General features: G+C 43.0%; 7 protein-coding genes and 1 long non-coding RNA gene across 13 annotated transcripts; 4 read left to right on the top strand and 4 right to left on the bottom strand.

Annotated features, from left to right (window-relative positions):
• Nucleotides 1-34,756: 34,756 nt before the first annotated feature.
• LOC109866411 (14-3-3 protein zeta-like) lies at nucleotides 34,757-59,517 on the top strand. Its single transcript, XM_020455087.2, has 6 exons — nucleotides 34,757-34,912; nucleotides 35,729-36,204; nucleotides 53,555-53,678; nucleotides 56,018-56,181; nucleotides 56,450-56,545; nucleotides 56,920-59,517. The coding sequence occupies exons 2-6, from the start codon at nucleotides 35,911-35,913 to the stop codon at nucleotides 56,977-56,979; spliced, it is 738 nt and encodes a 245-aa protein (XP_020310676.1). The 5' UTR covers nucleotides 34,757-34,912; nucleotides 35,729-35,910; the 3' UTR covers nucleotides 56,980-59,517.
• An 11,305-nt stretch (nucleotides 59,518-70,822) lies between these two features.
• adam17b (ADAM metallopeptidase domain 17b) lies at nucleotides 70,823-83,449 on the top strand. Its single transcript, XM_020454945.2, has 18 exons — nucleotides 70,823-71,444; nucleotides 71,863-71,995; nucleotides 72,163-72,296; nucleotides 72,579-72,667; nucleotides 72,993-73,170; nucleotides 73,856-73,986; nucleotides 74,316-74,402; nucleotides 74,553-74,663; nucleotides 74,762-74,906; nucleotides 75,155-75,246; nucleotides 75,494-75,646; nucleotides 75,850-76,049; nucleotides 76,376-76,479; nucleotides 76,650-76,784; nucleotides 77,086-77,216; nucleotides 80,131-80,298; nucleotides 80,706-80,762; nucleotides 81,397-83,449. The coding sequence occupies exons 1-18, from the start codon at nucleotides 71,312-71,314 to the stop codon at nucleotides 81,817-81,819; spliced, it is 2,604 nt and encodes an 867-aa protein (XP_020310534.1). The 5' UTR covers nucleotides 70,823-71,311; the 3' UTR covers nucleotides 81,820-83,449.
• A 109-nt stretch (nucleotides 83,450-83,558) lies between these two features.
• Nucleotides 83,559-90,189, bottom strand: cpsf3 (cleavage and polyadenylation specific factor 3). The gene is made up of 18 exons (XM_020454944.2): nucleotides 89,984-90,189; nucleotides 89,603-89,666; nucleotides 89,387-89,484; nucleotides 88,985-89,113; nucleotides 88,484-88,661; nucleotides 87,851-87,940; nucleotides 87,484-87,634; nucleotides 87,094-87,269; nucleotides 86,691-86,849; nucleotides 86,374-86,520; nucleotides 86,035-86,187; nucleotides 85,715-85,823; nucleotides 85,515-85,613; nucleotides 85,081-85,175; nucleotides 84,798-84,885; nucleotides 84,451-84,517; nucleotides 84,212-84,308; nucleotides 83,559-84,123 (listed from the first exon to the last, which is right to left on the bottom strand). The coding sequence occupies exons 1-18, from the start codon at nucleotides 90,052-90,054 to the stop codon at nucleotides 84,022-84,024; spliced, it is 2,073 nt and encodes a 690-aa protein (XP_020310533.1). The 5' UTR covers nucleotides 90,055-90,189; the 3' UTR covers nucleotides 83,559-84,021.
• A 604-nt stretch (nucleotides 90,190-90,793) lies between these two features.
• LOC109866250 (arf-GAP with SH3 domain, ANK repeat and PH domain-containing protein 2-like) lies at nucleotides 90,794-135,652 on the bottom strand. Its single transcript, XM_020454805.2, has 28 exons — nucleotides 135,053-135,652; nucleotides 116,352-116,424; nucleotides 114,937-115,082; nucleotides 112,615-112,689; nucleotides 112,229-112,278; nucleotides 111,241-111,370; nucleotides 110,334-110,419; nucleotides 110,118-110,193; nucleotides 109,542-109,628; nucleotides 108,509-108,609; nucleotides 108,032-108,101; nucleotides 105,656-105,743; nucleotides 105,425-105,473; nucleotides 103,613-103,782; nucleotides 102,822-102,955; nucleotides 102,396-102,490; nucleotides 101,877-102,066; nucleotides 97,642-97,727; nucleotides 97,266-97,381; nucleotides 95,471-95,538; nucleotides 95,087-95,203; nucleotides 94,560-94,836; nucleotides 93,825-93,926; nucleotides 93,366-93,636; nucleotides 93,037-93,098; nucleotides 92,165-92,247; nucleotides 91,884-92,003; nucleotides 90,794-91,734 (listed from the first exon to the last, which is right to left on the bottom strand). Exons 1-28 carry the CDS (start codon nucleotides 135,182-135,184, stop codon nucleotides 91,660-91,662), a joined length of 3,129 nt encoding a protein of 1,042 aa, XP_020310394.1. The 5' UTR covers nucleotides 135,185-135,652; the 3' UTR covers nucleotides 90,794-91,659.
• A 167-nt stretch (nucleotides 135,653-135,819) lies between these two features.
• e2f6 (E2F transcription factor 6) lies at nucleotides 135,820-141,388 on the bottom strand. Its single transcript, XM_020454806.2, has 8 exons — nucleotides 140,889-141,388; nucleotides 140,730-140,791; nucleotides 140,539-140,582; nucleotides 140,070-140,319; nucleotides 139,605-139,757; nucleotides 139,180-139,294; nucleotides 138,238-138,394; nucleotides 135,820-136,426 (listed from the first exon to the last, which is right to left on the bottom strand). Exons 1-8 carry the CDS (start codon nucleotides 141,234-141,236, stop codon nucleotides 136,389-136,391), a joined length of 1,167 nt encoding a protein of 388 aa, XP_020310395.1. The 5' UTR covers nucleotides 141,237-141,388; the 3' UTR covers nucleotides 135,820-136,388.
• Nucleotides 141,389-141,522: 134 nt separating this feature from the next.
• mboat2b (membrane bound O-acyltransferase domain containing 2b) lies at nucleotides 141,523-205,702 on the top strand. The gene is made up of 13 exons (XM_020455088.2): nucleotides 141,523-142,095; nucleotides 178,411-178,556; nucleotides 188,870-188,947; nucleotides 194,017-194,112; nucleotides 194,328-194,383; nucleotides 195,427-195,481; nucleotides 195,886-196,072; nucleotides 196,357-196,549; nucleotides 197,710-197,813; nucleotides 197,937-198,001; nucleotides 199,069-199,201; nucleotides 200,548-200,699; nucleotides 204,041-205,702. Exons 1-13 carry the CDS (start codon nucleotides 142,009-142,011, stop codon nucleotides 204,216-204,218), a joined length of 1,530 nt encoding a protein of 509 aa, XP_020310677.1. The 5' UTR covers nucleotides 141,523-142,008; the 3' UTR covers nucleotides 204,219-205,702.
• A 5,993-nt stretch (nucleotides 205,703-211,695) lies between these two features.
• On the top strand, nucleotides 211,696-254,439 carry kidins220b (kinase D-interacting substrate 220b). Of its 6 annotated transcripts, none has more exons than XM_020455292.2 (31): nucleotides 211,720-211,897; nucleotides 215,789-215,953; nucleotides 216,246-216,344; nucleotides 216,550-216,648; nucleotides 219,257-219,355; nucleotides 220,011-220,112; nucleotides 220,228-220,326; nucleotides 221,045-221,242; nucleotides 221,358-221,456; nucleotides 222,906-223,004; nucleotides 223,109-223,207; nucleotides 223,380-223,557; nucleotides 223,823-223,987; nucleotides 225,916-226,095; nucleotides 226,451-226,616; nucleotides 226,924-227,075; nucleotides 227,424-227,527; nucleotides 227,655-227,840; nucleotides 227,963-228,103; nucleotides 232,869-233,106; nucleotides 233,342-233,430; nucleotides 236,462-236,606; nucleotides 236,852-237,014; nucleotides 239,071-239,249; nucleotides 239,627-239,844; nucleotides 243,479-243,604; nucleotides 244,401-244,433; nucleotides 246,052-246,189; nucleotides 246,267-246,365; nucleotides 249,805-250,035; nucleotides 251,848-254,439. In XM_020455292.2, exons 2-31 carry the CDS (start codon nucleotides 215,822-215,824, stop codon nucleotides 253,039-253,041), a joined length of 5,250 nt encoding a protein of 1,749 aa, XP_020310881.1. In that variant the 5' UTR covers nucleotides 211,720-211,897; nucleotides 215,789-215,821; the 3' UTR covers nucleotides 253,042-254,439. The 6 variants fall into 6 exon arrangements, with proteins under 6 accessions (XP_020310884.1, XP_020310885.1, XP_020310881.1 ...); XM_020455291.2 differs by having other exon boundaries at nucleotides 232,869-233,127; XM_031800072.1 differs by lacking the exon at nucleotides 244,401-244,433.
• Nucleotides 254,440-255,001: 562 nt separating this feature from the next.
• On the bottom strand, nucleotides 255,002-257,157 carry LOC109866567 (uncharacterized). The gene is made up of 3 exons (XR_002251703.2): nucleotides 256,709-257,157; nucleotides 256,164-256,219; nucleotides 255,002-255,465 (listed from the first exon to the last, which is right to left on the bottom strand). It is a non-coding gene; the product is annotated as an uncharacterized LOC109866567 (long non-coding RNA).
• Between the last annotated feature and the right edge of the window lie 8,214 nt (nucleotides 257,158-265,371).

Here is a 265,371-nt window from a genome sequence, read left to right as displayed (position 1 = left end):
TCAGACTCAGGATGATAAAAAAAATACTGTATGTGGTGACTTTACCTAATATAGTATCCATTTTCAATCAAATATGTTACAAGTTAGAATTGTTTATTGTAGCCTATTGCAGGAATTGTATCCAAAACACCAGTGTTTGTAACATGTGTGCGGTAGTGAGAACCACATGAACAAAAAGACCCCGTAGTGTCCATCCATACTGATTACGTATGGTAGATTTTATAGTTATGGAAACCTAGCTGTTATACAGTGGGATTGCAGGATCACTACAATGGTTTCAGGTCATATTTTGAGTGGTAGTTATTTGTGGCACTGTCCTCTACTCTACTGCATAGAAAGCGAATGAGAGTCCACCATATTTAGAAATCAACCATTTCAGACATTTCAGAGGTGTTTCAGAGGTAGCTAGTTAGTAATGCCAGTTACTGTCTGAAGAGGGAGTTGTCTCTCAGGGATACCACCAGTCACACTCACAATCCTTCTGTTCTCTCTCCAACCCCCCCACCTCTCTCTCTCTCTCTCTCTCTCTCTCTCTCAATACCTCTCTTCTCTCTCCAACCCCCCTCCATTTACCCCCTCCACCACTCTCTCTCTCTCTTCCCCTGCCAGACCTGTTCCTTAAAGACAAGACAGGCACATTCCCATCCTGGAGTTCCGGAACAACACAGGAGAAGAAAGTTCCAGAACATTCCTGCTGTCAGGTCTGGACAGGATTCAGCCCCCCTTTAGTGGAAACATTAGCACTGTGCTAGTGTCATTACCAGTAAGTAACACCTCTTCCTGTGACTTCCGATGGCCGACAGTCTTTTTGGTACTTTAACTCAACAAACACAAACACAAACAACAATTCCAAATTGGGTACAAAAAGCGAAGTAGCCATGTTAGGTTGACACCATATCATTCTCCCCCCTAAAGGAATCTCTCTGCCCCCCCCCCTCCATTTTTAGGAAATTGATTGTGTTACGTCATTGTGAATCATACAAAGTGCTGATATTCTCACAGTCTACATTAAATATCAACCGGAGGGATGGGTGGGGGAATTTCCCTGCATGGCTGCACTCAACAGCTCATCCACACATCTGGCCCCTGGGCTAAAGGCTCTCCTCAGCAGGCACAGCTTGTTGGAGTAGACCTGAACCCTTCCCTGAACTCCATGGGGGATCTGGTCAAAAGTAGGCCTGATAGTAGAAAACCCTTCACAGCCTTGTCACCTCGCCCCTTCTTTCATTAACATTTCACCCTACTTGAGAACATTTGGAACATACGAGTGGATGTGTAGTGGCACAGTGCAGTGACCTCATCCCTGTCACTCTGGAACAAATGAACTCACCTCAGAGTGGCCATTAGTCACTATGGCAGCCAGGCTGTTTGCCCAGGCCTCTACGTACAGTATCTATCGCCACCACCATGAGAGACAAACAGATCACAATCTGAAGAGGATCAGACTGACTGCAGGTATTTTCCTCTCTGTCTCTCCATCTCTCTCCCCCGGTCTCTCCCAGGTCTCTCTCTCTCTCTCTCTCTGTCGTGCTCTCTTTCATTTATACATCGGGGAAGACCACAACTATGATCAATATAAGTCATTAATATATTGAGCGAGACATTTTAGGGCTTTTATTGATCAATTGCACAACAATGTCCACAGTCACCACACAGTTGATTGTGTGTTTTATGAAAAACCATATATTATGAAAAGTGCCATACTCAGTCCAAACATCCCCTCAGTCTGCACACTAAAAGCATTCTGCCTAATGCCTCAGCTAATGAAAGGCTGAATCAAGAAGGGACCCAAATCCCCCTCAACAAGCAATATTTTGGAGCGTGTGGCTGCTGAGCGATATGGGGTAATTCAATGGCAACAGGACCAGCCAACACTATTACCATAAATTGTGGTCAGCACAATGGAGTGAATGGGCCTTTCCTTCTCTGTCCCGGTCTGACCTCTGAGGCTCTGCCAGAGGCAGGGTGGTTATTTACAGATGTGGAAAAACCCTATGTACTTACTCTACGCCTTAGAGTTGCACTGTATTCAGCTTCTACTTAGCTCGGCTTTCATTTGAGTGGATGGCTTTTGTGGCATTACATGTCGGTGTTTGGAGAGTGCCTTGTAATGTAATCTCAGCAAAAAAGAAACGTCCTCTTACTGTCAACTGCTTGTATTTTCAGCAACCTTAACATGTGTAAATATTTGTATGAACATAACAACATTCAGCAACGGAGACATAAACTGAACAAGTTCCACAGACATGTGACTAACAGAAATGGAATAATGTGTCCCTGAACAAAGGGGGGGTCAAAATCAAAAGAAACAGTTAGTATCTGGTGTGGCCACCAACTGCAACAAGTACTGCAGTGCATCTCCTCCTCATGGACTGAACCAGATTAGCCAATTATTGCGCTGACATGTTACTCCACTCTTCCACCAAGGCACCTGCAAGTTCCCGGACATTTCTGAGGGGACTGGCCCTAGCCCTCACCCTCTGATCCAACAGGTCCCAGACGTGCTCAATGGGATTGAGATCCAGGCTCTTCGCTGGCCATGGCAGAACACTGACATTCCTGTCTTGCAGGAAATCACTCACAGAATGAGCAGTATGGCTGGTGGCATTGTCATGCTGGAGGGCCATGTCAGGATGAGCCTACAGGAAGGGTACCACATTAGGGAGGAGGATGTCTTCCCTGTAATGCACAGCTTTGAGATTGCCTGCAATGACAACAAGCTCAGTCCAATGATGCTGTGACACACCGCCCCAGACCATGACTGACCCTCCACTTCCATATCGATCCCGCTCCAGAGTACAGGCTTCGGTGTAACGCTCATTCATTCAACGATAATCGCGAATCTGACCATCACCCCTGGTGAGACAAAACCACCAGTCGTCAGTGAAGAGCACTTTTTGACAGTCTTGTCTGGTCCAGCGATGGTGGGTTTGTGCCCATAGGTGACGTTGTTTCCGGTGATGTCTGGTAAGGACCTGCCTTACAACAGACCTACAAGCCCCCAGTCCAGCCTCTCTTGGCCTATTGGGGACAGTCTGTGCACTGATGGAGTGTTGTGCGTTCCTGGTGTAACTCGAGCAGTTGTTGTTGCCATCCTGTACAGGTCCTGCAGGTGTGATGTTCGGATGTGCCGATCCTGTGCAGGTGTTGTTACACATGGTCTTCCACTGCGAGGACGATCAGCTGTCCGTCCTGTCTCCCTGTAGCGCCGTCTTAGGCGTCTCACAGTACGGACATTGCAATGTATTGCCCTGGCCACATCTGCCACCCTCATGCCTCCTTGCAGCATGCCTAAGGCACGTTCACGCAGATGAGCAGCGACCCTGGGCATCTTTCTTTTGATGTTTTTCAGAGTCAGTAGAAAGGCCTCTTTTACTGTCCTAAGTTTTCATAACTGTGACCTTAACTGCCTCCCGTCAGTAAGCTGTTAGTGTCTTAACGACAGTGCATGGGAAACAGTGTTTGGGAAAGCATGGGAAACACTGTTTAAACCCTTTACAATGAAGATCTGTGACGTTATTTATCTATCAAAGACAGTGTCCTTTAAAAGGGATGTTTAGTTGATGTTAAGGGATGTTTAGTTTAGTTGCAAAGCTGTCATCAAGGCAAGGGGTGGCTTCTTTGAAAAATCTAAAACATATTTTGATTTGTGGAACACTTTTTTGGTTACTACATGATTCCCTATGTGTTGTTTCACAGTTTTGACGTCTTCACTATAATTCTACAATGTAGAAAACAGCAGAAATGAAGTAAAACCCTTGAATGAGTAGGTGTGTACAAAATGTTGACTGGTACTGTAAGTGTTAGCGTTGAAATAGATCAACTATAGATAATAATCTTGATAATAATAAAAAAAGAGATATTGTCAGTACTGATGATTGTTGACCCCAAACAGACTCAAGATAGAGCCCCATTGTTCTGAGTGAATCCTTTACTTGCACAGAGGAAGGTAGACTGTTTGATGCAAGAAGTGAATACACTGGACTTGTGGACCATAGTCTCATTTGAAGGGCTTAGCGTTGAGCCGGACTGTGGACATGAAGCTAGGATTAGGGTTATGGGTAGTGTTAGGATTGAGCCGGGGTGTGGACATGAAGCTAGGATTAGGGTTATGGGTAGTGTTAGCGTTGAGCCGGACTGTGGACATGAAGCTAGGATTAGGGTTATGGGTAGTGTTAGGGTTGAGCCGGGGTGTGGACATGAAGCTAGGATTAGGGTTATGGTAGTGTTAGCATTGAGCCGGACTGTGGACATGAAGCTAGCATTAGGGTTATGGGTAGTGTTAGGGTTGAGCCGGGGTGTGGACATGAAGCTAGGATTAGGGTTATGGGTAGTGTTAGCGTTGAGCCGGACTGTGGACATGAAGCTAGGATTAGGGTTATGGGTAGTGTTAGGGTTGAGCCGGGGTGTGGACATGAAGCTAGGATTAGGGTTATGGGTAGTGTTAGCGTTGAGCCGGACTGTGGACATGAAGCTAGGATTAGGGTTATGGGTAGTGTTAGGGTTGAGCCGGGGTGTGGACATGAAGCTAGGATTAGGGTTATGGGTACTGTTAGGGTTGAACCGGGGTATTGACATGAAGCTAGGATTAGGGTTATGGGTAGTGTTAGGGTTGAGCCGGGGTGTGGACATGAAGCTAGGATTAGGGTTATGGGTACTGTTAGGGTTGAACTGGGGTATGGACATAAAGCTAGGATTAGGGTTATGGGTACTGTTAGGGTTGAGCCGGACTGTGGACATGAAGCTAGGGTTAGGGTTATGGGTAGTGTTAGGGTTCTCAGTACAATTTTCTCTAAAACAAAATGAAGTCATTCACTTGAATTGAAAACAAAAGAGGTGTTATAGCATTTAACATGTAGCAACTGCACCCACCCACCCACCCACCCACCTACTATTACCTTCATATCTGATCTACATTCAGCCCTACACCTGACTACGGTGGAGGTCGTGGTGGTGCAACAAAGGGAGGCGTGGGCAATCTGATGGTGATGGGTCTCCATGGTAACCAAACACTACTGCATGCAGCACAGAGGAGTGGAGTGGCCGGCCTGCAAGAGAGAGGGGTTTTGAATGGAAGCAATTCATTCAAAGCAGTTCAACCTAATTCAACTGAGACATGAAACATGAAAGTCTTATTCATTTGACAAATATTTTATTAAAAGGATCTGCTACTTATTAATGCAAAGAATCCATATACCACTTTAGTTTGATTATAACAAAAAAATGTCAAACAGTATTTTTCATTGTCATAAGTTGTTAGATCAGGGATGGGCAACTTCCGTCCTTGGGGGCCTGATTGTTGTCACACTTTTCCCTAGCCCTTTAGCTTTCACACCTGATTAGACTTAATTGCATTCTAAATTGAAGACCAAGGGTATGTGCGAGAGGATCACTTTTGTCAGATGGTCACCAACTTTCGAAATGTGTTTCATTATGGGGATAAAAAATCATGTAATCAAAGGCCGTGACATTTTGACTGCAGTTGCTCTTCACCAACTTCATCCTGCAGCCATTGCCTTCATTGTGGTAGGATGTATTGTCAACCAATCATTAGGGTGGTTTTTGTTTGACCCACGTGAATGTGACCAAAGACATGACTGAAAAAGGAACCAACTTTGCCACAATTCATGTTCTGTATATAGTGTATGTACAAAGGAATGTGATATTTGAGGCTCTCTCTTTCTCACCAATTGATTGTACAATGCACACACATATTTTTAGTTTGTGAGTGTATGATATGGGGGTTGGAGACATTATAAATAACAGCTTTTATAAACAATGGCAACACTGCCATGTTGCACTGAGCCTTGCTGTTGGAAAACCACATCAGTGTCCAGCTTTCAGCTATCGCAGATGCACCTTCCACAATTTCCCTCTAATATCATTGACAGTCAATTTCTTTCGCCTTACCACGCAACCGAGCCCCATGTTTAGTTGATTATTGAAGTCAGGTATGTCGGCTGGGGCAAAAGTGTGTCACCAATCAAGCCACAAAGACTGGAGTTACCCATATATGAGGTCAAAAAATACATTTGTATTGTGATTTCATTTATAGAATAAATAGTCATCTGAATTTCATTTCATTGACTTCCTTCAACTCAAATTCAATTCAATTTCTGCTTCCTGTGAGGTGTGGTCAATTCAGATTAAATTAAAATTATGCTTCTTGTGAGGTGTGGCCAATTCAAATTAACTTCAAATTCAAGAATTTAAATTAAAGAGCAATTTGCAACTAAATTCAGAATTGACACCAACCCTGCTGCAGAGCCAGAATGGCAAGTCTCTCTAAAGATGGGATATAGCAAAAGAGAGAGAATCAACATGTTTGATGTGTTTGACACCATTCCATTTATTCCATTCCAGGCATTGCAATGAGCCCGCCCTCCAATTTAAAGTGACACCAGTCACCACTGTGGCAGATTGTCATCTCTTTAGTACCATTACCACCATCCACAAAGTGAGATCATTGGCTGAAGACCAAACCAAGAGATATGCTGCTGGTCAGATTAAACACTATAACAGAGGGTTTATAATGAATATTCAGAGTAAATATCATTCTTTCCCATTCACCCTGATAAACCACTCACACATATCAAAAATGTGTATAAAATATATATACACTACCGTTCAAAAGTTTGGGGTCACATCCCGGAGTCGCCTCTTCACTGTTGACATTGAGACTGATGTTTTGCGGGTACTATTTAATGAAGCTGCCAGTTGAAGACTTGTAAGGTGTCTGTTTCTCAAACTAGACACACTATGTACTTGTCCTCTTGCTCAGTTGTGCACCGGGGCCTCCCACTCCTCTTTCTATTCTGGTTAGGGCCAGTTTGTTCTGTGACGGGAGTAGTACACAGCGCTGTACAAGATCTTCAGTTTCTTGGCAATTTCTCACATGGAATAGCCTTCATTTCTCAGAACAAGAATAGACTGAGGTGTTTCAGAAGAAAGGTCTTTGTTTCTGACCATTTTGAGCCTGTAATCGAAACCACAAATGCTGATGCTCCAGATACTCATCTAGACTAAAGAAGGACCGTTTTATTGCTTATTTAATCAGCATAACAGTTTTCAGCTGTGCTAACATAATTGCAAAAGGGTTTTTTAATGATCAATTAGCCTTTTAAAATTATAAACTTGGATTAGCTACCACAACGTGCCATTGGAACACAAGAGTGATGGTTGCTGATAATGGGCCTCTGTACGCCTATGTACATATTCAATAAAAAATCGTCAGTTTCCAGCTACAATAGTCATTTACAACATTAACAAAGTCTACACTATATTTCTGATCAATTTGATGTTATTATAATGGACAAAAAAATATATTTTCTTTCAAAAACAAGGACATTTCTAAGTGACCCCAAATGTTTGAACGCTAGTGTATATTCAGTAATGACAGTAATTGCAGGATGACTGCTCTACACAGAATGATAACAATTTTGTGTGGGTGGAATTAACAGCTCTCTGAACCCATTCAAATGCCATAATACTGGCTAGGATCATTTGAACAGAATCCAAATGGAAGAGAAGATCCAAAATGTTTTCCCTGTGGCAATGTGCCTTCAGACATTCATGTAAAAAGCCTGTTCATTCTGAGGGCAGACTGATACTTCTAAGACGCCAGTGATATTTTTGCTCTGTTGGACAGCAGGGATGCATCCCAAATACCACCTTATTCCCTTTATAGAGCACTACTTACAACCAGGGCTCTGGTCAAACGTAGTGCACTATAAAGGGAATAGGGTGCCATTTGGAATACACCCCAGAAGTGAGGTTCCCTAGGTGACTCCTGCAGTGCTTCCTACCCCTGACCATCTGTCTGATCTTACATGTAATCACTGAAGGTTTTGGTAATCTAGCATGACTGATACAAATACTCTGCCCATCACCTTTCTTTATCTCAAAACTGTCAACTTAAAAAAATATATACATAATATATATAAACTCAGCAAAAAAATAAACGTCCCTTTTTCAGGACCCTGTCTTTCAAAGATAATTCATAAAAATCCAAATAACTTCACAGATCTTCATTGTAAAGGGTTTAAACACTGTTTCCCATGCTTGTTCAATGAACCATAAACAATTAATGAACATGCACCTGTGGAACGCTCGTGAAGACACTAACAGCTTACAGACAGTAGGCAATTAAGGACACAGTTATGAAAACTTAGGACACTAAAGAGGCCTTTCTATTGACTCTGAAAAACACAGAAAGAAAGATACCCTGCTCATCTGCGTGAACGTAAGAAGGCTGCAAGAAGGCATGAGGACTGCAGATGTGGCCAGGGCAATACATTGCAATGTCCATACTGTGAGACACCTAAGACAGTGCTACAGGGAGACAGGACGGACAGCTGATCGTCCTCGCTGTGGCAGACCACATGTAACAACACCTGCACAGGATAGGCACATCCGAACATCACAACTGCGGGACAGGTACAGGATGGCAACAACAACTGCCCGAGTTACACAAGGAACGCACAATCCCTCCATCAGTGCTCAGACTATCCGCAATAGGCTGAGAGAGGCTGGACTAAGGGCTTGTAGGCCTGTTGTAAGGCAAGTCCTCACCAGACATCACTGGCAACAACGTCGCCTATGGGCACAAACTCACCGTCGCTGGACCAGGCAGGACTGGCAAGAAGTTCTCTTCACTGATGAGTCACGGTTTTGTCTCACCAGTGGTGATGGTCGGATTCATGTTTATTGTCGAAGGAATGAGCGTTACTCCAAGGCCTGTACTCTGGAGCGGAATCGATTTGGAGGTGGAGGGTCCATCATGGTCTGAGGCGGTGTGTCACAGCATCATCAGACTGTGCCTGTAATGACAACAAGCTATCTCAACGCTGTGTGTTGCAGGGAAGTCATCCTCCTCCCTCATTTTATTTATTTTTTGGTTTGTTTTATTTCACCTTTATTTAACCAGGTAGGCTAGTTGAGGACAAGTTCTCATTTACAACTGTGACCTGGAAAAGATAAAGCAAAGCAGTTCGACACATACAACAACACAGAGGTACACATGGAATAAACAAATATACAGTCAATAATACAGTAGAAAAACAAGTCTATATACATTGTGTGCAAATGAGGTAAGATATGGGAGGTAAGGCAATAAATAGGCCATGGTGGCGAAGTAACTACAATATAGCAATTAAACACTGGAATGGTAGATGTGCAGAAGATTAATGTGCAAGTAGAGATACTGGGGTGCAAAGGAGCAAGATAAATAAATAAATACAGTATGGGGATGAGGTAGTTGGATGGGCTATTTACAGATGTGCTATGTACAGGTGCAGTGATCTGCTCTGACAGCTGGTGCTTAAAGCTAGTGAGGGAGATATGTGTCTCCAGCTTCAGTGATTTTTGCAGTTCGTTCCAGTCATTGGCAGCAGAGAACTGGAAGGAAAGGCAGCCGAAGGAGGAATTGACTTTGGGGGTGACCAGTGAGATATACCTGCTGGAGTGCATGCTACAGGTGGGTGCTGCTATGGTGACCAGTGAGCTGAGATAAGGCGGGGATTTACCTAGCAAAGACTTGTAGATGACCTGGAGCCAGTGGGTTTGGCGACGAGTATGAAGCGAGGGCCAGCCAACGAGAGCGTACAGGTCGTAGGTCGAGAATTGAACCCTGTGGCACCACAAACTTAGGGAGGAGGCTTCTAATGTTAACATGCATGAAACCAAGGCTTTTACGGTTACAGAGGTCAACAAATGAGAGCACCTGGGAAATAGGAGTGGAGCTAGGCACTGCAGGGCCTGGATTAACCTCTACATCGCCAGTGGAACAGAGGAGGAGTAGGATAAGGGTACGGCTAAAGGCTATAAGAACTGGTCGTCTAGAGAGTAAAAGGAGCAGGTTTCTGGGCGTGATAGAATAGATACAAGGCATAATGTACAGACAAAGGTATGGTAGGATGTGGGATACATTGGAGGTAAACCTAGGCATTGAGTGATGATTAGAGAGATATTGTCTATAGAAACAACATTTAAACCAGGTGATGTCATCACATGTGTGGGATGTGGAACTAAAGGGTTGGATACGGTATATTGAGCAGGGCTAGTGGCTCTACAGTGAAATAAGACAATAATCACTAACCAGAACAGCAATGGACAAGGCATATTGACATTAAGGAGAGGCATGCGTAGCCGAGTGATCATAAGGGTCCAGTGAGTAGTGAGGCTGGTTGGAGACACTGCGATTCAGAAAGCTAGGGGCTAGCAAGCTAGCAGAAGGGCCTCAGAGGAACGTCGTGACAGAGGAAGTCTGTTTATAGCCTCCTCTTGCAGCAGAGTCTCCTCGTGCGTTTACGTCGGTAGACGAGTCGTGATGGATTAGTAGGGTTCCGTGTAGTAAAGGGGACCAGTCCAATTGGCAACATTAGGTATAGTGGCCCAAGAAATTGTCCGATGGACCTATTCAGCTAACAGCCGATATGCTCTAGACAGCTAGAGGGCCGCGACTAGCAGGCTAGCAAGATGGGCATTCAGGGGACGTCGCGACGGAGGGGCCAGTTGAATAACCCAGGAAATGTGTTACCCTTCCTGCAGGCTCATTCTGACATGACCCTCCAGCATGACAATGCCACCAGCCATACTGCTCGTTCTGTGCATGATTTCCTGCAAGACAGGAATGTCAGTGTTCTGCCATGGCCAGCGAAGAGCCCGGATCTCAATCCCATTGAGCACGTCTGGGACCTGTTGGATCGGAGGGTGAGGGCTAGGGCTGTTCCCCACAGAAATGTCCGGGAACTTGCAGGTGCCTTGGTGGAAGAGTGGGGTAACATCTCACAGCAATGACTTCTTATGGCTGGGGGCAGTATTTAGTAGCTTGGATGAATAAGGTGCCCAGAGTAAACGGCCTGCTCCTCAGTCCCAGTTGCTAATATATGCATATTATTAGTAGATTTGGATAGAAAACACTCTGAAGTTTCTAAAACTGTTTGAATTATGTCTGTGAGTATAACATAACTCATATTGCAGGCAAAAACCTGAGAAAAAATCCAAACAGGAAGTGGGAAATCTGAGGTTGGTCGATCTTCAACTCAGCCTCTATCGAATACACAGTGGGATATGGGTCAAGTTGCACTTCCTATGGCTTCCACTAGATGTCAACCGTCTTTAGAAACTTGAATGAGGCTTCTACTGTGATGTGGGGCTGAATGAGAGGGGAATGAGTCAGGTGTCTGGCAGAGAGCCACGCGCTGGTCACGCGCATTTCACATGAGAGCGACCTGCATTCCATTGCTTTTCTCCGGTTGGAACGTTATTGAAGATTTATGATAAAAACATCCTAAAGATTGATTCTATACTTAGTTTGAAATGTTTCTATGACCTGTAATATAACTTTTTGAACTTTTCGTCCAACGCTGGACCTGCACACGTGTTTGGATTTCTGTACTAAACGCCCTAACAAAAGTAGCTATTTGGACATAAATTATGGACATTATCGAACAAATCAAACATTTATTGTGGAACTAGGATTCCTGGGTGTGCATTCTGATGAAGATCATCAAAGGTAAGTGAATATTTATAATGTTATTTCTGATTTCTGTTGACTCCAACATGGCGGATAAATGTTTGCTTTTTCTGTAAAGCTTTTTTGAAATCTGACACAGTGGTTGCATTAAGGAGAAGTATAGCTATAATTCCATGTGTAACACTGTATTTTCATCAACATTTATGATGAGTATTTATGTAAATTGATGTGGCTATGCAAAATCACTGGATTTTTTTGGAACTACTGAACGTAATGCGCCAATGTAAACTCAGATTTTTTTATATAAATATGAACTTTATCAAACAAAACATACATGTATTGTGTAATATGAAGTCTTATGAGTGTCATCTGATGATGATCATCAAAGGTTAGTGAATAATTTTAGCTCTATTTGTGCTTTTTGTGACTCCTATCTTTGGAAAAATGGCTGTGTTTTTCTGTGGCTTGGTGGTGACCTAACATAATCGCTTGTGGTGCTTTCGCTGTAAAGCCTTTTTGAAATCAGACACTGATGCTGGATTAACAAGAATCTTTAAAACGGTATAAGATACTTGTATGCTTGAGGAATTTTAATTATGAGATTTTTGTTGTTTTGAATTTGGCGCCCTGCATTTTCATTGGCTGTTGTCATATCGATCCCATTAACGGGATTTCAGCCCTAAGAAGATAACTGGCAAATCTGGTTCAGTCCATGAAGAGGAGATGCACTGCAGTACTTAATGCAGCTGGTGGCCACACCAGATACTGACTGGTACTTTTGATTTTGCCCCCTCCTTTGTTCAGGGACACATTATTCAATTTCTGTTAGTCACATTTCTGTGGAACTTGTTAAGTTTATGTCTCAGTTATTGAATCTTGTTATGTTCATACAAATATTTACACATGTTCAGTTTGCTGAAAATAAACGCAGTTGACAGTGAGAGGACATGTTGCTCAATATCAATCTACCGTTCCATAATATGGTGTGTGTGTGGGTAGCTAGTCACCTAACTGTTGTGTAATGGCAGCTAGCGTTCCCTCCTCCGCACTAGGCCGTAGTGTACTGTGGGCGGACGACTACTTACGGGGGGCTTTATCCTCTCACATTGCTGCTGATGGTCTGTAAGGTAGGGGACTGGTTAACTTGATTAGATCCAGTCCCAGGCTAGCCGCTTCACACTGATATACCTGCATGTTCTGCCTCTGTGGTCTGCAAGACAACTGATTACTGTAGCTTATGACAGTGTGTCACTCCCTCTCTAGCTCTTTGTAGCTCACTGGGAGCGCATTGACCATCAGGCGGAAGAGTTCTACTAGAGCACTCTATCATAAACAGCTCTGGGGTATTTAGAGTGGCAAATAGCATATGCAATGGTGTGGAATAAAGCATGGCAGCTTTATTGTGTGTGTGTGTGTGTGTGTGTGTGTGTGTGTGTGTGTGTGTGTGTGTGTGTGTGTGTGTGTGTGTGTTCATGTCGACAGAATGTGAAAGCAAAGAGAAAAAAATCCATATACACCGCACTATTCATCTTTTTATTCATCCCCCAATTCACATCCACCCTTCCTTTTCACTGGTGACTTTATGAATCAATCACGTAATGCACCCTTGTTGTTGTTGTTGTCTGTCTCCTAGCCTCCACCCATTCATGTCATGCTGCCCGTCCCTCTACCTGCAAGTTGGTTTAATCCACTGCTTGTGCATCTCCATAGCAACATACTGTTGGCAAGCTGTCAGATTTCATGTCAGCTGCATGGTTGCTATGAACACACCTTTGATTGACAGCTATGGGACTTAACCCATGTCAGGATGTGGATGGATGTAGTATACATGCTTGGACACACAGGTCCAGAATCAGGCCAAGAGAAAAGCACAGTTCACTTTACAGCAGGAAGGGGTCCAAGGCAGCTGGTGCCACCTTAATTGGGGAGGACGGTACCATTCCATTTACTCCATTCCATCCTTTGTTATGAGCCGTCCTCCCCACAGCCTCCTATGGAAGGGTTAGGATAGCTGATGAAATGTCAAACCTCATGGTATGAAACATTATTAGACTGTGATTAGATAAGCTGATTTACAGACAGGGTATTACAGTAATGGCAGTTGGCAGGCTGATCAGCATGGGACCTACTATTTTGTGAGAATCTCAAGCTATGGTGAGGCCTGCAGGTTTGTGTCTCATTATCATATATGGCCTACTCTGTGTCATTCTCAAAGAGTGCCGTTGAGCTCTGAGATGGAGAGATAAAAAAAGAGAGATATAGAAGGAGAGACAGAGAGGAGACCATGTTGAAGGTCTCTCTCAGCCTGTCTTTCTCTTTCTCTCTCTCTCTCTCTCTCTCTCTCTCTCTCTCTCTCTCTCTCTCTCTCTCTCTCTCTCTCACACTCTCTCTCTCTCACACTCTCTCTCCCTCTCTCTCTCACACTCTCTCTCTCTTTCTCTCTCTCACACTCTCTCTCTCCCCTCTCTCTCTCTCTCTCTCTCTCTCTCCTCTCTCTTTCGCTCTCTATTTGTGTCACTCTCTCTCCCCCTCTCTTTCTCTCTCTCCCCTCTCTCTTTCTCTTTCCCTCTCCTTCTCTCCCCTTCCCCCCTCTCTCTCTCTTGCTCTCTATTTGAGTCACTCTCTCCCCTCTGTCTCGCTCTCTTTCTCTATCTCTCTCTCTGTCTCTCTCTCAGTAGGGGAGGGAGAGTCCACTCAGCTTAATGGAATAGAGCAGTAAGAGCTACAGAAGACGTGGGAGTCATGCTACTGTATCTGAAATCACAGATATAGTATTACTGCAGTATTACAAACGGTATAATAACTGAAGTTACTGGTATTGTTTTTGCAAGCATTTATGATAGAGCAGGGAATTGAAAAACTATTGTGAAACGTACATTCCATCCCTTTATGTATTGAGAGATTTTAAAAAGCAGAGTGAGGAATTTAACTTTGTGTTTACTCTTGCTGAAAAGTTAATTGGTCAGCTTGTCGGAGCAGAAAATAAACTGGCTACACAGGACGAGAGAGAGCGAGAGAGTGAGTTACTGGGTTATTATGAGGTAATGTGGGTGGAGAGATAAATAGAGATTGTCACAACGTGTGACATTTTGATGGATTTTCCTCTTGCTAAAAGCCACCTCCTTGAAGAAGAAATCTAATGGCTCTTTCTGTAGGAGCCAGTTTCCAGAATCAATGTCTGCGTCCCAATTTACCCCAATTCAACATCACCACCGGCACCTCCACTAGCTAGTAGGCCTCAGACGTAAAAAAACAAACAAAGAGCCTTCAGAAAAGAGGTTTTTGAACATGCCCCAACCAAGGCGCATTTGGTGGCAGCAAACATTGTAGACAAGGCTAGAGAGGACACCCAGGTTATAGTTAACACTCAAAATGAAAAAATAGACACTACAGCTAGAGTCTTCTGAACAGCCTTAGAAGAACGTCACAGCGACAGGCCCGCTCATGGCTTTGAGCAGGAAATTACTGGTATTGGCTCCTTAACAGCTTCTACCCCCAAGCCATAAGACTGCTGAACAATTCATCAAATGTACCCCCCACACATTGACTCGGAGCTGGTACCCCCTGTATATGGCCTCAATATTGTTAATATTTTATTGTGGTACTTTTTCATAATTTTTTACTTTAGTTTATTTGGTAAATATTTCCATAACTCTTCTTGAACTGCACTGTTGGTTAAGGGCTTGCATGTAAGCATTTCACGGTGAGGTCTACACTTGTTGCATTCGGCGCATGTGTCAAAGTTGAATTTGACTGGGAGGTTTTGAAAACTAAGGTAGGAACGTTTTTTTTTCCTTTACAAACTTGTTCTGTACTGTGAAGTTCATTTGAATACGTGCTTCATATTACGACATAGGCAGGAGACCTATATAGTCTCATGTTTGTGTTCCCGCTGTAGCCTACATTGATTCATTTTGATTTCAAGTTGTATTCGGACATTGTGATATTGGTTCTACTGCTACATTGATGTCTTGAAAATGGTGTGAAATGCGGGTCTCGTGAGCCCCACAGCGGAGTATGTGTCCATATGCAAATGGCGGGTGACCTGCCGTGACCTCTAAAAACGTGGCTGTACATTAACGTCTAGAAAATGAGTCTATAAGAAATGTGGACTTGTGTCACACCCGGAGCTGTTCTCAAGTATGTGGGCATACTGCAGTGACGTGGGAAAATGCTTTGAATTAATCAGCACCTCGCGGAGCACTGTGAAGGAAGAAACCACATGGATAAAGTGGATAAGCGAGTTAGGTCCAAAAAAAAACGGATTTTCACAAAGTCAAATAAATGTATCATGTTAGAGGTTTCCTGAGGCTTGTAATCTCAACCAAACTAGAAAATGTTAAGATTGGGTTAACACTTTATTTGGATAGTCCCATCTGTAGACCTAAAGTGTGACCTAAGATTGTTCTATACTATCAGTTGGGGTATCTCTCTATATGCTTCAATATGAGTTATGAGTTCTTAAACCTAATATGAAAGTGCATCCTTGCAGCTGTGTGGGCTAATATAGACCCGTGTGGGGTAATATAGAAATGTGTGCCTTTGGGGTAAGTTGAACCAATGGCCATGGGGTACGTTGAGCCAATGATTGAGCCAGTAGCAAGTTGAGCAAATGTAAGTGTTTTCTTCATGCAAGGTATTATCACTGGGATATGAGGTAACAACAGGGTCTGGCCTACAGTGTAGCAAAAAAGTATTTAGTCAGCCACCAATTGTGCAAGTTCTCCCACTTAAAAAAAGCTGAGAGAGGCTGAGAGAGGCCTGTAATTATGAAAATCCAGAAAATCACATTGTAGGATTTTTAATGAATTTATTTGCAAATTATGGTGTGTCTGTCTGCATGACAGACACAGGTTTGGACAATTTGTGGTTGGACTGCTCAATACTGAAGAAAACTAACCATAACCACTGTATGATGACAAGAATGACAATGACAGAAATATACAGCACACAGTTTGATGGATTCCCTGTCTGTATTATTACACCTTTGTGTTTTCTGTTGTAAACTGTGAATACAGTAGTGAATACAGTTCAGCATTTGAAATAAGAAGAAAGCACTACCTGCTTCCTCAGATCTATCATATACTGTAGATATGCTGGGTTATTTTACAGCTAGGATGGTATTTGGTATTTTATTAGGATCCCCGTTAGCTGTTGCGAAAGCTGCAGCTTCTCTTCCTGGGGTCCACACAACCGCTCAAGGACAGAACTACATACATTTTAAAAAGGCACATGTAGCCTACGTATCAATACATATACACAAACGATCTAGGTCAAATAGGGGAGAGGCGTTGTGCCGTGAGGTGTTGACTTATCTGTTTTTTGAAACCAGGTTTGGTGTTAATTTCAGCAATATGAGATGCAAGGGTGTTCCATGCAATAATGCCTCTATATAATATTGTACACATTTAGGATTTTTTTTCTGGATTTGGGGACTGTGAAAAGACCCCTGGTGGCATGTCTGTTGGGGTAAGTGTGTGTGTCAGAGCTGTGTGTAAGTTGACTATGGCTTTTTGGAGTGTGAACATCACTTTATTACGGACAGACCTCTCCCCATCTTTACAACCATTGAATCTATATGTTTTCATCATCATGACAGTTTATAATATAAGGTAACCCAAAGTAATTTAGTCTCCTCAACTTGTTCAACAGCCACACAATTCATTACCAGATTCACCTGGTGTCTAGAACTTAGGGAATGATTTGCACCAAATGCAATGCTCTTAGTTTTAGAGATGTTCAGGACCAGTTTATTACTGCCCACCCATTCCAAAACAGACTGCAACTCTTTGTTAAGAGTTTCAGTGACTTCATTAGCTGTGGTTGCTCATGCGTATATGGTTGAATCATCAGCATGCATGGACACACATGCTTTGTTTAATGTCAGTGGCAGGTCACTGGTAAAAATAGAAAAGAGTAGAGGGCCTAGATAGCTGCCCTCCAGTACACCACACTTTACATGTTTGACATTAGAGAAGCTTCCATTAAAGAGAACCCTCTGAGTTCTATTAGATATATACAGTAGCTCTGAATCAATGATATGGCAGATGCTGAAAAGCCATAACACAAAAGTTTTCTCAACAACCGGTTATGGTTAATAATGTCAAAGGCTGCACTGAAATCTAACAGTAAATCAAATCAAATGTTATTGGTCACATACACATATTTAGCAGATGTTATTGCGTGTAGCGAAATGCTTGTATTCCTAGCTCCAACAATGCGGTAGTTTCTAACAATTCACAACAATACACACTAATCTAATAGTAAAATAATGGAATTAACCTCTCTAGGCTAGGGGGCGGTATTTTCACGTCCGGATGAAAAACGTGCCCAAAGTAAACTGCCTGTTATTCAGGCCCAGAAGCTAGGATATGCATATTATTAGTAGATTTGGATAAAAAACACTCAGTTTCTAAAACTATTTGAATGATGTCCTGTGAGTATAAAATAACTTATTTGGCAGGTGAAACCCCGTGGACAAACCAACCAGGAATTTTATTTTGAGGTCACTCTCTTTTCAAGGAGTTTTCTATGGGGATCTAGATTTCTAAGGCACTTGCTTGCAGTTCCTATCGCTTCCACTGGATGTCAACAGTCGTTAAAAATTGGTTGATGTTTTTCCTTTGAGAAATAAAGAAGTAGGGCTGTTCAGAACGAGGGTCGAGTGAAGTGTACTGTTGTGGTTGGGGCGCGCAACCTGAAAGCTCGCTCCACTTTGTTTTTATCTGTTATTGAACACAGTTTATTCAAATTTTACCGATTTATTTACGTAAAAAAATACCTAAAGTTGTTTGAAATGTTTGGACAAAGATTACAGGTAACTTATTAGATATTTTGTAGTCATGTTGCGCGAGTTGGAACCGGTGTTTTTCTGGATCAAACGTACTAAATAAATGGACATTTTGGAGATATAACAACGGAATTAATCGAACAAAAGGACCATTTGTGATGTTTATGGGACATATTGGAGTGCCAACAAAAGAAGATCTTCATAGGTAAGGCATGAATTATATCGTTATTTCTGAGTTTTGTGTCGCGCCTGGCGAGATGAAATATGATTGTCTGTGTTTGTTTGATGGTCCGCTATCCTCAGATAATAGCATGGTTTGCTTTCGCCGTAAAGCCTTTTTGAAATCTGACACAGCGGCTGGATTAACAGGAAGTTTATATTTAAGCCTATGTACAGTGGGGCAAAAAAGTATTTAGTCAGCCACCAATTGTGCAAGTTCTCCCACTTAAAAAGATGAGAGGCCTGTAATTTTCATTATAGGTACACTTCAACTATGACAGACAAAATTAGAAAAAAAAATCCAGAAAATCACATTGTAGGATTTTTTATGAATTTATTTGCAAATTATGGTGGAAAATAAGTTATTTGGTCACCTACAAACAAGCACGATTTCTGGCTCTCACAGACCTGTAACTTCTTCTTTAAGAGGCTCCTCTGTCCTCCACTCGTAACCTGTATTAATGGCACCTGTTTGAACTTGTTACCAGTATAAAAGGCACCTGTCCACAACCTCAAACAGTCACACTCCAAACTCCACTATGGCCAAGACCAAAGAGCTGTCAAAGGACACCAGAAACAAAATTGTAGACCAGCACCAAGCTGGGAAGACTGAATCTGCAATAGGTAAGCAGCTTGGTTTGAAGAAATCAACTGTGGGAGCAATTATTAGGAAATGGAAGACATACAAGACCACTGATAATCTCCCTCGATCTGGGGCTCCACGCAAGATCTCACCCCGTGGGGTCAAAATGATCCCAAGAACGGCGAGCAAAAATCCCAGAACCACACGGGGGGACCTAGTGAATGACCTGCAGAGAGCTGGGACCAAAGTAACAAAGCCTACCATCAGTAACACACTACGCCGCCAGGGACTCAAATCCTGCAGTGCCAGACGTGTCCCCCTGCTTAAGCCAGTACATGTCCAGGCCCGTCTGAAGTTTGCTAGAGAGCATGTGATTGGTCCAGAAGAAGATTGGGAGAATGTCATATGGTCAGATGAAACCAAAATATAACTTTTTGGTAAAAACTCAACTCGTCGTGTTTGGAGGACAAAGAATGCTGAGTTGCATCCAAAGAACACCATACCTACTGTGAAGCATGGGGCTGGAAACATCATGCTTTGGGGCTGTTTTTCTGCAAAGGGACCAGGACGACTGATCCGTGTAAAGGAAAGAATGAATGGGGCCATGTATCGTGAGATTTTGAGTGAAAACCTCCTTCCATCAGCAAGGGCATTGAAGATGAAACGTGGCTGGGTCTTTCAGCATGACAATGATCCCAAACACACCACCCGGACAACGAAGGAGTGGCTTCGTAAAAAACATTTCAAGGTCCTGGAGTGGCCTAGCCAGTCTCCAGATCTCAACCCCATAGAAAATCTTTGGAGGGAGTTGAAAGTCCGTGTTGCTCAGCAACAGCCCCAAAACATCATTGCTCTAGAGGAGATCTGCATGGAGGAATGGGCCAAAATACCATCAACAGTGTGTGAAAACCTTGTGAAGACTTACAGAAAACTTTGACCTCTGTCATTGCCAACAAAGGGTATATAACAAAGTATTGAGATAAACTTTTGTTATTGACCAAATACTTATTTTCCACCATAATTTGCAAATACATTCATTAAAAATCCTACAATGTGATTTTCTGGATTTTTTTTCCATTTTGTCTGTCATAGTTGAACTGTATAACACTTGTATCTTTCATCAATGTTCATGATGAGTATTTCTGTAATTTGATTTGGCTCGCTGCAATTTCACCAGATGTTATTTGAGACAATGCATTACTGAACCTAACGTGCCAATTTAAACTGAGGTTTTTGGACATAAAGAGGGACTTTATTGAAAAAAAAACATTTATTGTGTAACATGGAGTCCTAGGAGTGCCACCAGAGGAAGATCATCAAAGGTTAGTGATGAATTTAATCGCTATTTCTGACTTTTGTAAGCCCTCTCCTTGGCTAGAACATGTCTGTATGTTTTTTTGTGGCTAGGCGGTGTCCTAACATAATCGCATGGTGTGCTTTCGCCATAAAGCCTTTTTGAAAGTGGACACTGTGGTTGGATTAACAAAAATGTTATCTTTATAATGGTGTATAATACTTGTGTGTTTGAGGAATTTTAATTATGAGATTTCTGTTGTTTGAATTTGGCGCCCTGCAATTTCACTGGCTGTTGTGTCGAGGTGCTAATCCCAGAGAGGTTTTAAGAAATATATAAATATAAATAATAGAATGAGCAATGCCGGAGTGGCATTGACTAAATACAGTAGAATAGAATTGGAAGAGCTGCTTTCGGAAACTTCCGGATTCCATATGAGGTGAACGTGCCTTAGGTGTCCATCAATTTGAATGGTTAAAACGATAAGGGAGTCGAGGTCCACCGACAGTTCCCGAGCAGCTAGCTCATCCTTTACCTCAGATAATCCATGCAGAAAAGCATCAAAAAGAGACTCCAGATTCCAGGCACTTTTGGCGGCAAATGTGCGAAAGTCCACTGTGTAGTCTGCCACACTACGGGAGTTTTGACGTAAGTCAAGCAGTTTGTTAGCCGCCTTTCTCAAGGGTCAAAACCAGGAGGACTAGAGAAAGGAGAAAAGGCAAAGCAGGAAAATGGGGAAAACGCTGGTAGGCTTAAACCATACACTGGGGAAAACAAGTGACACTTGGAGGGGGTGGAGACAATAACGAGGACAGGTGAAACAGATCAGGGTGTGTGTTACATTATTTTTCAGTCTAGCTGGCTGTATCCTCCTTTCCTGCCTTACCAAGCCTAGATAAGTCAGTAGAGATGCAAAGGACGCTTACGTCGCAAATGGCACCCTATTCCTTATAGTGCACTTCTATCATTAGCACTTCTATCATTGGGCTCTGGTCAAAGGTGCACTATATAGGGAATAGGGGGATAATTGTGACAGAACTGATATAATAATAACACTAACAAACTCTAAACAACCACTTCAGGGGTTAGGCTACTCTTTATGCTCCCCGTTACCCTGAGAGATGGGAAAACATGGGGTAAATAGACACTTGATCATGAGCCATTTTTAGTGCTGCCTCGGAGGTAGGGAGCCGTCCCATCACCTAAAACAAGACACGGTCTGCATCCCAAATGGCACCCTATATATTCCCTATGTAGTTAACTTATTTTGACCAGAGCCCATACCCTGGTTAAAGGTAGCGCATCACATAGGGAATAGGGTGCCATTTGGGACACGACCATACTCAGGGAGGGAGAAGAAGTAGACAGGGCGGAAAGATAATTTGTTGAATTTTTATGACCAGCACTGCACCTGGTTCCAGGTTGGATCCTCTGTTTTATGGGCTTTCAGGAGGTTTCACAACTCAGTCAAAATCCCTGTCATGAGGTTAGTTTGAAATTTTCTGTTAATGGCACAAAAATCATAACACTACTTATACAGGTGTAGTCAAATAGGTTAAATAAAGTTTAAATAATTTTTAAAAAGGTGTAGGATCTTAATTTATCACCCTGTAGTTGTAGGAAATTTCTTGAACAGTAGATAATGCAAACGTGTACTGTCTTCCAGGTTTAAAAAGGTTTCTAAAGATTGTAATTTCCACTTCAACATTTCAGACATTATTTGCCCTAACTAAAAATGTTTATATGTCACAAACTGGCAGCGACTACAGGGCAAAACAGACCCTTAAGGACATGGCAAAAAGCTCAACCAATTAAGGTTTAAGACTTACTGCCACTCCAATCTGTTCCCTATACAGTTTAAATCGATGGGGCAGTATAACCACATGGGAGAAAAATTAGTACAGCATTCTCACTCATGGGTGAAACAAATAGCCTCTTACAAGGCATGCCTCAAAATATGTTAATGATCCTGAAACAACAATACCATTCACCCACTAGTGGTCAACAGGTTTTTGGCGCTCCAAAGACTTGGTACGGTTCTGTATTCTGTGGGGTGGAATTACAGTATCATCCGAAATGCAGCAATTCTTTCCCCGCCCACAACATTGTCAAAAGTTTGGACACACCTACTCCGTCAAGGGTTTTTCTTTATTTTTACTATTTTCTACATTGTAGAATAATAGTGAAGACATCACAACTATGAAATAACTCATATGGAATCAGGTAGTAACAAATAAAAGTGTTAAACAAATCAAAATATATTTGAGATTATTCAGAGTAGCCACCCTTTGCCTTGATGACAGCTTTTCACACTCTTGGCATTCTCTCAACCAGCTTCATGTAGAAAATAGTAACAATAAAGAAAAATCCTTGATGAGTAGGTGTGTCCAAACTTTTGACTGGTAACGTACATTGAATAAACAAATACATCTGCTCATTTACAGATTTCTTCTTGCCTATGTAAAGAGGGTGCTCTACTAGCTGCTCATTGAACATCATTCAGCCCTAGGTCACAATGTGAGAGAGAGTAGGCATGGGGGTTTGACAGTGAATAGCTTGCCACAGCCAACGTATTTGAATAAGTAAATAATCAAAACCACACTTCACCAAGGAAGCAGCCCTGTCCTCATCACATTCTCACGTATTTAACGTTATGCAAACTTATAGTGTATTCAAGGTTTTAAAAGGCTTCTAAAGTTTGAAGTTTCTTCTTAAAAATGTCACACTTTAAAAAAATGTCACAGAATTTTATTGTAATTACAAGGGATTGGTGCTAGCAGGTTGGCTGCTAGGTAGTTTACACAATACAGCATATTAATTACCATATATTGGCGTTTTATATCACTTGCACTTCTAGAGGCCTTAACAAAGGCTTCCAAACTGGCAGCAACTACAGGGCAAAACTTTGAAAACCTTTAAAAACTTTCAAATGTGTTGACTGGTCTGGATTGAGTTGCTTACATTTTTCTTTTTGTTGTCCATCCTCTTTCATGGAATTTCCTCAACATTCTAAAGCTCCCCATTGTGACATCATGACTTCAACATTCACTGTAAACAATGTAACTTTTGACACAAATCAGCTACTTTGAGCACTTTCCCAACAAGTTGGTTTACTTCTCTGCTATTCAAATCATCTGGAACCAGAACAGAAATATGTCGTACAGATTTAACGATAGGGCTGTTTAGAAACCGCATCAACAACTTTTCTAATTCTTCTTAAACTGTCGTTTAGACCACTTTCCCGAACAATTTAGACAAAATATTAGAGTGTATGACATCTTGATCTACTACTATTTTAATCTGGAATCGGAACAGAAATAGCTTGTACAGATCTAACGATATAGCTGTTTTAGTATACGCATAAACAACTTTTCTACTAATTATTTTTAAACTGCCATTTTTTTTAATATATATATATATGTTTTACCCCCTTTTCTCCCCAATTTCGTGGTATCCAATTGTTAGTAGTTGCTATCTTGTCTCATCGCTACAACTCCCGTACGGGCTCGGGAGAGACGAAGGTCGAAAGCCATGCGTCCTCCGAAACACAACCCAACCAAGCCGGACTGCATCTTAACACAGCGCGCATCCAACCCGGAAGCCAGCCGCACCAATGTGTTGGAGGAAACACTGTGCACCTGGTGACCTGGTTAGCGTGCACTGCACCCGGCCCGCCACTGGAGTCGCTAGTGCGCGATGAGACAAGGATACCCCTACCGGCCAAACCCTCCCTAACCCGGACGACGCTAGGCCAATTGTGCGCGGCCGGCTGCGACAGAGCCTGGGCTCGAACCCTGAGTCTCTGGTGGCACAGCTAGCACTGCGATGCAGTGCACTAGACCACTGCGCCACCAGGGAGGCCAAACTGCCGTTTTGACCACTTTCCGAACAAGTTAGTCAAAAAGTTAGAGAGTATGAAATCTTCCTCTCCTTCTCTGCTCGTCAAATCTGGAAATAAGAACAGAAATATCTACTACTAATCAAGAGGTACAACTGTTTTAGTATCTACATCAACTAATTTAGCTAACTTCCTCCTGTTGAATACCATGGAACTTTTCAGAACATTGAAATTATAACAATGGGGGAGCACATTCTAAGCTTGAGATAATGAGTAAACATTGTGACTTTTGACAAAAATCAGCTACCTTGACCACTTTTCCCAACAAAGTGTCAAAGATTTTTTTTAAACGTAAAACTTCTCTGATATTTGAATCTGAAATCAGAACAGCAATAACTGCTACCAATCACTACCCCCCCCCCACCCCACACACACACTCACACACAACACACACAGACACACACCTTCAACCTCCCTTTAACCGTACAGTCATTCCTTTATGACACTAATCAGTCCTAATTTCTTCCCTTTATCCCTCCACCCATTGTCTTCCAGTCCTGTCTCCTTACTTTATTTATCTATCCTATTTATTTATATATCCTATTTATTTATCTATCCAGTCAGAGAGAGAGAGAGAGAGAAACCCTAGACGTATGGGCTAATTGTGTGAAGAGTGTCTCTGTATGGGGCCCTCAGCAGGCCTTCTCTCTGAGAGTTGTTCCGCCAGCATGAGACACAAGCTGTAGTGATGACAATATGAACCCCACAGAGCCATACATTATCACCAGTGAGGAGAGGTGAGGGACTGTTTGAATAGCTGCTCTTGTCACTGCTCAACAGGACCAAGAAAGCTGTGCTTGTGTGCGTGAAAGCTTGGGCTAAAACATCCATTATTCAACCGAAATCGATTATCTGACACAGTGACAACGCTTCAAGATGTTCAACCTCTTATCGATCACCTTAGTCATATGGGCTAACAGTAATGACAAGAGATTGTGAGTGTTGCTCATTGTATATTCAGAGTGTAGAGTGTGAGCTATTCTATTTCACTCTCTTTCTGCATGTACATGCACGCACACACACTTTGGCTGAGAGTTTTTCCCTAGATCTCACAAGATCTCGCAAACTGGAACTCCCAACTTCTAACACGCATGGACCCAGAACCAAATAAACGAAGCTGACCAAATTACGCAAGATTCTAGTTCTGGGTTAACTGAGATTAGATTGCTCTAAGGAGTGACTGCAATCCACACTGGTTTTGCTTATGTTCAATACATCCTCCTGATTGTGTGCTTATTGTTTAACCATTGATATTTTCTAGGGGCCATTTTGAGTTTTTGCTACCATGTGGGTTTTAGCTTGCTTGAGCCTGCTAACTGAGAAGTGTTAATTCACCTGTTTCCATACATGTTTCATAAAAATAAAAATAAATCTTACAAAGGAGTTGTTTAGACTATCATCAGTTTAGACTATCATTTTACAGATGTATGTTGAAAACGTTTTTGGTAGCTGCGATCGATAATTGGGGATCATTCAATATTCCCTATCTTTTGTTGTTCAGTGAAATCATCCCATGTGAACAGTCAACTTATTTAATTATAGTTCAATTTGTAACTAAACAGTATTTAACATTTCTATTGGAAGGATTTAATCATTTACAATTATGTCTACTTATGGTAAAAGGTTTATGTGCCTGTCTCCATATGATATGGTAAATATTGCAAGGACCTGAAGGACATATGACAAACAATCCCAAAGCAGGGAACAGAGCTAGGAAACAGACAGATATAGGGAAGGAAATTACACAAGTAATTGAGTCCACCTGAGTCCGATGAGCGCTGATGCGCGTGACAGGGAAAGGCAGGTGTGCATACTGAAGGTGGCTTGAGTGTGTAATGTTGGGGGTCTGGCGGCCTTGAGCGCCAGAGGGAGGAAGAGCGGGAGCAGGCGTGGCAAGTATATCCAATGCAAAAAACATTTAAATGGTATTAATATTAGTTTGCGTATATTTCCGTTAATTCCCATTAAATCCCGTTAATTCCTCTGAATATTCCCCAAAATGTGCAACCCTACTTGTACATCAAGCTGCCTAACGCGACAGGGATCCTTAGGCTACTTACCACCATCCTGACTAAAGCGCTGTGTGAATCAAAATGTAAGCTCTGAGATCAAGATGGTGGAATGAAACTACCCCACTAGCATTTGAAGAAAATAATGTTAGAAATTCCCTCCCAAATGACCCAGAGTGTTTTCGAGTTCAGTGTATTTCTTCCAGAGGGTTGAATAGATGAATATTTAATCACAGCGAGCACTAAGCACTGTGTTAAGCTTTTAGAGGTGCAGGCTTCCAACAGGGTGCTGTGGGTGATGACAGGGCCATGGCCCCACTCTCTCGGGACTAAAACGGCTGCTAAGCGGATGACACACACACGCACAAACACATCTGCTCATGAACAGCACTGGGAAAGTGTGTGTGTGTGTGTGTGTGTGTGTACAGTGCCTTCAGAAAGTATTCAGACCCCTTGACTTTTTCCCCATTTTGTTCGGTTACAGCCTTATTCTAAAATTGATTAAATAGGTTGTTTTTTTCCCTTCATCAATCTACACACAATACCCCACCATGACAAAGCAAAAACAGGTTTCTAGACATTTTTGGTAATTTATAAAAAATTAAAAGCTGAAAGAATTGCATTTACATAAGTATTCAGACCCTTCCCTCCGTACTTTGTTGATGCACCTTTGGCAGTCACTACATCCTCGAGTCTTTTTGGGTATGAAGCTACAAGCTTGGCACACCTGTATTCACACCTGTATTTGAGGAGTTTCTCCCATTCTTCTCTGCAGATCCTCTCAAGCTCTGTCAGGTTGAATGGGTACCATCACTGCAGCGCTATTTTAAGGTCTATCCAGAGATGTTCGATCGGGTTCAAGTCTGGCCTCTGGCTAGGCCACTCAAGGACATTCAGAGACTTGTCCCCGAAGCCACTCTTGCATTGTCTTGGCTGTGTGCTTAGGGTCATTGTCCTATTGGTAGGTGAACCTTTGCCCCAGTCTGAGGTCCTGAGCGCTCTGGAGCATGTATTCATTAAGGATCTCTCTGTACTTTGTTCCGTTCATATTTGCCTCGATCCAGACTAGTCTCCCAATACCTGCCGCTGAAAAACATCCCCACAGCATGATGCTGCCACCACCATGCTTCACCGTAGGGATGGTGCCAGGCTTCCTCCAGATGTGACGCTTGGAATTCAGGCCGAAGAGTTCAATCTTGGTTTCATCAGACCAGAGAATCTTGTTTCTCATGGTCTGAGAGTCTTTGGGTGCCTTTTGGCAAACTCCAATCGGGCCGATAATAGATAGGTTCTGCTTTCCTTGACTGGGTCCCAAATGTCACCCTGGCCAGAATTTTTTTGGGCCATTTGGGAGGCAGTCCTCCTCTGAGACTGGCAGTGATTTGATTAAACAATCTCAGTATGCATCCAGCCATACATCAACACACACTCGATATCAGCATCCCGTCACACATCTCTCATCTCACTGCAGACCATCCAAGGCAGCCGTACAGAGCAGAGGAGGCTGGTGGGATGATCTGTAGGAGGACAGGGTAATTGTAATGGCTGCAATGGAATAAATGGAACGGTATCAAACATATAGAAACCACATGTTTGACTCTGGTCCATTCATTTCATTCCAGTCATTATAATGATCCCATCCTCCCACCAGCCTCCTCTGGTACAGAGCCACCACTGCAGTTTCAAGATAGTTGAGACAAGATGATAGTCTCTGCTAATGCTCCTGTCAGCCCTTGCCCGCCAAGAAGCAAGCCACCATTATGTACTCCAGGGTTATACAGTTGAGTTGTTCAAACTCTTTCTTCATTCAAGTGCAAACACGAAATCCTCTGATGCATGTGACTATGCTACCAGTCAACCAGGTCATTAGTTGATGCTAAGTTAAAATGACTCTATAGATTTCTGATTTGGGGCAACCCTCTTTGGTGAGCCCCTGAGTTCGCCTCGCAAGCAGCCTTATCTCGCGAGCTTACATGTTCACTACTGTAGTCAGTCTGATAATTACCAGGCTACCCCTGAGCCCCACAGAGACTAATCGAGGGGAAGAGAGCATTTAAGAGGGAGAAAAATACCTGGATGGAATTGGCCCAGGTACAGGCCCTTATCAGGTACTACAACCTGAGAAATTGGCACAGAACCGAACAGGAGCACCATTTTCTAAGTAGCAGTGCTATGGGCTAATCTTTCCCTGCATCTTGACTAGGTTTTGCTTCCCAAAATGGCACTACTTTTGACCAGGGCCCCAAAATAGTGCACTATGAAGGGAATAGGGTGCCTTTTGAGACACAGCCTGAGTTAGTTCTCTTCCCTGAGTCAAGCTCACCATCTTTTATCCATGAAAATTATTTGGTTACTTGGAGGCATTAAGGTGTGGCACTGAGAAATGTCTCAGCATGTCAATTTGCCTATACTCTTCCTTCTGCAGAGGAATATATCTGACTAATATGAATGGGATATCTTGTTCAGGCACATTTAGTCTGTTTCAGACGTGCTTATTTCAGACAGTATAGTCTAGAACAGAATACAAAACGCTTCCTCTAAGATCTATCACCACAACACTCACGACTGCAATTTGTGATCATGGCAACAGGTATTACTATTCATCACACAATGCAAATCTGATCAAAGCTTATATATTCTCCCATTCAAGGGTCTGGGTCCAGCGTCTCCCCCGGCCTGCCATGTCTGTATGTACACAACTCACACGCCTGAATTTCCACCCTGCCATCCTATCTCCCTCTGTCTACATCCCAAATAGCACCCTATTCCCTATATACAGTGGGGCAAAAAAGTATTTAGTCAGCCACCAATTGTGCAAGTTCTCCCACTTAAAAAGATGAGAGAGGCCTGTAATTTTCATCATAGGTACACTTCAACTATGACAGACAAAATGAGAAAAAAAATCCAGAAAATCACATTGTAGGATGAATTCATTTGCAAATTATGGTGGATAATAAGTATTTGGTCACCTACAAACAAGCACGATTTCTGGCTCTCACAGACCTGTAACTTCTTCTTTAAGAGGCTCCTCTGTCCTCCACTCGTTACCTGTGTTAATGGCACCTGTTTGAACTTGTTATCGGTATAAAATACACCTGTCCACAACCTCTGTATATGGAGTTCATATGGAGGACCTACCAACCAGGGTTGAGGTCACTTTGAATTTGAAGTCAGTCAATTCAGGAAGTGACTTGAATTTAAAATCCCAAAATGTAAAAAATTCACATAAATTGCTTATCTTTTTGAGCTTATTGAGAAGGTATTGAAATTAGATGGCCTTTTTTAAATTATTGAATTTAATTTCACTTTAATACCTGAATTGAATGTCTTGAATTTGAATAGACCTCAACTGTGAAAAACCCAGCAGCGTTGCAGTTTGACAAACTCAAACCGTTGCGCCTGGCACCTACTAACATACCCCATTCAAATGCACTTAAATATTTTGTCTTGCCCATTCACCATCTGAATGGTGCCCATTCACCATCTGAATGGTACCCATACACAATCCATGTCTTAATTGTCTCAAGATATAAAAATGATTCTTAAACCTGTCTCCTCTCCTTCATCTGCACCGGGTATGGGCAACTTTGATGGGGGCCACAAAAAAACTCATCATGAGGAGCTGCAGTGTCTTGTGGGTCTGTGTGCCCACATCCATGGGCCTAAAAAAGAGAGGCCATGGGCCCCTGATCTACATTGATTGAAGTGGATTTAACAGGTGACATCAATAAGGGATCATAACTTTCACTTGGATTCACCTGGTCAGTCTGTCATGGAAAGAGCAGGTGTTCATAATCTTTTGTACACTCCGTGAAGATGACATCATGACAGAATCTCTCAATTGGAATTACAGAAGGTCCTATGGACCATAGAGATCCTATTAAATATGCATGTTCTATATGTAATTCTATGCTACTGTATCTGACCAAGGGGAACCTTGTGGAAAAAGTCCCACCGCTCAACTTGACCTGTGCCAATGCTGATGGATAAAGAACCCATCTCGTGGTTTTACATGTCCCTCTGATGTTGCTATGTTTCTTTCAAGCTGGACGTACAGTAGAATTTGCCCCCATCTACAGACCTGACCTAGGGTCAGCTCACCAAACCTCTGTGCAACAAAAACTATTTGAAGGTAAAATCATAGCATTATCTTTGATCAGGGGCCATATGTGTAGCATCAAGTGTCTCAGAGTAGGTGATGATCTTGGATCAGGTCTCCCCTGACCAAATAACTGTATTCATTACAATCTGAAAGGAAAACTGTTGATGAATCCCCACTCCTGTTCTAAGACGCTTGATACATACAGCCCCTGTGCATAAGGGTAGCTCCATCCTACACTCAGCCCCAGCCTGCTTATTGGGAAGGTGGTCTGGGGGGTATGACTAAGTCTGAGCCATGGCTGAGTGACGTCTGCCTACCTGTGGGGACAAGAAGCACCATGTAACGCTAGCTACCCCTGGAGCATCGTGATGACTCAGCATTTCAAGGTTAACTAATCAAAAGTGTGAAATTCACTGAGCTGAAAATGACATTAAAGTCCCCTTAAGCTTTATTAAAACGTTTTCTCTCTCAATTTCACGGTAGGGCAAAAAATGCAAAAAAAATGTATTGGGGAATTAGTTTCAGCACCGCCGAGCAGAGCAATATCACAGAGAGTTCAGGGGACGTTGTGCATGCAAATGGGAGTGATGAAACTGCAATAAAATGATAATGATTTTGGGAAATTTCACGAGCTTGGTGCACGGTTTGACTTTCCTATTCCTATATTTTTTAGAGGCATTGTTGTGGAGGGAAAAGGAGGGAGTACATGGATAAACCTCAGTCTGTGTAATCACCACTCACCACGTTCAATGTACCCTCTAAATAAGGTGCTTTTGAGACAGTCAGTAGCACATAAGGAGGACTGTGTGCTCCAATGCCATACTGACTGCACTATTAGGCATAGCTGTAGCAGAGCGTGTGGGGCTGAGAAGGAAAGCGGGGGGGAGGTGGGTTGATACTTACTGCTCAGGCTGAGTGAGCATGCCTGAGTAAACCCTGTTTCCAGGCAGGTTTCAGGAGACCAGACAACGCCCAGAGGCTTCTCTCTCTCTCTCCTCATTTCTGAAAGAGTGCCTGTTACGTAATGCAGCTCGACATTTAGCTGCAGCCTGTGTGATCTACTTTGCTGGCAGGAAGAGGAGCGAGATGGGTGTGTGTTAGAAGGGGTTACTGGCATCTTGCAGGGGCATAGCCACTCCCTGGCTGCCTCTTCACACACACACACACACACACACACACACACACACACACACACACACACACACACACACACACACACACACACACACACACACACACACACACACACACACACACACAACCCTGACAAAGCAGTGTCGGTGTCCTTGTTCTAGCTGGAATCCAGAGAGTCTTATCTAGCCATTAACTCCACCTCCCCTCCCTATTGCAGAGCCGCCTCTACACATAAGGCTACGGTCAGCTCTCTCTCTTTCTCTCTCTCGCTGTACCTTTGAATCTTTTTATTTTTTTACCCGTCCTTGATCTCTCTCTCTCAACACCCTCAGAGCAGGTGCAGTATATCAAACACCCACTGAGATAAAGCCTGGGCTGTGGTCGTTGAACCCATGAAACCTCTGCGACACATTTACCTGCCACAGAACTGTGCTTGTATAATGGGGAGGGTGAGGCTGCTGACTGAATGACTCATACATAAATATGAGGAGAGGATAGTGACCAATGGACAGCACTGTGCTGTTTTAGATCTCAGTGACTCAAAAAAGCCTTAATGGCACAAAATAAAATGTACATTGGCCTCAGATACAGAGCCCTAGCTTTCTCTGGATGATGTTGATCCCTGAGTGTCAAAGATTCCTCTAGTCTAGAGAGTATGACATTTATGACTTAACAACGGAAGAACATTCCAGTAAATCAGAGGAAAAGAGGTGGCGTGTCTCATCATTCTGACTCTGGCATAATGGATGGGATCACATAAAGGAGAACATTCCAGACCCCCAGAATCGTATCCATATCTCTGCTACAGAGAGAATCGCATTGCCCATTCTTCTACCAGCCATAGAAAATTCTACAGATGAATAAACCCTCAAACCCAGTGTTTTATCAAAGATTTCCTGGTAATGCTTCCTTCTAGTTACACTGACAAACGCAGCTCGATCTATCCTGTCTATTCACTGTGCAGCCATACCTCACCATACATATGCCCAGGCTTGCCTTGCTTAAAGCCTATGTAACACCATAATTGTAGAGCAGAACGAGAGACAAGACACCGCTCTCCTTGCTTAATGTGATTTTGCTATTACACAGAGGAATAATGGGTATCTGGGTCTTTCTTTTTCAAAACAAACCTTTGCCGTTGACTGACTGACTGGATGCATGTCAGGAGTTAGTGAAATTGCCCAGAAATCTCCCGAGGGGACTCAAAATGCCACATTCTGCATGGTTCACACTTAAACTCAATCATCTTGTGGAATGGGGTGACACACCTACAGTGGTTTCATGGCATCAATGTCTTCTGTTATAGATACACACATAAAAGCCTTAGCCTTCTCTCTGAGATGAAAGGTTGTCTGTGTCTTCTGGCTGTGGTCTCCTGAGGGATAGGGAATTCTACCTCCAACCCACTCTATGGGCCCTGGTCAAAAGTAGTGCACTTTGTAGAGAATAGGGCATATCAACCCATTTCTTTTCCTCCTCTCTCACTGTGACACTGTCTCCATGACAAACACTGGGCTCCTTCTCCACAGTCTTCCTGCATGACTGGCTCTAATGACGGGGTAAAGGCGCAGGAGCCTACCACTGGATACAGGCGCTGCCATCCGGAATGATTGCATCCTAGCCACGGGGAAATGCACATTTCATTTGTACTTTATTTAAGCGTACAGTCATCATAATCTATTAAAAGAATCGTACTACAGAATAAAATGAAAACGAGTTGGTTTATTTCACTAATTCATGTCACACACACACACACACACACACACACACGTGGGTGGTGATCTCTTGCCGACAGATTCCACAATAAAGGGCTGGTCCTTGCAGTCCTCCTGGCATTAGAATTTGTGGTGGTTATTCTCAAACTTGATAGGCTAATCTGGACTTTCTGTGGACTGTGGACCAATCGCGTTCACGTTGTCATGCTGAGCCACACGGTTGCTAACGCTAATTGTCACGTAAATCCCTTCTCAGAGTCAGGGTATGATGCTGCTTTCAAAACAACCCGAAACTTGGAAATGTCAGACTTCCGACTTCAGTGTGTTAAAGACAACTGGGAACGATCTCTGACTAGGAAAAATAGTTTTCAACAGTCATCCAACTCTGAATTCCAGTTGGAAACGATTGCACTGACTTTCTGACCTGAAGACGTCACTAACATCATGATTTGACCCAATTTTTTTTGAGTTCCTAGTTGTCTTGAAAGCACTATTAGTTGAGAGACCTGCCTATTTTCCTCAAAAGTACGCAATCTCACGATTCCAAAGGAATATAATATTACAGAGAACAAGTTAATTATCTTACATCTCAGAATTTTTTAAAATGTTGTACTTGTTGTTGATGAAATTCATGTGAATGTCCCAGAATCACCCAGAATGCACTGCGTGGCCCATTGACGATGCATGGGCAACGTACACAATGGCCGTTAATACTATTCCAAAAGAGTTTCCCATCTCCTCAAAAGTATCTCTCGAGGAATGCACTGAGGTATATATAGAGAGAAATTGTAATGGCATGTTTTCGTAGGCACCAACTCCACCAGTTAGTTGGACAAAGCCTATGAGGAAAATGAATGCAGTTTTTGGATAAACTACAAAAATAAACACATGCTTAGGAGATCTTATACTTCTTGTTCTATGAGATAATCATCAGCTAACCTCATTTTTGTTAATTTTGAAGGATTTATATAATCATAAAAAACACATAAATCACATAAAGGCTTCATAATTCATAAAGGTCACGTTAACTGATTATTATCTCATAGAAGAAAACGTATATGATCTCCTAAACCTGTGTTAACCATAGACCTTATTTTCGGCGTTAATTCCAAAACCCTATTCTTTCCCTATAAATGTCCATAGGGATCCATAGGGATGGCTGAATAATAAAAAATAAAAAATAAATAAAAAAGGGATGGCTGAACGAACCAGAGGTAACTTATTTCCGGGTTTTAGGTGTACAAACTGACGATCTCTATTGGTGTGACGGGAGGGCGTTGGATATCCATGGTAATGGTGACGTCTCCTCTTGCTTTAATTGGTTGAGTTCGTTTTGCATGGCCCGGTGCCCCGGTTAAGTAGAGAGTCCACTTAAGATCCAATGGAATGGTAGAAAACACACCAACTCTGCCTACCTGGCGCACCGGGCCATGCAAAACAAATTTCCCATTGGAGGAAACCCCGTTGCCTCAAAAAGCCCTCCTTCTTTCCCCGCGCTATCGTCCTATTAGTTCTTGTTTTGAACCATGACGGGTAATTCCGATTCAAAGACGGGTTCTCATAGGGCTATTGTTTTGTTGGACACGCCCTTTGGCCATGTTTGGTTGAAGGCGTATAGATTTTTTTCGCTTGCCCGAAGCTCATAGTGTATCTACTTGGAGTGGCTGATCGGAACAACCTAGCGAACTAAAGGTTGGGAAATATTCCTTCTTCTTTATATCGTGGGAATTAATGTGTAGTTTGGTTACTATATTTAAGATCAAGTTCGATTGTAAGGAAATGTAAATCTATGGCTAGTTAGCTTACGGTGTGTGGTTGCCACTGCTTCAGAACAAATATTCGGTATCGTGCTATTTACTGCAGCCAGACAGCTAACGTTAGTTTGTTAGGCAATCAAATTTGGATGTTGGGCAAACCACCAAACTTGCTTGTAAACGAGATGGCATAAGTTGTAACAGTATTATACAGTAAGCTCTTGAACAAGTCAAGTGAATTACAACATATCCGTCCAACAATTTTACTAGTACACTATAACTATCTAACGTCATTAGCTAGTTAGAAGAGTAGTTATGTTACTTTAGCCAGCTAACGTTAGTTAGCAGACTACATCTGCCTGGCTAGCCTCCGCTGCAGATGGTTGGCTAACGTTAACTAACACACATTGGCATCATACGTTTTAAAAAGTATTAACGTTACTGTAGTATTGGGGAAGCGGGAAGGTTACACAATATTGTCTGGCTAGTGTCATTTCACCGAACTGGGTCGCTCACGACCATGACTGAGTTGACAGTGGGTTGGCTTGACGCTGAGAGTGAAAGCTGTGTGCAGTAGTCGGAAGTAATTTATGTGTCAAGCTAGGACAGTTTCCCAGCTAGCTATGTTATATTAACAAGTCAAATATTTAATATATTTGTTTTTGTAAAAGGTGAACTAACCAACCAACTTCATCGCTACAAGTTGTGTGCAAGATTTGACCATCTTAAACAATCTTCTAATCTTCCTCCCCAGGTGTCCCTGTCTGGATAACATACCTGTACCTCCATTCACCTGTCCATCGATTATAAATATCAATCGTTCTACACAATCTATCTACACGATCTAGCCCCACATCTTTGTCCCATTCCTTCCGCTCTCTTGGGACTCTATTTTCATCTGCGAGCGACAGTTTGAACATCAAATAACACATAAATATGGATAAAACAGAGCTGATTCAGAAAGCCAAGCTGGCGGAGCAGGCTGAGCGTTACGACGACATGGCTTCGTCCATGAAGGAGGTAACTGAGAAGGGGGCAGAGCTGTCGTGTGAGGAGAGAAATCTTCTATCGGTTGCCTACAAGAACGTTGTCGGGGCCCGGAGGTCCGCATGGCGGGTCATCTCCGCAATCGAGCAGAAGACGGAGGGCAGCGACAAGAAGCTTCAGATGGTGAAGGAGTACCGGAATAAGGTGGAGACCGAGTTGCGAGACATCTGCAACGACGTATTGGTGAGTTAATGTTTTTTCCGCCAGCCAGAATGAGTGGGCATGTATGGCTTTGAGGGAACCAAATTTGATTTACCCAGTCCACTTTCTCTGCTGGAAATTGAGGACAGTCTGTCTGTGACGACCAAAATAAACCATTTGTGGGTGTCAATAAATGGTCAATCGGGGTATAAAAAGCTTCTTGATAGATGGATAGAATCATCAACAAATTCTCACTGTGTCTGTGAGGCCGAGGAGAGAGAAAGAAGCTGTCATCCATTTTTTTTTTCTTTGGAGATGAGATGATTTGGTTGACTGACTGTATCCTCCCTCTTTATGACAATCTATTTACTAGTAGTGCAAAATAGAACAGTCCTATAAATCCCCTGTTTGCTGTAGTGCATTAGTGGAAACCAAGACTGTTCTCTGGCTGGGTCTGCCGGTTTTGACTAGCAGAAGTCAATTATTCTAACCTGCTACGAAAAGTAACGTGGCAGGTTAGGCTAATTAATGTGGCAGGTTAAAATGCAAAAATGGTCTCAGACATGACTCAAACATATACAGTATCTAGCTAAAACCTGAGAACAGTGTTGGTTTCTACTAATGCAATGCTGCCCCTCATTCATGGACTTTAACATTGCAGTGCTTCTATTGGTGTGATGTTTATCTGAAACTATGCAGAGAGGCTGCACCAATTGATTATCTGAGCCACAGTGGTGCAGTGGAATGACCTCCCCTTTCCACTGCTGCTCACAATCAATACAGTGCATTCGGAAAGTATTCAGACCCCTTGACCCTTTCCACATTTTTATTTTACATCCTTATTCTAAAATGGATTCAATTGTATTTTCCCCTCATCAATCTACACACAATACCCCATAATGACGAAGTAAAAACAGTTTTTAGATATTTTTTTAAACAATTATTCAGAACCTTTACTCTGTACTTTGTTGAAGCACCTTTGGCAGCGAATACAGCCTTGAGTCTTCTTGGGTATGACACTACAAGTTTGGCACATCTGTATTTGGGGCGTTTCTCCCATTTTTCTCTGCAGATCCCCTCAAGCTCTGTAAGGTTGGATGTGGAGCGTCACTGCACAGCTATTTTCAGGTCTCTGCAGAGATGTTCGATTGGTTTCATGTTCGGGCTCTCGCTGGGCCACTCTAGGACATTCAGAGACTTGTCCCGAAGCCACTCCTGTGTTGTCTTTGCTGTGCTCTTAGGGTTGTTGTCCTGTTGGGGCGAAGGTTCTACTTCCAGTCTGAGGTCCTGAGCGCTCTGGAGCAGGTTTTCATCAAGGATATCTCTCCATCTTTCCCTCGATCCTGACTAGTCTCCCAGTCCCTGCCGCAGGGGGCTGGTTTCCTACAGACGTGACCATTCTTGGTTTCATCAGATCAGAAAATATTGTTTCTCATGGTCTGAGAGGCCTTTGGGTGCTTTTTTGGCAAACTCCAAGTGGGCTGTCATGTGCCTACTGAGGAGTGGCTTCAGTCTGACCACTCTACCATAAAGGCCTGATTGGTGGAATGCTGCAGAGATAGTTGTCAGTTTGACCGCGTGGTCAGCTCTAGGAAGAGTCTTAGTGGTTCCAAACTTCTTCCATTTAAGAATGTAGGCCACTGTGTTCTTTGGGAGCTTCAATGCTCCAGATTTTTGTGTGTAACTTTCCCCAGATCTGTACCTCGACACAATCCTGTCTTCTAAAACCCTGTTTTCACTTTGTCATTTTCAGGTATTGTGTGTAGATTGAAGTTTCCATTTTAGAATAAGGCTGTAACATAACTAACACAAGGTGGAAAAAGTGAAGGGGTGTCAATACCTTCCGAATGCCCTGTATGGTTTGCAGGCATAGGCCGTAAAGGCAGGCAGGACCTCTTTTCTTCCTCTTTTTACATTTCACTGAATAGTTTTATTAGGGTTGTCAACGGAACAGTCATATGTTCTGAGCCAAAGGGCACGGCAAATGTCCACACAATAATGGGCTCTACTTGGTAGACTGATGTTTAGTTGGATTGGCTGTTTGAGTTTGATATGCCAGATCAAATGAGGCAAAACGGCAGTATGTGAACTGGGCCTCCAGTGGGGATGTTGGAGCATCCAGACATGATAACACGTTAAAATAATACTTAGCAGTTGTGGAACTGATAATATTAGCAAGTGACAGCACTGCCATAATCCTGTCACTATGTTTTAAAAATGTGTGCCCCCCCCCCTGCCGACCTACCCTTTTTTTCCCGATCAAAGTCCCTTTTGTATTTGGGGTTTTGTACAGGAAGGTTTTTACTTGTTCTATACATTTCCTGTTCAACTGAGCTAATTTGAAGCACACACCTAGATCCCCATGTTGTATTGAATGACTCAGTGACACTATTTTGGGGATCAGCTATAGCATGAGCTGTCATGGGCTGGTCATATGCCCCAACCCAATGAGATGATGGTGGATCCTGTGGCCTTTGCTGTCCCTCAGTTCTTTGTTATACAGAAGGGCTGTGGCTGCATCTGAAATGGTACACTATTCACCCCATATAGGGCTTTGGTAAAAAGTAGTCAATAGGGTGCTATTTCAGACAGAATCCTAGTGTCGGCTGGAAGTTGCCTGACCTGTTTGCATTGATGTCTTATCTACTGTCACTATGGGATAGTTTATTCTTACTCCTGCCTGCAGGGTTTAAGTGGGCGTGGCCATGGTGAGATGGTACCTGTAATCTCTCTTAGATTACGTGCCGATGCCACAGCCCCCTAATGTTCATCCACTTTAAAAGACACGGTTTAACACCAAGGTGTGCCGATACTATGGGCTAACTTCTAATTCTGCCTGTTCCTGGAGTGGCCAGTTTATCCACTGGAGCATGATCTACTCTTTATGATTGACTAATGTAATCATAGCCCCCCCCCCCCCCCCCCCTAAAGCGTAAAACAAGACTGAGATTCTCATTAGTAGTGCATGACCTTCCCATTGGCTCACTCTTCAGCTTGTGTGTGTATAGTACTAGAGATGAAACCGTATGAATATTTCATATCACGATTACAGTGACCGAAATTATCACTGTTATCAGTATTATCGCCGTATTGTTAAAATGTGTGGAAATGTTCAAAAAGTACTGATAGACACACTCAAATAATTTCACCAAGTTTTATATTGAAAACCAACAAACAAATAAAATGATCAGCACAATGCACTTTGTGTCCATAAACATTAAAATAATAACATTAAAGATGGCACTATGTGGCCATGAGAGGTAAGTTTCCCTAGTGCAGGTTTAATTGAACACAACCTTAAGTAAGCAAATCCAAATAAAGAAACCAAAAATAAAATGAGTAGCGCTCACTTTGTAGTGAGGCACGGCAACCTTCATCAGCCTCAAAGCCAGGCCTCTCAACGATTTGAAATGGCATCATCTCCTTTGCAATGTAGTATGAAAAGGCTGTAGTGAGGACTTGAGCATTTTTTGATGTGGGTGCATCAGCAGCCTGCCTTTTTTTAAATGCTTGCTCGTGTGTGTCACAACTGTAGATGAGGGACCAGTAGCATCACTGGGTTTGCCTGCTGTACGCCCACTCTGTAAACAAGGGAATGGCAAATGTAGTATTATTATTGGTGTTAGATTATATTTATTATTATATACACACACAGTCTATCTTCTGTGTAGTATTTCAGTATATGCAATGACCCCATGCACAATTTACATAAATACAAATGTGTCTTAAGAAGACAGTGATAGTAATTGCAATTAGCCCAATAATTGATGTAAAAACAAGAGTCTATAGTGTTTCTCCTGTTGAAACACTTTTACAACCGAGTCGACGTCTGCCGGATTTTAAATGAACAAAATATGTTGGTTGGGTGACTAAACTACATAACGTGTTATTCTGTGCAACGTCCGAATAGAGTCTGCAGACACACGACGCATACAGCCGCAGAACAACGCATAGTGTTTTTACAGGCGTAGGTAACACAGAAAGCTTTAGTTTACATTGTTGACAAGCTATTAGCAGACAAACCATGACATTTTCCCCCATTCCGAAGTCCCCACATCATGCATTGAGTTAAAAGTTAACTTACCTTGCATTTGCTATAAAGTAGTTGGTGGTGGTCACGAAGATGACTCAAGAGATTTGAAGTGTTGCCCCCTTTCGCGGCATTTTTTGTTGTTGCGTGTTCTGCAGACAGGGTGACCATCTTCGATTTTAAGTTTCCCTAAGCACTCTTGTAAAACCCAAAATACGACCACACTTCAGTTTTGGTCCTCTTCGAAGGCAGAAACATCTCCCGAGCACTGTCACTGCCTTACGCCATGTTTCACATGAAACAAAACCCACGTTGCGTGCTGCGCCTAAGTCAGACTGTTGCTAACTTTGGTTGATGCTGGACAGTATTTACCGCGAGTTTATCAAACCGCGGTAATCAAACACGGTTTTAATAATAATTGAAAAGGCAATACTAATCGTCAGGAATTTTACTGTGGTTTATCGTGAAACCGGTAACCGTTTCATCCATACATAGTACTACTCTTTATTGTTAACTACTCAATATATGCGTCACCATCATGCTTTAAATAGGGCAGAGATGTTTGTGTGAAGCTTAGCTGTATTTTTCAGTTTATCCCTCAGAACAGTGTGGGCTGCATCCCTAAAAGCACCCTATTCTCTATATAGGGCACTTCTTTTGACCGATTATTGGAGGACCAAAAAAGCTGATGCCGATTAATCGGACGATTTTGTTTTATTTATTTGTAATGATGACAATTTCAACAATACCAAATTAACACTTATTTTAACCTAATATAATACATCAATAACAATCAATTTAGCCTCAAATAAATCATGAAACATGTTCAATTTGTTTTAAATAATGCAAAAACAAATAATGCAAAAACAAAGACACACTAGCCCTGAGCATACAGTACCAGGCAACAGTTTAGACACACCTACTCATTCCAGGGTTTTTTCTTTATTTTGACTATTTTCTACATTTTAGAATAATAGTGAAGACATCAAAACTATGAAATAACACATATGGAATCATGTAGTAACCAAAACAGTGTTAAACAAATCCAAATACAGTGCCTTGCGAAAGTATGCGGCCCCCTTGAACTTTGCGACCTTTTGCCACATTTCAGGCTTCAAACATAAAGAAGAATCAACAACAAGTGGGACACAATCATGAAGTGGAACGACATTTATTGGATATTTCAAACTTTTTTAACAAATCAAAAACTGAAAAATTGGGCGTGCAAAATTATTCAGCCCCTTTACTTTCAGTGCAGCAAACTCTCTCCAGAAGTTCAGTGAGGATCTCTGAATGATCCAATGTTGACCTAAATGACTAATGATGATAAATGCAATCCACCTGTGTGTAATCAAGTCTCCGTATAAATGCACCTGCACTGTGATAATCTCAGAGGTCCGTTAAAAGCGCAGAGAGCATCATGAAGAACAAGGAACACACCAGGCAGGTCCGAGATACTGTTGTGAAGAAGTTTAAAGCCGGATTTGGATACAAAAAGATTTCCCAAGCTTTAAACATCCCAAGGAGCACTGTGCAAGCGATAATATTGAAATGGAAGGAGTATCAGACCACTGCAAATCTACCAAGACCTGGCCGTCCCTCTAAACTTTCAGCTCATACAAGGAGAAGACTGATCAGAGATGCAGCCAAGAGGCCCATGATCACTCTGGATGAACTGCAGAGATCTACAGCTGAGGTGGGAGACTCAGTCGTATATTGCACAAATCTGGCCTTTATGGAAGAGTGGCAAGAAGAAAGCCATTTCTTAAAGATATCCATAAAAAGTGTCGTTTAAAGTTTGCCACAAGCCACCTGGGAGACACACCAAACATGTGGAAGAAGGTGCTCTGGTCAGATGAAACCAAAATTGAACTTTTTGGCAACAATGCAAAACGTTATGTTTGGCGTAAAAGCAACACAGCTCATCATCCTGAACACACCATCCCCACTGTCAAACATGGTGGTGGCAGCATCATAGTTTGGGCCTGCTTTTCTTCAGCAGGGACAGGGAAGACGGTTAAAATTGATGGGAAGATGGATGGAGCCAAATACAGGACCATTCTGGAAGAAAACCTGATGGAGTCTGCAAAAGACCTGAGACTGGGACGGAGATTTGTCTTCCAACAAGACAATGATCCAAAACATAAAGCAAAATCTACAATGGAATGGTTCAAAAATAAACATATCCAGGTGTTAGAATGGCCAAGTCAAAGTCCAGACCTGAATCCAATCGAGAATCTGTGGAAAGAACTGAAAACTGCTGTTCACAAATGCTCTCCATCCAACCTCACTGAGCTCGAGCTGTTTTGCAAGGAGGAATGGGAAAAAATGTCAGTCTCTCGATGTGCAAAACTGATAGAGACATACCCCAAGCGACTTACAGCTGTAATCGCAGCAAAAGGTGGCGCTACAAAGTATTAACTTAAGGGGGCTGAATAATTTTGCACGCCCAATTTTTCAGTTTTTGATTTGTTAAAAAAGTTTGAAATATCCAATAAATGTCGTTCCACTTCATGATTGTATCCCCAAAATACAGTTTTATATCTTTATGTTTGAAGCCTGAAATGTGGCAAAAAGTCGCAAAGTTCAAGGGGGCCGAATACTTTCGCAAGCACTGTATATTTGAGGTTCTTCAAAGTAGCCACCCTTGGCCTTGATGACAGCTTTGCACACTCTTGGCATTCTCTCAACCAGCTTCATGAGGTATTCACCTGGAATGCATTTCAATTAACAGGTGTGCCTTGTTAATTTGTGGAATTGCTTTTCTTTTTAATGCATTTGAGGCAATCCGTTATGTTGTGAGAAGGTAGGGGTGGTATACAGAAGATAGCCCTATTTGGTAAAATACCAAGTCCATATTATGGCAAGAACGGCTCAAATAAGCAAATAGAAACAACAGTCCATCATTACTTTAAGACATGAAGGTCAGTCAGTACAGAACATTTCTAGAACTTTGAAAGTTTCTTCAAGTGCAGTTGCAAAAACCATCAAGCGCTATGAGGAACTGGCTCTCATGAGGACCACCACAGGAAAGGAAGTCCCCAGAGTTACCTCTGCTGCAGAGGATACGTTCATTAGAGTTAACTGCACCTAGATTGCAGACTAAATAAATGCCTCAGAGGTTAAGTCAAAGACACATTTCAACATCAACTGTTCAGAATCAGGCCTTATGAATCAGGCCTTAATGATTGTTTTTGTTCCAACCGCTGTGTCTTTGTGAGACGCAGAGTAGGTGAATGGTTGATCTCCACATGTTTTGTTCCCACCGTGAAGCATGTAGGAGAAGTTGTGATGGTGTGGGGGTGCTTTGCTGGTGACACTGTCTGATTTATTTAGAATTCAAGGCACACTTAATCAGCATGGCTACCACAGCATTCTGCAGTGATACGCCATCCCATCTGGTTTGCGCTTAGTCCCACTATCATTCGTTTTTCAACAGGACAATGACCCATAACACTCCTCCAGGCTGTGTAAGGGCTTTTTGACCAAGAAGGAGAGTGATGGAGTGCTGCATCAGATGACCTGGCCTCCACAATCACCCAACCCAATCTCAACCCAATTGAGATGGTTTGGGATGAGTTGGACCGCAGAGTGCAGGAAAAGCAGCCAACAAGCGCTCAGCATATGTGGGAACTCCTTCAAGACTGTTGAAAAAGCATTTCTCATGAAGCTGGTTGAATGCCAAGAGTGTGCAAAGCTGTCATCAAGCTAAAGGGTGGCTACTTCGAAGAATCTCAAATATAAAATATATTTGGATTCGTTTAAGATATTTTTGGTTACTAAATGAGTCCATATATGTTGTTTCATAGTTTTGAAATAACTACAATTCTACAATGTAGAAAATAGTACAAATAAAGAAACCCTTGACCGAGTAGGTGTGCTTGATTGGTACTGTATGTTGGTCTATACAGTTGTCCTCCATACTCAATTGTGCAGTACACACTTAATTCTAGGTGTTTGGTGATGGAGGAAAAGCTCAGTTGTATAGTATTTCTTGTGGATGAGGTTTAGATCTAGCTCCCTGGTGGATTAAAGCAGATTACCAGTAATCCAGACAGGTCCACCATCTATTCCAGTGTTTCCTAACTCCAGTCTTGCAGTTCCCTCAACAGCACACATACACCCTTTTGATCTGAGCTGTGATGGGGGTGTCAGGCTGTTCATCGAAGCAAGCCAAGCTCTCATCCACACAGGCCCTTAATTTACCCTACATACACTGAGTGTACAAAACATTAGAATACCTGCTCTTTCTATGACTTAGACTGACCAGGTGAATCCTGGAGAACGCTATGATCTCTTATCGATGTCACTTGTTAAATCCACTTCGATCAGTGTAGATGAAGGCAACGAGATGGGTTAAATAAATATTTTTAAGCCTTGAGACAATTGAGACATGGAATGTGTGCCATTCAGAGTGCCTTTTGAATGGGATATGGTAGTAAGTGCCAGGTATACCGTATTGTGTCAAGAACTGCAACGCTGCTGGGCTTTTCACACTCAACAGTTTCCCGTGTATATCAAGAATGGTCCGCCACCCAAAAGACATTCAGCCAACTTGACACAATTATGGGAAGCATTGGAGTCAACATGGGCCAGCATCCCTGTGGAATGCCTGATGAATTGAGGCTGTTCTGATGGTGGGTGCTCTTAATGTTTGGTATACTCTATATGGCATGCAGAGCCATGGGCAAGTGGGCAATATTCTCAGCACAAGCCACATGTACACGCCTCTCCACTGGAGACCAGGGTTCAATCCCAGTCTCCACCCTTCATCCTATGTCACCCTTCTATAGCTATACCTGTCAAATAAAAAACAACAAAATATTCTGTTTAAATAACACATCATCCTGCTGTGTCACTTTCTGTCCTGTGTGTAAAGGAAGCTGTAACCCTGACAGACACGGATGTTCATTGAGGATGCAGCCTAGTGTTTTGGTGTGGCAGGCTCAACGCTGAGCTAGTTCGCACACTGGCTGAGAAGCATCTGTGTGCTCTAAATCTGCATTGGCCATCTGTTAGTGCCCTGCTCTACACAGGGCCCCTCTGGGCTAGTGCCTTCATGCTCCAGCCTCGTATTACATAATAAGTATGCATGTTATTACATATTCTAGGTACTGGGTACACGCAGGGACAGTGATGTTTGTGTCTGGTCAAGTTATCACACATTGGGTACAGTAGGTGATTTGTATTGCCTATCTGTCTGTGCTGTCACGCCAACTCATTGTCATTCCATGTTTGGTAAATATGTCATTGTTTTGGTCAAATTCCATTGACAATGCCACCCATGTGTCCCCCCTGTGGGAGATGGATTGAGAATATCCTCATCGCCGCCCATCAAATTAGCCTACAGTTAGTAATTGTTTGTCTATTTCACACTATGTTGGGGTACAAATCTGAGTATAATGCTTGTGTAGATGTTTATTTTTTATTTAACTTTTTATTTAACTCGGCAAGTCCGTTAAGAACAAATTCTTATTTTACAATGTCAGGCTACCCCGGGCCAAACCCTCCCCTATACCGGACGACGCTGGGCTAATTGTGCGCCACCCTACGAGACTTCAGATCACGGCGGGTTGTGATACCGCTGCGCCACTCAGGAACCCTCAAAATGATGTCAACCCCAATACATGTTCATGTCATCATCACCAATTGACTGCATTCGCCTTCACTTAAAAACTGCTTCAACTACCACCACTGATTTCTATATGCTAGCTTTGCTACCAGCTTATATGAATGGGAGTTAGCATTTAGCAGACTTTTTTACCTTTTTTCTTCTTCTCTAAACCCTAAAAGGACAACTTCTAAGTATTATACAGTGAAAACAGCCAAATATATCCAAATGGGATTTTATTAACCACCTTGTGGGCCTGTTAGATCACAGAAATCATGGCGGATTTGACCAATATCCATTTTGGTAGATTTGTTGAATGGTTGCCAATGACAGCGCCCTTCTATCCCCCACGTTTTGTGTTCCAATGATCTCTTTACCCACATGCATGGAGTTGGCAAAAGCACAAACCGATCTGGGAGCAGGCTGGATTTGTGTAACCTATGGTAAGCTGTTCATGAACCCATACAAACCCATAAGGATACTGACTTGACCAATGTTTATAATGACTGTGTAATATGCTGCTTCTGGTACTGTGTTATGTGCAATGGGTTAAATGGTTTAAGTCAAAATAAAAGGGGACTGGAAGCATTTAGTTTTTGTCTGTGCTAGTGACACTGTTCATTTGCTCTCGTCACCATGAGTAACGGGGATATGCCATCTGCTGTGGTCAGATGACCGTTTAAATGTAGCTAGGCTATGGAAAGAATCCAGCTCAGTGGTCACAGTATGGCACTACAGCGTCAACATTGTCATCCACTTTCACCTTATTTCATGTGCTCCTGCTACTTGGTTGTTCAGGTGCATGGGGAGGTCAGTGACTAACACTTGTGGTATAGGGTGAAAGTCAACGTTGGCTAAGTGTTGACGACATGACCGTGCCCCAGCGCTCTGTTTGAATGGATGTGTCCCAAATGGCACCCTATTCCCTTGATAGTGCATCACCCGTAGGGCACTGGTCAAAAGTCGTGTGCTATATAGAGAATAGGGTGCCATTTGGGACGCATTCTTAATGTCTGAGCACATGTTTGTTGGGAGGCGGTAGGGAGGTGTACAAATTCCTCCCCTCTATCTGTGAAGGTTGCTGGTGACGATAGGAAGAATTCTGTCCTGATTCCCACCCTCCCACCAGGGATAAGATCAAACTGGAAGAAATAGTCTGTCCCAAATGGCCCCCTATTCCCTAAGTTGTGCACTATTTTTGAGTCCTTTGGGCTCTGGTCAAAAGTAGTGCACTATATAGGAAATAAAGTGTCATTTGGGACACTCATAGACAGGATGGCAGCAGAGAAATGAGAGCGAAATTCAATCCAGGCTGTATCATAACCGGCCGTGATTTGGGAGTCCCATAGGGTTTGGCCGGTGTAGGCTGTCATTGTAAATAAGAATTTGTTCTTAACTGACTTGCCCAGTTAAATAAAATTAAAACCCAGCATGTTCACTTGAGGAGTCTAAGTGAGCTCTCCACTATAACTGTCAGGCCCAATTATGAGGTTTTTATTTTGCCTCGTAAAATGTTCAGTTGGAGGTGCTGAATCATGCCATGAGCCTTTGAGAAGGACTTCTGCTTCACTGACCTGCTAACACACGCATACCTGCTGCGTGCGTGTGTGCGCACACACACACACGTTCTGCGCTGTGGCTGCTGAGGATGGAGGAGTGCCTCTCTAAGGATGTTTGTGGTGACGATTTCACTCTGAGGAAATGGCTGCCAGTTCAGCCCATTTCCTGGGTTTGCTGCGTGGCTTAAGTGTGTGCATGTGTGAGCATGTGACTTCTCAGAAAAAGCAGCAGTTAAGCTGTACAATTAAACGGATACTTTGGGATTTTGGAAATGAGGCCCCTCTATCTACTTCCCAGAGTCAGATGAACTCATGAATACCATTTTTAGGTCTCTGTGTGCCGTTTGAAGAAAGTTGCTAGCAATTGCGCTACCGCTAGTTAGCAACTTCCTTCCAACTGCATGCTGACTTCCTTCAAACTGCAAGATATCCACGAGTTCATCTGACTCTAAAGGGCCTCATTCCCAAAATCCCAAAGTGTCCCCCCTCTCTGTGCATCTCTACAGCAGTAGTATGATGTCATGGGACACTCACTGTCAACAGTTGGTTGTATAGGTGTAGTGAGGGTGGGTGGCAGGTAGCCTAGTGGTTAAAGCATTGGGCCAGTAGCTGAAAGGTCGCTGGTTCAAATATCCAAGCTGACAAGGTGAAAAAATCTGTCTGGTGTATGTGACAATAAAACACTTTTACGTGTTTCGTCAGTTGCCTGTACGTCAGTACTGTGGGGCAGGTGGAGTTGCCTGTACGTCAGTACTGTGGGGCAGGTGGAGTTGCCTGTACGTCAGTACTGTGGGGCAGGTGGAGTTGCCTGGACGTCAGTACTGTGGGGCAGGTGGAGTTGCCTGGACGTCAGTACTGTGGGGCAGGTGGAGTTGCCTGGACGTCAGTACTGTGGGGCAGGTGGAGTTGCCTGGACGTCAGTACTGTGGGGCAGGTGGAGTTGCCTGGACGTCAGTACTGTGGGGCAGGTGGAGTTGCCTGGACGTCAGTACTGTGGGGCAGGTGGAGTTGCCTGGACGTCAGTACTGTGGGGCAGGTGGAGTTGCCTGGACGTCAGTACTGTGGGGCAGGTGGAGTTGCCTGGACGTCAGTACTGTGGGGCAGGTGGAGTTGCCTGTACGTGTGGCGATCATTACATTTTGTCAGCCGGTAACTGTCATGCAAATAACTGCCGGTCTCACAGTAATTTAACGTTAATTAACAGAAACGTTTAGCATCTCCTGGCTTCCACGCATAGCTTACGAGCCACTGATGTAGACATCTGGAACATCCACATTTTTTAAAAAGTATTTTACATTTTGTTTTAATATAGCTTATACCATAACAATTAATCCATTATTTATTTTAGGCAGGAAAGAAACATGATATGAAGAAAGTTTTGCCTATTTCCGAAGAACAGAATAGCATATTCTAAGTCCTCCTTATGTTATGCCCTGATCTGGCTATGCCATATGGCTGTGGGTTACACTAGTCCATTTAGCAGACAAGATTTGCCTGTAATTCCAGTGGCATTATTTGATATTAATATAGTTGAAGTCGGAAGTTTACATACACTTAGGTTAGTCATTTAAAACTAATTTTTCAACCACTCCACAAATTTCGAAAACTATAGTTTTGCCAAGTCGGTTAGGACATCTACTTTGTGCATGACGCAAGTAATTTTTTCCAACAATTGTTTACAGACAGATTCTTTCACTTATAATTCACTGTATCACAATTCCAGTGGGTCAGAAGTTTACATACACAAAGTTGACTGTGCCTTGGAAAACAGCTCGGAAAATTCCAGAAAATGAAGTCATGGATTTAGAAGCTTCTGATAGGCTAATTGACATAATTTGAGTCAATTGGAGGTGTGCCTGAGGATGTATTTCAAGGCCTACCTTCAAACTCAGTGCCTATTTTGCTTGACATCATGAGAAAATCAAAAGAAATCAGCCAAGACCTTAGAATTTTTTTTGTTGACTTCCAAAAGTCTGGTTCATCCTTGGGAGCAATTTCCAAATGACTGAAGGTACCACGTTCACCTGTACAAAGAATAGTACACAAGTATAAACACCACGGGACCACGCAGCTGTCATACCGCTCAGGACGGAGACGCGTTCTGTCTCCTGGAGATTAATTTACTTTGGTGCGAAAAGTGCAAATCAATCTCAGAACAACTGCAAAGGACCTTGTGAAGATGCTGGAGGAAACGGGTACAAAGTATCTATATCCACAGTAAAACGAGTCCTATACCGACATAACCTGAAAGGCCGCTCAGCAAGGAAGAAACCACTGCTCCAGAACCGCCATAAAAAAGCAAGACTACGGTTTGCAATTGCACATGGGGACAAAGATGGTACTTTTTGGAGAAATGTCCTCTCGTCTGATGAAACAAAAATATAAATGTTTGGAGGAAAAAGGGGGAGGCTTGCAAGCTGAAGAACACCATCCCAACCGTGAAGTACGGGGGTGGCAGCATCATGTTGTGGGGGTGCTTTGCTGCAGGAGGGACCGGGGCAGCTCTAGCAGGGCAGAAATTTGACAAACTGACTTGTTGGAAAGGTGGCATCCTATGACTGTACCACGTTGAAAGTCAGAGGTCTTCGGTAAGGCCATTCTACTGCCAATGTTCGATAATGGAGATTGCATGGCTGTGTGCTCGATTTTGTTACTTAGTGTGTATGTGTGTGTGTGTGTGTGAGATATATATATATATATATAATATTGCACAACAGCATGTGAAATATATATACTGCTCAAAAAAAGTAAAGGGAACACTTAAACAACACAATGTAACTCCAAGTCAATCACACTTCTGCGAAATCAAACTGTCCACTTAGAAAGCAACACTGATTGACAATAAATTTCACATGCTGTTGTGCAAATGGAATAGACAACAGGTGGAAATTATAGGCAATTAGCAAGACACCCCCAATAAAGGAGTGGTTCTGCAGGTGATAACCACAGACCACTTCTCAGTTCCTATGCTTCCTGGCTGATGTTTTGGTCACTTTTGAATGCTGGCGGTGCTTTCACTCTAGTGGTAGCATGAGACGGAGTCTACAACCCACACAAGTGGCTCAGGTAGTGCAGCTCATCCAGGATGGCACATCAATGCGAGCTGTGGTAAAGAAGGTTTTCTGTGTCTGTCAGCGTAGTGTCCAGAACATGGAGGAGCTACCAGGAGACAGGCCAGTACATCAGGAGACGTGGAGGAGGCCGTAGGAGGGCAACAACCCAGCAGCAGGTCCGCTATCTCCGCCTTTGTGCAAGGAGGAGCACTGCCAGAGACCTTCAAAATGACCTCCAGCAGGCCACAAATGTGCATGTGTCTGCTCAAACGGTCAGAAACAGACTCCATGAGGGTGGTATGAGGGCCCGACATCCACAGGTGGGGGTTGTGCTTACAGCCCAACATCGTGCAGGACGTTTGGCATTTGCCAGAGAACATCAAGATTGGCAAATTCGCCACTGGCGCCCTGTGCTCTTCACAGATGAAAGCAGGTTCACACTGAGCACATGTGACAGACGTGACAGTCTGGAGACGCCGTGGAGAACGTTCTGCTGCCTGCAACATCCTCCAGAATGACTGGTTTGGCGGTGGGTTAGTCATGGTGTGGGGCGGCATTTTTTTGGGGGGGCCGCACAGCCCTCCATGTGCTCGCCAGAGGTAGCCTGACTGCCATTAGGTACTGAGATGAGATCCTCAGACCCCTTGTGAGACCATATGCTGGTGCAGTTGGCCCTGGGTTCCTCCTAATGCAAGACAATGCTAGACCTCATGTGGCTGGAGTGTGTCAGCAGTTCCTGCAAGAGGAAGGCATTGATGCTATGGACTAGCCCGTCCGTTCTCCAGACCTGAATCCAATTGAGCACATCTGAGACATCATGTCTCGCTCCATCCACCAACGCCACGTTGCACCACAGACTGTCCAGGAGTTGGCGAATGCTTTAGTCCAGGTCTGGGAGGAGATCCCTCAGGAGACCATCTGCAACCTCATCAGGAACATGCCCAGGCATTGTAGGGAGGTCATACAGGCACGTGGAGGCCACACACACACCGCTGAGCCTCATTTTCACTTGTTTTAAGGACATTACATCAAAGTTTGATCAGCCTGTAGTGTGGTTTTCCACTTTAATTATGAGTGTGACTCCAAATCCAGACCTCCATGGGTTGATAAATTTGATTTCCATTGATAATTTTTGTGATTTTGTTGTCAGCACATTCAACTATGTAAAGAAAAAAGTATTTAATAAGAATATTTCATTCATTCAGATCTAGGATGTGTTATTTTAGTGTTCCCTTTATTTTTTTGAGCTGTGTGTGTATGTATGTATGTATGTGTGTGTGTATATATATATATATATATATATATATATATATATATATATATATATATATATATATATATATATATATATATATATATATATATATATATTTGGCCACTTCAGTTATTATACAAAACATATAGGCCTATGGGCTAGGCTACGTAATGCATGTGACTATGATTCGAAAAAGTTGTAAAAAAAATGATTGTGCTGTTTCTTGCCTTAGACTGCACACGCTGGGCATCAAGTGATGATATTCTCACCCATCAGACTATTCTCAATATAATCTTGTCTTTACATACACTAAATAATGTGTGAAATTAGTTGTGATTTATCATGCGCCTGTCGGAACAGGGGCAATGGGGGGAAAAAAGACATCTGTGTGCACTTGAATAGCGAATGGAGGACGCTTTCCCCCGGTCCGTTTAATGCCAGCCAAGTAGAGCGCCGTTTTGGAGAAGCCTAGTTACCATGACTCAACAGTCACATGGAATTTGACTGCTGTCATGGCTCGTGACTGCCAGTGTGGTTGTAGTACGGTCATTGTAACAGTCCTGCCTGTGCGTCTGCTGTGCTCTGGCATGTGTAGTTGCCTGTGCGTCAGTGCTGTGCTCTGGCATGTGTAGTTGCCTGTGCGTCAGTGCTGTCACCAAGCGTCTCACCCAGGCTGTCAGATTGTCGTCACACCCATGCCGAGCTGATAATCAGGTATTAGAGAGCCAGCATTAACTGCGGCCTGCAGTTGGTATCACCTTCCCTCAAGCCTTTCACAGAGTTCTCTATGCCTCCGAATCTTTCACTGTGTTTTCTGGGTTCGCCCACTACACAGATGAAACACAAATGATGTCATTGTAATTCCTCCCTGCCTCCCTCCTTGGGGCTGAACATTGGCCTCACCATGCTGTAGTACTGACCTCCGCAGATGCAGGGAGCTGATAACTGCTTACCACACGTGTGGTCTAGAGCCAGTTTGTGCTGTCATGCCAACTACCTGTCACTCACTGCCATGCCAAACACGATTGACTCGACGATAACAATTATGGAGTAGACGAGCACAAAAGTATGTGGGAACTGGCTACCTAACACACGTGGTCTCTAGGTAGGACTCTGTCTACTGCTGTAAGCAGCCCTTATTAAGAGGAAGTGAACGATTGTTCGGTTTACACAGGAAGCTGGTTGTGGAGTGCTCATTCTTTCGTACCAGTGTTATGTGCATGTAAATGCCACCACAACCTGTTTGTGGGAGTAGCACACAATCTGAGGCAACGGATAAGTCAACAAAGTACAGCTACAATAATTGATAGGGGTTTGTCCCAAATTGCACCCTTATATAGTGCGCTAATTTTGACCAATTCTGGGAATCGGGTGCTATTTGGGACTCATTCAATGTTTTATATGTGTGTTTTGGTGTGTTTACGAGAATGTAAGTCCAAAAAATGATGTCCAAGGTTTTATTTAACCCGAGTCATCCTGCACCACTGGAAGGAGTCCATCACATTTAATTTTTTTCCTTTTTGTAAATGATATTTTCCGTTGCTGAAGAAGCACTCCCTCTCTGGATGCCACACTTTCTGTCTCCTCTTCAAAGCAGATCATATTAATGAAAAATATACTATTTTCTAACTTCTAAGCATTTCTTCCAATTATTTTCTCCCTCCAATTTGAATTATTGAACTGTGGCCTGTCATGGAATCCTGCCTGTGTACAAAATGAGCTGGGACGTGTCCCAAATGGCACACTATATAGTGCACACATTTTTACCAGGGCCCCAATGTACTATGTAAGGAATGGGGTGCTATTTAAGACGACTCAGACGTGCGTGTCAAATAGTTCTTCACATTAATATTAACTCTCCTCCTGTCGGTTTTTCTCCCTCAGGGGCTGCTGAGCAAATATTTGATTGAAAATGCTCCCAATGCGGAGAGCAAAGTGTTCTATTTGAAGATGAAGGGAGACTACTACAGATACCTGGCTGAGGTGGCCTCCGGAGATGACAAGAAGGGTAAGTACTGGTCCTCTGGACTGATCAGTCGCCGTCTACATACCAAATGGCACCCTATTCCCCATATAGTGCACTACTTTTGAACACGGACCATGTCTCTATTCTCTAAGGGCCTTGGTCAAAAGTATTGCATTATATAGGGAATAGGCTGTCATTTGGGACTCAGATTCATTCTCTCAGGACGGGGGGGGGGGGGGGGGATTTTGATAGTTACAAGATAGGCAAGCCGGTTAACAACAAATTCTTATTTACAATGACGGCGTACCCCGGCCAAACCCTAACCCAGTCCCTATGGGACTCCCAATCATGGCCAGTTGTGATACAGCCTGGAATCGAACCAGGGTCTGACGCGTCTAGCACTGAGATGCAGTGCCTTAGACCGCTGCGCCACTTGGGAGCCCAACAGCCTATAGCTTGTTCTCCATCTTCTTTTTAAATAGTGAGCAACATGTTTTCAGCACTTATTTCCCTGACTGATCAAAACTAGTTTTCTCCTCTCCCTCTGCAGCAGACATGTAGTGAGCAATGTGTTTGGCACATCAAATCGTAGTATCAATTCGCAATACATCTAGAAAAGTGAGAATCGCAATGCACATCTTATCAACACCTAAGTATCGTGATAATATCGTATCGTGAGGTCCGTGTCAATTCCCAGCCCTAGCTCTCACTGTCCCTCCCTTTAACTGAAGCCAGGAGTTTACAGTGGATAAAAGACTCAAGCATAAACTGCATTGTAGTAGAAAGGATTACAGGGGCTTATGAGGTCTGACCATGAAATGAAATGATGGTTATGTTGTAGAGCAGACAGTCTACCAGGGAGGACAGCAGCTCTGCGTCCCAAATGGAACCCTATTCTCTTTAGTGCACTAATTTTGACCAAAGCCCTGGACCCTGGTCAACCATAGTGTACTAGATGGGAAATGAACCGGGTGCCATTTGGGATGCTCATCGGTTATCTTTTGTTTGTTGATATTGTTTTGTTGTCAGACAGTATGTGTTGATAGGACATCTGTTTTTGTTTTCCTGTTTCCCCTCAAATCATTATAGAGCTTGAAGGTATTTAACAAGCGTTTACTCAAGCATGCATCACCCTCTGGAAAAAAATATATCTAAATACATTCTGTGTGTTTGAGCGCCATCCAGATCTCTAGCTTCAGGGGATTCAAGTTTGTTGATTTATTGCAGGCTGAGTTAGTTTGGGCTCTGAACGTGGAGATGGGTATATGAATGTTCCCTCCCTGGGGGTCTCTTCCCTCCCTCCCTGCCCCAATTGAAGATGGAGGGGGTTGAAACGGGGAAGGGAGGATGTCTGGCACCAGTTACAAATGAACAGTTGAAATGTTGGCCTAGGTCTAATCAGTTAGTAGCATAACGCTTGCTGGCTTATTTTGGCAGCCACTTCAGGCACTCTGCAATTAGGTCCACATGGATCATATCAGGGGATTATTTGGTACTTTTTAATTATTTTTTTTATATATATATTTTTCTATTTTACCCCCTTTTTCTCCCCAATTTTTTTTGCTATCTTGTCTCATCGCTGCAACTCCCCAAAGGGCTCGGGAGAGGCGAAGGTTGAATCATGCGTCCTCCGAAACATGACCTGGTTAACCGCTCTTAACACCCGCCAGCTTAACCCGGAAGCCAGCTGCACCAATGTGTCGGCGGAAACACCTTTCAACTGGTATCTGGGGTCAGCCCGCAGGCACCTGGCCCCCCCAAAAGGAGTCGCTAGAGAGCGATGAGCCAAGTAAAGCCCCACCGGCCAAACCCTCCCCTAACCCGGACGACGCTGGGCCAATTGCGCGCCGTCCTATGGGACTCCCGACCACGGCACAGCTCGGGATATGAACCCGGGACCATAGTAACGCCTCTAGCACTACTGCATGCAATGCAGTGCCTTATAGAGCCCCCGGTACTTTGTTATTCTTAATGCCAGGGCACTATTTGTAGCGTCGGTGCTCAACAAAGGATATTTATAAGCCCATTATCTCATATAGCATAGCTCTCAGAAACACTTTCAGATAGGCTGACAATTGTCAGAACAGTGGCCAGGCCAGAGCAGGGAAAGGAAAGTGACGCCATCTGGAGCAGTGATGGATGCCTAGAGACACATGACTTCCTGACCAAAGTCACATTTTTACAAAGGTTGTGAAATGAAACCGAGACAATTGGTTTGTCCCAAATAGCGCCTTTATCCCTATGAAGTGTACTACTTTTGAGCCTATGGGCCTGAAATGTGGTGCACTATATAAGGAGTTAGGGTGCCGTTTGGGACATAGAGAATGTTTTTAGAGTCGGAGCTCTATCTTAATTATTCCTTCTTACCCCCCTCTCCACAGAGACAATATCCAACTCTCAAGACTCCTACCAGGAGGCGTTTGACATCAGCAAGAAGGAGATGCAGCCCACTCACCCCATCCGCCTGGGCCTGGCCCTCAACTTCTCTGTCTTCTTCTACGAGATCCTCAACTCCCCAGAGAAGGCCTGCTCACTGGCCAAACAGGTTGGGAAAATGACACAACACAGAAGCCCACACTGGCGGCGTCCCACTCTGCACCCTATACCCTATATAGTGCTTTATTTTGACCGGGACCCATATGGTTTGACCGGGACCCATATGGTCAAAAGAAGTGCACTATATAGGGAATAGGGTGCCATTATGTGGTGCGCACTATACAGGGACAGATGTATTATATGCCCTCTCTCTACCTTTCATCTCCTAGTTCATATGCGTATATCAACCATTTTATTATTTGTGTGGGTGCTCGTAGGCCTTTGATGACGCCATCGCTGAGCTCGACACGCTGAGCGAAGACTCGTACAAAGACAGCACCCTCATCATGCAGCTGCTGAGAGACAACCTCACAGTAAGTACCCTCCTGCCTCCCTCCATAGAGCCACGAGATTGGTCACTGCTGCAGCACATCTGCCCACCCTCCACCGAGCGACATGATTGGACACATCCCACCTATATCCATTCACCAACACAGGCACTGACTGCAACCCCCTCTAGTGTATGTGCGTCTTAGTTTAGTGTTTTAATCTCAAGCAGGAGGCGGTGCCATTTGTGAATGATTAGCTATGATATAGGGTTTTGAAATGATTTGACCTAAGTGGAGCACATGTATAATATACAATTTAGCTTCACTTTTATCCAAAGTGACCTAATTTTTAGATGGTGACATCTGAAATACTTATGGTCAGTGCATTGTTAATGTTTTTTTTGTCTTGTGTGTTTCAGCTATGGACGTCTGATAATGCAGCAGATGAGCCAGAGACTGGAGAGGAAGGAGAGAACTGAGATGATCCCTGTCCTTCTTCGCCAAGAAAAAAAAGAGAAAGACCCAAAAAATATTTTACACTTCATTCCTTATTGTTCCACTCGAAATGATTCTAGTAATGAACGCCTGTCGTTACCAAGGAGCTGTCAGTATGTGGGAAATTTAAATAATTTTCGTTTTCACCACGACTCAGCGTTTTGGTATGAATAAAAGCTAAATTAAAGTAAATAATATCGCCATTCCTGAGTTTGTGTTTGTCCCGGCCTTCCTGACGTGCGGTTTCTGCTGTAGAAAAGTATTCGCTTCACTTTAACATCAACATTAACTGTCTGTCCAACATGACAATATAGGATGTATGTGTAGTATGTACACTCCCGTACATATATATTTGGACAGTGATGCTAAAACTTATAATTTTGCTCTGTGCTCTAGCATTTTGGATTTGAGATCAAATGTTTTATGAGACAACAGTACAGTACAGTACCTTTTTTGGCGGGGGGGGGGGGGCAAAATCACTAATAGTGTTCCATTTAGTCAAAAGTTTAGTATTTGGTGTCAGTCCTAGCAGTGTCTCCATTAAGCTTCTGACTTTGCAAATAGTTTTGGTTGTTTCTGATCATTTTATGCCCAATAGAAATGAATGGTAAATAATGTGTTGTCATTTTGTGGTCACTTTTTATTGTAACTAAGAATATGTTTCTGAACACTTCTGCATTAATGTTGATGCTACCATGATTACGAATAATCATGACTGAATTGTTAATAATGATGAAAGTTGGAGGGTGAAAGATCATACCCCCCAAAACATTCTAACCTTTCACCATTACCAATAACAGTGGAGGTTAGGGTTTTCTTTTGGGTATGATATTTATGCATCTAACTTTCCCACTCATCATTAGCCATGATTATCCGTAATCACACATTCTTGTAGACGTGTGCAGACACATTCTAGTCTTACTTCCAATAAAAGTGACTATAAAATTACGCTATACATTATTTACCATTTCTATTGGGCACTACATAATCTGAAACAACCAAAACAAACTGCAATTGCATCTAACCAATTTGTAGTCCCAAGCTTGGTGTTGTCCTTGCGTGCTGGGAATATGGGCCCAAATACTACACTTTTTGACTATGTTTAATACACTAAGTGAATTTGTCTAAATATTTATGATACCTTACAATAGGGGGACTAGATACATAATCTGCTTTCATTTCTAAACCGTGAAAAAAAGCCTCAAATAGACCGCCCGAGTGGTGCAGGGGTCTACGGCACTGCATCTCAGTGCTAGAGGCGTCACTACAGACACGGGTTTGATTCCAGGCTGTATCTCAACCGGTCGATTGGGAGTCCCATAGGGCGGAGCACAATTGGCCCAGCGTCATTAGGGGTAGGCCGTCACTGTAAATAAGAATTTGTCTTAACTGATTTGCCTAGTTAAAGAAATGTTGAATAAAAAAATGCAATAAAAGGTGACATTCTGTAATGTCGCATAGTATGAAACGTTTGATTTCCAATCCAAAATATTTGATTTCAAGTCCACATTGCTGGAGTGAAGAGCCAAATTAAATGTTTTGCTTCACTGTCCAAATAAATATATGTGTGTGTGTCCAGAAAGATCTATTTAGTACATTATGAAAGACCATTTGCAAACCGCGAGCATGGAGCAGCCTGGGCATATGGTGGGGAGGGAAAGAAATGTCAAGCTGACCCAAATTTGACAGCTATTCTGGCGTGCCTCCACGGTTTGGTCTTCCAAAAAAGGTTGCAAGGTAGTTGCATCTGCCAGCACCTGCTGTACCATGTAAGCCAACCTGTCATGTTGGTTTTGTCCCAAATGGCACCATGTTCCCTTTATTATGCACTACTTTCGACCAGAGCCCTCGTCAAAAGTAGTGCACTATGAAGGAAATCGGGTGCTGTTTGGGATGCAGGTTGTATGGTAACTTGAATACTCCTGCCACCTGGTATTGTATGAAGCTGCTGAGGTTGTCCAGCCAGTGGTTGCCTCCCTATTACCTATATTAGTGCACTACTTTTGACATGGCCCCTAGGGCTCTGGACAAATGTATTGCACTATATACGTGTTATTTGGGATGCAGACTGTCAGCAGAGCATGTGCTAAACATGGGCTCTTGTTAGAAGGTCTCTCCCTTTTCAGAGGTCACAACAACTCCTTCCTAGTTATTATATTATTCAACATTGAGGTGACCATGTGTTACTTTTTAGCATGTCTGACAGTAAAAAGGTGGCACTTTATGAAGACAAAACAAGTGAAATGACAAGTAAATGCATGCCCATTTTTCAATGTACACTGGAATGGGAATCAATATTGCATACACAAAGTCCCATTTGTTTTTGCTTAGTACTTTTCATTGCAGGTTTGTGCACATGTTAGAGGGTGTGTGGTTTGTCCAGTGATTGTCTTTAGAGATTCGGACCACTTTTGTGGTTTTTGCTAACCATTGATTGTCGTCCCCAAACTCTTGTGAAAAATATGTAATTGCCTACGGAACATCTATGTAACATTAATAAACATGACATTTTATAAACCATATGTTTTTTGTGAGAATACATTGTTGAATTGATTAAATGTATTTATTAACCTTTAACACCATTGAGACCAGGGTCTCATTTTCAATGGTGCTCTGAGAACAACCGTTCAAGCAATGTAAGGTGGCCGCTTGGTCTAAACCAATTTCCGATAGCATCCCGTAGCAGGAGTGCGTGATCAACTGTATCGAATGCTTTCGACAGATCAAGTGCAGCGCAGTGCTGTTTCCTGTTTAGTGCATTAATAATATAAAAACTAAAATATAAACTCAACATGTAAAGTGTTGAAATAAAAGATCCCTTAAATGTTCCATATGCACAAAAAACTTGTTTCGTGCACAAATTTGTTTACATTAATGTTAGTGAGCATTTCTCCTTCGCCAAGATAACCCATCCACCTGAAAGGTGTGGCATACCAAGAAGCTGATTAAACAGCATTATCATTACACAGGTGCACCTAAAAGGACACTAAAATATGCAGTTTTGTCACACAACACAATGCCAAGGACACGTAGACCTTACAGTGAAATGTTTACTTACAAGCCCTTAACCAACAATGCTTTAGTAAGTTTTAAGGAAGTAAGTACGTTTTGAGGTAGAATTTAATGTTCATTTCTCTTCCATAAGCCGTTTTAGAGAATTTGGCAGTACGTCCAACTGGCCTCACAACTGCAGACCACGTGTAACCACGCCAGGCCAGGACCTCCACATCAGGCTTCTTCACCTGCTGGGGATTGCCTGAGACGGGCCACCGAGGCAGCTGATGAAACAGGAGTATTTCTGTCTGTAAGTCATTTTGTGGGGAAAAGCTCATTCTGATTGGCTGGGCCTAGCTCCCCAGCCAAGGTGGGCCTGGGAGGGCGGACCCTGCACAGTCATGTGAAATTCATAGATTAGGGCCTAATTCATTTATTTCAATTGACTGATTTCCTTATATAAACTGTAACTCAGTAAAATTGTTGCATGTGGCGTATATATTTTTGTTCAGTATATGTCATTTACAACTAGAGAAGCAGCCGAGATGGTGCCGTGTCCTTGATCACATGACCTAGGCATCTCAAACCAATGTTGTATTGTTCACAGGATAGGAACACACATTGCACACCATTTGGTTTCCACATAAAGCAAAGCACTTACACGATTTTATATAAATATTTGAAACTTTAAAATATCAATAGCTCTTCAACCACTGGAAACCGAAACTTCCTTACATCCGCACCAAAACCTGGGAAAAGATCGCATCCGCTCTCCACTGACTCCACTGTTCACCTATAAATCTCTCCATGTCCTGGCTTTCTTACCTCTCTGACATGCTGCACACCTAAATCCCCTGTCACATACTCTTAGAAGAAAAGGTGCTATCTAGAACCAATAATGGTTCTTCGGTTGTCCCTGTAGGATAACCCTTTAAAGAACCTTTTTTGGTTCCAGATAGAACCCTTTTGGTTCCAGGTAGAAGCCTGGAACCCTTTCCACAGAGGGTTCTACATGGAACCCAAAATAGTTATACCTGGAATCAAAAAGGCTTCTCCGATTGGGGACAGCCGAAGAACCCTTTTGGAACCCTTTTTTCCAAGAGTGTACTCTTCTGACTCCGTTTTCCTTATCTCCTGCAACACCAGACTCATGGACAGTGTTGATCTCGTCTTCAGTGCCTTCAGCTCAACTGCACTTCTGAAACTCCTGGAACATCCATCACGCTGCTTGCACATTTAAAAGCAGACTCACAAAGCATCTCTTCAGACAACACTTACAGTGAGGGAAAAAAGTATTTGATCCCCTGCTGATTTTGTATGTTTGCCCACTGACAAAGAATTGATCAGTCTATTATTTTAATGGTAGGTTTATTTGAACAGTGAGAGACAGAATAACAACAAAAAAATCCAGAAAAACGCATGTCAAAAATGTTATAAATTGATTTGCATTTTAATGAGGGAAATAAGTATTTGACCCCTCTGCAAAACATGACTTAGTACTTGGTGGCAAAACCCTTGTTGGCAATCAGAGAGGTCAGCTGTTTCTTGCGGTTGGCCATCAGGTTTTGCACACATCTCAGGAAGGATTTTGTCCCACTCCTCTTTGAAGATCTTCTCCAAGTCATTAAGGTTTCGAGGCTGACGTTTGGCAACTCGAACCTTCAGCTCCCTCCACAGATTTTCTATGGGATTAAGGTCTGGAGACTGGCTAGGCCACTCCAGGACCTTAATGTGCTTCTTCTTGAGCCACTCCTTTGTTGCCTTGGCCGTGTGTTTTGGGTCATTATCATGCTGGAATACCCATCCACAACCCATTTTCAATGTCCTGGCTGAGGGAAGGAGGTTCTCACCCAAGATTTGACGGTACATGGCCCCGTCCATCGTCCCTTTGATGCGGTGAAGTTGTCCTGTCCCCAATGCATAATGTTTCCACCTCCATGTTTGACGGTAGCGATGGTGTTCTTGCGGTCATAGGCAGCATTCCTCCTCCTCCAAACACGATGAGTTAAGTTGATGCCAAAGAGCTCCATTTTGGTCTCATCTGACCACAACACTTTCACCCAGTTGTCCTCTGAATCATTCAGATGTTCATTGGCAAACTTCAGACGGGCATGTATATGTGCTTCTTGAGCAGGGGGACCTTGAGGGCGCTGCAGGATTTCAGTCCTTCACGGTGTAGTGTGTTACCAATTGTTTTCTTGGTGACTATGGTCCCAGCTGCCTTGAGATCATTGATAAGATCCTCCCGTGTAGTTCTGAGCTGATTCCTCACCGTTCTCATGATCATTGCAACTCCACGAGGTGAGATCTTGCATGGAACCCCAAGCCGAGGGAGATTGACAGTTCTTTTGAGTTTCTTCCATTAGCAAATAATCGCACCAACTGTTGTCACCTTCTCACCAAGCTGCTTGGCGATGGTCTTGTAGCCCATTCCAGCCTTGTGTAGGTCTACAATCCTGTCCCTGACATCCTTCGAGAGCTCTTTGTTCTTGGCCATGGTGGAGAGTTTGGAATCTGATTGATTGATTGCTTCTGTGGACAGGTATCTTTTATACAGGTAACAAACTGAGATTAGGAGCACTCCTTTTAAGAGTGAAATCTACTATTAAAACTTAGACTGATTACTTTGTCAGTGGGCAAACATACAAAATCAGCAGGGGATCAAATACTTTTTCCCCCTCACTGTATGTTACCCTCCACTCTTCCCCCAGTCTCCCATTTCTTTAAAAAAAGACATTACTCCAGTGCTAGCCTCTGGCTTCCTGTTAAAGCCAGTGCTTATTTCAAGGTTTTACTGTTAACCTATAAATCATTGCATTGACTTTCTCCTTTCTCTTATCGCCCTGATTTGGTCCTGCCATGCGTACACGTACACTATACGTACACTACGGTCACAAGACTCAGGCCTCCTTATTGTCTCTATAATTTTGAAGGAAACTTCTGGAGGCTTTCTCCTATAGAGGGTCACTTTTAGGGATGGGTCTGCCAATCCATGTGAGAGAAGCAGACTTGGTCTCAACCTTTAAGTCTTTACTGAAGACTCATCTGCTTCTACACCTGCATTGCTTGCTGTTTGGGGTTTTAGGCTGGGTTTCTGTACAGCACTTTGAGATATCAGCTGATGTACGAAGGGCTATATAAATAATTTTGATTTGATTTGATTTGATTTGATCTCTTCAGTAGGTCCTATGATTGAGTCTAGTCTGGCTCAGGGGTGCGAAGGTGAATGGCAAGTCACTGGTGAGAGGAACCACCCTTGCTGTCTCTGCCTGGCCGGCTCCCCACGATGTCCTGGAATTCTCTTCCTCTATTACGGATTCACCGGCTTGTTCAGGCTCTTCCATGCTATCCCTATGAGGGCGCATCATGTCATGCCAGGCTTTGTTTACGACACTCAACTCCCTTGGGTGGGTTGAGTCACTGACATAATCTTCCTCCGGTTTTACGCCCCCCCTAAGGCTAGTGTGGTGGGGGAGATCTTCCTGGGCTATACTCGGCCTTGTCTCATGGTAGTAATTTTGGACGAGGCCACAGTGTCGCCCAACCGCCCGTCTCAGTCCCCAGTATCTATGCTGCAGTAGCCTATGTGCCGGAGGGCAAGGGTCAGTCTGTCCTATCTTGTGTATTTCGTGATCTTAGGCATGCTCCTGCTGATCCCCCTCTATCTCTCTGTTTCTATTTATGTCTCCCCTCCCAGAGGACCTGAGCCCTAGGACCATGCCTCAGGACTACCTGGCCTGACGACTCCTGGCTGCCCCTGTTCTGCTTGTTACTATGGAACCTGCTACCTCCAGGACCTGCTGATTCAACAACCCTCTCTATTTCTCTCTCTCTCAGACTTGCTGTCTCAACCTCTGACTGCTCCGATTTGAAAGTCAATTGACATCTACTCCTGAGATATTGAACTGTTGCACGGTCTATAACCTCTGTGGCTACTAATCGACCCTGCTGGTCATCTATGAATGTTTGAACGTGTTGAATAATGATCTGGCCTTGAACTATGAACTCTTAAAATGTCCACCCGGCACAGCTAGAAGAGCATTGGCCACCCCTCGGAGCCTAGCTACGCTTCTTCATCTGCATTGCTTGCTCTTTGGGGTTTTAGGCTGGGTTTCTGTATATCACTTTGTGATAACTGCTGATGTAAAAAGGGCTATATAAAATGTATTTGATTGAGTAATTGTTTAATGTATTTGTTTTCATACTGGGACCTTGTTTACACCTCATTGACCTGTGACCTTGTTGCAACCACATCCCTTTACACACCCAACCCCAGAGCAGTATTTATTTTCCTATTTTCAACGAAAAAATATCAACCTGTTTTGAATTAGAATTTGATGTGTTATGTCTTGTGGGTTTCATAACCACATCCTTATAACAATTCAATAATGATGTGACGGGAGGCAGGAATAAGTTCAACTGGTCATCTCAACATTACCCATGATGCTCTGTGCATACAACTAATTGTCCTTGGGTAGTTTTAGACTGTAGTTTTAAAATGTTCTACTTAACACCCGTTTTCCTAAAAGTGTACAACCATAACACACTCTCATTTGCAATTGAGTTTCTGTGTTGTGTTGTGATGTGTTTTTAGTGTGCTGCTGGAATTCTGTAGTTTGTTAAATGTGTTTTGTTCAATTTAAATCATTATTTAAATGCAATTTCTAGTGGTATATTTCTCTTTCAAGTCCTTCTGTAGTTTGAATATGAAAAGGTTTGTGTTTCAGCTTTTCTATGAGTTATTCTGTGTAGACTCCAGAAGTTGGCTAATGTTGTGTTGATAAATGTGTGCCATCATTTCACCGGCGGGAATAGATCTATTTTCTGTCTTTCTATTGATCCAAAGAAATCGTATTTGATGCCAATGAACATACTGATTTATCAAAACAGTTATTGAAGAATGACAGAAATAGGCGCTAGTGCTGGCAAGCTACAGACTTAAGGGATAAGTTAGGACAGAGGGGAAGAATGACTGAGTCAGGTTTCCAGTGTAACATTGATCATCGGCATAGTGTCTGGGAACATGGAATAAAGTAAGAAATAAAGATGCATCACAAATGGGTAAATAACATGTGATAGACATGTAATAAGCAATGCAAGCAATTATATTAAATAGTTATACACCATTCACAAAAGACACAAAAAAATACATTAGGCTGAAACATTGCAAATCACTGTGTGAAGAATGCAAAGGAGGTCCTCTTTGACTTCAGAAAGAAGGCTGATTTCATAGCCTCAGTTGACCCTCAATTGAGGACAGGTAGAGAGGTTTAGCAGTTTCAATTACTTGGGGATTATTACAAACAGAAGCCTTAACTTCACTGAAAACACAGTACATTACATTACTTACCTACTATGAAGACTGAGGCACCTCGTAATAGAGCTACTACGGTCCAACTCATCCCAAACCATCTCAATTAGTTTGCGGTCGGGTGACTGTGGAGGCCAGGTAATCTAATGCAGCACTCCATCACTCTCCTTCTTGGTCAAATAGCCCTTACACAGCCTGGAGGTGTGTTGGGTCATTGTCCTGTTGAAAAACAAAGGATAGTCCCACTAAGCGTAAACCAGATGGGATAGCATATTGCTGCAGAATGCTGTGTTGAAATGCTGGTTAAGTGCCTTGAATTCTAAATAAATCACAGACAGTGTCACCAGCAAAGCATCCCCACATCATCACACCTCCTCCTCCATGCTTCGCGGTGGGAACCACACATGCAGAGATCATCTGTCCACGTACTCTGCGTCTCACAAAGACATGGCGGTTGTAACAAAAAATTTGGACTCATCAGACCAAAGGACAGATTTCCACCGGTCTAATATCCATTGCTCGTGTTTCTTGGCCCAAGCAAGTCTCTTATTATTATTGGTGTCCTTTAGTAGTGGTTTCTTTGCAGCAATTCGACCATGAAGGCCTGAGTCAAACAATCTCCTCTGAACAGTTGATGTCGAGATGGGTCTGTTACTTGAACTCTGTGAAGCATTTATTTGGACTGCAATCTGAGGTGCAGTTAACTCAAATGAACTTATCCTCTGCAGCGGAGGTAACTGGGTCTTCCTGTGGCGGTCCTCATGAGAGACAGTTTCATTATAGCACTTGATGGTTTTTGCAACTGCGTTTGAAGAAACTTTCAAAGTTCTATGAAATGTTCCGGATTGACTAACCTTCAAGTCTTAAAATAATGATGGAATGTTGTTTCTCTTTGCTAATTTGAGCTGTTCTTGCCATAATATGGACTTTGTTTTTTACAAAATAGGGCTATGTTCTGTATACCAGCCCTACCTTGTCACAACACACCTGATTGGCTCAAATGCATTAAGAATGTAATGCATTCCACAAATTAACTCTTAACAAGGCACACCTGTTAATTGAAATGTATACCTCATGAAGCCGGTTGAGAGAATGCCAAGAGTGTGCAAGGCTGTCATCAAGGCAAAGGGTGACTACTTTGAAGAATCTCAAATATAAAATATATTTTGATATGTTTAACACTTGGCTACTACATGATTCCACATGTGTTATTTCATAGTTTTGATGTCTTCACTCTTATTCTACAATGTAGAAAATAATAGAAATAAAGTAAAAAAATCTGCAATGAGTAGGTGTGTCCAAACTTTTGATTGGTACTGTATATATATACACATGCATACACTACTTGTCACACCCGTTGAATGAAGAGGACCAAGGTGCAGCATGGTGAACAAACTGTGAAGCTAAAGGCTATGTGCCATAACAAAGTCAACTTCCCACAAAGACAGGTGGGAAAAGGGCTACCTAAGTATGGTTCTCAATCAGAGACAACGATAGACAGCTGTCCCTGATTGAGAACCCTACCCGGCCAAAACATAGAAATACAAATAATAGAACATAGAATACCCACCCCAAATCACACCCTGACCAAACCAAATAGAGACATAAAAGGATCTCTAAGGTCAGGGCGTGACAGTACCCCCCCCCCCCCCCCACAGGTGCGGGACGTAGACCCCGCTCCACCCCTGGCTCACCCCACTTTGGTAGCACCTCTGGTGCGGGGACCCTCGCTGCGGGCCCCGGACTGGGCACGCTCCGGACCGGAGGCCGTCACTGGAGGCTCCGGACCGGAGGCCGTCACTGGAGGTTCCGGACCGAAGGACGTCGCTGGAGGCTCCGGACCGGAGGACGTCGCTGGAGGCTCCGGACCGGAGGCCGTCACTGGAGGCTCCGGACTGAAGGATGTCACTGGAGGCTTCGGATTGGAGGCCGTCGTTGGAGGCTTCGTGCCATGAATCATCACTGGAGGCTTCCTGCCATGGATCATCACTGGAGGCTTCCTGCCATGGATCATCACTGGAGGCTTTGTGCCATGGATCATCACTGGAGGCTTCGTGCCATGGATCATCACTGGAGGCTTCGTGCCATGGATCATCACTGGAGGCTTCGTGCCATGGATCATCACTGGAGGCTTCGTGCCATGGATCATCACTGGAGGCTTCGTGCCATGGCTCATCACTGGAGGCTTCCTGCCATGGATCATCACTGGAGGCTTCGTGCCATGGATCATCACTGGAGGCTTCGTGCCATGGAACATCACTGGAGGCTTCGTGCCATGGAACATCACTGGAGGCTTCTTTCCATGGACCATCACTGGAGGCTTTGTGCCTTGGATCATCACTGGAGGCTTCGTGCCATGGATCATCACTGGAGGCTTCTTGCCATGGAACATCACTGGAATGGAGAGACACACAGGAGGCCTGGCTCTGGGAGCAGGCACAGGACTCACCAGGCTGGGGAGACATACCGGAGGCTTTATCCTTGGCAGAGGCACCGGATACACTGGGAGGCGCACAGGCGTCTCAAGCGCAGAGCTGGCACAACCCATTCTGGCAGGATGAGCACTTCCACCCGGCAAATGCTGGACGCTGGCACAGAGCACACCGGCCTGTGAATGCTCACTCGAGACACCATGCGCATCACCCCATAGCACAGTGCCTGACCAGTCACATGTTCGCCACGGTAAGCACGGGGAGTTAGCTCAGGTCTGAATCCTAACTCTGCCACACTCCCCGTTTATTTATTTATTTATTTTTTGGGGGGGGGGGCTGCCTCTCGTGCCTGCTTCGATGGTTAGCCTCCTCATATCGCCGCCGCTCAGCTTTAGCTGCTTCCAGTTCCTCTTTCGGACGGTGATATTCCCCAGCCTACCTCCAGGGTCCTTTCCCGTCCAGGATTTCCTCCCAAGTCCATGAATCCTGGACACTCTGCTCCTCCTTACCACCCTGCTTGGTCCGTTGTTGGTGGGAAGTTCTGTCACGGCCGTTAAAAGAAGAGGACTAAGGTGCAGCGTGGTGAGACATTGTTAATATTGTAAATGACTATTGTAGCTGGAAACGGCAGATTTTTTTATCGAATATCTACATAGGCGTACAGAGGCCCATTATCAGCAACCATCACTCCTGTGTTCCAATGGCACGTTGTGTTAGCTAATCCAAGTTTATCATTTTAAAAGGCTAATGGATCATTAGAAAATCCTTTTGCAATTATGTTAGCACAGCTGAAAAATGTTGCTCTTATTAAAGAAGCAATAAAACTGGCCTTCTTTAGACTAGTTGAGTATCTGGAGCATCAGCATTTGTGGTTTTGATTCCAGGCTCAAAATGTTCAGAAACAAAGCACTTTCTTCTGAAACTCCTCAGTCTATTCTTGTTCTGAGAAATGAAGTCTATTCTATGCGAGAAATTGCCAAGAAACTGAAGATCTCGTACAATGCTGTGTACTACTCCCTTCACAGAGCAGTGCAAACTGGCCCTAACCAGAATAGAAAGAGGAGTGGGAGGCCCCGGTGCACAATTGAGCTAAAGGACAAGTACATTACAGTGTCTAGTGTGAGAAACAGACACCTCACAAGTCCTCAACTGGCAGCTTCATTAAATAGTACCCGCAAAACACCAGTCTCAACGTCAACCGTGAAGAGGCGACTCCGGTATGCTGGCCTTCTTGGATTAGCAAACTTAGATTAGCTAACGCAATGTGCCATGGGAACACAGGAGTGATGGTTGCTGATAATGGGCTTCTGTACACCTATGCAGATACTCCATTAAAAATCAGCTGTTTCCAACTACAATAGTCATTTACAACATTAACAATGTCTACACTGTATTTCTGATCAATTTGATGTTATTTTAATCGACAAAAAACGTGCTTTTCTTTCAAAAACAAGGAAATTTCCAAGAGACCCCATACTTTTGAATGGTAGTGTATTTATAACTGGGAATGATTTTATGAGAAATCCAAAGGCATGTGCATCATGTCTCTCTTTGTTAGGAATAATCAACAGTTAAAATGAGGTTGGTATGTTATTGGTAGAATAAGTATTGAAATGTGTAAATAGTGATCATGCACTTTGTTGACGGTCCCTAACTAGTTACATTGACAGTGTTACAGGCTGCCTCCACTGTTTCTGTGTGATTATGAAAATAATAAAACCTGTGCAATGTTGTACACTTTTTTCTCTTCATAAATAACCTGAGGTATATAGCTCAAATTGTTCGCTAACTATTGAAGTTCCAAATGTCTGGCGAATATCGAATCTCAGACCAACTACTGTAGGCTACCACTGTCGTCCAGCGGTCTCATAAAGCCCAGACATAGTATTAATAGACTTCTCAAGACAGACTGAGACTGGAGAATGAAAATAGCAGGCTTTTAAGCCCATCTCACATCACTTCAAGAATAGAGCTCACCACTTTAATATACAGGTAAATGCCAAAATAAAGGAAACACATAGCGTCTTAATAGGGTGTTGGGGCACCACGAGCCGCCAGAACAGCTTCAATGCACATAGATAACTGGAACTCTATTGGAGGGTTGCAACTTTTCTTGTTGTTGTTGTACACAGAAGGTTAAGAAGCATCCACTTACCATCAACAATCTTTATTTTTTTCTTTCTTCTGGGATACACTCAAAATGCCTGTTCTAGGGATTCCATTTATATGTGCAAAATCAACCAAGTGAAAAGGGATGTAATACAACTCTAGAAACCCCCTTAAGTGTTCAGTTGGTTTGAGATCAGGGATGTATTCATTATGCCAATCCTGTTGCAAAACGTTTTGCATTCTGTTGCACCAGAAACCATTTCCTCCAAACGGAAAACGTTTAATGAAACACACACACACACACACACACACACACACACACACACACACACACACACACACACACACACACACACACACACACACACACACACACACACACACACACACACACACACGCATGCATGCATGCATGCTTCAGACCCCTCTTTCAAAGTCACTGAGATGTCATGTTCTAGCCATAATAGCCAAATCAATAGGCAACTGGGCATTTTTATAAATGACCCTAAGCATGATGGGACATTAATTGCTTAACTAATTAATTCAAGAACCACACCTGTGTGGAAGCACCTGCTTTCAATAAAATCTATATCCTTCAATTAATTTGTATCCTTCAATTAATAAAGTTTTCTTTATTTTGGCAGCTACCTGTACATCATAGCGTAGGCCTACTTAATTTGATCAAATGCTTATTACATAATGTATATTTGTGCAAGAATATAATATGTAAGGTAACTGTAATAGGCGTGTTACTGTATAAGATAAGTTATTGTCAGTGAACGGCACCCCCAGAAAATCTTATTTGAAAGTAAAAATGACAGTAATTTCACGTTGACCAAATAGGTCTATACATACACTACTACCCAGGCCTAGGCATATGGTTGAAGATTTTAAACGCAAATGTTAGACGTTAAAATGGGATGTCCAAGCATTAAAAATAGATCAGCCCAGATGTCGCTCGGGTTTGCAATCCCTCTACTGCTGCTAAAGCTTTATTATCCTTATGTAAGAGCTGCAGTGACTGAAGCAAAAATGTTCTGCAAGATCCTCCGAACACAGATCTACAGAAGAACTATTTCAATTTTGGGGGGGGGAGTAAAATTAGTCTACAACAGGGGATAGATTGCGGTGAAAATAGTGTGTAGGCTACGCGTCATGTTAATGTAAATTGAACAACTGTAATGTGATTTTTTTTTCTGTCACAACACTTCCGGGTATGCGGGAGCTGGTTTTCAAGAACAAATATTTTTGCCGAAACTAGAAGTCCGACTTTTAACAATCGGTTATAGTTGCAGAACAACTGAATGTTTTGCTTACATCGTCACCGTACCAATTTTGTTACATGGTCACCGTACCAATTTTGTTAAATTGTTGCCTGTCTTGGGAATTCGGAAACACCTCAATTAGTGGGCTTTTGGAGAGATTATCCCGATACAACACATACTGTGGAAACAGTTTTTTGACCAGTGTATGGATTTTTTCTTTTTTTTACACGTTCCACCCATAAATACCGATATGCAGATAGTCTTTTTATTTATAGTTTCTCTATTTTTAACGAATGGTGCAACAAAGCCGCCTGCGGAGGTTGTAGATCCTGAATATGGTGAGTGGAGAGAGCCTAGGCTAACTTGATTTTCAGTTAAACAGATGTCATGAGTTTATGCTACTCGAGATGGGGATGGTCACAAACCAAACATCCCACACACATAACAGTTGCCAAAGAATACATCATAATAGTATTTTCCATATGAAAATAACATCTGAAGGAAAAAGTATTTCAGACTTTGCATGTGAGACTATATTCAACCACTTGTACATGCCAATATAGCAATTATGGCAGCAATAATAGTATAACTCCTGGGTTAACCCCCCTGGCACTTGATGTGTTATGAGAGAACTGTTCTGATAGAATCGAATAAAACTGAATAGGTTGGTATATGAACTTTCTTGTGTTGGTAGTATTTAGTCAGGAAAATGTGTTCTGTACTCATCTGTTCTGTTATCCTCTGCCTTTGTTTCAGACTTCCTCAGTTCCATGCTTTCAGACTTTGAGGTGCTGCCCCTCGCCAGTCTCCAGACTCACTCGGTCCGGCGGCGGGACCTCCAGACACAGACCCACGTGGAACGACATCTCAGCTTCACTGCCTTACAGAGGTAGGAACTCCACGGTTGTGTCCCTATGGGCCCTGGTCAAAAGTAGTGCACTATATAGGGACTAGGGTTCCATTGGGATGCAAATCAAGTTGCACTAGTCACTGATCTTATTAATGATCTTTGTGATTTACTTTCACCCTGTTTCTTACTCTGTTTGTGTGCGCTAGGCATTTCAAGCTGTATCTGAGGACCAACACGGAGCTGTTCACAGAGGACTTCAGTGCTGTGTTCGTGGGTGAGGATGGACAGGAGGACAGTTACGAGGTCAACAGACAGAACTTCTTCACCGGCCATGTCATAGGTAAGATGGACACCACATGGTTGGGCTCAGAAGCCACCAGATTGAGGTCCATTATGGGGCTTTAAAGTGCTACATTGATTATAAAAGGTTGCCTACCAGTATCAACTGGACTCATCAACCTTGGACCACTTTTGAGGTCTGAAAACATTTGACTAAAATCTGATTTTGGAGTAAACTATCACTTTAACGTCTCTTACTGCCTTAGGAATTTGGCTTTGTCCCATGTTTATATTTTGTGGTGTTTCGCATCATAGTTGTTTACTGAGTGTTGTCCATTTGAAGGGGAGGAGAACTCTAGAGTGCAGGCGCATATTGATGACAATGACTTCTCGGCACACATCCTCACTGACGGAGCAGAGTACAACATTGAGGTATGGTATCACACTATTTTAACAGCAGATTGTGATATTACAACAATATGACAATCTACTCTGAAAAGTCTCAGTGTGTGTGAGGAATATTCTGTATATAATCCACCTGAGTTTTATAATCATATAAAATCTTCCTTTCTGGGCATGGTAACACTCCTGGCATATGTCACATATACAAATCTCCCCACCGGAGACCAGGGCTCAATCCCTGTGTCCACCCTTCCCAATGTTTCTCTCACCTGCCTGAATCCTCTTCTGATTCCCATACTGTCTCAATAAAGTGTCAAAATAACCCCCTTTTGTTTGACTCCCTGTCCTTTCTCAGCCCCTGTGGAGGTTTACGTCAGCGCCCCCCGATGGCCGTTTGCTGGTATACCGTCCTGAGCACATAAGGAACATCAGCCGACTGGCCTCGCCCAAGGTCTGTGGCTACGTGAAGGCTGACTCCAATGACCTGCTGCCTGAGAGTATGATATCAGCTAGACTGGAGGATGAGGAGGAAGGTAAGTGGGAGAGAGGGAAGTAGGGTGAAGACGGAGAGGGTGAGTAGGGGAGCACGGGGGAGAGTAGGAGGTGAAGGTTGAGTAGGATTGAACTCATAGTTGACTACGAGAGAAGAATGTGGGGTGGAGCTTTCCCAAACAGTAAAATCCTGTCCCTCATAAGTCCAAACCACATGTAGTGACCACTCCATCTAATGCAACCCAATGTATGCTATTTTAATATGATTGAATTTACAGTCAAACTAAACATATTCACATATCAGGCTATCCAGAAGCCCTGGTCACATTGTCAGTGTCTGTTAAATTAATAATCATATCCTCATCCGTTATTCATACTAGCTTAAATGACTTGCCTAGTTAAATAAAATACAACACATATACACATATATAAGTTAGCTGTAATGGCAGACCCATGATGATGACGACATAGCCATGTTCCCTGCAGTTTTGGTGTGAGAACCAAATCACTCTTTATGAGAAGCACTCGGTGATCTCAGTTGCTGTTGTTGTATGGCATGAGATGTCTAATTGCAATATATTTGTGAAATTGACAGCTTGAATCTGCCCAATGCTCTGTTTAGGGTGGTGTAGTGTAGAAAATAAAAGTGGTGTGTAGTTCAGCTTGACAACGTCTCTATGGCACTGACTGGCAATGAAACATGATCTCCTCTCCACTCATCCACAGAGCCCCTGGTCAGAGAGAAGAGACAGGTCCATGACCACAGGAAGAACACCTGCCCTTTACTCTTGGTGGCTGACCATCGCTTCTTCCAAGAGATGGGCCGTGGCGAGGAGAGCACTACCCTCAACTACCTGGTGGGGGGCGATGTTTAGTAAGATGTGATGTTATGTGTGTCCCAAATGGCACTCTTGTCAAAAGTAGTGCACTACTCCCTATGCAGTTGCCCCTTCTTTTGACCAGGGCCTATAGGCAAAGGGGGATACCTCGTCAGTTGTACATGCGTTCAACTGAAATATGTCTTCCTCATTTAACCCATTTAGCTCTGGTCAAAAGTAGTGCACTATAAAGGAAATGGGATGCCATTTGGGATGCATCCTATGTTGTTTGGGGTGGTCTTTGGCTTGATGGTTGTATGTGGAAAAACACCACCTACCTTTCTCCCTGTTTGTGATTGGTCGGTCAGATCGAGCTGATTGACCGCGTGGATGACATCTACAGGTCGACGTCGTGGGATGACGAGTATAAAGGATACGGGGTTCAGATCCAACAGGTGAGTTAGCTGAGACAGGCTGAGAACTACCCCGTTGCCATGCTGCCGGGAACAGATGATCACTGTCCTTTTAAAAAAAAATTACCATGAGGTGGGATTGATGATTGATTCTTCCTTCCCATCATTCTCAATCTTTAATCCTCAATGTAGATCATCATTGAGAAGGTCCCCACCCGCGTAACCCCGGGGGAGGCCCACTTCAACATGAGGGGAAGTCCCGTAGAGGGTAAGGATGTCTGGGACGTGAAGAAGCTTTTGGAGGTGAGCAGCATGTTTAATCATCTGAGTAATGACATCAGAGTAGTCGAATACTGTATGATATTAGGCCATAATATATTCCCTCTTTGTTCTCATCGCAGCAATTCAGTGTGGACATAGCAGACAACGCGTCCAAGGTGTGTCTGGCTCACCTGTTCACCTACCAGGACTTTGACGAGGGGACCCTGGGCCTGGCCTACGTGGCCCCCTCCAGACAGGGCATCCCTGGGGGCCTCTGCTCAGAGAGTAAGGTTGCGTCCCCAAATAGCACCCCATTCCCTATGTATTGTACTACTTTTGAGCAAGTCCCATGTCCTAAATGGCACCCTATTCTTCCAGGCCCATAAGGCGCTGGTCCAAAGTAGTGCACTATACAGGGAATAGGGTTCCATTTTGGGACAGATAATAAGCCTCCCGTCAACACATTAACCTTGACCACAACTCTGACGTAGGTAAACTGATATTGGAAAATGTTTGTCCTTCTCTGTCATCAGAGTGCCCTCCGTCTTCGCCTGAGACGAGAGCTATTTATCTCAACACTGGGCTCACCAGCACTAAGAACTATGGGAAAACTATTCTGACCAAGGTGGGTTTATGAGACCCAGACACAGAATAAACTTAGACTTGGACAGAAAAACAATCTCTACTGGGCATTCATTTTAGTCCAGGACTAGGCTTAATCTGTGTCTGGGAGACCGCCCCTGCAACTTAAAAAAAAAGAGGCTTCAAATTTGGAACATCCAAATGTACACAAAGGCAATACCTATTATTCTGGCTGGAATAGGCACCATCATATTTCACTAATATGAACTTTTCTTATGGTTTGCCCTCAGGAGGCAGACCTGGTGACAACTCACGAGCTGGGCCATAACTTTGGGGCAGAGCACGACCCTGATAACATCCCCTACTGTGCTCCCAGGGAAGACGAGGGGGGCAAATACGTCATGTACCCCATCGCTGTGAGCGGAGACCACGTCAACAACAAGGTTCAAATACCCTCCTTTTTCCCCACTCGACAAACCAAACATTAATCTTAAGCAAGCCTTAAGTCTTCATTATACCAAGAATGATTATGGATGTGTCCGAAACGGCACCCTAGGCCATAGGGCTCTGGTCAGAAGTAGTGCGCAATGGAGGAAATAGGGTGCCAGTTTCGGACACGGCTCTTGACCTTGTTTTGTGTCCACAGCTTTTCTCCAACTGCAGTAAGATCTCCATTGTGAAGCGTCTGAGGAACAAGGCTCCAGTGTGCTTCAGGGAGAGGAACAGTAACGTGTGTGGGAACAGCAGGGTGGAACAGGGTGAGGAGTGTGACCCGGGACTGCTGCACATCAACGACGACCGCTGCTGTACCTCCGACTGCAAGCTCCGCCCCACAGCCAAGTGCAGGTGAGCCCTCTCTGGAACCACCAACCCCCGGATACCTGCATACCACACCCACTTAGGTTCTAGGAACAGTGGTAGGATTCTGACAACATTTGGTGGTAGTTTGTGATATATTGATTGAATGTTATAAAGAATGAATCTTCTCTCTGTGATATCACCCTGTATTACCATGATATCTCTCTCGCTCTCTCTCTCTCTCTCAGGGTGATATCACAGAGAATAATCATTCTTTATAACATTCTTACAACATATCATAAACGACCACCAAATGTTGTCAGAATCCTACCACTGTTCCTAGAACCTCTCTCTCTCTCTCTCTCTCGATGTAGTGACAGGAACAGTGCATGCTGTAAGCAGTGCCAGTATGAGCGTGAGGGCAAGGTGTGCCAGGAGCCCATCAGTGCCACCTGTAAGGGCAAGTCCTACTGCACAGGTAGGTTGATATCACCTGATACCCCCCAGAAAGGGAGCCCCACCACTACACCATTCTCATGTCTACAAGCCCTAATAAAACATGAGAGTGAAACAATGAAATATGTCTTAGTTCTTTGTTATTTCTATGTCCTTTTATGAACAATGACAATGTCATATTTTTGTTCCCAGGCAACAGTAGTGAGTGTCCGTCTCCTGAGAACGCCCCTGACAAGACTGTGTGTTTGGACAACGGAGAGTGTCTGGACGGTGTATGTATCCCTTTCTGTGAGGCCGTCAAGAACCTGCAGTCCTGCGCCTGCAATGGTACACTCCCCTCACCATCACCACCCCTCCTTTTAAAGGCTGTAGTGGACTAATCCAACCTCAAGACATAATATAATATCATATGCCATTAAGCAGTTTTTGCATTGAATTTTGCATGTGTTGCCTCAGCGGGAATTGTAACCACGATCCTGACATTACAAGCGCCATGCTCTACCAACTGAGCCACATAGAACCTGTATACGCTAAGTGTTCTGCTTTATTAAAGATGCCTTTTACTCATAATATGAATACATAAAAATTACAAATGACAACCGTGTGTTGTTCTTCCTACCCGCTCTAGAAACCAACTCGTCATGTAAAGTGTGCTGTCGAAGCACCAGTGGAGTGTGCGCCCCATTCCAGGACGACGGAGGGGAATTCATCTACCTCCGCAAGGGGAAACCCTGCACCGTGGGCTTCTGTGACGGAGCAGTAAGTGACACCTGACCTCTGACCCTTACCCTCTAGTGCAGTGGTTCCCAAACTTTTTATAGTCCCGTACCCCTTCAGACATTCAACCTCTAGCTGCGGACCCCCTCTAGCACCAGGGTCAGTGCACTTTCAAATGTTGTTTTTTTCTGCCATCATTGTAAGCCTGCCACATGCACACTATACAATACATTTATTAAAAATAAGAATGAGTGTGAGTTTTTTGTCACAGCCCGGCTCGTGGGAAGTGACAAAGAGCTCTTTATAGGACCAGGGCACAAATAATAATATAATAATAATCAATCATTTTACTCTTTATTAAACCATCTTGCATATAAAACCTTATTTGTTCACAGAACATAGTGAATAACTCACCACAGGTTAATGAGAAGGGTGTGCTTGAAAGGATGCACATAACTCTGCAATGTTGGGTTGTATTGGAGAGAGTCTCAGTTTTAAATCATTTCCCACACTCAGTCTGTGCCTGTATTTAGTTTTCATGCTAGTGAGGGCCGAGAATCCACTCTCACATAGGTACGTGGTTGCAAAGGGCATCAGTGTCTTAGCGCGATTTGCTAAGGCAAGAAACTCTGAGCACAGCCGTATCAAGAAATCTGTCAGTGGCTTCTGATTAAATTCAATTTTCACTGAACCGCTTGTTGCAATTTTGATGAGGCTCTCTTGTTCAGATATCAGTAAGTGGACTGGAGGCAGGGCATGAACGGGATAACAAATCCAGTTGTTTGTGTCACCGTTTCGGGAAAGTACCTGCATAATTGCGCACCCAGTTCACTCAGGTGCTTCGCTATATCACATTTGACATTGTCCGTGAGCTTGTTCATTTGCACACAAAAAATCATACAATGACGGAACGACCTGTGTGTTGTCCTTGTTAATGCAGACAGAAAAGAGCTCCAACTTCTTAATCATAGCCTCAATTTTGTCCCGCACATTGAGTATAGTCACGGAGAGTCCCTGTAATCCTAGATTCAGATCATTCAGGAGAGAAAAAACATCACCCAGATAGGCCAGTCGTGTGAGAAACATCGTGCGAGAAACATCGTGCAAGAATTATGGTCAGTAAAGAAAACTGTAAGCTTGTCTCTCAATTAAAAAGAAAACGTGTCAATACTTTGCCCCTTGATAACCAGCGCACTTCTGTATGTTATAAAAGCGTTACATGGTCGCTGCCCATGTCATTGCATAGTGCAGAAAATACACGAGAGTTCTGGGGCCTTGCTTTAACAAAGTTAACCATTTTCACTGTAGTGTCCAAAATGTCTTTCAAGCTGTCAGGCATTCCTTTGGCAGCAAGAGCCTCTCGGTGGATGCTGCAGTTTACCCAAGTGGGTCGGGAGCAACTGCTTGCACGTGCGTTATCCTTCCACTATGTCTCCCTGTCATGGCTTTTGCGCCATCAATACAGATACCAACACATCTTGACCACCAAGTCCATTTGATGTCACAAAGCTGTCCAGTACTTTAAAAAATATATTCTCCTGTTGTCCTGATTTCCAGTGGTTTGCAGAAGAGGATGTCGTCCTTAATTGACCCCCCCATTAACATAACAGACATATACCAGGAGCTGTGCCAGGTCCGTCACGTCTGTTACCTCATCCAGTTGTAACGCATAGAATTCACTGGCTTGTATGCGAAGCAGTAATTGTTTCAGAACATCTCCTGCCAAGTCACTGATGTGTCGGGAAAAAGTGTTTGATGGAGACATTGTCTGTATAGTTTTTTGGGCCTTTTCCCCCAGCATTGTCCCAGCCATATCCGCAGCAGCAGGAAGAATGAAGTCCTCCACAATAGTATGGGGCTTGCCTGTTCTTGCCACTCGGTAACTCACCATATAAGACACTTCTAGTTCCTTCTTGTTAATGGTATCTGTTGCTTTTATACGTCTTACTACTCAAAAGTCGTCTTAATTATCTGTTTTTTCAAATTGGCATGTTTTGTTTCTAGATGTCTGCAAGTTGTGAGATAGTACTTTTTCCACATATAACACACTGTGGCTGAGGAAAGGCACTACTCCCAGTATACACGTCCGTTTAAAAGTTTGGGGTCACTTAGAAATCTCCTTGTTTTTTAAAGAAAAGTACATTTTTTTTGTCCATTCAAATAACATCAAATTGATCAGAAATATAGTGTAAATATTGTTAATGTTGTGAATATTGGAGCTGGAAACAGCTGATTTTTAATGGAATATCTACATGGGTGTGCGGAGGCCCATCTGCAACCAGTACTAGCAGTACTACCAGTAGAGCTGGTATGTGTCTCTATGGACTTACTAAATGGACTGTTTTGAATTGTTTTTTAAAATCTATTTTATATATATTTTTAAATGTGAGTCACATTTTTATTTGGCGTACCCCCAACGGCATTGCGCCCTTACCTCAGTTTGGGAATACCTGCTCTCCTGTATTATATATCGATATTATATCCCCCTTCACTTGGTTGGTTTTGCACATATAAATGGAATCACTAGAACAGGCATTTTGAGTGTATCCCAGAAGAAAATAAAAAAGAAAGATTGTTGATGGTAAGTGGATGCTTCTTAACCTTCTATGTACAACAAATAGAAACGTTTTCTTTAAATGTATTTTTTAGGGGGTGGATCATCTTTATCAATGGAATTGTTTGCATAATTTCTAATCCCCTTGTTAATTTATTTAAAAAGAAATCTCTATACATTCCCCCCATACCCTACCATCCCTGCCCTAATTGGGGTAAATTAACCGACAACAATACTTCTATTGCAACTTACAACTATTTCGGTCACATCTAGCAACACGTCTTGCATGGCTGTACAGTTTTCATTTCTGGATTGCTGTGGTCCGAGGGCCTTCTTTCTATTCTCGAGTAATTCTATTTCTATGGTTTTGGAACTAGCATGTGATATTTTTGTCTTATTCAGGGTAAATGTATGAAGCAAGTTCAGGATGTCATTGAGAGGCTATGGGATTTCATTGACAAGCTGGACATCAACACGTTTCGGAAGTTTTTGGCGGACAACATCGTGGGCTCTGTGGTGGTCTTCTCCTTGGTCTTCTGGGTCCCCCTCAGCATCCTGGTTCACTGTGTGGTAGGTGTTATGTTTGTTCCTTGATGAATGACAAACTGGGGCATAGGTTTAGCTACTTGTGATTACAAGATTCTTGAGCTAGCAAAATACATTGGTGTGTAGCCAAGCAAGGCATTAGATCCACGTTGTGAGGTTGCATTGTGGGAACTGTAGTGTTTTTTTTCTTAACACACAATAATACATTGGATGCCCATACTCAGACATTCTGAGTGTTGTCATCAATCACCTAATACTGTACATGTACTATATAATAACAACCTGTCACATGTTTTATATAGTACCCGTCACATGTTATTATCATTTTATTATATAGTACCTGTCACATGTTATTATATAGTACATGTAACATGTTATATAGTACCCGTCACATGTTATTATCACATCTAACATATTTTTCCCACTTACAGGATAAAAAACTGGATCAGCAGTATGAACAGACCACCAAGTCTCTGCTTTTTCCGAGTGTATGTATTGTTTGATTCATATATGTCACACACACACGCACAGTACAAGTCAAAAGTTTTAGAACACCTACTCATTCAAGGGTTTTTCTTTATTTTTACTATTTTCTACACTGTAAAATAATAGTGAAGACATCAAAACTATGAAATAACACATATGGAATCATGTAGTAACCAAAAAAGTGTTAAACAAATATATTTAAAATGTTTGATTCTTCAAATTAACCACTCTTTGCCTTGATGACAGCTTTGCACACTCTTGGCATTCTCTCAACCAGCTTCACCTGGAATGCTTTTCCAACAGTCTTGAAGGAGTTGTTGGCTGCTTTTCCTTCACTCTGCATTCCAACTCATCCCAAACCGTCTCAATTAGGTTGAGGTCAGGTGATTGTGACAGCCAGGTCATCTGATGCAGCACTTCAATCACTCTCCTTCTCCCTTAACACTTTTTTTGATTCCATGATTCCATGATTCCATATGTGTTATTTCATAGTTTTGAAAATAGTAAAAAATAAAGAAAAACCCTTTAATGAGTAGGTGTGTCCTAACTTTTGACTGGTACTGTATATACAAATTATACACTGTAGTCATCTTGGTTTTCTGACCCTTGGCTTTGACCCTGCTTGTGTGTCTCCAGAATGCAGAGTTTATGAGCAGTCTGGAGTCAGCCTCCGTACGGATCTTCAAACCCCCTGCCATTTCAGCCCTGCGCTTCCAGGCCTCTGGCCCCCAGCAGACCAGCACTCCCCCCATCCAAGCCCCAACTCCAGCTCGAACCCCTGGGGCCCAAGTCCCAACCTCCACTCCCAGCCCTCGCCAGAGTCCCCTGCCCCCCCTGGAGAGCCCACGCATGGCCACCATCCAGGAGGACCCCAGTTTTGACTCCCACCTGGATGAAGAGGCCCTGGAGGGCGACTTTCCCATGGGGAGTTCGGCTCCACACTCCTTTGAGGATCTGACAGAGCGTGGGCCCCTGGCCCGGCGCAGTGACAAGGCCCTGTCCTTCAGACTCCAGAGACAGGCCCGCATCCGCATCAACAGCAAGGAGACAGAGTGCTGAGAAAGGGAGGCGAAGAGAGAGATACAGAGGGCTCTTTAACACAGAGGAGACTGATAAAGAAAGAGACTGGAGGAGGAGAGGACAGAGCGTGGGAGAGGATGCTCACCCAATCACCACTGAATGGCAGACCACAGAGTAAAACAAGCTGGACTTGTCTGATACTATATGTGGGCTGAGTTATATAAGGTATTATATGAAGTTGGAGAGAAGCTTCAGTTGAAAATAGGATCCACTGGGCTAAAATGAAGCCTACTGAGCATTGAAAAGCCAAATTCTTCAAAACTGAAATTAGAAATCAACATAGTCAATCTTTCACGATTAAACGTTCACGTCTAGAATTATCTTGCGACGACCAGGTCATATTGATGATGTTCTGGTTTCAGATGATGTATTGTTTAAGATATCCTGGGCTGCTCACTTGCACAGCCTGGCATATGAACATGTTGCACCATGCCTCCATGTATGTAGTTGAGTTGGTTGACAGAGACACTTTTGGTGCAGTTTGAAAATAGGTCAGCAAATATATGCTTTAACACCCTTATGCATACATCACCAGCAGTACTGTGGCTATGTCTGTAATATCATTGGCCTGGTGCGAGTTAATGTACTTTGTGGCACAGCAATATAACACTAGTTTACCGCTTTTCTCTTCGTAACCGTGACATGTAACCTGGGGGGGGGGGGGGGGGGGGGTGAATTTATCATGGAAAAGTCTACAAAACTGTTACTAAGTATTTCATTTGTTGGGCGAGCCTGGTTGGCTGTAACTAATAACAAAACCAGCATAATGTTTACTTTTCAATTCTGTGAACCGTAGCCTGAACCAGTATTACTCAGAGATAAATGGAGGACTAATTTTTGTACCTTTGCCGTTATAGCCATTGAGGGTGTCTCCGTTTTGAGGGAATCCATTTTCTTCCAGGGTCACCAGAAGCTTTTTCTCCAACAGGGTCACCAGAAGCTTTCTTACTCCAACAGGGTCACCAGAAGGGATCAGCCAATAAAGTTGGAAGTCCCGCCCAGTTTACTACATTAAATCCCGACTGTTATTAGGTAATTTGTCAAACCAGACCTGTATGGTGTTTTATGCATGGAGATAGATCTGACCATTACAGAGTTGTGTGATATGCAAGATAGAGTTTTGTCAAATTGTTACTCAACTCTTAATTGCGGAAAGTGTTTTTGATACCATTTGTATGCTTTCATACAATTGTGACAATCAGCAAGATGTCCATTTCTAGCCTCACACGAGCCAGTTATATAATCGCCCAATTCAGGCTTTGGCCACACACACAAGATCTCATCCGATGTTTGAAAATGTATTGTTGTATTAGCTACCTTTTTATTTGCCATATTATCTGGTATTTTGTGTTTCATTGAACTCCTGCCAGACATCTCACCGACCTGTTATGGGTTTAACCGAGTTTACATTGGAAATCCCATATTTAGAAATGTCTTTGTATTTTATGCTCTCACATACAGAATGATTTATTCTTTGAAAGAAAGCCCCAACAGCGTCCTACAAGTATTTTATATCTGGATTTGTGATTAACTTGTATCATGCCTCAGGTAGGTTGTCTTCAGGTGTTGCAATGGCTATATATTAAAATGTCAGAGACACTCAAACTTTGTTTTACGTTGGCAGTGAAATTGACCCATTTTATTCAATTGCTCACATTGCTGCACTTCTCAATATTTCAGAACATATTCATAGAAATAACTACTTTATAAACCTGTAATATTAGTTCAGAAATTACTTTATTTAAAACAAATTGTGTCAATGCAATGCATAATGCAGATATACAAAGTCTACACGTTGAGAATTCAACGTAAGTCAATGGAGGTTTGATTCCTGTGGAATCTACACTTTCCCCTAACACAGATTCTTCCTTTATGTGAGATAAGGCAGCTAGAATTACAGAGGAATGAAACGGAGGGGGCAATGTTGTCAAGACATTACAAGTACTGGGACAACATGTAGAATATATCCACTGCCCGGCTAACATACGCATATCAATTAATAATGCACAGGAAAACTCTTCATATAGACCATGTCAGTAGTGCACTGCCCGTAAAGGAAAGTGGGCAAGTGCCTCTGGGTGATGCTGTTTGGGAACCCCGGTGTTTTGGGCCGTGCCTATTGCTTCTGGGACAGGCTGCCTGTCCAGGGAGAGAGAGAGGGGAGGAGGTGGATGACTCTCCTCAGATGGCAGGGTTGAGAGCATCATAGAGCCTCTGCACAGCCAGCTCCACCATCTCTCTCAGGGTCTCATCTTCAGCACTGCCCTCCTCATACTGCACCGTCTGCACAACAGACAGACAGGGGAGAACCAGGTCAGAGGAGAACACACACACACAGAGAAAGAGACAGACATATCTACTAAATCCTCACTCTGGTCTCTGGGCAGATGAAGGCAGTATTCCCGTCCACTGTTACTGTCAGGTTCTTATTGTCCTTGAAGTCCACACAGTCCTCCCCAAACATGTCACTGTTGAGGGAAAGATTTCAAAAGTCTCAGAGAAGCGATTCTATCCGTTACATTTTGATACACATTCACAACCTTCCTGTTGACCCATGACAGGCGTGTGTGTGTGTGAATATAGAAAACGTGAATAGGGGGTGGAACTTACAGAAGCATAATCTCCAGCCTCTGCTGGAAAACATCCAGTTCTATACCTTCTTTCTTGTGCTCCATAACTATAGGATGAAGAAATGAACATCAGCAAGGGAAGGGACAAGCACAAAGACATTAAACATACTGTAATGATAGTCCATAACGCAGAGATAATGTTAGAACGCGTTCGCTGACCTAGGTAGCACACCTCTTTTCTTCACAAAACTAACCCTGTGTCGTAGTATTTTACCAGTCTTGTACTCACTATACTACACGAGAACAGACATGTGAAAACTGACTTTTAGCGTTCAGATATCTTCACCGGCCCCATGATAGAGATAACGTTGGACTTTCTTCACTGACCTTTCTGTGCTTTAGGGTTGGACTGGACCTCCAGAACCACTGTGGTGACCGCATCAGCATACATGTCATTCAGAGGGTTGGCGATCCACTGCGCACACAGCACCAATACAAAACCAGTTAGCTAATGTTCACACCCTTTCCTATAGGGTTGCAATATTCGAGCAACTTTCCCAGATTTCCTGCTTATTCCCTTCTGATTCTGGGACTCTACCTACTGGGATTTCTGGAGGGAAATAACCTGGGAATTTTGGAACCCCTACTTTCATTACATTCAGTATCTCACCTCTAAAACCACCATGCCAGCTTCATGCACCAGTGTGACATTCTTGAAGATCCTGAGTGTGATTTTCTCTGCAGACTCCACCTCCTCCACATCCCCTAAAAGACAAGTTGGTTTGTATAGTCAGACAGTACCGAGACAAACTCCAGACCCTGGTTATAAGTGACAGCTTTACAGTGGCTTTGAAAACGGCCCAATGTAACCACTACTGTAAAGCAACTGGCACACTCCCACAACAAACTCTAATAACACCTGCAAAAAAAAACTCAATTCGCTAGGTGTTCCCCGCTCGTCTGTTGGTTGCCATTTGTCGAGTGATATTTTGTTGGCTTCCACATTTGTCCGATTCGGAATCAATCAAGCAGCTGTTGGTGTTGATTGATTGACCAGTGTGCCTAAATGTCCAACAAGGTGAGCAGAGTTCTGTAGAAACCCACCTGCCAGGTTGCGTAGATGGCTGGCCAGCAGAGAGATGGGTCCAGTGAAGGGAATGGCCTGAGTCTGCTTCACTGTGCTCATGGCCAGGTCTGTATAGTCTGGAGACAGAGAGAAGAGCTCATACACACGGTAGTACACACGTGGACACACACGGAGGGATGCTTGCACACAGACAGTCAGATAGTGAATCAGTACTGACTGGACAGGTCTGAAGGGGTGAGGATGTGGTAGCTGAAGTTGCGTTTGACCAGGATCCCAGACACCCTCTGACCCTGCTGACACTTCTTATCAGCCAGGGAGCCCATCACCTACGGCACAGAACAGCAACAGTCAGTATACACACACACACCACAAGTGTTTGGAAGACACAAATCGCCTCAGTTGTACACACTATAAAAAATCTTTGATAATTCCGCTTGATGCCAATGGATAAAGTCTAACTCAATTCAGTCTAATTCTCCCAATAAATGATATTACAGTAGGAGACCGCTAGAGAGAGAGAGTGGAGGATGGGCTCACCTTAGCCAACTTCTCTCCTCTGAAGTTGAGTGTGACGGCCTCAGTGTTCCGGGGGTTGTGCACCTCGATGTGGACCTCATCATTGTCCTCGTACTCCCTGATCAGAGCAGCTTTCAGACGGGCCATCTCATTCTGCTCCCCGTGCACCAGGATCTGCAGGCGGGACAAAGAAATATGTCACACGAGCAGGCTCAAGTCATTGAAGTATAACAGGGGGAAAAAAGAGAGGCCCAAGCACACTTCCTTGTGGAACTGTGTCCCATTGGCATTTACCATTTGATTACGGCCCGTAAGATAAGATCTCACTCATTCAATGGCCGACGGAGTGTGTCTATTTACCACATGAGGGGGTTTGAGAGCCCTGATGAACTCGCTAGTCTGTTGGTAGTCAGTGTGGGCTGAGAAAGAGATGTAGTCCACAGACATCTTCAGTTGCAGCTTCTGTCCTGACATGGTGGTGATCTCCTCTGGCTCTGACATAATGTGCTGAGGATAGAGTCACAGAGGAACAGTCAGCTCACACACACAGAGTAATGAATCTTAGCACGGCTGGAAATAAAATAAAATAAATTGCGTCCATGTTTATCTGTAATTTGATGACGCTAAAAAATACTTGATCACAACAAAGCTTGGTTTGCAATAAGACCCCACCCCACCTTTGCGAGGGTACCCTCCACAGAGTAGCCGGCGATGATGACGCCGTTCCTCTTATCGGTGCACCAGCTCTCAAACAGCTCTCTTGACAGACCGCTCTGCATCATACCTGGAGAGGCCATCACCACACTGGGCCCGATGTCATCAAAGTGGTCCATGCTCTGGTAGAGAGTGGTACAGCAGACTTAGCATGGACCGAGGGACACAGCAGGTGCTAATTCATTAGAGCACACCGTAGTAAAACTTTTTGAAAAGGAAATTAAAAGGAGTGTTTGTTATTGGACAAGTTCAGATAGTCACTCCCTGTTTCAGCCTGTTTTCTACTTTATGGTGCCTAATAAAAAAACATTTTTAAATTATTGAAAAATGCCACAACGAAACATTCATCTGATTAACGCCACCCACCTTGAGGTTGCTGATGTGCTTGAAGACGAAGGGGTTGTTGACGTTAATGGCCTTGCGGATCTTGTCGTTCATAGCGTTGACGTATGTCTGGTAGACGGCCATGCACTTCTTGGCCAGAGACGACGCGTAGTAGATGGGAATGTCATGGAGCTCTGGGTGGTTCTGCCAGTACTCATCTGAAACACACACGCAGAGGCACATAACCACACACACATTAGAGAAGGGTTGTGTTCATTAGTGCACGCAACAGAAAACGTTTTAAAACAAGTTTCTGATTGGATTAGGCCAGGTGACTGTTGGTTCCTAATGAACACTTCCATGAATGAGAGTCACTGGATACCTGCTCTAAAGAAAGGCAGGCTGAAGAGGGAACTGGCTGGAGAATCTCACCCAGGATGAGCAGCAGTTCCTGGGCTCGGCCCAAGGCGAACACGGGGATGAGACAGCGGCCCTCTCTGTTGACGATGTCATGGATTGTGTTGCAGAACCGGGCCTCCCGCTCCTCCCTCTTCTCATGGATGTGTGTTCCATATGTGGACTCCTGAGGACAGAGAGCAATACACATCAAATCCTCATGTTAGGAAAACAAGATCACACGAGAATCAAAGTGAAGTATGCTGCTTTTTTGTGGTTGTGATTAGGCTGGGTTGCCGTAAAGCACCATGTGACAACTGCTGACAAATGAATTTGATTGCCTGATTGATTAATTGATTGTAGTTGTGTTTAGTATTGTATGTTACTATTAGCGGAGACTCACAGTAATGAGGATGTCAGGCTTGACACTGGGGATCTCGGCTGCCATCAAATGCCTGTCCTCCTGTCTGGAAAAGTCACCTGTGTAGAGGATCTATGGACAGACACACACCCAAAGGAACAAGGATAACAGGAGACAGGTTAGTTTAAACCTACAATTTTAAGAGACAGTAGAGCAAAGTAAATAGACAAAAATATATTTCTGTTTCAAAGAATTATTCACTCATTGGGAACATTTGTCCAGCATATGGGTGCCACCTACTGGCCACAGTAAACAATACAATCTGTATACAGTGCATTCAGAAAGTATTCAGACCCCTTCACTTTTCCACATTTTGTTACATTACAGCCTTATTCTAAAATTGATTAAATTATTTTTTAGCCTCATTAATCTACACACAATACCCCAGAATTGTTTTAAAATGTATTACAAATAAAAACATTCATACCTTATTTACATAAGTATTTAGACCCTTCGCTATTAGACTCGAAATTGAGCTCAGGAGAGAACAGAATTTCTGGGAAATCACATCATTATGATAAGAACCTTTTCTTATGGTCCTTTCACAAAGAAGATGATGAATAAGCTGTAGTTGCTTTTCTGTCCCAGTAGTCAATGTAAATGTAATGTAGTCACCTTCACGCCAGCTATCTCGATCATGAACATGGCTGCCCCCAGGACGTGACCGGCATGGTAACACCAGAACTTGATGCCGGCCACCTCCTTCACCTCGTGAAAGTTGATGGTCTCGATCTTGTCCATGCTCTCCTCCAAGTCTGTCTCTGTGTACAGCATGTCGTCGGCTGAGATGTTACTGGGAGGGAAAACACAGAGACAGTCAAGGGCACAATGTGAACCCGAATCATCCATAATGGATAATGGCATGTCTACAATTGTTTTGCCCTGAAGACATGGCTGTGTAGACTTTTTGACGGCTAACAGTTAGATGCCAAAGGAGTCGACATAGGAATCTACAGCCATGTCTTCAGGGCAATACATTTTGCAGCTACTCTATCAAGAAAGAAACAGTAGAGTACGCTGCTATTTCCACGAACCAAGTAATGTTCCTTATAGGAGCCAAAGGCTAAAGTTAAATAGGTCAGGCTGTTTATTGGAAGTTAATCAACTCTTGTCTACCTGACTTTGACATAATCAGACAGCAGCCAGCGGTAAATAGCTTTGGTGGCGTGGGTCATGAAGGTCCTTCCTTTGAAACTGGTCTTCTGGAGAAACCAAGGCAAGGCTCCACAGTGGTCCAAGTGGAAACTGAGATAGAGAGAGATTATAGAGAACTGAATATGGTGCATTAGAAAACTGAACTCTTGTCTTCAGTGTGTTAATTCATCTGAGCTGGGGAAACATATAATGGGGTTGTGTTTATAAGGCCCAAAACGTAGGACAACTCACAGAAACAGAAAGCTATTTCTGAACTTGTCCATATAAGAAACATTTGTTTATGTTTTAGGTTGTGAAAAGTTTTGCTACAGTTGAACTTGACCCCAATAAACACAACCCAGATGAGAGATTAGGAATACTCACTGGCTGATAAGAAGCAGGTCTATCTCAGCAGGATCGATCAAGTCAATATATGGAAGAGCATCCATTCCTTCCAATCCTGGGTGGATTCCACAGTCCAGCTACAAAGGAAAACGGTTGTTGTACTCAATTATCAGGTTACTTCTATTTTGGAATGTCTCATACAATCCATAATGCATGGTAAATTCAACAGGGACAGCAGAGTGCACGTAATATTACCATGATTTTCCGTCCCTTGAACTCCAGAATGATGCATGACCTTCCCACCTCCTGCCCAGCTCCACTGTGAGAGGGAAAGAGACGTCAATCACTGTCTGATGACATTTGTGACGTTCTGGCAGATTCAGAAAAATCTTACGCGTTATGAACGTAATGCATAGCTACGGTAGCTACTTGAAAATACCATCTAGCTATCTATACGTATACCAGGTAAATCACTGTGGCATCTTTGGACAACAACTAATACTAGGTAACATTGAACAAATTCATAATTTATCTAACTAGGTAGACAGGCGTCAGTCTTCATGTATTTGCTAGTTAGACGGGCTAAATTAGCTAGCTAGCCAAACAGCTCACGAAATGTTGAATGTATAAACCCACAGTGGTCTGATGAGGAGCTGATCACTTTCCTCCGCAGGCACTGATAAATCAGCTTTGCGTTTCGCCGCCATATTTTCTCTTACGATTGAATTAAAATATATATGGTTATTATGTATTAATTGTACTAATTCATTCTTCTGACACCTACAGAAACTAACCGCACGCTGACTACAACACTTCCGGTCCAGCGATATATGTCCGTACGAGGAATGGTCTTTGCTATAATGGGTTCCGGTGTTGTAACATGGGGCGCCCATTCAGGAGCACACAACGTTTTGTAACGTTCAGGTAGAAATATGTTATTTAGAACAAACGTGCTTCTCCAACATATAAAACGTTAAATCATGTAGGCTGTATTTATGACATTTCTATCAGCAACGTTGGAGAACGTTTGGCAACTGAACATAGCCCTGATTTTAGGGCATAGTAGCCAGAGCACAGTATAATCATGACATTGCTATAATCTATCCTCCGAAAAAGGACTCTTTCATTTATGGACGTCATTTAAAAAATAAAAAGTTTGTTTTCATTGTGCTACATACAGATTACTCAAGAATATGTGGGTTGGTTTATTTTTTTGCCTAGTTGATCTGTCTAACAATCTTTTTGGGGCTCAAAATTATCACTATCTCGCTAATATTGGTGCTGGGGGCCTCAAGGAAAAATATTGGCTGATGTTAGAAATACCAGGGGCAATTTTTGGTCCCAGTCCGCCCCAGAATCAGATAATGGTTCTGTTCATAATCATCAAATGGAATTACCACTACAGATCTGTCTTAACCGACTGCAATGAAGACAAAACACACAATGAGCCATTTCACGTTTTAATGAATAACCATGGACATGTAAAGAACATGAGGGAAGAGGAACATGTAGGATGTACATTCCTTTCAATTATCTCAAATGTTACAGCTACAATATACATACAGAGTTACCCTGCAACCCTTTTTCCAGCATCATATATTCACAAATGCTCTCTTGATAAATTGGATTTCTTTCAATGTTAGATTCAAACATATCAGTTTCCCATCAGCAGAAGCTGTCATAGGATGATCATGCTCGGTGATACACAGCAATGTAATGACTGATGTAATATATAGACTTTGAGTGGTTGTAGTACAATACGTTTTTTATTATACCAAGTTACACTTTAAATACACATCTGAATTGATAACACAAAGGCAATATTGAATTTAAAGACAAGTTTGACTGTATCCTCAAGGATGCACTGTACTGTGTGGACTTTAAATAAAACATAATCAAGCAGAATCTTGCTCCAGTTATTTCCAGTTGTCCCAGCAAACCAAGTGGAAATATACTTTCTCAAAACTTAGCATGCAGGTTGAACAGTTTCCCCCATTTCCCCCCCAAATATTCCAGCATTGTAGATTAGAACATTCTGTTGGCAGGTCAGAGGTCACCTAGTCATCATCTTTGGCTGTTTGGATGCATGAGAATATCACCACCCACACATGTGATGTGCACATCTCACACCTCTTTCACTCATAGACATTGTTTTTCTCCCAAACGATACCCTATTTCTTATATAGTGCACTACTTATAGGGCTCTGGTCAAAAGTAGTGCACTACATAGGGGATAGGGTGCAATTTTGGACAAGAGCAGATAACACACAGCCTAGTAGTGAGCGACAGCTTCGGTCACACCATCAGATGCATCAGTCAGTGATTAAGTGCACAAATGTCACAGGGAAGACTCCTTTCCTAGTCGAATCCCCCTCAATATGTCCCACCTGCAACACACACACACAACAGGACACACAGTCAGTGGATCAGAGACCTAAGGACACAGTCAGAAGATGTGTGTGTGTGTGTGCAGTTGGTGTGTGTGTGTGTGTGCGTGCCTATGTGTGTGGGTGTGTGTTGGAGCTGTTGTACTTACCCACCACTCCAGGTCCTCCTCTCCATCCACTACAATCACCTCTCCCTCGGTGAACGTTAGCTCATCTGGGTTATCAGCTAAACAGCTGTAGCGGGCTTTCACCCTCCTGGACCTCTGTTTCTAAGGGCCAAATAATAATAAGTTAGACAAGAAGATGTTAGTTAATGTTTTTTTGCAAGTGTTCAATAATCAGTGTAAATATGATATTACTGTATTGCTATAATAGCCTGTGAGTTAGGTATTGATTGCATGCCACTGATTGGCTGAGTTGAGGATCTCACAGGGAGGTTAGCGCGGGGCTTGGGTGTTGGTGGAGGAGTTGGACCAAAGCTCTGAGGGGATCCAGTTACAGGTGTATTCTTTACTGCTCACACACACGCAAAAAGACACATTGGAACATTTAATCATCAATTCAAGGACATGGTCCCAGATCTGTTTGTAATTTTACCAACTCCATTATTTCGAACCAATTGGCATGACAAATCCATAAGGAATTGGCAAGAAAGAAGAAACAGACTGGCACCCAGATGAATAAAAACAAAGCTCTTTGAACCAGAGCAGGCTAGTTATTAGATATTGTAGGCTGAGTGTACAAAACTTTAGGAACACCTTCGTAATATTGACTTGCACCCCCTTTTACCCTCAGAATAGCCTCAATTCATCGTGTCATGGCCACTACAAGGTGTCGAAAGCGTTCCACAGGGATGCTGGCCCATGTTGACTCCAATGCTTCACTCAGTTGTGTCAAATTGTCTGGATGTCCTTTGGGTGGTGGACTATTCTTGATACACATGGGAAACTGTTGAGAGTGAAAAACCCAGCAGTGTTGCAGTTGTTGACACAAACTGGTGCGCCTGGCACATACTACCATACCCTGTTCAAAGGCACCTAAATATTTAGTCTTTCCCATTCACCTTCTGAATGGCACACATACACAATCCATGTCTCAAGGCTTAAAAATCCTTCTTTAACCTGTCGCCTCGCTTCATCTACACTGATTGAAGTATATTGTACAAGTGACATCAATAAGGTTTCATAGCTTTCACCTTGAGTCACCTGGTCAGTCGTGGAAAGAGCAGGTATTCCTAATGTTTTGTACACTCAGTGTATACTAAAAATGTGTGAATGGTATTTGAGTGTGTGATGTGTTTACCGGATCTATTAGTTTGTCCAGCAAGCCTGCCGGGTGGTCCTTTAGGCATGGGTTTATCTGAACTGAAACCACACACACATTAATTGTCTTAGTTAACTGATAATACATGTCATTATAAACCTAACACAAGACTTAATACAATTAAATGAGAACATATGAACCTGAATTGGTCAGCGGAAGTATCAAGCGTCTCAGAGTAGGAGTGCTGATCTAGAGTCAGGTCCCCCCCTATCCACATAATCATATTTATTGTGATCTAAAATACTAAACTGATCCTAAATCAGCACTCTTACTCTGAGATGCTTGATACATACTGCCCAAGTTCTTACATAGTGGGTGATTTAGTTGATTTGGACCGTGCGGCTCTGCTTCTGGGATGGTGGGCGGGTACAGGAGGGGGCTGTGTGAGTCGGAAGGAGGGTGCAGGGGGCACTGTTGGCGGGAATGGTGGTAGTGGGATGATGGGGGACACTGGAGGCCCAGGTAATACTGAAGGTAGTGGTGGTAGAGGAGCAGTCTTATGGCTTCTAGACTCCATCACACTGGTTCTTTTACTCACCAGGGGAGGCGGAGCAGCAGGTGGAACAGCTGGGGGAAACACTGGATGGAGACAAGGGAGTGATAGCAATCAGTCAAATGTATAAAAAAAAAAAAGTTTAACATCGGCAGTTGTAACAAAGTGCTTATACAGTACTTAAATCTTGTTGTTGTGCCAGCAGCGCAGCATAATCACATGAGGGATAGGTCAGGAGCTAGTACTATCTGGTAATATAATGTAGTGCACTTACCATTCATGGAGCTGTTACGCTCCGGGATGTGAGGGTTCGGGGGGTCTGAGGAGGACCTCTGTCTACCCACCACCTCCATATGAGCCTGCTTCCACCCTGGGCCTACAAGGTTACAGTCATAGGGTCAATCATGCGTAGGGTGCAGTCTTTCGGATGGGACGTTAAACAGGTGTCCTGACTCTCTGAGGTCATTAAAAAAGATCCCATGGCACTTATCGTAAGAGTAGGGGTGTTAACCCCGGTGTCCTGGCTAAATTCCCAATCTGGCCCTCAAACCATCACGGTCACCTAATAATACCCAGTTTACAATTGGCTCATTCATCCCCCTCCTCTCCCCTGTAACTATTCCCCAGGTCGTTGCTGCAAATGAGAACGTGTTCTCAGTCAACTTACCTGGTAAAATAACGGATAAATAAAATAATTTATTTATACTACAGTTTGGCATCTGGTGTTTAGTTCATTATTCCAGCAATCATGTCAAGGAACTGTAATCTATGACCTAGCGCAGGGCTGTTTAATTCTTGTCTTGGATGGCCGAAACATTTCCGATTTATGTTTCTAACTTGGAGCTGATTGCACTCACCTGGTGATGTAGGTCTGAATCAAGCCCTGATTAGGAGAGTGAAAACCTGAAAAGGGGTTTTGGCCCAATAGGTCTGTAATTGAACAGCCCTGACCTAGAGCATGACTTATGCTCTATGACCTATGGCCGATTCTCATTGCCAATGGACTGACCTTTGCTGGTGTTCCTGGGGGGCAGGGGTGGGATGTGTAACCCCAGTCCCCCTGGCATGCCGCGGGGAGGGGGGCTGAGGTCCAGGATGGCGCCATAGGTCTCATTGTTCATCATCATGCTGGGGACATGGGCTCTCTGCTTGTCCCTGACCAGGCTGGCTGCGTCACGGGCCAGGGAGGCCATGTTGAGACCTCCAGGCATGGGACCCATGGGACCATTTCCTGGGACAAAACAGCTGACCGGACGCTCCTGTTCTGGCCGTCTTTGGGGGATGGGCTGGGTATGGGCGATAAAGAGTGTAAGTATGCTAGTGTAGTATAAGCTAGTATGCTATTGATGTAATGTCTTCAACTGAGGTTGAAGTACTATAGTACTCACTCAAGTACTGACTCGTGCATTTTTGGCAAAATAATTCAACTAATACAGCAGTACAGGTATACCATAAAATCATGGTTAGAAGAATTTGTGAATTCTATTAGAGTTCTATATGAGTTTTGAGTTATGAGGTAGAGGCAATGCAACTCACCTTGTCCTCCATCTCGTCTTCGCTCTCGTCCAGGTCGTCGTCGTCTTCGTTCTGGAGCCGCCACTCATATTCCACATGCACATGGACGTTAAACTTCCCCGTCATAGCCTGGGTCAGCTGGACACCACAAATACAGTCAACCTTTACCATTACCCATGTTGATAAAACAGAACCCTGGACCATCCTCTAAGACAGCTGGATCATCAAATTCAAAGTAGGTGCCACACATTGGTGGTGGATGAGTTGAGTTTCCACATACTTTGTAAAGCGCATTGGGAACCTATGTGGAAAAGCACTCTACAAGGCCAATCAATTATTATTAGTATATTGTTACATTGTTCAAATCCATGTGACCTTTAGATTCAATTCAAAGACTGCACTCACCAGCTCTTCACACTGCGAATGTCTGAGGCGCTTGGCGATGTCCATTGGTGTTTCTCCTGCCTCGTTGGCTGCACACAGACAGACAAACCAATTTATGTGTTTCTTATATATATATATATATATATATATATATATATATATATATATATATATATATATATATATATATATATATATACACACACACACATACATACACACACACACCACATATTGTATATATACACACACTGTATATATACAGTTCCAAAAAGGTGTTAAACAAATCAAATATATTTTATATTTGAGATTCTTCAAAGTAGACACCCTTTGCCTTGACAGCTTTCCGCACTCTTAGCATTCTCTCAACCAGCTTCATGAGGTCGTCACCTGGAATGCATTTCAATTAACAGGTGTGCCTTGTTAAAAGTTCATTTGTGGAATTTCTTTCCATCTTAATCCGTTTGAGCCATTGTGTTGTGACAAGGTGTACAGAATATTTGGTAGTAGACCAAGTCCATATTATGGCATATTATGGCATATTATGGCAAGAACAGCTCAAATAAGCAGAGAAATGACAGTCCATCATTACTTTAAGACATGAAGCTCAGTCAAGCCGGGAAAGTGTCAAGAATTTGGAAAGTTTCTTCAAGTGCAGTCACAAAAACCATCAAGTGCTATGATGAAACTAGCTCTCATGAGGACCACCACAGGAAAGGAAGCCTCAGAGCTACCTCTGCTGTAGAGGACAAGTTCATTAGAGTTACCAGCCTCAGAGATTGCGTCCCAAATAAATGCTTCACAGAGTTCAAGTAACAGACACATTTCAACATCAATTGAGGAGACTGCGTGATTCAGGCCTTCATGGTCGAATTGCTGCAAAGAAACCACTACTAAAGGACACCAATAAGAATACACTTGCTTGGGCCAATAAAAACTAGACCGGTGGAAATCTGTCCTTTGGTCTGTTGAGTCCAAATGTGAGATTTTTGGTTCCAACCACTGTGTCTTTGTTATACGCAGAGTAAGTGAACGGATGATCTCTGCATGTGTGGTTCCCACCGTGAAGCATGGAGGAGGAGGTGTGAGGGTGCTTTGCTGGTGACTCTGTCAGTAATTTATTTAGAATTCAAGGCACACTTAACCAGCATGACTACCACAGCATTTTGCAGCGATACACAATCCAGTCCGGTTTGCAGAAAATAGTAAAAATAAAGAAATACCCTTACATGAGTAGGTGTGTCCAAAACTTTTGACTGGAACTGCATATATTTTATATTTTTTTGTACTCTTCTCCCTTGTACTTTTCTCCCCAATTTCATGATATCCAATTGGTAGTTACAGTCTTGTCCCATCGCTGGAACTCCCCTACGGACTCGGGAGAGGCGAAGGTCAAGAGCCATGCGTCCTCCGAAACACAACCCTGCCAAGCCGCACTACTTCATGACACACTGCTTGCTTAACCTGGAAGCCAGCCACACCAATGTGTAGGAGGAAACACCGTCCAGCTGGCAAGTGAAGTCAGCTTTCAGGAGCCTGGTCCGCCACAAGGAGTCGCTAGAGCATGATGGGACAAGGAAATCCCTGCCGGCCAAACCCTCCCGTAACCAGCACAAAGCTGGGCAAATTGTACGCCGCCTCATGGGTCTCCCGGTCACGGCCAGCTGTGACACAGCCTGAGATCAAACCCGATGCAGTGCCTTAAAGACCGCTGCGGCACTCGGGAGGCCCAATGTATGTGTTTCTATGGGACTGGCGTCTGGACTATATAGGGAATAGCGTGTCATTTGGGACATGATACTAGCAGGGCACTTACCAATACTGACCGAGGCCCGGCCCCGCAGCAGCAGTTTCAGACACTCACTGTTGTCTGTAAGGCAGCAGTAGTGCAGTGCCGTGCTCCCTTTGGCTGTCTGCTTCTCCAGGTTGCCACTGACACAGAGCAGACACACCACTGTGGTTAGGACATTCACCACAAGGGAGTCAACACTTCCCTACATCGACATCAACAACTAAATAAATATGTCTAATCTGAGAGAACAACTTCTGATCTTATCTACATGTTTTTGTTTGCCGTTAAAATACTTTAGACGAGTTCCCCCTCTTCACATTTGAGATGTTTGCGTCTGCTTTTATGAGACATAAACCCAGCATCTTTTCACCCAATCAGTCCTTAAGTAAGGCTTTAGTACCTGTTCTGGGTCAGGAAGTCCACAATATGGAGGGAGTTGCGGTCCACCATTCGTACTGCTAGATGTAGTGCCGTCTCACCCGGTTCCTGAGAGCATGGACAAATACCCTACATGACTAAAAGTATGTGGACACCTGCTTGTCGAACATCTCATTCCAAAATCATGGGCATTAATATGGAGTTGATCCCCCCTTTGCTGCTATAATAGCCTCCACTCTTCTGGGAGGGCTTTCCACTAGATGTTGGCCACAAGAGCTTTAGTTAGGTCGAGCACTGATGTTGGGCAATTAGGCCTGGCTCGCAGTCGGCGTTCCAATTCATCCCAAAGGTGTTCGATGGGGTTGAGGTCAGGGCTCTGTGCAGTCCAGTCAAGTTCTTACACTATTCTTACAAACTATTTCTGTATGGACCTTGCTTTGTGCACAGGGGCATTGTCATGCTGAAACAGGAAAGGGCCTTCTCCAAACTGTTGCCACAAAGTTGGAAGCACAGAATCGTCCAGAATGTCATTGTATGCTAGCGTTAAGATTTCCCTTCACTGGAACTAAGCGGCCTGGCCCAAACCATGAAAAACAGCCCCAGACCATTATTCCTCCTCTACCAAACTTTACAGTTGGCACTATGCATTCGGGCAGGTAGCGTTCTCCTGGCATCCGCCAAACCCAGATTTGTCCATCGGACTGCCAGATGGTGAAGCGTGATTCATCACTTCAGAGAATGCGTTTCCACTACTCAAGAATCCAATGGCGGAAGGCTTTACACCACTCCAGCTGATGCTTGGCATTGCACATGGTGATATTACGTTTGTGTGCGGCAGCTCGGCCATGGAAACATGTTCTTGTGCTGACGTTGCGTCCAGAGGCAGTTTGTAACTCGGTAGTGAGTATTGCAACTGAGGACAGACGACTTTTACATTCTATGCGCCCTTCAAACACTTTGCGGCTGAGTGGTTTTTCATACATGTTTCCACTTCACAATAACAGCACTTAAAGTTCACCAGGGCAGCTCTAGCAGGGCAGAAATGTGACAAACTGACTTGTTGGAAAGGTGGCATCCTATGATGGTGCCACGTTGAAAGTCACTGAGCTTTTCAGTTCAGCCATTCCACTGTCAATGTTTATCTATGGAGATTGCATGGCTGTGTGCTCGATTTTATACACCTGTCAGCAACAGGTGTGGCTGAACTAGCCGAATCCACTAACTTTAAGGGGTGTCCACATACCTTTGTATATATAGTGTAGCAAAAGGTATATTACAGAAGCATACATGCATATCGGCAAAAAAAACGGTTTACATTTGAATCAGAGGTATTAACATATGACAAATCAGCAGAACATTTTTAGTCCACGTTAGAAGTCTGTCATGTGGGGGCATGGTGCAGCAGTAGTGGTAGAGACTGCCATGCACATATTTCCCACAGTACCATGTGTACGAAGCCCCCCACCCTATATTTATAAGAAATCAACAATTCTTCACATTTTCAAACAGGACATTTATATTTTCCAACGAGGCTATACATTTGGGTGAGGTTTTTCTGTCCCCTGAGTAGCCTCGTTTCACTGCCATTTTTTTTCTTAACCGTCTAGTGTTCAGCGAAATGTCAAATACAGGAAGCCTCGTCAAATAATTAACATCCAATCACATTAACCTTTACTCTCTCGCGGGAAACCTTCACTCTTGCATGACAATATGAAAAATAAGCCACGGGAGTTTTTTGAGCGAGAATATAGACGACTTTCGAGTATTAAGACGTATAAAAGCAACATATACCATTAACAAGAAGGAACTAGAAGCGTCTTATATGGTGAGTTACCGAGTGGCAAGGACAGGTAAGCCCCATACTATTGTATTCTTCCTGTTGCCGTGGATATGGCTGGGACAATCCCGGGGGAAAAGGCCAAAAAAACGATACTATACGCATCAATGACATGGCAAGAGAGGTTTTGAAACAATTACTGCTTCGCATACAAGCCAGTGAATTCTATGCTGGATGAGTCAACAGATGTGGCGGACCTGGCACAGCCTGGCACAGCTCCTGGTATATGTCTATTATGTTTATGGGGGGTCAATTAAAGAAGACATCCTCTTCTGCAAACCCCTGGAAACCAGAATAACAGGAGAGGATATTTATTTATTTATTTGAATTTTACTCCCTTTCCGCCCCAATTTCGTGGTATCCAAATGTTAGTAGTTACTATCTTGTCTCATCGCTACAACTCCCGTACGGGCTCGGGAAAGACGAAGGTCGAAAGCCATGCGTCCTCTGAAACACAACCCAACCAAGCCGCACTGCTTCTTAACACAGCTCGCATCCAACCTGGAAGCCAGCCGCACCAATGTGTCGGAGGAAACACTGTGCACCTGGCGACCTGGTTAGCATGCACTGCGCCCGGCCCGCCACAGGAGTCGCTAGTGCGCGATGAGACAAGGATACCCCTAACGGCCAAACCCTCCCTAACCCGGACGCTAGGCCAATTGTGCGTCGCCCCTCACCCCGGCAGGATGCGACAGAGCCTGGGCGCAAACCCAGAAACTCTGGTGGCACAGCTAGCACTGCGATGCAGTGCCCTAGACCACAGTGCCACCAGGGAGGCCCAGGAGAGGATCGTTTTTAAAGTACTGGACAGCTTTGTGACATCAAATGGACTTTGGTGGTCAAGATGTGTTGGCATCTGTACTGATGGCGCAAAAGCCATGACAGGGATATAGTGGAGTGGTAATGCACATGCAAGCAGCTACGTGTTCAAGCAGTTGCTCCCGACGCCACTTGGGTACACTGCAGCATCCACCCAGAGGCTCTTGCTGCCAAGGGAATGTCTGGACACTACAGTGAAAATGGTTAACTTTGTTAAATCAAGGCCCCTGAACTCTCATGTATTTTCTGCATTATTCAATGATATAGGCAGCAACCATGTAACGGTTTTACAACATACAGAAGTGCCTGGCTATCAAGGGGCAAAGTATTGACACTTTTTTAAATTGAGAGATGAGCTTAAAGTTTTCTTGACTGACCATCATTTTCACTTGTCTGACCACTTCCATGATGATGAGTTTCTCACACGACTGGCCTATCTGGGTGATGTTTTTTCTCGCCTGAATGATCTGAATCTAGTATTACAGGGACTCTCCGCAACTACTGTATATTCAATGTGCGTGACAGAATTGAGGCTATGATTAAGAAGTTGGAGCTCTTTTCTGTCTGCATTAACAAGAACAACAGACAGGTCTTTCCATCATTGTATGATTGTTTGTGTGCAAATTAACTCAAGCTTACAGACAATGTAAAATGTGATATAGAAAAGCACCTGAGTGAGCTGGGTGCGCAATTACGCAGATACTTTCCCGAAACGGATGACAAACAACTGGATTCGTTATCCCTTTCATGCCCTGCCTCCAGTCCACTTACCAATATCTGAACCTCATCAAAATTGCAACAAGCGGTTCTGTGTAAATTGAATTTAATCAGAAGCCATTGCCAGATTTCTTGATACGGCTGCGCTCAGAGTTTCTTGCCTTAGCAAATCGCGCTGTTAAGACACTGATGCCCTTTGCAACCACGTACCTATGAGAGAGTGGATTCTCGGCCCTCAATAGCATGACAACTAAATACAGGCACAGACTGTGTGGAAAATGATTTAAGACTGGGACTCTCTCCAATACAACATTGCAGAGTTATGTGCATCCTTTCAAGCACAGCTTTCTCCTTAACCTGTGGTGAGTTATTCACAATTTCTGATGAACAAATAAGGTTTTATATGTAAGATGGCTAAATAAAGAGAAAAATGATTGATTATTATTATATTATTATTTGTGCCATGCTCCTATAAGAGCTCTTTGTCACTTCCCACGAGCCGGGTTGTGACAAAAACTCACACTCATTCTTGTGTTTAATAAATGTATCGTATCGTGTGTGTGTGGCAGGCTTACGTGGCGCTGACACTGGTGCTAGAGGGGATACGCAGCTGGAGGTTGAATGTTTGAAGAGGTACGGGACTGTAAAAAGCTCAGGAACCACTGCTCTAAAAGATAGCCCAGTGGTTAGAGTGTTGGGCCAGTAACTGAAAGGTCGCTGGTTCGAATCTGCCAATGTGCCCTTGAGCAAGGCACTTCACCCTATATGCTCGGGGAAATTGCTCTGGATGAGAGCGTCTGCTAAATTAATAAAATGTCAAATCTGTCACCTGCCCACCTTCTGGCTGTCTAAATAAAAAAAGAAGATAATGTGATTAATCTTACATGCTCATTGGCCAGTGGTATGGTCTCCATCAGGTCCACTCCTTCAGCGTAAACCTGGATGAGGGAGAGGATGTTTCGGGTCTTCACTGCCTCACACAGGACGTGGAGCCTGGACTCCTCGTCCGCACACTTCCTCTGAACAAACTTCTTCTCTGTGTACTTGGCTGTGATGTAGTCCTTCCGCGTCTGCCTGAGGGAGACAAGAGCGCAGACAGACAGATGGGCAACTACCAAGAGACAGGAAATCTGAGTTTAAGGCCAAGTTCCAAATGGAACCCTATCCCCTAGTACATGGATTTTGACCAGGGCCCGTCAAAAGTAGTGGACTATATAGGGAATAAGTTGCCATTTTGGGATGTACCCTAAGACATTCAGGAATATACATAGTATAACAAGAAGTTAAATGTATTGAACTTAATATGAAATAAATAATGAATGTATTCAGTCAGTGTTGTTCCTGTTTTGGTGTTGAATGAGGGAGAGGAGAGGGTGTGGTTTGCCCGACTGTCTGTCACTCACATGTCACTGGAGGGGTTGGGTTTGGTCACGCCCCGTGTAGACAGGTCCGCTTCCATGATCTCATTGAAACCCGCATTGCCCACATTTTTTGCCAGCTGGGGAAGACCAGGTAGAGCACACGTCAATATGGTATCTATTCAGACCCTATAAATCTAGCCTGGTTCCAGATCTGTTTGTGCTGTATAGCCAATTGCCATAGGAGTTGGCAAGACAACACAAACAGATCTGGGACCAGGCTACTACTAATCATACTAAAATAGTACAACAGCTTATACAATCAGAGCTGGGTTCAAATAATCAAAACTGCTTGGCTGAGCTTCCCTGGCATCTAGCAGGCTAAAGGAAACGCAATAAAATATTGATTTAAAAAAAATAGTTTTGAACCTGTTTGTATACAATGCAACCGTTAATGCCTGTGATATTTACCAGGAGCTCTGCGGTTCCCAGGACGTCCAGTGTGAGAGACTGTATTCTAGAATAGTGGACGCCCATCTCCCTGTGGATTCCAGAACACTCGATGCAGATGAGCACTCCCAGGTTAGTGGAGAGCCAGGTGGGCTCTGAAGACAGAGATATATATTTTCAGTGTAAGACTAGTGTGCTATGGCCTGGGGTGATCTGGTGGGTTGCTGCCTCTGCCTTCGGATCTTAGCCCTTGACCTTCTGGCACACCATTTCTCCTCTTTACTTTCCTGTCTCTCTTCACTGTCTCTGAATTTTTTTTTGTTGAAAATCTTTAAAAAATGATATTAAAAAAGACTAGTGTGCATCCACTATATGTTCTCACCTGAAATAGTTGTACAGTTAAATAAAGTTCCACTCCTAAGAGTGAGATGTGGTATATTGATGCACTATTTTCATTGTCCTATCAGTGTAAATTCAGCACATGGGATATAGAGGCAAGGTAGGATTTCAATAACATCTAACCGAAACAGCCAACCCTCTTTCTTCTATATTTGAGGAACTAGTCTGACTGGCCTAACAAAGACTCCAGTGAATGTGTGTGAGCGCATGCACATAGACAAAAGAACACGGCAATCGTCAAACAAAGCAAGGTTGTGCGTTCAGCATGGTAAATTACGAAAACCATGTCAGCCTCACACATTCACATACTGTATGTACAACACTGTGTTCATTTTCATATAATACCCGTCTGGGAGGAAGACCAATATTTTCTTGCTGCCTTTTCCCAGAATGCTCTCTTGTGTGTCACTCACTAGGCGCTCCACAGTCGCAGCAGACGTCGTTGCCGCTCATCCTCTTGACCTCACTGACGATGGCCTTGGTCAGCTCCTGCACTATGTTGTTCTCCCCTCCCTCGTCCTGGTCTCCTTTGAAGGCATTGTTCAGCGCCTCCTCCTTACTGTTCTGCAGGACTGAGATCCATCTGAAAACACAGGCAGGTCCAACCGAGACAAAACGTAAGCTTGGAGGCAACGTGTACGTCCCAAATGGCACCCTATTCCTTATGTAGTGCACTACTTTTGACCAGAGCCGAGTACACGTTATAGGGTGTCATTTGGAATGCCTACAACGTCAAAGAGGGTCTGAGAAGTGACTAATTACATGTACCCCCTGTATCATGTATACACATAATGAAGAGCAGGGTTCCCCAACTGTTTTCTGAGCAAAAAAAAATACAAAGAAACAAATGTATTTATTTTTTATGGTTGAACATAAAATACTGTAAAATCACCAGCAAATCAGCTTCAAGTTATTTTAATTTAGGAAATTCTAGAGAGATACACTAAATACACAAAGGAGTGGATTCGGATATTTCAGCTGACAGGTGTATAAAATCGAGCACAAAGCCATGCATTGTTCCAACATCTAGTAGAAAGACTTCTCAGAAGAGTGGAGGCTATTAGAGCAGCAAAGTGGGGACTAACTCCATATTAATGCCCATGATTTTGGAATGAGATGTTCCCACGAGCACATGTCCACATACTTTTGGTCATGTAGTGTATATGTGATCATATACACATTTTAAGTGATGATTATTTAGTCAAAAATTATATCTGTTTTAGCTTCCCGCGGTAAATTTGTAGTCTACAAATCATTTGTAATTATGTTCCGGCCTCCATCCACTCAAAAAATAAATCGGCCCGCGGCTGAATCTAGTTGATTTGCCCTGATATAGGGTGATCAATCAAAAACACATATTTTAAAACAATGTTAATTGTGTAGATACTCCTCTGAGAAAACCAATGGTCCAAACTTCACGTCTCTATCATAATCCGTTCAAAGGTTGGGCTTTGTAGGAAGGCCAAAATCAGGGTGACTATGGAGGCCAGAGAAGAAAATAGCATTGCGTCAGCTAGGCTGTATGCTGTTTGAGAATTAACAGGCACTCTGACAGGCTCACTGTTGAACTCATCTTTCTTCTTAAATCCGAAGGACATAAAACAATATAGAGGTAAGATAGAAATCGAGTTCGAGACATGACATGTAGTATTTTCATATTTCAGTATACACGTTTCAAATGAATGCAATTCTTCTTTTGAAGATTTCTCACAGAAACATGCATATCTCTATGAAATGTCAACAGAGCACTCAGCATAACGCAAGTTTTTTTGACATTTTCAAAGCCCTTTACATTTAATTCAACTCGTGTCATGCTAATGTTGCTTTTTGCGACACACGGAAACAACTTTGCAGACTACCACCACAACACGTAAAATCCTCAAAAGTTGCTGTGCAAAAGTGCCACCGCTCTATCAACAGAGCTCGGAGCTTATTACCGGATGTATTAGGCACAAAAACCCGAATTTGGGATATAATGCTAATGATATGTTAGAGAAAGACCCCACTGAACGATTCAGACATGAAGAATCATATTTGTCTTGGTAAAATGTATTTTATAAAATAAGGAAGTGAAATTTCATCACCAAACTGTGTTTTCATCCACTCTGGGCAGAGTGGATGGACACCCTGCATAATGATGTATACACAATGTTCGCACACAAACTTGCACCGTGCAAAAGGCACAGACAGTTCACATTGGTTCAGTGAACCCCTATGGTACTTACATCTGACACTCAGTCTCTTCCTCAGCTTGAAAGTGATAGGTTCTGTCATCTGTTTGGGTAAACAAAAGAATGAGATCAGATTGAGTAAGAGGTAGTTGCAGTAAGAGGAGCTAGGCTACCGGAAGGCATCTATAGTACTAGATGGAAGATGAAATGGCTGTCGTTGAAAAACTAGTCCAGGGTTGCAGATGTTTGAGATGGAGATGAGCCTCAAACTGCTGCGTAACATACGGGAGAAGAGATCAAAGCTTTTCTTCTCATCTGGGTTGAGCTTCACTTGACAGGTTAGCAGGTTGAGTTTAGCTGGTGGTCTGTTCGCCTATGAAAGAGGAGCAGAGGCTGATGAGAGAAGAGAGTGGACCAGAAAAATAAGATAAAATGCTAAAGTGAATGCATTTGAATGCTATAGTGTATCACACAGCATGCATGGAACTTTCCCATAAACTAAGTCAGTTGTGTGATGTCAAACACTCAAATGACTTTATCAAATGCAGCAGTAACCCATAAATGTATCATTGTTGAATTAAATGGTATGCTGCTTACAGCCACATCCCTATAAAGGCCCAATGAACAGCATTGTTTTTAGATGTCACACAATTATTGTCCAGTTCTTTAATGAACAAATGTGACCCTTCCCAAATGAAAAAAATTCTATAGTATATTACTGTATAAATTACTATAGCATTTACGGTAGTGTTTTTGCAGACTTTACTGTAGTATTTACTGTAGTATACTGTAGTACTTACTTACTTGAAGTTATTTTGCTACTTTAGTTGTGATTAGAAACCTTATCAAAACATATAGGCCTACATGTGACTATGATTTGAAAAAGTAGAAAAAAAAGGCATGTCACCCCAGCTGCCAAACTAACCCTGATTCAGATGACCATCCTACCCATGCTAGATTACAGAGACATCATTTATAGATTGGCAGGTAAGGGTGCACTCGAGCGGGTAGATGTTCTTTACCATTCGGACCATCAGATTTGCCAATGCTCCTTATAGGACACATCACTGCACTCTATACTCCTCTGTAAACTGATCACCTCTGTATACCCGTCACAAGACCCACTGGTTGATGCTTATTTATAAAAGCCTCTTTGGCTTCACTCCTCCCTATCTGAGATATATACTGCAGCCTTCATCCTCCACATACAACACCCATTCTACCAGTCACATTCTGTTCAAGGTCCCCAGAGAACACACATCCCTGGGTTGCTCCTCTTTTCAGTTCGCTGCAGCTAGCGACTGGAGCGAGCTGCAACAAACACTCAAACTGGACAGTTTTATCTTAATCTCTTCATTCAAAGACTCAATCATGGGCACTCTTACTGAAAGTTGTGGCTGCTTTGTGTGATGTATTGTTGTCTCTACCTTCTTGCCCTTTGTGCTGTTGTCTGTGCCCAATAATGTTTGTACCATGTTTTGTGCTGCTACCTTGTTGTTTTGCTACCATGTTGTTGTTATGTTGTTTTGCTTGACAGCACCATGCTGTGCTGTCATGTGTTGCTGCCTTGCTATGTTGTTGTCTTAGGTCTGTCTTTATGTAGTGTTGTGTTGTCTCTCTTGTTGTGATGTGTGTATGTCCTATATTTATATTGTATTTATTTTTTAATCCCAGGCCCCCGTCCCCGCAGGAGGCCTTTTGCCTTTTGGTAGGCCATCATTGTAAATAACCATTTTTGCTTAACTGACTTGCCTAGTTAAATAAAGGTTAAATAAAATATAAAATAAATCTTTGCACTTAAAATAGCAAATGGAGGACGCTTTTCTCGTGGTTCATTTTCATTCCAGCCAGGTAGGCTGTAAAGAGAAGCAATGTGCATTAGGAAAGTTGAGAAATATATATGGTAGGCCTAGTCCATAGAAAGCTGATGGGATCCTCCTCTTTTTATTAGAGGCCATCCCCCTCAAGCAATTGCATAGCCTATAGAAATGTTGCGCAACATGAGCTCATGGGCTCTCATGATGTGTTTGATTACATTTTCGATTACATTTGCATTGATAGAGTGCTGAGTACTAGGCAGTTAGGAAGTTTGGTAAGCTACTAATGACCATCAGCAGCATCAGAGCTTGGAGAAGCTTAATTACCATGACTAAACGATCTAGTGGAATTTGACTGCCATCATGACTCGTGACCGCCGGTGTGGCGGTAATACGGTCACCGTTACAGCCCTAATCACAACTGAGACAATGCTATGCCATTAGGATTAATGACGTTTTGACATTAGGGTAATGTTGTCAACAGGAATCCAGTCAAAAAAGAAAGAGAAAACCCTGTGCACAGCAGGAATTCAGTCAAGCGTTAATACAGAAATCAGCCTGCCGAGCGAAAAAAAAAAGAGTTCAATCAAAGATTGAAATTCTAAGAGTGGCGCAGTGGCCTTCTTTTCATCTTCTTCTTGCTCTGTCTTAACATGTGGTCTGGCTCTTCATCAACAACAACAAAAATGTAATTGTGCTTCGTCGTCCACATTGTCGTCCACAGACCTTATTGAATTACACCGGCTGACATGCAGTATGTACAAGCAGCATGCATAACGGCATGGTATGAAGGAAAGTGAGTGACCAATAGGAGAAGACAGGAACAAGAAAGGAAGCCTCTTACCGTTCCATGGGAGATGGTCAGGAACCCGTTCTTCACAGAACACTTCCTCTTCTGCCACACTTTCCTCAGGCTGAAGAAGAGAAGGGAGAGATAATATTCATTATGATACTACAACACTTCTCTATACATGTTCACCTAGAGCAGGGTTTCCCAAACTTGGTCCCGGGGCCTCCCTGGGTGCACGTTTTGGTTTTTGCCCTGGCACTTCACAGCTGATTCAAATAACCTGGATGACCAATCCACATCTTCAACCACACCATTTCCCCGAGCAGCAAATGGAATCATGTACTGTATGCCTAGAGGACATAATATCACCCTATTGCCGATCACCCTATCGCTGCGAGTAAAACGCAAGTGCAAGGTGTCCACAGTGGGTTCCCCACCACTGCGAGTCAAACTACATTTCCCTGCCTTTGCCGGGGGAAATATACAGCTGTTCTTGCGTCTGACCATAGGCCATATTGGTCATCCACTCACCCCTCGCTCCTCTTATGGAGAATTCCACAGCATTCCGTACCGTAGGCCTTATTCCCCTGGAGCTGATGAAGGCTGTATCCAGTCTGTTTGGCCTGGGAGTCCTAATACGCAGGAACAAACACACGTGCACGCACGCACACACACACATGTACAGAACAAATATATAAGTTTCACCTCTCTCAATGCTCAGACATTCACCCAAATCATGTTTCTTCAGCCTCCTCTTCTGAAGGCCTCCACTACACTATGTCACCATACTCCCTACAGTAGTGCACAACATAGGTAAAAGGGTGCAATTTGTAACTCAGACAATGCCTTCAGCAAAATGGAGGTTCAAGGAGAGGAAAAAAAAGGCTTGATTGGGGAAAGAGCAAAAGTCCACCAAGAAAGTACACATTCCCTCTCCTAGCCACTGGTGGTAACCGTCATCTGTCTATTGCATTGTAACTGTAAGCCACGAGCCAAGTGACACGACACATAAGACCAGTCATCTGTAATCCTGTAGTAGACTACAGGTTTGTTAAGGTAGAACTAGTGTCTTTTCCTATTTTGCTATGACAAGACAGGTAAGACTAAATGCATTACAGTATATGCACTAGAACTGGTCTGGAGAAATGATTGATTTAAGTAATTGGATTAGGTCCCTTCCTCTCTGCTACCAAGGTTATGTAACTGGTGGGCTCCCGAGTGGCGCTGCGGTCTAAGACACTGCATCTCAGTGCTAGAGGCATCACTACAGACCCTGGTTCGATTCCAGGCTGTATCACAACCGGACGTAATTGGGAGTCCCATAGGGCGGCGGACAATTGGCCCAATGTTGCCCAGTTTAAGGTTTGGCCGGTGTAGGCCGTCATTGTAAATAAGAATTTGTTCTTAACTGACTTGCCTAGTTAAACAAAGGTTAAATAATTTGTTTTTAAAAACACTGGTCTCCTACTAATACCAAGAGGAAATTCCCTCTAGGACCAAAGGTGATACTGGTTTTAAGTCGCAGGCTTACCGCCACTTCTTACTCCAGTGATTGAGAGCTCACCTCTTTCTGTTCAGACAGTAGGGAGGACTTGAGAACATCTCTGAGCTGACTCAGCTGTTTCCTCTCTCCATCTTGGGTCTGTTTGATCTGAGAAACAGGACATGGGAGAGTCAAGAGACACATTATTGACAGACATGCAGTGAAACCAGGGCAACTACCAAAGAGAATATTATAAAATGTGGATGAGTCTCAAATGACACCCTCTTCTCTATATAGTTTACTACTTTTGACAGAAGCTCTATGGGCCTTGGTCAAAAGAAGTGCACTAAATAGTGAAGTGCACCATTTGTGAAGCAGCCTCAGTGATAGAGAGAAAACCCCCTCTCAGACCAACTCAGACCCACTTCAGCACAATCAACCCAAACACTCAGTTCAAGGAAATGAAGATAAAACATTCCATCTCTTTTTTATAAAGCAGTGTTGGGACTGCCTCCTGGCCTGTGGAGACTCAAACTGACACTATATAAACTTTGAACAAGCATTGTTTGGAAAATGCTTATCAAGCATTTGGTGAGAAATGCGGTGTACACATGAAACCAGGAAAGGATAAAGATAGAGGTCGACAGAGTGGCTCACTGTAATCAAGTCTGTCGCCAGTTTCTCAATGGAAGGTTTGAGGCTATTCACTGCGATTAGCCCATCCTGGAAGAAGCTGTGAGGAGAGAGGAAACAAACACAGAACAGGAATTTTCAGAGTCAAGATGAGTCAAGCATTTGCCCTCCTACAAAAGACAAAAGCCAATAATTAAACATTGATCATGTGAAATCCCCAAATAAATGAAAATGACATACTTGCACTGGGCGTGGAAATATTTGATGAGGTTTTGGAGGAAGTCGACCCTCTTTTTCGTGTCGATTTCATTCACTTTTAGAAGATACTGGAGACAGAATAACACACAGCTAGTAATGGCCACAGAGAGGTAGGATGAGGCGGTGCACTGGCCTGATCCCAGATCGGTTTATGCTCTATATGTAACTGAGTTAGATTGTACAGTAAAACCTCACTCCCCAGGTGTTGAAATGTCTCCACTCGCGCTACTGAATTGGTCACTTTTCACTGGCACAACTGGCTAAGACGTTGTGGTTGTCCCACCTAGCTATCTTAAGATGCATTCATTAACTGTAAGCTGCTCTGGATAAGAGCACCTGCTAAATGACTGGAAAACGTTCATGTAATAGAGGATCACTTGTCGAGCCCAGTAAGGGGACAGGGACCATCACATTATAGCCAATACCCATGATCATAATAGCCCATCCAAACTACCTCATCCCCATATTGCTTTTTTTTTTTTTTAAATGTACTTTTCTGCTCTTTTGCACACCAGTATTTCTACTTGCACATTATTATCTGCACATCTTTAACTCCAGTGTTAATTTGCTAAATTTGATTTACTTTGCTACTATGGCCTATTTATTGCCTTACCTCCTCAGGCCATTTGTACACACTGTATTTAGACTTAGAAGAAGTTATATCGTGATATTGACTGTACGCTTGTTTATTCCATGTGTAACTCTGTGTTGTTGTTTGTGTCACACTGCTTTGCTTTATCTTGGCCAGGTCGCAGTTGTAAATGAGAACCTGTTCTCAACTGGGCCTACCTGGTTAAATAAAGGTGAAATCAAATTTTTTTAAAATAATAATAATTGTGATGCCAGCGAAACAGAACTGGGACCTGGCCAGTGGTACACACCCTCTCACCTCGCACATCTGGAACTGGAAAAGGCGTCTCTCCTTCTCCATCTCCTCAGCGATCTCTCCGCCACTGAACTCTGTCCGTATCATCCCATGCTGCTTGGCATGCTCCTTCTTCTCCTTCTCTATCTTAGTGCTGCAGGGAACACAGAGGTCACAGCGACGATGAGGCTGGTGAAGCACCGCACGAATGGACGAAGAAGGAAAATCATTCACAAATTAACTCATAGCAAGCAGCTGCGCATGGTATCAGTATTTACTCGCGTCAGTTTACGTTAAGAGTTATTACACCGTTCTCATTCATCAATTCGAACCAACATAGTCACTCACATCAACCCAAAAGGCTCTATGACTATGCCACAGGAGTTTGTTTGCACAAGGCATTACTCTGTAGTAAACTATTAACTCTTAAATTACCTGCCAAGACCTCATACAGTGAACTAGATTGATCTCTACCTTTGTTAAGTAACTTAGAATAATCTTTCAAAACACGTCTTTCTTTCATGCCTGTCATTTTGAAACTGAAAAGATTATGTAGGGACGAGGGACATGTGCCGTATAACTGCAGTAAAGTAAACCCCGAGTCTGTCCATACCGTAGTTCATTTGACACTAAAATAACCTCAGACGGACAAAGTATTCACATACCAACAGGAAGCAAGTGCGGCTATTGTAGGCCTAGTCTCATTCTCTCTCCTAAGGGTCTGTCTGTCAGCTGTTTTAGGAATAGCAGCAGTTGACCTTTTACTAGCTACCTTTGTTTCCTCTTCATATTTGTTGTTAAACTGAACCCACATGCAACCTCATGGTGGTGGCAGCTTATGCCCCCCCCCCCCCCTCTTTTCCTTGTGCTCGTAAGCTATAATCATTCATTTAGGCTCAACTCACACATAGCAAGTGATGGTGCTTTTGTTTGAAACTCAAACTGCTGCAGTGGTGGCGGTGGTAAAACGTAGGGAGTTGTAACTTGCGAAAGTAAAGTGACTCTCACTCACAGTTTAGTTTCGTAATCTTTCCAGGCTTTATCAAAAGGCTTTTTCAGATCCTGTTGAAAAGGAACATAACAGTATTACAAGGGAGAGACACATGATATTAGTTTAAGTTGTGAATATTAAACTGACCATAAACTGTGATTTATATTACAGATTAAAGGTCAGTCACATGGACTTTGCTCATTAAGTCATTTACAAGGCAATCCTTAAATGGCTATAGGGATAGGAATTAGGAGGACTATCCTGTGGCTGCGTGTGTTCAAAATGACTAGCATGGGAAAGGCCTACTCCCTACCTCTTGTTCTGACTGGTATTGTAAAACACATGTTCTGATTGGTTATGGTACAACACTGATTGATAATGTTTAATAACACATATAGTATGCCTACCCCTTTGACCCCTTTCAGGTCTCCTTTCAGTAGACTGTCTATGGGGAAGGTGATGATGTTGTTCATGTTCTGCAACTGCAAACACAAACAGGTGGACAGACAGTGTTGGAGTGAAATGTGGACAACCAGTGAAGAACAAACACCACTGTAAATGCAACCTACAGTGACTTGAGAAAGTATCACTTGATTTGCACAACATGCAATTCTTTCTTTTTTTTTACTGTGAAACAAAAAAAACAAGACAAAAAAAAGCTGAAAACCTGAGCGGGCATAACTATCCACTATTCAATCCCATTCAAGAATGGGATTATTGCCCATTCTTCAAGGCAAAACTGCTCCAGCTCCTTCAAGTTGGATGGGTTCTGCTGGTCTACAGCAATCTTTAAGTCATACCAAAGATTCTCAATTGGATTGAGGTTTGGGCTTTGACTAGGCCATTCCAAGACATTTAAATGTTTCCCCTTAAACCACTCGAGTGTTGCTTTACCAGTATGCTTATGGTCATTGACCTGCTGTAAGGTGAACCTCTGTCCCAGTCTCAAATCTCTGGAAGACTGAAACAGGTTTCCCTCAAGAATTTCCCTGCATTTAACGCCATCCATCATTCCTTCAATTCTGATCAGTTTCCCAGTCCCTGCTGATGAAAAACATCCCCAAAGCATGATGCTTCCACCACAATGCTTCACTGTGGGGATGGTATTCTCGGGGTTGTTGGGTTTGCGCCAGACATAGCATTTTCCTTGACGGCCAAAATGCTAAATATTTGTCTCATCTGACCAGAGTACCTTCTTCCATATGTTTTGGGATTCTCCCACATGCCTTTTGGCGAACACCAAACGTGTTTACTTATTTTTTTCTTTAAGCAATGGCTTTTTTCTGGTCACTCTTCCGTAAAGCCCAGCTCTGTGGAGTGTACAGCTTAAAGTGGTCCTATGGACAGATAATCCAATGTCCGCTGTGGAGCTTTGCAGCTCCTTCAGGGTTATCTTTGGTCTCTTTGTTGCCTCTCTGATTAATGCCCTCCTTGCCTGGTCCGTGAGTTTTGGTGGGAGGCCCTCTCTTGGCAGGTTTGTTGTGGTGCCATATTCTTTCCATTTTTTAATACTGGATTTAATGGTGCTCCGTGGGATGTTCAAAGTTTCTGATATTTTTTATAACCCAACCCAGATCTGTGCTTCTCCACAACTTTGTCCCTGACCTGTTTGGAGAGCTGTCTTCATGGTGCCGCTTACTTAGTGGTGTTGCAGACTCTGGGGCCTTTCAGAACAGGTGTATATATACTGAGATCATGTGACAGATCATGTGACACTTAGATTGCACACAGGTGGACTTTGTTTAACTAATTAAGTGACTTCTGAAGGTAATTCGGTTGCACCAGATCCTATTTCAGGGATTCATAGCAAATGCACACATACATATGCAGCCACAACTTTTCTATTATTTTGGGGGGGGAATTTTTTGAAACAAGTTCTTTTTTTCATTTCACTTTTGTGTTTGTCCATTACATGAAATCCAAATAAACATCCATTTAAATTACAGGTTGTAATACAACAAAATAGGAAAAGCGCCAAGGGGGATGAATACTTTTGCGAGGAACTGTATATTTCTGTTTATTTTCCCTTTTGTACTTTAGCAATTGGCACATCATTACAACACTTTATATAGACATAATTTGATATTTGAAATGTCTTTATTGTTTTGGAACTTTTTTAAGTGTAATGTTTACTGTTCATTTGAACCGTTCTTTTCACTTTTGTTTATTATCTATTTCACTTGGTTTGGCAATGTTAACATATGTTTCCCATGCCAATAAAGCCCCTTAAATTGCATTGAATTGACAGAGGCTACTCTGTTCAAGAAAGCCTAAACTCTTCACAAGTCACCCATCACAAGGTGTGAAGGAAACGCTAACAATTCACACTATGAAAATAGCAACTGAGCACTCAACCCTCTCTTGCACAATGTCTTAAAAGGCAAGTTCTGCCCGTTACATAGTCTTAAATAGGTCTAGATATCTTCAAAAGTGTACAATCCACACGCATGGTTGCAACTGGTCAAATGAAAGGGCAGATAAAAACAATGAATAAGAGGAAAACAAGGGCCATAATGGAGGTATTTGAGAGGTGGAGAGAGAAAGGAGGTAGAGACATAGTATGTGACAGTGTATAGCTCTCTGTGTGTGTGTGTGTGTGTGTGTGTGTGTGTGTGTGTGTGTGTGTGTGTGTGTGTGTGTGTGTGTGTGTGTGTGTGTGTGTGTGTGTGTGTGTGTGTGTGTGTGTGTGTGTGTGTGCGTGCGTGCGTGCGTGCGTGGTGGGGTCTCACCAGGTTCTTGAAGAGGGCTGTGAGCTCTTTGGTAAAGACGGCAAACTTGAGGAAGGCTGAGCCCACCACAGGGTCCTCTCTACAGACACAGTTGTCCCCAAACTTCTCCATAGACTGGATGTACTGCTCCTCATTGTCAAAGTGGGCTGGGAAACACAAACGGCGGTCACTTGCAGTCAGTGGTCAAGTCGAACCAGAGTTTAAGTAATGGATCATCACAACACTCTTTACGTCATTAAAAAAAACTATACAAGTGGCTCTCCCATATTCATATTATCTTCTATGCTACGTAATCCAGGCGACTTTTTAGTGGACATTTCACATCTCTGTGATACTGTCCATGTTTCTAAGTTGACCTGACCTATAAAATGGAAACGCTTTGCCTATGACTAATCACCAATAAGCTTTAGGAAGGTAGTTGAACATAGGAGTTGTCAAGACGGCACAAACAGATCCGGGACCAGGCTAATGAAGCCATTCTCACACGGCCTCTTCTTAACAATGAACAGCATGTGAGGGTGTGCGAAGTGTGTGTAACAAACTAAGAGCTTAGTTTACACAGCAGCTCCAAACCAAAGCAAGCGCTAAGGTATTTCCAGCATGTGCAGATCTCACTCGATTAGAGCCATGATTACCAACTCCTGATCGGTTTCAAAAACACCCCAGGATTATGACTCAGGCCTGGGACTACACTGGAAGGTCTGTGGACTGGGTGAAGGGTGGAGAGGGTCAGTCATGGAGAGAAAAGGCCTGGGCCTAGGGACGCTTAATATACCGTATTATAGGAAGGACTGGAGTTACAAGAGCAACACCTCTGTTCTTTTGGCCTGCTGGGACAGGTGTGTGGAATGGGAGGAATGTGGAGAGGTGATATCCCTCTAATTCCCTGCCTCAATCGCTCTTTCAAGGTTGCACTTCGCCTTCTTCATACACTTCATCCTTCAAGGTCACACTTCACCTTCAATTTCCAGGTGGCGTGTGAAGGCCCCCAAATCAAGATCCAGATCCTCTGAGATCAAAATGTTCAATGGTGAAACACTGCAATCGCTCCAATCTGTGTCAGTGTCAATACAGTAAAGTCTATTGTAGTTTAAGAAGCATTGAGAGGTCAATGAAAACAAGAGGGTGCTGCACCAAACACTGAATGGTACAAGAGATTACTGTGCAATCTCTTGAGATATACCAACATGCTGCACAACTAAAACGTTCTGAGGTTAGCACGTAAACAAAAAAGTGTGAAACTTGAGTGGGTGTAGTGATATAGATGCTATAACAGTATACAGTATATGGAAAATGTATACCAGGACTGACTCACGGTACTGTAATGTATAATACTATAGGCCTGGCCTACTATACTGTAAAGCACAGTGCTGTACTGTACTATGCTGTGTTGCGTTGCGTTGAGCTGTACTCACCCAGGCCAGAGTTGTTTATGGCCTTGACAGACTTCTTGATCTTGGAAAGTACTCCCCGGTCTACATCTAGAGCCTAGGGGAGAGAGCACAAAGGGGAAGATCAGTAAGGCAGGTATAGAGAAAGAGATACTGTCACTACTCTATTTCCCTCTATACAGTATCCCTCTCTTCTCTCTCCCAGCCCACACACACACACACACACACACACACACACACACACACACACACACACACACACACACACACACACACACACACACACACACACACACACACACACACACACACACACACACACACACACACACACACACACACACACACACACACACACACACACACACACGCACTTCATAGCCCAGCCCTTAGTCACTATGTGGTTGAATTTCCTTGAGATTAGAGAAGTGTGGTCATGCTGCCCTGAGCCCAGCCCTACTGTTTAGACAGTAACAACAGACATGGCAACGTGCCAGCCAAGCCCACGCCTGCCTGCTCAACCATAGTACTAATGCTATAGCGACAGGCAGCCACTCTGTGTGTGTCCAAATAGCACCATATTCCCCATGTAGTGCACTACTTTTGATCAGGGCCCATAGGGCTCTGGTTAAACGTAGTGCACTATATAGGGAATACAGGTTGCCATTTGGGACGCATGCTCTGATATGAAGCTCAGAATCCTTAGAGAGGCTGTAGAAACAAAGGAAATGCTTTGTGGGAAAACCGCACTTAGGAACTGTGGAGAACAGGTGGTACAGCACTATAATGGCCTATTGAACTATAATATAGAAACACATTAATTAGGCAGATGAGCTCATTCAACTGCGAGGGCTGTCCCCGACTAGAAAAAATCTTGACCTACCAAGAGTCGTTCTGTACTTTCGACCAATTGATTGGTCGAAATGTTGAAACGTATTTTCCATATATAGACCGACACAACTTAGTGTGTTTGAATAAAACTAACTCCATACAGTGGCTTACGAAAGTATTCACCCCCTTGGCATTTTTCCTATTTTGTTACCTTACAACCTGGAATTGAAATAGATTTTTGGGGGGTTTGTATCATTTCATTTGCACAACATGCCTACCACTTTGACGATGCAAAATAAAATAAAAAGTGAAACAAACAAGAAATAAGACAAAAAAACTGAAAACTTGAGCAGGCATAACTATTCACCCCCCCAAAGTCAATACATTGTAGAGCTACCTTTTGCAGCAATTACAGCTGCAAGTCTCTTGGGGTATGTCTCTATAAGCTTGCACATCTAGCCACTTGGATGTTTGCCATTATTCAAGGCAAAACTGCTCCAGCTCCTTCAAGTTGGATGGGTTCTGCTGGTCTACAGCAATCTTTAAGTCATACCACAGATTCTCAATTGGATTGAGGTCTGGGCCTTGACTAGGCCATTCCAAGACATTTAAATGTTTCCCCTTAAACCACTCAAGTGTTGCTTTAGCAGTATGCTTATGGTCATTGTCCTGCTGTAAGGTGAACCTCTGTCCCAGTCTCAAATCTCTGGAAGACTGAAACAGGTTTCCCTCAAGAATTTCCCTGCATTTAGCGCCATCCATCATTCCTTCAATTCTGACCAGTGTCCCAGTCCCTGCTGATGAAGAACATCCCCACAGCATGATGCTGCCACCACCATGCTTCACTGTGGCGATGGTATTCTCGGGGTGATGAGAGGTGTTGGTTTTGCTCCAGCCATAGCGTTTTCCTTGATGGCCCAAAATGCTACATTTTTGCCTCATCTGACCAGAGTACCTTCCTCCATATGTTTGGGGAGTCTCCCACATGTTTTAAATATTTTTTTTCTTTAATCTTTTATCTTTAATCTTTTTTTAGTCTTTTTTCTGGCTACTATTCCGTAAAGCCCAGCTCTGTGGAGTGTGCGGCTTAAAGTGGTCCTATGGACAGATACTCCAATCTCCGCTGTGGAGCTTTGCAGCTCCTTCAGGGTTATCTTTGGTCTCTTTGTTGCTTCTCTGATTAATGTCCTCCTTGTCTGGTCCGTGAGTTTTGGTGGGCGGCCCTCTCTCGGCAGGTTTGTTGTGGTGCCATATTTTATCAATTTTTGAATAATGGATTTAATGGTGCTCCGTGGGATGTTCAAAGATTCTTATATTTTTTTTACAACCCAACCCTGATCTGTAATTATCCCTGACCTGTTTGGTGCCACTTGCTTGGTGGTGCCCCTTACTTAGTGGTGTTTCAGACTCTGCGGCCTTTCAGAACAGGTGTATATATACTGAGATCATGTGACAGATCATGTGACACTTAAATCGCACACAGGTGGACTTTATTTAACTAATTATGTGACTTCTGAAGGTAATTGGTTGCACCAGATCTTATTTAGGGGCTTCATAGCAAAGGAGGTGAACACATATGCACGCACCACTTTTCCGTTTTTTATTTTTAGAATTTGTTTTGAAATCCAAATTAAATCCAAATAAAAATCTATGTAAATTACAGGTTGTAATGGAACAAAATGGGAAAAACGCCAAGGGGGATGAATACTTATGCAAGGCACTGTATGCACTGAGCTTCAATGCTTTAAGTACATGGTTTAAGTAAATAATTAAGACACACACATTATTTAAAAAAGAGCCTGATGTTCACAATGTCATAAAAAAATATGACAACGAGTGTCTGTGTGACTGCCGCACGTTGTCGCGCTCCCCACTGCAGCGAAAAGGCACAACAGCCCAGCAAGTGTTTATTGCCCTGTCTGTGCTGAAGCTGCCACATAATTTCAGCCATTTAGTTTCTTACTTCTTTCTGACTGAAAATCATTTTTTTTTTAAACGAAAATCATTCCATATTCCCTCAACCTCTGCTCTCTTTATGTGAAACATAAACATTGCATGCATGTGACCAATTGGGCCTGACCTATAGCCTATCAATATCACATCAATAATTGGTTACAACAAACTCCGAACACAGTAATGTTGACACACACAATGGATGCGGAAGACGTGAAAAAGAAATGGCTGAATGGTTACCGGTTGGTCAGGAAAAGGGGAAGTCCGATCTGTGGAATACATTTGACTTGGTTGTGGAAACCAATGAAGATCAAAAAAAAGGAAGGTATAGGAGAAAGCATGTGTGCCAAACAGGTGCTGTTAGATCACAATATTATGATTTTCGGACCATTTGGAACATTGTAAACAACACTAAATAAACAAGTGTTACAGAGAGTCTACAGTTGAAGTCTGAAGTTTACATGCACCGTAGCCAAATATATTTAATCTCCGTGTTTTACAATTCCTGATATTTAATCCTAGTAACAATTCCCTGTCTTAGGTCAGTTAGGATCACCACTTTATTTTAAGAATGTGAAATGTCAGAATAATAGTAGAGAGTATGAATTATTTCAGCTTTTATTTCTTTCATCACATTCCCAGTGGGTCAGAAGTTTACATACACTCAATTAGTATTTGGTAGCATTGCCTTTAAATTGTTTAACTTGGGTCAAACGTTTCAGGTAGCCTTCCACAAGCTTCCCACAATGAGTTGGATGAACTTTGGCCCATTCCTTCTGACAGAGCTGGTGTAACTGAGTCAGGTTTGTAGGCCTTCTTGCTCGCACACACTTCTCAGTTCTGCCCACAAATTTTCTATAGGATTGAGGTCAGGGCTTTGTGATACCTTGACTTGGTTGTCCTTAATCCATTTTGCCACAGCATTGGAAGTATGCTTGTGGTCATTGTCCATTTGGAAGACCCATTTGCGACCAACCTTTAACTGATGTCTTGAGATGTTGCTTCAATATATCCACATCATTTTCTCATGATGCAATCTATTTTGTGAAGTGCACCAGTCCCCTCCTGCAGCAAAGCACCCCCACAACATGATGCTGCCACCGCCGTGCTTCACGGTTGGGATGGTGTTTTTGCAAGCCTCCCCCTTTTTCCTCCAAACATAATGATGGCCATTATGGCCAAACAGTTCTATTTTTGTTTCATCAGACCAGAGGACACAAATTTGTGGAGTGGTTGAAAAACGAGTTTTAATGACTCCAACCTAACTAAGTGTATGTAAACTTCTGACTTTAACTGTATAAAGCCTTTAGTACAGCAAACTAAAAACAATTGCATGCTTTCGTGAATAGTGTCTTATTTATTGTTTAGGCTAATTATTCAAAGCTCCCTTTGTTAATTCATTTTAAAACTAAAATGCTTGATTACATTTCAAAGCATGAATGTATCGTCTGCTGTGTGACGGCATGAACGAATGAATGATTGATTGATACAGTAGCATATATATTGAACTATAGGCCTAAGTAACTTAAGGTATTAAGACTTAATAACAGCAGGCGCTCTTAGGCCTACAGCTTGATGGTGGTTAAGCAAGGCTACTATACAAAGCCTACTAATGGTAAAGATATGACATATTATTATAATGATGATCGTAATAATTGTAATAATAGCAATAAGAAGGAGATCAAGAAAAAGGAGGGTATAGGAGCGAAGGCTGTGTGCATATTATGTGTGACAAACAGGTGCTGTTAGATTACAATATAATTTTTCTGCTTGTTTGGAACAGTGTAAACAACACTAAATCAATTATAAGTAATACCCGTCTGTTCTAAAGATTTGTAAAAAAAAGCCTTTATTACAGCATAGCAAAGATTAAAAACAGAAACATCTGTGAAATTGCTTTATCCGACACATAGCCATTGCATGAGGCTTGGTGCTCACGGGATCAGTAGGCTATTAAGAACAAACAGGCAACAGAAGCAAGATTTGTTTTTTTTTCTAGGTGTGAAGATATTCCAGGAGATAACAGGGCTGATAACTGAAAACTCGAGCTTGGTTTACCAAGTTTCTAAACCATACCAAACCATCTTTGGTATAGTGTCGTCATAATATTAGATCATAATCATTCGAATATTTTAGCGATCCGCAGTAGGCGTCCTAAATGCCCCCCAGCCTTCAGGTGTGAGCTAAACAGTGCACTTGTACTTGAGATGTGTTTTAAGGCTATGGATGCGAAAGTGAACAAATCATTTCGATCTATTAACAGCAAGGGTTTCATTAAATAGGCACAATATTTTTTACTGATACATTTGCAATATTCAATTCATATGCACAAAGCATATGAACAAAAGCATTCACTTACAGCATATGACACCATAGTACCCTCCAAACTCGTCGGTAAGCTTGAGATCCTGGGTCTCGACCCCGCCCTGTGCAACTGGGTCCTGGACTTTCTGACGGGCCGCCCCCAGGTGGTGAGGGTAGGAAACAACATCTCCACCCCACTGATCCTCAACACTAGGGCCCCACAGGGGTGCATTCTCAGCCCTCTCCTGCACTCCTTGTTCACCCATGACTGCATGGCCATGCACGCCTCCAACTCAATCATCAAGTTTGCAGACGACACTACGGTGGTAGGCTTGATTACCAACAACGACGAGACGGCCTGCAGGGAGGAGGTGAGGGCCCTCAGAGTGTGGTGTCAGAAAAATAACCTCACACTCAACGTCAACAAAACAAAGGAGATGATTGTGGACTTCAGGAAACAGCAGAGGGAGCATCCCCCTATTCACATCGACGGAACAGGAGTGAAGAAGATGGAAAGTTTTAAGTTCCTCGGTGTACACATCACGGACAAACTGAAATGGTCCACCCACACAGACAGCGTGGGGGAAGAAGGCGCAACAGCGCCTCTTCAACCTCAGGAGGCTGAAGAAATTTGGCTTGCAGCCTAAAAACACTCACAAACTTTTACAGATGCACAATCGAGAGCATCCTGTTGGGCTGTACCACCGCCTGGTACAGCAACTGCTCCGCCCACAACCGTAAGGCTCTCCAGAGGGTGCTGTTCATCGACTACAGCTCGGCATTTAACACCATAGTACCCTCCAAGCTCGTCATCAAGCTCGAGACCCTGGGTCTTGACCCCGCCCTGTGCAACTGGGTACTGGTCTCCCTGACGGGCCGCCCCCAGGTGGTGAGGGTAGGCAACAACATCTCCACCCCGCTGATCCTCAACACTGGGGCCCCACAAGGGTGCGTTCTGAGCCCTCTCCTGTACTCCCTGTTCACCCACAACTGCGTGGCCATGCACGCCTCCAACTCAATCATCAAGTTTGCGGACGACACAACAGTGGTAGGCTTGATTACCAACAACGACGAGACGGCCTACAGGGAGGAGGTGAGGGCCCTCGGAGTGTGGTGTCAGGAAAATAACCTCACACTCAACGTTAACAAAACTAAGGAGATGATTGTGGACTTCAGGAAACAGCAGAGGGAACACCCCCCTATCCACATCGATGGAACAGTAGTGGAGAGGGTAGCAAGTTTTAAGTTCCTCGGCATACACATCACAGACAAACTGTGTTGTTTACATACCCTACATTATTCATCTCATATGTATACGTATGTATACGTATATACTGTACTCTATATCAACTACTGCATCTTTATGTAATACATGTATCACTAGCCACTTTAACTATGCCACTTTGTTTACATACTCATCTCATATGTATATACTGTACTCGATACCATCTACTGCATCTTGCCTATGCCGCTCTGTACCATCATTCATTCATATATCTTTATGTACATATTCTTTATCCCCTTACACTTGTGTGTATAAGACAGTAGTTTTGGAATTGTTAGTTAGATTACTTGTTGGTTATTACTGCATTGTCGGAACTAGAAGCACAAGCATTTCGCTACACTCGCATTAACATCTGCTAACCATGTGTATGTGACAAATAAAATTAGATTTTGATTTGAGGGTAGTGAGGTCTGCACAACGTATCACCGGGGGTAAGCTACCTGCTCTCCAGGACACCTACATCATCCGATGTCACAGGAAGGCCAAAAAGATCATCAAGGACAACAACCACCCGAGACACTGCCTATTCACTCCACTATCATCCAGAAGGCGAGGTCAGTACAGGTGCATCAAAGCTGGGACAGAGAGACTGAAAAACAGCTTCTATCTCAAGGCCATCAGAGTGATAAACAGCCATCACTAACATTGAGTGGCTGCTGCCAACATACTGACATACTAGCCACTTAAATAATTAAAAATAGGATGTAATAAATGTATCACTAGTCACTTTAAACAATGCCACTTTATATAATGTTTACATACCCTACATTACTCATCTCATATGTATGTACTGTACTCTATACCATCTACTGCATCTTGCCTATGCCGTTTGGCCATCGCTCATCCATATATTTATATGTACATATTCTTATTCATTCCTTTACACTTGTGTATAAGGTAGTTGTTGTGAAATTGTTAGATTACTTGTTAGATATTACTGCACGTCCAAACTAGAAGCACAAGCACTTCGCTACACTCGCATTAACATCTGCTAACCATGTGTATTTGACCAATAACATTTGATTTGATAGTTGATAAATGTTGGCCCTTCATATATAGCCTATGAGGCAATGACGCAGTACTTTGTTAAATGTATCTAATCAGTTATTGTTTCCTTGCTCAAATCGTGAGCCACACCACATTTCTCTCAAAACACAGGGATTACGATTCGCACGGGACTCGTACTTTCAGAGGACATTGGATTTCGCCAAACAGTAGGTTATTCTGGCTGGAATTTTTTAACTCCTGCCATGTGCCAAATTACTGCCATGGCAAATTCGGATGGGACTAAAATTACCGATGTAGTGTTTTGTGTTTGTGCACATAATTACATTACCCGACCTCCCCCAGCGAAACTAATCCTGTCCGAATAGGGCTGAAGGCAAGGGCTGTTTCCTCGTCTCTGCTTCTGCTGCTGCTGCCTCAGCCACATTGTTCTCAATCCCAATGTGCTGGTTAACTTTGCTATTATGCACATAGCAACATAAGGAAAGGTGCCAATTCTACGGCGCACTGAATATTATGTTTCAGAGGCGCGGGCAGCGACCACATCCAGGGCGTGAGAAAGCGCATTTGTTATCAAATAATATTATATTTGTTTGTGTTGCACCATTATTTTTGACATAACACAACCATATGCAATATCAGTATCACATGTCTTAGAGTGACGGACTGTGCCATCCCCGTGGCCTCCGCAATGGATCAGTCCACTGAGACAGGTGCAAATCAAACAGGTGTCTTGTGCACCATGAAGAAAAAAAATGGTGACTGCTCGACTAAAGAAATCTCAGTCGACCAATAGCCTATTGAACAAACAATCAACCAGTCGACGAAATGGGGTCCGCCCTATGACTGACCCATTTTTCTCATTCCTGTGTGAATTTATATGTACAGTAATTACTAAGTTATATATTCTTGGTGGATACACAAACAACATGAGAGGGGCTTTTATAAACCAGAATAAAGAAGGGGATATTCCCAGTTTCCAACAGTTCAGTTCTCACAGCAAGGATAGGATTCTCCCCTTCAATTAGCCATTTTCATGGTTTAGTTCCTCCTCTCAATGCCATTTGCTCATAATTTTAAAGAGGCATTTCACGATCCCCTGTCCGAGATGAATCACTGGACAAACTCTAAATTCTGATGACTGTGTATGCTGGGGACACTCAAATCTGCTCATGAAGCTATACATGTAGCCTACCGTCATCATCACATGTAGCTTTGGTTGACTCTACCTCTGAGTCACAGCACATCACAGTAGCAGTGCAGGTGGGTGTCTGGAGGCCCCCAACTGACAGACCTGATGAGACTGTTGTGTCGAAAGCATCTCCTTGAAATAATGTCTTAGATCCTCTGTACACTGTCATGCAGACCCAAACCAAATTCCGCTGGCTTTGATATTTTTTTAGTCCACATTGCCGGTTCTAGAAACTATGGTGGATGAGTAACCAGGTTAGTACAGTTTGGTTTGCCTCAGTTGAACTCAGTAGTGTAAAAATCACTTTAAAATGGTCAACTTACAGTACCAGTCAAAAGTTTGGACACACCGACTTATTCAAGGGTTTTTCTTTGTTTGTACTATTTTATACGTTGTCGAATAACAGTGAAGACATCAAAACTATGAAATAACACATATGGAATCATATAGTAACCTAAAAAGTGTTAAACAAATCAAAATATATTTTATTTTTTAGATTCTTCAAAGTAGCCACCCTTTGCCTTGATGACAGCTTTGCACACTCTTGGCATTCTCTCAACCAGCTTCACCTGGAATGTTTTTCCAACAGTCCTGAAGGAGTTCTCACATATGCTGAGCACTTGCTGCCTGCTGTTCCTTCACTCTGCGGTCCAACTCATGGCAAACAATCTCAATTGGGTTGAGGTCAGGTGATTGTGGAGGCCAGGTCATCTGATGCAGCACTTCATCACTCTCCTTCCTGGTCAAATAGCCCTTACACAGCCTGGGGGTGTGTTGGGTCATTGTCCCGTTGAAAACAAATGTTAGTCCCACAATGCCCAAACCAGATGGGATGGCGTATCACTGCAGAATGCTGTGTTAGTCATGCTGGTTAAGTGTGCCTTGAATTCTAAATAAATCACTGACAGTGTCACCAGCAAAGCACCCCCACACATCTCACCTCCTCCTCCTCCATGCTTCACGGTGGGAACCACACACACTATTCTGTGCCTCACAAAGACAATGCGGTTGGAACCCAAAAAATTCAAATTTGGACTCAACGGACCAAACGACAGATTTCCACTGTTTGCTCGTGTTTATTGGCCCAAGCAAGTGTCTTCATATTATTAGTGTCCTTTAGTAGTGGTTTCTTTGCAGCAATTCGACCATGAAGGTCTGATTCACACAGTCTCCTCTGAACAGTTGATGTTGAGATGTGTCTGTTACTTTAACTCTGTGAAGCATTTATTTGGGCTGCATTCTCTGAGGCTGGTAACTCTAATAAACGTATCCTCTGCAGCAAAGGTAACTCTGAGGCTTCCTTTCCTGTGGTGGTCCTCATGAGAGCCAGTTTCATCATAGAGCCTGATGGTCTTTGCGATGGCACTTGAAGAATCTTTCCGAGTTCTTGACACTTTCCGGATTTTGCCTGACCTTCATGTCTTAAAGTAATGATAGACTGTCATTTTTCTTTGCTTATTTGAGCTGTTATTGCCATAATATGTACTTGGTCTACTACCAAATAGGGCTATTTTCTGTATACCAACCCTACCCTGTCACAACACAACTGATTGGCTCAAACACATTAAGAAGGAAAGATATTCCACAAATTATCAAGGCACACCTGTTAATTGAAATGGATTCCAGGTGACTATCTCATGAAGCTGGTTGAGAGAATGCCAAGAGTGTGCAAAGCTGTCATCAAGACAAATGTTGGCTACTTTGAAGAATCTCAAATCTCAAATATATTTGGATTTGTTTAACATTTTTTGGTTATTACATGATTCCATATGTTTTATTTCATAGTTTTGATGGATTTACTATTATTGTACAATGTAGAAAATAGTACAAGTAAAGAAAAAGAAAGAAAGAAAGAAAGAAAGAAAAACTCGGTGGTGTGTCCAAACTTTTGACTGGTACTGTACATGCAGGACTGCACACTTGAAAACAAATAGCCTTCTGGTTTTCCCACAGCCCCAGCAGCCCAATGGACTGGCAGGCAGACACTCACCCAGCCCAGGAAGTCATGGGAGCGAGCAAGCTGGGACAGGCTGGGCAGTCAAAGAGAGGGAGGATAAAAAGAAAGAGAAAGAAAGATAACATTCTAGGACAGTTGCAGCAGCCCAACACCAGTCCAGGCCCCAGGGACTCTCCCAGGATGCAGCAGTGATGTACAGTACAGGTAGCCACACAGCCATGTCTGAGCTAGACTAGATAGATTAAATAGTGATCCCCCACACACCATAGCTCTGGTCCAGGGTGTTACGTGCAGCTTGCTGATACTGACACAGCCCGTCTGATTGGCAAACATACTGCAAATGAATAAATCATGTGACTAAACTAAATAAAACTATACTACACTATGAAACAAACATGATTTATATAAAGAATATAATAAAAAGCTTTGGGGCACCTTAAATGAATTTTTTGGGGAAAAGGCCAACTCGGGTCCTTCGTTTATTGAATCAGATGGCTCATTCATCACAAAGCCCAATGATATTCCAAACTACTTTAATTACTTTTTCATTGGCAAGATTAGCAAATTTAGGGATGACATGCCAGGAACAAACCCTGACACTACACATCCAAGTATATCGAACCAAATTATGAAAAACAAGAATTGTGCTTTTGAATTCTGTAAAGTCCGTGTGGAAGAGGTGAAAAATTATTGTTGTCTATCAACAATGACAAGCCACCAGGGTCTGACAATCTAGATGGAAAACTACTGAGGATTATAGGAGATGATATTGCCACTCCTATTTGCCACATCTTCAATTTAAGCCTACTAGAGAGCATTTGCCCTCAGGCCTGAAGGGAAGTTAAAGTCATTCCGCTACCCAAGATAGTAAAGCCCCCTTTACTGGCTCAAATAGCCAACCAATCAACCTGCTACCAACCCTTAGTAAACTTCTGAAAAAAATGGTGTTTGACCAGATACAATGCTATTTCACAGTAAAACACAAAAATAAATAAATAATACAAAAACGAACGTAAAGCTACATGCAGTGCAGAAAGCAACTACACACGAACAAGATCCCACAAACTAAAGGTGGAAAAAAGGCTGCCTAAGTATGATCCCCAATCAGAGACAACGATAGACAGCTGCCTCTGATTGGGAACCATACCCGACCAGCAAAGATATTGAAAAACTAGAATGCCCACCCAAATCACACCCCGACCTTACCAAATAGAGAAATAAAAAAGCTCCGCTTCCGTGGAACTGGACCGTCACTACTTTTATTTATGAGAGGTATTGACATGTTGAATGCACCAAGCTGTCGGTCTTTCTAAACTACTGGCACACAGCCCAGACACCCATGCATACCCCACAAGATATGCCACAAGAGGTCTCTTCACAGTCCCCAAGTCCAGAACAGACTATGGGAGGCACACAGTACTACATAGAGCCATGACTTACATGGAACGCTATTCCACATCAAGTAACTGACACAATAAGTAAAATTAGATTTAAAAAACAGATTAAAAACACCTTATGGAACAGCGGGGACTGTGAAGCAACACAAACATTGGCACACACACACACACACACACACACTAGACTACTGCAACACCGTTTCCCCTGCCATAGCCCCTTACATTGGTGCCACAAAATGATGATGTGCAAATTCACAAAAAAAGCGTGTGCTGTTTTTGGATATTGATTAGCAGAAATGACAAAATATGTGTTTTTAGTTTAGATGATTTGTTTGCAATATGTGATCAATAGGCTAAGATCGCTTCATAAACGGTTTATTCCATTGTGGCGTTTGAATAGTGTGAGAAGTTGACAACATATTTGCTAAGAATCACAACATAGGGTACAAAATCTTTTCTAGCTCTTAAAGGGGCAGTAGCCTACATTGGAAGTACAATTTTCAATTGCATTGCATTAGAGACACGCCCCCCTCAGAGAGAGTGACACAGCTGCATGTGAGCTCTCACATTTTTCAACATGTTTTTTTTTATTTTTACAAAAGGATAGATTTGGAGTTAGATAAACTTGGATTTTTCAGCAGGTACACATGCAGGATGCTACCCTCCTTCGCTCCAGATCAAAACTTCAAACCTACAACCTCATTTTGACCAAAATTAACTGAAGAGATAACTGCTTCCAAGGTTTTTCTTTTTCCAAGCTATACGGAGGGTGTTCTAGCAAACAAACAACAGAGACGAGCTCTCTCCTGGTCCCCTACACCAAGTCTGAATTTGTCCTGCTTGGTGACCTAAACTGGGACATGCTTAAACCACCTGACCAAGTCCTAAAGCAATGGGACTCCCTAAAGCTTTCTCAGATTATTACCATTCCCACAAAGTATGACTCCAAACACCCAGAAAATGCTCCTCTCCTCGATATTAACCTCACAAATAATCCTGATATAGGTATCAGTCTGGTGTTTTCTGTAGTGACCTTAGTGATCACTGTTTTACTGTCTGTGTTCGTAATGGCTGCTCAGTGAAATTACCTGTCCTGATTTGTCATAGACTCTTGCTAAAAAACTTTAATGAGCAAGCTATCCTTCATGAACTGGCCTCTGAAAAATGGTATAGAATCAGCTTGATCCCCTCTGTCAAAGACGCTTGGACCTTCTTTTTTTATATTTCAGTGGTATTATTAACAAACACTCCCCATAAAGAAAATGAGAATTAAAAACAGGTTCAGCCCCTAGACCGTGTTCTTGCCGAGTTACTCCACCTCAAGAATTGCATTAGGCGAAAGGCTCAGCAAACGCATACTCAGGCTGACTGGCAATCGTTCAGGCAAATTAAACATACAGTGGGGCAAAAAAGTATTTAGTCAGCCACCAATTGTGCAAGTTCTCCCACTTAAAAAGATGAGAGAACCCTGTAATTTTCATCATAGGTACACTTCAACTATGACAGACAAAATGAGAAAAAAATCCAGAAAATCACATTGTAGGATTTTTAATTAATGAATTTGTTGTTGTTATGTTGTGTTGCTACCATGCTGTGTTGTCATGTGTTGCTGCCTTGCTATGTTGTTGTGTTTAGGTCTGTCTTTATGTAGTGTTGCATTGTCTCTCTTGTTGTGATGTGTGTTTCATCCTATATTTATACTGTATTTATTACTTTATTACTACAGGTTTGTTAAGGTAGAACTAGTGTATTTTCCTATTTTGCTATGACAAGACAGGTAAGACTAAATGCATTACAGTATATGCACTAGAACTGGTCTGGAGAAATGATTGATATAAGTAATTGGATTAGGTCCCTTCCTCTCTGCTACCAAGGTTATGTAACTGGTGGGCTCCCGAGTGGCACAGCGGTCTAAGACACTGCATCTCAGTGCTAGAGGCATCACTACAGACCCTGGTTCAATTCCAGGCTGTATCACAACCGGAAGTGATTGGGAGTCCCATAGGGCGGCGGACAATTGGCCCAGTGTTGCCCAGTTTAAGGTTTGGCCGGTGTAGGCCGTCATTCTAAATAAGAATTTGTTCTTAACTGACTTGCCTAGTTAAATAAAAAAATCTCTATAAAAAAATGTACATGCAGTAATTATTCTGCTATTTATTCTGTTACCAATAATATTTACATAGTATCCTCTGATTGCAATTATTATGTCAAATTTTTGTATTTTATTTTACACTCCTTCTTCTCCCCAATTTAGATCTTGTCTCATCGCTGCAACTCCCCAACAGGCTCGAGAGAGAGAGAGAGAGAGGCAAAGGTGGAGTCATGCGTCCTCTGAAACATGACCAGCCTAATCCAGCTCCCTAACACCCGCCAGCTTAACCTGGAAGCCAGCCACACACCAATGTGTCGGAATAAACACTGTTCAACTGGCGAACGGGATCAGTCCGCAACCCAGCTCACCTCAAGGATTCCCATTCTTCTCTGCAGATCCTCTCAAACTCTGTCAGGTTGGATGGGGAGCGTTGCTGCACAGCTATTTCCAGGTCTCTCCAGAGATGTTCTATCGGGACAAAATCCGGACTCTGGCTGGGCCACTTAAGGACATTTAGAGACATGTCCTGAAGCCACTCCTGCGTTGTCTTCGCTGTGTGTTTAGGGCCATTGTCCTATTGGAAGGTGAACCTTAGCCCCAGTCTGAGGTCCTGAGCACTCTGGAGCAGGTTTTCATCAATGATCTCTCTGTACTTTGCTTTGTTCATCTTTCTCTCGATCCTGACTAGTCTCCCAGTCCCTGCCACTGAAGGTTTCCTCCAGTCGTGACGCTTGGCATTCAGGTCAGAGTGCAATCTTGGTTTCATCAGACCAGAGAATCTTGTTTCTCATGGTCTGAGAATCTTTTGTTGCCTTTAGGCAAACTCCAAGCGGGCTGTCATGTGCCTTTTACTGAGGAGTGGGTTCTGTCTGGCCACTCTACCATAAAGGCCTGATTGGTGGAGTGCTGCAGAGATGGCTGTCCTTCTGGAAGGTTCTCCCATCTCCACAGAGGAGCTATCGGGTTCTTGGTCACCTCCCTGACCAAGGCCCATCCCCCCTGATTGTTCAGTTGAAGAAACGATGATCAATGGAGACAGGATACACCTGAGCTCAATTTCGAGTCTCATAGCAAATGGTCTGAATACTTATGTAAATAAGGTATTTCTGTTTTTGTTTTTATAAATTAGCAAAAATTCCTAAAAAACTGTTTTCACTTTGTCATTATGGGGTAATTGTGTGTAGATTGATTAGGATTTATTTTTATTTAATCAGTTTTAGAATAAGGCTGTATGTAACAAAATGTGGAAAAAGTCAAGGGGTCTGAATACTTTCCGAAGGCACCGTAGGTATATGGTATATCTAGCTGTCTGACATCACATTCTGATTGAATGGTAAAAACCCACAGTGCATTGAGTGAATGTTGGAAATAGATCTTAGTTCTTTTCTAAACATATTAATGGGAATGCAAAGAGGACTTGGACCAAAAACATTGGTGAAGTGAACTGGCAAAAGAGTTGAGTCCTCATTCAAAGGTAAGGACAGTGTGAATACAAAGAGAACTGAGATATCTTTCTTTCTTTTTTTACCCCAGAGTTCACTTTAAAGAGGACTGAGATCGGTTATTTTAAAAGAGGACTACAGTTGAAGTCGGAAGTTTACATACACTTAAGGTGGAGTCATTAAAACTAGTTTTTCAACCACTTCACACATTTCTTGTTAACAAACTATAGTTTTGCAAGTATGTTAGTACATCTACTTTGTGCATGACACAAGTAATTTTTCCAACAATTGACTACAGACAGATTATTTCACTTATAATTCACTGTATCACAATTCCAGTGAGTCAGAAGTTTACATACACTAAGTTGACTACGCCTTTGAACAGCTTGGAAAATTCCAGAAAATTATGTCATGCTTTAGAAGCTTCTGATAGGCTAATTGACATAATTTGAGTCAATTGGAGGTGCACCTGAGGATGTATTTCAAGGCCTACCTTTCAACTCAGTGCCTCTTTGCTTGACATCATAGGAAAATCAAAAGAAATAAGCCAAGACCTCAGAAAATAAATTTTAGACCTCCACAAGTCTGGTTCATCCTTGGGAGCAATTTCCAAATGCCTGAAGGTACCACGTTCATCTGTACAAACAATAGTGCACAAGTATAAACACCATGGGACCACAAAGCCGTCATTCCGCTCAGGAAGGAGACACATTCTGTCTCCTAGAGATTAACTTTGGTGCGAAAAGGATCTTGTTAAGATGCTGGAGGAAACAGGTACAAATGTATCTATATCCACAGTAAAACGAGTCCTATATCGACATAACCTGAAAGGCCGCTCAGCAAGGAAGAAGCCACTGCTCCAAAACCACCAAAAAAAAGCCAGACTATGGTTTGCAACTGCACATGGGGACAAAGATCGTACCTTTTGGAGAAATGTCCTCTGGTCTGAAGAAACAAAAATATAACTGTTTGGCCATAATGACCATCGTTATGTTTGGAGGAAAAATGGGGAGGCTTGCAAGTCGAAGAACACCATCCCAATCGTGAAGCCCGTTGTGGGGGTGCTTTGCTGCAGGAGGGACTGGTGCACTTCACAAAATAGATGGCAGCATGAGAGAGGAAAATTATGTGGATATATTGAAGCAACATCTCAAGACATCATTTAGGAAATTAAAACTTGGTCTCAAATGGATCTTCCAAGTGGACCAAAACAACTTTCAAAGTTGTGGCAAAATGGCTTAAGAACAATAAAGTCAAGGTATTGGAGTGGCCATCACAAAGCCCTGACCTCAATCATAAAGAACATTTGTGGGCAGAACTGAAAAAATGTGTGCGAGCAAGGAGTCCTTACAAACCTTACTCAGTTACACTAGCTCTGTCAGGAGGAATGGGCCAAAATTCACCCAACTTATTGTGGGAAGCTTGTGGAAGGCTACCCGAAACTTTTGACCCAAGTTAAACAATTTAAAGGCAATGCTACCAAATACTATTTGAGTGTATGTACACTTCTGACCCACTGGGGATGTGATGAAAGAAATAAAGCTGAAATAAATAATTATCTCTACTATTATTCTGACATTCTTAAAATAAAGTGGTGATTGTAACTGACATAAGACAGGGAATATTTACTAGGATTAAATGTCAACAATTGTGAAATACTGAGTTTGAATGTATTTGGCTAAGGTGTATGTAAACTTCCAACTTCAACTGTATATGTGAAAACAATCTGTGGCTCCCTGGAACAGAGCTACCCACCACACATCACAAAGAAGCAACAGCATGACACTCCAGTCCACAGCGATACTGTCCTCAACAGGCAGGCAGCCACAGAAGGCTACAAGCAGATGATAATAGGCAGCCACAGTGGGCTGCTACAGGCAATGTCAGGCAGACAAGAGGAACTGGAAAGGGGAGTGCTGCCTGTCAGTCGACTTGATGTAATGATCGCCATTACTGCTGCCTGCCGGCTGTGTGTTCTGGACGTTTGTGTCAATTTATCAACGTGAGTGTAACCTGTGTGTGTGTGTGTGTGTATGCATTTGTGTGTCCAACTTGATAAACACAGTGCGTTCACTGTCAACTGTGAAATCTAATGGGGGGAAAGGGGAAGCTAAAGACTGGCATTCTGTTTCAGACTATCAGTTGTGAAACAGAGAAAGTCATTGCAATACAACACTTCTTTGTTTTGACAAGATTACACTTAATGTAACACTTACAACAAGTGTTCTCTAGTCAGCTCTCCTCATGTGGTATATTCTGTATGCAACACTGTACACACATCAACCGATCCTCTCATAGGGCTATGTGTGTGTGACTTCCTCCATTGCGCAAAAACAGTTTGCTCTAAAATGGATAGGGCCTACACTATAACAATCCAGTGATTCATACAGCCTCCCCAAAGGCCAGTAGCGTATCTGTGGCATTGACAGACCATGTTCTTTATTACCAGCCTGGCTTGGGGCAACAGCACATCTCCAGAGAGCATTCAGGAGCAGATCTGGATGCCAACAGATGCCAGGGATGCCATAGAAGTACCCATCGTGATCTATCGTGCATGACAATAGGCCTAATGCGAACACAAGGTTTATGTCTCAAACGGCATACTATTCCCTTTATAGTGCACTCATTAGACCAGAACCATAGCAGTGCCATTTGGGAGATATCAAGGAAATCCAATTCCAATGATATGGAAGTGTGAAGGACCCACTGTGTATTAAAGGTGTGGTACTACTATTCAAGTTTGTAAAGGGCTCAAGCCTCAACGTGGGAAGTGTCCACACACTGTTTTCAAAGTGAAACTGCCTCATAGGCAGTAAGCTAACAGATAAGATATATTCCTCACAACGGGGTAAAGCATTTTTGCATGAGGTCATAGTAGCCTACAGTAATTACATCTTTATAAAGGAATGTTCAACTACATTTTCGGTATATAGATTTCTAATTAGAATTGGTTCAGAATGAAATAGCCTATAAACTTTGGCGTTTTATGAGCACTTGTTGGACACTTTTGGGGAATAAGAAAGCAGGATAAGAAAAAAATGCTTTGACTTCCCAGAGGTCTTTTTCCGTTCCTCTTTTGTTTTCAGAAGTTGCATCCGTATCACTTGAAGGGAAACTAAACTAACTAGATGTGGGAAAATTCGGTTACTTTGTGCGTAAAGGCTATCCGTGCGTAAAGGCGCACATTTGATTCTAAGAAAACCTTTAATAATGTAAAGTCAATTACAGTATATTGCTACTTTTCACACCGCGGTGGCCTGCACCCACCTCTTCCAATGCTGCCACGGCGTTCCGACAATGCGACATCCGAGTGGTGAAGTTGGAGGTTGTGGGCGCTTTGTAGTCCTCATTAGTTTCGGCCACAAATTCCGTGACCGTGATCAACTCCGGCGGCGGCATCTTCGCTCACTTTAAATGTCTATAAAATAACTTATATCCCAATCCTTAATTAACAGTTTCACAAAAAAAAAAAAAAAACTGGTGTGCCATAGGATTTGTTCGGCTACTCCAAGTTTGCCATTCCGCTATCCGCGCAGATCCACAGTCAAAACTACAGTAGTGAAATGTCTGTTTATTTGTGTGTTATCCTTGTGTCCAAGAAAAAAATACAATATTTCATTATTACAGTTTGTCTTAGCCCACGAAACAACCTGTACTGGGCGCATAGTCAATGGAGCGTCAACCTGAGTATAGAAAGGGGAGGGACAAACGAGTGAATTGGCATGTTTGAACGAATAGGAGCATAGATGGATTTCCCTTTGCTCAGTTGGCTTTCCAGGACTCACTAGCAATGACAAACTTTGTGGATAAGGTGTCTCAGGTCTACACCATAGGAATGATAACGATTTTTGAACTACTATTTTTTAAATTACATGTCAAAATCGTGTACCTCATAAATATAAATTTAGCCAGGATGTTGCACATGGAGATAAGTAATAAAATAAGGGTTAGATATTTGTTTTTATATAGAAGTGAGTTTATCCATAAGAGGATGCATTGGAAGTGTTTTCTTAATTAGTAATAACAGAATAAAATAAAAACAGAAAGACAAACAACTTTTAATAGGGCATTCAGAATAGTTAGATGAAACAAATAACATACACATGTTCCAATCCACTAAGGTACATGATGAAACTGCTTGGAAAATTAAACTTTATGTACATGAGCATTTGTTACTTTCTAATGACTATAGCTGTCACATTGATACTGTCCACCATTTTGCAAACATTTGTAGATGACTGAAAAGTACAGTAATACAGTAGTGTACTGCAACCACTTTAGTACAGTAAGCCCTGGAGGGCCAACCACAACCCTGCTTTAAGCATGAAACAACTGAGAATCTGAGTGAGGATAGACTGTAAACTCAAAACTACATGTATAAAAAATAACGCTTGTGATTTCATGACTTATGTGCACTTTTTACAATCAAGTCATACGAGGAATAGTTGGCATTTTACACAGAAAAATATATATTTTTAAAAATGACAAAAATGGCCTCTTCACAAAGTGACAATGTCAGAATGTGGAGTCAGAGTCCAAACAGTGAGACAAAAACATCCAATGACGACAATGTGACAGTGCAGCATACTACCATAACGAAAGACTATCCACTCTGTACAGCATTCTGTGATGCAGAGGCCCCTACAGAAGGAGAAATTAACAGTTGATTTGTTGACCACAACAAAATACACTGCTCAAAAAAATAAAGGGAACACGTAAACAACACAATGTAACTCCAAGTCAATAACACTTCTGTGAAATCAAACTGTCCACTTAGGAAGCAACACTGATTGACAATAACTTTCATATGCTGTTGTGCAATTGGAATAGACAACAGGTGGAAATTATAGGCATTTAGCAAGCCCCCCCCAATAAAGGAGTGGTTCTGCAGGTGGACACCACAGACCACTTCTCAGTTCCTATCCTTCCCGGCTGATGTCTTGGTCACTTTTGAATGCTGGCAGTGCTTTCACTCTAGTGGTAGCATGAGACGGAGTCTACAACCCACACAAGTGGCTCAGGTAGTGAAGCTCATCCAGGATGGCACATCAATGCGAGATGTGGCAAGAAGGTTTGCTGTGTCTGTCAGCGTAGTGTCCAGAGCATGGAGGCGCTACCAGGAGACAGGCCAGTACATCAGGAGACGTGGAGGAGGCCGTAGGAGGGCAACAACCCAGCAGCAGGACCGCTACCTCCGCCTTTGTGCAAGGAGGACTGCCAGAGCCCAGCAAAATGACCTCCAGCAGGCCACAAATGTGCATGTGTCTGCTCAAACGGTCAGAAAGACTCTATGAGGGTGGTATGAGGGCCCGACGTCCACAGGTGCTTACAGCCCAACACCGTGCAGGACGTTTGGCATTTGCCAGAGAACACCAAGATTGGCAAATTCGCCACTGGCGCCGTGTGCTCTTCATAGATGAAAGCAGGCCGTGGAGAACGTTCTGCTGCCTGCAACATCCTCCAGCATGACCGGTTTGGCTGTGGGTCAGTCATGGTGTGGGGTGGCATTTCTCTGGGGGGGGGGGGGGGGGGGGGGCGCACAGCCCTCCATGTGCTCACCAGAGGTAGCCTGACTGCCATTAGGTACCGAGGTGTGGTTGGCCCTGGGTTCCTCCTACTGCAAGACAATGCTAAACCTCATGTGGCTGGAGTGTGTCAGCAGTTCCTGCAAGAGGAAGGCATTGATGCTATGGACTGGCATGCCCGTTCCCCAGACCTGAATCCAATTGAGCACATCTGGGACATCATGTCTCGCTCCATCCACCAACGCCACGTTGCACCACAGACTGTCCAGGAGTTGGCGGATGCTTTAGTCCAGGTCTCGGGAGGAGATCCCTCAGGAGACCATCCGCCACCTCATCAGGAGCATGCCCAGGCGTTGTAGGGAGGTCATACAGGCACGTGGAGGCCACACACACTACTGAGCCTCATTTTGATTTGTTTTAAGGACATTACATCAAAGTTGGATCAGCCTGTAGTGTGGTTTTCCACTTTAATTTTGAGTGTGACTCCAAATCCAGACCTCCATGGGTTGATCAATTTGATTTCCATTGATAATTTTTGGGTGATTTTGTGTCGGCACATTCAACTATGTAAAGAAAAAAGTATTTAATAAGAATATTTCATTCATTCAGATCTAGGATGTGTTATTTTAGTGTTCTCTTTATTTTTTTGAGCAGTGTATATACTTTCATAACTTTCCTTTTGTGAGAAAACTGACCTCATTTGATACAGTATTCCCCAAGCCTATTTTATAGTAAACAGCTCTCTCTGCTGCTTGCAGTGGGGAACACACTCAATGTTCCAATCCAATCATGGCATAATCCCTTTCTTACAGAGTAGGACATTTCAAGGTACTTTACATAGTTGTAATTAAATGTCTGGGGCACCTAATATAGCTTAACAATTGATTCATTTGATTGATTGATTGAAAAGCACATCTGTGCTGTTACCTGTGTGCAGAAGCATGGTCTTAATCCGGCTCTCCTCCAGTGATAGAAAGCCGGTTGTCTTTCCACTTCCCTGTGTGGCACGTTGAGGCCCGTCCATCTCACAGGTCAGCACTTTGATTGGTCCCCTGCCTCCCTTCAGGAGGATTTGGATGACATCCTAAAATGGAAACAATTCAAAGTGATTTGTTCAGCCAATCAACATCAGACTAATTGGTGTAGAATTGTACCAATTCTGCAACTGTTTAGATGGCATCAGTCCATCATGAGTGAATACATATGCATGTACTGCAACAGAGTTGTGTTCACTGGGCACAAAACGGTCCGAAACAGAGCGGTACTACGTGAACTTGTCCAATAAGGAAAGCAAGTTTTTTGCACAATGGTTTGCTAATGCGTTTCCTAATGAACACGATCAAGGTCTGTAAAAGCTCATACAAACCGGTAGGATTGCCAAACGTTTCCCTGCCGACAGTACTTAGCACCTCTTTACAGTGTCGGCATTCAATCTCTTTTGTGTTCACACAGCAAAGATCTTGAAGTTGTCAGCCAATCAGCCTTGTTAAAATACTCTGAACCAGAAGGTGGCAGTAGCGTTGTTGTTTTATGGTCTAGTCAATGTTAGCTATAGCTGCGCTAATGTTGCAATTAGCCAGATGGCCACAGCTAGCAAGATGACAAAACATGTTAATTCACTCTCCATAATCGCATTAAGCCCATAGATACATGTTTAACTAGCTGTTAGCATGATTCGCTAGCTAGATGTTGTGCTACCTAAGCAAAGACGCTGCATTTACTCTCGGCAGTGAGCTACAGGCAGCTGCTTCATGGAAACAAATCCATTGTGATTGAATTGTACCTATCGGCAGTCTATCCTCACTCAGATTCTCAGTTGTTTCATGCTTAAAGCAGGGTTGTTGGTTGGCCCTCCAGGGCTTACTGTACCTCCTTGGGTGTTGGCACCTCCAGCTTGGTCTCTTCCGGGGCCTTGATGGCAACGACCGTCTGTTCCTGGAACACCTTGATAGCACTGATGTCACTGTGGGTCACGTAGGCTAATGTACAGAGGGAGTTAAAGAGTATACAACAGCAGGATACATAACACCCTTGTACTTTAGTAGACACTGAGGTAACTGAACCAATGTTTGGGCACAGTATGGTTAATTCCTGATGATTGTGAACTGAAACGTAGGTTAATTTACAGTTGCACTTTCTCACATGGATTTCAATGGTGGAAACTTCCTCCAGCCAAAGCCTATGCTTTTCAATCCATGATGGCGAGTGTGCAAGAGCACACTCCTGGAAAAGGTTTGAGAATCGAACACCCATGCAAGAGGTGAAATGTACTGTATGCTTTTCTAAAAGGATATTCTATGTTGTCCAAACTGTCGGTCATGTCAAAGAGCTGCTGGGCACAGGTCTTGATGAGCGCATCCAGACTCTCCTCCACCGTCTTCAGGTTCTGCAGCTCCCGCTGAAGCCTCTGTTTCGGCCCAACAAAACTGGTGACTGGACACAGACCTCTGGGGAGGGAGAGGAGGAAACCACACAGAATACAGATCATCCCCTTGCAACCATGCAAGTTGATCTGGGGGTCGCATATTCATCAGGGCACGCAACAGAAAACATATAACAAAAGTTTTGCGACAGAACATGAAAATAAGTCTTTCTTATTGGACAAGTTCAGGTAGTCCCTTCCTATTTTAGTCTGTTTTATTCCATTTGGTGCCTAATGAATACAACCCTGCATGAACACATCCTGTCAAAACAGACATACACAGAAGGTGGGAGCACAGACTGGCAAAGAGCCTGTGTGTTGAAGATATACTACTCACATCCACTTGATCTTGTTGGCCGATTGTTTCTGGATGAGCTTGATCCCCTCCAGGCAGTTGGTGATGTCATATACCCTCCGTTTGCGTGTGTGGAGGTTCTGTGCTGCGAGGTTGAGGTCCATGATACCATGAGGGGCACCACTCATCAGCCTTAGGAACTTCTTGGTCAGCAGAGCCAGGGATAGATCCTGGCGGACAAATCCCTTACTGGTGTACGGTAACACTGGCTTGGGTTCAGTAGAAGCACAGACTACAGTAGGAAAATGGTAAACATTGCATCAAAGTCAAAAAAATACTTTGATTTGACATTACCTGCATCCTAAATGGCACCCTATTCCCTATATAGTTCATTAGAAGGCCCTGGTCAAAAAGTAGTGCACTATATAGGAGATAGGCTGCCATTTGGGATAAAGTCTTTGTCAAAGGCACGGAAGCAACATTCTTTTTCAGTAAAGATGATTACCCATACCTTGTCTTGTCTTTGTTTTGGTGCCTTCAACCAGTTCACAGAACCTAGAGTGAAGAGGATAACATTTTTTTTATTAAACACTGAAATAGGCCTTGTGTGCACAATGCATGTGTGCATTAAAAACACAAAAGGATGAATGCTTATATTTGCCATTTTTATCCTAAATACAGGCTAGAGTGCTGCAACCTTACCTAGATGCAGATGGTTCTGTCTCGGCCTGACTCTCATCATATTCTTTTTCAAAATCGTCATTCTGTAAATAGAATACATATAGACAGGGGTTGGTCAAAGTTAAAACGACTACAATGAATGCAGTAAGAAAGCTGACAAAATGATGAGCACATCCTTACGTGCATAGCCGAAGCATCATCATCATCCACGAATTCCTCTTCGCCAGAAGAGTCCTCGCCCCACGGGCTGATCAGACTCAGTGGCCCGTCGAGGTATGGGGGCATGATAGGAATGGCATCCTCGCTTATTCCGCGTGGTGTTATGTGGTCTGTCAGAAAGTGGTCTTCACATATTCGGTGCTCCTCTGTTGAATCCTCCTTCTCCGTTTCTCGCAGTGCGGCAAGCCACACTTTCACCCGAGCCTGGTCATTAGGAAAATTGAAAAACCTCTTGGAAGGACGATTCGGAAACGCTCCTTTATTATTGTCACTTCGATTAGGACACCCCTGGACCACGCATTTCACCATGGTAAAATGTAATGTGGCTACCACCACCTACATTCGAACGTTTCGTAGCTAAATAAAAGATAACATTTGTTTATCTCAAATTCACGTTTCTTGGACAGGAAAAATATGTTTTCAGGCCGGAAGTTGGCGTCACGTGATGATGTTCAGCCAACGAGATTCTTAGAAACGCAGAGGAAGTCGGGGTTCCTCGTTTGATTCTATGAAGTACGTTGTAGTTTACGATGTTGCTTTGCCTCCACCTTCAGGACTGGGGTGAATAACAGTGACACTGCGAAGGGACAGCAGCGCAGCATCTTATTTTGCGTTCAGTGTGCGCGGAAGCAGAGCTTCATATTGAGCACCTGCGCTTAATATAACATTTTAGTATGATATTTATAAAGAAAAAAAGTTACATTTTGGACTACAAGAGAAATGAAATAACGTGAATAAAAAGTAGCCTATTTCAACTGGAAACGGAGAATTAAAGACCCATTTATACTTTTTAGACTTAATTTAGTGGCACCAACGCCTATTTAGTCCAGCCTATATGGTGCTGACATTGTCACAAACCATTGTCTAAAGCGGGGATGAGCCGAATCCTTCCCCGCCCAAATGATGGTTGATTTGGGAAGTATTTCCGCCTAGAAGGTGCTGTAGAGCAACCGACAGCCAGTAGTGGCCAGCAGCAAACAGCAGCTACAGCGGTGGATGTAGGATCAGAGTCGGGGCGAATCGGGGATCCACTGTCAGAGGGGAAGGGGAGCAGAGGTACTCTCTCAACACTCACTGAATCATGGCTACTGAAACAGTGTCACCGGCATGCACTGGATCCAGTTTGCTGCAACCCATAAGCGAAATCATCAATCTCCCTCTCGACCAGGTAAATATGCAATTTCTTGTTTTTTTCTACAGATGCTATTCAGTTGTATTTCTAGAATTCCGTCGCATGTCCAAAATCGCAGCAAAACCAACATTGTGCAGTTTATTATTTGATTCCCCGATATCAAACAACGAAGATGTATTTTTCGCTCAGAAGAAATCATGAATTTGGATTGCTGTGATTCAATTGCGGTTCCACGGGTTGTGTCAACACGTTGATGCCATATTGGCATAAACGCACATCTCGTAATGATTTAATTAAAGGCCCCTTTTAAATGTCACACAAACATGTCACGTTTAGTCGACAATGAATCTTCGGCCAACCTTTCAATTAAGTCGCTTATTTGAACAATATGTACCGTAGGTTTCTGTGTTCAGAGTGTCGCAGACTGTCTACAAAAATCCTATATTTGGATTCACAGCTGACATTGTCCTCTCACTGTTCAGGCTATAATGGCTGCGTTCACACAGGCATCCCAATACTGATCTTTTTTCCACCAATTAGTCTTTTGACCAGTTACATCGGATCTTTTCACTTAAGATATTTTTCAGAACTGATCTGATTGGCCAAAAGTCAAATTTAGTGGGGGGGTCAGAATGTGGCTGCCTGTCTAAACTCAATGTAGCCAGTTTTATTTTATGCACAAAATAAATGACACATTTTCAGTAGCCTAATCAGTGCTGTAGAATAGGCCTATGTGTATTGCTGCCAGTGCCAAATAAATCTGCATTTATCATACCTTCAGTTATTACCGAAATTAGGGAATGTATTCATTGCAATGGTTTTCACATAGGTTTAGGCTATGTCCATTCTGATTACTTATATGTAAATGTAATAGTCTCCCTTGTCATTAGACTACAGTGAACACTCAGATAAGAGTAAATTCTATTAACCTGGGCCGCAGTGCACTGGTCTATGTATGGCCCGTGACATGAATGGACAAAAGTGGTGAGGAAGGAGCGCCCTTTTCAAATCGAACCGTAATCCGTGCCGCTCGGTCATGTTGTCAACAAGGCAGCATGGTGCATCGTCGAGAAACGTACATCACTTTTCCATCAAATAAATGGTCGAATTTTCAAACTTATTTTCATTGAGAATGCAGATAAATAATTGTTATCAAGAGCAATGGCTTTTTCATGTGAACACAGAATCCTACTCCACGTGCTTAATCTAGCCTAGGCTACGTCACTTTTGTTTTGAGCCGACATCGCCTCAGGCTTTGAACGGGGCACCGGGAGGCAGCCCGGTTCCAAAACGACTTAAATCACTTTTTACCAGGTACAAACTTCTCCCACCGGGGTAACCCTGTCCAGATAATCAAATCCCTTCATAGCCTACTCAGACCACCACAGAATTTTTTTAAAACCTTTCTTTAACTAGGCAAGTCAGTTAAGAACAAATTCAAACCCGGACAACGCAGGGCCAATTGTGCGCCGCCCTATGGGACTCCCAATTACGGCCGGATGTGATACAGCCTGGATTTGAACCAGGGACTGTAGTGACGGCTCTTGCACTGAGATGCAGTGCTTTAGACCGCTGTGCCACTCGGGAGCCCTAAACTTTGAGTTATGTGCTGTAATGAACTAGGTAAAGGATGGTAAGAGGGAGCCTCTCTCACTAAGGTCACATCACGATTGAGTCCCAAGTGGCACCCTATTCCCTATGTAGTGCACTACTTTTGACCAGAGCCCTATAGGCCCTATTACGGAATAGGGTGCCATTTGGGACAGAAAACACATCTCTGGGATTAGAATCCTGCCGGTTATTGGCCAAGCATCAGCTGTTCCCTCTGATTGCCTCTTTGTCATAAATCTGTGAGAATGAAGAAATGTTCTCCCCACTCCTCGCCTGCTTGCCACTTTTTAAAACCTGTCAGTCACTTAAAAGATCTAGGTGGTTATAGTGTATTGCCTAGTACTGCCTGGCCTCTTTGTTTACAATCAACACACCTTGTTCCTTTTTTTACACCTTATGAGCCCTGGTCAAAAGTAATGCCTTATAAAGGGAATTAGGTACCAGTTGGGCACAATACAAGAAGATGTACTGTTGTATTTCTGCTTTCTACAAGAGACACTGTAGTTGCCAGTAAATGCTCCTATAGTATTTATGAAGGAAACGTGAACACAACAGTGGGTTATCTGAACAACTGTCTGTTCCACTTAACTCCTTCATGTGGAGAGGTATGCGGTGTGCTTGTTTGGTGACTTCATGGAGTCTATTCTAATGAGTATTCACTGAGTATGTCCATTGATCTCTGTGGTACAGCTTTATATTTGGCCTCTTTGTACCTAAAACCAACTGTGACAGCATCTGTCTTCCAGAATACCATCAATTTATAAAAGTATAGCTGCTGATCAACATTATTTAATGGTCTCTTTCCCTTCTCTCTCCGATGGTAGATTTTTTCAGTTGTCTCTGATGACAGAAGTTGTTACTAATCTATTAAGTGATCTTGTTCTCTAGGCAGGCAGTAAAATGAGCCCTGGGTCTACTACGGATCCTGTAACATTACTCACTCTTCCGTAGACACTGGTCTGTAGTTACAGCCTACAGATCTGTGGCTTACCACTGCCTACGGAATGCAAAGATGCCATCTACGGCCTATAGGCCCTAGACTGAGGTCTGTTGACTGTGTGGACTGGGTCATTTCACCATTCCTCAATGTTTAGAGAGCTCCCTCTGACTATTGGACTTTTGTCATCAGAAAGTGATTTTCCTGTACTGTATTGGCTGTAGATGTTTGCTGTTAGAAGATTACTTCATTGTCAATGTACTACATTCTCCCCAGTAGCCAACACTGATACAGTACATACAACATATTACTATCAGGGTAGGTAGTGAGTGAGTTTGCCCACTGTTGTCTTGTAGTAGGCCTTGTAGATGGATAGGGATGATTACTCCTTTAGCCCCCCAGTTCAGGAAATATGTCATGTGTGCCTTGCTTCATTGCTGTATGGGGAGGATGAACCTTTATTTAACTAGGCAAATTCTTATTTTACAATGACGGACCACCCCGGCCAAACCCTCCCCTAACCCGGACGGCGCTGGGCCAATTGTGCACCGCCCTATCACCGCCAGTGATATCCTAGTTATTTGGCCTAGAACAGAGATTGTAGAGACCCAAATTATTTTTTCTTCCTGTCACCTTGAAAATAACAAGTGTATCATATATCCATATTGTGACAAAAATTCTCTCACTCTCTCTGAATTCAAGATGATAGTTACCTCAGCCACGCTCAAGGTACTAAACGATATCATAACCGCCATCGATAAAAGACGATAAGAGACAGTACTGTGCAGCCGTCTTCATCGACCTGGCCAAGGCTTTCGACTCTGTCAATCACCATATTCTTATCGGGAGACTCAGTAGCCTCGGTTTTTCTAATGACTGCCTTGCCTGGTTCACCAACTATGTTGCAGACAGAGTTCAGTGTGTCAAATCGGAGGACATGTTGTCCGGTCCTCTGGCAGTCTCTATGGGGGTGCCACAGGGTTCAATTCTCGGGCTGACTCTTTTCTCTGTATATATCAATGATGTTGCTCTTGCTGCGGGCGATTCCCTGATCCACCTCTACGCAGACAACACCATTCTGTATACTTCCAGCCCTTCCTTGGACACTGTGCTATCTAACCTCCAAACGAGCTTCAACGCCATACTACACTCCTTCCGTGGCCTCCAACTGCTCTTAAACGCTAGTAAAACCAAATGCATGCTTTTCAACCGTTCGCTTCCTGCACCCGCACGCCCGACTAGCATCACCACCCTGGATGGTTCCGACCTAGAATATGTGGACATCTATAAGTACCTAGGTGTCTGGCTAAACTGTAAACTCTCCTTCCAGACTCATATCAAACATCTCCAATCTAAAATCAAATCTAGAGTCGGCTTTCTATTCCGCAACAAAGCCTTCTTCACTCACGCCGCCAAACTTACCCTAGTAAAACTGACTAGCCTACCGATCCTCGACTTCGGCGATGTCATCTACAAAATAGCTTCCAATACTCTACTCAGCAAACTGGATGCAGTTTATCACAGTGCCATCCGTTTTGTTACTAAAGCACCTTATACCACCCACCACTGCGACCTGTATGCTCTAGTCGGCTGGCCCTCGCTACATATTCATCGCCAGACCCACTGGCTCCAGGTCATCTACAAGTCCATGCTAGGTAAAGCTCCGCCATATCTCAGTTCACTGGTCACGATGGCAACACCCACCCGTAGCACGCGCTCCAGCAGGTGTATCTCACTGATCATCCCTAAAGCCAACACCTCATTTGGCCGCCTTTCGTTCCAGTTCTCTGCTGCCTGTGACTGGAACGAATTGCAAAAATCGCTGAAGTTGGAGACTTTTATCTCCCTCACCAACTTCAAACATCTGCTATCTGAGCAGCTAACCGATCGCTGCAGCTGTACATAGTCTATCGGTAAATAGCCCACCCAATTTACCTATCTCATCCCCATACTGTTTATATTTATTTACTTTTCTGCTCTTTTGCACACCAGTATCTATACCTGTACATGACCATCTGATCATTTATCACCCCAGTGTTAATCTGCAAAATTGTAATTATTCGCCTACCTCCTCATGCCTTTTGCACACAATGTATATAGACTCCCCTTTTTTTCTCTTTTTTTTCTACTGTGTTATTGAATTGTTAATTTTTTACTCCATGTGTAACTCTGTGTTGTCTGTTCACACTGCTATGCTCTATCTTGGCCAGGTCGCAGTTGTAAATGAGAACTTGTTCTCAACTAGCCTACCTGGTTAAATAAAGGTGAAATAAAAAAACTTTAAAAAACTGAGAAATCCACAGCAATGTAAGAGTAATTGAGTCAGTCATAGGGGCTGCGGTACAATCCATCAGAGACGGTGGCAGACTAACATTTCTTATGTTTCCCTAGTTACAGTATGGTGTTTTAATGACATGCTCAAGTGATGTTACTGTGGAAACAACTTGCTATAAGCTAGAAACCAAAAAAGGAGCGGCTCCAGGGATCTGCCTGTGGTCTAGAGCTGGTCTAAGCCAGCTTTACTTCAGACTTCTCCTATGAAAAGAGACAGGCTGTGTCCCAAACGGCACCCTATTCCCTTTATAGTGCACTACTTTTGACCAGAGCTCTATTGCCACTTAAATAGCATGCCATTTGGAACACGACCACAGTTTGGTTTCTGCTTGGCCATACCCAGCAACACGGTCATAGTAAGCTGATTTAGTGTTAGGGATTTGTCCAGGGGGAAAAGGGTATCTGCAGCTATAAGTTATAGGCTTCCTAGCTCTTACTGCAAACCCTGGCCCGGGGCAGAAGACTTCTGTAATATCGAAGGGGTAATAACACTTGGGCATTCCAGAAGACACGGTCAGAGTCCCAAAATGGCAGTCTATTCCCTGTGTACTACTTTTGACCAGGACCCTGCATAGGGAATAGGGTGCCATTTGGGATGCAGTCATGCTCTGCTCATGACTCTGATATGAGTCTCTGAGACTCCCAAATACTCAACCAGAGTTCACTTTTTTTCATTGTGGTCTAAAAGGCTAAACTGAATCTAGATCAGCTTTCTTAAGATGCTTCCAGAGCTGTGGGTTAATGGTTCTGAAGTTTCAATGGAAGTGTCTTCCCTATGGCCAAGTTGCATTTACATCCTTGACTGTGGTGGTATAGAAGCAAACTTGGTTACCGGTACTTTCACACATTTAGCGCAATTGACACATCCTGAGTGTGAGATGCGTCACAAGCACTGCTGTCGACCTACTGCAGTGAATATTTTAGCAAGCGGAGGAGCTCAAGCTTATTGCATTAGCTGTGTGTGTGTGTGTGTGTGTGTGTGTGTGTGTGTGTCTGTGCGCGCATGAGAAAATCTTTTGTGCCAAGCCATAAATGGTGGTGTTCCCCATCCAAAAGGTTTTTGCCTGAGTTTGCTGTCCAACACCCTGGTAGTGCAGTGAGAAGGAATGTGCTCAGGGAGTAGAGGAAGGCTATCTGGCACAGTGGCTGAAACCCAAATGACAACCTATTCCCTGCATAGTGCACTACTTTTGACCAGAGCCTTATTCCCTATGGGCCGTGGTCAAAAGTAGTGCCCTAAATAAAGAAGAGGATGCAGTCCATGTGTGGCCTTTACATAACCACGGGAATGTAACCAACTCAAGTCAGAACATGGAGCTAATAATGCTGACTGCTCATTTTAATAACTCCACTCAACTCCGATTCCCGTCTCATAAAACCGAGAGGGATTCATAGTATGTCATAGACCTATGAGTTTGTTGAGTGAATACCCCAGTTGGCTAATTTGTTCCTTATGTTGCCTTATGTTGGCTGAGGTTACGTGACCATGGGACTGGGTGTTCCTATCTCTTCAGGGCTAGGAGCAGATTGGATCAAATGGCACCCTATTCCCTCTTTACTCTACTTTTGACCAGGGCCCAAATGAGAGCCTTTTTTGATATTTTAAGTAGAATTTTTTTTTAAAGCCTGTTATATTCAATGAAGTGCCCTTTTTAATATAGGAAACATGGAGAATTCAATAAATCAGATGTGTTTTAAATATGAAAATAAAGACTTTTGGCATTTCACTCCATCCACCCTCTGTGACTTCCAGGAATATTTGAACCCACTTAACCTCCAACATTTCTCGAAGTTACCCATCATTGTGAAGTCCTAGTTATTTTGTTGCTTTGACAGTGATTTCTGAAGATTATTTATTTAATGTGATTCATTTTAGTGGAAAAAAACCCCTGTCCCTCATTTTAAGGTCAACCCTGTTACGTGAACTGAACTCTCTGAAGCTTGTTTCAACAATTTCATTTCATGACACTCAATTGCCCCTCCCTGTTGTACACAACAAGCTTCCATTTCCTCTGTCGCAAGGGAATTTATGGCTGATTTTAAGATGAAACCGTCAACCCTGTTACGGTCAACCCTTTTACTTTATTTGGCACTTACTATAGTCATTTTTGAGATGGGGAAAACATGTTTTTTATTGCGTTGACAGAATGTTCAAATGGGGTGAAATCAAATGTTATTTTCCACCAAGTTACACATATCAAAGACACCGAATTGGTGGAATGACCAAGTGCACTAGGGAATAGGGTGCAATTGGGGACGAAACCAGGGATCTGCACGGCCATGGACGTAGGCCTCTGGAAAAGGGTTGGGCGGTATCCAGATGTCCATATCTTCAAATGAAAATAGACCCCAAAACATCAGTTAGCAGAATGCTAACAAAATGCTAACAGGTGATAAGGAATTCCCACAGCGGATGCTAGGTAAATGCTAATTAGCGCATGCAAACATTAACTACAACACAGCTATATAAAAAAATATTAGACAGCAGGGAATGGATGTTAATCCAGGTGGGGATTGTCTCAACTGCTGTTTCCAAGAAGCTGGTGTACAAAACCGAAAGTAAAAGACACAAAAATGAGACTTAAGAATGGGAAGCATAGAAATAGTGCACATAGAACAGATCTACCTCTTCTTAGACTTGCTTTCAATGACCATGATATATCTATAACTCACTTTTCTATGTGCAATTTGGTCGGGTCTCCCAACAAGTTACATATTGCAGCTTTAAATTGTGCTGTAGGAGTGACTCACCTCATGAATCTGCCGAGGGGTATATAGTGCCATCTTTATTTGATTACTTACCTATTTTCCCTCTTCTATCGATCAAAATTAAGTCAAAGTTTTACTGTGAAGTTTCAATTGCATTCTGCAATCGCGTTCTGCATTAATGTGTTATGTATTTGAACTTTTTTTTCAACACAAAAAACTTGATTAATAAAATATTTAATCAGTCGTCTTCCTCAAATGAAGGGGATGGTAACTCAATCTTTGCGAGAGGGAGGGAATCTGATTTCATTGGTCCTCAATTTGCGGCTCTGACACGTCATTCAGGATAAATGGAGTAATCTATGAGTTAGCCTGTCAGGGAGCAGGTTAGTTCTGAAGGATTCATTGCCATAGAAATGTACCTGGCTAAAAGGAGAGCCACTTTTGTGGTACCGGTTATCCCGAGTTAAACTCAGAGTTGACCAAAGCTACATCGCAAAGTCCTCAAACCACGTACATAGTATAGGGCTCTGCTTGGCTCATTGTGGTTCTTTGTAAACAAACACACATGACAGGCTCAAACAGCTGTTTTGAGAAACTAGTACAGTATAAGTAGTACTGGTAAGCATCATAATGGAAAAATCTAAAAGGCCAAATGATGAACTTGATCTGCTTTATCTATTACCTAGTGCACAAGTTGACTGTAGGTATTTATTTAAAAAGTACCAATAAAACGGTATTGGAAAATCATACTGAGGGTATTTTGAAATACCCCAGGATACTATACATGTCTGCATCCCAAATTGCACCTTATTCCCTATTTGGTGCACTACTTTTGACCTGGGTAGTGCGCTGTGGTGGTAGGGTGCCATTTTTGGGATGTAAGTCTATAAAGGACTGCTTATGGGACACTTTGGGACACGCTTATGGGACACGCCTCAGAGTGCTCTCTGGAGAGCGACTGGGAATCTACCATTTACGCTGTAATTTCCATGTTCCGTTTTCTGATAAATTAAACTAAAAGTGAAACCATGACAGTGTAGAACAGCATGCTTCTGCATTGAGAATAATTCCTTTTATGTTGAGGAGCTAATTAATTTAACAAACCTCTTGGGGTTGAGAATCTCTGATGTAGCAAGTGGTTTAGATACAGCCATTGACCCTGTATTACTCAGCATTTTCACTGACCTAGAGAGGGAGGAAAATATTCTGAACAAAAATATAAATTCAATATGTAAAGTGCTGGTTTCATGAGGTGAAATAAAAGATCCCAGTAATCGTTCATGTGTACAAAAAGCATATTTCTCTCAAATGTTGTTCACAAATTTGTTTACATCCCTGTTAGTGAGCATTTCTCCTTTGCCAAGATAATCTATCCACTTGACAAGAAACTGATTAAATAAGAAGCTGATTAAACAGCATGATAATTACCTTTTTGCTAGGGACAATAAAAGGACACTAAAATGTGCAGTCTTGTCACACAACACAATGCCACAGATGTCTCAAGTTTTGAGGGAGTGTGCAATTGCCATGCTGACTGCAGGAGTGTCCATCAGAGCTGTTGCTGAGAATTGAATGTTAATTTCTCGACCATACCCACGTTGTTTTAGAGAATTTGGCAGTACCTCCATTTGGCTTCACAACTGCAGACCACATGTAACCCTGCCAGCCCAGGGGATTCTTCAACTGTGGGATTGTCTGAGACCAGCCACCCAGACAGCTGACGAAACAGAGGAGTATTTTTGTCTGTAATAAAGTCCTTTTGTGACTCCCACTCTGAGCCCCTGCCCAGTCATGTGAAATCCATAGATTAGGGCCTAATTTATTTATTTCAATTGATTGATTTCCTTATATAAACTGTAACTCAGTAAAATAATTAATTGTTGCATGTTGTGTTTTATATTATTATTATTCTATTATTACAGGCAGTCTGCCCACGTCCAGGCAATCTACCCCTGTGGCTAAGATTTTCTTTTTCATTTTTCCTGGGAGATGAACATTGGGTTGTTATTTTACCTGAAATGCATATAGTCCTTTTTTTTTTACATTTTATTTGTTGCTCGATCTTTGTAGAATTTTTGCCCCAAAAACACACAAAATTGAAAAGCTGGGCATCGAGCAATCCATTTCTGAACCAATGCATTCTAACAGTCTAATAAATACATTTCATATACAGTGCTTTCTGGTTATAATCTTTTTCGACAAGACCGATCTGCCACTCCCCCACCTTTGGAAATCTTTACCAAGGATCACCTTCAGTGCTCAGTGGTCTCCACCAAGTCTGTCCCAAACAATGTGATTTGCTGGTTTTAAGCATTACACTTTCAAATAGCTCTTTGTTGGCTGTTGCTGGGTGCTATCGTCCTGCATCAGCACCAGCCTGTACCCTTCCTTCCCTAAAATCTCTCCTGGCCCCTTACACTAAGTCTGAATTTGTCCTGCTAGGTGACCTAAACTGGGACATGCTTAAACCACCTGACCAAATCTTAAAGCAATGGGACTCCCTAAATCTCTCTCAGATTATTACCAATCCCACAAGGTATGACTCCAAACACCCAGAAAAGGCTACTCTCCTTGATATCTTCACAAATAATCCTGATAGGTATCAGTCTGGTGTTTTCTGTAATGATCTTAGTGATCACTGTTTTACAGCCTGTGTTTGTAATGGCTGCTCAGTGAAATTACCTGTCCTGATTTGTCATAGACTCTTGCTAAAAAAACTTTAATGAGCAATCCTTCCTTCATGAACTGGCCACTGTAAAATGGTATCGAATCAGCTTGATTCCCACTGTCAGAGACGTTTGGACCTTCTTTTTTGATATTTTCAGTGGTATTGCTAACGAACACGGTCCCATAAAGACACATCCTGCATTGTCGTGGCTGTGTGCTTAGGTTCGTTATCCTGTTGGAAGGTGAACCTTCGCCCCAGTCTGAGGTCCTGGAGCACATTTTCATCAGGGGTTTCTCTGTACTTTGCTCCGTTCATCTTTCAGTCGATCCGGACTAGTCTTTCAGTCCCTGCTGCTGAAAAACATCAAACATGATGCTGCCACCACCATACTTCACTGTAGGGATGGTGCCAAGTTTCCTCCAGACGTGACTCCTGGCATTCAGGCTAAAGAGTTCAATGTTGGTTTCATCAGACCAGAGACTCTTGGTCTCTTGGTTTTTCATGGTCTGAGAATCCTTTAGGTGCCTTTTGGTAATCTCCAAGTGGTCTGTCATGTGCCTTTTACTGAGGATTGGCTTTCCGTCTGGCCACTCTACTGTAAAGGCCTGATAGTTGGACTGATGCAGAGATGGTTGTCCTTCTAGTAGGTTCTTCCATCTCCACAGAGGAACTCTAGAGCTCTGTCAGAGTGACTACCGGGTTCTTGGTCCCCTCCCTGACCAAGGACCTTCTCCCCCGATTGCTGAGTTTGGTTGGGCGGCCAGCTCTAGGAAGAGTCTTGGTGGTTCCAAACTTCTTCCATTTAAGAATGATGGAGGCGTCTGTGTTCTTGGGGACCTTCAATGCTGCAGAATTGTTTTTGTAACCTTCCCCAGATCTGTGCCTCGACACAATCCTGTCTCGGAGCTCTATGGACAATACCTTTCGACCTCATGGCTAAGTTTTGCTCAGACATGCGGTGTCAACTGTGGGACCTTATATAGATAGATCTGTCCTTTTCCAAATCATGTCCAATCATTTGAATTTACCATGGGTTGACTCCAAGTTGTAATACCATCTCAAGGATGATCAGTGGAAACAGGATGCACCTGAGCTCCATTTCGAGTCTCATAGCAAAGGGTCTGAATACTTATGTAAATAAGGATTTCAGTTTATTTTGAATAAATTTGCAAAAATGTCTGAACCTATTTTTGCTTTGTCATTATGGTGTGTTGATTTTATGATAAAAAATGTTTTCGTCCATTTTTGAATAAGGCTGTAGCGTAAACAAAAAAAAAGTGGAATAAGTCAAGGGTCTGAATACTTTCCAAATGCACTCTATGCTATTGCAAAAATAGTCCTTTTGGTTTTGTTTATAAAGCTCTTAAGTAACGTTTGATAAAATTAGCATTTTCATTAGTTTGTTACTGATGGCTATATCTAATAACCCCAAAAAAACACAAAACACCACAATTCAAGTGTTGTACATCATCAAGTACATTCCATATTTTGTTAAGACATGTCTTAAGAAACATAAAAAAACAAATCAATTATATTTCAAAAGAACGGAATTGTATATTTTTTTTATGTTACTAGTCTGCCGCTTAGTAGCCAATGGCTATACTTCCGCAAGTCCTCACTTGTAGAATAATATCGGCTGTAATATTCTAAATATTGTCCGTTTCAGATGGCAGCCAACTGTTTGGTGAAGGAACGGCAGGGGGCAAAAATGACATGACCTCCTAAAACTGCGAATGCACATCGACATTTGAATAACGACAGTGTTTTGAATATACTTGTATAGGAAAAGTCAAGGACAGTGGTACATGACTTTGAAAATTGCATTGTAGGCTAATTAAAATGTTTAAATTCATGACTCTTCATATGACACTTCTAGTGTTAATCCACAGATAAAATAAAAAACGAAGTTTCCCCCTTAAATCTATGATTAATCTCTCCTCATTCATATTTCAAATACCCCACGTGGATTTGTCTGCTCTTGAAAGCCAATGAGTAGCTGGGAGAGGTGGGACTTGCAAGTACGCCAAGCGTCTCAAATAGAACGAAGTTCTATTTTAGTGCCTGGTTACGCAGACACCCGTTGAGGTGCGAGAGCAGTGTGGATGAAATGATTGAAATAGCATGCACTGGGGTTAGGATTTATAACACTGCACAGGATCCTCTTGCTTATAATCAATCAGTATATATGTATATGACTACGATAACGCTAAATTTGAATAATCAACATCTGAGGGGTACTAGTTTTTACAAATCAGTTCTTTAGTTTGATCATTTTCTGGATTTTTCCTTGTCTACTGTGCTCTGTGTGTGACACAATGTTCTGTGTGCTAGCAGGCCTATTTACATGGGCGTTTGGGCATTTAAATCTGCTCACTGATTGTACTTGGCTGCCAGTGGGCCCCTCTACTGTGCGGTTCCACCTACAAAGCACTTCCTTCCCTCTATGTGTCAGAGCCTAGGTCCCAAATGACACTGTTGGGTGAAGGACACAGTCAGAGGTGTCTTCCCGGAGGAGGGCGGAGCATACTGGAACATGATGGGAACTTCCCCATTTCCTGTAGTTAGATCATTCCGGGACGGGATTATTCAATTTATGTATCTGTGAAGCAATGTGTTGTGTGGGAAAGGGAGGTTTTTACTGATGATTCATCTAGAAAAGAGTGATATATAGATTCCTCATTTAACATGCTTCTCAGTATGGTGAGTTCTGCCCTTGAACAGGGTCAGCAGGGTCAGACTGCGTCCCAAATGGCACCCTGTTTACTATGTAGTACACTACGATTTGGAACACACCCGGGGTCAGAATACTGAACCGCTGGGAAATGAAACCCCTGTTGCGTGAAGTCATAAAGTCTTGCGCTAGTATAACCATCAGGATTGGTAAAGAGAATAACAAAGACAGACTGTAGCTCATGGCAGTAGGGTTGATGACATTGGTACCCTGGCTACCCTCTGCTGCCTCCTGGCACTGGGGCCATGGCCGTGTGGCCTGGGTAGTGGCTTCATGAGGAGGCCGCTGTCCCTCAGGAGTGACTCATTCTATGATTCATTCTTCTCTGTGGTTGTACCCCAAATGGGACTTTACTCCCTATAGGCTCTGGGCAAAAGTATTGCACTAAATAGGGAATTGTGCCAATTGGGAAGCAACCTATGTCACTGCCAGCTCACGACCTGGGTGGATCTCAGTCAGAGCCTTATCCACTCCCAGTTGCACACCCTTTGCACCCCTGGCCAAAAGTAGTGCACTATATGGGTAAAAGGGTGCCATTTGGGATGCAGATGCAGACATAGTGTAATAGGAATGATAGAGGGTTTGATGTGAAGTAGTTAAATAGATTAATTGGTATTATTCTTCATGTCCACTATGATTATGTCAGGTGTGCATTATTGCATCATGCATCTTTCTCTGCATGTAACTCATCTTTGCGAACGTGTAATCTGAAAAGAAAATGGTCAATACACTATTCTTCCTCTGTACCTCATCTCTGGAAACGGCAGTAGTCATTATGATTTCTCTCCTGATCAAACCTCTATTACTTTACCTAAGTGTATGACTGTCTAGCTATGGAGTAATGGTTTAGAATGGGGACTCTTGAGATAAATAATTGTGTGTAATGCATTGCACTGAGAGAGCACTTAGTGTTCATGGGAGATTTAATCATCTGAGAGCAACTTCTTGCTGCTCGGTAATACCCAATGGACAAAGCCATCGATCACATGACACAAGTCATTCCTGTTTGAAGACTCAATAGCGCGTTGAAGCCAAACGAAGTCGGTTAAGATATAACATGCGCAGTTTGAGCTACTACCACTCCAGGAAGTGACGTTGCAGGTTAACTCAGTGCTGCATCCTCTCATTGACTAACTCAAATTGATAATCAATTCAAGGATGTACATCTGGAGTATTAGAAGCAATTATTGGTATCATAATTGTCTTTGAATTTATTTAATTCTTTACATGCAGATTGACCATGAAGATTGCACATTTTTTAAATTCACTATAATGGGGGATCCTGTTTTTGGCATAATAATGCCTGCACTACTGGTGTACCGTGGTAGGCCTTGAACTTCCGTGAGAGGGGGCAGTTGTTCTCCCAGTTAATACCGATGACATGCCAAGAGCAGATGTTTTGCACTCGGCCAATGGGGAATAATGGGTTAAAGGTTTTCAACACACTGTTGCTGGTATTTTGGCCCATTCCTCCATGCAGATCTCCTCTAGAGCAGTGATGTTTTGGGGCTGTTGCTGGACAACACGGACTTTCCTCCAAAGATTTTCTATGGGGTTGAGATCTGGAGACTGGCTAGGCCACTCCAGGACCTTGAAATGCTTCTTACGAAGCCACTCCTTCGTTGCCCGGGCGGTGTGTTTGGGATCATTGTCATGCTGAAAGACCCAGCCACGTTTAATTTTAATCTTCAATGCCCTTGCTGATGGAAGGAGGTTTTCACTCAAAATCTCACGATACATGGCCCCATTCATTCTTTCCTTTACACGGATCAGTCGTCCTGGTACCTTTGCAGAAAAACAGCCCCAAAGCATGATGTTTCCACCCCCTTGCTTCACAGTAGGTATGGTGTTCTTTGGATGCAACTCAGCATTCTTTGTCTTCCAAACACGACGAGTTGAGTTTTTACCAAAAAGTTATATTTTGGTTTCATCTGACCATATGACATTCTCCCAATCTTCTTCTGGCTCATCCAAATGCTCTCTAGCAAACTTCAGACTGGCCTGGACATGTACTGGCTTAAGCAAGGGGACACGTCTGGCACTGCAGGATTTGAGTCCCTGGCGGCGTAGTGTGTTACTGATGGTAGGCTTTGTTACTTTGTTACTTTACTTTGCTCTCTGCAGGTCATTCACTAGGTCCCCCCGTGTGGTTCTGGGATTTTTGCTCGCCGTTCTTGTGATCATTTTGACCCCACGGGGTGAGATCTTGCGTGGAGCCCCAGATCGAGGGAGATTATCAGTGGTCTTGTATGTCTTCCATTTCCTAATAATTGCTCCCACAGTTGATTTCTTCAAACCAAGCTGCTTACCTATTGCAGATTCAGTCTTCCCAGCTTGGTGCTGGTCTACAATTTTGTTTCTGGTGTCCTTTGACAGCTCTTTTGGTCTTGGCCATAGTGGAGTTTGGAGTGTGACTGTTTGAGGTTGTGGACAGGTGTCTTTTATACTGATAACAAGTTCAAACAAGTTCCATTAATACAGGTAATGAGTGGAGGACAGAGGAGCCTCTTAAAGAAGAAGTTACAGGTCTGTGAGAGCCAGAAATCCTGCTTGTTTGTAGGTGACCAAATACTTATTTTCCACCATCATTTGCAAATAAATTCATTGAAAATCCTACAATGTGATTTTCTGGATTTTTTTCTAATTTTGTCTGTCATAGTTGAAGTGTACCTATGATGAAAATGACAGGCCTCTCTCATATTTTTAAGTGGGAGAACTTACACAATTGGTGGCTGACTAAATACTTTCTTGCCCCACTATATATATATGCACACTACTTTTAACCAGGTAGTGCGCTATGTAGGGAATAGGGTGCCGTTTGGGACGTAGACTAGACTAGCCTGTTATCCAAACTGTAGCAAATCAGTACATTTACATTTGAGTAATTTAGGCCTAGCAGATCTCCAATGATTTTAGATTTGTGGGAAGTAGTGAACAAGCTCACACTGCACAGGATATATTATTAAGAGTGGGATGCATTCTGTTATGTGGACTGATGTTTCTGTGACTGCAGCCTGTGGGGTGTAGGGCCAGGCTGGATCTGATAACAGTCTCAGTGGCCAGGGGCTGGGTCTCTGGAGTGAGACCTGGGGAAATGGTCAGTAGTGAAAACAGGAAAAGGGAAGAACTGTGGAATGTGCAATCAGCCACTGATGTAAAACAGTGACCTTTTTCTGTTGGTCGCAGTGTGGCAGAGACTTGAGAGAAGGGATGTGCGTGTCACAGGTGGCTTGTGGCCCCTTAATTGGGGAGGATGGGCTCATAGTCATGTCTGGAATGGAATAAATTGAATGGTATCAAATGTGGTTTCCATGTGTTTGATGCCCTTCCATTCACTCCATTCCAGCCATTATTATGGTGTGTGTGTGTGTGGTGCCAGCTGGGGTTGTGTTCCTCTGGTTTTCTCCAGATGTACATCTTATTGATGTATTTGCGGTTGATAGTGTCTGAATTCCAACTGGCAAAGTGAATTTCCTATTTGCCCATGACAGTATTTTGATGTGAGAGATTTTTGATGGGTGGAGATCGTGACTTTGCATATGTTCTAGGCTTGAACAAGAGTAGAGGCAGTGGTTCTCTTTTGTTTTGGATAGGCTGTCCCTACAGCTATAGTTGTTAAGAAGAAAAGCCATTGAGGATATGGCTTGTTGCATTGTGGCAATGAGACAGATGATGCGATGAGACACAGTTGATTGTAAAAACATGGCCTCTGCTCAGCAGCACATCAACATCTTAGCTATGGGAAGGCATGCAGGCTGTATCCTAGCAACAGGCTTCTTCAGTATCCATTCCATCATGGGCTCCAATGAGCCTTAACATTCACCAGAATGTGTTCTCTCTTGCCTCCTTGTGATTGGATGGATGTTGCGATTTAGAATAGAGGCTCATTCAATCCTGTAATAGAGGAAATTATTATATTTGTTTGTGTAAGGTCATACTTTTCTATATGAATGACATAGATAGACAGCAAGGCAGGTCTCTTCTAGTGAAATTTTACTTTCCCCCTCAGTTTTTCTGTTGTAGTTTGCGTCCCAAATGGCACCATATTCCCTATATAGTGCATTACTTTTGACCAGAGCCCTATGGGAATAGGTGGACATTTGGGACGCAAACGTAATCCTGTGAGAGAAGGAGGGTGGTGGTGTAGTGATGTATGGGTCTCCCCATTCTGTCGTCTCTGGGCACTGCCTCATCCTGGCCTTATTGCATTAGTTTTCCATACAATTTCTGACATTTTGTGTAGTAGTCATCCTTTTGTTTTGGCTTCTTATTGTTTTTAAAGGCTTAAAAAAAACTCCTTATTTGGCGAAAATAGTATTTTACATCCTCCTGTATGTAACATCCTCCCGGTTGTGGTGTTGTGTTACCATTGTTAAAACATGATCGTGATGTCACCTCATCTGCACATATAATGTACCATTAAAGGCTGTCTAAAAAAATATTTGACACAGGTTGGGTTACAACAGCCCATTGTAGTAGGAAACACATTTTCTGAAATCTACATAGTAACATTTCCTCCAACTCTCAACATTGTTAATTTTCTTCATTTGTTCTACAGTCCAGAACAGTCCAGTATTCTTTAACATTTTATCAGAGATTACTGCATACCAGTTCCTGTCTGCGTCCAAAATGGCACCCTATTCCCTGTACAGTGCACTACTTCTAACCAGAGCCCTATGGGCCCTGGTAAAATGTAGGTGCACTATATAGGGAAAAGGCAGTTATTTCCTGGTCCCTCAAGCAGAACATCTGATTTATTTGCACTCCATCAATGTCCGTCTGCTGGCTGGCTGGCACATTCTCCCACACATCCAGTACATATCCTCCCCAGCTTTACCTCAACCCATTGCTGTATACAGTATGAACCCAGCCCAGAGTAGGAGTGTTGATTAACGGCCCTGCTAAACTATAGCCATTGGGCATCCAGCATTGCCATCAACCATTGAGGGAATGCTTCCTTTGAAATCAATGAAAGATCTGTACTGCCTGTGTTGCACCTGCGTTGCGTCATGTCCAATGGAAGCGTCCAAGCTCAAGAGTCGCAGAGGTTCAATTCCTGATGGCTGACGCATGTGCTCATTCTGTCTTGTGAATTGAAATAATGGAAAATTATAGTTGATTTTGGATGCATAATGGCCCCCACTAGACACCACTGGTTATTTTACTAAGATTTATGAAGTCAAGAAGCTACTAGCTACTAGCTAGCTTGACTATAGCTGTGTTCGAATACTCATACTGCCCACACTAACCATACTATTAGTGGAGTGAATTGAGTATATCAACTCTGCAAAAGAAGAAACATCCTCACTGTCAACTGCGTTTATTTTCAGCAAACTTAACATGTGTAAATATTTGAATGAACATAAGATTCAACAACAGAGACATAACCTGAACAAGTTCCACAGACATGTGACTAACAGAAATGGAATAATGTGTCCCTGAACAAAGGGGGTGTCAAAATCAAAAGTAACAGTCAGTATCTGGTGCGACCACCAGCCTCATTAAGTACTGCAGTGCATCTCCTCCTTATGGACTGCACCAGATTTGCCAGTTCTTGATGTGAGATGTTACCCCACTCTTCCACCAAGGCACCTGCAAGTTCCCGGACATTTTTGAGGGGAATGGCCCTAGCCCTTCTGGGGGGAATGGACCTAGTGAAGAGCACTTTTTGCCAGTCCTGTCTGGTCCATAGACGGTGAATTTATGCCCATAGGCGACATTGTTGCCGGTGATTTCTGGTGAGGATCTGCCTTACAACAAGCCTACAAGCCCTCAGTCCAGCCTCTCAGCCTATTGCGGACAGTCTGAGCACTGATGGAGGGATTGTGCTTTCCTGGTGTAACTCGGGCAGTTGTTGTTGCCATCCTGTACCTGTCCCGCAGGTGTGATGTTCGGATGTACCAATCCTGTGCAGGTGTTACACGTGGTCTGCCACAGCGAGGACTGACCCTGGGCATCTTTCTTTTGGTGTTTTTCAGAGTCAGTAGAAAGGCCTCTTTAGTGTCCTAAGTTTTCATAACTGTAACTTTAATTGCCTACTGTCTGTAAGCTGTTAGTGTCTTAACGACCGTTCCACAGGTGCATGTTCATTAATTGTTTATGGTTCATTGAACAAGCATGGTAAACAGTGTTTAAACCCTTTACAATGAAGATCTGTAAAGTTATTTGGATTTTACTATCTTTGAAAGACAGGGTCCTGAAAAAGGGACGTTTCTTTTTTTTGCTTATTGGTCATAGTATGGATATAGTTAGTTTGAATTTAAGAACACACCCAAAATCGTAAAATGTCAAACTAGTCATTTGTTATGCTAACTAGCTAGCAAGATGTTGCATAGCAACAGCATCAACGTCCGGTAGAGCTAGTACGCTGAACTGAAAAGATACTGTTCCGTTTACAGTATTATACTCATTAAGTATGCAATATACAGTATGTTAGTATGGGTATTCGAACACAGCTTATGTTTACATTCACAATGTAAACAAAAGCAACGTGTGTAATTAGAAGATAATTTAGTACAACCACTTGCAACAGTTGCATGAGTACTTGCAAGAAATGGTACAGTAGAGGAAAATAGAATAGACTTCCCCTCTTCCCCTCTGCTCCTCTCCACTCTCAAACCACACGCTCTATGTAGCAGGTAGAACTTCACATTGAGGGGATGATGATGGCAAAGCAACACAAGTGTTAGGGTCAGTTTTGCCTTTTTAGATCATAATGAGTCAGATTATTATAGACAGGGGGGAACTGATCCTAGTTCTACTCTACTCTGAGACGCTTTAGGAATATGGGCTCTGAACCGAGCCCATAGTTCAGAACACCTGGCACTGTAGAAGGTATCGTCTCTGGTTGAGGTTGGCATGACGTGCCCCTGAAGGCTGTAGAGAGCAGTAGGAAGGAATACTGTAGCCTAGCCTAGACATCAAGGAGCATGAATTAAAGAAGACGATGACGCTTGAGTGTCTGGAAGGAGCGTACAGGAGTGCACAGCAGTAGGGCCACCATGAGATATTAATGAGCGGTAGATAAATTCAGAGCAGGATTTTTCCTGCCCCTCAACTTTCTTTCTGACTGTCACACTCTCTCCCCAGCATAGCTCATCTTAAAAGGCATCAATCTGAAAGGGGTATAATGGCACATTTCGGAAATTTGCCATTATTCCCCATGGTCTTTTACATAGTCTAAAACTGCAGTTGTAGGGTTAATCTACCTTTCGATAAACTGAAAGTATCCTGTGTGAGAAAAAGTTTGAGATCCTTCTAATTTGGCCAGGCTATCGTCCTTGTTCTGTCCCATTTTAGAAATGTCATATCTACTCAAACACCATTTTTAGCTTTGTGCATCCTTCCATTTCAATGCGTCTCGATACATATCTAGATACATGGGCTACGATACGTTTAATTTGAAATGATTAGAGAACGAATCGATACAATTCAGTTTGATACGATTTGATGCACTAACATTTGTTGCATGAACACATTCATTTAACAATCTAAAATAAAATCTGCTACTGATGGAGCTCATGAGCTGGGCCTCTGAGTTGGATCTGTGTGTGTGTGTGTGTGTGTAAATTATGTATGTCTGGTGTATGTGGGTCTTTCTATAAATAATGGGGCCAGTGTGTAACATTGGGATAAAAAAAAAATCTTGGATTTTTATGCAGGTCTGCATGTGAACTTGGACTGGGGAATATATGCGAATTGGTCCATACAGTGCCTTCCGAAAGTATTTAGACCCCTTGACTTTTCCACATTTTGTTACGTTACAGCCTTATTTTAAAATGGATTAAAAAATAAATCAATCCACATCAAGATACACACACACACACACACACACACACACACACACAATACCTCATAATGACAAAGCAAAAACAGTTTCTTTAGAAATGTTTGCAAATTTATGAAAAATAAACTGAAATAATACATTTGCATAAGTATTCAGAACCTTTACTCAGTACTTTTGTTGAAGCACCCCAGGCAGCGATTACCGCCTCCAGTCTTCTTGGGTATGACACTACAGACTTGGCACACCCATTCTTCTCTGCAGATCCTGTCAAGCTCTGTCAGGTTGGATGGGGAGCATCGCTGCACAATTATTTTCAGGTTTCTCCAGAGATGTTCAGGTCCGGGCTCTGGCTGGGCCACTCAAGGACATTGAGACTTGTCCCGAAGCCACTCCTGCATTGTCATGGCTGTGTGCTTAGGGTCGTTGTCTGTTGCAAGGTGAACCTTCGCCCCAGTCTGAGGTCCTGAGCTCTCTGGAGCAGGTTTTCATCAAGGATCTCTCTGTACTTCACTCCGTTCATCTTTCCCTCGATCCTGACTAGTCTCCCAGTCCCTGCCCCATCCCCACAGCATAATGCTGTCACCACCATGCTTTAACGTAAGGATGGTGCCAGGTTTCCTCCAGAGGTGGCGTTTGGCATTCAGGCCAAAGAGTTCAATGTTGGTTTCATCAGAGCAGAGAATCTTGTTTTTGATGGTCTGAGAGTCCTTCAGGTGCCTTTTGGCAAACTCCGTGTGGACTGTGCCTTTTACTGAGGAGTGGCTTCCGTAAAGGCCTTATTTGGTGGAGTGGTTCTCCCATCTCCACAGAGGAACTTTGGAGCTCTGTCAGTGACCATCGGGTCACCTCCCTGACCATGGCCCTTCGTCCCCAATTGCTCAGTTTGGCCAGGCTGCCAGCTCTAGGAAGAGTCTTGGTGGTTCCAAACTTCTTCCATTTAAGAATGATGGAGGTCAATGTGTTATTGGGGACCTTGGGACCTACAGACAATTCCTTCGACCTCATTGGATGATTTTTGCTCTGACATGGATTGTCAACTGTGGGACCTTTATATAGACAGGTATGTTCCTTTCCAAATCATGTTCAATCATTTGAATTTACCACAGGTGCACTCCAATCAAGTTGTAGAAACATCTCAAGGATGATCAATGGAAACAGGATGCACCTGAGCTCAATTCCGAGTCTCATAGCAAAGGGTCTGAGTACTTCTCTGTTTTTTAGTATGAATACATTTGCAAAAAATTCTAAAAACCTGTTTTTGCTTTGACATTATCGGGTATTGTGTATAGATTGATGATTAAAAAAAGGCTGTAACGTAACAATGTGGAAAAGGTCAAGGGGTCAGAATATTTTCTGAATGTACTGTATATTGTGATTATTATATGTATTGCAATTTGCTAATGCAAATTAGCACTCTTTAAAAAAAACATTTAAAAAAACATTTTATTTAAAAAAAAGAATAAGAATTTGATGTTCAAAACATATTGATCACTATATGTCTGCTGCAGAGAGACAAAAAAGAGAATGGAAAATGTGTTTTGATCAGTCATGGAAATAAGTGTTCTAAAAATGTTGGCTCACTATTTAAAAATATAATTAAAATTACCAGAGTTTTGTAGCAGGTAGAGCTGACTAGTGCTAGCTAATGCTACTTAGAAAGAATAAATAATCATAATATACAGTACCAGTCAAAAGTTTGGACACCTACTCATTCACGGGTTTTTCTTTATTTTTACAATTTTCTACATTGTCGAATAATAAAGACATCAAAACTAAACAACACATATGGAATAATTGAGTAACCAAAAAAGTGTTAAACAAATAAAAATATATTGTATATTTCAGATTCTTCAAAGTAGCCACCCTTTGCATTGATGACAGCTTTCCACACTCTTGGCATTCTCTCAACCAGCTTCATGAGCACCTGGAATGCATTTCAATTAACAGGCGTGCCTTGTTAAAAGTTAATTTGTTGAATTTCTTTCCTTTTCATATGTTTGAGCCAATCAGTTGTGTTGTGACAAGGTATGGGTGGTATACAGAAGATAGCCCTATTTGGTAAAAGACCAAGTCCATATTATGGCAAGAACAGCTCAAATAAGCAAAGAGAAATGACCGTCCATCATTACTTTAAGACATGAAGGTCAGACAATACGGAAAATTTCAAGAACTTTGAGAGGAGACTGCGTGAATCAGGCCTTCATGGTCGAAATGCTGCAAAGAAACCACTACTAAAGGACACCAGTAAGACATGCTTGGGCCAAGAAACCTGAGCATTGGATATTAGACTGGGGGAAATCTGCCCTTCGTCTGATTAGTCCAAATTTGAGATTTGTGGTTCCAACCGCTGTATCTTTGTGAGACGTAGAGTAGGTGAACGGATGATCTCCAAATGTGTGGTTTCCACCATGAAGCATGGAGGAGGTGTGGGGTGCTTTGCTGGTGACACTGTCTGTCACTTATTTAGAATTCAAGGCACACTTAACCAGCATGGCTACCACAGCCTTCTGCAGCGATACGCCATCCCATCTGGTTTGCTATTAGTGGGACTATCATTTTGTTTTTTAACCTCCAGGCTATGTAAGGGCTATTTGACCAAGAAGGAGAGTGATGGAGTGCTGCATCAGATGACTTGGTTTCCACAATCACCCAACCTCAAACCAATTGAGATGGTTTGGGATGAGTTGGACTGCAGAGTGAAGGAAAAGCAGCCAATAAGTGCTCAGCATATGTGGGAACTCCTTCAAGACTGTTGGGAAAGCATTCCAGGTGAAGCTGGTTGAGAGAATGCCAAGAGTGTACAAAGCTAGTAAATAACCCCCCTCCCCCATCACTAGTAAATACCACCTTCCCACTTGATTATGAACGCATCATGAGCTACCAAATTATATGGAAATTTGATTAGATCATTTTTTAGATCATTGACTTTAAAGGTTAAATATATTATTTTTTATTCTATAAATTAGAAAATATTTGACAACACTGTTTGTAAGCTATCAAATGATATCAAACTCAACCGTTTATCTTTTTCTGAGATAAAGCCATGGATGTCTAATGGAAGGGTGGGGGTTTGAAAAATAGGTCAACTTTGAGCACTTCGATCTCCTAAATATTTTGGCATTCAGGTCCATTAAGTCACTTTCTGACCATTCTACCAAGGGCAAACATGTTTGGAAGGTTTCATTCAAATCTAAATGAGTGCAGTCAGAAAGTGATTGAATTCATATGGAACGACCCAGAGCCATGAACAAAGACTGGAAGACAATCAGCCCTGGTCAAATAATACGGCTGTCAGCTGCCCCTTAACACATCCCTGGCTTGGCCCGGGGCTCGATATTTAGATTTGTTCCCCAAATGACACCGTATTCCCTTTTTTTATAGTTCAACATTTTTTTTTACCAGGGCTTCCAGGGATCGACCCCACCTGTCAGCCAGCCAGCAAGGACAGTCCAGACTCCAGCTCTGGAGAGAGACCGGGCCAAGGCTTTACCGCCACAGGGCCGTCTTAAAGGGCCTAGGAACTTACAGCAGAGAGGCCCCACTTGGTATGCAGTTTCAACAAAGGGCGAGCTGGGAGTGACAATTGATCACTTTAATTAAAAACATTCGGAAAACGTGGTTCTCCAGAAACTGACCACAAAATCAACCATGCAGAAGCTTTTTTTATTTTATTTGAATGGCTCCCCGTGATGATCATCAGACACTTCTGTCTTTCTCTCTTTGCAAGGCTTTGAGGAGGTTATGTCCTTTTGGCTTCTCATTTGCTCTCACAATGGACTTCCCTGATTTATCATCAAGGAGGTCCTCTTTTCTTCAGTCTCTGCATTCATTTCTCCACTTCAGCAGGGTGGCCAGAGTTTAACCTCCTTAGGGATGGAATGGAAGAATGGGCTCATCAAACACACAGCCAGAATATTTTTGGATTTTCATCTGACATGGCGATAATGGCTAGCTCCCAAATGGAACCCTATTATTCCCTATATAGTGCACTGCTTTTAATGGGCCCTGGTCAAAAGTAGTGTACTCTATAGGGAATTGGTCACCATTTTGGACGCACACAATATGAATCAGTGGGTTTTTATTACCAGTCAATTTTTATGAAGCTCTTTCCCTTAAGTCTAAAAAATATGTGGACAAAATACGGAAGTCTATTCAGTGCGTCTGAGCTTGTGGTTGAATTGAGTCATTGGGTTTAGTAATTTCGGTATTTAGGGACAGATTGGGAGAGTAAAATAGTTTAACGCTAAGCTAATGGCTGTGCTGTGAATCTTTTGTGTGTGTGTGTGAGACCTAGTAAAGATTTGAAGTGTGTGTGTGCTCATATAACAATATGCGGTACGTGTACATGGATAGATTTTACAATACAATCACAAGCTCTTTAATGTGGAAAACCTACTGTACACACTCCACACTATTGTCCCTAGCCCCGCACTGTAGCTCTTGCATTGTCATTGTGTATGCCTGAGCCGTGCTAAACACAAGCTGTCCAAACAGAGCAGAGGAGATGAGGGCTTTGAACGCTTTCTCCCTCCCTGCTGGCAGAGAGGAGGCCAGCTGCGCCCAGAATATCACCCTATTCCCTATTGAGTACACTACTTTGTATCAGAACCCTATGGTCCCTAGTGGAAAGTAATGTACTATATGTAATAGAGTGCTATTTGGGATGCACTCCAGGGCTCCACAACCAAAACAGCCCTTTGAGGCGAGCTGGATGAAATACAATCGGGAATGTTCATTATTATTTCCTATTCACTCCCTTCCCTCTCTGCCTTGCCAAACACACACTAACTTTGTTTAATAAGTTAAAGGTGGCAGCAGGCTGAAGAGAAGGGAGAAGGAATGCAACTATAGCTGGACTCAACCACAAAAATAGGAAAATATGCATCCTCATTTTTATAGGGTGTTTTCCCTTCATCTAGTATCTGATAAACCTGTGCTGTGTGTTGATAGTGTATCGTTTAGGGTTCGTCCTCTGTTTTTTCACTGCGTTCGTGTCCCGCTGTGTTTTTGAGCACAGCTTGGCAGCAGATGGCTGCTTACATAAAACGCCTGGAGAATCAACTGACTTAGCCTATTGAACATGACGGTTTCTCCTCCTGACTAGCTTCTGACCCCGTTAGTTTGTCTCCTTGTGGTGCGACAACATCTTAGCATAATGATTCCTTTAATAAAAGATGGAGAGGCAGCACAGAGAGAGAGAGCGAGGGAAAGGGAGCGCGTCATTATATCATCTCCAAACACCATTGATATGTTGCCCTAAACTGCAGAGAACTCACTTGGGAGTGTGCCGTTAGCGATGATGCTAATGAAATCTTCTGGTAGATGGAAAGGCTTTCCCTAAAACCTTCTCAATTTAAACGTTAACTACAAAGTAGCCTGTGCTTACCTGGCAGAATGATATGATTATTTGAATCAATCCAGTGGGTATTTGTTTTGCAAACTCTAACATCACATGTGCGCTACAAAAACACAGCTAAACAGCAGCCTCTTGCTAGGTGTGCACTGGAATGAAAGGGTAACTAGGCTACACCCCCCCCCCCCCCCCCTCAAAATTTATATATTTTCCCAGACCTCAAAAGTGGTTTCCTGATATGGCAATGTTGTGGACGTATAACATCCAATTTAGTACAATTTCTGTAATTTGTTTTGTGTTTGAGCGAAAACTTGGAAAAACAAAACAGAGAACGGAATCTAGGGAAAAAACTGAATCAGGCTAAAAATAAAACAGATTTCATAGGGCCCTACACTAAGGGATGGAGCCATGTGCAGTGCCCTAATGTGCAACGATACACAAATGATTGTGCGGGACAAGTCACTAAAGAATCTATTTATTTAGTATCTGATTTCAACATATATTAGACTGTCATCTGCAGTGTATAGTACAGGTCAAAAGTTTGGACACACCTACTCATTCAAGGTTTTATTTATTTGTACTATTTTCTACATTGTAGAATAATAGCAAAGACATCAACACTATGAAATAACACGTGGAATTATGTAGTAACCAAAAAAGTGTTAAACAAATCAAAATATATTGTATAGTTGAGATGCTTCAAATTAGCCACCCTTTACCTTGATGACAGCTTTGCACACACTTGGCCTTCTCTCAACCAGCTTCACGAGGTAGTCACCTGGATTGCATTTCAATTAACAGGTGTGCCTTGTTAAAAGTTGATTTGTGGAATTTCTTTCCTTCTTAATGCATTTGAGCCAATCAGTTGTGTTGTGACAAGGTAACGGGGTATACAGAAGATAGCCCTATTTGGTAAAAGACCAAGTCCATATTATGGCAAGAACATGTCAAATAATCAAAGAGAAACGACAGTCTATCATTGCTTTAAAACATGAAGGTCAGCCAATACGGAACATTTCAAGAACTTTGAAAGTTTCTTCGTTGTTGCGTTCTGAGAATATGAAAATATACTTATTCATGTCACTGATGGAGTGCTGAGGTTGAAGGCCGACACCAGAAGTTAAGGGTTATAGGAGGAAGGTATATAGTGGGGGAAACTAAGCTTGGAATGTGTTGAGTGCAGGAAAGCGATTACATGTGGCAGGCATTGATAAGTAGAGACGGGTGGAGATCTTATAAGCTAACAATGTCACTGAGGGAGAGAGGGTCATGTATAACGTTTACATGATGTCAGGATATGTTATTGTTAGCCATCAGGGATACTCTGGGAGGAGAAGAGGCACAGTCTGGTATCAATAACCATGACAGCCTTGAGGTGGGGAAGAGTGAGCACTTTGGGGTAGAGGTCAGGTTAGATGAAGTGAGGAAGAACAGATATCACTAAGGTTCTGTCTAGCAACAGAGATGCATTGGCTGTTCAGTTGTGGAGGAGGAGTCTCAACCTAGGAGAAAGGGTTAAATATCAGTGCTTGTCTGAAATGTATCGACCCTTTGGGAAGAATTAAACTTGGTTAAGCTTCTCTAGTGTTATTTACTCAAAATTACAACCTAACAAAGTGCCGCCAGAGTATGTGGAAGGAAAGATCACAGAAATCCCATGAAGAATAAATTGAGGTCATCCATATCCCATGAAGAATAAATTGAGGTCATCCATATCCCATGAAGAAGACATTGAGGTCATGCATATCATTTGACAGCCATTCTGTAGTGGAACAGTATACTTTGAGTTGTTAAGTGTGGTTTGCATGGATTATACATGGGGCTGTGTGACACACACTCTCTCTCTCTTTCTCTCAGTGGAATCAGAAAGAGGAATGAGGAGGTTTGGTTTAACATCACTGACAATTCTTGTGTGTGTGTGTGTGTGTGTGTGTGTGTGTGTGCGACAGCGTGTGTGTGTGCTTGCGCATGTGTGAGCTTGCTTGCTTGTGAGTGCTTGTGAGCGAGCATGAGTGTGCGTGTGTGAGCGTGTGAGTGAGCGTGCTTGTTTTTGTGTGTGTGAGCGTGTTTGTGTGAGCGTGCTTGCGTAGGTGTGCTTGCTTGAGCGTACCTGCGAGCATGTGTGTGAGCGTGAGAGTGCTTGTGAGTGTGCTTGTGAGCATGCGTGTTCATTCGCGTGTGTGTGAGTGTGAGTGTGTGTGTGTGTGTGTGTGTGTGTGTGAGTGCGTGTTCCTCTGCCACATTGCCCTCCAGTTCTATAGCCACCTCTTCATGGACAAGTGGTCTCTCTTGGAATCAGTTTAGTGGAGGTGTTGCTTGATGTTAATGGCACGATGCTTTGGGATGGTTCTAAAGGGCTGCATAGGGCTCTGCCCAAAAGTAGGGCACTGAGGGGAATAGGGTGGACATCACAAAGGATGTTAGAGCTGTAGCTACTCATTGTCGTGCAGATTGTGTCAGCTTCCTGTTACGTAAACACCACATGACCACTTTTCCCCTCTCGGTCGGAAGCGAAACAGTGGTTATGTCCCAAATTGACCCCTATTTACTATATAGTGCACAAGGATTCTGGTCAATAGTAGTGCACTATGTAGGGAATAGGGTGCTATTTGTGCTGCAGACAGTGAATCACTGGGATTAGATTTGTGTGACGGTCTTTGTGGTAACCATCGACATGGTGCAGAGACATAAGTCTGTATGCAGACTGCTGATGCACATCTTGCCATCCTCGTTAGAGAGGTACAACCGGCAGCACCCACACAGAGAACACCGAAACAAGGCAGAGGGAGAAATAGCAGAGAAAGATGGAAAGAGTATGAGGCACATAGAGACCAGAGGAGGTCAGAGTGGACAGACAACAGGATGCCAAAAATGGTCTGAAAGGCAAAGGGGAAAATGTGTAGTCATGGTTGATTAACCCCTTACAAATTGGCCTATATGGATGTGGCCAAATTTGTAAGATTTCTAACAGGAATACTCTAAAAAGCATATTCATGACTATGTCTTTGATATCATTGATCATAGCTGAAAAAAACGTAGGTTTTATGGATTAACATCCTCTGCCTTATCATGGATGGACAGTTACCTATTAAATAGAACAGAGGGTTTTCTTTAATGGAAGCCTCTAACCCGTCGCAAGTCCCACTGGTTGTTGATTATTTATAAAACCCTCTTAGACCTCACTCCCCCCTATCTGAGATATCTACTGCAGCCCTCATCTTCCACATACAACACCCCAAAAGCGCACACATCCGTCTGTCACTCGTCTTTTCAGTTCGCTGCAGCTAGCGACTGGAACGAGCTGCAACAACACTAAAACTGGACAGTTTTGTCTCCATCTCTTCATTCAAAGACTCATGGACACTCTTACTGACTGGCGGCTTTGCATGCTGTATTGTTGTCTCTACCTTCTTGCCCTTTGTGCTGTTGTCTGTGCCCAATAATGATTGTACTATGTTTTGTGCTGCTGCCATGTTGTGTTGCTACCATGTTGATATCATGTTGTGTTGCTACCTTGCTGTGTTGTAATGTGTTGCTGCCATATTATGTTGTCGTCTTAGGTCTCTCTTTATGTAGTGTTGTCTCTCTTGACGTGATGTGTGTTTTGTCCTATATTTTAATTTAATTTATTTTTATTTTTAATCCCAACCCCCATCCCCACAGGAGGTTTTTTGCCTTTTGGTAGGCCGTCAATGTAAATACGAATTTGTTCTTAACTGACTTGCCTGGTTAAATAAAAAAATATGCAAATTCAGGTGAGTGGTGTACCGCAGGGCAGCCGGCTTGGACCATTATTGTTTTCTGTGTTTACTAATGACCATCCACTGTCCTTAAATAAAGCTTGTGTGACCATGTACCCTGACTAATCCACAGTATACACTTTGGCTGCAGCATTACAATAAATAACTGACACATTTAACATAGCGCTCCAGTCAGTTTTTAGAATGGGTAACTAGCAAAAGGCTAGTGCTATAAATATCTCAAAAGCCACATTTTTGGGACAAATCATTTGCTCAACCCTAAACCTCATCTGGATCTATACTGAACAAAAATATAAACTCAACATGCAACAATTTCAAAGATTTTGCTAAGTTATAGATCATATTAGGAAATCAGTCAATTTAAATCAATTAATCTATGGTTTTCATATGACTGGGAATACAGATATGCATTTGTTGGTCACAGATAATATTTTAAAAAGGTAGGGGCGTAGATCAGAGAACCAGTCTGTATCTGGTGTGACCACCATCATGCAGCGTGACATCTCCTTCGCACAGAGTTGATCAGGCTGTTGATTGTGGCCTGTGGAATGTTGTCCCACTCCTCCTCAATGGCTGTGAGGAGTTGCTGGATTTTGGTGGGAACTGGAACACACTGTCGTAAACGTCGATCCTGAGCATCCTAAAATATGCTCAATGGGTTACATGTCTGGTGAGTATGCGGGCCGTGGAAGAACTGGGACATTTTCAGCTTCCAGGAATTGTGTACAGATCCTTGCGCCATGGGGCCGTGTGTTATCATGCTGAAACATGAGATGCCGGCGACACGACAGTTGGCCTCAGGATCTCGTCACGGTATCTCTGTGCATTCAAATTACCATTCATAAAATGATTGCTGTCTGTAGCTTATGCCTGCCCATACCATAACTATTCCGCCACCATGGGGCACACTGTTCCCAACGTTGACATCGGCAAACCGCTCGCCCACACGATGCCATACACCGGGTCTGTGGTTGTGAGGCCGGTTGAACGTACTGCCAAATTGTATTATGTGTGTGTGCTGCGTGGTTGGGATGCAACTGTGATATGTGGTTGTCTCGACTGTCTATCATAAGATCAATGCAGTAGCTGTGGGTCGCTCTGGATGGGGGCGTCTCTGGTCTGATGAAACCAAGATTGAATTCTTTGGCCCGAATGTCAAGCATCACGTCTGGAGAAAACCAGGCACCGTCCCTAAGGTTGAAGCATGGTAGTGACCGCATCATGTTGTGGAGATGTTTTTCAGCGGCAGGGACTGTGAGACTAGTCAGGATCGAGGGAAAGATGAACGGAGCGAAGTACAGAGAGATCCTTGATGAAAACGTGCTCCAGAGCGCTCAGGACCTCAGACTTGGGCGACGATTCACCTTCCAACAGAACAACGACCCTAAGCACACAGCCAAGACAACGCAGGAGTGGCTTAAGGACAAGTCTCTGAATGTCCTTGAGTGGCCCAGCCAGAGCCCAGACTTTTTAAAACTGATCGAACATCTGTGGAGACCTGAAAATAGCTGTGCAGCGACGATCCCCATCCATGTAATTTATATATATAAATACATTTGCCAAAAAATGTTTGTTTTTGCTTTGTCATTATGGGGTATTGTATGTAGATTGATGAGGGAAATAAAATAATTATTTTAATCCATTTTAGAATAAGGCTGTAACGTAACAAAATGTGGGAAAAAGTCTAGGGGTCTGAATACTCTCCGAATGAACTGTATATTTATGTATGTTATGTTTTATTTGTTTCCTGTTTGGACCCCAGGAAGAATAGCAGCTGTCTTGGCAGTGGCTAATTGGGATCCTAATATACACACACACATGCACAAAATTGCAGAAATTGAAAGGAAACACTTTGGAAATTATGGGGACATTATCAGACCCAAGGTGAGGATACAACACTTCACCTGACAAAAGACTGAATCCAAACATTACACTGTTGCAGACCTGGGATAGCTGTAGTTTTAACTATGCTTTGTGGAAAGTAACTATTTTCCCAGGGGAACAAATAGTTATTCTGGAGGTGACTACAACTATTTGAATACAGATTTTAAAAAGTGACTACTTTTCAAAACTATTTGAATACAGATTTTGCTCCAGGTGTGCATAGTCAAGTCAAACAAATTAACCAATTATATTTTGTACATGTAAGTAGAAATAAATTGTGACGCTCAACTACTGCGTGACGCTCAACTACTGCATGACTCTCAACATACCACTGAAAAGGTTGCTGAGTTATTCAAAGCCATTTGCAGACATTGAAAACAGCATGTTGGATGCTTTGCAAAGAAAACTGTGTCCATCTGAGGGTAAGTGTTCTTCTTTCATACACGCACTATACTCTCATTTTAAAGGGATAGTTTACTCAGACTACAAACTAACGTGATTTTCCACCTACCTTGGCAGTAGTTGATTCAAGAAGACAGTTTCCTTTCGACACTTAAAGCCATAGTTTGTTACTGTTAGCATTCTCAGTCAACGCGTAACATTAAACTGTTCTTGTGCCTGTGTAACAATGGGGCGGGAGGTAGCCTAGTAGTTATAGCGCAACCGAAAGGTTGCTGGATTGAATCCCTGAGCTGACAAGGTAAAAATCTGTCATTCAGCCCCTGAACAAGGCAGTTAACCCACTGTTCCCCGGTAGGCTGTCATTGTAAATAAGAATTTGTTCTTAACTAACTTGCCTAGTTAAATAAAGGCTAAATATTTTGGAGAAACATTTTATTAGCATGTTGTTACTTAATACTTCGATAATTGCATTTGAATTGCATAGGAATTTGCAGAGTTTTTGTAACTATTGTACACGGGTGGCGACTGTTCCTTATTTCACCTACGTAATAACTCCATTATTATGCAATACTAAGGCAATTTCCGAAGTCCTATGTGACGATATTGATATCTTACTACACATGTATAAGAACTTTGTCAAGTGTTGCAGCATTATGTCTCACTCATTATAAAAATATATTTGTTCGTCATTTTGAAGCTGCGAAAGTGGTCTACTCTAATGTTGAGGTGATTCCATGCCCCTCGTGTATTTAATTGTAGGCTGTAGGCTATATTAAGATTCATATCCAAGAGCCCTCCAAACCATGTGCTTACGATCACATATTTAGACTAATTCAACTAACGTTTGTAGTTTTTGGTTCTTCGTCAAATATTTGGTTTCAAAATAACTTGCATAGATTCAAATACCTTCAAATATGATTTGGTTTTCTGGAGAGAAGAGAACCAATTTTCAAGGGTTTGAGTAAGAGGTCCAACTGGCGTCTCCGAGTGGCCACACGCGGTCTTCAAACTGTGCACAGTTCCGAAGTAATTTCAATTTAAAAAATGTGACTGAAGGAAAGAGCCTTCAATATAAACGCCTCCATCGCACCTACAGCGCCGTTACATTTTGGCACACCAGAAGTACATTTCCTTTCCAATGGAACGCCGTGTTTGCCTTGCAGCATGGCGTTGCAGAGGCAGTTGCAGTGCGTCCTGTGTGGTGCAGACGTTGGATTTATCCAACATATGCATCACATTTTATGAGTGGACCGCTTGACAGAAATGGTAGAAGGTGAATGTTGAACTTTTTGTTGCACACGTATTCAGATGATGCTGCGTGCTATTTTACGCAATGATGCTGTATGTGTGATCAAGGTGTAATGTGCTTTGTTTTAGCTCTCCTAGCTTTGCCATTGACGAACTGATTCAAGTACACTTGTAGTTTTGTTTGTTTGTTTGGAACACAGCCCTGTGTCCGCACCATCACACAATTACTGTTGTTTACGCAATCCAAAAAGGTCCATTTATAAGTTGCAATCTGGGTCAGGTGGGGATCATTTTAAAGCTTATTCTATTGCCAACATGGCTAGCTAAGTTATAAAATGCGATCTTACAGTTTCGAAAGGCACTTCAGACATACATAGAAATGAGCCTGAATGATGAAGTAAGCTTTGCAGAAAACTGAGGTGATAAATAATTTAAAGGGGCAGTGCAGTAAAACTAGATTTTCTTGTGTTTTTATATATTTCCACACTGAGATTGGAATCATATTGTGAAAATTATGATAATGCAATTTTAGTGTAAGAGCTGTTTGAAAAGTGCCTGAAATTTCAGCTTGTTTGGCTGGATGGACTTTTTGGACCACCTGGTGACATCACCAAGCCATGTAAGTTAATAGACCAATAAAGACAACAACAGCTAGTTTTCAGGTTACTCATCTCATCCATTACGTTCCTACAATTAGCCCCTCTCTCACCACTCCCAGCAAAATTATTTATTGTGAAATTAAATTTTTCTAAGAAGTCATTTCTTTCCTCCTTTTCGACCATTTTAAATTTAAAACAGAAAGGTACTTTATTGTTACCAAGAAATTATTTGATATTGAGATAACAAACAGCTGCATTGGACCTTTAAATCATGACTCAAGCCATGAGTCTAATATGGTATTTGAAAGCATGTTCCTCCCTACCTGTATCACTGCCTCGCCGTTTGACGCGGGCCTTTCTGTTATTTGGTTGCGAGGAATGCCCCAGACTCTCGTTGTCTTTGATAGGCAGCAGATCGACTCACCCTGGCATGGGGTGAGTTGACAGATGTGCTGTCCTTAAACCAGGGCCAGCCTCTCTGTCTGTGTCCCAAATTGTACCCTATTCCCATAGCGCACGGTAAAAAGTAGTGCACTATATAGGGAATAGGGTGCCATTAGGACCAATGGCAGACGGGAAGGGTAGCAGAGCTACAGATGAGGGGATTGACTTTGAGAGGGGTGATGATGCCCTGCGGCAGAGGGTGCGGGCTGTCTGACCCTGAGCTGGACCGCCTCCCACTATAGTGACATTTGACCCGAGAGAGAGGGAGAGCATGGGTTGTCCCCTCTTGCATTCCTGCCAGCTCATCAGTATTCAACTCACACCGGCCCAAGAGCTCTGCTTAAGTGTGTGTGTGTGTGTGTTTGAGCTCGTGTCCCTATGTGTGTGAGGCCCCTTAGCTCTGTTCAGTCCAGACTCAAGCGCTGTATTACTGTGGCTCCACTTGGCTCTTGGCATTATGGCATATGCTAACAGAACAGCAGTTTTATCTGGGTCACAGGGCATCTTGGGTAGCCCAGCGCTACCGGCCATGCCCTTGCTTTGGATGCGTCCCAAATGGCACCCGTTTGCATTTATTTCACAACTTTTGCCCAGAAACCAGAGTAGTGCACTAAATAGAGAATAGTGTGCCATTTGGGATGCAACCTTTGAGTCACACCTCATTCTGCTTCCTGTCGTTTAGCCTACATTTTTCCCTGTTATCCTTGTGTGGTAGCCTGGTTAAACCTGACTGAGAGCTGCACTCACCAAGTGAAACAGTGTTCAGTCTGTTTTTAAATTTGTTTGTGTGGTGTATTTCGACAGTCCTGAAATGACAGAGGGGATACAGATGGGTTGGAGAATCAGATTGTTGGGAATTGAACCCCGGTATCCGGTGGTGTGAGGAGTGTACATGAGTCGTAGCCAGGAGTGTTACTGTTAGACTATGGTCGCTGCACATTCAGTATGGTTCAACCAGGCTATAATGTAAGGTTGGGCAGTATCCAGATTTTCCTAACTTCGTACCATACAGAGGTATTACCAGAAGTGCACAAGGTCTGCTCTTTCCAAACGTTAAGCATGAAACACGTAGAGAATCTGATTGCCGATACAGTAGCAGGCCGTTCCTTCCCTTACTAGAACAAAAGACGTACCGACCTGGTACCAACGAAACTGCCGTTTCTGCTTGTAGAATTGTAATGCTCGGCAGTGGCCGACAACTCTACTTTTAGCCGTAAGCAAGACGCTTAATCTTGCAAGGTAACCACTGCCTGAGTCCAAAATGGAACTCTTTTGCCTGTTCCCTATAGTGCACTACCTTTGCCCAGGGCCCAGTGGTCTATGGAGAATCGAGCTACCATTTGGGACATTTACAATTTTGTCATTTAGCAGATGGTCTCATCCAGAGCAATTTACAGTAGTAGTGAGTGCATACATCTTCATACCCTATGGGAATCAGACCCACAAACCTGGCGTTGCAAGCCCCATGCTCTACCAACTGAGCCACACTGGACCCCAGTCTATGTCGTCATATCTCTGGCACCAGTTTTGTTGATCAGAATATAAAAGGATCCGCATGGTTCAGACATCTCCGTGAATGTATTATCTTCACAGTCATTTGCTGCAAGTCAATGGAACACACACTGTTAACATTGGATTTCTGATCTTATCATCTGAAGGGGCTTTAAATGAATCCCAAATTCCCGGCTGTGTGCCTCATCTCTCTGGTTAAGACTTGTTGATCTGGTGTTCTGACTTCATACAACTACATTATGGTCCTGAAAAATAACACATGCCATCCACAATAACAATTTGTGCATCTCTCCCTCTCCTTCCATCCTTCTCTCTCCTTTCGCCACCTCCCCCTCTCTCTCCTTTCTCCACCTCCCCCTCTCTTTTCTCCAGGTGAACTTTGTTGTGTGCCAGCTGTTTGCCCTATTGACAGCCTTCGGGTTCCGTCTCTATCTCCATCCCAGTAAGACCAGTCCCTTTGTCAGACATGTGGTGGCCACGCTACTGGGATTCTACTTTGCTCTCTTCTGTTTCGGCTGGTGAGTCTGTCTCTCTGCCTACACACACACCCACACACATTCTCAGGTTCCACGCACTGTGTCATGATGGCCAAACGGGTCGATTTAGAGGGGAAAACGATACCCCCATTCCAAGCACTCTGCTGCGCTGCTGCATAAACGGGCCGCTGTAATTTCTCTAAGTATGGGTTGATAGGGGGCAGTTGATTTGTTTTGCGAAACTTTAGACGGGAGTAAGTAGCGGATTTAGAACCAGATGGTTGTGTCGTATTTGTGTTCACATCTGATGCTCTCAGGTTCAAGAGGATGTTTTTGCTTTGCAGGCTGATGTTATATTGAATAGGACTGTGAATGGATAGGATAGGTAGTGGGACAATGAATAGGGATATTCTTAAGCCCTCTTTAAATATTGACCTGCTGCCTCTTGGCAACTATCTGTTATTAAATACTATGACATAGTCTGTACATTTCATAGAATTTTGAGCAATATATATTTATTTTTTTGCTAGTATTTTGAAGAAGCTCTTTTGACTGCCTCAAAGTATAGTTAAATTAGTGAAATTAATAAATTAATTAGGGACCAGTGATTCCTTATGTAAAATATCCATAACAGGATCCCCCCCTCTAACCTGATTCATGGGCACCAAGGGAGGACATGCCAATATGGGTCTGCCAATAGATGTATCATCAGGTCAATATGCTGCTGGACTCATCACCGACCAGTGCTCTCCTCTCAGAGCTAAATCAATTTTTTTATCAGTGTTGCTAAAAAGATTTCTCTCATTAACAGATCTGCTTTAATAAAACAAACAGGTCGATGGACCAATGGGGCAAATGAGGCTTGTGTCCCAAATGTCCCATTATTCTCTACGTTGTACACTTCTTTTGATGAGTAGTGGACTAAATAGGGAATAGGGTGCCATTTGGGACACTACCGAGAACTGAGTGCCAGGACGTTTAGTTGTAACACTGTAAACTGCAGGATCTCATTAGAGCCACACACATACTTACAGGGTGTGTATCCCAAATGGCACCCTATTAACATAGGACTCTGGTCAAAAGTTGTGTACTATGTAGGGAGTCAGGGCCACATTTACTGTATATGGGTTGTTGTTCGTAACATGCAATATGTTGTGAAAAAGATGAATTCCTTGCCACAAAATGGCATGCAAACATTGCAATCTTTTGTGACCACAAACTGCCACACGTGTCCATTTTAAAACTAGATAAAATGGGCATGCTTAATTGTCTTCAATGGAAACAATGACTGGGTAAAAAATCTGTGTAGCGCTAAATAATGTGCTTGTGAGGTGTTGGGTATGTATCTGCTTTGGCATTGCTCCTATGTAACTGCACCCAGTCGCACTGTTGAGTGTGTGTTATGGGTGAATGTGTGTTAAATTAAGCTAATGTAGGGACAAATGGTTCTCTGTAGGCAGACTGGGCACATGAACCTTGGCCCATTACTGACTGGCAACAACATGGCAAATGGCACAGAGGAAAGACAGACTGAGGGAGGATGGAGGAAAAGAAGGGTGGAGGGAAAGTGAGGGAGGGGAAAAAAGATGTGGAGGGAAAAAAAGAGGGAGAATGAAATGGGAATATGCAAATGACACAAACTCAGCAAAAAAAGAAACGTCCCTTTTTTCAGGACCCTGTCTTTCAAAGATAATCTGTAAAAATCCAAATAACTTCACAGATCTTCATTGTAAAGGGTTTAAACACCGTTTCCCATGCTAGTTCAATGAACCATGAACAATTAATGAACATGCACCTGTGGAAGTGTAGGCAGCTTACAGACGGTAGGCAATTAAGGTCACAGTTATAAAAACTTAGGACACTAAAGAGGCCTTTCTACTGACTCTGGATAACACCAAAAGAAAGATGCCCAGGGTCCCTGATCATCTGCGTGAATGTGCCTTAGGCATGCTGCAAGAGGCATGAGCACTGCAGATGTGGCCTGGGCAATAAATTGCAATGTCTCTACTGTGAGACGCCTAAGACAGCGCTACAGGGAGACAGGACGGACAGCTGATCGTCCTCTCAGTGGAAGACCACGTGTAACAACACCTACACAGGATCGGTACATCTGAACATCACACCTGCAGGACAGGTACAGGATGGCAACAACAACTGCCCGAGTTACACCAGGACCACACAATCCCTCCATCAGACTCAGACTGTCCGCAATAGGCTGAGAGAGGCTGGACTGAGGGTTTGTAGGCCTGTTGTAAGGCAGGTCCTCACCAGACATCACCAGCAACAATGACCCCTATGAGCACAAACCCACCTTCTCTGGACCAGACAGGACTGACAAAGTGCTCTTCCCTGACGGGTCGTGGTTTTGTCTCACCAGGGGGGATTGTCGGATTTGTGTTTATCGTCGACCGAATAAGTGTTATACCGAGGCCTGTACTTCGGAGCGGGATCGATTTGGAAGTGGAGGGTCCGTCATGGTCTGGGGCGATGTGTCACAGCATCATCTGACTGAGCTTGTTGTCATTGCAGGTAATCTCAACGCTGTGTGTTACAGGGAAGACATCCTCCTCTCTCATGTGGTACCCTTCCTGCAGGCTCATCCTGACATGACCCTCCAGCATGACAATGCCACCAGCCATGCTGATTGTTCTGACAGTGACAGGACATTTCTTTTTTTTGCTGAGTTTATATACCCACACACACACACACACACACACACACACTACCGTTCAGAAGTTTGGGGTCACTTAAATGTCCTTGTTTTTGAAAGAAAAGCATGTTTTTTTTGTCCGTTAAAATAACATCAAATTTATCAGAAATACGGTGTAGACATTGTTAATGTTGTAAATGACTATTGTAGCTAGAAACAGCTGATTTTTAATGGAATATCTACATAGGCGTACAGTGGCCCATTTATCAGGGTGTACCTTTCTGGTACAGGTACCCCACCCCCCCTCTCTCTCCCAAGCTTTCACTCGCCTCCAGCACACATGCACTGTTGGGGCAAGTGACTCTAAACTCACAATGGCTAGCCCCAAGTTGTTGTTATATTTAAAAAATGTATTGTTCATTTTGTTATTTTGCTATTTGCTTAATGACTCCTGTATGCTTTGATGACTACAACCTTTCTTTACCCAACTGTGGGGCAGACTGTTTGTTCCCACACTCGGAACTCTGACTCTCTATTGGTTACACAGACTTTTGGCCCCCCATCCTATTCTAAACACCTCTTGTCGGTTTTGTATTCATGTTACCTGATGACATTTCTGTACAATATGATCTTGTTGCCATCTTTCAGTTCTCTGCAGCTAGCGACTGGAACGAGCTGCAACAAACACTCAAACTGGACAGTTTTATCTCAGTCGCTTCATTCAAAGACTCAATCATGGGCACTCTTACTGAAAGTTGTGGCTGCTTTGTGTGATGTATTGTTGTCTCTATCTTCTTGCCCTTTGTGCTGTTTTGAAGCGTGGATTCCGATTGGTCAGGCCAGCATTGGAAAGACATGAACACGGGTGGTTCCTGTTTTAGTTTCTGTCACTAGGCTGGGAGCAACAAAATTTGAGTCATGTTCAGATTTGAGGAAATGTTTTAATAGTGGGGGCAGGGCAGGGCTTTGTATGCATCGTGGAAATTAGAGTAGCTGATAGAATTTAGGAGGTCTTGTTCTCAGGTTAGCTTTCTTAAAATCCCCAGCTACAATAAATGCAGCCTCAGGATGTATGGTTACCGGTTTACATAGAGTCCAGTGAAGTTCTTTCAGGGCCGACGAGGTATCTGCTGGGGGGGGGGGATATACACTGAGAATTCTCTTGGAAGATAATGCGATCGGCATTTGATTGTAAGGAATTATAGGTCAGGTGAACAAAAGGACTTCAGGTCCTGTATGTTGTTGTTATTACACCATGAGTCGTTAATCATAAGGCGACATCCCCGCCCTTCTTACCAGAGAGATGTTTGGGGGATATACACTGAGAATTCTCTTGGAAGATAATGCAATCGGCATTTGATTGTAAGGAATTATAGGTCAGGCGAACAAAAGGACTTCAGGTCCTGTATGTTGTTGTTATTACACCATGAGTCGTTAATCATAAGGCGACACCCCTGCGCTTCTTAACCAGAGAGATGTTTGTTTCTGTTGGCGCGATGCATGAAGAAACCGGGTGGTTGTACTGACTCTGACAACACATCCCGAGTGAGCCATGTTTCCGTGAAACAGAGAATGTTACAATCTCTGTCTCTCTGGAAGGCAACTTGTGCCCTAATGTCATACACCTTGTTATCTAGAGATTGGACATTGGCAGTTAATATGCTCAGAAGCGGTGGATGGTGTGCTCACCTTATGAGTCTGACCAGTAGGCTGCTCCGTCTGCCTCTCCTGCGGCGACCGTGTTTCGGGTCGGCCTCTGGGATAAGATCCAATGTCCAAAGTGGACGTCTAAACAAAGGATCCGCTTCTGGAAAGACGAATTGCTGGCCGTATTATTGGTAAGTTGACATCACTTTTACATCTAATAGTTCTTTCCGGCTGTATGTAATAACACTTGAGATTTTCTGGGCTGCATAGTTTTCTAAGGACCTGAAGTTAGGCAACCATCTCTGTCGGTGCCATTCCTCCAAATGCTGATGCTCCGTTTCTGGAGCATCAGCATTTGTGGGTTCGAATACCGGCTCAAAATGTTCAGAAACAAAGACTTTCTTCTGGAACTCGTCAGTCTACTCTTGTTCGGTGAAATAAAGGCTATTCCATGCGAGAAATTGCCAAGAAACAACAACAACGCTGTGTACCTCTCCCTTCACAGAACAGTGCAAACTGTCTCTAAACAGAATAGAAAGAGGAGTGGGAGGCCCCGGTGCACAACTGAGCAAGAGGAGTATCTAGTTTGAGAAACAGATGCCTCACAAGTCTTCAACTGACAGCTTCATTAAATAGTACCTGTAAAACCCCAGTCTCAACGTCAACAGTGAAGAGGCGACTCCGGGATGCTGGCCTTCTATGCAGAGTTGCAAAGAAAAATCCATCTCTCAGACTGCCCAATAAAAATAAAATATTAACAACAAGCCTAAAGAAGGCCAGTTTTATTGCATCTAATCAGCAAAACAGTTTTCAGCTGTGCTAACATAATTGCAAAAGGTTTTTCTCATGATCAATTTGTTTTAAATTATAAGCTTGGATTAGCTCATTGGAACACAGGAATGATGGTTGCTGATAATGGGCTTCTGTATGCCTATGTAGATATTCCATAAAAATATAACATTTCCAGCTACAATAGTCATTTACAACATTAACAATGTCTACACTGTATTTCTGCTCAATTTGATGTTATTTTAATGGACAAAAAAAATAGTTTTTCTTTCAAAAACAAGGACATTTCTAAGTGACCCCAAACTTTGGAACGTGTGTGTGTGTGTGTGTGTGTGCATACAGTTGAAGTCGGAAGTTTACAAACACGAGGTTGGAGTCATTAAAATGTGTTTTTCAACTACTCCACAAATTTCTTGTTAACTATAGTTTTGGAAAGTCGGTTAGGACATCTACCTTGTGCATGACACAAGTCATTTTTCCAACAATTGTTTACAGACAGATTTTTTCACTTATAATTCCCTGTATCACAATTCTAGTGGGTCAGAAGTTTAGATACACTAAGTTGACTGTGCCTTGGAAAACAGCTTGGAAAATTCCAGAAAATGATGTCATGGCTTTAGAAGCTTCTGATAGGCTAATTGACATCATTTGAGTCAATTGGAGGTGTACCTGTGTCTGTATTTCAAGCCTACCTTCAAACTCAGTGCCTCTGCTTGACATCATGGGAAAATCAAAAGAAATCAGCCAAGACTTTTGAGAAAAAGATTTTTTCTTTTGACCTCCACAAGTCTGGTTCATCCTTGGGAGCAATTAATTTCCAAACACCTGAAGGTACCACATTCATCTGTTCAAACAATAGTGCGCAAGTATTAACACCATGGGACCACGCAGCCGTCATACCGCTCAGGAAGGAGACACGTTCTGTCTCCTTTAGATGAACGTACTTTTGTGCAAAAAGTGCAAATCAATCCCAGAACAACAGTAAAGTACCTTGTGAATATGCCGGAGGAAACAGGTACAAAAGTATCTATATCCACAGTAAAATGGGCCCTATATCGACATAACCTGAAAGGCTGCCCAGCAAGGAAGAAGCCACTGCTCCAAAACCGCCATAAGAAAGCCAGACTACGGTTTGCAACTGCACATGGGGACAAAGTTTGTACTTTTTGGAGAAATGTCCTCTGGTCTGATGAAACAAAAATAGAACTGTTTGGCCATAATGACCATAGTTATGTTTGGATGAAAAAGGGGGAGGCTTGCAAGTCGAAGAACACCATCCCAACCGTGAAGCATGGGGGTGGCAGCATCATGTTGTGGGGTGGCAGCATGTTGTGGGGGTGCTTTGTTGCAGGAGGGACTGGTGCACTTCACAAAATAGATGGCATCGTGAGGGGGGGAAATTATGTGGATATAGTGAAGCAACATCTCAAGACATCAATCACGAAGTTTAAGCTTGGTCGTAAATGTTTATTCCAAATGGACAATGACCCCAAGCATTCTTCCAAAGTTGTGGCAAAATGGCTTAAGGACAACAAGGTATTGGAGTGGCCATCCCAAAGCCCTGACCTCATTCCTGTAGAACATTTGTGGGCAGAACTGAAAAAGCGTGTGCGAGCAAAGAGGCCTACAAACCTGACTCGGTTACACCAGCTCTGTAAGGAGGAATAGGCCAAAATTCACCCAACTTATTGTGGAAAGCTTGTGGAAGGCTACCCGAAACGTTTGACCCCATTTAAACCATTTAAAGGCAATGCACAAAAATTATCAATGGAAATCTGGATTTGGAGTCACACTCAAAATTAAAGTGGAAAACCACACTACAGGCTGATCCAACTTTGATGTAATGTCCTTAAAACAAGTCTAAATTAGGCTCAGTAGTGTGTGTGGACTCCACGTGCCTGTATGACCTCCCTACAACGCCTGGGCATGCTCCTGATGAGGTGGAGGATGGTCTCCTGAGGGATCTCTTCCCAGACCTGGACTAAAGCATCCGCCAACTCCTGGACAGTCTGTTGGTGGATGGAGAGAGACATGATGTCCCAGATGTGCTCAATTGGATTCAGGTCTGGGGAACGGGCGGGCCAGTCCATAGCATCAATGCCTTCCTCTTGCAGGAACTGCTGACACACTCCAGCCACATGAGGTCTAGCATTGTCTTGCAGTAGGAGGAACCCAGGGCCAACCGTACCAGCATATGGTCTCACAAGGGGTCTGAGGATCTCATCTCGGTATCTAATGGCAATCCGGCTACCTCTGGCGAGCACATGGAGGGCTGTGCGGCCCCCCAAAGAAATGCCACCCCACACCATGACTGACCCCCTGCCAAACCTGTCATGCTGGAGGATTTTGCAGGCAGCAGAACGTTCTCCACGGCGTCTCCAGACTCTGTCATGTCTGTCACATGTGCTCAGTGTGAACCTGCTTTCATCTGTGAAGAGCACAGGGCGCCAGTGGCACAAGCCCCATTTGTGGACGTCGGGCCCTCATACCACCCTCATGGAGTCTGTTTCTGACCGTTTGAGCAGACACATGCACATTTGTGGCCTGCTGGAGGTCATTTTGCAGGGCTCTGGCAGTGCTCCTCCTGCTCCTCCTTGCACAAAGGCGGAGGTAGCTGTCCTGCTGCTGGGTTGTTGCCCTCCTACGGCCTCCTCCATGTCTGCTGATGTACTGGCCTGTCTCCTGGTAGCGCCTCCATGCTCTGGACACTACGCTGACAGACACAGCAAACCTTCTTGCCACAGCTCGCATTGATGTGCCATCCTGGATGAGCTGTACTACCTGAGCCACTTGTGTGGGTTGTAGACTCCATCTCCTGTTACCACTAGAGTGAAAGCACCGCCAGCATTCAAAAGTGACCAAAACATCAGCCAGGAAGCATAGGAACTGAGAAGTGGTCTGTGGTCACCACCTGCAGAACCACTCCTTTATTGGGGGTGTCTTGCTAATTGCCTATCATTTCCACCTGTTGTCTATTCCATTTGCACAACAGCATGTGAAATGTATTGTCAATCAGTGTTGCTTCCTAAGTGGACAGTTTGATTTCACAGAAGTGTGATTGACTTGGAGTTACATTGTGTTGTTTAAGTGTTCCCTATATTTTTTGAGCAGTGTGTATATATATATATATATATATATAACTCTCACTGTTTTTTTTCCAGCATTTGCAAATATTTGTATGAACATAAGATTCAACAACCGACATAAACTGAACAAATTCCACAGACATGTGACTAACAAATGTAATAATGTGTCCCTGAACAAAGTGGGGGTCAAAAGTAACAGTCAGTATCTGGTGTGGCCACCAGCTGCATTGAGTACTGCAGTGCATCTCCTCCTCATGGACTGCACCAGATTTTCCAGTTCTTGCTGTGAGATGTTACCCCACTCTTCCACCAAGGCACCTGCAAGTTCCCGGACATTTCTATGGGGAATGGCCCTAGCCCTCAACCTCCGATGCAACAGGTCCCAGACGTGCTCAATGGATTTGAGATCTGGGCTCTTTGCTGGCCATGACAGAACATTCATTCCTCTCTTGCACTAAATCACGCACAGAATGAGCCTTATGGCTGGTGGCGTTGTCATGCTGGAGGGTCATGTCAAGATGAGCCTGCAGGAAGGGTACCACATGAGGTAGGAGGATGTCTTCCCTTTATTGCACATCGTTGAGATTGTGCTCTCCTCCCAGAAATTTTCCATACACACAAAAACCTTGTTTCTCTCAATTGTTGTGCACAAATATGTTTACATCCCTGTTAGTGATCATTTCTGATTTGCCTACATAATCCATCCACTTTACAGGTTTGGCATATCAACAAGCTGATTAAACAGCAGGATCATTACACTTGTGCAACTTGTGCTGGGGACAATAAAAGGCCACTCTAAAATGTGCGGTTTTGCAACACAATGCCACAGATGTCTCAAGTTTTTAGGGACCTGAATGAATGTCCAACAGAGTTGTGGCCAGAGAATTTTATGTTCATTTCGCTACCATTAAACTGCCTCCAATGTCGTTTTAGAGAATTTGGCGGTACGTCCAACTGGCCTCACAACTGCAAACCACGCCAACCCAGGACCTCCACGTACCTATAATGCCAATCCATTTTTCTGGATGCTAGATGAAGTCTCTATATTTTGGGGTGCTTTAATTTGAAGAAAAAAACACTTCACATATTGTTGCTAAACACTCTTTCTTCTCTTTCTATCTAAATAAAAGAGTACTGCCATGTATGAGAAATGCTTTTATTATATATTTTCCAATAGAATCTTAGCTAGAACACATCCTTTTCAAGACATCAACAATTGCTTTAGTAAAAGTCTGAAGATATGATACATCAATATCCGTAACATTCACAGCCGTTATGCATGTTACGGATATCATAACGCTGAAAAAGGACACTGACCATGAAAAGAGAGAAACCAATTATACACCATACGAAAACATTTGATCTGAAAGTTAGCTTTACAGAGAAAAGCTTCATATGACCCGATGTAAAGGTGCATGTTTTACAAAAAGGGTGAAGAAATAGATCTCTTTCTGTCTCTGCTGCAGGGTAATGACTAAGGGTCAGTTGCGGGTCAATCTGTCTGATTTATATGGCACAGGGGACAGGGAGGATTGAGTGAGAGAAAGGGAGCATTGAGAGAGGGAGGATGGAGGGAAAGAGAGAGGAAGGATGGAGGGAAAGAGAGAGGGAGAATGGAGGGAGAGAGAGAGGGATGATGGAGAGAAAGGGAGCAAGGGAGGATGGAGAGAAAGGGAGCGAGGGAGGATGGAGAGAAAGGGAGCGAGGGAGGATGGAGAGAAAGGGAGCGAGGGAGAATGGAGAGAAAGGGAGCGAGGGAGGATGGAGAGAAAGGGAGCGAGGGAGGATGGAGAGAAAGGGAGCGAGGGAGGATGGAGAGAAAGGGAGCGAGGGAGGATGGAGAGAAAGGGAGCGAGGGAGGATGGAGAGAAAGGGAGCGAGGGAGGATGGAGAGAAAGGGAGCGAGGGAGGATGGAGAGAAAGGGAGCGAGGGAGGATGGAGAGAAAGCGAGCGAGGGAGGATGGAGAGAAAGCGAGCGAGGGAGGATCGAAGGAAAGTGGGAGAGGGAGGATGGAGGGAAAGTGGGAGAGGGAGGATGGAGGGGAAAGAGAGGAAGGGAGGGTGGCAGGGAAGAGGGACAGAAGTGGAGGGAAATGGAGATATCGTGGGAGAGGAGAAATAGTGGGTATTATGTGTATGATTGATTAAACTGTTAATCACTTATCTCTCCTATGTGTTTCAGGTATGCTCTCCACTTTCTGGTTCAGAGTGGGCTCACCTATGGCATCATGATCCTAACAGGAGTGGAACACATGCACAAGTAAGTCCTGCGCGTGTGTGTGCGTGTGTGTGTGTGTGTGTGTGGTTCAGGGTGAGAGTCGTTTCTGAAGGCCTGTATGAATGATGATGTGTAGACTGGCCACAGGTGACATGCTGTACTGCCTCTAGAGCGACCGCTGCTGCTGGACCAATAATGTTCAAATCCCCCAGGAGAGCCCAGACATATAAAGTACCAGTGAAAAGTTTGGGAACACCAACTCATTCCAGGGTTTTTTCTTTATTATTACTATTTTCTACATTGTAGAATAGTAGTGAAGACATCAACACTATGAAATAACACACATGTAATCATTTAGTAACCAAAAAAGTGTTAAACAAATCAATATATATTTTATATTTGAGATTCTTCAAAGTAGCCATCCTTTGCCTTGATGACAGATTTGCACACTCTTGGCATTCTCTCAACCAGCTTCATGAGGTAGTCATCTGGAATGCATTTCAATTAACAGGTGTGCCTTGTTAAAAGTTGATTTGTGGAATTTCTTTCCTTAATGCGTTTGAGCCAATCAGTTGTGTTGTGACAAGGTAGGTGGGGTATATAGAATATTTGGTAAAAGACTAAGTCCATATTATGGCAAGAACAGCTGAAATAAGCAAAGAGAAACGACAGTCCATCATTACTTTAAGACATGAAGGTCAGTCAATACGGAAAATTTCAAGAACTGAGGAGGAAACTGGCTCTCATAAGGACCGCTACAGGAAAGGAAGACCCAGAGTTATCTCTGCTGCAGAGGATACGTTCACTAGAGTTACCAGCCTCAGAAATTGCAGCCCAAATAAATGCTTCACAGGGTTCAAGTAACAGACCCTTCTCAACATCAATTCAATCTCCGGGAGTTCACCTTCATGTGCTAACCCCACCCCGCCCTCTTTAATTTGTCCTATTTATATTTAACTTGTACATGCAGAGGTCATTGGAACAAATTGCTCTTTGTCTTGGAAGTAATAATTGGAGCAGTAAAGGTGTGATAAATCATCATTTCTTTGTGTGTGTGTGTGTTTGGTCCCACAGTATGTCATTATCTGTCTGATAGCGGAGGGGAGGCCATCATGGCCATCATTCCGTCCTGTTGCTCACCAGCTGTTGGCGGACATTTTATCTTTTTTTTTCTCTGGCTTCGCGATTACTGTAATAACATCTTCCAATTATTACTTCCCCCTTTGGCCTCCTGTGTCTTACCGCTGGCTGTGTCCTCCACCTACCTCGAGGCACCAGTTGTTTTCAGACGAGCGCATCCATGCATAAGAGCCTACTCCAGCTCACCCCTTGTCTCTCTCCTTTGCTAGCCCAGCTGGGGCACCTCTCTGGGGGGTTGCTAACTAGGCCTCCTTGATGCCCAGGCCCCATCTACAGGCCCGGAGGAAACTAATTGTGGAGAATACTAATTTCACTGCCTAATCGATTACTTTGATGTTCAGTTGATACTTTGGAGAAAAAAAGAGGAATGAACAGGTCGGCATAGATTGCTGTTGTTTCTTTCTGTCTCTCTCGTCAGTTGTGTGGGCAAGAGATTGGCTGGGTCCCAAATGGCACCCAATGTGCCCTGGTCAAAAGCAGTGCATTATATGAATACAAGGAATAGAGTGCCATTTGGGACACTACCATTGCCTGGCTCGCCACTTATCTTGGTCCTCTGACAAAAACGAGGGGCCACAACAATCTTTTTTCCCTTCCCTTAGTTCTCCTCTGAGAAATTAGATTGATCTGTAAACGGCAGCACATATGCCTCCAACATTGACTCGAAAATGTTTTGCTTGAATCCTTTCCTTATCTTGGAGGAGAGCTCAGTCAGCGGAGGAGGAAGAGATGGTGGTAGCTGTCTGACTGACATAGCCCAGAGGTGTCTTCAGGTGCATTCACAGTCACAGGTTCTCACAGTGCTGCTGAAGGAGCTAGTAGTCTCCTCCTTTCCTCTCTCCTTGTCCCCCCCCCCCCCCCGCCCTAGTCTCTCCTTCCTGACCCTCATAGTCTGCAGGGAGCTTGACTGCATGAGTCATCGCCATGGAGTGTGTGTGAAGACTGAGAGTGTGGTGTACTCCTTGAGACTTAACATGCCTTCCCTGCCACGCGCACACACACACACACATTTCCTCTCTTCCTGTGGGGATGTGTGTGGGTTGTGCACGTGTATGGACTGTGCAGGCTGTGAGATATAATCGTCTCCTCTCTGATGATTTAGAGGCTGTGTGTCCCAAATGACACCATATTTCCACCCCCTGTGGGCCCTGGTCAAAAGTAGTGAACTAAATAGGAAATAGGGTGTTTTTTGGGAGGCTGTCTGGGAGTAACAGAGCCACTATCCACTGTACCTCCTGAGTTCAGAGCACTGCCAGAGAGAGAGGGGAGGAAGAAGGAAAGAGGGAGGGAGGAAAAGGGAGAGAGAGGGTGGAAGAGACTGGGGAAGAGGGTGGGAAAGACAAGGAGCGAGAGCGAGGGAGGAAGTAAGAAGGAGAGGGTAGGCTTGTTGTAGATGAGGCTGAGAGAGGGAGATGGAGAGAGATGTGCCAGAGCACCACAGAGCACCCGCTAGATCCCCGCTCTGCTCAATAATGAGACAGCAGGAGCAGGTGGGTGACTGGCTGAATGGCTAGCATACTGACTGATTGACTGGCTGGCTGGCTAGCTCACTGACTGGCTGGCTAGCTGACTGGCTGACTGACCGGCTGGCTAGCTGACTGACTGGCCGGCTGGCTAGCTGACTGACTGACTGACTGGCTCACTGACTGGCTGGCTGGCTGGCTGGTTAGCTGACTGACTGGTCGGCTGGCTAGCTGACTGACTGGCTCACTGGCTAGCTCACTGACTAGCTGGCCGGCCGGCTGGCTAGCTGACTGACTGACTGACTGGCTCACTGACTGGCTGGCTAGCTGACTGACTGGCTCACTGGCTAGCTCACTGACTGGCTGACTGGCCAGCTGGCTAGCTGAATGACTGGCTGGCTGAGTGACTAAATGTGTCCTGTTGAAATGATTATGGGTTGATTATGATACCCATGCTCAACAGCTCTGTCTCCATGGCCTGCACAGACTGTACAAGTTTTGCAATTTTTTGCCACGATTTTTGCCGTAAGAAAGAGAGGGTAGGCTAAGTGTAGATGAGGCTGAAAGAGGGAGATGGAGAGAGATGTGCCTATTAAGGACATACCAAGCTTTAAGCTAGTGCATGAACATCAACACGGAGCAACACAGAGCACCCGCAAGATCCCTCTGTTCGATAATGAGGCCGCAGGAGTAGGTGTGTGACTGACTGGCTGAGTGACTTACTGACAGAGACGAGCTGCTCTACGTCCTGCTGGGATGTTTACGGAATGATTATGATACCCATGCTCAACAGCTCTGTCTCCATGGAGACGTCGTCTTTTGTCACCTTTCGGCCAGCACAGACTGTAGGATATTAGTCGTCTTATGCCACGATTCTGCCATCCCAGACCAAATGTCCATGTAGTGGGTAAATTCTTAAACAGCTTGGTAAATTCCAGAAAATTATGTCATGGCTTTAGAAGCTTCTGATAGGCTAATTTGACATAATTTGAGTCAATTGGAGGTGTACCTGTGGATGTATTCCAAGGCCTACCTTCAAACTCGGTGCCTCTTTGCTTGACGTCATAAGGAAAATCAAAAGAAATCAGCCAAAAAATTATAATTATCCACAGGTCTGGTTCATCCATGGTAGCAATTTCCAAATGCCTGAAGGTACCACGTTCATATGTACAAACAATAGTACGCAAGTATAAACACCATGGGACCACAAAGCCGTCATACCGCTCAGGAAGGAGACGTGTTCTGTCTCCTAGAGATGAATCTATTTTGGTGCGAAAAGTGCAAATCTATCCCAGAACAACAGCAAAGGACTTGTGAAGATGCTGGAGGAAACAGGTACAAAAGTATCTATATCCACAGTAAAACGAGTCCTATATCGATATAACCTGAAAGGCCGCACAGCAAGGAAGAAGCCACTGCTCCAAAACCACCACAAAAAAGCCGGTTTACAACTGCACATGGGGACAAAGATCGTACCTTTTAGAGAAATGTCCTCTGGTCTGATGTAAAACAAAAATAGAACTGTTTGGCCATAATGACCATTGTTATTTTTGGAGGAAAAAGGGGGAGGCTTGCAAGCCAAAGAACACCATCCCAACCGTGAAGCACAGGGGTGACAGCATCATGTTGTGGGGCTGCTTTGCTGCAGGAGGGACTGGTGCACTTCACAAAATAGATGGCTTCATGAGGAAGGGAAATTATGTGGATATATTGAGGCAACATCTGAAGAACTCAGTCAGGAAGTTAAAGCTTGGTCACAAATGGGATTTCCAAATGGACAATGACCCCAAGCATTCTTCCAAAGTTGTGGCAACAAGGTATTGGAGTGGCCTGACCTCAATCCTATAGAAATTTGTGGGCAGAACTGAAAAAGCGTGTGCGAGCAAGGAGGCCAACAAACCTGACTCAGTTACACCAGCTCTGTCAGGATGAATGGACCAAAATTCACCCAACTTATTGTGGGAAGCTTGTGGACGGCTACCCGAAACGTTTGACCCAAGTTAAACAATTTAAAGGCAATGTTACCAAATACTAATTGAATGTATGTAAACTTCTGACCCACTGGGAATGTGATGAAAGAAATAAAAGCTAAAATAAATCATTCTCTCTACTATTATTCTGACATTTCACATTCTTAAAATAAAGTGGTGATCCTAACTGACCTAAAACAGGGAATTTTTACGAGGATTAAATGTCAGGAATTGTGGAAAAAGTGAGTTTAAATGTATTTGGCTAAAGTGTATGTAAACTTCCAACTTTGTATTTCCCTAAATGATCAAAACTTGTTTTCTGATTCATTCTTTCATCTCTCTGCAGCAGGCATGTAGTGAAGAATATGTTTGGAACATCTAATCGCAGTATCGAATCGCAATACATATAGCATCGTGAAAATCGCAGTACATATCTTATCGGCAACTAAGTATCGTGATAATATCGTACCATGAGGTCCCTGGCAATTCCCAGCCCTAGTAGTGAGCTATTGTGATTTTTGTCTGTCTTTATTCTCAGATACTGTTTGGTGGTGGCCCTGGGGTATCTAAGCTTCTGCCAGATCACGCGTGTGTACGTCTTCGACTATGGCATGTACTCTGCTGACTTCACAGGGTAAGACTCGAGTGCGGTAATACAATGCCCCGATGTCCTCATGTAACATTGTGTCGGAAGATTGTGTGAAACCATGCCTGAATTCATGGGACGGCTTTTATATCCTAATATAGCTTTTGCTTATGATCACTTATTTCATTTCCTCTACCCCTAGTTTCTTTTACACTTTCACTCTCTCTTACTCTCTCTCTCTCTGTCTCCCTCTCTCTCCATAGGCCTATGATGGTGATAACACAGAAGATCACTAGCTTGACGTTTGAAATCCACGATGGTAAGTAAAGGAGCTTTTCCCCCCCCTTCAAACCAGACATAGAGAATATATTTCTGGATTAATCACATAAGCCTGTCTCCTCCTCTGATGTCAGATGGACCAAAAGACAGAAGTCATGCACTAGTAACGTCATGGGATATTCCTCACATCACTTCCAATGTTATGGCATGTTTAATACCCCCACATCGCTGGAACATCTCACATACTTACTCCATTTCGCCATAGAAATGTGGAGGAGTCCGGATCATAAGGCTGTGTTCCCAGTACGTTTATGAGTACACATTCTATTGTGCTCTGATAACTGCCACACGGACCAAAACTAAAAGAGAAGAAGAAAGCAGAATAGAAAGTATGTGTTCGAGAGAATAAGGAGCAATAGCTTCATCAAAATAAATAGCTTGCCACGCACGCACACACACACACACACACACACACACACACACACACACACACACACACACACACACACACACACACACACACACAGGGATGAGGGATGGCCTGTGTCACATGTGGCTCCAGTCCCTAGCAGGCATTAGGCTGTAATATAATGAGCTGATTAGCTGTACTTATCTTGTTATCAGAGTAATGGCCCCCATAAACAACTCAGAATTATTTGGCCCGCTTCCCTCCGGTCGCCTCATCCCCAGGGTGTGGTGTGCAACAAGAGGGGTTGCCGAGACAACGGGGCTCCACACTTTCTGGAAGTTTAGCATCTGTTACTTAGCCCTTAGATCAGCAGGGATCTACAAAGAGTGAGAGAGAGCGAGACCGACCACTGTGACGTAATGGATATCAATACCCACACTGGACAGTCACAGGAGAGGACAGGACAGCACTGACTTCTCAGAACACTGCCTCTCTCTGGGAGGAAGTCTATGGGCATGGAATGGTGGCCTCACCTTTGTCAACCATATATACTGTTATGAAATGTTTTCGTTCCAATACATTAGAAAGTCAAAGTGAGTATCTTGAACACAAACCACCCTGATCAAAAGCAAGCATTACATATGTGTTCATCTCTGCGTCCCTCCCCCCAACAGGAATGTGCCGGAAAGAGGAGCAGCTGACTCCAAATCAGAAAATCCTGGCTATAAAGTATGTTTTACACGTATGTTTTTGTTATTTTGAGCAGAAAATGGCAGCTTCCTGTATGATCATGTAAGGACGCTCTGTCTCTGTAGTGGCTGAATTCCAAAACCGACCCTTAGTCTCTAGCCATAGGCATTTCATGTAGCTCTTTTTAAAAGGTTATTTAAAAATGCCTTTAGTTACATTATTTATCTTGAGAGAGGTAGAGAGAGTCTTTGTGGATTCTATGCCTGTATCAGTCAGCATCACAGTCTGTACTGTCACTGTAATGACTGGGCGACCGTGTTGTGATGGTTTCCGTGAGTCCCTTTTGTGTCAAAGTTGTCACTATCTCTATGTTGACTGTCTCCCCCTTCACTGTAAGGACTGTGTTATGACTGTCTCTGTGTCTCTTCCATCCTCCCCTGTAGGAGGATGCCCAGTCTGCTTGAGTACTTCAGCTACAATTGCAACTTCATGGGCATCCTGGCCGGCCCCACCTGCTCCTACAACGATTACATCGCCTTCATTGAGGGTACGCCCTGCCGTCGCCATAGAGACCAGCAGACAAATGGGAAGGCCAATGGCAGGCACAAACAAACGGACCCCTCCCCAAACGTAAGCATTGGTCTCAAATGCCACTATGATGTTTTGGAAAGTTACCAAATGGGCAGCATGCTCTGCTTTTAAAACATGCCAACTATTACCAATGCTTGTCTGAAACATTCTTTCTAAGAGGACACCATTGCTGTGTAGTAAATGCACAGTATTCCCTATTCACTGAAGGAATAGCAACATGGCTGTCTTTTGTCTTTTCTTGCGAAGAGCTCAATTATACATAGCCGATGTGAGTTTAACACGGTTTTTAATGGCTGACGTTTTCCCCCCCTCCCATTCCTCAGATTGAAGTCGTCCGTAAACTGGCCACCTGTTTCTTCTCCCTCATGGTTTTCCTGTCCGTGTGTAAAGTGTTCCCTGTGGAACGGAACATCGACGACGACTTCATCGCCACCACGCCCTTCTACGCCCAGGTGGTCTACCTCTACCTGTCCATGCTGACCACCCGGCCCAAGTACTACTTCGTCTGGACACTGGGTGGGTCCTCTGTCTCTTCCATAGGCTGCCTTCTGATTCTCCACCCTTCTTTCGAAGTGTGCACTTGCCCTTCAACCAATGTTTAAACCAATCCAACACTTTCAAATCCATGATGGGGAGTGTGGGAGAAGGAAGGAGAGTCGGGATGTAGTCGTAGACAGTTTCCCATTGTAAAGCTCCATCTTTAGGCTTCTTTTCATTGATTGACCCTGAAAACAATTCTTAGCTATAATATCCTCCATTATTCCATGTTGACAAGTAACCCCTCCCAGACTGAGAACAGATGAGCTTTAAAGGTGATGAAATCAGTCCAACTTCGATCAGCAGTTTAGTTTCCCTGAATCCGTTGACTGTTAATGTGCCGGTTGTATTTGACACATCTCTAATGGAGGTAGCATCCTTGACATCAGAAATCCAGCTTCTCCTCACCGATATCCAAAATTTGGCCTTGTTATTCTTAGGGTCTGCAATGTCCACACGAGAGGAGTGCTGAATTAATCATGGAAGTGTTTGTAACAAGGTGTGCATGCGTGTGTTTGTTTGCAGCAAGGTGTGAGAGTATGGTGATAACAAGCAGGTAGAGGTGGGATTCACTTGGTGTTTCTCTGTACACACACACACACACACACACACACACACACACACACACACACACACACACAGAGGGAACGGATGCACTGCCTCATTGTCATGTTGTTCCACACTGCCTTCTGCAGGAGCTCAAAGGAATATGGTGCTTCACTTTACTGGTCATAAACATGATGTATAGCTTCTGTATTGTCCTGCACTTTGATATTAATACGCTGTTATTAGGATGATGGATGATCTGATGTTAATAATATAAATGAATGTCTATAATGATATTATCATCACTAATAAATGGTGCACTTTGTGGATGCAATTACATCCCCTCTGAGCTGAGTTTCTCTCAAGGTTTCTTCCTCCTATGGAGTTTTTCCTGGCCACTGTGCTTTCACTTCTGCTTTGCTTGCTCTTTAGGGTCAAGGCCGGGTAACTGTTAAGCACTTTGTGACAACTGCGGATGTAAAGAAGGGCTTTATAAAATACAAGTGATTGATTGATGGATTGACAGTGCAGATGGGACATGTGAGTGGATGGATGATGGTGTTCCTTAAAGTACGTGTTTTCATTCTGAACAGCCGATGCCATCAACAACGCAGCAGGCTTTGGGTTCAACGGATACACCAGTGACGGCTCACCACGTTGGGATCTCATCTCCAATCTGAGGATAACGGATATTGAGGTTTGATTTATTTGTCATTTTTGTGCCATTTGTCTTCATTCATGCCTCGGTATGTTTATCATAACTCGAATCCAAGCTAAAGTTACTGTATACTGATGTTTTCATTCTCTCCCTTGGTTCCAGTTTGCCACCAGCTTTAAGATGTTCCTCGATAACTGGAATATACAGACGGCACATTGGCTCAAAAGGTACAGAGACAAAAGAAACCAGGATTAGTCTGTAATTGGTAAAGACACAAAGTGTAATTTCATCCATTTCTTTCTCTAATTATCAACACCAGTTTTGCAGCCACATTGTACATACTATTTAAATACATTTAAATAGAATACATTTAAATACAATACAGTAATTACAGTTGAGGCTTTATTCTTATTTAATGTGAGGTGTGCCCTAAATAACTTGTGGATGTGCCTATACTCATGGCACTGGGGACTTGTCTGTCTGTATAAAAGTGTGCCACCTAGTGGATTTTGTTAGCACTAACAGTAGTTTCCATTAACCCTATCAGTTCTGAGACCCCAGCAAAAATCTGACTTTCATTTATCTGAATGTACAGCCCTCATATTTAGCCTCACAATGAAGTATTTTACCATTTTCTTTTCAGGACAACCAGGGCTACATGTAGAACACAAAGAAATTGGCATACATAGTTGCATTCATGAGTTTTGTTGACACGTCACACACAAAAAATGTCTGCCAAAGCAAAAACCTGATGAAAATGATGTAGGTATAGAAATTGTTTGCTCTGTGAGAAATGAATATCCAGCTAGTCAGTGACAACTGTGTGGAGTTTGTGACCTCAACTATGTGAGTTTATTATAGTATTATGGACACTATGTACTGGGATATCCAATGATCTTTTATGTAGAAGCACCCCTTACCTTCTAACGACTCTTGTTTAGCCTGTGAGCTTCCTAGAGTAAAACATGCATGTTCGTGAGAGTCTCAGCTTTTCATAGATGGCTATTTAATCGTTTTTAGCTCAAACTATTCAGACTTTACAGACGTTTTTGTAAAAAGATCCGGCCCTGGGCCCCTTCGGGATCCGCCCTTGTTTTATTAACACAGCTCTAGCTGTGTTAATCACACAGACTAATGGTTGATGTGTAAAATCACACAGACTAATGGTTGATGTGTTAATCACACAGACTAATGGTTGATGTGTTAATCACACAGACTAATGGTTGCTATCAATGGATGCAGAAAAAATTGAAATCCATAGAACGTGTGTGTGTGTGTGTGTGTGTGTGTGCAGGGTGTGTTATGAGCGCTGTCCCTACAACCCCACGGCAGCTACCTTCATCCTGTCGGCCATGTGGCACGGAGCCTATCCTGGATACTACCTCACCTTCCTCACCGGCATTGTGGTCACGCTGGCTGCACGCGCCGTGAGTACTGTCTCTGTATCTCTCTCTCTCTCGCTCTCTCTGTGTCTCTTTATGTTTCTCCCTTTTTCTGTATATCTCTCATTTTCCATATCTCCCCCTTCTAAAACAAACACTGACACTCAGACACAAGCTGGCCTCTCTCTCACTCAAGTCTGTTTCTGTCGAGACTCACTAAGCCCTAAACTTTTCAAAAGCACCGATTTAAAAAAATAAAAATTAAAAAGTTTTAAAAAAAAGTGATTCACAGTATCCGCTTAAACAAATTACATTTTTTTTCTTATGTCAATGACTTCAGCTATCACCATAGACATCCTGATAAAACAAAATGCCACGTTCATCCTGATGGTTCTTTATTTCTGCATCACCAGTGTGGGTTAAGGGATCACTCATAGTTAGTCCACCATGGAGACTCTGTGCTCTGATTGCGTAGCCTGAATGAAGTAGCATATTTATTAGAGACTGGATCTGCATCCCAAATGGCACCCTATTCCTTAGTGTAATACTTTTGACCAGAGCCCTGGTCCCTATCGGTGTACAAAACATTAGGAACATCTGCTCTTTCCATGACATAGTTTTCACCTGGTCAGTCTATGGTCCCTTATTGATGTCACTTGTTAAATCCACTTCAATCAGTGCAGAGGAAGGGTAGGAGGTGCCAGGTACACATGTACTGTATGTCAAGAACTGCAACGCTGCTGGTCACGCTCAACAGTTTCCAATGTGTTTCATGAATGGTCCACCACCCAAAGGACATCCAGCCAACTTGACACAACTGTGGGAAGCATTGGAGTCAACATGAGCCAGCAGCCCCGACGAATTGAGACTGTTCTGAGGGTAAAAAGCAACTCAATATTAGGAAGGTGTTCCTAATGTTTTGTACACTGTGTGTAGGGAGTCGGGTGGCATTTCAGATGCAGCCTGGGTCCAGCTGCTAGACTGCACAGATAACAGGCCAGCCAGATAGACAGATGGAGAGCAGACAGGGCAGGAATCAGGCTAATGGAGCATCACCTGAGTCACTTTGAGACCCACCGAGGCAGATCACCACTGATGGACGAGCCGAGAGAGAAAGTCCAGTTGAAAACGTGACTCTTGGTTGCATCCCAAATTGTACACTACTCCCTATATAGTGCACTACTTCTAACCAGGGCCCATGCACTATAAAGGGAATAGGGTTCCATTCAGGACGCAACCTTAGATATGGGAAATGTGAACTTGGCAAGGGAGAGAGAAAGAGAGAGAGTTAAGGGCAGGGCAGGAGATTTAGAAGGGTCGTTTATACATTTTGTCTCACTTCTTCTTTTGCTCCACTGAATTTGTTGCTTTGGTTCTTTTTTTCTCTCCAGATGAGACACAACGTGAGGCCACACTTTCTGGGCTCGCCGTCACACAAGCTAGTGTACGATGTGATCACGTGGGCGGGCACCCAGATTGCCATTTGTTACACTGTGGTGCCTTTTGTGCTGCTGTCTGTCGGGCCCTCTATGAAGTTCTACAGGTGAGTGGCAAGAAACTATGTTTGCATCCTACAGTTGAAGTCGGATGTTTACATACACTTTAGCCAACTACATTTAAACTCAGTTTTTCACAATTTCTGACATTTAATCCTAGTAAGAATCCCCTGTCTTAGGTCAGTTAGGATCACCACTTTATTTTAACAATGTGAAATGTCAGAATAATAGTAGAGAGTGATTTATTTCAGCTTTTATTTCTTTCATCACATTCTCAGTGGGTCAGAAGTTTACATACTCAATTAGAATTTGGTAGCATTGCCTTTAAATGTTTTAAATTGGGTCAAACGTTTCGGGTAGCCTTCCACAAGCTTCCCACGATAAGTTGGGTGAATAATGGCCCATTCCTCCTGACAGAGTTGGTGTAACTGAGTCAGGTTTGTAGGCCTTCTTGCTCACTTACGCTTTTTCAGTTCTGCCCACAATTTTCTATAGGATTGAGGTCAGGGCTTTGTGATGGCCCCTTCAATACTTTGACTTGGTTGTTCTTAAGCCATTTTGCCACAACTTTGGAAGTATGCTTGGGGTCATTGTTCATTTGGAAGACACATTTGCGACCAAGCTTAAACTGATGTCTTGAGATGTTTCTTCAATATATCCACATAATCCCCCCCCAATGATGCCATCTATTTTGTGAAGTGCACCAGTCCGTCCTGCAGCAAAGCACCCCAACAACATGATGCTGCCACCGCCGTGCTTCACGGTTGGGATGGTGTTCTTCGGCTTGCAAAGCCTCCCCCTTTTTCCTCCAAACATAACGATGGTCATTATGGCCAAACGGTTCTATTTTTGTTTGTTTCTTTTTTGCACTATTGTTTGTACAGATGAACGTGGTACCTTTGGGCATTTGGAAATTGCAACCAAGGATGAACCAGACCTGTAGAGGTCTACAATTTTTTTTCTGAGGTCTTGGCTGATTTCTTTTGATTTTCCCATGATGTCAAGCAAAGAGGCACTGAGTTTGAAGGTAGGCCTTGAAATACATCCACAGATACACCTCCAAATGACACAAATGATGTCAATTAGCCAATCAGAAGCTTCTAAAGCCATGAGATAATTTTCTGGAATTTTCCGAGCTGTTTAAAGGCAAAGTCAACTTAGTGCATGTAAACTTCTGACCCACTGGAATTGTGATACAGTGAATTATAAGTGAAATAATCAGTCTGTAAACAATTGTTGAAAAAATGACTTGTCATGCACAAAGTAGATGTCCTAACCGACTTGCCAAAACTATAGTTTGTTAACAAGAAATTTGTGGAGTGGTTGAAACACTTAGGTTGGAGTCACTAAAACTAGTTTATGTAAACTTCCGACTTCAACTGTAAATGGCATCCTATAGGGCTCTGGTCAAAAGTAGTGCACATTATAGGGAATAGGGTAGTGCACACTATAGGGAATAGGGTGCCGTATGGTACACATCCAGAGAATAGTACGTTACCTCACTCAAGTCTAAAAAAAGTATTCATAGTTTGACCTTGGATGGAAGTGCAAGAACAATTGTGTTTTTATCTAAAACTCTGACCAACAGGCTAATTTATCGCTGAAATGTAGAGGACCATTAGTCCTTCTGACAGACATACACTGAACAAAAATATAAATGCAACATGTAAAGTGTTGGTCCCATGTTCCATGAGCTGAAATAAAAGATCCCAGAAATGTTCCATATGCACAAGAACCTTATTTCTCTAAAATGTTGTGCTCAAATTTGTTTACATCCCTGTTAGTTAGCATTTCTCCTTTGCCAACATAATCCATCCACCTGACAGGTGTGGCATATCAAGAAGCTGATTAAACTACATGATCATTACACATTTGCACCCTGTGCTGGAGACAATAAAAGCCTAATCTAAAATGTGCGGTTTTGTCACACAACACAATGCCACAGATGTCTCAAATTTTGAGGGAGCGTGCAATTTGCACGCTGACTGCAGGAATGTCCACCAGGGCTGTTGTTCATTTCTCGACCATAAGCCGCCTCCAACATAGTTTTAGATCATTTGCCAGTACGTCCAACCGGCCTCACAACCGCAGACCAAATGTAATGTAACCACGCCAGCCCAGGACCTCCACATCTGGCTTCTTCACCTGCAGGATCGTCTAAGACCAGCCACCCGGACAGATGATTAAACTGTGGGTTTGCACAACCAAAGAATTTCTGCTCAAAATGTCAAAAACGGTCTCAAGAAGCTCATCTACGTGATTGTCGTCCTCACCAGGGTCTTGACCTTACTGCAGTTCGGCATCGTAATCGATTTCAGTGGGAAAATGCTCACTTTCGATGACCACTGGCACCCCGGGGGAAGTGTGCTCTTCATTGATGAATCGCTGTATCAACTGTACCGGGCAGACGTCAGACAGCGTGTATGGCGTCGTGTTGGCGATGTCAACGTTGTGAACAGAGTGCCCCATGGCGGCGGTTGGGTTATGATATGGACAGGCATAAGCTACAGACAACAAACACAATTGCATTTTATCTATGGCAATTTCAATGCACAGAGATACTGTGACGAGACCCGTTGTCGTGGCATTCATCCGCCGCCATCACTTCATGTTTCAGCATGATAATGCACGGCCACATGTCGCAAGGATCTCTACACAATTCCTGAAAGCTGAAAATGTTCCAGTTTTTCCATGGCTCGCATTGTCACCAGACATGTCACCCATTGAGCATGTTTGGGATGTTCTGGATTGACGTGTATGACAGCGTGTTCCAGTTCCCACTAATCTCCAGCAACTTCGCACAGACATTGAAGAGGAGTGAGACAACGTTCCACAGGCCACAATCAACAGCCTGATCAACTTTATGCGAAGGAGATGTGTTGCGCTGCATGAGGCAAATGGTGGTCGCACCAGATACTAACTGGTTTTCTGATCCACGCCCCTACCTTTTTTTTAAGTATCTGTGACCAACCGATGCATATCTGTATTCCCAGTCATGTGAAATGCATAGATTATGGCCTAATGAATGCATTTCAATTGACTGATTTCCTTTTAAGAACTAACTTAGTGAAATATTAGAAATTGTTGCATTTTATATTTTTATTCAGTGAATTTATAATACGAATAGCGCTAGCAAGCTCTAGAGAGATTAGATGTTTGAGCTCTGAGAATAGTCAAGGGCATTAAACACATTTGATGTTGACAATAATTATCCTTACACAGTAGCTTTTTTTCCCCCTTTTCTGAGAAGTTGAATGAACTTGTTGTGATAGTTGATGTGAACATTCGGTGTCCAACACCAAGAGAAATTCCTTGCAATATTTGTTATAAGTTGTCAAATTCTGATTCTTATATTGATCCCTAAATCATCCCACCTCTCCCCTCCCAGGTCCTGGTACTTCAGCGTCCACATCGGCTGTGTTCTCCTGGCCGTAGCCCTGCCAGTCAAGCCCCGACACCTGCGCCTGAAAGAGCAGCAGAAAGGCCTGCATCTGGCCCCCATCCTCTCCCACCTGGACTCCACCTCCACAGACAGCAACTGCAACCAGAAGACCAAGGCCACATGAAGCAGAACCAGACCAGCTAAAGGTGGACACACAGAGAGACTAGCACCGAGGACTGCAGGGGACTGTCCAACACTGTATTAAATCCACTTATAAAGAGAGAGAGTGAGGTGGATAGAGGAGTAGATTCTAACAAACAAACTTTGACAAACCTGACCAACCTGCCTCTGTTTGTCTCTGTTTTGGAGTGGGATGATGATTATCATTCAGTCACATGGCACTGAGACTGAGCAGCAACCACACCATGGAGGGAAGGATGTATGGCTTTGGGATATGTCCAAAATGGCACCCTATTCCCTATTTAGTGCACTTCAAAGGGAATAGGGTGCCATTTGGGATGCAACTCTACTGTATTATGATGATTTGTGTCTGGGGTGGAGTGGGATGGATGGGTCCCGGTGATGAAATGCCAGTATTGTACTATTACTGTATTATGGGAGTATGCAGACTTGCCTTATACCCTTTGTCTCTTTCTCCACAATCTTTTTTTTGTTGTTAGCTTTTGTCTATCCTTCTCACATTGGATATTGTCTGGGCTGTGTTTCTCACTTGAGGTGAACAGGTTTTAGTATCAGGAGGGCGAGATTGAAGTGTTCTCTCAGTTAACGGTGACTAATTAGTGTTTTAGTCCTGGTGAAAAGCAAATGTAAGTTAACTTCTCTATGATACAGGAAGTATGAAGAATTAAAGAGAAGGAAAACAAGATGGCAGTGTCCTCAATGTCTTTTTACATGATATGATTCATAGTCTCAACATGGAATGTGTACAAATTACACCCCTTTCCCTACATACAGCAGTACAGTTATTTTGACCAAAGCCCTAAGGGCCCTGGTCAAAAGTAGTGCACTATTTAGGGATATGGTGACATCGAAGGACCTACTCCAGACTGTTTGCTTTTACTGAGTGATGTTATGGGCTGACTTCAATGCCACTGCTGTTTTATTCAGTTAAGTCATTGTATGCTTTTTACATAACGGCACCAAGAGTACTTACTAACTCCTACTTATTCATGATTTATGTGTGTCAGTAGTGTGAGAGGCAAGATGGTGTAGTATTTCCATGTGTAGAGGTCAATGTTTTGTCATTTCATGTACATGTTATTTATGTGATTCCAATGGACTTGTGGTATGTTCGACAAAGGTGAAAAGGTGGTGTTAAGGTAAGAAAATCAACCTGACATACTGTTAAGTTGGAGGTGAAAGGGACAACATTACAGTATTTATGAACACTCCTCTTCTTCAGACAGTTCTGATTCTATTTTCATTACAGGGGGAAGTGAAAACTAAACCTACTTCTTGAGTCTATTGTGAGTTAACTATGGTAATTGTGAGAAACCTTTGCTTGGGGCCCTGGTGAAAGGAGAATGGTGCGCTCATCCTAACCCCAACCGCGCTACTTGTTCAGCCAACCGCGCTACTTGTTCATGTGGATGATGTGGATGGTTTGTTTTTGTATATGATGTGATTAAAAGATTGATCTTTTCGCAACTTGACATAGTAAGTGTGATATGCAAAAGGAAAATTAATAACTGGTGTAATTGTTCTTATTACAGTGTTATTACACAGGAGAACCTCGTCCTAAGGCTCAATTGCTACCATATAAGTTTGACAGAGAGAAAGCTGGCTGGTGGACAAGATTACTGAGCAGGGCATGATTGAAAAAAAAAAACTTAAAGATCCTCAATTTACAACCTACAAGGCTTAATTTACAAGTCAAAGACATTGTATTTGTTTTGGGAAACCTTTTTTGTTTACTCCCTGACAGCACTGTTTGATTGGCTAGAGTATTACCTCCACATAGGCCACTGTAGGTGGGTCTATTTAAGGCACAGTATTAGTTCTACTGCTAGCAGGCAAACCAGTCAGAGCTCAGAAATGTAGGCCTGTAGCTTTTCACAGGCACCTGCCTCTGTGTCAGTAACCATGTTTCCATCCAGTTTTTACGAAAGTAAAGTCATACCCTATAAAAATCACGACAGCTGTGATGGAAACAGGAAGTTATGGTGCAATTTTTAGAAATGCAGACAGATCATTTGTTCGTTCGACATGGTGGGATCTTTTTGTGTCTCAAATTAATTATGCGAGAATGGCGGTGGAAACACCTTTTATGCGCAAATATTGATATAATAACCATCATATCGAGGTAAACTTGGTCCTATGATGATATGGTATGTGGTCCTCCCACTACGATTTGGGATATCACGCAGTTTATCAGGCTACTGATGAAATAAATTATGATGAATTTCACGGTGATCTTAATGATCATTTCCAATAAATATCGAGGGTCTTATTCTGATGCCATGATGAGCGATTCTTGACTACCGTTTGACAAATACACATATTTTCGCTTTTATCCATAATATCGTGTAGACGAGCCTACCCGCACAGCATACCCACACTGTATCTGCGAGTTTGGGTTAGAGCGCACGTGTCAAAACCAGAGTAGGCACATTTGTTATTTAACACAACAGTTTTTGTGATACAAATAGTGGAAAAGTTTACAATGTGATGGACACATACTGAACTTAAGATTTTAGAATTACATTTTGGGTGCAATGCTTCATTGCACTCTGGTTTTTCTCTGCAACAAAAATATGAAAAATGCGCATAATAAACGGCTTATTACGAAAATCCAGAGAGAACCTATCAATACAAAAGTAATTCCCTCATTATGTAGATATCACAATTGATTTATCGCATGATCAGGACATAACAAAATGTGTTTTGTCGAGATCACAAGATCATTTTCTGATGATCATGACATAAAAAAGTTGTTTTGTCGAGATAAAGATACACTATAAATAGGAGTGGAAAATTGATTGACAGTATGATTGACAGTCGGCAGAGGCTACGGTGGATCAGCATTCATTTTTATTGATTGCTACACTAAGGGGTGGTACATTTTATGTTAACATCATGCTTTCATTTGTGTTTGGAGCTCATTATCAGTTTATAAATTAGAATGGAAGCAAGCTAAACGTCCCTTAACTTGAGCTAAGAGGTCCTGGGGCATTTAAACCCTGAATGATGCCTGACAGGCAGCCCTGTCTCCTAGGCTGTGTGCCACCCCCAAGACCACAGCCAATCGCATGCAAGCAACAACGTAGCTAACTTGGCTAGTCTTGCGAGCGAGCTAGCTAGCATGTTATCTATGCTGGTTATTAGCTTGCATAACTGTTATGTATACACTGAGTGCACAAAACATTAGGAACACCTTCCTAATATTGAGTTGCACCCCATTTTGTTCCTAATGTTTTGTACACGGTGTAATTGGGACACTTCATGATTTATGGATAAAAGTATATTTACATTTACAGAGTGGGGGAGATCCATTCCTAACAGGCTGATTAAATTTAATTTCAGCCTTGGAGCTTGAGGTTGATAAATCAGGATTCTGCCTTGAAGGCAGTTTCATAGGTAAGCTCCTTGCAGGCAGATTAGCAGTCAGTCGTGGCCAAAGGTTTTGAGAATGACACATTAATTTCCACTAAGTTTGCTGCTTTAGTATCTTTAGATCTTTTTTTACAATGGAATACTGACGTATAATTACAAGCATTGCATAAGTGTCAAAGGCTTTTATTGACAATTACATGAAGTTGATGCAAAGAGTCAAAATTTGCAGTGTTGACCCTTCTTTTTCAAAACCTCTGCAATCAGCCCTGACATGCTGTCAATTCACTTCTGGGCCACATCCTGACTGATAGCAGCCAATTCTTGCATAATCAATGCTTGGAGTTTGTCAGAATATGTGGGTTTTTGTTTGTCCACCCGCCTCTTGAGGATTGATCACAAGTTCTCAATGGGATTAGGGTCTGGGGAGTTTCCTGGCCATGGACCCAAAATATCGATGTTTTGTTCCCCGAGTAACTTAGTTATCACTTTTGCCTTATGGCAAGGTGCTACATCATGCTGGAAAAGGCATTGTTCATCATCAAACTGTTCCTTGATGGTTGGGAGAGGTTGCTCTCGGAGGATGTGTTGGTACCATTCTTTATTCATGGCTGTGTTAGGCAAAATTGTGAGTGAGCCCACTCCCTTGGCTGAGAAGCAACACCACACATGAATGCTCTCAGGATGCTTTACTGTTGGCATGACAGGACTGATGGTAGCGCTCACTTTGTCTTCTCCGGACAAGCTTTTTTCCAGATGCCCCAAACAATCGGAAAGGGGATTCATCAGAGAAAATGACTTTACCCCAGTCCTCAGCAGTCCAATCCCTGTACATTTAGCAGAATATCAGTCTGTCCCTGATGTTTTCCTGGAGAGAAGTGGCTTCTTTGCTGTCCTTCTTGACACCGGCCATCCTCCAAAAGTCTTCACCTCACTGTGCGTGCAGATGCACTCACACCTGCCTGCTGCCATTCCTGAGCAAGCTCTGTACTGGTGGTGCCCCAATCCCGCAGCTGAATCAACTTTAGGAGACGGTCCTGGCGCTTGCTGGACTTTCTTGGGCACCCTGAAGCCTTCTTCATAACAATTGAACCGCTCTCCTTGAAGTTCTTGATGATCAGATAAATGGTTGATTTAGGTGCAATCTTACTGGCAACAATATCCTTGCCTGTGAAGCCCTTTTTGTGCAAAGCAATGATGACGGCACGTGTTTCCTTGCAGGTAACCATGGTTGACAGAGGAAGAACAATGATTCCAAGCACCACCCTCCTTTTGAAGCTTCCAGACTGTTATTCGAACTGAATCAGCATGACAGAGTGATCTCCAGCCTTGTCCTCATCAACACACACCTGTGTTAACGAGATAATCACTGATATGATGTCAGCTGGTCCTTTTGTGGCATGGCTGAAATGCAGTTGAAATATTTTTGGGGGATTCAGTTCATTTGCATGGCAAAGAGGGACTTTGCAATTCATCTGATCACTCTTCATAACATTCTGCAGTATATGCAAATTGCCATCATACAAACTGAGGCAGCAGACTTCGTGAAAATTAATATTTGTGTCATTCTCAATACTTTTGGCCAAGTCTGTATATGATCAAGAGTGGGTGTGCTGTTTTCCTGGCAGGCTGATCAGATTCAATGCCAGCCTAAGAGGCTGATAAGTCAGGATGCTGCCTTGTAGGCTGTCTGCAAGAAGCTTTACCTATGAAAGAGCCTGCCAGGAATAAAGCTCACCCCCTGGATCAGATCTGTATCTGCCTATAAAGCACTTTGACAGGTAATCTGCCTGCAAGGAGCCTTACCTAAGAAACAGCATACAGGGAAGCATTCTGATTTATTAGCCTCTAGGGTGTTCACCAATAAAATTTGAAATTAATTCAAGGTTTATACAAATATGTCCATTCAATAGGGAATTCTGTCAGAAAAACAATAGTCAAACCCCATGTCTCTCCCATATGGTGCAAACGTTACAGACAATTTAGTCTGATAATTTAGCATGTTTAGAGTGAACAGAATGTCATCATAGGCACGATCAAAAGTGGTCACTGGTCAATAGAACTCCGACATGCTGCTATGCAGCAGAACAGCGCCAACTTTGAACGTTAACTGACAAGCTAACTAGTGTTTGCATGTTCGTGAGTGAAAACATGGTCATTTTCTAAATTAAATCTGCTGAATACAAAGTCTAAATAAGGATAAAATATATATTTGTTTACTAAGCTAAGAGACTGAATTTCAATACCCACCCTCCGCGAAGACAACCTGTTCCTGTTTTCATTGTGTATTTCTGAGTCTTTCCCTTTAAATCACCATAGAAACAGCCCCTCTCAAAAGAGATGAATCGCCAATATAGGCAATGAATATAGCCAGTATAGGCCATCACTAGCACCTTAGAGGCTGCTGCCCTATATACATAGACTTGAAATCACAGGCCACTTTAATAATGTTGACATATTTTGCACTACTCATCTCATATGAATATACTGTATTCTATTCTACTGTATTTTAGTCTATGCTGCTCTGACATTATTTTACATTTCTGTGTATTGATGTTAAATTGTTAGACATTATTTGTTAGATATTACTGCACTGTTGGAGCTAGAATCACAAGCATTTCGCTACACCCGCAACAACATCTGCTTAACATGTGTATGCACCAATACAATTTGATTTGATAGCCTATGATCTGGAGGTGAAAATGGCGAAGATATCAAGTTGATTTTGATTAGTTCAACCAGTGAAAACACCTCCAAATAGTACCACCTTACAACGGCAAATATGGAAGAGCGATAACCAAGAGTAGCGCTGTCTAAACTAGCAACGGGCACAGCAAATTAACGTTCTTATTTCATCGACACTGTCGAGTACAAGTATATTAAGGTTATAATATCATAGAGAACAATCTAATGATTCATTCTATGTCATTTATAAAGACATAAGGCAAAGAAAACTACGTTTTGACATTCATTTCGTAGCACACTCTTGAATTTTTCTCGACATTGTACAGCAGTGAGTGAATGCCCAACAGCCCCTGAGGCTGAAATATAATCTGATCAGCCTGTCTGGAATGGAGCTCACCCACCGTCAATGTAAATATTATCCACAAAACATGGTGTCTCTTAAAATTATACACATATAAATTATGCAATAACAACCAGCATACATAACAAGCTAGCTAACAAGAATATCTAGCTAACTAGCTAGCAGACAAGTTAGCTGCGATTGGCTGTGGTTTTGGGTGCTGCACACAGCCTTGGAGACAGAGCTGCATGTCAGGCATGTTCAGGCCTTAATGCCCTACGAGCACATTGCGATAATTGCAAACACAGGGATCCTTGATGAGGTGGTTATCGGGCAACTGAACAAGTGCTACTTTTGATAAACTCGTGATCTCGATAAAACATTTAGTTGTCAATGATCACGAGAAAATTGTGATATTTTGTTATGTAGTGATCATGAGAAAAATAGTGATCTCGACATAACAAGGGACATGTCATTTTTTATTCATATGCCCTCTCTTCACTTTGATAGATTCTAGAATATTTGCATGAAAATCTTGTCACCAATTGGATGGAAACCTAGTCATAGTCAGTGTAGGTCATCAGAAGCTATTGAATATTTCTGCCAGGTGAATAAACCTATACACTGCCTTCAGTTACCGTTTAGTAATGCTGCTATCTAGCCGATACCTAGGCTAGCTGCTACCCAGGCTATAGCAGCATAACAGCTCAGCACATGTCCTTTACTCTCCTCATAAAATGTTGGACTTTGACCCAACATAAAATAATAAGCATTAATTAGTCAGCCAGGTAAAACGTGTTATTTTCCTCACAACACAACTGCAGCTCCTTCGTAAATTAGGGTCGAGAGTGAATGTGATACCAAACAAGGGAATTTATGAGAGCAATACCCTGAAATGTGTAACACATCCACAACACACACAAAAAGATTTGACATAATATGAAATCTTTCCTAGTCAGTTAATAAAATATGATAATTTTTTGAAGTTGCAGTTTTATCAAATGGCTAATTCAGCTTGTACAGTATCGACTCCGCATCTTTCCAACATTTTCTTCTCAGAGCTCCCATACGTCACAGTTTTGTAGGCGGGGAGGATGAGTTGACGAACAGTGAGGAAACCACTCTTACGTGCTATTTTTCTGGTCCACTAAAATGGCTGTTGTCGAGGATGGGGAATAAATAGCCAGTGAGCCTTTACACGCATATAAATCGAGGATTGAGACGACAACACCGAAGTGTGGAACATTTATAGACGTTTTACTCCAGAGGTATGTGACTGAGAATCGCCATTTCTCACGTACGAACATCAAAATGCGTCCTCCATTGATCGATGCCGTTTAATTGACAGCTCGAGCAGCTCAGAATGTTCTATTGTTTGAGATCTGGCCGTTTAGCAAATGTCATATTCGCTGTCAAACAAATGTTATCAACTAATTACGGTCATTGACATTTATTAAAAATACAGCAATCAATAATGGTCGCAGTCAGGAACGAAAAGCTAGCTATTTATTTTATTTTAGAAGATGTTAGCGCGAGAGCGCGCTAAGCTACCATTCGATAGTTTAGGTAGCTAACGTTAACATTCGATATGGATAAATAGATCGTTTCGAGATACACTCGATCTAAATGTTGTTGGAAATTGAAATTAGCCCCTATTGGTCGAACGAGTCATTTTTGATACATCCTGATGATGATGATGAGTTTAGTAGCCGGATGCATCGTATCAATACAACAAGTGGTGTCGCACATAAACAATGCATAATTTATGTAAATCTCTAATTTCCAAACCTTGCATTATTATTTTAAGTTATTTTGAGGTACTTTCCAAGCTTATGTAATTGCTCTATGATTACTTTGCAGTACTTTTGCTTTCGGGACAGAGAAGCACAAAACATAAATAGATACAGCATACAGAAACACTGCAGTAGGTTAAACGTTAAAGATAGACTAGCCTGGCTGCGTTCACATCTTTTTTCGACTATTTGGTCTTTTGACCAATCACATCAGATCTTTTCACATCAGCTCTTTTTGTGAGCTGAATTGATTAATCAAAAGACCAATACATTTAAAAAATATATCAGAATTGTGCTGCCAGTTTTAAAAGCAGTCATATATTCCTTCTATATTCTCCAGGGGTCTCATTTAGAACACTAATCAATGTCAATTAAAATCTGCGTTTTAAACCATTTCACCTGTATTTTATATTGAAAGTCAAGTGTGTTTGTTTTCCATCATAGAGGGATCAGGGGTATGCAACTGTATTTGTACTTCACATAACATTCAACACATTCAGAAGAAAATAGCTTCATTTTTATCAGATGACAACCTAAGTGCAATGCAATTTGGCTATCGGCCACAACTAAATTTGCTTACAGTGAAAAAGCAAGGTCTTTTTTTATCATAGAAAGAAAATAGGCAGCTACATTTCCTAATGCTTTTAAGTTAATCATCCATTTTACCAGAAACATGTAGGTTAGACTGAGAAAAGGAGTGAGAGAGACGTGCAGCAAGATATTTCTTATACATTTAATAATTTTCTTTGCTTGAAAACACACAATTCTGCTTTTAACCACAACCCCTGATCCTCTGCATACCACAGATACTGTACAATGTCCAATTAGGGCTATAATGTATCGATGTGTGCTGAGAGTCGGGAAGCAAGTTCAGGGAGTGCGTGTTTTAATAAATAAACGCAACATAATACAAGACAAGAAACACTAACAGCACTCAGACATAATACAGAAACAATAACGCCTGGTGACAGGTGTGCGCCATAACGAGCAGCCTTGTGACCTAGAGTCCGGAGAGGGAGCACACGTGACAAATAGGCTATTCGTTGTATACCACAGATAGACAGGAAGGTCTTAACGGTTCAAACCATCCTCACAACTAGGCCTACATCATAGTATTGACATTACCAACTGATGATGTAATAAGGGCTTTATAAAATACATTTGATTGATTGATATTATACTCTCTAGGTCAGTGGTACCACTGGCCTATATTGGGCCTGTTTTCTCCACTGTGCTATGTCCTCTGAGCATGTGCCAGACAGGCTGATTGGTATCTCATTCTCATACATAATTCAATATCAGCAGCCACAGCCAGGGAGAATAGCCTAGTCAATAGGTATTAGCCAGGACCGCTGTATGTGGAGACAAAAGTTACAGAGCGAAACGAGAGTAGACAAAAATAACCCACATAGAGAACAGTAGGCCTGTTATTCCCATAGGTAAGATTGCACGGTTGTAACAGTGTAATAATTGTGCCTTGTCTTCTGTCTGTGTGCGACAGCCGACAGGTTAATGGTATTGGCAGCAATGCAGCACACGGTGATGTGTTTTGATCTTTTGCTGGCTGCCTTGCCTCCATTTTCTATTCTTTGTGGCTGCTTTCAGTTGTTGTGTTACTGTTGCTGCAACAGGCCCTGGGTGTTGTGTGGTGGAATGCTGGAGGGTGTTTGTGTGTGAGAGTGCTGGAGGGCTTGTGCTGTGCTCTCTCTGTGGTGATGGAAGGAATGCTTTCTTTACTGGCTGTCAGCCTGCCAGCACGGCCAGGCTGGTTAATCTAGACATTGTTTCATGTCATACAGAATGAGTTCATTTTTTAGCCTTGATTAAGTGCGCCCTGCCATGCATTTTAAGGTTACATTGTACACTGTAGGCTTGGCTGGCTGAATTGTAAGCTAAATTGTCTGTATTGTGTCGGATAGGTATATAGTTAGTGTAATAAAACTGACCAGTTTTCTGGAGAGAGTACATTATGGATAGCGCTGGCACAATTACTGAATAACCGTGTAACGACGGTTATGGATGAAGACCATCATGAAAAGAAAAGAAACATCATAAGCCTTAAACAATAAAATGCTGACTGCAAAAATTCGCTAATAGACATTTAAAAAAAAAAAGCTAATTGTTGTCAATTTGATATAAGCTGTACTCATCTAGACATGACTGCAGTCAGGAGCAGAGGAGAGGTGACCGCTATTCGAACGGTTATTATGGAGACCACTGTCATTTGGCTGGCCAATTACCATCATCCAGAAATCGATGACCGTCACAGCCCTAATAATGCATGATGATTAATAAACTTGTGTTAATGGTTAGGCCAGGAAGATAAATCACTTAGGCCTGTTGCCTACCTAGCCTAATGTCTTCCCCAAAGAGCCTGTGAATAGGGTAAGTAAGTTGTGAACATGCACTGTTGATTTTCATTTATATATTTTGGGGTTGTAATATTTTCTATGCCATTGGTGTGTTACCCGTGAATTTCTAGTATGACTTAGGCTACTGTATATATTTTTTCTATGCCAAAAACAAATGGATAATAACATTGTAATAACACTTTATATATCCCAGGACTAATAACGGCACATGCTTTGAGAACTAAAAAAAACAAATTTAGACTAGCTACCATTTTGTGTCCCGGTAAAATAGGAAGAAGACTGTATGCATTTCCAAGCAGAGGCTATTCTCTGAGTGAGAAAATACATTAATGGCAGATGATGATAGCAGCCAGGAGAACTTGAATAAGCCAAGCAAACATCTCTTTCAACTCTTCCTGCTGTGACTGCCTGGGTGAAAATCCTGTCACCAAAGTAGTGAGTGAGTGGTCTTGAGTCTCTGAGTGTGATATTGCTTGCATCTGCCAGGAGATAGCTAGGCCTGGGCCAGGTAGCACTGGAGTGAGTCGACCCACTGGCTGCCTGCCAGGATCAGATAACTAGGCTATGTGCTCTGTTATATCTCCATCTCACATGGTCACCACCCACCATAGAATTAGAATGAATAGAATGGAGCTCCCCATGGTTAGCGGTTCCAAGCACATTCTATTAATTATATTTCTATGGTCACTGTTTCACACTGCTTTTTATATAAAATATAGATATAGTCTAGCCTTTTTATAAATGAAAGGTAGCCTATAACAAGTGAGGGAAAAAGCATGTATGTTGCTGTTATTGGTGCTAAGCTATATATTGTGTTTATTACGTTTTTGTTAGCTTCTCATGACTACTATCCTGTCTTTCTCCCACAGAACTAGAATGAGTAGAACGGGGGTTCCCATTGGAGTCAATTATGCCATAATGGGTGGTTTGGCAGCCATTTTGAGTGTACGCATTGAAATGAAGCGGTCTATTTCTATGATCTCTCACCATGCAGGTGCAGTGGGGGTGAGGAGAAGTAGCTGCAGCCATGGACACCACCACCTCCATCAAGATGACCACTCTGGCCATCCAGAACCTCTTCAGCTACGTGGAGGAGGAGAACCTTACAGCACTCAAGGCCCACCTGGACAAGTTCAAGGAGGTGGACGGCAGGAGTGACGTGAGTATCCTCATACTATCTAATAGGCCTACAGGTCTACTAATCTAGCTATAGTTATTATATATAGGCTGTGTTCTAACTGGCACCCTATCACCTTGTAGTGTGCTACTTTTGACCAGAGTTCTATGGGTCCTACTCAAAAGTAGTGCCCTATACACAGAATAGGGTTCCATTTGGGAAACACAGTCTACTAAATTTGGTCTAATGAAGATTGGGTCTATTACTGTATAAAGAGAGATCATTCATTGTGTTAGGTCTTTCTAAATGCTTGCCTTTGCCCCCTCCCTAACAGAATGGGCAGACACCCCTGATGCTGGCTTCAGAGCAGGGCAGTATTGAGATAGTACAGGAGCTCATCAGGAGAGGAGCCAATGTTAACCTGGACGATGTGGTGAGTAGGAGAGCTCAATGGATAAACACACACACACGTTCATTTCAAGGCCGACATGAATACATTCAGTTCAGTATGACAGTCATTGGGAATGTGCCAATCACTGTGAACTTTGCCTGAGGTCTCCATCGTAACGGTAGTCATGGTCATCTCCCTGTTTCCATGGTGACCGGTATGATGTGATGTGGTATTCTCCTTTCCTCAGGACTGCTGGTCTGCTCTGATCTGTGCTGCTAAGGAGGGCCATGTAGATGTGGTGAAGGAGCTGCTAGAAAGCAGTGCTTACATGGAACACAGAGACATGGTGAGACACTCAGTCAGTTCAACAGGCCACAATCAGTAATAACTGTAATGTGTTGGTGATTGTATAAACTTGATTTGTATGCTTGTTCAGTCCACTTCAGTTAGTACTTTCAATAAAAACAGAGTTTTTAGTCTTTTTTTCCATTGAACATGCCAATTTCAGTCTCTCGATGTGCAAAACTGATAGAGACATACCCCAAGCGACTTACAGCTGTAATCGCAGCAAAAGGTGGCGATACAAAGTATTAACTTAAGGGGGCTGAATAATTTTGCACGCCCAATTTTTCAGTTTTTGATTTGTTAAAAAAGTTTGAAATATCCAATAAATGTCGTTCCACTTCATGATTGTGTCCCACTTGTTGTTGATTCTTCACAAAAAATACAGTTTAATATCTTTGTTTGAAGCCTGAAATGTGGCAAAAGGTCGCAAAGTTCATTGCGGGAGGCTATTGGATGTTGTTATAGGCACTATAGTATTGCCAGCCTAATCTCGGGAGTTGATAGGCTTGAAGTCATATACCCTGACTCTGCTTGCACTGAACGCAAGAGAAGTGACACAATTTCCCTAGTTAATATTGCCTGCTAACAGGATTTTTTTTTAACTACAGTTGAAGTTGGAGTCATTAAAACAAATTTTTCAACCCCTCCATACATTTCTTGTCGGTTAGGAAATCTACTTTGTGCATGACACAAGTCATTTTTCCAACAATTGTTAATTCACTGTATCACAATTCCAGTGGGTCAGAAGTTTACATTGACTGTGCCTTTTTACATTGACTGTGCCTTTAAACAGCTTGGAAAATTCCAGAAAATGATGTCATGGCTTTAGAAGCTCCTGATAGGCTAAATAACATAATTTGAATCAATTGGAGGTGTACCCGTGGATGAATTTCAAGGCCGACCTTCAAACTCAGTGCCTCTTTGCTTGACATCATGGGAAAATCAAAAGAAATCAGCCAAGGTCAGCCAAGAATTGTAGACCTCCACAAGTCTGTTTCATCCTTGGGAGCAATTTCCAAACGCCTGAAGGTACCACGTCCATCTGTACAAACAATAGTACACAAGTATAAACACCATGGGACCACGCAGCCGTCATACTGCTCAGGAAGGAGACGCGTTCTGTCTCCTAGAGATGAACGTACTATGGTGCGAAAAGTGCAAATCAATCCCAGAACAATAGCAAAGGACCTTGTGAAGATGCTGGAGGAAAAAGGTACAAAAGTATCTATATATGAAGTGCACCCGACCTATATCGATATAACCTGAAAGGCCATTCAGCAAGGAAGAAGCCACTGCTCCAAAACCGCCATAAAAAGCCAGACTACGGTTTGCAACTGCACGTGGGTACAAAGTTTGTACTTTTTGGAGAAATGTCCTCTGGTCTGATGAAACAAAAATAGAACTGTTTGGCCATAATGACCATCGATATGTTTGGAGGAATAAGGGGGAGGCTTGCAAGCTGAAGAACACCATCCCAACCGTGAAGCACGGCGGTGGCAGCACCATGTTGTGGGGGTGCTTTGCTGCAGGAGGGACTGGTGCACTTCATAAAATAGATGGCATCATGAGCGGGGGAAATTATGTGGATATATTGAAGCAACATCTCAAGTCATCAGTCAGGTTAAAGCTTGGTTGCAAATGGGTCTTCCAAATGGACAATGACCCCAAGCATATTTCCAAAGTTGTGGCAAAATGGCTTAAGGACAACCAGGTCAAGTTATTGGAGTGGCCATCACAAAGCCCTGACCTCAATCCTATAGAACATTTGTGGGCAGAACTGAAAATGTGTGTGCGGGAAAGGAGGCCTACATACCTGACTCGGTTACACCTGCTCTGTCCAAAATTCATGGGCCAAAATTCACCCAACATTTTGTGGGAAGCTTGTGGAAGGCTAGCCAAAACGTTTGACCCAAGTTAAACAATTTAAAGGCAATGCTACCAAATACTAATTGAGTGTATGTAAACTTCTGATCCACTGGGAATGTGATGAATGAAATAACAGCTGAAATAAGTCATTCTCTACTATTATTCTGACATTTCACGTTCTTATGGTTAGGTACATTGGTGCAACGATTGCTTTTTTCGCGAATGCGATTTTGTTAAATCATCACCCGTTTGGTGAAGTAGGCTGTGATTCGATGATAAATTAACAGGCAATCTAATTGATTATGTGCAATGCAGAACCAGCTAGTTAAACTAGTAATATTGTCAACCATGTGTAGTTAACTAGTGATTATGTTAAGATTGATTGTTTTTTATAATATAAGTTTAATGCTAGCTAGCAACTTACCTTGGCTCCTTGCTGCACTCGCGTAACAGGTTGTCAGCCTGCCGTGCAGTCTCCTCGTGGATTGCAGTGTAATCGGCGTCCAAAAATGCTGATTACCGATTGTTTTGAAAACTTGAAATCGGCCCTAATTAATCGGCCATGCTGATTATTCGGTCGACCTCTGTTGTGTACCTTAGCAGCGCTTCCCTACCTTCTTTTTTCTACAAAAACACATAACTATTCAATTATGTTTTGTGTGCAAAGCCCTAAAGGTACTTGTAATGTGTGCAGGAGAATGTTTCTGTACAGCAATTGAGGTTGTGTGTTTGGTGTTCTGTAGGGAGGCTGGACGGCCCTGATGTGGACTGCCTACAAGGGCCGCGTGGAGGTAACCAAGGTTCTCCTTGACAACGGAGCCAACCCCAACACTACTGGACAGGTGAGCAGTCATCATGACCCGTCTCAGACATTTGACATTTTAGTCATTTAGCAGATGATCTTCTCCAGAGCAACCTACTGTTCGTGGTCCCGTTTGGCTCAGTTGGTAGAACATGGCACTTGCAACGCCAGGGTTGTGGGTTTGATTCGCACGGGGGACCTGTATGAAAATGTATGCACTCACTACTGTATAAGTCGCTCTGGATAAGAGCGTCTGCAAAAAATGACTAAAATGTCAAATGCATTCATCTTAAGATAGCTAGGTGAGACAATCACAGTCGTAGTAACTACATTTTCCCTCAATAATGAATATAAAACATACCAAATAACACAACAGAAACCAAAGGCACCAGAGGTGGTGGGGCCCAGGAGGCACGCGTCCATCTTGTTACCCATAACTTCCAACGTATCAGACTCCATTACCCCCATGCTCCTGGAAACAGCCATACCTCTGGACTGCATTCCCTCCTGTGGGCGGCCTTTAATTCATGGCTATTCCCCAAGTATTATACACATATTTATGGGTGAAGAGGGATACACTATTCCCCATGTATTATACATAGGGTAATACATCCAAAAGTAGTGCACTGTGTAGGGAGTAGGGTGCCATTTGGGACTCACCCTAAGTCTCTTTTTCACACTCTCTCTGCCATCAGCAATACAGTGTGTACCCCATCATCTGGGCAGCAGGCAGAGGTCATGCTGAGATCGTCCAGGTCCTGCTGGAAAATGGAGCCAAGGTCAACTGCTCTGACAAGGTGAGACAACAGATTGGGCAGCATGGCTGGGCAATGCCAACCTTTGGGTTAGTGGTGGCCCAGTTTGGCCAGAAATAGTGACCTGTGTGTGTGTGTGTCTCTTTCCCTCTCTCAGTACGGCACTACCCCTCTGATCTGGGCAGCCAGGAAGGGCCATTTTGACTGTGTGATGCACCTGCTGGAGAACGGAGCCGATGTCGACCAGGAGGGGGCGGTATGTCTGCAATCTACAGCAGTGGTCACCAACCTTTTCTGAGTCAAGATCACTTTCTGAGTCAAAATGCATGCTGATCTACCGCTCTGATTTTTTTATTAACATGACTTTAAAAAAAACGTAAGCCTATGCAACATTAACCAATTAAAAACAGTACTGTAGCAATGAGGTTTGTGCAGTAAGCTATAGGCCCAATACAGTATCGCTGCATATTGGCTTTGCTTGAATTTACCTGCCAATGCATTGAGGTTCAGGACATTTAAAAAAATTATATTTCAAAATTTGATGTAGGCTGTGTGATCACACTGGTAATAGATACATTGTTGTATTACTTGTGAGGCACAGCTGAGTGAGCATACATTTAAATAATTTGCTTTTCATTTTACTGGGCTGACGGTGCCTGCATCTGATGGTCAGTCTCAGCGGAGGGAGAGAGCAGCAGACTGAGGGTCTGTCTCTCAACATCCCTCCGGTCTACACCTCTCAGTGTTTTATCATCTGCTTAAAGTCCTAGAGAACGTCTTTGTACATTAAGCGTAGTTACTCTGGATTGATTTACTATCATCGTAATCACACGGCTCTCTCTACTCCTCTCCTCATTCTATCTCTTTCCTGTCCTCCTCTGTCTCTCTTTTCTCCCTTTGTTCTGCCCCCCCTCTCTCTCTCTTTCCACTGTCCCTCATTCCCTCCCTCCCTCTCTCCATCCCACCCCTTGTAGAACTCGATGACAGCTCTGATTGTGGCAGTGAAGGGAGGTTTCACTGAGGTGGTGAAGGAGCTTCTGAAGAGGAACCCTAACGTGAACATGACGGAAAAGGACGGAAACACAGCGCTGATGATCGCTGCCAAGGAGGGCTACACTGAGATAGTACAGGACCTGCTGGACGCTGGCACCTACGTCAACATACCCGACAGAGTGAGCAAAGGAGCACACGCAGACACATATTTTGTATTATAGGTGCTGTATTGAGATGTGGATGTAGTGTGTATGCTGTATGGTGACCTATTGTGTGTGCGTGTGTGTTGTACAGAGTGGAGACACGGTGCTTATCGGGGCAGTGAGAGGAGGCCATGTGGAGATAGTGAGGGCTCTGCTGCACAAATACGCTGATATCGACATCAGAGGACAGGTAATGAGTCTGACACCTAGCTACTTCAGATAAGACATATACCGTGCATCGAAAATTGCGCCCTGTATCCTATATCAGAGGTTCTTCAACTTTTTCAGCCTGGAACCCAAATGAGAAATTCTGTGTTTTTCGGGGACCCAAGCTTATGAAAACATGCAACTATACGTACATATTGGTACATTACATGGCTCTTATGCCTAAAACAAATGCAATGTAGACAGAAACAAATAACAATAAAATACCCATATAAATAGCTATTTTAGTTTATTTTTCCCATTTAAAAACTCTCTTATATATCTGTCTCGGTTGGAACTGTCGCTGTTAAAATACAAGAAAGCATTATCATTCTGAACTGGAATAAACTGATTGATCACATCACACAGATGTATAACAGAACACACACACACACAGGCTGAGTTTCTGATGCAACCCTAAGTAACAGTACAGATGAAAAATGGTCAGGCCTACTGTACATCTTACTGTATAGGTACTGTTACTTAGGGTTGCACTATCAGTATCTAGCTAGCTTGCTTTGGCTAAAGTTGATGTTAGCTAGCTGGCTATTAGCTGTGTACAAGGGAATTGTTTGAAAGAGAAACTCACATCGACTACTGTCAGAGATAATACTCCCTTATTTCTGCTTGTCATCCATCACCTGTTATAAAATGACAACAATGCTTTGCTAACTGACTTACTCTTCCACCCTCCAAGCACTGTTTCCTGAAGTATTCTGCCCTGTTCTGAAAGAACTCCCTGATTTAACTTCATGCTGTGGATGTTTGGTCAGGGTGTGTCATTTAATTTGTTCATTTTGAGAGACTCTTTTTTGAAGCACTTCCCCGCACAAAACACATTGTGGGCGCTCTTCGTTATTTTTCAAAATGTGAGTGAAACCAAGAGAGAGAACTCATCGCTGTGTTTGCGCTTCGTGACGATTGCGCTCAGTCAGAACTTGTGGCTAGCTTGAGTCCATTCAATGGCGAGTGGGAATGACAAGTCAGTGGCTGACATCATCTAGTGCTGAACGACAACGCTGCATCGTGTGGGTCGCAGAGTGATCTTCGAGAAATCTGCCAAAAAAGATCCGTCAAACCACGAAGCATACGCACTCTCCCTCCCACTCGCGCTGCTGCCAAACTGATCAGAGACACAGCTGCTAAGCAGAGAGTGCACTGAACAGATTGCGCAGTTGCACTTGGCCAAATCAATTCCAGTAATTAATAAAATAATTATAAATTTACTCTGACACGTCGCGACCCAAACCCATACTTAAAGAAAGGCTGCCCAAGTACTGTTGACCAGGGCCCATAGGGAATCTGGTCAACAGTATTGCACTATTTAGGGGATGGTATGCCATTTGAGATGGAGACACACAGTACTACATTATAGAAGAAGGTACATACAATTCACCTCAACTGCCTTACAACAATACATTTTGACCTCTTGTAGGATAACAAGACAGCCTTGTACTGGGCCGTGGAGAAAGGCAACGCCACCATGGTGAGAGATATCCTTCAGTGCAACCCCGACACGGAGACCTGCACCAAGGTAAGAGGCAACCATATTTCACTATGTGACAACCCAGACACATACACAGCCACCTACTGTAGTCACTGTTCTCCAAACCATAATCATGTGTTTTTTTGTCTCAGGATTCAGAGAGCCCTCTGATCAAGGCCATTAAGATGAGGAATATTGACATAGTGGAGCTTCTGCTGGACAAAGGAGCCAAGGTGTCAGCTGTGGATAAGGTACAAGATATTTAGCCATTTAACCTTTATTAAACCTAGCTTCCGAACGACCTGTACAATAATCTATTACCATCCATATGTAATGTATAATAAACCATATACATGGCACACAGAATGTCAAAAAGAAACAAGTTATGTAGATATAAGTCTGATCCTACCTGTCTCCCGCTAGAGAGGCGACACCCCTCTCCACATCGCCATACGTGGCCGGAGCCGCAGGCTGGCGGAGCTCCTCCTCCGTAACCCGAAAGATGGCCGCCTGCTGTACCGGCCCAACAAGGCCGGTGAGACGCCCTACAACATCGACTGCAGCCACCAGAAGAGCATCCTCACCCAGATCTTTGGAGCCCGTGAGTATCCTTTGGAGCCCGTGAGTATCCTTTCTCTCCGGAAGCTCGGTCAGTGACTTTCGGCGGTGGAAATCTAGTAGAACACCATAAAGGACGTTACCTGTGTGATGGAGTTGCTAAGACTGGGGAGTCGCATTTTAGCCACTGTTCTCTGACAATATTACCTATATAAATATTGTAGACTTGTAACCAAATAAACGGTAAATAATGTAGATATCGTAGAGCTGTAAGCAACCTCATTCCGTCTGTCTGTGTCCCCTCCAAGGCCACCTGTCCCCTACTGAGTCTGACGGAGACATGCTGGGTTATGACCTGTACAGCAGTGCCCTGGCAGACATCCTCAGTGAGCCCACCATGCAGCCACCCATCTGTGTGGGCTTGTATGCCCAGTGGGGCAGCGGCAAGTCCTTCCTGCTCAAGAAACTGGAAGGTAAGGAACTAAAACAGAATTAAGAGTATAATTATTATTTTTTACCCCCTTTTTCTCCCCAATTTCGTGGTATTCAATTGTTAGTAGTTACTGTCTTGTCTCATTGCTGCAACTCCCGTACGGACTCGGGAGAGGCGAAGGTCGAGAGCCATGCGTCCTTCGAAACAAAACCCTACCGCACTGCTTCTTAACACAGCGCGCATCCAGCCCCGAAGCCAGCCGCACCAATGTGTCGGAGGAAACACCGTACACGTAGCGACCTGGTCAGCGTGCACTGCGCCCGGCCCGCCACTAGGAGTTGCTAGTGCACGATGAGACAAGAATATCCCTGCCGGCCAAACCCTCCCTAACCCGGACGACGCTGGGCCAATTGTGTGCCGCCCCATGGGCTTCCTGGTCGCGGCCAGCTGCGACAGAGCCTGGGCTCGAACCCAGAGTCTCTGGTGGCACCCGGGAGGCCCCTTAAGAGTATTATTTATACCAGGGGTTCTCAAAGTGGGGTCTGTGGCCAGATCTCAAAATATAAATATATGTCTATTTTTTTTTTTACATTTCATTTTTTTGGTGTGTCATTTTGGAGTTACTTTTATTGTAAACAAGAATGGAATATGTTTCTAAATACTTCTACATTAATGTGGATGCTACCATGATAATGGATAATCCTGAATGAATTGTGAATATTGATGAGTGAGAAAGTTAGAGGCATAAATATCATACCTCCAAAAAATGCTAATCTCCCCTGTACTTGTAATGGTGAGAGGTTAGCATGTCTTGGGGGATCATATTTGTGCTTCTGTAACTTTTCGTAATCATGGTAGCATCCACGTTAATATAGAAGTGTTTAGAAACATATTGTATTTTTATTTACAATAAAAGTAACTCCAAAATGACACAATACATTTATTTACCATTCATTTCTATTGGGCTCAAAATAATCTGAAACAACCAAAACAAACAGCAATACCATTCAACAAGTTTGTAGAGTCACAAACTTGATGTAATCATTGCGTGCTAGGAATATTGGACCAAATACTAAACTTTTCACTACTTCAATTCACATATATGTGAATTTGTCCCAATACTTTTAGTCCCCTAAAATAGGATGGACTATGTATAAAAAGTGCTGTAATTTATAATCTGTTCACATAAATATAAAACATTTAATTAAATCTGACAGTCTGCACTTTAACTTCCTAGTCATTGTATCATAAAAAAAGTCATTTGTATCATTTTCATATACTTTTTGTATAATTTCCCAAAAATGTGTCACTGTCCCAATACTTTTAGAGCTCACTGTATCTCTTTCTATAAGGCAGTTTGCTTGCCATTGCTTCACTCACTTCTATAGCGGAGTCTGAGCGTTTATGATACTGCTCAAAATAATGATATGTTAAAGGAGTAGTTCACTATTTTACAACTTGATGTTAGATGGTTCCTCACCCTGAAAGTAATTTATGGGCCAAGAGAAACTGGCAATCCAGGGTGAAAGGTTCTTTAAACAGCCACTACCACCTTAGCCATCACAAGCTAACAATCAATGGAAGTGATGGGGGCATGTGAGCATTTAGAAAATAGATGTCTAAATCACCTGAAATCAACTGCATATTTGGTTTGATGTTACTTAAAGGTGATTTGGCCATAAAAAAATAATAGATGCGCACATCACTTCCATTGATTGTTAGCTTGTGATGGCTAAAGTTAGCTGAAGTTTGTAGTGGCTGTTGGATTAACTTTTCTCCTGGCCAATAGATTACTTTCAGGGTGAGGAACCATCTAACACTAAGTTGTAAAATAGTGAACTACTCCTTTAACAATATGTTATACATGTTAATAATAAGATGGCTGTTAATATTAACAAATTATTTTATTAACTCATTCTCGCCTGATCTTACTCCTCATTCAACCCCTCCTTTTCTTCCCCTCTCCAGATGAGATGAAGACGTTTGCTGGCCAGCAGGTAGAGCCGTTGTTCCAGTTTTCCTGGATGGTGTTGTTCCTGTCCCTGCTGCTGTGTGGTTCTGTAGCTCTGGTCCTGGGCTTCACCGTCGACCCTAAGCTGGCCATTGCCGTCTCCCTGAGCCTGCTGGCCCTGGTCTATGTCTTCTTCGGTGAGACCGTCACTTTGTCCTCCATTTTGTATGTAGTCCAGTAGTATTAAGTTATTTTCAAGTGCCACACTAGAGGGCAGTATTATACCAGTAACAATAATGTAGTGACCTCTGGTAACAACGCAGTTAGCGATATCAAGGAGATTCGAAAAAGGATTCATACTTTTTACTGGACTTAATGCTTGAATAAACAGTATATTAACACACAGCCTATGCACTATACTGACTGGCTTTTCCAAACCCCTTTAATGACACAGGAACAGTTTTTTAAAACTCGGGCTGTCTTCATTTGGCCTGTAGTGATGGTGGCTGTTAATGATCCAGTTAGGAGATAACTGTTTCCCTCGCTCTGTAGTGGTGGTGTACTTCGGCAGTCGTCGTGAGGGGGAGAACTGGAACTGGGCATGGGTGATCAGTACCCGTCTGGCACGACACATTGGCTACCTGGAGCTGCTGCTCAAACTGATGTTCGTCAACCCCCCTGACCTGCCCGAACAGACCACCCGCGCACTTCCCGTCAGGTATAACACACACAGGCCACCTGTGCTCTGCCCATCTGGTACACACACCCCTCCTCACCCACCCAAAATCACTATCAAATCCCTCTTAGCAAAGCCAGAAATCTAAACTTCAATCACATGCCGTATTTATCACATCAGTCCTGGATGTAATCACTTCATTATATGCCTTGATTTGTCAATTATTTCCATATTATGTATGTAGCTCTCATGGAGACTTTATGAATTCCATATAAAGTCGTTCTAAGTTTGTGTGTGACCAATGATTTAATATGTCCACTCCTCTCCCTCTACTGTTGTATCCCTGCAGGTTCCTGTTCACGGACTACAACCGTCTGTCCAGTGTGGGAGGAGAGACCAGCCTGGCAGAGATGATAGCCACCCTGTCTGATGCCTGTGAGAGGGAGTTTGGCTTCATGGCCAGCCGCCTTTTCAGGGTCTTCAAGACGGAGGAATCACATGGTAAGGACCAGAGGAGGACAGACTAGTCAATTCAGTTTACTTTATTGAATCCCCTTGGGCAAATGTGTTCTACTGTTGGCACTACTTTGAGTCACTATCAGTCACTACATTCGTTAATACACAGTTTTCAGTAGGAACTAACAACAAAGGCTTGCAAACGTCCAACAGACAATACGAATGAATGTTCTTATTAAACAAGCTTAGTTAGTAGCCTACTTCCTGTTTCAAAATATTTGTATGCCCACTGAATACTTTATACCTATTGTTTTCTATGCTTTCATGATAAATTGATCATAGGCAGCAAAAATACGCATTTCTGTTCTGATTGTCATTCAAAATGTATTATAGGGAAGAAGAAGTGGAAGAAGACATGCTGCGTTCCCTCCTTCGTCATCTTCGTCTTCATCCTGGGCTGCCTGATCACCGGCATGGCCCTCCTCGCCATCTTCAAGGTTGAACTTTATTAGTCTAGCTTATTGACCTTTTAGCATTATTGCAGGTTCTGAAATCGATGTGATTAAAAAGTCTGAATTTCTTCACCAATGTTGAATGAATAAGACAATTTCAAAATGCATAAAGGTGGACGTTGCCAACCAGACAGTGAACGCCGTGCTGATCTCCATGGCCAGCGTGGTGGGCCTGGCGCTGGTGCTCAACTGCCGGACCTGGTGGCAGGTGGCCGACTCGGTGCTAAACTCTCAGAGGAAGAGGCTGCACAGTGCCGCCAACAAGATGCACAAGCTCAAGAGCGAGGGCTTCATGAAGGTAGGGTGCACTGCAAACAGCCACACATGCATCCACACGCAAAAACAAACATGCACACATACCTGCTACCTGTCTCTACATATCTTTATCTCTCACTGTACCTCTCTCTCCTCCATCCTCAGGTGTTGAAGAATGAGGTGGAGCTGATGGCGAGGATGGCTAAGACCATCGATGGCTTCACTCAGAACCAGACGCGTCTGGCTGTCATCATAGACGGCCTGGACTCCTGTGAACAGGACAAAGTACTGCAGATGCTGGATACGGTAAGACACACACACACATAGTCACAGGGTGATAGGGTATAGCGTATCACTCTGAGCACTAACTTTTTTGAACATCTCACCCGTGTGCAAACTTTTGAGTTTTTTCCGAAAACAATATGTCCCAAGAGAGCAAACAACACATCAGTCATAAATATTCCAGAAGCTGTCAGTAATACAATTGTCTTTAATCTGATCAATTTATTAGAGGAGCAAGGCCATCTGAACTCGCTGCTTCTTGTTTACTAATGAAATCTTTGATCTGGGGAAATAATGGGTCTTCTATGTAAGATGTCTTTGTAACGGAATAACCAACATCACTCATATGTTTAGAGTAATTCATCTAGACATTTGATAGCGGTCACAAAATGTCATATTTCAATGTCTTTTGTTCATTGGGCTAATGGAGTTATTAGCCGACTGAGCTGTAGCGGAAATAGTGAAATAGAATAGAATAGAAACAACTTACACTGCATGGCAAAAGTATGTGGACACCTCTTCAAATTAGTGGATTCATGAACTGGGTTTCCATGTCCGAGCAGCTACACACAAGCCTAAGAACACCATGCGCAAAGCCAAGCGTCGTTTGGAGTGGTGTAAAGCTTGCCGACATTGGACTCTGGAGTGGAAACGCTTCACCATCTGGCAGTCTGAAGTATGAATCTGGGTTTGGACAACTCTACCTGCCCTAATGCATAGTGCCTACTTTAAAGTTTGGTGGAGGAGGAATAATGGTTTTTCATGGTTCGGGGTAGGCCCCTTAGTTCCAGTGAAAGGAAGTCTTAATGCTACAGCATACAATTACTTTCTAGACGATTCTCTACTTCCAACTTTATGGCAGAAGTTTGGGTAAGGCCCTTTCATGTTTCAGCATGACAATGCCCCTGTGCAGAAAGCAAGATCCATGGCGAGATCGGTGTGGAAGAACATGACTGGCCTGCGTAGAGCCCTGACCTCAATCACATTGAGCACCTTTGGGATGAATTGGAACGCCGACTGCGAGCCAGGCCTAATCGCCCAACATCAGTGCCCGACCTCACTAATGGTCTTGTGTCTGATTGGAAGCAAGACCCTGCAGTAATGTTCCAACATCTAGTGAAAAGCCTTCCCAGAAGAGTGGAAGCTGTTATAGCATTAAAGGGGGGACCAACTCCATATTAATGTCCATGATTTTGGAATGAGATGTTTGACAAGCAGGTGTCCATATACTTTTGGCAATGTAGTGTATATATTTGAGTGGTAGCCCCAACCAAGAGATTCAAACCACTTGACGGTGTGAGAACCAACGCCGGAGATGAGAAGCAGGTATGGGGAATCAAACATTTAATTGGGAACAGACAGAACAAGACAGGAACAGCATCAGCACATGGACATATGACAATCAATGCAGAAGCAGGGAACAGAGCGGGGAACCAGACAGATATAGGGAAGATAATGACAGAGGTGATCGAGTCCAGGTGAGTCCAATAATCGCTGATGCTCGTGACTGGGGAAAGGCAGGTGTGCGTAATGATGATGGCAGGAGTGCGCAATGCTGGGGAGGGAAGGGTGGGAGCAGACGTGACAGACGGGGTTGCTAGGTGTTGAACTGAGGTCCCTTCACAGACACACGCGCACACACATGCAGCGAGCACCCCACACGCACAGGGCTAGCCCGCCCATTAGGCAGGATTAGGCAGCCACTTAGACGGCAGGTTGACGAGGGCGGCATCGAACTGACCGAGATGCACCTCCGACAACACATACTGCTTCACATAATTCTGCCCAAAACAATGAAAATGTCTCTCCCAGCGGCATATGGCCCATTGAGGTGAGTGCTGATGCCGCCACATGTTAAGCAGTGCCCACTTTGCCAAAGTCAGGGCCGCAAAATATTTATCTTGCACGTGCCCAGCGTGCCTCTCTAGGGTGCTGTTGGAGAGACGCAGTGCTGTGGCAGTCCACCAACGCTCAAGTCATCTACATAAATGATGTATCCTATAGGCTACTACTCTTTCTAATATGTGGTTTTTCTGTAGCCTATAGACTTGAGACCATATTTATGACAAATAGCCAAAAGGGCGTGCCCTATCAAATAAAAATGCACTTCGATTTGAATATGACTTTGCATGTTAACAAACACCATATCCTTAAAATAAAATGGGCAATATGGAGTAGGGCTGTGGTGGTCATGAAATGTTGTCAGCCGGTTATCGTCAAGCAAAAGACTGCTAGTCTCACGGTAATTGACCATTAATTAACATAAACTCTTTTAGCATCTCCGGGCCTCCACACGTACAAGCCGCTGATGCGCTTTGAAGCATCTACATTTTAAAAAGTAAAATCAATGTAATATACAGTGGGGCAAAAAAGTATTTAGTCAGCCACCAATTGAGCAAGTTCTCCCACTTAAAAAGATGAGAGAGGCCTGTAATTGTCATCATAGGTACACTTCAACTATGACAGACAAAATGAGAAAAATCCAGAAAATCACATTGTAGGATTTTTAATGAATTTATTTGCAAATTATTGGTGAAAAGTAAGTATAATATGTCAAATTAGTTTTGATTTAGAATGGCCCGTTATCAAATGGGCAGGAACGGGGGCAGGGGGAAAAAGACATGTCATCTGTATGCACTCCAATAGCAAATGGAGGCCACCCACTTTCCCGCTGGTCTGTTTTGTAGGCTACTTCGGTTTTATAGCGCAGCGTGTGCTTAATATGAGCAGCTGAGAAATAAATATAGCAACACTTACTTCACTCCACGCATCAACCACTGTTTGAGGAGCATGCTCTCGCTGTGATATTCTGCCCAAACTCTGTATGCCATGGGCTCTCCAACCTTGTTCCTGCAGCTACCCAGTACTTAATATGGGAAACCAAGTCAAGTCTGCGTGGGAACATCTACAGTAACATGTTTTTGCATTTAAATACATTTCACTAAACAGTTGACAGCCCGTCTGCGTGCTCGAGAGAGAGGAGATGGAAACGCATGGTGGTGAGACATTCTGTGTAGCTATGAAACAACATCCACAACAACCATGTTTTACACTGTTTCAACCTGCTGTTGAACTTCTTTTTTTCTAATTGATCATCACAGTGAGGTGAGTTTTAAAAGTAGTATAGGCCTACTGCTTTGATGATGTGTGTTTTTGATATGATTTTCATTTGCATTGATGTCAGAGTGGCTAGAGGGACAGTAAAGTCCTGAGTACTAGGCCATTAGGACCTGATCGTCGTTAGCGAGTTGGGTACTACCAAAGCATGTCCAGAGTGCATAAAAGGAGATTACTGTGACTTAGCGGCCACATGAAATTTTACTGCGGTCAATGCTCATGACTGCCGGTGTGGTGGTAATACAGTCACCTCAACAGCCCTACTCAGGAGTGCTGTCCGGGAGTTCCACTCCGTTGGCAAAATTCTCATGAATGTAAGTAAGCCTATTAGTACTTTTTTTTTACGAGCTGAACATAGCGAATAAGAAAATACTTCTGCATTTCTTGCTGTGTAAACACATTGATTCTCATTGCAAACAATTACAACTGATAAACTTGGGTAGCTCATATGCCCATCTTAAATAGCCAAAGTGTTTAGTCTTAATCATTGGTCAGGACTAATGTCTAGGCGAATAAAGCCAACGCAAATGCCTGTTTTACAAACGTTACGACATGGATGGGCATTCACAAAACTGCTTAGCGAGCCAACGCTGTAGGCTACGCTATTCTGATTCTGCGGGGATAGGAGGGGGGCAGCGATTTCTATGTCTCGCCTAAGGAGGCAGAGCGGCCTGGGCAGGGCTTACACAGTCACACACACACACACACACACACACACACACACACACACACACACACACACACACACACACACACAGTCAAAGGGTGGTAGGGTATACTGTATAACCTTGAACACTAACATTGATATGTTCTTCCCCAACTCCTCACCTTGTGTGGGGCTTTTGTCTACAAATGGAATTATTTCGATCTGTCCCAATAATAGAAAGAACACACATACATTACTCACAAAGATTCCAGAAGCTGTCATGATTTTTCTTATTATTTACAGTAATGCAATTTTCTGTAATCTGATCAATTTATTTGAGGATCTAAACTTGCTGCTTCTTGTTTACAAATACAATCTTTGGTCAAAGGAAATATTGGATATTTTATGTAAGATGTCTTTGTCGTCAGAAGCAACATCCCTCATTGATTAGAGCAATTTGTTGAGACTTTGATAGCAGTCACAAAATATAATATTTCAATGTCTTGCACATTTGGATAATGGAGTTATGAGCTGGCTGCTGTGGAAAAGGTTTTAGAATAGAAAAACGAATATGCTACACACACCCTAACACACACACACAGAGACACACACACACACACATACGGCTTTGTAATGCTATCCTTGTTCCAAAATGATATTTTCACTAACCCCTATTTTCCTTAAACCTAACCTTAACTCCTAACTCTAAAACTATACCTACTCCTAACCCTAATTGTAAACCTAACCTTAACTCCTAACCCTAAAACTATACCTACCCCTAACTCCTAACCCTAATTGTAACCCTATCCCTAAACCTAACCCCTAAGCCTAAAATAGCATTTTTCCTCGTGGGGTTTGGCAAAATGTCCCCACTTGTCTGATTTTTCCTTGTTTTACAATCCTTGTGAGGATTTCTGGTACCCACAAGGATAATATCTGGTACCCACAAGGATAATTAAACACACACACACCTTTATTTCCCCACACATCTCACCATATGTACCTTGTTTCTCACTGCTTCACCAGGTGAGGGTGCTGTTTTCCAAAGGCCCCTTCATCTCCATCTTCGCCAGCGACCCCCACATCATCATCAAGGCCATCAACCAGAACCTGAACAGCGTGCTCAGGGACTCCAACATCAACGGCCATGACTACATGAGGAACATCGTCCACCTGCCCGTCTTCCTCAACAGCCGGGGGTTGAGTAGCGCCAGGAAGATGTGTGTGGCAGCGCCTGCTAACGGAGACACCAGCAACTCAGACGGTAATCCGTACCACTCAGACGGTAAAGATGGACTTGCACAGCCACACATGACTCGCACACGCGCTCATTCACATTCATCCAGACATTGAACACATACAGCCACCTCCAAAACCCAAATGACTCCCATTGCACACAACTGTAGCTCCCAAATCGGGACTATGACTGAATGTGTCAAGTGATCGATCTGTTATTAGCTCTGATTTCTCATCTACATCTTTCCTGTATCTGTCTGTAGGCTGGCATGAGGAGCTGGACAGGAAGCTATCCCAGCACAGCATCGGAGAGATGACAAAGTTTGGCAGCAAGACCACCCTAAACCGCAGGGTAAGAGAGAGAAGAGTATGTGTGTGTGTGTCAAATCCAAATCAAATTTTATTTGTCACGTACACAGTTTACAGCAGGGATAAAAGGTACAGTGAAATGCTTGTCTGCTAGCTGCCTCAACATTGCAGTACAATAATCAATAATATCAATAATTACAATAGTAAAAGAAGAGGTAGTATGCATAGTAACAGCCTTCTATGTACACAATATGGTATACAGTATAGATGATGAATGTGCTATAAGTATGACTGTACAAATATAAAGTAGTGTCTTGGTCGCGCAGATGAATTAATAGTATATAATAGAGCAGCTGTGTGTGTGTGTGTGTGTGTATAGGTTGAATGTTTGGGGAGTCTCTAAGGTGCAAATAGTCTCAAAGGTGCAGGTCTGTGCAGTGAGACAGCAAGGGTTAGTATTTTGGGGTCGACATTTAGTCTTGAGATATTCCAGATAGGGAGAACAAAAAGTCGTAAGGTTTGTACAATACCACAGTCACACCATTGTGTTGTTGATGATGAAGCAAACTCCTCCTCCTTTACTTTTCCTGCATAATTCCTTTCGACCTGTCCGCGCAATGTAGGGAAAACTCAGCAGTCTGGATAGCTGGATTCAGCACGGAATCCGAGAGCCATGTTTCAGTCAGGTGTATTACGTTACTGTCTGTGTCCCGTGGATGGGAAATCCTTGCCGTGAGCTTGTCTACCTTATTGTCCAGAGACTGTGCATTTGCTAGTAGAATACTAGGAAGCGGTGGATGATTTGCCCTCCTTAGTCTGACTAGAACGGCCAGCTCTCCTTCCTCGCCTCCGTTGTTGTCTTTTTGTTAGGGCTACCAGAATGAATGGGACTGCTTCTGGAGAACAAAACAAAAAGAAAGTGTATGGTTCTGGAAAGTCAATATTTCTGGTGAGTAACCGCCGTTCTGATGTCCAGAATTGCATGTCTGTCATAGAAATCACAGAAACGTCCTGAGCAAATAAAGTAAAAAATGACGCAAGAGTAAACAACTTGGAGCTAGCATCAGGGTGACCGTTTCTGCTGGTGTACTTCTTGCCGTGCGTGTTTGTGTGTGTGTGGCCTGGTGGATTCCCGAAGAGGACTGGCATATGGGTCAACACAGCCACTAATAGTATCATCAAAAGCCTTCAGATCGGCATGTTTAAATCAATATAATAACCACACATCTATCTACACATGGAAATTCAGTCATGTGCAGGTACTTTGATTCTATTCCCTTTGTAGTGCACTTCTTTATACCAGACATTTTTTTTTCTGGTCATAAGTAGTGCACTATAAAGGAGATAGGGTGCCATTTGGGATTCATCCAGGACCAATCCCATAGCTCTTTCCTCTGGTCTGAAAAAAAGCTCCCACGGCAGGGATTGTGGACATTGCCCTTTGTAGGGTGCCATCTTTCAGATGGGGTGTTGAATGGGAGTCCTGAATCTCTGTGGTCAATAAAGATCAGATTGATGATCACCATCATACCAGGTCATTTAATGCTTAAAAACAAATGGATGAATAAGATATTAGGCTACAGAAGTGCCATTTCTTACTGATCTCTACAGCTTCCGTCCAAAAACAAATCCTGTGAAATGATGTCAGCACACACACTTAAGGAGTTAGTGGCTAGCTAAAGTGGCTAGCTTGGCTATATAACTAGCTACGTCGGTCGCGGCGCACATTACCAGAATGGCACATCGATGAACCACCAAAGGCACGCCCCATTTCTGTTAGAATTTTGAGAAAGGGGCCGAGTTGGACCTTTTTTCGTGCCCAAAGTCGATTTTAAAAATCATAAATCAAATCAAATCAAATTTTATTTGTCACATACACATGGTTAGCTGATGTTAATGCGAGTGTAGCGAAATGCTTGTGCTTCTAGTTCTGACAATGCAGTAATAACCAACAAGTAATCTAACTAACAATTCCAAAACTACTGTCTTATACACGGTGTAAGGGGATAAAGAATATGTACATAAGATATATGAATGAGTGATGGTACAGAGCAGCATAGGCAAGATACAGTAGATGGTATCGAGTACAGTATATACATATGAGATGAGTATGTAAACAAAGTGCATAGTTAAAGTGGCTAGTGATACATGTATTACATAAGGATGCAGTCGATGATATAGAGTGCAGTATATACGTATGCATATGAGATGAATAATGTAGGGTATGTAACATTATATAAGGTAGCATTGTTTAAAGTGGCTAGTGATATATTTACATAATTTCCCATCAATTCCCATTATTAAAGTGGCTGGAGTTGAGTCAGTGTCAGTGTGTTGGCAGCAGCCACTCAATGTTAGTGGTGGCTGTTTAACAGTCTGATGGCCTTGAGATAGAAGCTGTTTTTCAGTCTCTCGGTCCCAGCTTTGATGCACCTGTACTGACCTCGCCTTCTGGATGATAGCGGGGTGAACAGGCAGTGGCTCGGGTGGTTGATGTCCTTGATGATCTTTATGGCCTTCCTGTAACATCGGGTGGTGTAGGTGTCCTGGAGGGCAGGTAGTTTGCCCCCGGTGATGCGTTGTGCAGACCTCACTACCCTCTGGAGAGCCTTACGGTTGTGGGCGGAGCAGTTGCCGTACCAGGCGGTGATACAGCCCGCCAGGATGCTCTCGATTGTGCATCTGTAGAAGTTTGTGAGTGCTTTTGGTGAAAAGCCGAATTTCTTCAGCCTCCTGAGGTTGAAGAGGCGCTGCTGCGCCTTCTTCACGATGCTGTCTGTGTGAGTGGACCAATTCAGTTTGTCTGTGATGTGTATGCCGAGGAACTTAAAACTTGCTACCCTCTCCACTACTGTTCCATCGATGTGGATAGGGGGGTGTTCCCTCTGCTGTTTCCTGAAGTCCACAATCATCTCCTTAGTTTTGTTGACGTTGAGTGTGAGGTTATTTTCCTGACACCACACTCCGAGGGCCCTCACCTCCTCCCTGTAGGCCGTCTCGTCGTTGTTGGTAATCAAACCTACCACTGTTGTGTCGTCCGCAAGTTAATATATGGTTTCTCTGTCTGTGTATAGGACACATACCGGCGCAGGCAGATGCAGAGGACGGTGACGCGGCAGATGTCCTTTGACCTGAGCAAGCTGCTGGTGACAGAGGACTGGTTCAGTGACATCAGTCCCCAGACCATGCGGAGGCTGCTCAACATAGTCTCTGTCACAGGTGGGTCACACAAGCACACACACAGTCAGACACAAACACACACAGTCATGCAGGCAGACAGACGCGTGCGCGCACACACACACAGTAGCTACCCCCATGTTTGTCACTGGGTTTACTACATAAACCACAATTGGCCATCTAGAAAATGATTCATGGACAGATGATTGTGAATAATATATTGTGGAGGAAACACTGTTTTGTTTTCTCCAGGATGACTGGCACAATGCTGTTCTGTTTGTCTACAGGTCGTCTGCTAAGGGCCAATCAGATCACGTTCAACTGGGACCGCCTGGCGTCGTGGATCAACCTTACTGAGACGTGGCCCTACAGGACCTCCTGGCTCATCCTATTCCTGGAGGAGACCGACGGCATTCCCGACCAGGCCGCCCTCAAGACCATCTATGAGAGGTAATGTTGTCCTTTTAAAACTACACCCAAGACCATCTAGGAAAGGTAGTGTACTGTAGTCCCCCTCTACCCCCTAACACTAGGTCACCCTCAAGACCATCTACCAGAGGTACTGTGTTGTAGGTCCCCAACCCCCTCTCCAAATCCCCCCAAAACTAAGATCTTCTTGAAACACATGTCTTAAGTTGCATGAGTGAGGGTTTTGTTTTAAATGAGAAAGATCTGTTTTGAAAATGTGCAATAAGGTTTTGTTTAATTGGTTGAATCATCATTAGAATTGCGTCCAATTGGTTGGATTATTGTAGTTTCATTTAAATGATCCATCAGACAAAAGCGTAGTCAATGCAAAATTACATTTAGTGTTTACATTTTTTTTAAACGGTGCTCCCGAGAATAAATAATGATGTACAGTTGAAGTCGGAAGTTTACATACACCTTATCCAAATACATTTAAATTACGTTTTTCACAATTCCTGACATTTTAATCCTAGTAAAAATTCCCTGTTTTAGGTCAGTTAGATCCACATTAAGAATGTGAAATGTCAGAATAATAGTAGAGAGAATGATTTATTTCAGCTGTTATTCCTTTCATCACATTCCCAGTGGGTCAGAAGTTGACATACACTCAATTAGTATTTGGTAGCATTGCCTTTAAATTGTTTAACTTGGGTCAAAAGTTTTGGGTAGCCTTCCACAAGCTTCCCACAATAAGTTGGGTGAATTTTGGCCCATTCCTCCTGACAGAGCTGGTGTAACTGAGTCAGGTTTCTAGGCCTCCTTGCTCGCACACGCTTTTTCAGTTCTGCCCACAAATTTTCTATGGGATTGAGGTCATGGCTTTGTGATGGCCACTCCAATACCTTGACTTTGTTGTCCTTAAGCCATTTTGCCACAACTTTGGAAGTATGCTTGGAGTCATTGTCCATTTGGAAGACCCATTTGCGACCAAGCTTTATCTTCCTGACTGATGTCTTGAGATGTTGCTTCAATTTTCCCGTCCTCATGATGCCATCTATTTTGTGAAGTGCACCATTCCCTCCTGCAGCAAAGCACCCCCACAACATGATGCTGCCACCGCCGTACTTCACAGTTGGAATGGTGTTCTTCAGCTTGCAAGCCTTCCCCTTTTTCCTCCAAACATATAGATGGTCATTATGGCCAAACGGTTTTATTTTTGTTTCATCAGACCAGAGGATGTGCATTTGCAAACCGTAGTCTGGATTTTTTTATGGCAGTTTTGGAGCAGTAGCTTCTTCCTTGCTGAGCGGCCTTTCAGGTTGTGTCGATATAGGACTTGTTTTACTGTGGATATAGATACTTTTGTACCTGTTTCCTCCAGCATCTTCACAAGGTCCTTTGCTGCTGTTCTGGGATTGATTTGCGCACCAAAGTACACTTTTCGCACCAAAGTACATTAATCTCTAGGAGACAGTCTATCAGAAGCTTCTAAAGCCATGACATCATTTTCTGGAATTTTCCAAGCTGTTTAAAGGCTCAGTCAACTTAGTGTATGTAAACTTCTGACCCACTGGAATTGTGATACACTGATTTATAAGTGAAATAATCTGTCTGTAAATAATTGTTGAAAAATGCACAAAGTAGATGTCCTAACCAACTTGCCAAAACTATAGTTTGTTAACAAGAAATTTGTGGAGTGGTTGAAAAACAAGTTTTAATGACTCCAACCTAAGTGTATGTAAACTTCCGACTTCAACTGTATATTCCATTAAAAAAATGTTACCCAGAATGATTCAAACTTTCTTCTTTGTCACTTGAAATATTATTTTGTGTCTGTCTTATCCATGAAGCTCACAGAATTCTTTTTTTTTCTTATTTTAAAATGATATTATTTTCCTTATTGCAATTTAATTTCCTGTAACCTCCTTCCCGTACCTACATGTTTTGGATAAAGATATATTTTATGTTGTATCTAAGTCTTTTGTGGGTAAGCTACATAAGTGTGCCAGACAAAAGAAGCAGCCTTTCAGTTTAGAAGAGCTATAGCTCTTTCCTAATCTGTAATGGCTTTTTCAATGTTTATCTCTGGTGTTTTTAGGATCTCCAAAAACATTCCCACCACTAAAGATGTGGAGCCCCTGTTGGAGATTGACGGGGATGTGCGTAGCTTCGAGGTGTTCCTCTCCTCCCGTACCCCGGTCCTCAACTCGCGCGACATGAAAACTTTCCTGCCCTGCACCGTCAACCTCGACCCCAAACTACGAGAGATCATCGCAGGTGAGTGAGAGTCATAGAGGTACTATAGTTTGTTTCAGATTTTAGATGTAAGCCTGTTCATACGTAATAAAACTACTTATCAAATGTACTTATTAGTCGATTTACAACATCTGAGTTTTGTAAAAACTTTTTCTGTTAGCGTCCCTCTTTCCCTCTCTCGCTCTCTGACGTGCATGCCGCAGGTGAAGGGGAGCCTAGCTAACTGTGTCTGTGTGCCAAATCATTTGAGTTCCACACAATTGTTTGTAGACATGACGTAGGCAACCTGAATACAGCAGTTGACTTTTGGATGATTTCTGAAAGAGCTGAACTTTTTTTTTATAACTTTGAATTTCACATTTCTCTTTGCCTGTATCTCTCCCTCTTCTCCCCCCCAGATGTGCGTGCTGCCAGAGAGCAGATGAGCATCGGAGCAGTGACCTATCCCAGTCTGCCCTTGCAGGAGGCCGCTCCCCGCCCTACCTCCGTCTACAGCCAGCAGTCAGGCATGTCCGCCTACTCCCCCTCCTTCAACCCGCCCGGGGTGGTGTCCCCACCGCCACACAGCAGCTACTACAGTGGCATAGCTGGCCCCCAGCACCCCTTCTACAACAGGGTGAGTGTATATGGAAGAACACCACCATGTCGTCAACATCATGGTCCTTTCATTTCCAGGACTCTGAGAAGGGCCTGGTTCCAAACGGAATGACCAAAGCTTCGGTTGTAGACTCTGACTCAAGGCCTATATCGTGTCCAGTGTCGTGTCCAGTGTTTCCCCTGCTGCTAAATCGTCGCCGAGTTACTTGTGGAAGAATGGTGTCGCATCCCCCCGATAGAGTTCCAGACACTTGTAGAATCTATGCCAAGGTGCATTGAAGCTATTCTCGCTCGTGTGGGTCCAACGCCCTATTAAGACACTATATGTTGGTGTTTCCTTTATTTTGGCAGTTACGTGTATGCGTAAGCTAAAATGCAGTAACGTTACGCTAGCTATATCATTTTTGGGGTTAATATAGATTTGGCTGGTGATGTCATTGACATCAAGAGATACTATTGAACTGTCCTTGATTTCCAGATGCGTTTCAAAGAATAAGAATGAATTAAATGTTCATGCATGTTGGAGTAGAATGTCCTGTAGCCCTTTACACTCATACCCAGATTTGGGCTCTGATAAGTAGGGCCCTATAAAATCAATTGTATTATTTGCTTGATGCTGTTTAGTTTTTCCAAAATAGTTTTTTTATCCGTTTAGTTTTTCCTGGTTTCCGTTTTCCCATGTATATTCCGTTTTTCGCTCTTTTTATAGATAAACAACAAAATTGGGTGTTCTAAGTCCACAAAAAATGCTTAAACCACATCAGAAGGCCACTTTTGAGGTCTGGGAGAAATTATAGAATTTTGGGTGCATCTACCCTTTAATTCTAATGCCACCTAGCAAGAGGCTGTTTATCTATGTTTTTGTAGCGCACATGTCTTGGTAGCGTTTGCAAATCAAATACCCACTGGATTGATGCAAATAATCATGATATCATTCTGCCAGGTAAGCATAGGCTACTTTGTAGTTAACATTTAAATTGAGAAGGTTTTAGGGAAAGCCTTTCCATCTACCAGAAGACTTGTCATTAGCATCATTGCGATAGGCTACACAAAGTGGTAGATGTGCGCAACACAGATGGGGAATTCTTGTTGCTTTATCAGAAAGTTGCAGGAAATACGAACTCTGGAAAATTAATTAATTATAAATTCATTTAGTTTATATCCTACTAAGTTCAAAACCATTTTTAATATTGTTGAATTCAGTTTTAATGTCTGGATTCATGATTCTGTCCGCCTTTTCCGCATCACGGAATTTACAGGGCCTTAGATAAGTGCCTTAATTGGAATGCAGCTGCACAGTAAACATGCGATATTTGACTGACAGACGTTCTGAACTTGAGCACCGCATACGACAAGAAGTTGCCCCCATCCCTCTCGCTAATTGGGCAACTTATTTGTTGTCTGAGTCAGGGGAAATGCTGTAAATTAAGAGGACACGTGATGGCCTCTGCAACAAAGCAAAGTGCTTTGAACCTCAACCCATGACTTTGCCTGCATTTCCCACCACCCTTCCAATCATTTTTATGTTATCGCCCCCCTTCTCACTTTGCGGGACACTTTTGGTATATCATTTACAGAGCTGTCATGTTATTTATAGTTTTGTAATGTTTCAGTTATCTGTAATGTAACATACACACGGTGCCTTCAGGAAGTATTCATACCCCTTGACTTATTCCATATTTTGTTGTGTTACAGCCCGAATTCAAAATAAATGAAGTATATGTATTTTCTCTCACCCATCTACACACAGTCCCCCCATTAATGACAAAGTGAAAACATGTTTTTAGACATTTTGCAAATGTATTGAAAATTAAATACAGAAATATCCCTGAGTAATACATGTTAGAATCACTATTGGCAGCGATAACAGCTGTACGTCTTTTTGGGTAAGTCTTGTGGCGCAGTGGTCTAAGACACTGCATCGCTGTCCTAGCTGTGCCACTAGAGATTCTGGGTTCGAGTACAGGCTCTGTCGCAGCCGTCTGTGACCGGGAGAACCATGGGCGGCGCACAATTGGCCCAGCGTCCTCCAGGTTAGGGGAGGGTTGGGTCGGGTCGGCAAGGATGTCCTAATCCAGGGTTAAGTGGGCATTGTGTCAAGAAGCAGTGCTGCTTGGTTGAGTTGTGTTTCACAGGACGCATGGCTCTCGACCTTCGCCTCTCCCTAGTCTGTACGGGAGTCGCAGCGATGAGACGAGTGTAACTACCAATTGGATACCACAAAATTTGAGAAAAGGGAGTAAAAGTAACAAAAGGGCTTTTCACACCTGGATTTTACAATATTTGCACATTATTCTTTTTAAAAAAATATTCAAGCTCTGTGTCAAGTTGTTGAGCATTTTCAAGTCTTGCCATAGATTTTCGAGACGATTTTAAGTCCAAACTGTAACTAGGCCGAACATTCGATGTTGTCCTTGTAAGCAACTTCAGTTTATATTTGGTCTTGTGTTTTAGGTTATTGTCCTGTCGAGTGGTGAATTTGTTTCCCACTGAACAAGGTTTTCCGCTATGATTTTGCCTGGGCTCAGCTCTGATCGGTATCTTTTTATCCTAAAGAAAAACTCTCTAGTCCTTGCTGATGACAAGCATACCCATGCAGCCATCCATGCAGCCACCACCATGCTTGAAAATATGAAGTGTGGTACTCAAGTGATGTGTTGAATTTGCCCTAAACATAACGCTTTATATTTAGGGCATAAAGTTATTTATTTTATTTTAATTTACAGTATTACTTTAGTGCCTTGATGCAAACAGGATGCATGTTTTGGAATACTTTTATTCTGTACAGTCTTCCTTTTCACTCTGTCAGTCAGGTTAGTATTGTGGAGTAACTACAATGTTGTTGATCCATTCTCAGTTTTCTCCAATCAGAGCCATTAAACTCTGTAACTGTTTTAAAGTCACCATTGGCCTCATGGTGAAATCCGTGAGCGGTTTCCTTCTTCTCCGGCAAGTTAGGAAGGACGCCTGTATCTTTGTAGTGGCTGGGTGTATTGATACAACATCCAAAGTGTAATTAATAATTTCACCATGCTCAAAGGGATATTCAGTTTCTGCTTTTTAATTTACCAATATCTACCAATAGGTGCCCATCTTTGCGAGGCATTGGAAAATCTCCCTGGTCTTTGCGGTTGAACCTGTGTTTGAAATGTTTGTATGTGTGGGGTACAGAAATTTGGTAGTCATTAAAAAATCATGTTGAACACTATTATTGCACACAGAGTCCATATAACCTTGTTTTAAGCGCATTTTTACTCCTGAACTAATTTAGGCTTGCCATGATAATGTGGTTGAATACTTATTGACTCAAGACATTTCAGCTTTTTCATTTTTTTATTCATTTGTAAAAAATAAAAAAAAAATGAAAAAAATAAAAACATCATTCCACTTTGACATTGTGCTGTATTGTGTCGGCCCAAAATCCAGTTTGTAAAACAACAAAATCTAGAAAAAGTCAAGGGGTGTGAATACTTTCTGAAGTGTATTAGACTGGCTGGGAATGTATTTAATTTGCCTGTTTTAATTTAATTCTATTTGCCTCAGTCTGTTTCTCATATCTCATCATCAGACACCTTTTAAGTGTTGTTTTCATTTTATTTTACCCCATGTTAAACGTGTTTCCTATCTCCCTGGTATTCCCCCACTCCCTCTAGCCATATTTCCCCCATCATGTTTACCAGCTGCCACGTCAGTACATGGGCACTTTCCCTGTTCATGCACCTCCACCACGTCCATTCCCACTTAAAAGTGGCTTTCCCCGGGATCCGAGCAGTGGACACGTAAGTATTAGACTTAGCCAGTACGTCATAGTGCATAGATAGAAGTAGTGCATCTAGAATGGCATCTCTGGATGTATAAACATGTACATTTTAATTAGCTTCTACATGATTGTTTAAACATCAGAACATTCTGATCGGATTCTACATTTCACACTTTTGTCATTTAGCATACGCTCTTATCCATAGCGACTTACAGTTAGTGCATTCATCTTAAGATAGCTAGGTAAAGACGACAACACATCACTGTCGTGGGAAGTACATTTGTCCTCAATTAAGAAGTTATGAGCAAAGTCAGTGCCCGTAGATTCTAAGAGAGAAGTTAATTTCACAAGAAACACATCCCTCTGTTACAAAAACATGCTGCTCTTTCTTCGTCATACACCCCCCCGCCCCCCACAAACACAGAAACACAATGACCTTGCTACCTCAGCATCAAACTGTCCTAGAAACCACTGAACCCTGCAGATATCAAACACATTTTTCTCATCCTCATGATGAAGACATGCCCCCATTCTCTCGCTCCACTCTCTTTCTTTGTATTTCTGTCTCTCTCTCCGCTCTTTCTTTGTATTTCTCTCTCCCTCTCTCTCAATCCACTCTCTTTTTCTCTATTTCCTGTCTTGAAGATGTCTGCCTCCTTAATGTTTTTTCTCCACTACAACGATGATGTTTGTCAGCTGTATGTCTTCCTAATGTTCTCTACCCACATCCATCCCTGATGAACACCTGCTGTATGCCACTCCCTCCTCACCTTTCCCTCTCTCTTTCCACCTCATTCTCTCTCCTCCTCTCCAAGCCGTTAAATGTACCGTCTTTGAAAAAGAAGCAGGTACTGAAATCATCTGATTTTTGTCCCTAACTCTGGCTTTTTACTCCCTTCGCTAATGCTGCCCTCCTACTACCTAGATCGACAAACTAACCCCTTCCTGAGAAGTGATCTGACCACAGTCCTAGCATGCACCTTTGGAACTCTAGCCTACTCTCTCAAATGGGAACCGGGAGTTACAGGCGTGCTACACTGGACGAGTAACTGTTTCAGAGCACGAGACGCTCCCATTCATGTCAATGAAACCTGGGCGTAAGCGGCGCGGCACCGCGAGAAGCTTGTGTTGCTCGGTGTAAATTTACGCCCTGGTTCTACTTTCAAGAATTTGACATGCCGCTCACGCCCAAGAACACTTGATAAAGTGTCTCGCGTTCTTCTCATGCCTGCAAAAGCTACGCTTCCAGTGTTGCAGCTAAAATGGACTGTTATTGCGACGCTCTAGCTCTCTTGTTAGGATACTAACTGATGTAGATACTGAACACTACAAGGCTGCTGACTAGTGAAATATTTGATCTGCTCATAGTGCTTCTGTCCTTAATATTGCAATACTGCTTAAGGCCTATTTTCAATGACACGTTTTGGAACCTTGTAAGATACATGTTTGATTTAGTCACTTGTACAGTCTCTATAAGCATTTCAAACATTAGCTGAAGTCCTCTCCTTACCACAAACCCTTACATACTCCCACCTCCCCCACCTCATCAAAGTCGACATGTCCTATGAAGACAGCCCTTCTACTCAGTCAGTGGCATTGCCTGTGGTTTCATGAAGACCTGAAACTAACCCGTTTGAATAAATAATAGTCATGCACCATTTTATTGCTGTGTGCATTCTATCCATACTAGCATCACAGCAATCTAGCACTAGATGTGTATCACTTACCTGTAATATTTTCTCCATTCGTCTTTGGTGAGGTGTGTGGTGTCATATCTAACTCAAAGAAATAGAATCACTAGAACGGACATCCTCATTCAAGTCAATTCAATGGTCTGAGGGGATATCCGTTATTGTGATTCTATTTCAATGGTATATCTCTTGCGTTAGTGAGTAACCTAGTAGTAGTAAATACTTTACAGATAACAGGAAGTGATGTCATTTCCTCCTCACAGATAACATCCAAGGTGTTTTACCATACAGTATTCTCTCATCCACTCACTGACAATGTTTGGTCTGGGCCTAATGTCGTGACAACCTCTAATAACCCATAGTCTACATCCCATTGCCATACTGTACCATGCTATATTCACCCTAGGAGAACGCCACTCTCATCAACAACCCATTATAGATCAGATATTATATTTCTCTCATACTGTACCTACTCATGGTTTATGTGGCCTACGTTCTCTTCATGTTGCTCTCCCCTATACCATGCCTTTATACCTTTGCAGGTTTGAACGGAGTTTCAGCATGGAACTCTTATTTTATGTGATTCTATGTTATTCAATTTTTACCCAGACTGGCAGAGCATACTACAATAGTGAGATACATAATAACTTGAAAGGGGAGAAATTGTATTCGGAATTCTAACGTCCATCAAATAGCTATTCACCCAGGTTTTGTCCTTCAGCTGTACCTGTCATTGACAATGTGTTCTGGACCTGTTTGTGTGTGTGTGTGTCAGGGTTCTGCCTCTGTGGTGTCGGCCACCCCGGGCATCCTCCTGAGCTCCATGAACACAGACGCAGTGTGTGAGCGCGTCAAACAGATCGAGGGCATCGACCAGAGCATGCTGGTCCAGTACACAGCCACCATCAAGAAGGTGAGCTTGAGAGAGAGAGAGAGAGAGAGAGGGAGGGAGGGTATTTCTGACATCTCTCCATTACTTCTCTCCCTCAGGCTAATGTGAACGGCAGAGTTCTGACCCAGTGCAACATCGATGAACTGAAGAATGAGATGAAAATGAACTTTGGAGACTGGCAGCTCTTCAGAGGAACGGTGAGTACTTTGGCTCTAACTTTGCTCTTACCTGTTTCTTTTTATTGTGTAGTGTATTTACCATCAGCTTTAACAGTGGACACTGCTGTTACAGTATGGTTCTTAACTCCGTACGGTGTCTATCCACTCTGCCCAAAATGCGCTTTGGTGATGAAATTTCACGTCCTTATGTTATAAAATAAATTTTTACTAAGACAAATAGTATTCATGTTCTGAATCATTCAGTGGGGTCTTTCTCTAACAAATCATTAACATTATATCCAAAGAGTTGGATTTCGTACCTAATACATCCTATGATAAGCACCGAGCTCTGTTGACATAGCTGTGCATGTTTCTCGTAAACAACTTTTGTCACTTTTACATTTTGTGGTCGTTGTCTTCAAAGTTGTTTCTGCGGATCACAAACGCAAAATTAGCATGACACGAGCTGAATTAAATGTAAAAGGCTTTGAAAATAAAAAGCTTATACAGATGTAGGATCTTAATTTGAGCCAGTTTGCTACAGAAGGAACATAATCCTGCAGCAACAGGAAATGTGAATTATTATGTGGATCATTGTTCATGTACATTTTTTGTAGGGGTTAATACATTCTTTGTTAGGGCAAATCAAGTCTGACATTTTAAAGTGGAAATTACAAACTTTAGATGTCTGGTGACATGACTGAATACAAACAGTGCAGCTATTCCCTCTGCAAGGCTATCAAACAAGCTAAGTGCCAGTACAGAGACAAAGTAGAATCTCAATTCAACGGCTCAGACACAAGAGGCATGTGGCAGGGTCTACAGTCAATCACGGACTACAGGAAGAAACCCAGCCCAGTCACGGACCAGGATGTCTTGCTCCCAGGCAGACTAAATAACTTTTTTGCCCGCTTTGAGGACAATACAGTGCCACCGACACGGCCTGCAACGAAAACATGCGGTCTCTCCTTCACTGCAGCCGAAGTGAGTAAGACATTTAGACGTGTTAACCCTCGCAAGGCTGCAGGCCCAGACGGCATCCCCAGCCGCGCCCTCAGCATGCGCAGACCAGCTGGCCGGTGTGTTTACGGACATATTCAATCAATCCCTATACCAGTCTGCTGTTCCCACATGCTTCAAGAGGGCCACCATTGTTCCTGTTCCCAAGAAAGCTAAGGTAACTGAGCTAAACGACTACCGCCCCGTAGCACTCACATCCGTCATCATGAAGTGCTTTGAGAGACTAGTCAAGGACCATATCACCTCCACCCTACCAGACACCCTTGACCCACTCCAATTTGCTTACCGCCCAAATAGGTCCACAGACGATGCAATCTCAACCACACTGCACACTGCCCTAACCCATCTGGACAAGAGGAATACCTATGTGAGAATGCTGTTCATCGACTACAGCTCGGCATTCAACACCATAGTACCCTCCAAGCTCGTCATCAAGCTCGAGACCCTGGGTCTCGACCCCGCCCTGTGCAACTGGGTACTGGACTTCCTGACGGGCCGCCCCCAGGTGGTGAGGGTAGGCAACAACATCTCCTCCCCGCTGATCCTCAACACTGGGGCCCCACAAGGGTGCGTTCTGAGCCCTCTCCTGTACTCCCTGTTCACCCACGACTGCGTGGCCATGCACGCCTCCAACTCAATCATCAAGTTTGCGGACGACACAACAGTGGTAGGCTTGATTACCAATAACGACGAGACGGCCTACAGGGAGGAGGTGAGGGCCCTCGGAGTGTGGTGTCAGGAAAATAACCTCACACTCAACGTCAACAAAACTAAGGAGATGATTGTGGACTTCAGGAAACAACAGAGGGAACACCCCCCCCATCCACATCGATGGAACAGTAGTGGAGAGGGTAGCAAGTTTTAAGTTCCTCGGCATACACATCACAGACAAACTGAATTGGTCCACTCACACAGACAGCATCGTGAGGAAGGCGCAGCAGCGCCTCTTCAACCTCAGGAGGCTGAAGAAATTTGGCTTGTCACCAAAAGCACTCACAAACTTCTACAGATGCACAATCGAGAGCATCCTGGCGGGCTGTATCACCGCCTGGTATGGCAACTGCACCGCCCTCAACCGTAAGGCTCTCCAGAGGGTAGTGAGGTCTGCACAACGCATCACCGGGGGCAAACTACCTGCCCTCCAGGACACCTACACCACCCGATGCTACAGGAAGGCCATAAAGATCATCAAGGACATCAACCACCCGAGCCACTGCCTGTTCACCCCGCTGTCATCCAGAAGGCGAGGTCAGTACAGGTGCATCAAAGCTGGGACCGAGAGACTGAAAAACAGCTTCTATCTCAAGGCCATCAGACTGTTAAACAGCCACCACTAACATTGAGTGGCTACTGCCAACACACTGTCAATGACACTGACTCTACTCCAGCCACTTTAATCATGGGAATTGATGGGAAATGATGTAAATATATCACTAGCCACTTTAAACAATGCTACCTTATATAATGTTACTTACCCTACATTATTCATCTCATATGCATACGTAGATACTGTACTCTATATCATCGACTGCATCCTTATGTAATACATGTATCACTAGCCACTTTAACTACGCCACTTGGTTTACATACTCATCTCATATGTATATACTGTACTCTATCATCTACTGTATCTTGCCTATGCTGCTCTGTACCATCACTCATTCATATATCCTTATGTACATATTCTTTATCCCCTTACACTGTGTATAAGACAGTAGTTTTTTTGGAATTGTTAGTTAGATTACTTGTTCGTTATTACTGCATTGTCGGAACTAGAAGCACAAGCATTTCGCTACACTCGCATTAACATCTGCTAACCATGTGTATGTGACAAATAAAATTTGATTTGATTTGATTATTTAAACCTTGAGTACACTACAAGATTGCATTTCCGGCTGTGCAGGAAAATAGTCAGCAACAAAAGAGAGATCAAATTAAGATCTTACATCTGTAAATTCAGTGCTCCATTGACATTTCACAGCGATACGTTTGTTTTTGTGAGAAATATTTGAAAAATAACAGGAATTTCCAATTACAAATGAAAAGCATATGCTAAAATATGAAAATATTACATGTCATGTTTCAAAATCAATATACATCTTACCTCTATATTGTTTCAAATTCATTAAAAAAGATAACAAGTTCAACAGGAAAGTGAGCCTGTCAGGTAGCCTGTATAGCCTTAATTCTTGCACAGAATCCAGCCTAGCTGACATGATGCAATTTTCCAGATTTTTGACCACACTTATTCTCTGGCCTCCATTGATTTAGTCACCATAATGCTGGCCTATTCTACAAGGGTAAATCTCCAATAACTTTTTAACAGATTACTATAGCCACATGAGGTTTGGATTTCTTAAAGGGTTATAATATTACCCATTGGTCAAAATATGTGTTTTTGATTGGACACCCTAAACCCAGTCATCTGTAGTCCTCCTCCTACATATTCTTCTTCTAGGTGTTGGAGATGCGTCACGTGGAGAGCCAGGTGCTTCATGAGGAGGCTCCCAGCGAGATGGGCAGCAGTGTGATGGGCCACGGGGAACCAAGGCGCCAGGTCGCCCCGCCCCAAGTTGGCGCCGCCAACCTCGACGCCAACTCACCAATGTACAGCTTCAACCTGAGCTTTGAGGAGCTAAGCAACGTGGGACTGGATGAGCCTCCCAGGAACAGCAACAACACATGGATGGTGAGTGACTGGTGGTATTTTCCATTGTAGAGAGGTCTATATTGCATCATTATATTACATTGACAGAATGACTGGTATTGAATAACTATATGTACAGAACCATAATTTAAGTCGTTGACCTGTATGAAAACCAAATGATAGCCAATTTGCCTTCATGTACACTACCGGTCAAATTTTTAGAACACCTACTCATCGTGGGTTTTTCTTTATTTTTACTATTTTCTACATTGTAGAATAATAGTGAAGACATCGAAACTATGACATAACACATATGGAATCATGTAATAACCAAATAAGTGTTAAACAAATCAAAATATATTTGAGATTCTTCAAATAGCCACCCTTTGCCTTGTTTACAGCTTTGCACACTCTTGGCATTCTCTCAACCAGCTTCACCTGGAATGCTTTTCCAACAGTCTTGAAGGAGTTTTCACATATGCTGAGCACATTTTGGCTGCTTTTCCTTCACTATGCAGTCCGACTCATCCCAAACCAACTCAATTCGGTGGAGGCCAGGTCATCTGGTGCAGCACTCCATCACTCTCCTTCTTGGTCGAATAGCCCTTACACAGCCTGGAGGTGTGTTGGGTCATTGTCCTGTTGAAAAACAAATGTCCCACTAAGCCCAAACCAGATGGGATGGATGGCGTATCGCTGCAGAATGCTGTGGTAGCCGTGCTGGTTAAATATGCCTTGAATTCTAAATAAATCACAGACAGTGTCACCAGCAAAGCACTGTCACACCATAACACCTCATCCTCCATGCTTTACGGTGGGAAATACACATGCGGAGATCATCTGTTCACCCACACCGCGTCTTTTTTTTTTTTTTTTTTTTTTTTTTTTGGAACCAAAAATCTTAAATTTGGACCAAAGGACAAATTTCCACCAGTCTAAATGTCCATTGCTCATGTTTCTTGGCCCAAGAAAGGCCTTATCTTCTTATTGGTGTCCTTTAGTAGTGGTTTCTTTGCAGCAATTCGATCATGAAGGCCTGATTCACGCAGTCTCCTCTGAACAGTTGATGTTGAGATATGTCTGTTGCTTTAACTTTGTAAAGCATTTGGACTGCAATTTCTGAGGCTGGTAACTCTAATGAACGTATCCTCTGCAGCAGAGGTAACTCTGGGTCGTCCATTCCTTTGGCGGTCATCATGAGAGCCAGTTTCATTATAGCGCTTGATGGTTTTTGCGACTGCCCTTGAAGAAACTTTCAAAGTTATTGAAATTTTCCATATTGACTGACCTTCATGTCTTAAAGTAATGATGGACTGTTGTTTCTCTTTGCTTATTTGAGCTGTTCTTACCATAATATGGACTTGGTCTTTTACCAAATAGGGCTATCTTCTGTATACCCGCACTACCTTGTCACAACACAACTGATTGGCTCAAATGCATTAAGAAGGAAAGAAATTCCACAAACTAACTTTTAAGAAGGCACACCTGTTAATTGAAATGCATTCCAGGTGACTACCTCATTAAGCTGGTTGAGAGAATGCCAAGAGTGTGCAAAGCTGTCATCAAGGCAAAGGGTGGCTATTTGAAGAATCTCAAATCTCAAATATATTTTAATTTGTTTAACACTTATTTGGTTACTACATGATTCCATATATGTTATTTCATAGCTTTGATGTCTTCACTATTATTCTACAATGTAGAAAATAGTAAAAATAAAGAAAAACCCTTGAATGAGTTGGTGTTATAAAACTTTTGAACAGTGGTGTATACTTAGACCACAGATCTAGGCCCTCCTCAGTCTTTCAATGTCTTACTCTATTAAATGTAATGTTTCATAACCTCTCCTCTCCCCAGGCCCCTACCCACCGCACCCCCAGCATGTCCAGCCTCAACTCCCCGGAGTCATCCAACGACATCGTCAAGCTGACGGAAAAGCAGCAATCCGAGTACCGCAACGCCTATCAGGAGTACATCGCCCAAATGGCCACGCTGGAGGTGGGCGGAGGCGGGGGAGAGAAGCCCGTCCAGCCCCACCCCAACCAGTTCATGACCTCCTCCAGCTCCGAAGATAAGACCAAGGACAAGGCTACCGCCAAGAGGAGCACCGCCAAGCCCATCGCTGTAGACGCCCCAGACTTCACCAACGCTGAAGCCCCCCTGGACCCCATCACAGAGGAAGATGAGAAGCAGGACCCCCATGGCTCCTCCAAAGCCTTGCTGGGCCGCAAGGCCTCAGGACCCAGCGACAGGGGGAGCGGCCTGTTTCTGGGAGCCGCCGATCTCAAGTTGAAGAACACCGGCGGGCTGCGTTACCAGAAGCTGACCAGCGATGACGAGGATTCAGAGAACTCCGACACTCCTCTCCTGGGCGACGGGAAGAAGCTTGGTGAAACCAAAGCATCCTCCTGCAGCAGCTCCCTGGCCCTGGCCAAGGGGAAAGAATATCTCTCCGATGCCATGCTGGATAAGAAGGATTCGTCGGACTCTGGCATGCGGTCCAATGAGAGCTCCCCCAACCACTCTCTGCAGGACGAGGAGGCCGACCTTTCCCAGCTGGAAAGGGCCAACCTCATCGACCTGGACCAAGAGGAGAGCCAGAGCCTGGCAGCCAGGAAGATGGGTCTGCCCAGCAGCCTGAGTGGCCTCCAGGACCCAGCCGTGGCCCGCATGTCCATCTGCTCCGAGGACCAGTGCAGCCTGCTGGCCAGCAGCCCCGAAGAGAGCTGGCCCTCGTCCAAGAGCTACAACCTGAACCGCACGCCCAGCAACACCACCCTCAACAACAACACCAACGCCCAGCAGCAGCGTTGCCCAGGGCAGTGTGCTCCGGTAGGGTCGACCGACACTACCTGCTCCACTCCTACCTCCTCCTCCACCAGCGAGATCATCGTCTCCCCGGGTTCTGGCACCACCAAGTCCGGGCCGCAGAACGAGAACGTGCGCGTGGTGCACCTGAAGCGGGGTCTGAATCCCGGGGATCCCCCTGAGATCACCAGCGTGTCCTCCGACACCGTCACCTTCGGAGAGGAGCGCGAGAGCATCCTGTGAGCCTTCCCGCCAACACCGTACCCAGGAGGGAGACCCCTGGAGAGCACTCAATCAGTAGATCTTTGGTGTGGTAGTCTGAACAACGCATGAGTAGCAAGGTACAGTAGCTAGCTAAATGGGTAGATAAATGAAGATTTTAGGGCTATATGTTCCTAGTTGTGTACTATGTAGATAGCATCGTTAAACCGGCCTGATTTTGCGTGCTCACATTCTGTTTTACTTCAGTGAAATAAAAGGCACAACGGTCTGTCTGGTTTCACGAGGCTACTATGTACTGTAGAGGCAGCGTACTGATGTTGTATTGTGTATTTTTATCATCTGAAGTGAAGTGACCCATACTATCGTGGTAGTTAGTTACTTACAGTATAATTGACAACTATTTGTGAATTCTCCTGCACTAGAGCAAGCATTTTAAGCTTGAGTGCCAGTCGGTTTGTGCTATCAGGCCAACTTCTTGTCACTCATTGTCATGCCAAGGGATTTGACAATGAGCAATGGAGTTGGCAAGAGCACAAATCTATCCGGGACCAGTCTAAGAGCATGTGCCAACAGTATTATTCTTAGCTGCTGCTCCCTGTGTGTGTCAACTAGTGATGTATGGAGCTTGTGGGTTCTGTACAATAGAAGATCGATGAAGAATAAATGCAAATGAACGTGTGAGCCAATTGAACAGAAGTGTGTGTGTGTAGGATCTGTCTTTGCCGTGTCTCAGCAAATGTCGTGGAGGAGACTCAACTGAACTGTTCTGCAATGTTGCTATAGCCACAGGACTTTTAACTATGCTTGCATCCCAAATGGCACCCTATTCCCTATAAAGTCCACCACATTTGACCAGCGCTATGGGGCCCTTCTTACAACACTAACAAACATTTGAGGATAAAAGGGAGGGGACGTTGACACTAATAATAGACAAGTGCTAAGAAAAAATGTAGAACGTAGTATGTTCAGAAAAGTTATTGCTCTCCAGAAAAATTCAGTTGCATTCACCATGTGATAAATTGGGACTGTATGTACGCTTCTTTGTAATGAACAGTGGTTGTAAAATCATTTTGGTTTATTAAATGTCATGGTCTGTCTCGTCCCGTAACACTATGTATCCAATGCCATTGAAATGTACATCTGATAAGCATATGGCATCGGATTCACAAATCTGGCTACAGATTATGACCCGTGCCATGCATATGCAAATTAGTTTGACATCTGTGCAAGTGTCAGAGTGCCCTCCTATGTGTAGCATGCACTGTGATGTTCTATGGTGTATTTTACCCAGTCTGATGATAATCGTGTCGGAGAAAAAAAATAAGAAAATAGGGGATTTGATCTATAAAGGAAAATAAGTTAATTTTGCCATCAGACATTAATTGGACTGTAAAAAATAAAATCTGGATGTTGGCCGTATACAGAGTCTGACCTCGTTTGTTCCCACGTAGGCGTGTTGGAAATGATATGTATGGACCAGTATGTTCTCATATAGCAGTTTCTTCTTAACGTCCACCAGCAGGAGGCGTGCTCCACCCATGCAAAAATAGTAGTAAGCATCTTAATATGTAATAATATGCCATTTTATCCAAAGTAACTTACAGTCATGGGGCATAAGTTATTTATGTATGGGTTGTCCCGGGAATCATGATGCTTTCCCTGGCATTGAAAGCATCATGCTCTACCAACTGAGCTACAGAGAACCACCAGTGACTAGATGGGCACCAGCCCACCATCCTGGATATGATTAGTAACTGCAATACATTGAGTCTTGTTATGTGGTCTTCCTAATGATAGTCTGAATCTTTCAGATACATTTAAAAGCAAGTTAATGGAATGCAGTTCCACCATCCTTCGACGTAAAAGAAGGTCCAGTGACAATGTTGAAAATTGTCAGTTGTTGGAACTCTGTATATTTACACCACTTACAAAGTTCCAATATAATCCCTCATAAAACATAATATGGATATGAACATAATTGTACAGTATAAGGAATCTAATTTATTATTGTATAAAAGTGCAATTTACAACATTCCTCATTATATTCTCTGCAACCAATCTGATACTATACAGGCATGATTTTTGTCTTAACATTTATATACAGTGAGTGTCCATTAGTCCGTCTGTAAGAAACAGCAAACATTTAGAGAGTTCTCCTGTGTTTCATGCGCCACCTGCTCAGGAAAAGGCAGAATCCTGTCGTCGAAAGATATCTCGTTTCAATACTATCTTTTCAGTCAGTTATTCTGTCCTTGTGTTTCCATTGTTGGTGAGATATCATTCTTCCGTTGAAAGAAAAATATAAAAGGCCAGTAGATAAATAAAAACTATAAAACACATACTTGTATCTCCTTTTAGGAAAAAATATAAACTTAAGTCAAGAGGAAATCCAGCCAGCCAGTGGAGGTGAACATGGGGTCCTGTTTAAAACACACCTGTAATAGACTGGGGAGAGAAAAGAGGGTAACATTTAGAGAGAAGCCAGGCTAAAGGACAGACAGGGAACTGGACAGTCAGACTGGCGCCTGAGAGGAAGCCACAGTTCTTTTTCTACTTTAACCAAACACTGAAATACTGGTGGAAGTCTGTCCCAAATGGCACCCTTTTCCCTATGTAGCACACTACTTTTAAACAGGGCCCATAGGGCACTACTTAAGGAAATAGGGTGCCATTTGGGACGCACAGGCTGAAATACTGGGCAATCCCTGAGCACCAGATGGAGGCGTCGACACAGTCGGAGGAATAAGTAACATCCTGACAACCTCTAAGTACAACGTGGGAATAGATCTACACTTGCTATAATGATGCTGGCTGGCGCCTGCTTTTACTTACAGACAATTATCTACAGACCAGTAGTTTTCAGAACCCACACACAACCACAGACTGGAGTAGCCATCCAGTCTATTATGTAGCCAGAGCCTATGATATCATGATACAGGTAGGTTAATCAGTGGTGTCAAATGTCAGTCAAGTCAACAATATAACAGTCCATGGACTACCCTTTTCAAAGTGAAACTGATGCCAAGTCTTTATGTCCTTAAAGTTGACCCATTTGAGCGCACCTTTTCTTTTACCTCTCAGCAAAATTACTTTTCCATATGGAAATGGATGCAATAATGGCAGTATTAAAAGGAAATACTTACCCAGTCAGAGGGAGAGTTTAGCTGTCATCAGTCTCTTTGGGGAGCTGGTCATTTGACTGAAAACACACAAGACAACCACTGTTCAATATCACTGTTTACAGAGCGAGGCTACTGGCATTGCTGAGTTAGAACAGTGGCTGTGGTCTAGTTTCTATTAGGTTTCTATTCATTCACCACCAAGCTGTAACTTGTACAATAGCCAACAGTGGCACTTAATCAAATGTAAAAGATTTAGTACATTTTTACATTTATGTAAAGCAGAATATAAGGCTGCTTTGGAAAGAATCTAATAAATATTTGAATATAAGCCTGTAAGCCTTTAACTAAAGTAAGCATATATAACATATTACATAGACTATATGAATACTGTACATGTCAAAGGAGTTAGGCTAAATCAAAATATAGGAACTACAATTGAACAAGCTAGTTTCTGTGTAGCCTACTATGTTTATGTTAGGCTATTTATTTTTCTGAACCATTCCAAAACAGAAGTTCCCTCATTGGAACAAAAAAATGAAGTTATTCTATATTATTCGTAATTTTACCTGAAAGGTGAGGAGGCTGATGTCGGAGTTGATGGTTGCTAAGGGGTTCCTGGGTGATGCTGGCTGTCCCGGTCGCTGCTGCTGATGTTGGCAGCTTGAGATGATTGAGCTCGAGTCCAGTGCAATCTGAAGGTCTAATATATAGTCTATAACATGCTGCAATATCTCAATTTTACTAACGTTCTTGTTCTGCGGGAGGCTGGGCACGAGTTCTTTCAGCTTGGTGTAGCAGTCGTTCATATTGTACAGCAGACTCAGAGGATCATCCATCGGGCTTTTGCTCCGGGCGATGCCGAGGGCATGTTCCGACGAGTTGGTGATGTTGTTTCTCATAGACCGTACAGGACTTATTGCTTTCATGATGACAGTTGTGTGCGATAAGATATTACGCATGAAAGAAGCAGATATCCTATCCCAGACTTCGCTAAATACAATCAGTGTAGTGCGCACGCTGTCAAGTCCTTTTATAAGCCTTGTGCGCGGGGCTGGTCGCGCCTTAGGTCGAACTGCTCGTAGATTGGCTTCCTGGAAGTGTCACTCACTGTCCAAAGCAATGGAATTGGTTCAAATGGAGCACATATTTCCACCCCGCCCATATTTTCCGCATTCTTGAGCAAGTTAAGTGAAGGCGCGCACTGGAGTGACGTTCTTCTCTGTTCATGTGAAAGTCTATTTTGAAGTCATCTGAGTCTGTAGGCTACTTCTGACTGTGGGCCTATAGGTGATCTAAAGGCACATCAGTGTGCCAAATGTAGATTACCTCCTAATTACGCAGAGCCAATTAGGTTACTCGCCAGAGATGTTCACCCCAATAACCATGTATTAGCCTACAGTTCCACGTTCCAGCTATTGATAGCCTATATTGGCCTTTTTTCCATAGAGGGAAATTGCACATTATTTCGTTTCGTGACCCTAGCTCATCTGGAGTGAGTTAACTTTACCATGCGTTAAAGCTGTGCGCAGTTTCCCCATTTCTTACCCACTGGACCAAGTTGAACCCAATCTCATGATTGCTTGGCACCATAGAGCTCAACGCACTCACACTGCAGTAGCTGTAGCGAGTTGCCTGGCTTCGCCGCAAGCTCCCACTTCTACCGACTGCCTGGCGCCAGCGCTGTGACGGCATCCCATTCACAGCAGCACTTGAAGCCAGGCAGGCGCCGCTCTGGCGGCTGCTATGACGACGGGAGCTGTCAGTCAGCGCGCGGGCTCTCAGCTGACTTGAGATGGAGCTCTCACTGTGCCTGGAGTGCCTGGAGCCACACACCTGCACTGGTGGTTTGAGTTTCTCAACACAACTGAACTACTGTTTTCTATCTGTTTACTGTCTTAATTCACTAGCTGTACTAGATGCCAAGGGCTTGTTGTGAGAAAATAGTACAGCGTCCCAACTGGCACCCTATTTCCAACACAGTGCACTTCTTTTGATCAGATCCCTAATGGCACTGGTCAGAAGTGGTGCACTATAGGGAATAGGCTGCCTTTTGGGATAGAGCTGATATCTCATGCGTCCAGTAGTTTTCAGCTACAGGTTTATGTGCTACTTAAACGCCCTACAACAAAGCTTTCTTAGTGTCCAACAAGCATTCTGTGCCCTTAACCTTGTTCTGAACACCCTCAAAACAAAGGTTGTGTGGTTTGTTAAGAAGAAGAGTGCCCCTCTCCCCACAGGTGTGATTACATCCTCTGAGGCTTTAGCGCTTGAGATAGTCACCTCATACAAGTACTTGGGAGTATGGCTAGATGGTACACTGTCCTTCTCTCAGCACATATCAAAGCTGCAGGCTAAAGTTAAATCTAGACTTGGTTTCCTCTATAGTAATAGCTCTTCTTTCACCCCCAGCTGCCAAACTAACCCTGATTCAGATGACCATCCTACCCATGCTAGATTACAGAGACGTAATTTATAGATCCGCAGGTAAGGGTGCTCTCGAGCGGCTAGATGTTCTTTACCATTCGGCCATCAGATTTGCCACCAAAGCTCCTTATAGGATACATCACTGCACTCTATACTCCTCTGTAAACTGGTAATCTCTGTATAACCGTCGCAAGACCCACTGGTTGATGCTTATTTATAAAACCCTCTTAAGCCTCACTCCCCCTATCTGAGATATCTACTGCAGCCCTCATCCTCCACATACAACACCCGTTCTGCCAGTCACATTCTGTTAAACGTCAGTTTTATCTCAATCTCTTAATTCAAAGACTCAATCATGGACACTTACTGACAGTTGTGGCTGCTTTGTGTAATGTATTGTTGTCTCTACCTTCTTGCCCTTTGTGCTGTTGTCTGTGCCAAATAATGTTTGTTCCCTGTTTTGTGCTGCTACCATGTTGTGCTGCTACCATGTTGTGCTGCTGCCATGTTGTCATGTTGTGTTGCTGCCATGCTATGTTGTTGTCTAGGTCTCTCTTTATGTAGTGTTGTGTTGTCTCTCTTGTCATGATTGTGTGTTTTGTCCTATATTTTATTTGATTTATTTTGACTTTTAATCCCAGCCCCCGTCCCCGCAGGAGGCCTTTTGCCTTTGGTAGGCTCTCATTGTAAATAAGAATTTGTTCTTAACTGACTTGCCTAGTTAAAAAAAAGTTTAAATAAAATAAAAAATACTGTATAGGTCTGTGTCAAAGTAATTTAAGTACTTTTCAGGAGTATTTAAGACAATGGAAAATGGACATTCAAAATAGAGATAAACAGTGTAAAACACAGTCATTGATCAGCAACGGTTAAGATCAATATGAAAATGGGTCACTGACTCCAAGCATTCTGTACTTCTGGTCAGAAGTAGAGTACTATACAGGAATAGAGTGCCTTTTGAGATGTACAGAACCCTCATTATGCATTTTCCATGGTCACTCTTCTCTTCCCAAGTTGCTGGATACAGTAGCATGTACGCACATTCCCTGTTTCAAATTGATGATGCAAACAACCTGCACAAAATAAACCGTAGACTCTTAATAAGGTAAGGGGAAAAAGAGCACATTGATGTTTTCATGATATTCAACTGGGGAGGAAGAAGACCTGGAGTAGTTGTGAAAATATTACGGCTTTCCAGCATTCATAAGAGAGTGAATGTGTTCATTTTGTCATATTTACTGAAAGTTTCACTTTGTGGTATTTTCCTCCCGCTCGTCAATGTTGCACATTATCCAACAGGGGCAGTATTACAGGGTTTATGTTTTGTCATAGATTATTTTCTTTGGACAAAATGCTTGTTGAAGCTGGGACAGCATTTAAATCGCATCTCAGAGCAACTGTTACTCATCCATCAGAATTAACTCAGCGCCCTATAACACCTTATAGGAAATTGGATGCCATTTGGGATGCACACTGTCACAATGGTAAGGGCTTTTGGCTGCAACCATTTGAGTACTTATTCTCAGCACTTCCTTTTCTGGGCCCCTTTTCAAACTTACCGAGAATGTAGCAGTTCTTTTGAGGACATGTTTTATAAGGAGGGGGTTAAGTGGCCAAAGTGAAATTTGGATGTTTAGAAAAGTTTTTTAATTTTCCGTCATTGGATATCCATATAATTTGGTGAGCTATTCCTCACAATGCCACTGGCTGTCTGCATCTCTCTTCTTACACACAGCCTTGACCAGGGTGGAGCCCTTTACATTCGCATTGTTCCTCTGTCCCTGGAAGTCAATCATTATCCGATACCCCTTAGGTAGACGTTCCTGATGAGAGGCCAGGTGATGGGTACCCTTTCCTGAGACTTGAAGATTTGCGTTAGCTCCCTGAGTTTATATATATAAGCTCCCTGAGCTATATATATATATTCAGCGAGCTAAAGCAGTCTCGTTCTATTCATTCTATTTCTATGCATTTAATTGTATCCGATAGGTGAAATCCGGATGATAACATCTGGAAAAACTGGGCCCAGGAGACCCGAATTCGATCCCAGTTGGTCTCACAAGAGCAGCTCAGTACAGACTCAATACAGTCTGTACTCCTCATGGGTACAATCTGATCAGAGTAGACAGTATTGGCATCCCAAATAGCAACCTATTCCCTATGTAGGGCACTACGTAGGGAATAGGGTACCATTTTGGATGCACAGAATCTGACACACTGGTTAGTCGAGGTAATTCAGGTATTATGTACATGTAGGTAGGGTTATTAACATGACTATGCATAGTTAATAACAGAGAGTAGCAGCAGCATAACAGAGCAATGCAAATAGTCTGGATAGCCATTTGATTACATATTCAGGAGTCTTATGGCTTGGGGGTGGAAGCTGTTTAGAAGCCTCGTGGACCTAGACTTGGCACTCCTGTACCGCTTACCGTGACTTGAGAGGGTGATCACACAGTCGTCCGTTTGTCAGCAGCTATCAGTTCACTCCTGTTGGTTCAATGCGTTCACGCAATCATGTCAGGATTTGTCCTAGGGAGAACTTTCAGGACTTGCACTTTCAAGGGATCCACTTTTATATGACGATTAAGTCTTCTTATTGCTCACAGTGCGGCTTTCTTTCTCTGTGTCTCTCGCTCTCTTTCTCTCTCGCGCTCTGTCTCTCTCTCAATTAAATTAAATTGAAGGGCTTTATTGACATGGGACACATGTTAACATTGCCAAAGTAAGTGAAGTAAATAATTAACAAAAGTGAAATAAACAATACAAATTTACAGTAAACATCACACTCACAGAAGTTCCAAAAGAATAAAAACATTTCAAATGTCTTATTATGTATATACACAGTGCTGTAACAATGTGCAAATAGTTAAAGTACAAAAGGGAAAATAAATAAATATTCGTATTTTTATTTGACCTTGGCAAGTCAGTTAAGAACAAATTCTTATTTGATGGCCAAAAACATAAATATGGGTTGTATTTACAATGGTGTTTGTTCTTCACTGGTTGCCCTTTTTTGTGGCAACAGGTCACACATCTTGCTGCTGTGATGGCACACTGTGGTATTTCACCCAGTAGATATGGGAGTTTATCAAAATTGGGTTTGTTTTCGAATTCTTTGTGGATCTGTGTAATCTGATGGATATATGTGTCTCTAAGATGGTCATATATTTGGCAGGTTAGGAAGTGCAGCTCAGTTTCCACCTCATTTTGTGGGAAGTATGCACATAGCCTGTCTTCTCTTGAGAGCCAGGTCTGTCTACGCTTGGGTCAGGTATTCTGCCATAACTCTCTGTTATGGGCCAAATAGCATTCTAGATTTTTTGTTAATTCTTTCCAATGCGTCAAGTAATTATCTTTTTGTTTTCTCATGATTTGGTTGGGTCTAATTGTGTTGCTGCCCTGGGGGAGGGGTCTGTTTGTGAACAGAGCCCCAGGACCAACTTGCTTAGGGGACTCTTCTTCGGATTCATCTCTCTGTAGGTGATGGCTTTGTTATGGATGGTTTGTGAATCGCTTACTTTTAGATGGCTGTAGAATTTATGGCTCGGTAACGGCTGTTTGAAGAAGGTATGGACCAAGGTGCAGCGTGGTACGTGTTCATTATTTTTATTAACTGAACACTGAAATAACAAAAATAACAAGGAGAACGAACAAAACTGAAACAGTTCTGTCTGGTGCAGACGCAAAAACAGAAAACACAAAATAGAACACAAAACATAGAATGCCCACCCCAACTCACGCCCTGACCAAACCAAAATAGAGACATAAGAAGGATTTCTAAGGTCAGGGCGTGACAAGCTCTTTTCTGGATTTTGATAATTAGCAGGTATTGGCCTAATTCTGCTCTGCATGCATTATTTGGTGTTTTACGTTGTACATGAAGGATTTTTGGTGTTTGTCCCATTTTGTGAATTCTTGGTTGGTGAGCAGACCCCATACCTCACAACCATAAAGGGCAATGGGTTCTATAACTGATTCAAGTATTTTTTTGCCAGATCCTAATTGGTATGTCGAATTCTATGTTCCTTTTGATGGCATAGAAGGCCCTTCTTGCCTTGTCTCTCAGCTCGTTCACAGCTTTGTGGAAGTTACCTGTGGCACTGATGTTTAGGCCAAAGTATGTATAGTTTGTGTGCTCTAGGGTAAGTGTTTAGATGGAATTTGTATTTGTGGTCCTGGCGACGGGACCTTTTTCAGAACACCATTATTTTTGTCTTACTGAGATTTAGTGTCAAGGCCCAGGTCTGACAGAATCTGTGCAGAAGATCTAGGTGCTGCTGTAGGCCCTCCTTGGTTGGTGACAGAAGCACCAGATCATCAGCAAACAGTAGACATTTGACTTCAGATTCTAGTAGGGTGAGGCCGGGAGCTGCAGACTGTTCTAGTGCCCTCGCCAATTTGTTGATATATATGTGGAAGAGGGTGGGGCTTAAACTGCATCACCCCATGACCCTCTGGAAATAAATGTGTGTTTTTTTCCCATTTTAACCTCACACTTGTTTGTGTACATGGATTTTATCATGTCGTATGTTTTTCCTTCAACACCCCTTTCCATCAATTTATATAGCAGACCCTCATGCCAAATTGAGTCAAAGGCTTTTTTGAAGTCAACAAAGCATGAGAAGACTTTGCCTTTGTTTTGTTTTTTGTTTTTTTGTCAATTAGGGTGTGCAAGGTGAACACGTGATCTGTCATATGGTAATTTGGTAAAAAGTCAATTTGACATTTGCTAAGTACATTGTTTTCACCGAGGAAATGTACGAACAAGTCTGCTGTTAATGATTATGCAGAGGATTTTCCCATGGTTGCTGTTGACGCATATGGAGACAAATTTGACCAATAACTACCGTGGGGGTAGTTATTGGGGTCAAATTTGTCTCCACTTTTGTGGGTTTGGGCGATCAGGTCTTGGTTCCAAATATTGGGGAAGATGCCAGAGTTAAGGATGATGTTAAAGAGTTTTTTATCATTTCATTGAGGATACCATCAACACCACAGGCCTTTTTGGGTTGGAGGGTTTGTATTTTGTCCTGTAGTTCATTCAGTGGGTTCTTTAATAGTTGATTCTAAGTTTTGTATTTGACATGTATATGTTTGTTTGTTATAGGGCCAAAAAGATTGGATAAGTGGTTTACCCATATATCCCCATTTTGGATAGATACCTCTTTGTGTTGTTTGTTTAGTGTTTACCAATTTTCCCAGAAGTGGTTAGTCTATGGAATCTTCAATTACATTGTGCTGTTCCTCCTTTTTCCATAGTGTATTTCTGTATTGTTTTAGTGATTCACCATACTGAAGGCGTAGACTCAGGTTTTCTGGGTCTCTATGTTTTTGATTGGATAGGTTTCTCAATTTCGTTCTTAGGTTTTTGCATTCTTCATCAAACCATTTGTCATTGTTATACATTTTTCATCGGTTTTGTGTTTGACATTTTTAGATTTGATAGGAAAGCTGAGGGGTCAAATATACGGTTTAGGTTTTCTACTGCCATGTTTACACCTTCACTATTACAGTGGGACATTTTGTCCAGGAAGTTGTCTAAAAGGCATTGAATTTGTTGTTGCCTAATTGTTTTTTGGTAGGTTTCACACTACATTCCTTCCATCTATAGCATTTCTTAATATTATACAGTTCCTTTGGCTTTGATGCTTCATGATTGAGTATTGCTCTGTTCAAGTAGACTGATTTTGCTGTGATCTGATAGGGGTTTCAGTGGGCTGACTGTGGACACAGAGACTCTGGGTTGAGGTCAGTGATAAAGTAGTCTATAGTACTACTGCCAAAAGATGAGCTATAGGTGTAGCTACCATAGGAGTCCCCTCGAAGCCTACCATTGACTACAGTATGTACATACCCAGCATGCGACAGAGCTGCAGGAGTGGTGACCTGTTTTTGTTGGTTATTTTGTCGTATTTTTGTCTAGGGGGGCATATGGAGGAAGGAATGCTGTCACCTCCAGGCTGGTGTTTGTCCCCGTGTGCTGAGGATGTCAAGTTCTTGTCCGGTTCTGGCATTTAGGTCGCCACAGACTAGTACATGTCCCTGGGCCTGGAAATGATTGATTTCCCCCTCCAGGATGGAGAAGCTGTCTTTATTAAAGTATGGGGATTCTAGTGGGGGGATATAGGTAGCACACAGGAGGACATTTGTCTCTGTTAAGATCATTTCCTTTTGAATTTCTAGCCACATGTAAAATGTTCCTGTTTTGATTATTAGAGTGAGTTAGGTCTGCTCTATACCAAATTGGCAACCCCCTGAGTCCCTTCCCTGTTTCACACCTGGTAGTTTGGTGGATGGGACTACCAGCTCTGTGTAACGTAGAGGGCAAGCAGTGGGTCTGTCTCCTCTATACACTGTAAAAAAGTATTTGTTGTTTCAAGTTAATATTTCCAGTGACCTAGTTGCGTGGCCTCTTTCAAACTCAATAGTACTTCACATTTCATGTTATCCTAGCTTTTATTACATTTATTTTGACTAACAATAGACGGTTAATTTTATGTTTGTTAATTGTTTATTTAATATTATTATTTGAATCAACTTAAACCTTGTTATGTTATAATAAATGTGGAGTTCTAATAACTTACGCTACATTAATGTTGACAAATTAAAGACAGTTAAGTCCACTGCTTCATTTCAGTGTAACTTACTATTCTCATTTGAATCAACTTAAACATTTATTACGTCAACAATAAATGTTGAGTTATCATAGCCTTTTGTGTATTTTAGAACATTGATAACAACAAACAAATATACTTGCAACAATGTATTGATCTCTAGAATGCATTTTGATTGTCCTAAAAAA

Source organism: Oncorhynchus kisutch, linkage group LG21, assembly GCF_002021735.2.
Source record: "Oncorhynchus kisutch isolate 150728-3 linkage group LG21, Okis_V2, whole genome shotgun sequence".
Lineage (NCBI taxonomy): Eukaryota > Metazoa > Chordata > Actinopteri > Salmoniformes > Salmonidae > Oncorhynchus > Oncorhynchus kisutch.
The sequence above is the reverse complement of the archived record's forward strand: the minus strand, read 5'-3'. Positions and strand labels throughout refer to the sequence as shown.

What these genes read in the sequence shown, in the direction of transcription:
- e2f6 (XM_020454806.2), bottom strand. Translation starts at nt 141,236, where the DNA reads ATGGTGAAATGCGTGGTCCAGGGGTGTCCTAATCGAAGTGACAATAAT. An exon ending in ACAGAACCATCTGCATCTAG is followed by an intron (nt 140,583 to 140,729) that starts GTAAGGTTGCAG and finishes TCTTCACTCTAG; the next exon opens with GTTCTGTGAACTGGTTGAAG. An exon ending in AGGTGCCAACACCCAAGGAG is followed by an intron (nt 138,395 to 139,179) that starts GTACAGTAAGCC and finishes TTTCCATTTTAG; the next exon opens with GATGTCATCCAAATCCTCCT.
- cpsf3 (XM_020454944.2), bottom strand. Translation starts at nt 90,054, where the DNA reads ATGGCGGCGAAACGCAAAGCTGATTTATCAGTGCCTGCGGAGGAAAGT. An exon ending in GACCTGCTTCTTATCAGCCA is followed by an intron (nt 89,114 to 89,386) that starts GTGAGTATTCCT and finishes TCTCTATCTCAG; the next exon opens with TTTCCACTTGGACCACTGTG. An exon ending in TCGAGATAGCTGGCGTGAAG is followed by an intron (nt 87,941 to 88,483) that starts GTGACTACATTA and finishes GTCTGTCCATAG; the next exon opens with ATCCTCTACACAGGTGACTT.
- adam17b (XM_020454945.2), top strand. Translation starts at nt 71,312, where the DNA reads ATGGATTTTTTCTTTTTTTTACACGTTCCACCCATAAATACCGATATG. An exon ending in GGTTGTAGATCCTGAATATG is followed by an intron (nt 71,445 to 71,862) that starts GTGAGTGGAGAG and finishes CCTTTGTTTCAG; the next exon opens with ACTTCCTCAGTTCCATGCTT. An exon ending in AGCTTCACTGCCTTACAGAG is followed by an intron (nt 71,996 to 72,162) that starts GTAGGAACTCCA and finishes TGTGTGCGCTAG; the next exon opens with GCATTTCAAGCTGTATCTGA.
- LOC109866411 (XM_020455087.2), top strand. Translation starts at nt 35,911, where the DNA reads ATGGATAAAACAGAGCTGATTCAGAAAGCCAAGCTGGCGGAGCAGGCT. An exon ending in ACATCTGCAACGACGTATTG is followed by an intron (nt 36,205 to 53,554) that starts GTGAGTTAATGT and finishes TTTCTCCCTCAG; the next exon opens with GGGCTGCTGAGCAAATATTT. An exon ending in CTCCGGAGATGACAAGAAGG is followed by an intron (nt 53,679 to 56,017) that starts GTAAGTACTGGT and finishes CCCTCTCCACAG; the next exon opens with AGACAATATCCAACTCTCAA.
- mboat2b (XM_020455088.2), top strand. Translation starts at nt 142,009, where the DNA reads ATGGCTACTGAAACAGTGTCACCGGCATGCACTGGATCCAGTTTGCTG. An exon ending in GACGTTTGAAATCCACGATG is followed by an intron (nt 194,384 to 195,426) that starts GTAAGTAAAGGA and finishes TCCCCCCAACAG; the next exon opens with GAATGTGCCGGAAAGAGGAG. An exon ending in TGAGGATAACGGATATTGAG is followed by an intron (nt 197,814 to 197,936) that starts GTTTGATTTATT and finishes CCTTGGTTCCAG; the next exon opens with TTTGCCACCAGCTTTAAGAT.
- LOC109866250 (XM_020454805.2), bottom strand. Translation starts at nt 135,184, where the DNA reads ATGCCGCCGCCGGAGTTGATCACGGTCACGGAATTTGTGGCCGAAACT. An exon ending in CATAAACAACTCTGGCCTGG is followed by an intron (nt 115,083 to 116,351) that starts GTGAGTACAGCT and finishes TGTGTTTCCCAG; the next exon opens with CCCACTTTGACAATGAGGAG. An exon ending in AAGCTTTGATCTCTTCTCCC is followed by an intron (nt 105,474 to 105,655) that starts GTATGTTACGCA and finishes TTACCCAAACAG; the next exon opens with ATGACAGAACCTATCACTTT.
- kidins220b (XM_020455291.2), top strand. Translation starts at nt 215,822, where the DNA reads ATGGACACCACCACCTCCATCAAGATGACCACTCTGGCCATCCAGAAC. An exon ending in CACCCAGATCTTTGGAGCCC is followed by an intron (nt 223,558 to 223,822) that starts GTGAGTATCCTT and finishes GTCCCCTCCAAG; the next exon opens with GCCACCTGTCCCCTACTGAG. An exon ending in CAACATAGTCTCTGTCACAG is followed by an intron (nt 236,607 to 236,851) that starts GTGGGTCACACA and finishes GTTTGTCTACAG; the next exon opens with GTCGTCTGCTAAGGGCCAAT.